At 44.6% G+C, this 288,358-nt stretch overlaps 7 protein-coding genes across 18 annotated transcripts; 3 read left to right on the top strand and 4 right to left on the bottom strand.

Annotated features, from left to right (window-relative positions):
- The first annotated feature begins 5,784 nt into the window (after window positions 1-5,784).
- Window positions 5,785-13,054, top strand: LOC120981502 (olfactory receptor 10A4-like). Its single transcript, XM_040411040.1, has 3 exons — window positions 5,785-5,897; window positions 9,427-9,517; window positions 12,065-13,054. The coding sequence occupies exons 1-3, from the start codon at window positions 5,785-5,787 to the stop codon at window positions 13,052-13,054; spliced, it is 1,194 nt and encodes a 397-aa protein (XP_040266974.1).
- A 31,087-nt stretch (window positions 13,055-44,141) lies between these two features.
- On the top strand, window positions 44,142-45,077 carry LOC120981501 (olfactory receptor 10A7-like). Its single transcript, XM_040411039.1, has one exon. It carries the CDS (start codon window positions 44,142-44,144, stop codon window positions 45,075-45,077), a length of 936 nt encoding a protein of 311 aa, XP_040266973.1.
- Window positions 45,078-68,057: 22,980 nt separating this feature from the next.
- Window positions 68,058-184,675, bottom strand: LOC120982266 (NACHT, LRR and PYD domains-containing protein 12-like). 12 transcript variants are annotated; one of them, XM_040412290.1, is made up of 14 exons: window positions 184,375-184,445; window positions 172,220-172,272; window positions 164,808-164,971; window positions 162,999-163,170; window positions 156,880-156,945; window positions 151,240-152,944; window positions 128,021-128,158; window positions 127,794-127,826; window positions 121,652-121,822; window positions 108,795-108,965; window positions 98,808-98,978; window positions 95,867-96,037; window positions 86,380-86,550; window positions 68,058-68,260 (listed from the first exon to the last, which is right to left on the bottom strand). In XM_040412290.1, the coding sequence occupies exons 2-14, from the start codon at window positions 172,242-172,244 to the stop codon at window positions 68,173-68,175; spliced, it is 3,246 nt and encodes a 1,081-aa protein (XP_040268224.1). In that variant the 5' UTR covers window positions 172,245-172,272; window positions 184,375-184,445; the 3' UTR covers window positions 68,058-68,172. The 12 variants fall into 12 exon arrangements, with proteins under 12 accessions (XP_040268224.1, XP_040268223.1, XP_040268222.1 ...); XM_040412289.1 differs by lacking the exons at window positions 127,794-127,826; window positions 184,375-184,445 and adding an exon at window positions 184,559-184,675 and having other exon boundaries at window positions 127,988-128,158; XM_040412288.1 differs by lacking the exon at window positions 127,794-127,826 and having other exon boundaries at window positions 127,988-128,158.
- Window positions 184,676-214,085: 29,410 nt separating this feature from the next.
- LOC120981500 (extracellular calcium-sensing receptor-like) lies at window positions 214,086-232,230 on the bottom strand. Its single transcript, XM_040411038.1, has 5 exons — window positions 231,943-232,230; window positions 229,428-230,273; window positions 226,757-226,981; window positions 216,408-216,531; window positions 214,086-214,996 (listed from the first exon to the last, which is right to left on the bottom strand). The coding sequence occupies exons 1-5, from the start codon at window positions 232,198-232,200 to the stop codon at window positions 214,086-214,088; spliced, it is 2,364 nt and encodes a 787-aa protein (XP_040266972.1). The 5' UTR covers window positions 232,201-232,230.
- Window positions 232,231-245,430: 13,200 nt separating this feature from the next.
- On the bottom strand, window positions 245,431-246,204 carry LOC120981499 (pollen-specific leucine-rich repeat extensin-like protein 4). Its single transcript, XM_040411037.1, has one exon. The coding sequence runs from the start codon at window positions 246,202-246,204 to the stop codon at window positions 245,431-245,433; it is 774 nt and encodes a 257-aa protein (XP_040266971.1).
- Window positions 246,205-253,661: 7,457 nt separating this feature from the next.
- LOC120981498 (olfactory receptor 6N2-like) lies at window positions 253,662-254,585 on the bottom strand. The gene has a single exon (XM_040411035.1). The coding sequence runs from the start codon at window positions 254,583-254,585 to the stop codon at window positions 253,662-253,664; it is 924 nt and encodes a 307-aa protein (XP_040266969.1).
- A 30,136-nt stretch (window positions 254,586-284,721) lies between these two features.
- Window positions 284,722-286,549, top strand: LOC120981497 (olfactory receptor 10A4-like). Its single transcript, XM_040411034.1, has 2 exons — window positions 284,722-284,883; window positions 285,557-286,549. Exons 1-2 carry the CDS (start codon window positions 284,722-284,724, stop codon window positions 286,547-286,549), a joined length of 1,155 nt encoding a protein of 384 aa, XP_040266968.1.
- The last annotated feature ends 1,809 nt before the right edge of the window (window positions 286,550-288,358 follow it).

The raw sequence follows: 288,358 nt of genomic DNA, 5'->3' as shown, positions 1-288,358 counted from the left end.
ACATTGCTCTGTGCACGCGCAGTGCCCCAATTTGGGAGTAAGAGGACCGACCAAGCTGCTTTTTCCATCTCCCGGTTCCTGAAATCAATTCAGTTTAGTGTATGAGAGTTTGGTCTGTCACTGTGAAGGCAGTCGAAGGTACCCGGCCTAAATTTTTTTTCATAAAAGGCAATTCCTGATATGGGACGTAACAGGGATTAAACTGATGAGAATAATACTACAGAAAATACCACTCATATCGGTGGAGGGAGCCAGCGTTTTTTTAACCATCTCCCCGTTCAAAAAATCTATTTAATAAATGGCCCCCAAATTGGGGATGTTAGAGGGATTAAACTGATGAGAATAGTACTACAGAAAATACCACTCATATCGGGTGTGACAGTAAATTGCACGGCGCAGATGCAGTCACCGTGGTTTAAAACAGAGTGGAGGGAGCCAGCGTTTTTTTAACCATCTCCCCGTTCGAAAAATCTATTCAATAAATGGCACCCAGATTGGGGACGTTAGAGGGATTAAACTGATGAGAATAGTACTACAGAAAATACCACTCATATCGGGTGTGACAGTAAATTGCACGGCGCAGACGCAGTCACCGTGGTTTAAAACAGAGTGGAGGGAGCCAGGTTTTTTTTAACCATCACCCCGTTCGAAAAATCTATTCAATAAATGGCACCCAGATTGGGGACGTTAGAGGGATTAAACTGATGAGAATAGTACTACAGAAAATACCACTCATATCGGGTGTGACAGTAAATTGCACGGCGCAGACGCAGTCACCGTGGATTAAAACAGAGTGGAGGGAGCCAGCGTTTTTTTAACCATCTCCCCGTCCGAAAAATCTGTTTAATAAATGGCCCCCAGATTGGGGAGTCGGGGACGTTAGAGGGATTAAACTGATGAGAATAGTACTACAGAAAATACCACTCATATCGGGTGTGACAGTAAATTGCACGGCGCAGACGCAGTCACCGTGGATAAAAACAAAGGGGAGGGAGCCAGCGTTTTTTTAACCATCTCCCCGTTCGAAAAATCAATTCAATTGACCTTTCGGGGACCCTTGGTGTTGTACGTGGCTGGGTGGAGGAAGAAACCTTCAATGACATCACCGGGACGTGGCTAGCTTGGTATCCAACCTTGTGCAAATGGGGAGTTTGCGGTTGTGCAAATGAACTGTTTGCGGTGCATTAAAAGGGGAGTTTGGTCTGTCAATGTCTGTGATGCGGGCGTAACCCTTACACTACCTGATCGATACAACATCATACCTGATCGTATACACACACTGGATGTTTTAAAGCACGTTATTCCAAACAATTTAGGAATGTTAGTTGATTTATGCCCTTTATGGATTAAAACCCGACTCTGCGTCCACTACGTAATTTTCCATGGGAGTTTTGCCATAGATCCCCCTCCGGCATGCCACAGTCCAGGTGTTAGACCCCTTGAAACAACTTTCTCATCACTATTGTGGCCAGAAAGAGTCCCTGTGGGTTTTAAAATTCGCCTGTCTATTGAAGTCTATGGCGGTTCGCCCGGTTCGCCAGTTCGCGAACATTTGCGGAAGTTCGCGTTCGCTGTTCGCGAACTGAAAATTTTATGTTCGCGACATCACTAACACCATGACCATCTACTACACTGGCCAACATTCGGAGATTGCACTCATCCAGAAGTGAGGCGTTTGGACAAGCTTATGGGGACAAGGTCAACTACTGGAAGTCAGAAGCTATGCTTTTTGGCGACTGGCACTATTCACTGCATCTTATTCATTCTTTTGGAGGATTTCCTGCGGAATTAGCCAATAGAATGAATGAGATACAGTTAATATTAATTAGAAAAACTTTCATGGTTGTAATGATCTCTTGAACAATGTAAACATTCTCTGGGTTTTAAACCCACAAAACCTATTGAAATATCACTTTTGGTGTGTTATTAAGAATAAATGTCTGATTATGCCTCTGTCAGTGATAACTTGTATAAAAACGTAATAATCTTTATTGGTTTACATTACAAAGTACGGTGAATGACTAACGTAATATCTGGCAGGAAAGTGCTAACAAGGACAACTGTGTGTGAACCAGATGTGTCAGTAGGAAGAAAGTAATGCTCTCCCTTCTCTTTAGTGCTGAATCCCCGAGTAGGGTTAATAAGATAATTACTGTAAGTTACAGAGAAGCCTCTGATCACTGACATTGAGTAATGACTCAGGACACAAGGCGGTATTCACACAGAGACTGAGCCATGTAGCTGGCAGCTGATAAGAGATAGTAACGTTGAGGTGGCTCAAGTTGTTTCTTATGGACATTTTTTTTTTTTGATGAATTTTGAGAAGATGCGATCACTAGGGATGAGCAAATCGACTTCGGATGAAATATCCGAAGTCGATTTGCATAAAACTTCGTACCAATACCATTTCCCGAACTCTGGTTCAGTTCCAATTGGTACCTAGGAACCGAACCCAAGTTTGGGAAATGTTTTTTTACAGTAGAAATTAATTTATGAAGTTATTACCAGAAGTCTCGCAAGACTTTGCAAAGCAATAACTTTGGCTCATCAGAGCCAATACATTCTAATACTGTACAGAGCTCCTGCTCTGTACAGTATTGGAACGAAGTTTTATGCGAATCGACTTCGGATGTTTCATCCGAAGTCGATTCGCTCATCCCTAGTTATCACCAGTACTAAAAAAGAAAGTTGCAGTGAGCTTTCCAAAAGGGAAATTAGTTGAAGGTGACATTAGAATACAAATGATGGGCATAAGGGCTCTTTCACACTTGTTCAGGATGTCTTCAGTTCCGGAACGGAAGGCCGGAGAAAATACCGCAGCATGCTGCGCTTGTTGCTCCGGTCAAAAATCCTGAACACTTGCCGCAAGGCCGGATCTGGAATTATTGCCCATTGAAAGGCATTAATCCGTATCCGGCCTTAAGCTAAACGTCGTTTCGGCGCATTACCGGATCCGACGTTTAGCTTTTTCTGAATGGTTACCATGGCTGCCGGGACGCTAAAGTCCTGTTTGCCATGGTAAAGTGTAGTGGGGAGCGGGGGAGCAGTATACTTACCGTCCGTGCGGCTCCCAGGGCGCTTCAGAGTGACGTCAGGGCGCCCCACGCGTATGGATGACGTGTTCGCATGGATGACGTCATCCATGCGCATGGGGCGCCCTGACGTCATTCTCGAGCGCCCCGGGAGCCGCACGGACGGTAAGTATACTGCTCCCCCGCTCCCCACTACTACTATGGCAACCAGGACTTTAATAGCGTCCTGGGTGCCATAGTAACACTGAACGCATTTTGAAGACGGATCCGTCTTCAAATGCTTTCAGTTCACTTGCGGTGTTACGGAGCCGGCGGGCACTTCCGGCAAATGGAGTACACGACGGATCCGGACAACGGAAGTGTGAAAGAGCCCTTAAATGAGTATAAAAGCTTAAAAAACTGATTTAAAGAATTAAATGAATTTGGGCCAATGATCTCGCACTGTTAACATACAGAGGGTGACCCACATCATGAATAGTGATTTTTCTTGCGAATATCGGCACTTCGAGAATTCGCGAAGATGTCGAATATAGTGCTATATCTTCGTAAAAGCGAATATTCTAGATTATTTTTTTTTTCATCAGTAACCTCCCTTCTTGCTTGTGGGCCAATGAGAAGGCTGCATTATCTTTGTCAGAGCAACATCCCTAGCAACCAATAGGAAAGTTGCCTACCCCTTACTATATAAGAAACTCCCCAGCAGCCATTTTCTGCAGTATTCATATTCACCTCATAGTGAGCTGTTGTGTTGAGCTGAGTGGTGGCTTGACTTGATAGTACTGGTGTTGTAGAGTTGTGGGGCCCTTGGTTCAATCCTGGCCATGGGTGAGAACTGCAATGATCTTGTGTGGTGTTAGAAGTAACTTGGTGTGTGGAAGCACAAGTATTTTTCTTTTTTGAGGTGGGTTGCTCCTCCCATTGCTGGGTCATGTCATTATTCACCTCCTAGTGGTTTAGTGTGTTGGGAAGTGTGTTGGTTCCAGTGGTTAGGAATGGTGTCTTATAGATGTGTGGTCCTTGGTTCAAGGGTGGGAGCAATATGGGGCATAGTAGTTTGGTGAAGGAAAGCAAAGGAATCAAGTTAAGTGTGGTGTTTGGTCTCCACCGGGGAGGCGACTATTAATTATACTTGCACAGCACAAATTGACCCTTACTTTCCTGTCTCCAAATAGATCTCACCACCTATCTGTATCTTTCTGGAGAACAGAGAAACCCTCATCAGATAACAGCAATGGTTGGATAAATATTACCCCACTGACCATTTCTTACTCTCCTCAAACAAGACTTCCATTTACTCTGTTGCCCTGTATGAAGAGGATGATCACTCCCTGTCCCCATTGGAGCTCACCACCAGCTGTATGTTTCTGAAGGAAGCTCACGGAGAACATACACACTCCGTGCCAATATCAGTCTAATGTGGATTCAAACTCAAGACAACAGTGCTAACTACCAAGCCACCATCCGGCTTAATATTAGCATGCGCTATGAGGCACATGGTGATATAAACTAGCAATGGGTGAACGCACCATATTCGTTTTGGCAGTTACATTTCTATCACTTCATAGAGTGTTCAAAAGGGGTTTTCTTTGTTGGGCAATGTGGTGGCTCAGAGGTTAGTGCTGGTGTATTGGTGGTTCTGGGATCCTTAGTTCAAATCTGCTTAAAGACACCATGACATAAAGATTGTTTTTTCTCCCTGGATTTTTTTTCTTACCTAGGACTATAGCTGTGTAATATGTTGCTATTATATAGGTGAGCAAAAATAAATTAGATTTGAACCAAGGATCCCAATGCTGCAAGACCCAAGTGCTATGCACTGAGCCACAAGGCTGCCCCACATCTGCTTTTTAACACTATGAGGTGATGGAAATATAACAAGATAGGGGGCCTCCTCCCATTGCAGGGTCAGGTCATCATTCCCCCAATAGTAGGCTTTTCTGTTGAGCAGTGTGGTGGCTCCAGAGTTTAATGATGCATGGCTGCTGATGGTGTAGAGCAATAGGGCCCTTGGTTCAAGCCTGACCAAGTGTGAGAGAGAGCTTACTGGATGGAGGCTGTGTGGTGTTGGGAGCTGTAACCAGTAGGTGGTAATTTGGTGTGAGGGAGGAAAGGGTAAATACATTTTTGCAGTATTTTAAAAAAAAAAAAAGTTAAGTGTGGTGTTTGGTCTCCACCAGGGAGACCAACATTAATTACACAGCACACATTGAACCTTACAATCCTGTCTCCAAAGGGATCTCACCAACTAACTGCACCTTTCTGGAGAACAGTGAAACCCCCATCAGGTAACAGCATGAGGTTGGATTTGAACCAAGGAGCATAGTATTGTAAGACAGCAGTGCTAACCACTGAGCCACCACTCAGCTCAGTACTAGCAAGCAGTTGGCACTTAATGATGACATGGACCAGCAACGGGAGGAGACCCTTTAGGTGAAGAGATGTCTATGTAGTTCTAGTGTTTCTCAATGTTCCTAAGCCTAGTACTGCCCAAGTACTTGATCACTGAGGACAGAAGGCAAAATGAGCTGGCAGCAATAAAAGGCAAGTGGACCCTTTCAAATAATCACTCTGCCAGTTCCACAAGTCTAAATCAGATTTGAACTCAGGACCCCAGCGTTGCAAAACATCAATGTCAAGCATTAAGCCACCATGCTACCCAAAGTAGCAACTGTTTTTTGAGTGGTGAGTACAATATTTCAGGAGGAGAATATCTAGAGAATACCCGCTCACAATGTAAAGTACAGGGATATTTATGGTCATCACCATATATAAGTATGAGTTGCAGAAGAAGAAGAAGAAGAAGAAGAAGAAGAAGAAGATGGATGATGAACCTCTTATTCTTCAAAATGACGGAGAACTGTCAAAGTGGGCCAACATATAGCGCAAGCCAAAGTTGGTTCAATCCTGACTAAGCTTACTCAATGGAGACTGTGTGGTGTTGGGGAAATTACCAAGTAGGTGGTAATTTGTTTTGTAGTATTAAAAAAAATGGGGTTAAGTGTGGTGTTTGGTCTCCACAAGGGGGACCACCATTAATTACATAGCACACATTGAATCTTACTTTCCTGTCTCCAAATGGATCTCACCAACTAGCTGAACCTTTTTTGAGAACAGTGAAACCCCCATCAGGTAACAGCATGAGGTTGGATTTGAACCAAGGAGCATAGTATTGTAAGACAGCAGTGCTAACCACTGAGCCACCACTCATCTCAGCACCAGCAAGCAGTCGGAGGAGGTGGTGGATGATGAGATGTCCAATGTCTCTCAATGTTCCTAAGCCTAGTACTGCTCAAGTACTTGATCACTGAGGACAGAAGGAAAATAAGCCTACAGCAGCAATAAAAGGCAAGTCAACCATTTGAAATAATGACTCTGCCCTTTTCACCAGCCCAGATTTGAACTCAGGACCTTACGTACTGCAACAGCACTGAGCCACCATGCTATGCCTCTCCTGAGACTATAAAGGAACCCCAGGTACTTCAGAAACCACTGAATATTAGAATGTCTACAAAATGCCCACTCACAATGTAAAGTACAGGGATAGTTATAATTCTCACCATATGAGGCGCAGAAGAAGGAACTGGATGAAGAACTGCGTATTCCTCAAAATGAGGGAGTACTGTCAAAGTGGGCCAACATATAGTGCAAGCCACAGTTATTCTAAAGTAACATTCATTGGTGTCCTCTTAGGGAGACCTTCATTTATTTTACTTTCATAGCACTGAACAGAGAGTATCACCACTCACTGCCCCCATTGGAGCTCATCAAGTAATTTCCAAAATAACCAAGCAGCACCTTAATGGATGAAACCTACAGTGCAAGCACTACATGCAGATAATAGCCTTGTGTGGATTCAAACTCAGGACCACAATTACAAAAACCACCAGCACTAAACACTGAGCCACAATGTACTTCAGTACAAACTAGCATGATGAGGTGAGTGGTGACATAAACCAGCAATTGGAAAGGTGGAGGGGGTACAATTTTTATTTTATTTTTTGCTTTTACATTTCCATCACTTGAGTGCTGCTTGGCAGTTCTGAGCAGCATGGTGGCTCAGTGATTAACACTTCTGTCTTGCAGCAGTAGGCCTTGTTTCATATCTGACCAATGGTGACATCAAATTGGTGATTGTCTTATTACTGGATTTCCTTCCACAATCCAAGGGCATTTGACTGGAAGATGATGATGTCTGTAAGGAGTTGTGTGATGTGTTGCTGCTATCTCACCAAGTGAAGCAAATTTCAGTCTATTTAAGATGAGACCAACCAAGTAATATTTCTTGGTCTTCTCTTATGGAGACCACCAATAATTATACTCCCACAGCACAAAGAATACCATTAACCCCTGATCAAAATGTTATACACATCCCAAAATGGATCAATAAAAACTACAGATTGCCCCGCATGAAAATGAGCCCTCACTTAGCTTGGTAGTGAAAAGGAAATATTCCTTTTTGTTAAAATGTTTTTTTTTTTTTTTACAGTATTAAAACATAAGAAGAACTGACCAAAAAATGAAGGAAACTGGTCAGTTTCACCACAACGTGAACTCTGTAAAAAATAAAAAAACAATAACACTCTAGCAAAAATGCATTTTTTTCAAAGTCCACCACATTTGGATTTTATTTCCAACTTGCTACTACATTATATGCAATATTAAATGGTGGCGATAAGAAGTCCAACTGGTCCCATAGAAAACAAGCAAAATGGAAAAAAAACACATAAAAAACTTATGGCTCTGGGAAGGCAGGAAGCAAAAAAACGAAAACGCAAAAACAAAAAATTGCCATATCAGGAACCTTTTGTCGCAGTTTAAAACTGGTGTCCTTATTAGCCCTGTACCGCTGAGAACACTTGCGGTTCAGCAAAACAAGGGGTATTGATTGCATGTTGCAAGAAGTAGTTCTGTTTTTTTGCTTTAAAGCAATGTTACTAATTGTTGGATGGAGGTTGGTCACAGCTTTGTTCAAATCTCAAATTTAACCACTGAGTGGTTCTAATTTTATAAAACGCGAAACCGGAGGGATCTGAAGTGGTATGCCGACCACCACACCTGCTGGGCAAGTCCACCTTCATCTCTACCACACTCTTTTACACGAACAACCGGTCGCCAGTCATGACTTGAAATGGAAATTTTTTTTTAAAAAATGTCTAAAAAGAAGAAAACAAAATAAGCACCAAACACGTATGGAAATGGGCAGGTGGGAAGCTCACAGCGGCCAAACGGTGAAATAGGGTTTTCTTTAGTAAAATCTCTCTTTTTTTGCCAGGGGTCAGGCCATCTCACCCTAAAAGGACCTTTACACAGGCCGAGATAATCGCTAACGAGCGTTCATAGGAACACTCATTAATGATTATCTAGTGGTGTAAATGTACCGCTAATTACACAATGAACGAGCAAAATGCTTGTTCATCGGGTAATAGATCTTTTGTGTGGACACAAATCGTTGTTTGCCGGCAGCAGATCGTGCTATGTAAACGTGCTCTGCTGCCGGTAAACAACACGTCTTCATGGGGATGAGAGATAGCATTAGTGATCACACCTCCACATACTGTGGAGGAGATCGCTGCATGTAAATGCAGTGGTCTGCTTTGCTGACAACATGCAATTGCCGGAAAGTAAGGCTTCATTCCCGACAATCGACTGTTGTCTCGTCCCATCTAAAGGGACCTTAACTGAAGCAGAAAGGTGGGGGGTGGAACATTGCATAATTTAATTCAACCCCACCCATCCCAAATCCCAAAAGAATGGACAACAGAATGCCCTGGGTCAGTTTTGGCCCTGTGACTGCCCAAATAAGTGAAGTGTGCAGTGATTCCATGTCATCTGCATGTCATACGGACTCACAGTATTATTTCACTACCACAGCAGACTCCCTATGCGTGTTACTACAAGGCACAGTGTTCTACACCACTATAAAGGCTCTCTGCAGCCAGGAAATAGCAGTTTTTTTTAATGAAATTAGCCGCAAATATCTTCGGATCGAACTGAATTTTTCCCAAAAAGTTCATCGAACCGAGCAATCAATTTTTTTTAAATTCGCTCATCTCTTGTCATTAATATGAACTGATTGATACACAAATCTCATTGTTAGTTGTTTTATGATGAAGCCTTAGCTTATGCTGTAAAGTCCCAGAGGAGCACACTCCCCTCAGCACCTGTTCTTGAAAATCCCTATCCAATTAAATTCATTATAAAAAGTGTGGATCCTTGTTGTAATTCGTCTTTTCATCTGTGATTTACAAGAATATAATGCCTGACACCGAACAATATTGCCTACATTTAAATATGGGAAATAAATCAGAGGTAAAAACAATTATTTTCTTTCCTATACTTTTGCAGCCTATGATGTGCAGATTTGACAATAATTTTACCCTTTGCAATTCCAAAGGGTGGATAAAATAGAATACAGCCTCCCAACTGTCCTGCATGTAGCGGGACAGTCCTGCATTTCAGGGCTTCAGCATATCCCGATTTCAACTGTATCTGTATCTTGAGAAGGCAGATACATTTGAATACAGTGATGACACTCGGAGCCGTCAGCTAGCTGCCCCACCATTCACTGACTTGTGCTCTCCCCAGCATGCAAGTGGGATGCAGTGATGTCATCGTTCATACTGAGCTGAGCTGGAGGGTGTGCAAACCTGGGGATTATTTGCTTGCTTCATCAGATGAACAGGGCTAGGTGAATATTACTTTCTTACTTTATTAAAAGTATAGGGGCTTCACTATTGTGAGGGGGCACTAAGGGGCAACCCTATTGTTAAGGGGGCACTAAGGTGGCAAAACTGTTGTAAGGGGGCATTAAGAGGGCGGAACTATTGTATGGGTCTTTTTTTTGTAAAGGGGGCATATCTTATCTGAGGGGTACTAAGGGAGCATTCGACTGTGAAAGTGGCACTAAGGGGAATTACTACTGTGTGGGGGCACTAAGGGAACATCTTACTATGAAAGGGGATGCAAGGGCGCATTCTACTGTCATTGGGCACTTAGGGGGCATATTTACTGTGTGGGGCACTAAGGGGACATAACTGCTATGTAAAGGCACAAAGGGGACTGTGTGGAATTTGGCAAGTGTTAAAGGTATGGCTTTCTGTAGAAAGACTTGCTGTTGCTTGCTACTCTGATGTTGTCCATCCTTTGGCTTGCGAGCCATGTAGAATAAAGCGTGCTACAGATCTGAAATTTTGAAAGATGCCTCTGCATTTTCAAATAGTCCCAATTTACTTGTGCTATACTGTACCTGATTCAACTGTTTAGCATGGAAATGGCACTGAAAATCTAACATATGTGAAGCTGGCCTAATATTACTGGAGGTTCATAGACCAAGAGATTTGTGATATAAAACTGCGATCAAGGGAGAAGGCTTATTTCTGGATTTCTTGTAAGTAATCATTAATTGCAAAACATTATAGCCAGCTTATCCTTTACCTGAAATAGCTTCTTACAGGGAGTAGTAGATTGTAATCAGTTTAGTTCCTCCTATCAGTGGTGTACCTGGGCTTGGAGGGGGGACATCAAGCTGATTCTCCTGTGTTCCCATCATAAATTCATTGCATGTTCCATTTGGGGGGCCCATACTAAGGCCTAAGGCGTTATTTGATCCCTGTGCTCCCCTGCCTCTGTGTAAGGCTCTAAGAAAATGAAAGCTGTCGGCCAACAGATATTCTTCGCAATTCTTCTGTATATGTGAGAAAGAAATTTGCTACTGCCAAAAACCTCAGGGCACCTATCTCCTGCAAAAAGCAGGGCCTTGCAGTTTAAAATCCAACATGTTTGTTCCTTTTTCATGACAGCCCATAAAAATTATATAGCTGGCCAGGCCTACTTAAATCAGCAGGTTCTTCTGACTTTAGTCTACTGTGTATGTCATAGGCATTGCTATCTTGTAGAAGGAAACACATTTTTTGAGTTATGTTTCAGGTCCTATTCTAACTAATTGGTTGGAAAATTCTATTTGGATACATAATAAATTCGCCCTGAATCAAAAGCACCCAAACTGGCCTGAAAACTTGTGCACTACACTGAGGACTTCTAGGGCTCATCTCCTTGCTTTGTTTACTATCATCATTTGGTTTCTGTTATCTAGACTTATTTTGTCTGCCAGTGTTGATGCATGCATCATAATGTTATTTTTTGTGACCATCCAGTAGTTATGCAATTTGGACCTATTGTACATTTTGTGAGTATCTGAGTACTGGAAGATACTATTAGCACCTTTCAAAGGCAACTGTTATAGGTGAAGTCCAGTTCTGTAGTCTTGTTCACAACTAGTGTTACTGAAATACAAACTTCCTCTTTTTGGTTTAAACTTTCAGAACCTGTTGTTCAGAGAGGAGTAATTTTTTAGAAATTCACACAAATCAGTCTCTAGATTCAATTGGGGTCTGAATAAATTCGACTCAAATTGAAAGTGCCCCAATTGTCTGAAAACTCATACATGGCATTCTGTGGTCTCCTAGGACTGTATCCAACCCTTTGACACCAAGACAGCATTAATAAAGTCAAAGTAACAATGATATTTACTGTTTACTGTCTGATTTTTTTTAAATTGAACTTGTCCAAAAACTATCCCTTTTTGGAGGTAGATGCCTTCTTCTTTGTCTTCTGACCTGTAAATGGTGGCTGACAATTATTATTATTTTTTTAAATTGTCACAAATTTTATTAGTTTAGAATCAATTCGCTCATCTCCAATGTAGTTATCGTCTTTTCAAATGAACTTGGTTTATTATAGTAAGTCCTTAAGTCCATTTTGTGTACAGTTTTTGTGGCAATCTTATTTGTCGTTTTATTAACATTTGAGAACCGACATTTGCACTTTAGAGGTAGCTGCCGAAGCTTTAGTGGAATCAGCTTTCTCAACTTGAGAGATATCAACGGATCACTGGGGTTTACAGAAGCTCAACCAACATCGATCAGTTGATCATTAGAACTTCCTTGGTTTACAAATAAATTGTGAACCTTCAAAAAGTACTGTACCGTGCTTTGCATATTTTTACTAATATGTATGTGTTTTTTCTTGTATAGGAGTTTCTTCTCTTCAAAGCCCAACCTTTCAACAAGACTATTGTAACTGAATTCATACTTCTTGCCTTTTGTCAATTACAGCATCTGCAGATTTTACTTTTTGCCTTCGTCCTCTTGGCATTTATATGCTGCGTTTTGGGGAACAGTGCCATACTTGTCTTAGTAAGATATGCACGTTCACTTCATACACCAATGTATTTTTTCATTAGCAATTTTGCTCTTCTAGAAATAATATTTGTATCTGTTACCGTTCCTAAACTTCTAGCTAATTTGATTGAATCTAGCAGGAAGATCACATTTACAGGGTGCTTTGCCCAGTTGTACGCTTTTAATTCTTTGGGTGTGGCAGAATGTTACCTTCTAGCCGTTATGGCCTTTGATCGTGATTTAGCCATTAACAACCCTTTGCGTTATCCCAGTATAATGAACAAATCTCATTATATTGAACTTGCAGTTGCCCCATGGATCATTGGATTTTTCATAGCTGCCATACCTACAACATTTACAGTTGAACTGGAGTTTTGTGGACCCAATGAAGTCAACCATTTCTTTTGTGATTTGTCTCCAATTCAGAATTTAGCATGTTCCAATCCTTTGTCCAGCAACTTGGCCACAAGTTTTTCAGCTTTATTTGCCAGCGTGCTTCCATTTATGATCATCTTAGGATTCTACATCCATATCATCGCCACCATTTCAAAAATTAAAGGCACTGTAGGCAAACAGAAGGCTTTCTCCACCTGTTCATCTCACCTCATTGTAGCCAGTTTGTTCTACTCCTCAGTCATTATTGTATATGTTAGGCCCAAAGGAAGTCAACATGACAAATTCCTTGCCCTCGTGTACACTGTTATTATTCCATTGCTAAATCCATTTATTTATACCTTAAGAAACAAAGATGTCAAAGCAGCTCTAAGAAAATCAATTCCCCTAAGAGTCCTTGGTCAGATTAAGATCAGCCACTTGCAGCAAGATCATTGTAGAAGTTCATAGATGGAAGACGGAAAATGTCAGAAAAGTTATAGATGTGTCCACTCTTGCTGTTGCTTGAATTTTCTCATAAAACAAAATCAATACAATAACGCAACATGCTAGCAAAACATTTGACAGACTGCAACTTACATCACAACCTCTGGGGGTCAAAAGAAAGACAGGAGGCAGCACCTCATGTGTGGTGTTGTGTCGCAAAATAATAAAAGATTAGTAAGAACTCTTACCAGAAGATGTTGTGAGAAGTCACAACACCTATATGAAGCTTGTGCTGATTTTCCCGATCAGCATGCGGGGTGCCTGCGCTGCTGCCTAGGTTCCAGCCCGTGCTGGGAGAGCATTCGTCGGGGAGAGATATCGATGCAGAAGAAGAAATAAACTGAACCTTTAGGATGGCGCTGTCAGCAGGAGTCGAAAACAGGTAAGTATTGATAACACAATACTTTTTATTAGGGATGAGCGAACCCGAACTGTATAGTTCGGGTTCGTACCGAATTTTGGGGTGTCCGTGACACGGACCCGAACCCAAACATTTTCGTAAAAGTCCGGGTTCGGGTTCAGTGTTCGCCGCTTTTTGAAAGGCTGCAAAGCAGCCAATCAACAAGCGTCATACTACTTGCCCCAAGAGGCCATCACAGCCTTGCCTACTATTGGCATGGCTGTGATTGGCCAGTGCAGCATGTGACCCAGCCTCTATATAAGCTTGGGTCACGTAGCGCTGCACGTCACTCTGCTGATTCAAGCATAGGGAGAGGTTGCAGCTGCGACGTTAGGGCGAGATTAGGCAGATTAACTCCTCCAAAAGACTTCATTCTGTGATCGATCTGCAGCTGTGGATCATTGAAGTGCTATTATTGACTTGCTCACTTTTTTGAGGCTGCCCAGAGCGTTTTTAGATCACTTTTTTTCTGGGGTGATCGGCGGCCATTTTGTGACTTGTGGTGCGCCAGCACGAGCTATCACCAAGTGTATTTAACCATCGATAGTGTGGTTATTTTGTGCTATATCCTACATCAGCTGCAGGCTGAGCCTGTGTCACCGAAGTGCATTTAACCATCAACAGTCTGGTTATTTTTTGGCCATATACTACATCAGCTGCAGGCTGAGCCTGTTTCACCCAAGTGAATTTAGCCATCAACAGTCTGATTATTTTTTGGCCATATACTACATCTGGTGCAGGCTGAGCCTGTGTCACCGAAGTGCATTTAACCATCAACAGTCTGGTTATTTTTTGGCCATATACTACATCAGCTGCAGGCTGAGCCTGTGTCACCGAAGTGCATTTAACCATCAACAGTCTGGTTATTTTTTGGCCATATACTACATCTGGTGCAGGCTGAGCCTGTGTCACCCAAGTGCATTTAACCATCAACAGTGTGGTTATTTTTTGGCCATATATTACATCAGGGGCAAGTTGAGCCTGTCACCCAGCGCCTAAAAAATAGACCTGACATTTCTATTCAACCAAATCTGCACAGTTTTAGCTGGTCAAGTTATTTGTAGTGACAGTAAAAGCAGACTTTTTGTTCTGGGTTGAAAAAGCATTCCAAAATTTGCCATTCTGAAAATAACTAGTTTGTGGTATTTGAGGCCTACTTGAAATCTATCCCAAAAAGAAAATCTTACATTGAAGGTATTGATAGTGTCATTCAGAAAAACCTAAGACACACGCTAGCGTGCTGATAGAAGTGTCATTCTGTGATTAAACCCATAACTGTCACACAGCGCAAAAAAAAACAGGTCTCACATCTCTATTCAACCAAATCTGCACAGTTTTAGCTGGTCAAGTTATTTGTAGTGACCGTCAAAGCAGACTTTTTGTTCTGGGTTGAAAAAGCATTCCCAAATTTGCCATTCTGAAAATAACTAGTTTCTGGTATTTGAGGCCTACTTGAAATCTATCCCAAAAAGAAAATCTTACATTGAAGTTATTGATAGTGTCATTCAGAAAAACCTAAGACACACGCTAGCGTGCTGATAGAAGTGTCATTCTGTGATTAAACCTATAACTGTCACACAGCGAAAAAAAAAACAGGTCTGACATCTCTATTCAACCAAATCTGCACAGTTTTAGCTGGTCAAGTTATTTGTAGTGACCGTCAAAGCAGACTTTTTGTTCTGGGTTGAAAAAGCATTCCCAAATTTGCCATTCTGAAAATAACTAGTTTCTGGTATTTGAGGCCTACTTGAAATCTATCCCAAAAAGAAAATCTTACATTGAAGTTATTGATAGTGTCATTCAGGAAAACCTAAGACACACGCTAGCGTGCTGATAGAAGTGTCATTCTGTGATTAACCACCTCCGGACCGCCTAACGCAGGATCGCGTTCCGGAGGTGGCAGCCCTGCGCAGAGTCACGCATATATGCGTCATCTCGCGATGGCCGAGATTTCCTGTGAACGCGCGCACACAGGCGCGCGCGCTCACAGGAACGGAAGGTAAGAGAGTTGATCTCCAGCCTGCCAGCGGCGATCGTTCGCTGGCAGGCTGGAGATGTGTTTTTTTTAACCCCTAACAGGTATATTAGACGCTGTTTTGATAACAGCGTCTAATATACCTGCTACCTGGTCCTCTGGTGGTCCCCTTTGTTTGGATCGACCACCAGAGGACACAGGTAGCTCAGTAAAGTAGCACCAAGCACCACTACACTACACTACACCCCCCCCCGTCACTTATTAACCCCTTATTAGCCCCTGATCACCCCTGATCACCCCATATAGACTCCCTGATCACCCCCCTGTCATTGATTACCCCCCTGTCATTGATCAACCCCCTGTAAAGCTCCATTCAGACGTCCGCATGATTTTTACGGATCCACTGATAGATGAATCGGATCCGCAAAACGCATCCGGACGTCTGAATGAAGCCTTACAGGGGCGTGATCAATGACTGTGGTGATCACCCCATATAGACTCCCTGATCACCCCCCTGTCATTGATTACCCCCCTGTCATTGATTACCCCCCTGTAAAGCTCTATTCAGACGTCCGCATGATTTTTACGGATCCACTGATAGATAGATCGGATCCGCAAAACGCATCTGGACGTCTGAATGAAGCCTTACAGGGGCATGATCAATGACTGTGGTGATCACCCCATATAGACTCCCTGATCACCCCCCTGTAAAGCTCCATTCAGATGTCCGCATGATTTTTACGGATGCACTGATAGATGGATCCGATCCGCAAAACGCATCCGGACGTCTGAATGAAGCCTTACAGGGGCATGATCAATGACTGTGGTGATCACCCCATATAGACTCCCTGATCACCCCCCTGTAAAGCTCCATTCAGATGTCCGCATGATTTTTACGGATGCACTGATAGATGGATCGGATCCGCAAAACGCAACCTTGACGTCTGAATGAAGCCTTACAGGGGCATGATCAATGACTGTGGTGATCACCCCCCTGTCATTGATTACCCCCCTGTAAAGCTCCATTCAGATGTCCGCATGATTTTTACGGATGCACTGATAGATGGATCGGATCCGCAAAACGCATACGGACGTCTGAATGAAGCCTTACAGGGGCATGATCAATGACTGTGGTGATCACCCCATATAGACTCCCTGATCACCCCCCTGTAAAGCTCCATTCAGATGTCCGCATGATTTTTACGGATGCACTGATAGATGGATCGGATCCGCAAAACGCATCCGGACGTCTGAATGAAGCCTTACAGGGGCGTGATCAATGACTGTGGTGATCACCCCATATAGACTCCCTGATCACCCCCCTGTCATTGATCACCCCCCTGTCATTGATTACCCCCCTGTAAAGCTCCATTCAGACGTCCGCATGATTTTTACGGATCCACTGATAGATGGATCGGATCCGCAAAACGCATCCGGACGTCTGAATGAAGCCTTACAGGGGCGTGATCAATGACTGTGGTGATCACCCCATATAGACTCCCTGATCACCCCCCTGTCATTGATCACCCCCCTGTCATTGATCACTCCCCCTGTCATTGATCACCCCCCTGTCATTGATCACCCCCCTGTAAGGCTCCATTCAGACATGTTTTTGGCCCAAGTTAGCAGAATTTTTTTTTTTTTTTCTTACAAAGTCTCATATTCCACTAACTTGTGTCAAAAAATAAAATCTCACATGAACTCACCATACCCCTCACGGAAACCAAATGCGTAAAATTTTTTAGACATTTATATTCCAGACTTCTTCTCATGCTTTAGGGCCCCTAGAATGCCAGGGCAGTATAAATACCCCACATGTGACCCCATTTCGGAAAGAAGACACCCCCAGGTATTCCGTGAGGGGCATGGCGAGTTCATAGAAAAAAAAAATTTTGAGTCCATGAAAGATTGAAATTTTTGTCCCAAGTTAGCGGAACGGGAAACTTTGTGAGAAAAAAATAAAAAATATCAATTTCCGCTAACTTGTGCCAAAATTTTTTTTTTTCTATGAACTCGCCATGCCCCTCATTGAATACCTTGGGGTGTCTTCTTTCCAAAATGGGGTCACATGTGGGTTATTTATACTGCCCTGGCATTCTAGGGGCCCCAAAGCGTGAGAAGAAGTCTGGTATCCAAATGTCTAAAAATGCCCTCATAAAAGGAATTTGGGCACCTTTGCGCATCTAGGCTGCAAAAAAGTGTCACACATCTGGTATCGCCGTACTCAGGAGAAGTTGGGGAATGTGTTTTGGGGTGTCATTTTACATATACCCATGCTGGGTGAGAGAAATATCTTGGTCAAATGCCAACTTTGTATAAAAAAATGGGAAAAGTTGTCTTTTGCCAAGATATTTATCTCACCCAGCATGGGTATATGTAAAATGACACCCCAAAACACATTCCCCAACTTCTCCTGAATACGGCGATACCACATGTGTGACACTTTTTTGCAGCCTAGGTGGGCAAAGGGGCCCATATTCCAAAGAGCACCTTTCGGATTTCACAGGTCATTTTTTACAGAATTTGATTTCAAACTCCGTACCACACATTTGGGCCCCTAGAATGCCAGGGCAGTATAACTACCCCACAAGTGACCCCATTTTGGAAAGAAGACACCCCAAGGTACTCCGTGAGGGGCATGGCGAGTTCCTAGAATTTTTTATTTTTTGTCACAAGTTAGTGGAATATGAGACTTTGTAAGAAAAAAAAAAATTTAAAAAAAAATCATCATTTTCCGCTAACTTGTGACAAAAAATAAAAAGTTCTATGAACTCACTATGCCCATCAGCGAATACCTTAGGGTGTGTACTTTCCGAAATGGGGTCATTTGTGGGGTTTTTCTACTGTCTGGGCATTGTAGAACCTCAGGAAACATGACAGGTGCTCAGAAAGTCAGAGCTGCTTCAAAAAGCGGAAATTCACATTTTTGTACCATAGTTTGTAAACGCTATAACTTTTACCCAAACCATTTTTTTTTTACCCAAATTTTTTTTTTTTATCAAAGACATGTAGAACTATAAATTTAGAGCAAAATTTCTATATGGATCTCGTTTTTTTTGCAAAATTTTACAACTGAAAGTGAAAAATGTCATTTTTTTGCAAAAAAATCGTTAAATTTCGATTAATAACAAAAAAAGTAAAAATGTCAGCAGCAATGAAATACCACCAAATGAAAGCTCTATTAGTGAGAAGAAAATGAGGTAAAATTCATTTGGGTGGTAAGTTGCATGACCGAGCAATAAACGGTGAAAGTAGTGTAGGTCAGAAGTGTAAAAAGTGGCCTGGTCTTTCAGGGTGTTTAAGCACTGGGGGGCTGAAGTGGTTAAACCTATAACTGTCACACAGCGCAAAAAAAAACAGGTCTCACATCTCTATTCAACCAAATCTGCACAGTTTTAGCTGGTCAAGTTATTTGTAGTGACCGTCAAAGCAGACTTTTTGTTCTGGGTTGAAAAAGCATTCCCAAATTTGCCATTCTGAAAATAACTAGTTTGTGGTATTTGAGGCCTACTTGAAATCTATCCCAAAAAGAAAATCTTACATTGAAGTTATTGATAGTGTCATTCAGAAAAACCTAAGACACACGCTAGCGTGCTGATAGAAGTGTCATTCTGTGATTAAACCTATAACTGTCACACAGCGCAAAAAAAAAACAGGTCTCACATCTCTATTCAACCAAATCTGCACAGTTTTAGCTGGTCAAGTTATTTGTAGTGACCGTCAAAGCAGACTTTTTGTTCTGGGTTAAAAAAGCATTCCCAAATTTGCCATTCTCAAAATAACTAGTTTCTGGTATTTGAGGCCTACTTGAAATCTATCCCAAAAAGGATATCTTACATTGAAGGTACTGATAGTGTCATTCAGAAAAACCTAAGACACACGCTACCGTGCAGATAGATTTCTGATTCTGTGATTAAACCTTAACCTGTCACACAGTGCAAAAAAAAAACAGGTCTCACATCTCTATTCAATGGTCTGCCGGGTGTTCACTCCAAGGTCATGGAAGTCACGCCTGCGGCCACCCCGTTCTCCGAGGGATATGTCCTGAAATCCAGCTGAAAGCTGCAGAACATCAGTCGGAGGTCTCTCCACTACTGGCGGGCCTCTCTGGCGCCCTCTTCCCACAAGCAAAGGCTCGGCTGGTGGCTGCTGGGGTCTTTCAATGCGTCTAGGTTCTTGAGCCTCTTGCTCCTGTCCAGGCTGTCCTTGGCTGGGCTGCCCCCTGGCACGTGCTCTTCCGCGGGCTCTGGCTCGTCCACTCATCTTCTATTCCTGAGAGGATATAAACCGCTAATAAGGTCAATCTGCCGCCTAGCAGCTCCGCCGTGGCACAATCACCTCAGAACTCGCACACTGGTGACTTTAGGTATCTTCACTGGTCACTTTGAGCGGAATGATGACATCCGAGTCACGGCACCAAATGTAACCCTCTTTTCCTTGCACCATCTGCGACACCTCCAGCTTTCACACTCACTCGGTCACCAGCTCCTTCAGGCATAAACTCTAAGTGAACTCTAAGGGACGACACTCAGGTCTTCTGTGGTTTAAAGCTTTATTGAGGTGTAGTGCACTTGGCTGGAGCCTGTAATGCAACAGGGAAACACTGCCACTATGTGGTATACAGCCAGGTCACCAGCCCACCTATATCATAACAGGCAGTCATTATATTACATTCCCACATACATGTTACAGGATATAACAAAGCATACAGAAAAATGAACAAGAGAAAATCATTTACAAAGATATTGCAGCAGGGTGACCTGGAATACAGCATGTCTTGCAGCCATTTTAGGAAGAACACATGTCTCTTTAACTGTACATCATCTACTCAGCCTAGCATGTGCTGCAGGGTTTAAAGGCTGCTAAAAAACATACAGTCACCTCTTTACATTCTACAGAACTATTATGGGTATATATTATAACTTTTTACAATAGATAAATGAACTTTAGCTTTAGAGAACTTAGACAGAGATCCTACCTCCTTCACAGTAAATGTCTGCACTGAGGAGACCAAACCAAGTAGCAGAATACACAGGGGGCTTTCTGGAAGAGTCCACTGTAAAGACTCTGTCTGTTAAAACTTTCCTCAGTTATCTAATAGCACATTTGAAGAGGTTTATTTAGCATGTCCTGACTCTCTGCTAACAGCTTATGAATATATGGAACTATATTTAACAAGTGATCATTGCTGCAGCTCCTGTATATTGGTATGACCCTATTGCAAACCTGCAGACTGGATATTTGGTGAAACTTCATGTGGTTCATATCGACTGTACTACACCACTGACTTGGTGCCTGGGCCTAAATGTAGGACAGTGGCCTGTTCCAGTGGTGGGTGACGTGAAGACTGATTCTCTGCTATGACATGAAGACAGATTCTGCGCTGACATAAGGCCAGATTCTCTGTTACGGGACCTCTCTCCTCTGCCTGGGCCTAAATGTGTGACAGTGGCCTGTTCCAGTGGTGGGTGACGTGAAGCCTGATTCTCTGCTATGACATAAAGACAGATTCTGCGCTGACATAAGGCCAGATTCTCTGTTACGGGACCTCTCTCCTCTGTCTGGGTGCCGGGGCCTAAATGTGTGACAGTGGCCTGTTCCAGTGGTGGGTGACGTGAAGCCTGATTCTCTGCTATGACATGAAGACAGATTCTGCGCTGACATAAGGCCAGATTCTCTGTTACGGGACCTCTCTCCTCTGCCTGGGTGCCTGGGCCTAACTGTGTGACAGTGGCCTGTTCCAGTGGTGGGTGACGTGAAGCCTGATTCTCTGCTATGACATGAAGACAGATTCTGCGCTGACATAAGGCCAGATTCTCTGTTACGGGACCTCTCTCCTCTGCCTGGGTGCCTGGGCCTAAATGTGTGACAGTGGCCTGTTCCAGTGGTGGGTGACGTGAAGCCTGATTCTCTGCTATGACATGAAGACAGATTCTGCGCTGACATAAGGCCAGATTCTCTGTTACGGGACCTCTCTCCTCTGCCTGGGTGCCTGGGCCTAAATGTGTGACAGTGGCCTGTTCCAGTGGTGGGTGACGTGAAGCCTGATTCTCTGCTATGACATGAATACAGATTCTGCGCTGACATAAGGCCAGATTCTCTGTTACGGGACCTCTCTCCTCTGCCTGGGTGCCTGGGCCTAAATGTGTGACAGTGGCCTGTTCCAGTGGTGGGTGACGTGAAGCCTGATTCTCTGCTATGACATGAAGACAGATTCTGCGCTGACATAAGGCCAGATTCTCTGTTACGGGACCTCTCTCCTCTGCCTGGGTGCCTGGGCCTAAATGTGTGACAGTGGCCTGTTCCAGTGGTGGGTGACGTGAAGCCTGATTCTCTGCTATGACATGAAGACAGATTCTGCGCTGACATAAGGCCAGATTCTCTGTTACGGGACCTCTCTCCTCTGCCTGGGTGCCTGGGCCTAAATGTGTGACAGTGGCCTGTTCCAGTGGTGGGTGATGTGAAGCCTGATTCTCTGCTATGACATGAATACAGATTCTGCGCTGACATAAGGCCAGATTCAATGTTACGGGACCTCTCTCCTCTGCCTGGGTGCCTGGGCCTAAATGTGTGACAGTGGCCTCTTCCAGTGGTGGGTGACGTGAAGCCTGATTCTCTGCTATGACATGAATACAGATTCTGCGCTGACATAAGGCCAGATTCTCTGTTACGGGACCGCTCTCCTCTGTCTGGGTGCCGGGGCCTAAATGTGTGACAGTGGCCTGTTCCAGTGGTGGGTGACGTGAAGCCTGATTCTCTGCTATGACATGAAGACAGATTCTGCGCTGACATAAGGCAAGATTCTCTGTTACGGGACCTCTCTCCTCTGCCTGGGTGCCTGGGCCTAAATGTGTGACAGTGGCCTGTTCCAGTGGTGGGTGACGTGAAGCCTGATTTTCTGCTATGACATGAAGACAGATTCTGTGCTGACATAAGGCCAGATTCTCTGTTACGGGACCTCTCTCCTCTGCCTGGGTGCCTGGGCCTAAATGTGTGACAGTGGCCTGTTCCAGTGGTGGGTGACGTGAAGCCTGATTCTCTGCTATGACATGAAGACAGATTCTGCGCTGACATAAGGCCAGATTCTCTGTTACGGGACCTCTCTCCTCTGCCTGGGTGCCTGGGCCTAAATGTGTGACAGTGGCCTGTTCCAGTGGTGGGTGACGTGAAGCCTGATTCTCTGCTATGACATGAATACAGATTCTGCGCTGACATAAGGCCAGATTCTCTGTTACGGGACCGCTCTCCTCTGTCTGGGTGCCGGGGCCTAAATGTGTGACAGTGGCCTGTTCCAGTGGTGGGTGACGTGAAGCCTGATTCTCTGCTATGACATGAAGACAGATTCTGCGCTGACATAAGGCCAGATTCTCTGTTACGGGACCTCTCTCCTCTGCCTGGGCCTAAATGTGTGACAGTGGCCTGTTCCAGTGGTGGGTGACGTGATGCCTGATTCTCTGCTATGACATGAAGACAGATTCTGCGCTGACATAAGGCCAGATTCTCTGTTACGGGACCTCTCTCCTCTGCCTGGGTGCCTGGGCCTAAATGTGTGACAGTGGCCTGTTCCAGTGGTGGGTGACGTGATGCCTGATTCTCTGCTATGACATGAAGACAGATTCTGCGCTGACATAAGGCCAGATTCTCTGTTACGGGACCGCTCTCCTCTGTCTGGGTGCCGGGGCCTAAATGTGTGACAGTGGCCTGTTCCAGTGGTGGGTGACGTGAAGCCTGATTCTCTGCTATGACATGAAGACTGATTCTGCGCTGACATGAAGCCAGATTCTCTGCTATGGCATGAAGAGACTGATTCTCTGCTGACATGAAGCCAGATTCTTTGCTATGGCATGAAGAGACTGATTCTCTGCTGACGTGAAGCCAGATTCTCTGCTATGGGACCTCTGTCCAATTGATATTGGTTCATTTTTTTTTTTTTTTTAATTTTAATTCATTTCCTTATCCACATTTGTTTGCAGGGGATTTACCTACATGTTGCTGCCTTTTGCAGCCCTCTAGCTCTTTCCTGGGCTGTTTTACAGCCTTTTTAGTGCCCAAAAGTTCGGGTCCCCATTGACTTCAATGGGGTTCGGGACGAAGTTCGGATCGGGTTCGGATCCCAAACCCGAACATTTCCGGGAAGTTCGGCCGAACTTCTCGAACCCGAACATCCAGGTGTTCGCTCAACTCTACTTTTTATTTACAGTTGACGCGTTTCAGGGGCAGAGAGCCCCCTTCATCAGGACAATTTACAACATGAAGCAGCATTCACATATAGCGGTTATTTAAACTCAAAAATGGCGCGTGAGACCCAGGAAAGGTGGAGCAGAAGGAGGGAAAGGGGCGGGGGATGGGCGTGTATCACAGACAATGAAAACACGTCATCAGGCATTCAAGGTCCTTACGGACCTATTTAGTAATAGAACTGGTTTCTTTTAGAAGATATTTATTGTAGAGTGTACTGTGAAATATGGCAGTGCTAATGTAGTAGGATTAACCGCATATTGTGTTGTTTGCGGGTGTGTAGATCTCATACTAGTGTTTTTGACAGGGACCGGGCAGCGGGTGGTTTAAAGTATGGTGGTTTCATTAATTTATTTTATTCTATAGTCTGAGTCAAAGAATCGTTTGTTTCAAAATTAAAAATAGAAATAAAAAAAATGTGTATATATATATATATATATATATATATATATATATATATATATAGTATAAAATTACTGTGCACTATCACTATCAGAAGTTATAATTTAGAAATATGTCGCACACGAGTGACGAGGAATCACTTAGAGGTGCTCCCACTGACAGATAACACCCAATCTGACAGAGAGTAAAATGTATAAAAATAAAATATAGTGGGGCACTCTCTGTAGTACTGCAACCAGTAGAATTTAATAATAATACATAAAATAAATAGATAAAATCCGAGTGGTAGCTTATACAATATTATGACGACAACAATAATAATATATATTGGTGATTGTAAATCTCATACATAGTCCATCAAAAGAATCCAAAGAAAACTAGGTGGGATGATGGTCAACCAAACCTGCAGTGATATAAATGTTCACAATAAAAATCGTATCAGATTTGATAGATAATCGCCAATTGTCCTCTAAAATCCGAATCCCTCTACCAGGCAGTCTCCAATCTTAAGCGCAATCAAGCGCTGACACTGAACAGAGCGGCGTCCTGCACACTTGTATACAACAGCGGCATCCCGCTGTATCTCCCAAGTAATGCGATCGCTTATTTAGATAAACTGTAACAGTCTTACCGGGAGGACTTGCGTGGATTCTTTTCGCCCTCGACACGGTATACCTATAGCTGTAGGTTCCGGTCTCAAGGGCTAACAGTCGTCAGGAAATCTTGCGCCAACGCTGCTTGTACACGTGGCCCCACAATGGATGAGGATTTCCTCTATATGGCAAGTGTTACATGCACGACTTGATGTTTCCTTGAATAATGGCAAGAGTGTGCAAAGCAGTAATCAAAGCAAAAGGTGGCTACTTTGAAGAACCTGGAATATGACATATTTTCAGTTGTTTCACGCTTGTTTGTTATGTATATAATTCCACATGTTAATTCATAGTTTTGATGCCTTCATAGTCATGAAAATAAAGAAAACTCTTTGAATGAGAAGGTGTGTCCAAACTTTTGATCTGTACTGTACCTTTTGTAGTAGACGAGTTGTTGAATAGGGGATAAGGTGTTTTGGATGTATAGCCTTTCAAACTCCCCCATAAAAAGATTTGCAAAGGACGGCGCCACTTTCGTACCCATGGCGGTACCCCTGCGTTGATGGTATGTTACGCTGTTGTAGATAAAGAAATTGTTCTCTAAAATGAAGCGAAGACTATTTCAAAGAAAATTTACTTGGGGTGGTTTCAAAGTGGGATCTTCCTCTAGGACGGTTTTTACACACTGTATGCCCAAGTCATGTTGAATGTTGGAATATAGGGCTGTAACGTCCATTGTGAATAATGCATATGAATCTTTCCAAGTGATGTCTTTTAATTCCCGAATTAGCTGACTAGAATCGTGAAGGTAGCTTGGTAATGTGCGTACATAGGGTTGCAGGAATAGATCCAGATAACGTGAAAGATTACTTGTAGCGCATTTGTATTTAAAACAATTGGTCTGCCAGATATTTAGCATTTTTGTGAATTTTTAGGAGGTGATAGAAATAGGGGGTGCGGGGGGCTCTAGGCATTAGGAAGTTTTTTTATTTTTAATTTATATAATACACTGCTCAAAAAAATAAAGGGAACACAAAAATAACACATCCTAGATCTGAGTTAATTAAATATTCTTCTAAAATACTTTGTTCTTTACATAGTTGAATGTGCTGACAACAAAATCACACAAAAATAAAAAAAATGGAAATCAAATTTTTCAACCCATGGAGGTCTGTATTTGGAGTCACACTCAAAATTAAAGTGGAAAAACACACTACAGGCTGATCCAACTTTGATGTAATGTCCTTAAAACAAGTCAAAATGAGGCTCAGTAGTGTGTGTGGCCTCCACGTGCCTGTATGACCTCCCTACAACGCCTGTGCATGCTCCTGATGAGGTGGCGGACAGTCTCCTGAGGGATCTCCTCCCAGACCTGGACTAAAGCATCTGACAACTCCTGGACAGTCTGTGGTGCAACGTGACGTTGGTGGATAGAGCGAGACATGATGTCCCAGATGTGCTCAATTGGATTCAGGTCTGGGGAACGGGCGGGCCAGTCCATAGCATCAATGCCTTCGTCTTGCAGGAACGACTGACACACTCCAGCCACATGAGGTCTAGCATTGTCTTGCATTAGGAGGAACCCAGGGCCAACCGCACCAGCATATGGTCTCACAAGGGGTCTGAGGATCTCATCTCGGTACCTAATGGCAGTCAGGCTACCTCTGGTGAGCACATGGAGGGCTGTGCTGCCCTCCAAAGAAATGCCACCACACCATTTCTGACCCAATGCCAAACCGTTCATGCTGGAGGATGTTGCAGGCAGCAGAACGTTCTCCACGGCGTCTCCAGACTCTATCACGTCTGTCACATGTGCTCAGTGTGAACCTGCTTTCATCTGTGAAGAGCACAGGGCGCCAGTGGCGAATTTGCCAATCTTGGTGTTCTCTGGCAAATGCCAAACGTCCTGAATGGTGTTGGGCTGCAAGCCGAACCCCCACCTGTGGACGTCGGGCCCTCATATCACCCTCATGGAGTCTGTTTCTGACCGTTTGAGCAGACACATGCACATTTGTGGCCTGCTGGAGGTCATTTTGCAGGGCTCTGGCAGTGCTCCTCCTGTTCCTCCTTGCACAAAGGCAGAGGTAGCGGTCCTGCTGCTGGGTTGTTGCCCTCCTACGGCCTCCTCCACGTCTCCTGATGTACTGGCCTGTCTCCTGGTAGCGCCTCCATGCTCTGGACACTACGCTGACAGACACAGCAAACCTTCTTGCCACAGCTCGCATTGATGTGCCATCCTGGATAAGCTGCACTACCTGAGCCACTTGTGTGGGTTGTAGACTCCGTCTCATGCTACCACTAGAGTGAAAGCACCGCCAGCATTAAAAAGTGACCAAAACATCAGCCAGGAAGCATAGGAACTGAGAAGTGGTCTGTGGTCACCACCTGCAGAACCACTTCTTTATTGGGGGTGTCTTGCTAATTGCCTATAATTTCCACCTGTTGTCTATCCCATTTGCACCACAGCATGTGAAATTGATTGTCACTCAGTGTTGCTTCCTAAGTGGACAGTTTGATTTCACAGAAGTGTGATTGACTTGGAGTTACACTGTGTTGTTTAAGTGTTCCTTTTATTTTTTTGAGCAGTGTATATATCATGGGCATCCTTTATTATTTTCGTGTGATCTTTGTTTATACCTGGAAAGGGCTTTTGTGAGAATTTTTCGTAATAAACTGTATCATTAAGGATATTTAGTGCCTTCTTCTCATAATCAACAAAGTCTTGGATAGCTATCCCACCCCCTTTGTCTGCTGGGCGAACAATTATATTTCCATTGGCACTGAGTTTTTTTAGCGCATTTTTTTCGGGTTTACTAAGATTTTCTTTTCAATTTGGCATAATTGGTACAGAACTCATTGTTTTAATATCAGAAGATATAAGATCAAAAAAAGTGGGGATATGATGTCCCTGACTTTGAAGGGGGAAAAAATTAGACTTTGGTCTAACATCTTGATGTGTGAATGTGGATAATTCCGTCTCCATTGATTGGTCTATTTTTTTCTTTGTGGGAAGTTTGATATTTTCAACCTCAAAATGCCTTTTAATTGGAAGGTTTCGCCTAAATTTTTGTATATCTAAAAACAGCTCAAAAGGATTTACAGTATTAAATGGGCAGAAGGATAATCCTTTCTCAAGTAGCTTGGTCTCTGTTGCAGTCAATATATGAGAAGAGAGATTAAAGATTTTTACAGTAGAAATAGATTCAGATTTGATTATCTCTAGTCTTTGGACGATTTTCCTTTTTTGGATACCTCCCCTACAACCTCGTGTTCGAGTTTTCTTTTTCCAGGAATGGGTCTGAAGAACTGTGTGATCTGGTGGGAGATTTTTAGGGAGTGTAAGGGTTGTGTGGAGGACTGTGTCGGACTGGCAGGGGGTGGGGTGGTTTTGGAATGGCCTAAAAAAGGTACTAGAGCAGAGGAACCAGAATGTGAGTTATCAATGGTGATGACATGGTTACTAGCTGTAGTCCCTAATGGAGGTGTATGATGCGTGGTGAGATTGCAGAGTAGAGAAATGTCTGTAGGAGGACTATCTGTGAGAGGTGTCAGCATTTTCAGTTGACAGGCGGATACGCTTATCTTTTATAATGCCACCAGCAGCACTAAATACCCGCTCTGACAAAACGCAAGGATCACTGAGGTCACTGACACGGTCGGCTACGTACTCCACCATCTTCCAAAACTTTTCCCTCCTTGTGACTCTAGGCTGCGCATCAGGGTGAGGGTGCTGGTGGGGTGTCATGAAATGGTCCCAGGCCTTGGAGAGTGTGGCCCTGCCTCTGTTGGAACTGCTGTGTGTTCCCCTCGTCTCCCCTCCTCGGTTGCCCAAGGAAGTACGGACTCTGCCGCCAGTGTTGTCAGATGGAAATTTTTGGAGCCATTTTTCAACAAGGACCTTCTGGTATTGCACCATTTTGCTCGTCCTCTTCACCTGAGGAATGAGAGGTGAGAAGTTCTCTTTGTAGCGGCGGTCGAGAATGGTGAAAAAACAGTAATCCGTGTTGTCTAAAACCCGTATAACGAGCGGGTCGCGGGAAAGGCAGCCTAACATGAAGTCAGCCATGTGTGCCAGAGTACCAACAGGCAAGACTTCGCTGTCGACATCAGGAGGATCACTCTTAATCTCCTCATCCTCTTCCTCCTCTTCTGCCTACCGAAGTTGAACAGATGAAATTAAACTTCCATGGGTACTACACTCTGTAGCGGAGGTAACCGTCTCCTGCTCCTCCTCTTCCTCGTCCAATTCACGCTGAGAAGACGGACGGATGGTGGTCTGGCTATCACCCTGTGTAATGTCTTCCCCCATTTCCACCTCTTCCACATGCAAAGCGTTGTCCTTAATTGTGAGCAGCGAGCGTTTGAGTAGACACAGTGTGATGGTTACGCTGATAATAGCGTTATCACCGCTCACCATCTGTGTTGATTCCTCAAAGTTTATTAAAACGTCACAGAGGTCAGACATCCATGCCCACTCCTCGCTTCTGACTAGCGGAAGCTGACTGGAAAGGGCAATGACCATGTTGCAGCTGGTATTCCACTACTGCCTTCTGTTGCTCACAAATCCTGGCCAACATGTGGAAAGTCGAGTTCCAGCGTGTGCTCATGTCGCACAACAGCCGGTGAGCTGGCAATTTCAAGTGCTGCTGCAGCGTTGAGAGACCGGCTGAAGCTGTCGATGTCTTGCGGAAATGTGCACACAAGCGGCGCACCTTCACCAGTAGCTCAGGCAAATTGGGGTAGGTTTTGAGAAACCACTTAACCACTAAGTTTAAGATGTGGGCTAGGCATGGGATGTGTCTGAGCTTGCCGAGCTCCAAAGCCGTCACCAAGTTACGGCCATTATCACACAAAACCATTCCTGGTTGTAGGTTGAGTGTCGAGAGCCGCAGCTCAGTCTGGTCTCTTATCCCCTGCAACAGCTCTGCGGCGGTGTGCTGTTTGTCCCCTAAGCATATCAGCTTCAGCACGGCCTGTTGACGCTTCCCCACTGCAGTGCTACACTGCTTCCAGCTACCAGCTGATGGCTGACTGGTGCTGCGCACGGATAATTCGGAGGTGGAAGTGGAGGACGAGTCGGAAAAGGAGAAGTGGGGGTTGGAGCCACTAATGTAGGTGCTGGCGGAAACCCTGATGGAATTATGGCCCGCAATCCTCGTCATCTGTAGCACCTGTGCCATCCCAGGGTACGACTCAGTCCCGGCCTCCACAATGTTTACCCAGTGTGCCATCAGGGAAATGTAGCGTCCCTGGCCAAATGCACTTGTCCATGTGTTTGTGGTTAAGTGAACCTTCCCAGTAACTGCGTTGGTCAGGGCACGTGTGACTTTTCAGGACACATGTTGTTGTAAGTCGGGCATGGCACACCTAAAATAATAGTGGCGGCTGGGGACAGAGTACCGCGGGACGGCCGCCGACATCAGACTGCAGAAGGCCTCAGTGTCCACAAGCCAAAATGGCAACATTTTCAGGGCCAGTAATTTTGAAAGGTGCACATTTAATGCTATGGCCTGTGGGTGGCTGGATATTTGCGCTTGCATTCAAATGCCTTCGGTAATGACAATTGGACGCTGCTCTGGGACAGGGTAGTGGATGTGGTCGCTGATGGTGCTTGGGGAGGTCCAGGTGCAGGGCAGGAGGCATCCTCGCCTGCGCCTTCAACAGGCGATTGGCCAGCACATACCATAGGGGAAGAGGAGGCAGTGGTGTGACTCGCAGAAACAGATTGTGGACCCAGGCATTCATCCCACTTATTATGGTGCTTGGATGCCATGTGGCGGATCATGCTGGTGGTGGTGAGGTTGCTAGTGTTCATGCCCTGGCTCATTTTGGTGTGTCACAGGTTGCAAACTACTATTCTTTTGTCGTCTACACTTTCCTCAAAAAAGCGCCATACTGTGGAACACCTACCCCTTGGCAAGGTAGATTTACGCAAGGGGGTGCTCCGTGGAACAGTTGCGGGCCTGTTTGGTGTGGCCCACCTTCTACCTTTTGCCACACCACTGCCTCTTTCAGCCTGTTGCGGTGCTGCAGATCCTTCCCCCTCTGTACTGCTGTGCTCGCTAGGCTTTCTACCTTCCCAGGTTGGGTCAGTGACCTCATCGTCCACCACCTCCTCTTCCACTTCCTCACTCTGATCATCCTCTTGATTTGTTTACCTAACCACAACCTCAGTGATTAACAACTGTGTCTCATCCTCTTCATCAACCTCTTGAGACACTAATTGCGGTTGACTCATTGGCAACTGTGTATCATCATCATCCACCTCATTAAACACTAATTGCCATTCCCCACCGTTATGTTCTTGTGACTGTAGATGCTCAAGAGGTTAGGAATCAGGGCACAAGATCTTAGGTCCTTCTTTGAGCGTGCTTGGCGAGAGGGCCAAATCAATTATTGGCGATGCAAAGAGGTCCTAGGAATATCCGAGTGTGGGATCACTTGTTTGGCCAGACTGTAAATGGTTGGAGGAAGGAGGATCGGGGTGAGGATTGTGTGGACCAGACTCCTGGATACTGAGACTGTACTTGGTGGAAGACAGGGTGGTGCTTAACCGACTGGAAGCATTATCTGCTGCAATCCAACCGACCACTTGGTCGCACTGGTGTGACTTTAACAGTTTTGTCCTGCAACGCCCTGCAAACTGGGACATGAAGCTAGGTATCGTGAATGATTGTTTTTCTTGTGCTTTGGCAGCAGGCACAGTTTCAACACGCTTAGGTCCACGGCCTCTGCATGAACCATCAGCATCACGGCCACTTCCCCGTCCCTTACTGCTCGCCTTGCATATATTAAATGTTATATGCACGCTTGACACACAAGATGTGGCACGGATGTCCAAGTTCACAGCAAGCACAGTATATGGAAAAAGTACATAAAAGTATGGCAAAAGGAAAATAGATTTCACTTATATATTTCCTATCTTTGGCCATGACACACAGAAGGTATTGGACAGATGTCACAAGTCACTGCTGACACCCTCTATATAAAAAGTATTGAAAATGATGGAAAAAATATCTACATTTTCTGTCATATTTCTCCAATTTCTGGCCCTGACACACAGAAGGTATTGGACAGATGTCACAAGTCACTGCTGACACACTCTATAGAATAAGTATTGAAAATGCTGGGAAAAAAAATATTGGTACTGTAGCCATAAAATACTGCCGGGCTGCCACCACACACAATAGTCCTTAAAAGGAATTTTGGGTCTTTGAAACGTTTTCTACTGAATTGATTGCGATCAGAGTCCCTACACTCTCTGTCCCTTCCGAAGCGCAGCTCTCCCTGACTACAAATGAGCCGAACATGTGTCATCGGGTGCTATATAGTACCCGATGACGTGTTCCGGCCAGCCAATCACTGTAATGCCATTGGCATTACAGTGAGGGCAGTACTTACCTGCACGTTTATTGGCTGCATAGCAGCCGCAAAACGTGCAGAAAGGAGACTCGAGCATGCCGATCTAGCACATGTGGTACTCAGCCGAGTACCGCCATGTGCCGAGCATAGCGATGTTCGAGCCGAATAGCAGTTCGTCTGAGCATGCTCGCTCAACACTAACGTTTAGCACTAACTGTTCTGTGATGCCTTTACATGTCTTGGGTTGCACATGTGCTGCACTGAAGGGATAAACAAATCAGAATTTACTTGCGCTTCATAGTAACAAATCAGTTTTCCTAAAATAGCGACTGCACATGTTAGGAAGTGAAAGTAAGTGTAGAGGAGACAAGCCTGGAACACAAAATCACCCATAATTCTATGCAGCCAGCCAATCAGCAGGTAGCCATTCTCCTGTGATGTCACAGAAAGGCAGAGCCCTATAAAACCATGATCCCGCATGGTTGCCTCCATTTTCCTATGAGCTGCGCATAGGGAGAGATGTGACAAGACGCTCATGCACTAGGGACAGTATAGCTGCAAACTTGGTAAAGGATAGTGCAGGGAGAGCATAGGAGACTGCTGAACTACAGACTCTACTACAATTTATTGCTGTGTACATACAGTAACTGAGCAGTGCACCAAGAGTCATAGTTAGTGATGAGCGAGCATGCTCGGCCGAGTACCGGTTCGACTTAAGCATCGCTATGCTCGGCAGATCCGAGCGCTCTGCCGAGTACCACATGTGCTCGAGCACCATGCTCCAGTCTCCCCCCTGCACGTTTGGCACCTTCTAAGTGAAGTGAAGTGAAAAGTGAAAATCAATATATATACAAATTTCACTGAATCTGCACACAGTTTTCTTGTCTGCGGTTTAAAACAATAATCGCAGTGCATTGTATTTCTGTACCGTCTGTGCGCTTCAGGCCCATATATTGGGAATAATATAGTCATAAATATAAACAACATCATAAAACAGTGTCTGTACTGCAGATTACAATAATCTGTGGCTAAAATACTGTCCAAAACCTGTGCTGTTCTGTGTGATATACTGCCCTGTATCTGAAAACTGTCTTTTGTGAACAGTAAAAAAAACTGCGTCACAACCAGTAAAAAAATCAATAAATATGAAGAAGGCCAGCACTAAGGGACGGTGAAGTGGGCGTTATGCTGATGGTTCAGGCAGAGGTCGTGGCACTGGGCGCAATGAAACTGTGCCTGCTGCCAGTGCACCAAAAAAATAAAGTAATAAAACCGTACCCAGCTTCATGTCCAACTAAGCTAGGCGGCTCACGACAACACTGTCCAAGTCAGACCAGTGCGAACAGTTGGTCGGTTGGCTTGCTGACGATAATGCTTCCAGTTGGCTAAGCACCACCCTCTCTTCCACCAAGTCCAGTCTCTGTAGCCAAGAGTCTGGTCAGCCAACTACTCGCTTAGATCATCCTTCCTCCCACCATGGAGAGGCCTGCCAAACAAGTGATCCCACACTTGGATATTCCCAGGAGCTCTCCTCAGCTCCACTATTAGATTTGGCCCTCGCGGTTCCGCAGTATGGCGCTTTTTTGAGGAAAGTGCAGAGGACAAAAGAGTGGTAGTTTGTAACCTGTGCGGTACCAAAATGAGCCGAGGCATGAACACTAGCAACCTCACCACCACCAGCATGATCCGCCACATGGCATCCAAGCACCCTACTAAGTGTGCCGAACGCCTGGGTCCACAATCTGGGTCTGCGGGTCACACCACTGCCTCCTCTTCCCCTGTGTTACGTGCTGTCCAATCCCCTGTCCAAGACGCAGGCCCAGATGCCTTTCGCCCTGCACCTTGAATGAACCAGCAGCAACAACATCCACTTCCCTGTTCCAGTGCAGTGTCCAAATGTCCATACCACAGTCATTTGAACCCAAGCGCAAATACCCACCCACCCAGAGGCCATAACACTTAATTGCCAACTTTCAAAATGACTGGCCCTTGAAATGTTGAAAGTGTCCTTGGATACCATTGGTCGGTTGAGCGTCTTGCCCTTAAGATGATAGGACGGCAAGCCTGTCATTATTTCACACATCGTATTTAAACCTCCGGTTGGTCTAGGGCAGTGATGTCGAACCTTTTAGAGGCCGAGTGCCCAAACTGCAACCCAAAACCCACTTATTTAAGTGCCAACACGGCAATTTAACCTGAATACTATAGTTAAATATAGTATATATTCCATGTACTTTATCATTTAGCTATAATAGCCTGCCTACATTCAGTGCGCTGCCTGTGCTGTTCATAGTGTGCCCTGCGCTGATGAATGGCAGGAAAAGTCTAAGGCATATTGGTACACCATAGACTTTTTTCACAGTGCGGGTGCCCACAGAGAGGGCTCTGAGTGCCGCCTCTGGCACCCGTGCCATAGATTCGCCATCACTGGTCTAGGGTCACTCATGGCTGCCCATTTACCCCTGAAGAAGCCAGAATACTGGCGAAACATGTCGGGGGGCAGTATTAGTTTTTAAATGCTGAGCACCACTCCATTGTTAGTCAGCAGATAGAGGTCCGGCTGGCCCTCTTTGCTAGGTGCAGTTTAACAATTAGTTAGACATGGTATTTGCTACTGTCCGTTTGCAGTGCTAATTGCCACTCATGTCAGTCTGAGAGTACATGAGACGCTTAAGGCACTAAGTTCATAGTGGGTTGACACGCTGTTTCTCCCGCTACATTATATGGTTGGTCTGACAACCCCACTCAGCTGGCAATAACACTGCAGACGGTGTTACAGCAGCAATCTGCCACTACAGTGAAAAGGGTGAGAGATAGTGCACATCTCGTCGCCCCCTGTAATTGACCAACAAACACTTCTATCAGTGGAGTGGTGACTGTGTTTTTAATCCCCTTTATTTTTGGTTCTGTTTAAGAATAATTAAAGAGTGCATCATGCACACACTGAGTGTTTAAGTTTTAATATTTATCATAATAAAAGTGAAGTATTAATTTTCACCTGGGTCAAGATAGGTTCTATTGCCTGTATAGGCATTTGTAAATAAACTAGTGAAATAACATTACCCAGGTCAGGTCCTAAGTATACGTAGCTCTTGAAATGTTGCCATATAGGCTTGTGGACACTAAGGCCTTCCGCAGTCTGATGTCGGCCACGGTCCCTCGGTACGCAGTCCCCAGTCACCACTATTTTTCATGGTGTGCTGTGCCCCAGAACATCGCCCGTGCCCTGACCAACGCAGTTACTGGGAAGGTCCACGGACACATGGACAAGTGCTGGTGGCCAGGGACGCTACATTTCCCTGACCGCACACTGGGTGAATGTGGTGGAGGCCGGGAGTGAGTCGTACCCTGGGATGGCACAGGTGCTACCCACACCCAGGATTGCGGGCCCTACGTCCATCAGGGTCTCCGCAAGCAGCTATGTTACTGGCTCTAACCCCCACTTCTCCTCCTCTTCTGCCTCATCCTCCTCCACTTCCACCTCCAGCAGCAGTCAGCCATCAGTCGCTAGCTGGAAACAGTGTAGCACTGCTGTGGGGAAACGTCAATAGGCCGTGCTGAAGCTGATCTGCCTAGGGGACAAACAGCACACCGCCGCAGAGCTTTAGCAGAGTATAAGGGAACAGACCGAGCTGTGGCTCTCTCCACTCAACCTACAACCAGGCATGGTTGTGTCTGACAATGGCCGTAACTTGGTGGCGGCTTTGGAGCTCGGCAACCTGACACACATCCCATGCCTAGCCCACGTCTTAAACTTAGTGGTTCAGCTGTTTATCAAAACATACCCCAATTTGCCAGAGCTACTGGTGAACATGCGCCGCGTGTGTGCCCATTTCCGCAAGTCGTCCACAGCTTCAGCCGGCCTGTCAATGCTGCAGCAGCGCTTGTGGCTTCCAGCTCACCGACTGTTGTGCGACGTTAGCACGCGCGGGAACTCTACGTTCTATATGTTGGCCAGGCTTTGTGAGCAGCAGAGGGCAGTTGTGGAATACCAGCTGCAACATGGTCGTCGCCTTTCAAGTCAACTGCCACTATTCACAAGCAAGAAGTGGGCATTGATGTCAGACCTATGTGAGATTTAAAAAAACTTTGAAGAATCCACACAGATGGTTAGTGGCAATAATGCTATTATCAGCGTAACCATCCCACTGCTGTGTCTACTCAAATGATCGCTGCTCACAATTAAAGACGATGCTCTGAATGTGGCAGACGAGGAACTGGGGAGGACATCTCACAGGGTGATACCCAGACCACCCACAGTTCGTCTTCTCAGCACGAATTGGACCGTGAAGAGGAGGAGGAGGAAATGGAGACTGTTGCCTCTGCTACTGAGGCTAGTACACATGGAACTTTAATTCCATCTTTTAAGCGTGGATGGGCCGAAGAGGAGGAGGAAGAGGAGATGGAGAGTCATTCTGATCTTGCCTGTTGGTACTGTGGCACACATGGATGAATTCATGTTAGGCTGCCTTACCCGAGACCCTCGCGTTATACGCATTTTAGATAACACAGATTACTGGCTGTTCACCCTTCTCGACCCCTGCTACAAAGAAAACTTCTCATCTCTCATTCCTGTGGTGGAGAGGACGAGTAAAATGGTGCAATACCAGAAGGTACTTGTTGAGAGATTGCTCCGGAATTTTCCATCTGACAACGCTGAAGGCAGAGTCCGTACTTCCTTAGGCAACCGGGGAAGGGAGACAATGTGAACACACAGCAGTTCCAACAACGGCAGGGAAACACTCTCCAAGGCATGGGACACTTTCATGACACCCCACCAGCAACCTCAACCTGAAGCGTGGCCTAGTGGTACAAGGAGGGAAAAGTTTTGGAAGATGGGGAAGAAATACATAGCAGACCGTGTCAGCATCTTAAATGATCCCTCAGTGCCTTACAACTACTGGGTGTCTAAGCTTGACACGTGGCACGAACTTGCGCTCTACGCCTTGGAGGTGTTGGCATGCCCTGCAGCCAGTGTTTTGTCTGAGCTTGTATTTAGTGTTGCTGGTGGCATCATAACAGATAAGCGTATCCGCTTGTCCACTGGCAATGCTGACAGGTTGACCCAGATAAAAATTAACAAGGCCTGGATTGCCCCTGACTTCTCCACTCCACCAGAGGAACGCTGAGTTAATGAGGAACGAACACGCAATTGAAATGTATGCTTTACAATGTACTCAATCCACAAGATTCAGATGCACTCTTTGCACCTCCAAAAAAGGGTATATGTTTGAATCTTGTTTACTCATCCTCCTCTTGTTCAATACAGTATATATGCCCTCAGTACAATGTTTCATACGGTCTGCTCAGCTGTAGGCCCTCACCTCCAATGTTTCATACGTCTGCTCAGCTGTAGGCCCTCAATACAATGTTTTATGGGGTTCGCTCACCTTCATGGCCTCACCTCCAATGTTTCATACGGTCTGCTCAGCTGAAGGCCCTCACCTCTAATGTTTCATACGTCTGCTCAGGTGTAGGCCCTCACCTCCAATGTTTCATACATCTGATCAGCTGTAGGCCCTCAATACAATGTTTGATGGGGTTCGCTCACCTGTAGGCCCTCACCTCCAATGTTTCATACCGTCTGCTCAGCTGTAGGCCTTCATGTCCAATGTTTCATACGTCTGCTCAGCTGTAGGTCCTCACCTCCAATGTTTCATACATCTGCTCAGGCTTGACTCGATTTTCTCCTCTCTCCTTTGCAGATGCCTTTTCAGGAGATATTAGACCCTTTCACATTTGGGGCCTGGAGGAATTACAATTGTATTCCTTTTTTTCATTGTATGTGCCACATTCCCTAGATCTTTTTTTGGGGTATACAATGGAATTCCAAGATAGTCAGATAGCAGCTTGCAATTGTGCTACAGTTCCATAATGTAAAGAGGCAACAAATGCTGAACGCCATTCCCTGCACTAACACTGCTATATGACACTCTCTGGAACCCAAAGGAACATTAAAATTAGAAATTGGTCATTCTTTCTTGGTAGCCTGTGCTGACAGCCATTCCCTGCGCTAACTCTGCTATGCGACGTTCTCTGGAACCCAAAGGAACATTAAAATTAGAAATTGGTCATTCTATCTTGGTAACCTGTGCTGACCACTATTCCCCGCGCTAACTCTGCTATGTGACGTTCTCTGGAACCCAAAGGAACATTACGATTAGAAATTGGTCATTCTTTCTTGGTAGCCTGTGCTGACCGGGTCAATTAACTTCTTAGGTGTTTAGATCAGCAGGCCCTTGCTCCTAATTTTTCATACGGTCTGGTCAGCTGTAGGCCCTCACCCCAATGTTTCATACGTCTGCTCAGCTGTAGGCCCTCACTACAATGTTTTATGGGGTTCGCTCTCCTGTAGCCCCTCACCTCCAATGTTTCATATGTCTGCTCAGCTGTAGGCCCTCAATACAATGTTTTATGGGGTTTGCTCAGCTGTAGCCCCTCACCTCCAATGTTTCATACGTCTGCTCAGCTGTAGGCCCTCAATACAATGTTTTATGGGGTTCGCTCACCTTTAGGCCCTCACCTCCAATGTTTCATACGGTCTGCTCAGCTGTAGGCCCTCACCTCCATTGTTTCATACGTCTGCTCAGCTGTAGGCCCTCACCTCCAATGTTTCATATGTCTGCTCAGCTGTAGGCCCTCAATACAATGTTTTATGGGGTTTGCTCACCTTCAGGCCCTCACCTCCAATGTTTCATACGTCTGCTCAGCTGTAGGCCCTCACTACAATGTTTTATGTGGTTCACTCACCTGTAGGCCGTTACCTCCAATGTTTCATATGGTCTGCTCAGCTGTAGGCCCTCACCTCCAATATTTCATAAGTCTGCTCAGCTGTAGGCCCTCACCTCCAAAGTTTCATACGGTCTGCTCAGCTGTAGGCCCTCACCTCCAATGTTTCATATGGTCTGCTCACCTGCAGGCCCTCACCTACAATTATTTTCTATGTTTCAGACCTAGAAGGAAACATAATTTGGTTTCCTTCAGTGGTGAATCTTTCACGCATGTGTTTTTTTTACAGGATTCTGTTTTTTATATAGTGGCACAGGGGTTAAAAATGTCAATGGTTTTTTTTTAAAAATATGTCAGGCTTGACTCCATTTTCTCCTCTCTCCTTTGCAGATGCCTTTTCAGGAGATATTAGACCCTTTCACATTTGGGGCCTGGAGGAATTACAATTGTATTCCTTTTTTTAATTGTATGTGCTACTTTCCCTAGATCTTTTTTTGGGGTATACAATAGAATTCCAAGATAGTAAGATAGCAGCTTGTAATTGTGGTACAGTTCCATAATGTAAAGAGGCAACAAATGCTGACCTCCATTGCCTGCGCTAACTCTGCTATGTGACGCTCTCTGGAACCCAAAGGAACATTAAAATTGGAAATTGGTCATTCTTTCTTGGTAGCCTGTGCTGACCAGATCAAGTAACTTCTTAGGTGTTTAGATCAGCAGGCCCTTGCTCCTAATGTTTTTGAGGGTCACCAGCAGGCCATCAATGATAATTTTTAAAGGTTGTGTATGATGCCCTCCTTTATGTGTAATAAAGGGTGCATTGTAGTGCCAGTTCCTTGTAATTTTTGGCAGCCCTTTCACATAGAGCATAGGCTTTATGAGTGTAGGAGTCCCACTACCTGAACAATTGTAACACCATGTGAATGAGGCCCTCCTTTATGTGATATACAGGCTGTATCTCTTCTTCCTTATCATTTTTGGCAGCACTTACACTGTATAGACAATTGAATCTACAGGAAAGAATGTTTCCTAGTTTTTCCTCTGAAAAATGATTTTTTTTTTTGTGAGGGCAGTGTTTTCGGGTTTTGTTGTCAGTTTGTAAAAGTGGCGTACAACTTGGACAACATGGTTCCTAGCAGCAACATTGGTGTCCAAGATGCATCCAGATATGGTCCCCGTGCTGGTTCCATCACTTTCAGACCTTTTCCTATGAACCAGACACCCTCCCCTCATCCGAGCAGGGGGTGCCTGGTCGCCTCCCATTCACTTCCATTATACTCAGGTGCTCGGCCAAGCACACGAATATCGTGATGTGTTCGGACCGAATACCCGAACACATGAACACTTTGGTGCTCGCTCATCACTAGTCATATATGATCCATTCTGTTAGCCGTAGAGTTACTGTGCCGTCAGTATGACAGGAAGGTCTAAATTATCGCCGTGAACATAAGTGCACCAATATTCATAGTTAATCTGTTCTGTTAACTGTAGAGTTATTTTTCGTCAGTATTTTAGGCCACTGTTACTTTTAGGCAGGTTGGCCTGAGTATATTTATAGCAATTCATGACAAAATAATTTGTAACAAATCGAATTTCTTGTCGAACTTAGACGAAACTGCGGAATAAAACTTTTCAAAACTTCTCTAATTTCTTATCGTCATCATCAGTTAATGCTTCTCTTGCTCAGACTTATCTACTGATGTGTAAATTGAAGCACTTTTTTTATATTTATAAGTAAAAGTCAGGCGTTAATACCACAATAATAAGTTATATGTACCCAAAAATTTATTCTACACAAAAAATAAACTGTCAGTGAAAAAATAAACATGTTATAGCTCTTAAAATGTAACAAAATTATAAAAAATGCTTCATCCAAAATACCCCCCAATAAAGGCCAGTCCTGAAGAAGATAAATTCGTAAAAGAGTCTGTTTTTGGTATTGTAATATATCCAAATTTATTTGAAGTAACAAATTACAGTACAAGTCATTATTCAGAAAGCAAAATGCTTAGAGCAATTTTCTTCTGATCTTAATAGGTCCCCAAATACTTCATTAAAGTGAAATATCAAAGCGTATGTTATTCCTTCTTGACTTAATTCCCTTTTAAATAAAGAATATAAAAAGAGCAATGTGTGCTTAACATTTATTTGACAGTAAACTGCCAGATATAAGGTCTTGTAAGGAGAGGTTTATTTTTGGACTTATTTTTTTCTGCCAGAGACCAACAAGTAAGTTATCTAATTTAATCAGCTATTGCCTGGAATGTTCCACCATTTCAAAGCAGAAACAATCTACTGATAATGTATTTCCTCTTTACTAAAGACGATGGTGGCGTATCTCCTGTCTAACCAGAGGAGTTGTGGGCGTTTGGGCAGCCACCACTCTGCTTGACTTGATCAAGAACGTGTGGTAATTTATGCATACTGACATTCTTAAGCCTCATTCACTCGTCAATGTTTTGGTCAGTGATTTCCATCAGTGATTGTGAGCCAAAACCAGGATTGGAGCCTCCACAGACATAAGGTAGAAGGGAAAGATCTGCACCTGTTCTGTGGTTAGAGCCAAACCTGGTTTCGGCTCAAAATCACTGATGGAAATCACTGACCGAACACTGACGTGACTGTCCTTAGAAGCTGCAAAGATTTTACCCTCATTTTCAGTCAAGTGTTTTTGAAAAGCTTAACCTCTACCATCAAAATCACATATTACCAATAGAGATGAGCAAATCGAATCCCATGAAGGGAAATTCAATCCAAAATTCAGGATAAATTCGATTCACCTTGAAGCCAAATTTCCTCGTTCTTCATGTTAATGTTATTTTACACTATTTACACTGCTTCGATCATGTATAGAAGCGGAATCTGAGGGGTACAATGATGGGGAGCAGCGCTATTGCAGCTCCCTGTCATGGCACCCACTACTTACAAAAAAATGCGCTTTGTGACAAAGTAATTTGTCACAAAGCTAATTTTTTAGTAAAATTCGGCAAAGCAGCCAAATCGAATTTTGCAAAAGTTTGATCATCTCTAATTACTAACCTATATATGATTATTGTATAATGTAAAATACACCGGATTGTGGCTTGTTTTCTAGCTACATTTTTGTTGCTCTCTGTATTCTACTTTCTGCCATGACTCTATAACTTTCCCTATAGTTTGGACAGTCAGCAAACAGTCTAGCTGAAAGCAGTTTTACAAGATTTTGATATTAATGGCCTATCTTAAAGACCATGAATATGAGATTGGCAGGGGTCCAAATCCTAGTACATCATCAGCTGTTTCAGGAGGCTCAAAGCTTACAGAGCACTGTCCATTGGATGACGGTGGTATTGGATAGATTTGGTATTCTAGTGCAGCCTCATTAACTTGAATGAAAAAGAGATGTACATAGGTCATGTGACCGATGAACTTGATGCTACATGGCCCAGGTAGAGGACCAAGTGCTCAGCGGAGCCTGAATTAAAAATCTAAAACAAGCATTGAACTCTCAGTCAGACCATTCACTGTGAGCAGAGAAGAATGAGTGACTCATTTAGAACATCACATATTACACTGATAAGTACAATACTCTTTTGTGGGTATCTTTACCTCGTCTCTTATTCGGGGGTCATTCTCACAGAATTATCTTCATAACCATTGTGTTTCAGGTCCAAACAGTGCGATTTATTTTACACTCTTCATACACAACATGGCATAAAACAAAAGCCGGCCCGTCTGGGCTCTACCTAAACATAATAAACATCATATCCCTAACTCGACTATACGATAGCGTTCCCACATGGAACCAGTTGCGGCTTACCCCAGACATACAGTCCACCAGCCCTCAGGCTGTAGCAAATGCAGTACCTTTGGAGGGGGTTTTGGTCTAGCAGTCCTCCCGACTCTGACCTTTCAATGCTTGTTCCCGGGCGTCGCTGAGTCCCCCAAAGTCCAGGCTATTGCATAGCCTTGTGGCCCCTCAGCCTTGCCTAGCTGAGACCACACTCACAGAGCCTCACCAGGCCTCTGTCTGCACACTCTCCAGAGTGAGACACACCCAATTCCAGAAACCAGATTAAATGGAATCTCTGGACGTGAGCATGCCCTAAGTCCCGGACTGGATCATGGGGAACAGGCACCCACCCAACACATTGCCTGTTCCCAGTAAAAGCCCGCCCTGAAATAGCTGAACCAGCTACACTATCTATATGGTGTCCCCCAACTACTTTAGTGGACACCTGGACTAGGGTTTTTACTCCACCAAGGCCGGGCCCCTTGGTGACACGCTCCTGGTGCAAACAACACCTCAATGTTCACATTGCCACACAAGATAACAATAGAGCTGTCGTACTGATATTGTAATTCTACTAGTTTACTATTATACTTACAGATAATATATATTTTTATCGTAGCAGTAGTAAGCTTACAATGGGCTCCCTATCTGTGCTCACTGCTAAAGAAGGAAAATATTTTGCATTTCATTTTCAGTAGTATAGTACTGCCAAAATTCTAAGTAAAAACAGCCAAAAAAAAATTAAATATTTGTTTTCTATGAATATTTAAGTGAACAAAAATCCATTCTGATGGAAGTATCTCTCTAAATTCACATAAAGATGCCTACGCACCTTGGATTACTTTCAGACAAATGCTTGTTTGGCCTACAGGTATCTGTCCTGACTTTCCAAAAGACATATCTACTCGCCTTTGCCAAACCTGTATGTTTTTTCATTAGGCAGAGAGGGTATAGCCACTACCAGACACATCTGGAAGTAGATTATCTCCCTTCAGTTGGTTCCATGAGGTTTACAGAACCAATTTCCTACAAGGCAGAGTATAATGCTAGTGAATTAGTTCTGTAACTGAAGAAAGTTGTATCATAAAGGGGTTGCCCAGAAACATAACAGTGGACAGTGTCAAAAACAGGAGGCTTAGTCCACTGTGAAGTAGCTATCCTGGCATACTGAAGCTCAGCTACCATTCAAATGAAAGGGAGTTAAGCTGCAGTACACCACCACAGCCGCAATACAGTGGCCAGAGCAGTTTGCTTTCAACTTCATCCATGGTTAGGTGCTAGCACAGGCAGCTGCTGGTCTGGTATGAAGGCACTGGTTGTCAGACCCCACCAATCGGACACTAATAACCCATTCAGAGAAAAGGTCATCAATATAATTTTGTTGACTGTTGTCCTTCTTATAAATAGCACCTCTGTATCAGAACTTAGAGTAGGTTTCTCCTGTTCTTTATGTTTTATTATAATGTCCCATCATAAAATATAATATGATACTATAATATTAATTGTATCAGCCAAATTGTACTATATATTCTTGTACTTTACCATCTCTTGTCTATTACAGAAGGTTGTTTTTACCCAAAATGCAGCATGTCAACAGAACGATTGTGAATGAGTTTTTTCTTTTAGGCTTTTCCCACTTCCACTCATTTCAGTATCTACTGTTTGTTGCTGTTCTTCTGGCCTATACCATATGCATTTTTGGAAACTTTACTATTATTCTGTTGGTTAAAAATGAGCCTTCTCTTCAGACTCCGATGTACTTCTTCATCTGTATTTTTACTGTTTTAGACATAATAATAGGCTTAGTAACAATTCCAAAACTGTTATCTATCCTCATTCAGATAAAGAAGTCAATCTCCTTTTTTGGTTGCTTTGTCCAGATGTATGCCTTCAATGCCCTTGGAGAAACAGAGTGCTTTCTCCTAGCTTTAATGGTCTTTGACCGATATTTAGCCATTAATAACCCATTACACTACTCAACCATAATGAATATTCAGTTCTGTTATAGATTGGCTGCCCTGCCATGGTTTCTTGGTTTTCTTATCTCTTTTTTTCCTACAATTTTTACTTTTGTACTGGATTTCTGTGGACCAAATGAGGTTGACCATTTCTTCTGTGACTTAGCACCAGTGCAGAATTTAGCTTGCTCAGACCCACTTATTAGTAACATGATGACAAGTTTGGCAGCTGTTCTGGCAACTCTTTTGCCCTTTTTTGCTATAGTAGGGTTTTATGTTCACATTATATATACTGTGTTGAAAATTGACAGCAAGAGGGGTAAAACCAAAGCTTTTTCAACTTCGTCGTCCCATCTCATTGTAGCATTTCTTGCTTTTGGCTCGGCTATAATTGTGTATGTCAAGCCTAAAGGCAGTCACTATGACAAATTCCTTTCCCTCATGTACACTGTGGTTACACCAATTTTAAACCCATTTATTTATACCTTTAGAAATAGAGAGGTCAAGAACGCCTTTCGAAAAGTCAGTAGACAAGTTTTCATGTGGTCTTGTTGTTGACAAGCCATCCAAATGTATTTGACTGAAGTTTTCAAATTTTTATTTAAAGGATAGCAAAACTCTTGTCTATGGCCTATGCTTGTTATTGCAACTTAGCCATATTGACTTGAACAGACACAGATTCTTCTTACAATGAACAATTGAGTTTCATTCTCACATGAAAGAGCATCTTAAACTCAGAAAGAAGCTACACAGTGGATCAGCCTTTTTAATTTTTAGTTCTTATCATCAGAGATGAAGCTTGTGGTTTCAAAACAAAAACCTTGTAGGATCTAGCGACTTTAGTTAAAACGTAATGTTTAATAAAGAAAGGTTAAAAACTTCCTCATGGCGTCCTCCAGGCATGTTTTTTGCGCTATACAGTGCTTTATCATGGCCCAAGGAGGACTCCAAGAGCATGGATTTAAAATCATAAAATAACTAATGAGGTGTAAAATGAAACAAATCTAACAAGGGAACACCAATTTTCCATTGCCTGCATGGGTATGTCTGGGTCTGTGAGGTTAAAACCTCGGTATGGAGACGGTAATTAGGTCATTGTTCAGATGCTAATTTAATGCTTGCCACTGATTATCTATAGAGTACCCACAGAAATACCTATGATATCCCATGAAAAATATACTGTACATGTGTGAATGTGTGTCAACAGACATAGTATTGATACAATGTTTAAAGCCAGCCATGGGTGGACTGGCCATAGACCCTATAGGGAAATTTCCAGTGGGCCGGTGCACAGAGGGCCAACCAAGCCCTCCCCTTGGCCGCCAGCCAGATATATAAAGATCTTATGTTCTCAGCATTAATTAATGTAGGAGCATCAGGCATTTATATACAGTACAGACCAAAAGTTTGGACACACCTTCTCATTCAAAGAGTTTTCTTTATTTTCATGACTATAAAAATTGTAGATTCACACTGAAGGCATCAAAACTATGAATTCACACATGTGGAATTATATACATAACAAACAAGTGTGAAACAACTGAAAATATGTAATATTCTAGGTTCTTCAAAGTATCCACCTTTTGCTTTGATTACTGCTTTGCACACTCTTGGCATTCTCTTGATGAGCTTCAAGAGGTAGTCAATGAGGACCCGAACTTTTTGGCACTAAAATGGCTCTAAAATAGTCCTGGGAAGTGCTAGAGGCATCAAAATGTGCTTAAGAGCATGACAACTGTTCTGCAAACAAATGTGGATAGGGAAATGACTTAAAATAGCATAAAATACTGAAAAATTAAAAATAACAATCTGGATCTAGGAGTAGGAGGTTGAGGAGGCGGTGGATGGGTGGATGTGGCGGTGTAGGTTGACGTGGCGGTGTAGGTGGAAGCGGCGGTGAAGGAGGAATAGGTAGTCAACACTGATTTGGGACATATAACAAAATAAAACTAAGAATAAGTGCACTTGAGTACAATAATGGATGGTTGAGGCTGGTATAAATGTCTATTCTGCACAAGGTACGGACAAGACCTGTGGGATCCATGCCTGGTTCATTTTAATAAACATAAGCTTGTCCACATTGGCTGCGGCCTGTGATAATGCTCTCTGCCGTACTAAACACACGTTCACACTATACACTGGCTGCAGGGCAGGTCAGCACCTCCAAGGCTGACAAAGCTTTTCCACATTTTGGCCATGCTAACCCTGCCTTCTCAGGTGCTGGTGGTGCCCCAGCTGCGTTGGCGACCTCTTCCTCCTCCTCTGCTTTCGCCTTGTGCTTCCATTGTGCCCCCGCTGTCAGGTGGGAATGCTATCATTAGCGTGCGCTTGTAGTCACGCATCTTCCGATCAGTAACAGATGATTTCATAAAATTTAGTTCCCTGTCAGCAATGCAGAGCAGGGGTTCATTCATGGCAAAAGGGGGTTCATGTTACCCAGCAATAGAACAGAGGATTTTGAGAGATTTAGGCCCCTGTGAGCAATGCAGAGCAGGGGTTCATTCATGGCAAAAGGGGGTTCATGTCACCCAGCAATACAACAGAGGATTTTGAGAGATTTAGGCCCCTGTCACCCAGGCACAGAAGGGGTTTGTATACGCCAAAAATGGTAAAATGTCACCCGACAATTGAAAATAAGATTTTTTTCAATTTTGGGCACTAAAATTGTCACTTTTTTAAATTAAAATGGCTCTAAAATAGTCCTTGTAAAGGCTAGAGGGATGTAAAAGGCAGTAAAATGTGCTTAAGAGCATGGCAACTGCTCTGCAAACAAATGTGGATAGGTAAATAACTTAAAATGAAATAAAATAACAAAAATTTACAAATTATTAACCTGCAACTCAGAGAGGGAGGTGGATATGGAGTCGGAGATTGAGGAGGCGGTGAATGTGGTGTTGTAGGTGGAGGCAGCAATGGAGGAGGAACAAGTAGCCAACAATGTTTTTTTTATTTTTTATTGGTGTAGGTAGCCCCCAAAATATTGGGACAAATAAAAAAAAAAGAAAACAAAGAATCATTGCACTTGACTTGAGTACAAGAATGTATGTTTGGTGGTGGTATAAATGTCTATTCTGCACAAGGTACAGACACGTCTAATCCTAGTCTTGTGGGATCCAGGCCTGGTTCATTTTAATGAACGTGAGCTTGTTCACGTTGGCTGTGGACAGGCGGCTGCGTCTGTCTGTAATGACGCCTCCTGCCATGCTAAATACACGTTCAGAGAGTACACTGACTGCAGGGCAGGCCAGCACCTCCAAGGCATACAGGGCAAGCTCTGGCCATGTGGACAATTTGGAGACCCAGAGGTTGAATGGGGAAGAACCATCAGTCTGTATGTGTAGTTGTGTGCACAGGTACTGTTCTACCATGTTGTTCAAATGCTGCCTCCTGCTAACACGCTCCATATCAGCAGTTGGGGACGGTTGTTGCGGCGAGGTGACAAACCTTTTCAACATGTTGGCCATGCTAACCCTGCCTTCTGAGGTGCTGGCGCTGACACAGCTGCGGTGGCGACCTCTTCCTCCTCCCCTGCCTTCGCCTTGTGCTTCCACTTGTCCCCCGGCGTCAGTCGGGAATGCTTTCAGGAGCGCGTCTACCAGCGTGCGCCTGTAGTCGCGCAACTTCCGATCACGCTCCAGTGAGGGAATTAAGGATGGCACATTGTCTTTATAATGGGGATCCAGCATGGTGGCCACCCAGTAGTCAGCACACGTTAAAATGTGGGCAACACTGCAGTCATTGCGCAGGCACTGCAGCATGTAGTCGCTCATGTGTGCCAGGCTGCCCAGAGGTAAGGACAAGCTGTCCTCTGTGGGAGGCATATCGTCTGCGTCCTCCGTATCCCCCCAGCCACGCACCATTGATGGGCCCGATCTTCGTTGGATACCACCCCGCTGTGAACATGCTTCATCTTCATCCTCCTCCTCATCCTCCTCCTCGTCATCCTCCAGTAGTGGGCCCTGGCTGGCCAAGTTTGTACCTGGCTTCTGCTGTTGCAAAAATCCTCTTTCTGAGCCACTTCTAAAAGACTGGCCTGAAAGTGTTAGCGATGACCCCTCTTCCTCCTCCTCATCCTGGGACACATCCTCTTCCATCATTGCCCTAAGTGTTTTCTCAATGAGACATAGAAGTGGCATTGTAACGCTGATAACCGCGTCATCACCACTGGCCATGTTGGTGAAGTACTCGAAACAGCGCAACGGGCACACGGGTCTTGCATAGAGGCCCAGTCATTGGTGGTGAAGTGGTGCTGTTCCGCAGTGCGACTCACCCGTGCGTGCTGTAGCTGAAACTCCACTATGGCCTGCTGCTGCTCGCACAGTCTCTCCAGCATGTGCAAGGTGGAGTTCCACCTGGTGGGCACGTCGCATATGAGGCGGTGAAGGCCGAAGTTACGCTGTAGTGCAGACAGCCGAGCGGCGGGAGGATGAGAACGCCAGAAGCACGCAAAGACGGCCCGCACTTTATGCAGCAGCTCAGACATGTCAGGGTAGTTGTGAATGAATTTCTGCACGACAAAATTCAGCACATGCGCCAGGCAAGGGATGTGCGTCAAACCGGTAAGTCCCAGAGCTGCAACGAGATTTCGCCCATTATCGCACACCACCAGGCCGGGCTTGAGGCCCACTGGCAGCAACCTCTCGTCGGTCTGTTGTTCTATACCCCACCACAACTCCTGCGCGGTGTGGGGCCTGTCCCCCAAACACATCAGTTTCAGAATAACCTGCTGACGTTTACCCCTGGCTGTGCTGAAGTTGGTGGTGAAGGTCTGTCGCTGACCGGATAAGGAGGTGGTAGAAGAGGAGGAGGAAGCCGAGTAGGAAGAGGAGGCAACAGGAGGCAAAGAATGATGCCCTGCGATCCTTGGCGGCCGAAGGACGTGCGCCAAACAGCTCTCCGCCTGAGGCCCAGCCACCACTACATTTACCCAGTGTGCAGTTAGGGAGATATAGCGTCCCTGGCCGTGCTTACTGGTCCACGTTTCTGTGGTTAGGTGGCCACAGATGGCGTTGCGCAGTGCACACTTGATTTTATCCGATACTTGGTTGTGCAGGGAGGGCACGGCTCTCCTGGAGAAGTAGTGGCTGCTTGGAACAACGTACTGTGGGACAGCAAGCGACATGAGCTGTTTGAAGCTGTCTGTCTCCACCAGCCTGAATGACAGCATTTCAAAGGCAGGCAGTTTAGAAATGCTGGCATTCAGGGCCAGGGATCGAGGGTGGCTATGTGGGAATTTACGCTTTCTCTCAAAGGTTTGTGAGATGGAGAGCTGAACTCTTCCGTGTAACATGGTGGAGATGCTTGGTGACGGAGGTGGTGTTGTTGGTGGCACATCCTCTGTTTGCTGGGCGGCATGTGCCAACGTTCCTCCAGAGGCGGAGGAAGAGGCCGAGGCAGCAGCAGAAGAGGGAACAGGAGGGGCCCTTTCTTGGTTTTGAAGGTGCTTACTCCACTGCAGCCCTTGTCTCGCATGTAGATGCCTGGTCATGCAGGTTGTGCTAAGGTTCAGAACGTTAATGCCTCGCTTCAGGCTCTGATGGCACAGCGTGCAAACCACTCGGGTCTTGTCTTCAGCACATTGTGTGAAGAAGTCCCATGCCAGGGAACTCCTTGAAGCTGCCTTTGGTGTGCTCAGTCCCTGTTGACGGTGGCCAGTAGCAGGCGACGGCTGCTCTGCTTTTACACCCTGCTTCTGCTTTTGCTACGCTGTTGGCTCGGTCTCACCACTGCCTATTCCTCCGAACTCTGAAAGTCAGTGGCACGACCTTCATTCCATGTGGGGTCTAGGACCTCATCGTCCCCTGCATCGTCTTCCACCCAGTCTTCCTCCCTGACCTCTTTTTCGGTCTGCACACTGCAGAAAGACACAGCAGTTGGCACCTGTGTTTCGTCATCATCAGAAACGTGCTGAGGTGGTATTTCCATGTCCTCATCAGGAAACATAAGTGGTTGTGCGTCAGTGCATTCTATGTCTTCCACCCCTGGGGAAGGGCTAGGTGGATGTCTTTGGGAAACCCTGCCAGCAGAGTCTTCAAACAGCATAAGAGACTGCTGCATGACTTGAGGCTCAGACAGGTTCCCTGATATGCATGGGGGTGATGTGACAGACTGATGGGCATGCGTTTCAGGCACCACCTGTGCGCTTTCTGCAGAAGACTGGGTGAGAGAAAATGTGAACGTGCTGGATCCACTGTCGGCCACCCAATTGACTAGTGCCTGTATTTGCTCAGGCCTTACCATCCTTAGAACGGCATTAGGCCCGAACAAATATCCCTGTAGATTCTAGCGGCTACTGGGACCTGAGGTAGTAGGTTCAGTAGGACGTGTAGCTGTGGCAGAATGGCCACGTCCTCTCCCTGCACCAGAGGCTCCACCAACACCACCACCACCACAACCATGACCGCGTCCTTTATTAGATGTTTGCCTCATAGTTAGTGTTCACAAAGCAAAGTAAAAAGTAGTTAAGTATGTTAAAAATAATTAACCGCCAATATAAACCCTGATGTAGGGTATTGCACTCTTTGTTTTTTGTTTAACTCTATATGACAGCAGTATTTGTGGCCTAAATGTGACACTCACTTATGCACGTGTAATCCCAGATGTGCAATATATCAGAGGCTTTTTTCACCCCAGTATGCCAAAGCCATATTTATGGCCTAAATGTGACAGTGACTTATGCACGTGTAATCACAGATGTGCAGTATATTAGAGGCTTTTTTCCCCCTAACCAAAAAGCTGTAGCCCTTGTCTCTGTATTGATATTGACTAACTGAAGAAAAAAGCTTTTTGGTTATGGGGAAAAAAGCTGTATTTCTGTCTCATTTAGGACAAAAATACAGCTTTTTGGTTAGGGTGAAAAAAGCCTCTAATATACTGCACAGATGTGCAGTATATTAGAGGCTTTTTTTTACCCCTAACCAAAAAGCTGTATTTCTGTCCTAAATGTGACAGTCACTTATGCATGTGTAATCACAGATGTGCAGTATATTAGAGGGTTTTTTCACTCCAGTAAACAAAAGGGTGTATTTCTGTCCTAAATGTGACAGTGACTTATGCACGTGTAATCACAGATGTACAGTATATTAGAGGCTTTTTTCACCCCAGTAACCAAAAAGCTGTATTTATGGCCTAAATGTGACAGTTACTTATGCACGTGTAATCACAGATGTGTAGGATATTAGAGAGTTTTTTCACCCTAGTATGCCAAAGCTGTATTTCTGGACTTGCAGATAGCCTATGCTGGTGCACTATCATTGCATAAAATGGCTGCCGATCATGTATTGATATTGACTAACTGAAGAAAAAAGTTTGTTTTCACAAGTAGTTGGCTCAGGGCAGGCTTAAAAAAGTGCACTGCACCCACAAATCACTTTTTCTGTAGATCGCTGAGGACATAAACCAGTTCTTGATAAGATTTCTCCCTGATCTCTCCCTCACAGCAGCTGCAGCCTCTCCCTACACTAATCCGAGCAGAGTGATGGGCGGCGCTACGTGACTCCAGCTTAAATAGAGGCTGGGTCACATGCTGCAGTTGGCCAATCACAGCCATGCCAATAGTAGGCATGGCTGTGATGGCCTTTTGGGGCAAGTAGTATGACGCTTGTTGATTGGCTGCTTTGCAGCCTTTCAAAAAGCGCCATAAAAATCGCCAAACCGTTAAGTAAATGTTCGGGTTCGGGTCCGGGTGCCGAAAACACTAAAGTTCGGTACGAACACGAACTTTACAGTTCGGGTTCGCTCAACTCTAATTGTAATGCATTGTAAATGGGATCAAACCCCCAAAAGTTAAAGTCCGGGAGTGGGACAAAAAATAAAGTTAAAAAAGAAGTTAAAAATATATAACGTTTTACAAAAAAAAAAAGTAAAAGTAAAAAAATAAGCGTCCTTTTCCCAAAATAAAGTAATAGGGAAAAAAAGAAAAGTAGATATATTGGGTATTGCCGCGTCAGTATCGACTGGCTCTATAAAAATAACACATGACCTAACCCCTCAGTTGAACACCGTCAAAAAATAAAATAAAAACTGTGCTAAAAAAACTTTTTTTGTCACCTTACATCACTAAAAGTGCAACACCGAGCGATCAAAAAGGCGTATACCCCCCCCAAAATAGTACCAAAAAAATGAGCCTCTACCTAAGACAATCTCCCAAAAAAAAAAAAAAAACTATGTCTCTCAGACTATGGAGACACTAAAATTTGTTGTTTTTTTTTGTTTCAAAAATGCTTTTATTGTGTTAAATGTAAAAAAATTAATAAAAAGTAGACATATATTAGGTATCGCCGCATTCGTAATAACCTGCCCCATAAAAATACCAATTGACCTAACCCCTCAGATGAACACCATCAATAAAAAATAAATAAAACAGTGTCAAAAAAGCCATTTTTGTCACTTTACAACACAAAAAGTGTAATAGCAATTGATCAAAAAGTCATATGCACCCCAAAATAGTGCCAATCAAACGTCGTCTCATTCCACAAAAAATTTGACCCTATCTAAGACAATTCCAGAAAAATTGAAAAAAACTATGGCTTTCAGAATATGGAGACACCAAAAATATATTTTTTCAAAAATGCTTTATTATGTAAAACTGAAACAAACAAAAAAAGTCGTATTTGGTATTGTCGCACCCGTTTCAACCTGCTCTATAAAAATACCACATTATCTAACCTGTCAGATGAACATTGCAAATAACAAAAAGCGAAAACCGTGCCAAAACAGCTATTTTTTGTTACCTTGCCTCACAAAAAGTGTAATATAGAGCAACTAAAAATCATAGGTACCCTAAAATAGTACCAACAAAAATGCCACCTTATCCAGTAGTTTCCAAAATGGGGTAATTTTTGGGAGTTTCTACTCTCGGTGTGCATTAGGGGGTCCTCAAATGTGACATGGCAACTTAAAATTATCCCAGTGAAATCTGCCTTCCAAAAACCATATGGCGTTCCTTTCCTTCTGCGCCCTGCCATGTGCCCGTACAGCAGTTTAAGACCACATATGGGGTGTTTCTGTAAACTACAGAATCAGGGAAATAAATATGAGTTTTGTTTGGCTTTTAACCCTTGCTTTGTTACTGGAATTTTTTTTATTAAAAGGGAAAATATGCCAAAAAAGTGAAATTCAGAAATTTCATCTACATTTTACTTTAATTTTTGTGGAACACCTAAAGGTTTAACAAAGTTTGTAAAATCAGTTTTGAATACCATGAGGGGGTAGTTTCTAAAATGGGGCCATTTATGGGTGGTTTCCATTATGTAAACCTTACAAAGTGACTTCAGACCTGAACTGGTCCTTTAAAAAGTGGGTTTTGGAAATTTTCTGAATAATGTCAAGAATTGCTTCTAAACTTCTAACGTCCCAAAAAAAGAAAATGTAATTTACAATATCATCCAAACATAAAGTAGACATATGGGAAATGTAAAGTAATTACTATTTTAGGAGATATAACTATCTGTTTTAACCACTTGTCGTCACAGTAACGCCGATAGGCGTCCGGACGGCAGCGCTCTCAGGTCTCAGTGACGCCTATTGGTGTCATCTCGTGAGACTTGAGATTTCCTGTGAACGCACGCTCACAGGAGCGCGCGTTCACAGGATTGCGCAGTATTCAAGTTTAACTACAGCCTGCCAGCGCTGATCATTGGCTGGCAGGCTGTAGATTTTTAAAAGAACCAATCAAATAGGTATATCAGACGCTATTTTGTAAATAGCGTCTGATATACCTGCTACCTGCTCCTCTGGTGGTCCCTTTTGCTTGGATCGACCACCAGAGGACACAGGAAGCTCTGTAAGTAGCACTGAGCACCACACACACATTACACTCCCCCTGTCACTTATTAACCCCTTATTAACCCCTGATCACCCCATATATACTCCCTGATCACCCCCCTGTCATTGATCACCCCCCTGTAAGGGTCCCTTATCACCACCAGTTAGTTAGCTACTTGTTAGGTAGTTAGCGCCCAGCCCACCGCAGTCACTGATTAGTCGCTGATTAGCGTCATCGCTGTCGCTAATCAGCACTAGTACTATATAGTATCTGTAAGTGATCAAGACTGATCGCAATCAGATCTATATCAGTACATTAGGGTCACCTTAGGCTCTACAAAAAACGCAGTGTTCGCCCGATCAGGCCTGATCTTGTGCCCACACTTGCGTTCAGTCCGCCCCACTGGAGTGACAGAATATTTTTTTTCTGATCACTGCAAAAACACCGTAAAATCGCTGCGGCGCTATAAAGATCACTTTTGATCTTTCTGGATCTTTATTAGCGATCGCAGCTTTACTTCGCAAGCACTCCTTTTTACTAGGCAGGTGTGCTCTTTTTCCTGGGTAGTCTCAGAGGAATACCCCCTAAATTTAGTTAGCCCAAAATGTCAAAAAAGGGGAATTCCGCTGAAGAGGCCTACAGGATTCTGGCCCTGATGGATGAAAGCGATGGGGACGCCTCACCCGCTGAATCCAGTGGTTCAGAATATGAACCTGTAGACAGCAGTGGCACTCTAACCGCTAATGAAGATGACGAGGTTAAGGTCCCTGCTATGGTCAGGCGTACCCGACCCCATGTCAGTGTTCTGCATACCCCGCGTGATGAGCCTCATTTGCAACAGAGTGGTGCTAGCGCTGATCTTTTTTATGGTGCGGCATACACCAGCAGCGCAGCACATCCTGGACCTTCTACCAGCACTGCCGTATTCCCTGGTGAAGTGGCGAGCACCAGAAGAGCAGTTCAAGCTGGTACGGTGGCATGTGCAGTAACTCCCCCATCGCAGCCACTACGTTCACAGGCCCGTAGAGCCCTTAGTCTCCCAGAGGTGCTGGCAAACCCAAATGGGCAATGCCCTGCTTCCGCCGCACCCGTATTGCCCCTTTTCACCGCCCAGTCTGGAGTTCGCGTGAAGACAGCTCATTTAGGATCAGCCCTTGAGTTTGTTTAGCTGTTCTTTACCGCAGATCTCTATGACTTAGTTGTGGCAGAAACCAACCGCTACGCCACACAGTATATAACCGCCAATCCGGAAAGCTTCTATGCCCAGCCTTTCCGGTGGAAACCAGTCACAGTTTCCGAATTTAAAATATTTTTCAGCCTTATCCTCAGCATGGGTCTAACAAAAAAAAATGTATTGCGGTCCTATTGGTCTAAAGACCCAATACATTACATGCCCATGTTCTCTGCTGCTATGTCCAGGGCACGTTTTGAGGTCATCATGTGCTTTATGCATTTCACTGACAATAAAACCTGCTTATGACCGGCTCCACAAAATTCGTCCCCTCATAGACCATTTGTCATCCAGGTTTGCAGATGTGTATACCCCCAATCAGAATATCTAAAGACGAGTCCCTTGTACATTTTACCGGGCGCCTTGGCATCAAACAGTACATCCCCAGCAAGCGCGCCTGGTATGGGGTCAAACTGTATAAGCTCTGTGAAAGGGCCACAGGCTATACTCGTTTTTAGGGTCTCTGAGGGAAAAGACTCAAAACTGGAGCCGGTCGGATGCCCTGACTACCTGGGGAGCAGTGGCAAGATTGTCTGGGACTTGGTGTCACCCTTACTCCACAAGGGGTACCACTTATACGTGGACAATTTTTACACGAGCGTGGCCCTCTTTCGGCACTTACATATAGTCGGAATTCAATGCTGTGGCACAGCGCGACCTAGTCGCCGGGGCTTCCCCTAAAGGCTCGTTAATACCCGACTTGCACGGGGGGAGAGGGCTGCCTTGTGTGACCAAGAACTGCTCGCAGTGAAGTGGAGGGACAAGAGGGACATTTACCTTCTGTCCACCATTCACGCAGACATGACTGTACAAATTGAAAGGGCAACTGGAGTCATTGAGAAACCCCTCTCTGTCCACGACTATAACCTTCACATGGGAGGGGTGGACTTCAATGACCAGATGTTGGCTCCCTATTTAGCGTCCCGCCGTACCAGACGCTGGTATAAGAAGGTGTCTGTTTATTTAATTCAATTGGCTGTGTATAATAGTTTTGTTCTCTACAGTAAGGCTGAGAGAACGGGATCCTTCCTAAAATTCCAGGAAGAGATCATTTCGGAACTCCTGTATCCAGGAGGGTCCGTGCCCCAAGTCCCTGATGTAGTTAGCCGGCTACATGACAGACACTTCCCGAGTGTCTATCCTGGTACCCCAACTCATAGTTCCCCAAGAAAAAGATGTTGTGTCTGTAGAAGGGCTGGAATAAGGCGTGACACCACCGTTTTTTGTCCTGACTGTCCTGACCAGCCTGCCCTATGCATAGGGTAGTGTTTCCGCAAGTGCCACACACAGGTACACTATTAGTGTAGGGATCGCGTGACACAGGACACACACACAGGGGTCTTAGGGCCCGTATGCTCAATATAAGGAGAATAGCAGAAACTCCTAATGCTGGCCATACATGTAATGATTGTGGAGACCCTCAAATGCCAGGGCAGTACAAACACCCCACAAATGACCCCATTTTGGAAAGAAGACACCCCAAGGTATTCGCTGAGGGGCATATTGAGTCCATGAAAGATTGAACTTTTTGTCACAAGTTAGCGGAAAGGGAGACTTTGTGAGAAAAAACTATTTCCGCTAACTTGTGCCAATTTTTTTTTATCTTCTATGAACTCGCCATGCCCCTCGCGGAATACCTTGGGGTGTCTTCTTTCCAAAATGGGGTCACATGTGGGGTATTTATACTGCCCTGGCATTTTAGGGGCCCTAAAGCGTGAGAAGAAGTCTGGAATCCAAATGTCTAAAAATGCCCTCCTAAAAGGTACTCATTGGAATTTGGGCCCCTTTGCGCACCTAGGCTGCAAAAAAGTGTCACACATGTGGTATCGCCGTACTCAGGAGAAGTAAGGCAATGTGTTTTGGGGTGTCTTTTCACACATACCCATCCTGTGTGTGAGAAATATCTCTGTAAATGACAACTTTTTCCATTTTTTTATACAAAGTTGTCAATTTACAGAGATATTTCTCTCACCCAGCATGGGTATATGTAAAAATACACACCAAAACACATTGCCCTACTTCTCCTGAGTACAGCGATACAACATGGCTGACACTTTTTTGCAGCCAAGATGCGCAAAGGGGCCCAAATTCCAATAAGTACTTTTAGGATTTCACAGGGCATTTTTACGCATTTGGATTCCAAACTACTTCTCACGTTTTAGGGCCCCTAAAATGCCAGGGCAGTATAAATACCCCACAAGTGACCCCATTTTAGAAAGAAGACACCCCAAGGTATTCCGTGAGGGGTATGGTGAGTTCATGTAAAATTTTATTTTTTGTCACAAGTTAGTGGAATATGAGACTTTGTAAGAAAAAAAATATATATATATATCAATTTCCGCTAACTTGTGCCAAAAAAAATTTCGATGAACTCGCCATGCCCCTCACGGAATACCTTGGGGTGTCTTCTTTCCAAAATGGGGTCACTTGTGGGGTATTTATACTGCCCTGGCATTTTAGGGGCCCTAAAGCGTGAGAAGTAGTTTGGAATCCAAATGCGTAAAAATGTCCTGTGAAATCGTAAAGGTACTCATTGGAATTTGGTCCCCTTTGTACACCTAGGCTCCAAAAAAGTGTCACACATGTGGTATCGCCGTACTCAGAAGAAGTAGGGCAATGTGTTTTGGGGTGTATTTTTACATATACCCATACTGTGTGAGAAATATCTCTGTAAATGACAACTTTTAAAAAATTTTTATACAAAGTTGTCAATTTACAGAGATATTTCTCTCACCCAGCATGGGTATATGTAAAAATACACTCCAAAACACATTACCCTACTTCTTCTGAGTACGGCGATACCACATGTGTGACACTTTTTTGCAGCCTAGGTGCGTAAAGGGGCCGAAAGTCCAACGAGTACCTTTAGGCTGGTTTCACACGGGCGTTGCAGGAAAAGGTGCGTAGCGGGAACATGCGCAATTTTTCCGCGCGAGTGCAAAATATTGTAATGCGTTTTGCACTCGCGTGAGAAAAATCGCTCATGTTTGATACCCAAACCTGAACTTCATCACAGAAGTTCGGGCTTGGGATCGGTGTTCTGTAGATTGGAGGGGTTAACAAAAATGTAAAAAAAAAATAACTCACCTTAATCCACTTGTTCGCGCAGCCCACATCTCTTCTGTCTTTAACTGTGAGCAATAGGACCTTTGATGTCACTGCATTCATCACATGGTCCATCACATGATCCATCACCATGGTGATGGATCATGTGATGAGCGTAGTGACATCATCAAAGGTCCTATTGCTCACAGTTAAAGACAGAAGAGATGCCGGCTGCGCGAACAAGTGGATTAAGGTGAGTTAAAAAAAATTATTTATTTTTTAACCCCTCCAGCCCTATTTTACTTAGCATTCTGTATTGAGAATGCTATTATTTTCCATTATAACCATGTTATAAGGGGAAATAATAATGATCGGGTCCCCATCCCGATCGTCTCCTAGCAACCGTGCGTGAAAATCGCTCCGCATCCGCACTTGCTTGCGATTTTCACGCAACCCCATTCACTTCTATGGGGCCTGCGTTGCGTGAAAAACGCAGAATATAGAACATGCTGCGATTTTCACGCAACGCACAAGTGATGCGTGAAAATCACTGCTTGTGTGCACAGCCCCATAGAAATGAATGGGTCATGATTCAGTGCAGGTGCAATGCGTTCAACTCACACATCGCATCCACGCGGAATACAGGGTTGCTCACAATTTAGCCCCGCCCAAAATGCGAGATCAGTAAACACACTCCACAAATGACCCCATTTAGGAAAGTAGACACCCCAAGATATTCACTGAGGGGCATAGTGAGTCCGTGGGAGATTTTTTTTTTTTTTTGCCAGAAGTTAGCAGAAATGGAAACTTTATTATTATTTTTTTTTCCTCAGAAAGTGTCATATTGCGCTAACTTGTGAAAAAAAATTAAATCATACATGAACTCACCATGCCCCTCCGCGAATACTTTGGGGTGTCTTCTTTCTAAAATGGGGTCATTTGGGGGGTATTTATACTATCCTGGCATTCTAGCACCTCAAGAAACATGACAGGTGCTCAGAAAGTCAGAGCTGCTTCAAAATGCGGAAATTTATATTTTTGTACCATAGTTTGTAAACGCTATAACTTTTGCGCAAACCAATAAATATACACTTATTGGATTTTTTTTTTATCAAAGACATGTAGAACAATAAATTCTGACACAAACTTGTATAGAAATGTAATTATATTTGAACAATTTTACCAGAAAAAGTTAAAAATACACTTTTTTTTAGAAAATTGCGGTCTTTTTTGATTAATATCAGAAAAATGAAAAATCTCAGCAGCAATCAAATACTACCAAAAGAAAGCTGTATTTGTGAAAAGAAAAGGAGGTAAAATTCATTTGGGTGCCAAGTTGCATGACCAAGCAATAAACCGTTAAAGTTGTGAAGTGCCGATTTGTAAAAAAAAGGGCCTGGTCACTAGGGGGGTATAAACCTATGGTCCTTAAGTGGTTAAAAGCAAATTGTGCATTTTTCAAACTTTTTGGTAAATTTGGTAATTTTAAAAAATAAATTAAAACAATTTTACCACTGTCATGATGTGACGAGAAAACAATCTCAGAATGTCCTGGATAAGTAATAGTGTTTTAAAGTTATTACCACATAAAGTGACATGTCAGATTTGCTAAAAATGGTCTGGTCCTTAAAGTGAAATATGGCAGGGTCTTTATGTGGTTAAGTTCCCAGTCCGCCCCTGAAGCCAGCCACAAATCAATAATAAAACATTTAAAAAAGTAATAAATATGTATAATGATGAAGAAAAAGTGTTTACATTGGTTAACCGCCTCCCGACCGCCTAACGCAGGGATGCGTCCTGCGGGCGGTCGGTTTGTTCCTCATAGACGCATCGGCGCGTCATCTCGCGAGACGCGAGATTTCCTGTGAACGCGCGCACACAGGAGCGCGCTTTCACAGGATTGGAAGGTAAACGAGCTGATCTACAGCCTGCCAGTGGCGATCATTCGCTGGCAGGCTGTAGATCCGATTTTTTTAACCCCAGAAAGGTATATCAGACGCTGTTTTGTTAACACCGTCTGACATACCTGCTACCTGGTCCTCTGGTGGTCCCTTTTGCTTGGATCGACCACCAGAGGACACAGGTAGCTCTGTAAGTAGCACCAAGCACCACACTACACTACACCCCCCCCATGTCACTTATTAACCCCTTATTAACCCCCTGATCACCCCATATAGACTCCCTGATCCCCCCCCTGTCATTGATCACCCCCTGTAAGGCTCCATTCAGACGTCCGTATGTGTTTTGCGGATCCACGGATTCGCGGATCCGCAAAACACGGACACCGACACCGGATCCGCACATTGCCAGAACTATATAGAAAATGCCTTTTCTTGTCCGTAATTGCGGACAAGAATAGGACATGTTCTATATTTTTGCGGAACAGAAGTGCGGACCCGGAAGTGCAGATCCGCAATTCCGGATCCGAGCGGGACAAAGTCTGTCCCCATAGAAATTAATGGGTCCGCAATTCTGTTCCGCAAAAATATAGAACATGTCCTATTCTTGTCCACAATTACGGACAAGAAAAGGCATTTTCTATATAGTTCTGGGAATGTGGCAATGTGCGGATCCGGTGTCGGTGTCCGTTTTTTGTATTACAAGTCAGGTACAATATCACCATACTACTCCTTAACCCCACACTGAACTGGCTACCATTTAATATATTGCAAATCCGAGTTCATCCCCAACCAGCTTCAATAGTATCAGTGAGGCTCAGGGTTAATAGATTAAAGATGAGGAAAAAAAAACTAAACAAAAAAGAAACAGATTAGTATTTAGCAAGTTAGCTCTGTACAAAGTTCCTTAAATAGATATTGTAAGAAGGGGGGGGGGGGGGGGGGGGGGGTGGGAGCATGGTGTTAGTAATAGCTATCACACAATCCATTGGCCATTCATGGGAGAGACCAGCTACGTTCTTCAGCACACTTCAGCGTCAGCAGTAAAGATTAATTAGTTAATTAGTTAGTAGTGAAAAAGAGAAAGAGAGCGGGCTAGGTGGTTAATTCCCAGCAAAGTTCCTTAAGGCTCAGTTCACACCTGAGCGTTTTACAGCGCGTTCCTACGTGCTGTAAAACGCTCAACAAGGAGAAACCAATGCTTCCCTATGGGAATGGTTCTCACCTGGGCGTTTTACAGCGCGTACGATCGCGCTGTAAAACGCCCGACGCTCAAGCAAGTACATGAGCGTTTTTTCGGGCGTTTGTCGCGCGTTCCCGTACATAGACTTTCGGGAACGCGCTACAATGTGTGTTCGCTTGTCTCTGTATGCGCGATTGTAAACGCCCGTACAATCGCGCATACAGAGCGCTCCTTTCAGAACGCTCCGGTGTGAACCCAGCGTAATACTTTTTTTGTTGGAGGGAAACATACGATTCATAGGCAGGCAAACCCCCTTTTTTATATTTCATCCATATAAGGGGAAACCCTTTTAAGGTTAGCTTTTTTATAAGAAGGAATACAGTTTATAGATGATGGTGTTCAATGGTGTTGATATTGCACCCTGTGTGTCTGAACAGTGTTCTATTCACTTGTGCTGATGAATTGTTGAAGCACATTCCATCCACAGATGCCTGTTACCCTGGAGCTAATTTAATACCCGGCTTACTCCCACCTGTTGATGACGTGGCTTCTCTTGATAGGTAAATCTATTTTCTAACATGTATTTTAACTCCAGTTTTTCATGATCATGCCATTCTTTTGACAAAGGGCCTGGGTGCCCGAAACGCGTCAAGTAGGTTATGGTTTGAAATACGACTATGTTTGTTTTTTGTTTGTTTTTTCCTCACTTGGATTCAAGAGTCTCTACTCACCGTGACACGCCAACAGCCTTGTGGATATTGTGGTTCTCTGATTGAGCTGGTAAGGGGGAGATTCCCCGTATCATGTTTCTTTTCATACTGTAGTTCATGTGTAGGCTGGCAACTGGGCGACCTCTCAAGAGGAGTCCATTTAGGACCATTTTATACCTTTTCTTCATTTTACACAGCACTCGAACTGTGTACGTATAGTAAAATACCGCACACCGCCATGTCACTTCTATTGGTCCCGGTGATCGGGAAACAGATCATGTGAACACTGGAATGTCAGTGAGTCGCATCAAGTAAAATTTAAAATAGAACCTGAAATAACAGTTTGTGTGATTTATTATTTACACTGTGTGCAATGTGGGGCCTCATCCGGTGTGACAACCAGTATTATACTGCTGACAACGTACATGACCTTCAGGAGACGCTGCTACATTCCATAGGCCTGGCTATGGGCTTATTATGAAGGGATTTAGTTACTGGACAGATAATCAGCTGGAGAAAAACATTTCTGGTATCTTTATTTGTCACACCGGTGACAGGTTTGAGAAGATCTGAAAGATTATCTGCTCATTAGTGATCTGACAGCATCTTTTGGTTTCACTTTGTCTGTGTGTTGCTTGTATGTCCACACCTCCTGTTCAGGTGTGGATCATGTGACCTTTACCTTCCCCTATTTAGTTGGACTCCACCCATCACTCCATAGCTTCATTTGGTGTTGGAAGAGCTGGAGTGTGGTTCTAGTTGAAGTCCTGATCATCCATCATCCTTAGAAGTTAAGTGTTCCGCTTGTTGTGTTTTGTATTCCTCCCCCCCCCCCCCTGTTGTTTACTAGGTCTCAGTAAGACGCTGGTTCCTTCACCAGGGAAGGAGTGGGTTGTCTCTGCCCTGTCATAAGTCTAGGGCATCTGAGGGCCACCAGGGTTTTCTAGGTTCCTGTGTATGGGCATCTCTACCATCGAGAGGTGCCCATACGGATAGGAGTTAGGGCCAGGAGCAGGGTTTCATAGGTGGTGACCCTTTTCCGTCCCTAGTGGTGAGGCCTAGTGTCTTTTCCCTTCCGTCTTGTTGTCTTTTGGTGTTCTCCCCTACTTCATCCGTGACATTATTATTATACTACCAGAAGGACCCGGCTTTGCACGGGTAAATTTCATCTATTTCATTTCATGTTGCTGTGTGTCGTAAAAACATATCAACAGTATCCCCCATAACAGTGATCTTTACAGTACCCGCCCCTTTCACAATGACCTACACAGTGCCTGCCCCTTTAACAGTGATCTCCACAGTGCCCGCCCCTTTAACAGTGACATCCACAGTGCCCGCCCCTTTAACAATGACCGTATCTTTAACAGTGACCTACACAGTGCCTGCCCCTTTAACAGTGACCTCCACTGTGCCTGCCCCTTTATAGTGACCTCCACAGTGCACACCCCTTTAACAATGACTTCCACAGTGCACTTCCCTTTAACATTGACCACCCCTTTAACAGCGACTTTCACAATGGCCGCCCCTTTAACAGTAATATCCACAGTGCCCGCCCCTTTTAACAGTGACTTCCACAGTGCCCCACCATTTAACAGAGACCTCCACAATGCCCGCTCCTTTAACAGTGACCTCCACAGAGCCCTCCCCTTTAATAGTGACCTCCACAGTGTCCGCACCTTTAACAGTGACCTCCACAATGCCCGCGCCTTTAACAGTGACCACCCCTTTAACAGTGACCTTCACAGTGCCCACCCCTTTAACAGTGACCTTCACAGTGCCCACCCCTTTAACAGTGACCTTCACAGTGCCTGCCCCTTTAACATTGACCGCCCCTTTAACAGAGACCTCCACAGTGCCCACCTCTTTAACAGTGAACTCCACAGCGGCCGTCCGTTTAATAGTGGCCCTTTCCCCCCATGCATGTAGCAGTGTAGTTGTGCCATCATCCATCATATGACAGTGTGATACTGTCTGCTGAGCTGTGTATCTAATCTTATCCTGTGTGATACTGTCTGCTGAGCTGTGTATCTAATCCTATCCTGTGTGATACTGCCTGCTGAGCTGTGTATCTAATCCTATCCTGTGTGATACTGTCTGCTGAGCTGTGTATCTAATCCTATCCTGTGTGATACTGTCTGCTGAGCTGTGTATCTAATACTTGATGAGCTGTGTATCTAATATTATGTTGTGTGATACTCTCTGCTGAGTCGTGTATCTAATCCTATCCTGTGTGATACTGTCTGCTGAGCTGTGTATATAATCCTATCATGTGTGATACTGTCTGCTGAGCTGTGTATATAATCCTATCATGTGTGATACTGTCTGCTGAGTTGTGTATCTAATCCTCTCATGTGTGATACTGTCTGCTGAGCTGTGTATCTAATCCTATCCTGTGTGATACTGTCTGCTGAGCTGTGTATCTAATCCTATTCTATGCAATACTATCTGCTAAGCTGTGTATCTAATCCTTGCTGAGCTGTGTATCTAATCCTATCATGTGAGATACTGTCTGCTGAGCTGTGTATCTAATCCTATCCTGTGTGATACTGTCTGCTGAGCTGTGTATCTAATACTTGATGAGCTGTGTATCTAATATTATGTTGTGTGATACTCTCTGCTGAGCCGCGTATCTAATCCTATCCTGTGTGATACTGTCTGCTGAGCTGTGTATCTAATCCTATCATGTGTGATACTGTCTGCTGAGCTGTGTATCTAATCCTATCCTGTGTGATACTGTCTGCTGAGCTGTGTATCTAATCCTATCCTGTGTGATACAGCCTGCTGAGCTGTGTATATAATCCTATCATGTGTGATATTGTCCGCTGAGTTGTGTATCTAATCCTATCATGTGTGATACTGTCCGCTGAGCTGTGTATCTAATACTATCCTGTGTGATACTGTCTGCTGAGCTGTGTATCTAATACTTGATGAGCTGTGTATCTAATATTATGTTGTGTGATACTCTCTGCTGAGTCGTGTATCTAATCCTATCCTGTGTGATACTGTCTGCTGAGCTGTGTATATAATCCTATCATGTGTGATACTGTCTGCTGAGCTGTGTATATAATCCTATCATGTGTGATACTGTCTGCTGAGTTGTGTATCTAATCCTCTCATGTGTGATACTGTCTGCTGAGCTGTGTATCTAATCCTATCCTGTGTGATACTGTCTGCTGAGCTGTGTATCTAATCTTATCCTGTGTGATACTGTCTGCTGAGCTGTGTATCTAATCTTATCCTGTGTGATACTGTCTGCTAAGCTGTGTATCTAATCCTATCCTGTGTGATACTGTCTGCTGAGCTGTGTATCTAATCCTATCCTGTGTGATACTGCCTGCTGAGCTGTGTATCTAATCCTATTCTATGCAATACTATCTGCTAAGCTGTGTATCTAATCCTTGCTGAGCTGTGTATCTAATCCTATCCTGTGTGATACTGTCTGCTGAGCTGTGTATCTAATCCTATCCTGTGTGATACTGTCTGCTGAGCTGTGTATCTAATACTTGATGAGCTGTGTATCTAATATTATGTTGTGTGATACTCTCTGCTGAGTCGTGTATCTAATCCTATCCTGTGTGATACTGTCTGCTGAGCTGTGTATATAATCCTATCATGTGTGATACTGTCTGCTGAGCTGTGTATATAATCCTATCATGTGTGATACTGTCTGCTGAGTTGTGTATCTAATCCTCTCATGTGTGATACTGTCTGCTGAGCTGTGTATCTATTCCTATCCTGTGTGATACTGTCTGCTGAGTTGTGTATCTAATCCTCTCATGTGTGATACTGTCTGCTGAGCTGTGTATCTAATCTTATCCTGTGTGATACTGTCTGCTGAGCTGTGTATCTAATCTTATCCTGTGTGATACTGTCTGCTAAGCTGTGTATCTAATCCTATCCTGTGTGATACTGTCTGCTGAGCTGTGTATCTAATCCTATCCTGTGTGATACTGCCTGCTGAGCTGTGTATCTAATCCTATTCTATGCAATACTATCTGCTAAGCTGTGTATCTAATCCTTGCTGAGCTGTGTATATAATCCTATCCTGTTTTATAATGAGGACAAATCTAGATTCCGCTCCAAGGTGAGGGAAATAGAGAAGGGAAAAAGAAAAGGGGGCGCAATATAGGGTAGTATGTTCAACCAGATAAATTAATATAGTGAGAAATATCCAAGCTCACCTTGTGGAGTTGTGCTCATGTCGGCACAACTCTACTGTAGACTTAGTAAAGATAAGACTTTTATACCAGGACTGCAGCCGCAGACTGTATATTCTTTTGGATGGGATGTCCAGTCCCCCAAAAGGTATTTGTAGTGGAAGAAAAGAGGCTCTGCTTCGGCGTGAAATCACTGGTAAAGACGGTCTTGATGGATGAATTCTTCTTGTTTAATAGAAACAACGCGTTTCGGGGATCAGAGTATACCCTTCATCAGGTTTCACAATGATACGGTATCATTGTGAAACCTGATGAAGGGGATATTCTGATCCCCGAAACGCGTTGTTTCTATTAAACAAGAAGAATTCATCCATCAAGACCGTCTTTACCACCGAAGCAGAGCCTCTTTTTTTCCACTAATCCTATCCTGTGTGATACTGGCTGTTGAGCTCTGTATCTAATCCTATCCTGTTTGCTATTGTCTGCTGAGCTATGTATCTAATCCTTGCTGAGCTGTGTATCTAATCCTTGCTGAGCTGTGTATCTAATCCTATCCTGTGTGATACTGTCTGCTGAGCTGTGTATCTAATCTTATGTTGTGTGATACTGTCTGCTGAGCTGTGTATCTAATCCTATACTGTGTGATACTGTCTGCTGAGCTGTGTATCTAATACTTGCTGAGCTGTGCATCTAATCTTATGTTGTGTGATACTGTCTGCTGAGCTGTGTATCTAATTCTATACTGTGTGATACTGTCTGCTGAGCCATGTATCTAATACTTTCATGCGTGATACTGTCTGCTGAGCTGTGTATCTAATGCTATCCTGTGTGATACAGCCTGCTGAGCTGTGTATCTAATACTTGCTGAGCTGTGCATCTAATCTTATGTTGTGTGATACTGTCTGCTGAGCTGTGTATCTAATTCTATACTGTGTGATACTGTCTGCTGAGCCATGTATCTAATACTTTCATGTGTGATACTGTCTGCTGAGCTGTGTATCTAATGCTATCCTGTGTGATACTGTCTGCTGAGCTGTGTATCTAATCTTATGTTGTGTGATACTGTCTACTGAGCTGTGTATCTAATGCTATCCTGTTTGATACTGTCTGCTGAGCTATGTATCTAATCCTTGCTGAGCTGTGTATATAATCCTATCATGTGTGATACTGTCTGTTGAGCTGTGTATCTAATCCTATCATGTGTGATACTGTCTGCTGTGTATCTAAGTCTATTGTGTGATACTGTCTGCTGAGCTGTGCATGTTGTCGTGTAGCCCTAGTCTAAAGCTGACTTATAGCAGTGAAGAAAAATGGCTGGGTTGTTTTGTATTGGCTAATGCAGGTCATTTTTGGGGAATATTTCATGAACAGTACATCCTAGAGAGCTGAGACCCAGTCTAAAACCTTCCCGGACACCTGATGTACCTGTGTGCCAAATTTGGTGAAGATCGGTCCAGTCGTTTGGTCGCGCATAAAGAACGTCCAGACAGACAGAAACTCATTTTTATAATATAAGAGATTAAACATTTCCTTATCTTCTGTATATCAGTGATATTACCCATAATGCACCAGGAGACGCTCCTAATATCAGACCTCTGAAGACGTCTTCACCCCCATAGTCCTGTTATCTGCTCATCACTGAGAAGGAATATGGCTTCTCTGTTCAGTAAGATATCTTCATATTTGGTTTCTGCTTTCTCAGTTTTCTTATGGCTTCCTCCTCCTCTTTAGATAGTTCATTGCGCCGCATACTAGAAGGGAAAACAGCACCCCCAGCATTAGTGAGGTTGTATTGTGAGGTTTCCTCCTGACATCAGACCAGTCAGTGAATTGATCTCCTAAACATGGGATGTCTACAATCTTGTGTGTTTTGTAAATCTCCCCTTTGGTTTAGTGCTCTTATTCAGAGAAACTAAATCAGAGTCTTGCAGGTTTGATACCTTTTAATGGCTAACAAAAATAGAAGTAATGATGTTACATAACGAGCTTTCGAGACATCACCAGTCCCTTCGTCAGGTATACTACAATATATGAAGAAACAGCAATATATATCCAATAAGACCAGAGACATGGGGGAATGAATGGACACAGTCGGGGCACCAGAGATAACATCAACTTAAAGACCATAAAACTTTCACACCCCCTATCTGTCAGATCATTAAGGACTCATTCTCAAAATCTTCGATATTCTGGTGTTTTTTAAATGTCCCTTCATTCCCCCATGTCTCTGTTCTTATTGTTTCTTCATACACCCTTGTAGGACGCCTGATGAAGAGACTGGTGATGTCTGGAAAGCTCGCTATGTAAAATTGAATCATCGTTTGCCGGTGTTCCGTGAAATTACCCTACCCATGAACTTTCCCTACCCTTGTCATTTCCTGTTGTGACGTAGCCGCACCGGACATGACTTTCCCAGCTTTGGAAGGAGGTGTGCCGCGCCACGCAGGCGCACAATTATGGGGTAGGGAAATTTCACACCAGAAATGGGGAGAAGGGGCCACCTAATGCTCTTGCACCTTACCTCTCAGCTGAACACCGGCCGACACTGCGCATGCGCCGGGAGCCTCAGCAGTGGTTAGAGGGTAGGGAAAAGCTACGGGCCAGTGCGCAAGCGTTGCTAACTACTCCCGTCGGGATACACCGCACGTGTGCACCAGTGGACAGAGAGATCTCTTATACCGAACATCCATCCGATCACCGCGCCTTCGCAGTGTGGGGGTAGGGAGATCTGATGGCCATTTGTTTTGTTAAATCTCCCTACTACTCACTGCGCATACGCGGTGTCTGATCATCTGGAGCCAGCTGAGAGGTAAGGCACAAGCGCATTAGGTGGCCCCTTCTCCCCAACTCTGGTGTGAAATTTCCCTACCCCATAATTGTGCGCCTGCGCGGCGCGGCACACCTCCTTCCAAAGCTGGGAAAGTCATGTCCGGTGTGGCCGCGTAACAACAGGAATTGACAAGGGTAGGGAAATTTCACGGAACACCGGCAGCAGATCATGATTACAAAGCATGATCTGCCACCGACCAATGACTGTTAAATCTGTTGAAAGATTCCAATTACTTGGTGACCGAGCGTTTACTAGTTTATGCAGTAATTGGCAGCAGTATTAAGCCTCATTCACACATCAGTGTCCGTGGTCAAATCCATGAAAAAATGGTCTATGATGGTCAATAATAAGATGCCTCAGTGAAGGATCAGTTTGTCTGTTTTTTTGCTGTCCGTGTGTCATTCATGTTTCACAGACACTGTGCAGCTGAAGAATAAATTTCTCGCTCGTATCATTAGGAGACACAGGAGACCATGGGTATAGCTGCTGGCACTAGGAGGCAACACTAAGCAAGAAAAGTGTTAGCTCCTCCTCTCAGCTATACCCCCTACCGAGCTAGTCAGTTTTAGCTTAGTGTCTGTAGGAGGCAGACCTTCCTGCTTTGCAGGGCACCTATCTACATTATTATTTTAGTTTGATATTTTACTTTTTTCCCCTTTAGGCATGGGAAACAGACATCTTGTCTCTCTGTTTACCCATGGAGGAAGGCCAGTGTCGGATCCCTTCACCCCTCGACCTTCCCCAAGTTGACCAGGGCAGCCCAGCTCCCCTGCATCCCACCAGCCATGGGATCACCTGCATTTCTGCAGTCTCCCCCTCCACTTCAGCCTCCCTACCACCTCAGTGCTAGTGGCTGAAGAGGTGACCCTACTGATACACCGAGGAGGGGTGAAGAGAAGAGGATGAAGATGGGGTGAGCAGTGGCATACATAGAGAAGGCAATAAATATGGCTTTGGCATACGGGGGTGAAAAAAGCCTCTAATATACTGCACATCTGTGATTACACGTGCATAAGTCACTGTCACATTTAGGCTATAAATACGGCTTTGGCATACTGGGGTGAAAAAAGCCTCTAATATACTGCACATCTGTGATTACACGTGCATAAGTCACTGTCACATTTAGGACAGAAATACAGCTTTTTGGTTACCGGGGTGAAAAAACCCTCTGATATACTGTACATCTGGGATAAGACGTGCATAAGTGAGTGTCACATTTAGGTCATAAATACCGCTGTCATATAGAGTTAAAAAAAAAAAATACAGTGCAATACCCTACATCAGGGTTTATATTGGCGGTTAATTATTTTTAACATACTTAACCACTTTTTACTTTGCTTTGTGAACGCTGAGGCAAACATCTAATAAGGGACGCGGTTATGGTCGTGTTGGTGAAGCCTCTGGTGCAGGGAGAGGATGTGGCCGTTCTGCCACAGCTACACGTCCTAATGAACCTACTACCTCAGGTCCCAGTAGCCGCCAGAATCTACAGCGATATTTGGTTGGGCCTAATGCCGTTCTAAGGATGGTAAGGCCTGAGCAAGTACAGGCGCTAGTCAATTGGGTGGCCGACAGTGGATCCAGCATGTTCACATTTTCTCCCACCCAGTCTTCTGCAGAAAGCGCACAGGTGGCGCCTGAAACCCATGCCCATCAGTCTGTCACATCACCCCCATGCATATCAGGGAACCTGTCTGAACCCCAAGTCATGCAGCAGTCTCTTATGCTGTTTGAAGACTCAGCTGGCAGGGTTTCCCAAGGGCATCCACCTAGCCCTTCCCCAGGGGTGGAAGACATAGAATGCACTGACGCACAACTACTTATGTTTACTGATGAGGACATGGGAATACCACCTCAGCACGTCTCTGATGATGACGAAACACAGGTGCCAACTGCTGCGTCTTTCTGCAGTGTGCAGACTGAAAAGGAGGTCAGGGAAGAAGACTGGGTGGAAGACGATGCAGGGGACGATGAGGTCCTAGACCCCACATGGAATGAAGGTCGTGCCACTGACTTTCAGAGTTCAGAGGAAGAGGCAGTGGTGAGACCGAGCCAACAGTGTAGCAAAAGCGGGAGCAGGGTGCAAAGCAGAGCAGCAGTCGCCAAAACAGTTCGCCTGCTACTGGCCACCGTCAACAGGGACCGAGCACACCAAAGGCAGCTTCAAAGAGTTCCCTGGCATGGCACTTCTTCTTACAATGTGCTGACGACAAGACCCGAGTGGTTTGCACGCTGTGCCATCAGAGCCTGAAGCGAGGCATTAACTTTCTGAACCTGAGCACAACCTGCATGACCAGGCATCTACATGGGCTGCAGTGGAGTAAGCACCTTCAAAACCAAGAAAGGGCTCAGGCCCCTCCTGCTCCCTCTTCTGCTGCTGCCTCGGCCTCTTCCTCCGCTTCTGGAGGAACGTTGGCAGCTGCCGCCCAGCAAACAGAGGATGTGCCACCAACAACACCACCTCAGTCACCAAGCATCTCCACCATGTCACACGGAAGCGTTCAGCTCTCCATCTCACAAACCTTTGAGAGAAAGCGTAAATTCCCACCTAGCCAACCTCGATCCCTTGCCCTGAATGCCAGCATTCCTAAACTGCTGGCCTTTGAAAGGCTGTCATTCAGGCTGGTGGAGACGGACAGCTTCAAACAGCTCATGTCGCTTGCTGTCCCACAGTACGTCGTTCCCAGCCGCCACTACTTCTCCAGGAGAGCCGTGCCCTCCCTGCACAACCAAGTATCGGATAAAATCAAGTGTGCACTGCGCAACGCCATCTGTGGCAAGGTCCACCTAACCACAGATATGTGGACCAGTAAGCACGGCCAGGGACGCTATATCTCCCTAACTGCACACTGGGTAAATGTAGTGGCGGCTGGGCCCCAGGCGGAGAGCTGTTTTGCGAACGTCCTTCCGCCACAAAGGATCGCAGGGCATCATTCTTTGCCTCCTGTTGCCTCCTCTTTCTACTCAGCTTCCTCCTCCTCTTCTACCACCTCCTCCTCCGGTCAGAGACAGACCTTCACAACCAACTTCAGCACAGCCAGGGGAAAGCGTCAGCAGGCCATTCTGAAACTGATGTGTTTGGGGGACAGGCCCCACACCACACAGGAGTTGTGGCGGGGTACAGAACAACAGACCGACGAGTGGTTGCTGCCAGTGGGCCTCAAGCCCGGCCTGGTGGTGTGCAATAATGGGCGACATGTTTGAGCTGCTGCATAAAGTGCGGGCCGTCTGTGCGCGCTACCGGCGTTCTCATCCTGCCGCCGCTCGGCTGTCTGATCTACAGCGTAACTTCGGCCTTCCCGCTCACCGCCTCATATGCGACGTGCCCACCAGGTGGAAATCCACCTTGCACATACTGGAGAGACTGTGCGAGCAGCAGCAGGCCATAGTGGAGATTCAGCTGCAGCACACACGGGTGAGTCGCACTGCGGAACAGCACCACTTCACCACCAATGACTGGACCTCCATGCGAGACCTGTGTGCCCTGTTGCGCTGTTTCGAGTACTCCACCAACATGGCCAGTGGCTATGATGCCGTTATCAGCATTACAATACCACTTCTATGTCTCCTTGAGAAAACACTTCGGGCGATGATGGAAGAGGATGTGGCCCAGGAAGAGGAGGAGGAAGAGGGGTCATCTCCAACACTTTCAGGCCAGTCTTTTAGAAGTGGCTCAGTAAGAGGATTTTTGCAACAGCAGAGGCCAGGTACAAACTTGGCCAGCCAGGGCCTACTACTGGAGGAAGAGGAGGAGGAGGAGGATGGGGATGAAGCATGTTCACAGCGGCGCGGTATCCAACGCATCTCGGGCCCATCACTGGTGCATGGCTGGGGGGATATGGAGGACGCAGACGATATGCCTCCCACAGAGGACAGCTTGTCCTTACCTCTGGGCAGCCTGGCACACATGAGCGTCTACATGCTGCAGTGCCTGCGCAAAGACTGCAGAGTTGCCCACATTTTAACGTGTGCTGACTACTGGGTGGCCACCCTGCTGGATCCCAGTTACAAAGACAATGTGCCGTCCTTAATTCCCTCACTGGAGCGTGATCGGAAGATGCGCGACTACAGGCGCACGCTGGTAGACGCGTTCCTAAGAGCATTCCCGACTGACACCGGGGACAAGTGGAAGCACAAGGCGAAGGCAGGGGAGGAGGAAGAGGTCGCTAAACGCAGCTGTGTCAGCGCCAGCACCTCAGAAGGCAGGGTTAGCGTGGCAGACATGTGGAAAAGCTTTGTCACCTCGCCACAACAACCGGCCCCAACTGCTGATATGGAGCATGTTAGCAGGAGGCAGCATTTAAAAAACATAGTGGAACAGTACCTGTGCACACGACTACACGTACTGACTAATGGTTCTGCCCCATTCAACTTCTGGGTCTCCAAATTATCCACATGGCCAGAGCGTGCCCTGTATGCCTTGGAGGTGCTGGCCTGCCCTGCAGCCAGTGTACTCTCTGAACGTGTATTTAGCACGGCAGGAGGCGTCATTACAGACAGACGCAGCCGCCTGTCCACAGCCAACGTGGACAAGCTCACGTTCATTAAAATGAACCAGGCTTGGATCCCACAAGACTTGTCTGCACCTTGCGCAGAATAGACATTTATACCACCATCAAACATACATTCTTGTACAAGTGCAATGATTCTTTGTTTTCTTTTTTTTTTTTATTTGTCCCAATATTTTGGGGGCTACCTACCCCAATAAAAAATAAATAAAAAAAAACATTGTTGGCTACCTGTTCCTCCTCCATTGCTGCCTCCACCTACAACACCATATTCACCGCCTCCTCAACCTCCGACCCCATATCCACCTCCTTATCTGAGTTGCAGGTTAATAATTTGTAATTTTTTTAATTTTATTTCATTTTAAGTTATTTCCCTATCCACATTTGTTTGCAGAGCAGTTGCCATGCTCTTAAGCATATTTTACTGCCTTTTACATCCCTCTAGCCTTGTCAAGGACTATTTTAGAGCCATTTTAATTTTAAAAAGTGCCAATTTTAGTGCCCTAAATTGAAAAAATTCTTATTTTCAATTGTCGGGTGACATTTTACCATTTTTGGCCTATACAAACCCCTGCTGTGCCTGGGTGACAGGGGCCTAAATCTCTCAAAAACCTCTGCTGTATTGCTGGGTGACGAACCCCCTTTTGCTGTGAATGAACCCCTGCTGTGCCTTGGTGACAGGGGCCTAAAGCTCTCAAAATCCTCTGTTCTATTGCTGGGTGACATGATCCCCCTTTTGCCGTGAATGAACCCTTGCTCTGCATTGCTGACAGGGAACTAAATTTAGTGAAAACATGTGTTACTGATCGGAAGAGGCGCGACTACAAGCGCACGCTGATGATAGCATTCCCACCTGACAGCGGGGGCACAGTGGAAGCACAAGGCGAAGGCAGAGGAGGAAGAGGTCGCCAACGCAGCTGGGGCACCACCGGCACCTGAGAAGGCAAGGTTAGCATGGCCAAAATGTGGAAAAGCTTTGTCAGCCATGGAGGTGCTGACCTGCCCTGCAGCCAGTGTATAGTGCGAACGTGTGTTTAGTACGGCAGAGAGCATTATCATAGGCGGCAATCAATGTGGACAAGCTTACGTTTATTAAAATGAACCAGGCATGGATCCCACAGGACTTGTCCGTACCTTGCCCTTGTGCAGAATAGACATTTATACCAGCCTCAACCATCCATTCTTGTACTCAAGTGCACTTATTCTTAGTTTTATTTTGTTATATGTCCCAATATTCAGTGTTGGCTACCTATTCCTCCTTCACCGCCGCTTCCACCTACACAGCCACGTCAACCTACACCGCCACATCCACCCATCCACCGCCTCCTCAACCTCCTACTCCTAGATACAGATTGTTATTTTTATTTTTTCTGTATTTTATGTTATTTTAAGTCATTTCCCTATCCACATTTGTTTTCAGAACAGTTGTCATGCTCTTAAGCACATTTTGAGGCCTTTTGCAGCCCTCTAGCCCTTTCCAGGACTATTTTAGAGCCATTTTAGTGCCCAAAAGTTTGGGTTCCCATTGACTTCAATGGGGTTCGGGGTCAAGATCGGGTCAAGTTCAGGTCCCGAACCTGAACTTTTTCTTCAAGTTTGGTCGAACCTGCCGAACCCGAACATCCAGGTGTCCGCTCAACTCTAAACAGGAGTCGTCCCAGAAGATTGGAAATTAGCAAATGTTGTGCCCATTTACAAGAAAGGTAGTAGGGAGGAATCGGGCAACTATAGGCCAGTAAGCCTGACATCAATAGTGGGGAAATGAATGGAAACCATACTTAAGGAGAGGATTGTGGAACATCTAAAATCCCATGGATTGAAAGATGAAAAACAGCATGGGTTTACTTTAAGGAGATCATGCCAAACTAATCTTATAGATTTTTTTGATTGGGTGACTAAAATAATAGATGGTGGAGGTGCAGTAGACATCGCTTATCTAGACTTTAGTAAGGGTTTTAATACTGTCCCACATAGAATGCTTATTAATAAATTGCAGTCTTTGGGCTTGGATTCCCATATTGTTGAATGGATTAGGCAGTGGCTGAGGGACAGACAACAGAGGGTTGTAGTCAATGGAGTATATTCAGACCATGGTCTTGTTACCAGTGGGGTACATCAGGGATCTGTTCTGGGACCCATATTGTTTAATATCTTAATCAGCGAAATTGCAGAAGGCCTCGATGGTAAGGTGTGTCTTTTTGCTGATGACACAAAGATTTGTAACAGGGTTGATATTCCTGGAGGGATACACCAAATGGAAAAGGATTTAGGAAAACTAGAGGAATGGTCAAAATCTGGCAACTAAAATGTAATGTTTATAAGTGCAAGATAATGCACCTGGGACGTAAAAACCCAAGAGCAGAATATACAATCAGTGATACAGTCCTAACCTCAGTATCTGAGGAAAGGGATTTAGGGGTTATTATTTCAGAAGACTTAAAGGTAGGCAGACAATGTCATAGAGCAGCAGGAAATGCTAGCAGAATGCTTGGGTGTATAGGGAGAGGCATTACCAGTAGAAAGAGGGAGGTGCTCATGCCGCTCTACAGAGCACTAGTGAGACCTCATTTGGAGTATTGTGCTCAGTACTGGAGACCATATCTCCAGAAGGATATTGATACTTTGGAGACAGTTCAGAGAAGAGCTACTAAACTAGTACATGGATTGCAGGATAAAACTTACCAGGAAAGATTAAAGGACCTTAACATGTATAGCTTGGAAGAAAGATGAGACAGAGGGGGATATGATAGAAACTTTTAAATACATAAAGGGAATCAACAAGGTAAAAGAGGAGAGAATATTTAAAAGAAGAAAAACTGCTACAAGAGGACATAGTTTTAAATTAGAGGTGCAAAGATTTAAAAGTAATATCAGGAAGTATTACTTTACTGAGAAAGTAGTGGATGCATGGAATAGCCTTCCTGCAGAAGTGGTAGCTGCAAATACAGTGAAGGAGTTTAAACATGCATGGGATAGGCATAAGGCCATCCTTCATATATGATAGGGCCGGGGGCTATTCAAAGTATTCAGTATATTGGGCAGACTAGATGGGCCAAATGGTTCTTATCTACCGACACATTCTATGTTTCTATGTAACCATCTCACTTCTGTGTCTACTCAAACGCTCGCTGCTTACAATTAAGGCCGACACATTGCATGTGGAAGAGGTGAAAATGGGGGAAGACATTACACAGGGTGATAGCCAGACCACCCTCAGTTCGTCTTCTCAGCACAAATTGGATGACGATGAGGAGGAGGAGGAGGAGCAGGAGACTGTTGCCTCCGCTACAGAAGGTAGTACCCATGGAAGTTGAATTCCATTTGTTCTGCGTGGATGGGCAGAAGAGAAGGAAGAGGATGAGGAGATTGAGAGTCATCCTCCTGATGACGACAGCGAAGTCTTGCCTGTTGGGACTCTTGCACACATGGCTGATTTTATGTTAGGCTGCCTTTCCCGTGACCCTCGCTTTACACGCATTTTGGACAACACCGATTACTGGGTGTTTACGCTTCTTGACCCCCGCTACAAAGAGAACTTCTCATCTCTCATTCCTGTGATGGAGAGGACAAGCAAAATTGTGCAATACCAGTAGGTCCTTGTGGAAAAATTGCTCCAAAAATTTTCAGCTGACAACGCTGGTGGCAGAGTACGTAGTTCCTTGGGCAACCAAGGAGGGGAGACGAGAGGAACACACAGCAGTTCCAACAGAGGCAGGGCAACACTCTCCAAAGCCTTGGACAGTTTCATGACACGCCGCCAGCATCCTCACCTTGATGCGCGGCCTAGTGTCACGAAGAGGGAAAACTTTTGGAAGATGGTGAAGGAGTACGTAGCACACCGTGTCAGCATCCTCAATGATCCCTCTGTGCCTTACAACTACTGGGTGTACAAGCTGGACACGTGGCACGAACTGGCGCTCTACGCCTTGGAGGTGCTGGCCTGCCCTGCCGCCAGCGTTTTGTCTGAGCGGGTATTTAGTGCTGCTGGGGGCATAATAACTGATAAGCACATCCGCCTGTCAATTGAAAATGCTGTCAAGTTGACTCTTATAAAAATTAACAAGGACTGGATTGCCCCTGACTTCTCTACTCCACCAGAGGAAAGCGGCTGAACATAAAGGCACTTTAAATGTGTTTTTTATAATGTACTGAATACAAAAAAGGGTATATGGTTCATTCTTCCTTTCTCGTCCTCCTCCTATTCCATCATATCAACATGCTTATTAGACTGCCCTCGCTCCTGTTTTAGAGGGTCAGCTCACAGCAGGCCCTCACCTACAATCTTTTAAAGGATCAGCTCACCTGCAGGCCCTCGCATGTAATGTTTTTGAGGGTCAGCTCACCAGAAGGCCCTCAACCATAATGTTTGACAGGGTCCGCTCACCAGCAGGCCCTCACCTACAATCTTTTAGAGGGTCACCTCACCAGCTGGCCCTCGCATATAATGTTTTTGAGGGTCAGCTCACCAGCAGGCCCTCAACCATAATGTTTTACAGGGTCAGCTCATCTGCAGGCCCTCTCATATGTTTTTGAGGGTCAGCTCACCAGCAGGCCCTCAACCATAATGTTTTACAGGGTCAGCTCATGAGCAGGCCCTCACTTACAATCTTTTAGAGGGTCATCTCACCAGCAGGCCCTCGCATATAATGTTTTTGAGGGTAAGCTCACCAGCAGGTCCTCAACCATAATGTTTTACAGGGTCAGCTCACGAGCAGGCCCTCGCCCATATTTTTTTCAATGGTTAGCTAAGCAGCATTCACTCACCCATAATTTTTTCAATGGTCAGTTCAGCAGCAGGCACTCGCCCATAATTTTTTCGATGCTCAGGTCAGCAGCAGGCACTCGCCCCTAATGTTTTAGAGAGTCGGCTCTGCAGCAGACCCTCACCCCTAATGTTTTTAGATGGTCAGCTCAGCAGCAGGCCCTCGTCCATAATGTTTTAGAGGGTCACCAGCAGGCCCTTGCTCCTAATGTTTTTGAGGATCGCCAGCAGGCCATCAATCATAATTTTTCAAGTGTGTATGATTCCCTCCTTTATGTGTAATAAAGGGTGTATTGGAGTGCCGATTCCTTGTAATTTTTGGAAGCCATTTCTCTTAGTGCATAGGCTTTATGAGTGTAGGAGTCCCACTACCTGAACAATTGTACCACAATGTGAATGAGGCCCTCCATCATGTGATATACAGGTTGTATCGGAGTGCCTCTTCCTTGTAATTTTTGGCAGCACTTGCACTTTATATACAAGTAAATATACAAGAAAGAATGTTTCCTAACAATTTTTCCTCTAAAATCGATTTTATCTTCGGTTTTGTGAGTATTATTGTCAGTCTGTAAAAGTTGGCGTACTACTCTGACAACATCGTTCTCAGCAGCGACCTGGGAGTCCAAGATGTCTCCAGACATCCTTCCCATGCTGTTCCCGAACCATTTCGGTGGTGTTTCCATTAATTTCTGACCTTTTCCTATGAACCAAACACCCTCCCCTCTTTAGAGCAGGGGGTGCCTGGTTTAATGCTCGGGTTCTCCCATTCACTTCCATTGTGCTCGGGTGCTCGGTAAAGCACCCGAGCATCCCGAGGTGTTCGACCCGAGAAATTTGGTGCTCGATCAACACTAGTTGTGTCTTACTTCTCTGGAATGGCTGCACTAGCACTATTTTTCTACATGACCACTTTTTCTCCGGTACTTTTGTGACGATGGGCATCAGCATCACACTCTCTTCTGGCGGAGTGTTTCTCCCATCTCTGGCCACTTTGTGCATTCCTCTGATGACCACATTCTCCCCTTCAGGCACAGTTGCTACAATATGATGGTAGGTGGTCTCTGACGAGTTTCCTTGCCTCTGATGTTTCTGGCATCGCTTCAACCTCTCACCAAGTTATTTTTTTCTTCAGCCTACTGTTGGGTCTGCCTGATCCAGGCAGTTTATCTGTGGTGTATCATGCAGCTTCTCTCATTAGAGGACTCACGATAAAGCCTCTACGTCTCGGGGGTAGCTGTCTATCAGGTTACCTTCTCCTTATTGAGCGTTTATTTTATAGCAGAGGTGTATGCTGCGATCCTTACCTTTTGAATCTGTATTCCTGGCATGTGTATGTGCTCTCTAGCAAGGATTGTAGCCTGCTCTCTTTTCACAGTGCGGTTGGCCTGTCTCTGCTCAGTTACCTCAGGCTGTCTAAGGCCAGTCCTGGATCTAGCATCACTCACAGTCTTCCTTTTGTCCAGTGACGGAGGTTGGTTTGGCTACACTCTTATGCCACATTCCTCTCTGTGGCATGTCTCGGATGCTATTGATGCCTGAGGACACAGTTTTTACCCTCTTAGACTACTCCCCATTTGCCTATGGTTTTTCAGTTTAAACCTCTGATTGGTTTCCGTTGTGCCTGTTCATCTCCCTTGGCCATTTGTCTTGATGAGTGACCATATTCCATAATTTATTTTCCTCTTTTCATCCACAAGTGAGTGTCTACTCTGGTACTCTGCCTTCTGCCCAGTTGATTTCTTCCAAATCACCAAGTTTTTTCCCTATGCTAAAATCCCATACACATCACATACACATTGGGTAGTTTTCTATGGGTTTTCCCGTCGCTTGTTAGCTGGATATCATACATATCCAGATTCTACAGACCCTATATTGCAGAGCTCCCTCTGTTTTCCGTGGGGTTTATTGTCATGCAAGAATTCCAGGCTTTTCAGTCCGGACTTCCACACCAGTCCTGTGGTACTCGATATCCAGAAGTACCTTCTGGATATCATTTTCAGCCGTCTGAAATGCTTCTCCTTCTTATGGATATTGTGTGCTGGTATCCACTTCTTCTGACGTACCTCCAACCTTTGTTTAACTGGGTTTTCTCCTTTCTGCCCAGTCTAAATCACTGCGTGTTCTACGCTCTCTGGCTGGCCCTCCTGGTTCATGCGCTTCCTGTCCAATTCAGGGTTCTTTTTCCATGCGGGATCTCATGGCCAGCCTTAGATTGTTCTGGTCTTTTGTTCCCTCCCCATTGTACTGCTATAGAACATCCCATGGACTCCTGTGTCCCCCCCAATGATATGAGCAAGAAAATAGGATTTTTTGTGCTTACCTATAAAATCATTTTCTTGCTAAGTTCATTGGGGAACACAGCTCCCACCCTGTAAGTACATTGTTGGCTCTTCTTGATGGGTCCCAACAGTTCTTGGTTCTGACCCATCTCCACTTCTCTTCTTACTCGTTATCTGTTGAATTCTAGTGGCTGCTCCAAATACTTGTACAAACTAAAGAGCTCAGTGTATACAGTAGGGGTATAGCTAAGAGGAGGAGCCAACATTTTTATCTTGGTGTCGCCTCCTAGTGGTAGCAGCTGTACCCATGGTCTCTTCTGTCCCCAATGAACATAGCGAGAAAAGGATTTTACATATAAGCACAAAAAAATTCTATTTTCAAAGCATCTCTTTTTAATAATCCATAGTTTTCACTGACCCGTAGACTATAACAGGCGTGATGGATCAGTCAACACGTACAAAATATAGCATGCATCTATGTTAAACATGGATGTGTGAATACACACATTAAAATGAATAAGTGAGTGTGCTGTCCATCAAGAAAACGTACAGCACATATATGTGAAACAATGACGTGTGAATGAGGCTTTACATTGCCAGATCATTGCTAACAAGCGATACTACGAATGCTTGTTAGTGATGATCTGGCAGACTATCTGTCTGTCTCATACAAGCTTAACACTGAAGCCTGGTCTCTGCAGCATCTACAGAGGGACCAAGATCTCCTCATCCAGAGGAGGAGTCACAGTGAGGTGTGGTACACGTCAATAGAAGAGATAGGTCTTTATTCACAACAGGATGTACAGAGTCGTTTCCACCCTTCTTGCTCTTTCTCAGCCCATTTCTATAGAGAGCGGAAACTCTTCCATGTGATGGGACATCTTACCTATCATCAGGCCTAACGCCATTATTAGGAGATGGACCAGTGCGGCTGTCAGTCATTTTTATAGTGAGCGGGCACTCTTCCATATGATGGAACATCTTACCTATCATCAGGTCTAGCACAATCATCAGAAGAGAGATAGATCTGTGCTGCTGTCAGTCATTACATATAGAATTACAGATATTACAGAGCAGTACAGTATACACTCACCTAAATAATTATTAGGAACACCTGTTCTGTTTCTCATTAATGCAATTATCTAGTCAACCAATCACATGGCAGTTGCTTCAATGCATTTAGGGGCGTGGTCCTGGTCAAAACAATCTCCTGAACTCCAAACTGAATGTCAGAATGGGAAAGAAAGGTGATTTAAGCAATTTTGAGCGTGGCATAATTGTTGGTGCCAGACGGGCCGGTCTGAGTATTTCACAATCTGCTCAGTTACTGGGATTTTCACGCACAACCATTTCTAGGGTTTACAAAAAATGGTGTGAAAAGGGAAAAACATCCAGTATGCGGCAGTCCTGTGGGCAAAAATGCCTTGTGGATGCTAGAGGTCAGAGGAGAATGGGCCGACTGATTCAAGCTGATAGAAGAGCAACGTTGACTGAAATAACCACTCGTTACAACCGAGGTCTGCAGCAAAGCATTTGTGAAGCCACAACACGCACAACCTTGAGGCGGATGGGTTACAACAGCAGAAGACCCCACCGGGTACCACTCATCTCCACTACAAATAGGAAAAAGAGGCTACAATTTGCACGAGCTCACCAAAATTGGACTGTGGAAGACTGGAAAAATGTTGCCTGGTCTGATGAGTCTCGATTTCTGTTGAGACATTCAAATGGTAGTGTCCGAATTTGGCGTAAACAGAATGAGAACATGTATCCATCCTCTGATGGCTACTTCCAGCAGGATAATGCACCATGTCACAAAGCTCGAATCATTTCAAATTGGTTTCTTGAACATGACAATGAGTTCACTGTACTAAAATGGCCCCACAGTCACCAGATCTCAACCCAATAGAGCATCTTTGGGATGTGGTGGAACGGGAGCTTCGTGCCCTGGATGTGCATCCCTCAAATCTCCATCAACTGCAAGATGCTATCCTATCAATATGGGCCAACATTTCTAAAGAATGCTATCAGCACCTTGTTGAATCAATGCCACAGGGTTAAGGTGTGTCTGCTAGGTGTGGTAGGCGTGACCTCAGGCCTCCTTATAAGTTGGTGTGGTGGAGCAGGAGGTCAGTTTGATTTTGTTGTCAGTCTGTGTAGGAGCTCTGCTCCCTGGCTGAATGTCTTGGTCTGTGTGAGACAACCTTATATATTATATTGTTTACTTTGTCCTGGCTGTGTGTCCGCTCCGGTGTGTCTGTTATTCCTCCCCCACCTGGAGTATGTTGTTTTGGTGTGGTCTGTGTTTGGAGGTTTATGTGTTGTGCTGTGCCTGCTCCGACAGAGGCTTGCTTTCCCGGAGGGGTTTAAGCAAAAGCAAGACTGTGGGCTTCCCAGCCTGGAGCCGGCCTTCCATCTCGACTGCGGCAGGTAAGTGTGGATAGCATTTGTTATGTTGCTGTGTTACTTACCTGCCGTACTGTTTTACCCATAGGGTGCAAGACTATCAGCTACTGGGCCTCTGGAGACGCCTGTTATTCGTGTCGTGGATGTACAGGTATTCTCTGCCCTGTCACCATCTGTAGGGCAATGCAGGGATTCCTAGACCTCTAGGCACGTGGGTATGAGCCCTCTTACCTTGGAAGGGGGCTCATACAGCTAGGAGACTAGGGCCTGTTGAGGGAAGCTTTCGGAGGTGACCAGCTCCCTTTTCCCTGCATTGTGGCCCGTTAGCTTAGGGCATTGCGCGATGGGGGGGTTCCCCCACTCCCCGTCATGACATTATAACAAATAAAGGCTTCGTAGTCGCGGGCCTTTGAAAGAGGGTGCAGCATGTATTGCCTGCCGTTTTCAGCATACATGCGCGTTCTCCGGATGGAGAGCGTCATGGGGTGACAAGTACAGTGTACAGTGGATGGGTTTGGTATAACAGAGCAGTACAGTGTATAGTGGATGTGTTTGGTATTACAGTGCAATATAGTGGATGTGTTTGGTATTACAGTACAGTTTAGTGTATAGAGGATGTGTTTGGTATTACAGAGCAGTACAGTGTATAGTGGATGTGTTTGGTATTACAGAGCAGGACAGTGTACAGTGGATGTGTATGGTATTGCAGAGCAGTACAGTGTATAGTGGATGTGTTTGGTATTACAGAGCAGTACAGTGTATAGTGGATGTGTTTGGTATTGCAGAGCACTACATAATATAAAGGATGTGTTTGGTATTACAGAGAAGCACAGTGTATGACTTAGGCTACTTTCACACCTGCGTTCTGGTGTCCGCTCGTGAGCTCCGTTTGAAGGGGCTCACAAGCGGCCCCGAACGCATCCATCCAGCCCTAATGCATTCTGAGTGGAAGCGGATCCGTTCAGAATGCATCAGTCTGGCGGCGTTCAGCCTCCGCTCCGCTCAGCAAGCGGACACCTGCTTGCAGCGTTCGGGTGTCCGCCTGGCCGTGTGGAGGCAAGCGGATCCGTCCAGACTTACAATGGAAGTCAATGGGGATGGATCCGCTTGAAGATGACACCATACGGCTCAATCTTCAGGCTACTTTCACACTTAGAAATGTTTTTAAACTATAATGCAGACAGATCCGTTCTGAACGGATCCAAACGTCTGCATTATAGGAGCGGATCCGTCTGAGCAGACATCAGACGGACCCGCTCTGAACGCTAGTGTGAAAGTAGCCTTATGTGTATGGTATTACAGTAGGTGGGGAAAGGGATGGGCCGGCAGTGCCGTCCCATTTACCATTTTCTATGCCTGTTTCAGCGGCTCAGAAGCTGTCTTACATTTAGAACTGGCGCTGGATGCGCCAAAGTTATGGAGAGGCCTGCGCTTATTCATAACTTCAATGGATTTACCGCCAGTTTAGGACTTTATTAATGCTAACAATAAAACCAAGGATTAGGGATTATTCTGGATTACAGTGGTACTATACCTACTATACATGAAAAATGGAAGTTCTTTGCGCACATATTTGATCATACGTGTGTCGGGCTCATCTACTGGCATCAAGGTGGCATCCACAGAGAGGTACCTAACACTAACAGAACTGCCTCTCCTGGGCCTAACCTAAGCCTGTTAGGGTGAGCTCCCTGCATGCTAGCTTTATGGATGTGCACCTGTGACTTTGGATGTGCTAGTCTAAATTTTATTGTAGGGCTTTATTAAGAAAGGCGTCTAAAACGCCAGTCTTAATAAATATGCGCCCAAGTGCTCACCTAACGCTGTTGCCTCTTCAAACACCTGATGGGCAGGGTGTCGGGGGTGCCCCCACAGTTGTTCCTGAGGACAAGTCATCAATATCAAAGTCCCAGAGAATACATTTACAATGTAGATACTTTTCAGCATTTCTCTCCTATGACCAGGACAACATCACTGAAAATCAGACTAAGGCTACATGCACACGATAATATGTGTTTTGCGGTCCGCAAATTGCGGTTCCACAAAAAAACACGGATGACATCTGCATGCCATCCGTTTTTTTTTGCGGATCTATTGTAACAATGCCTAAAACGGACAAGAATAGGACATGTTCTATTTTTTTTGCAGGGTTACGGAACGGACATACTGATGCGGACAGTACACGGTGTGCTGTCCGCATTTTTTGCGGACCCATTGAAATGAAAAACGGAACGGACACGAAAACAAACAACATTCGTGTGCATGTAGCCTTATCGTGTTCTTCAATTTATTAGTTAGAAGAAATCTAAATCTAAATCTAAATATAAAGCGGTCATGGGGTCAGGATATGGCCATGAAGAAAATTTTAAGTTTTCAAAGGTTTTTATTACTTCAAAACCATATAAATGGGGTATTGCTGTAATTGTACCGATCCTCAGGATAAGGTCGTCATGTCAGTTTTGGCACACTTTTTTTCCGGTGTTTTCAATACAAGTTATGGTAAATTAAATGGAGCCATTAAAAATAGATTTTACGCCTCATGCACGTGACCGTAGTCTCAGTCTGCATCCGATCTGCGGATCTGATGTAGATCCTTTAATCTCAACGGGGCCACAAAACATGCGGACACACACCCTGAAGTCTGTCCTGTGGTCTCAAAAAACATCCTATTCTTCTCCAGGAATAGAACTGTTCTCTAGACGGACCGCAAAATACAGCAGCGTGCATGAAGCCCTTAGACGGCTATGTGAACGGAAAAGTAAAAATGTTATGGTTCTTAGAAGTCGGGGAAAAAAGCAAAAGGGAAAATATTTATCAGTAATGTGGAGAGAAGATGTTAAAGCTGCTGCAGATGACACTTATATACAGACTGCGCCAAAATCAGGGGCGCAGGTAAGGGGGGTGGTGGACGCTGACACAACTAGTTCTGGTGCATTAGTCAGACATTAGTAGAGACGTCACATATCAAGGAGCAGTCAGCAGTTTATCTCATAGACATAACGATGGTGCAGAGCATAACAGAGTTAAATCCATGTATAACTTTTGCCCAACATGTCTCAGTCCTGTAGACATCTCTTATACTTACTATAACTTCTCTATACTGCAGGCCGGACTGGACAGAGCTTCCATCAAGTCACTGAAGTGAGGACCAGACAGACGGTTATTAGACAGGACAAGCATCTTCAGGGACTCGTTATTCTTTATTGCAGATGCCAACTGGATGCAGGAAGTGTCTGCTAGATCATTATTACCCAAACTGTAAGAAAAAGAAGATGAGATGTGGGTGAGGCGTCCACAGAGCGTTAGTATAAAATCTGTACATTGTGACTGTGGAGAGAAAATGTCCCCGGCTGTTAGTAAAATCTATAAATGTCATCACTAGAAGCCGCCTCTTGTGTGTGGTGGATGTCAGGAATGGCGGCAGCTATATGATATGTCCATGTTCTAGAAATCCAGAACCCATGAGGAATGTCCTCACTTTATGGCATGTCATAAATCAGTGATAATTGCAGCACATTAATGTACAATAGTCATAAAGCTGGAAAAACTTGTGTCAGAGTCATCAGCTGTGGAGAGCTCTTCTTCCTCAACCATCGATTGTGGCCCTCAGTCTGTGGCCCTTATGGCCTCCATTCTCCTTCCTCCACCATCTATTGTGTTCCTCTGGCCTCCACTCTCCATCCTCCACCATCTATTGTGGTCCCAGTGGCCTCCATTCTCCTTTCTCCACCATCTATTGTGGTCCCTGTGGCCTCCATTCTCCTTCCTCCACCATCTATTGTGGCCCCTATGGCCTCCATTTTCCTTCCTACACCATCTACTGTGGCCCCCCTGGCCTCCATTCTCATTCCTCCACCATCTATTGTGGTCCCCGTGGCCTCCATTCTCCTTCTTTCACATCTATTGTGGTCCCTGTGGCCTCCATTCTCCTTTCTCCACCATCTATTGTGGTCCCTGTGGCCTCCATTCTCCTTCTTACACCATCTATTGTGGCTCCTATGGCCTCCATTCTCATTCCTCCACCATCTATTGTGGTCCCTGTGGCCTCCATTCTTCTTTCTCCACCATCTATTGTCGCCTTTAGTCTGTGGCCCTTGTGGCCCCATTCTCCATCTATTGTGGCCCTCTGTCTGTGGCCTCCATTCTCCTTCCTCCACCATCTATTGTGCCCCTGAGTCTGTAGCCCCTGTGTCCTCCATTCTCCTTCCTACACCATCTATTGTGGCCCCTGTGCCCCCCATTCTTCTCCTCACATTACTACAGGACACATGTGGCTCTGCCCTCGCTCAGTCAGTTATTTGGGGGATGGATTATTAGTAGACATTACACTATTCTGCTGGTATTGATTAATACTTATTGATAACAAGCAGTAATCATCTCCATTCTGAGTAAATTACAGCTGGGGTCGAAAAATATAGGGGTGAACAGCACCGCTTGATATATTAATGGTTATATGGTGGGGCTGGCATTTTGTTTTAAATTGAAACGGATGTCCGATTTCACTAAGTCGTTTCTGGTTTTGCAGGCATTGAAGGGTTGGCGTAGGTTGCGGACAGGGGAGGATACCAGAAGGCCGGTTTCGTTCGCTTTACTGTTGGAGTTGGGTGGCCAGCTGAAGTGGGTGTGTACTTCGGAGTGGGAGGTCCGATTATTTTGTTTGGCTTTTTCTCTGGCGTTTTTTGGAGCGCTTTGTGTGGGTGAGCTGGTGTGTCCGTCGGTGCGCAGATTAGGCGGGCTTTTGAGAGATGATGTGGACTTGTTTCCCAACAGGGTGGAGTTTGTGATACGACGTTCAAAGACTGATGTGGAGGGTAGGGGATGTGGAGTTGTTTTTTTCCAGATTGCGGAGTGTTATGTGTCCGGTCCACTGTCTTCGGGGATATGGGGCGAGGGTTGTGGTGGGGCTGTCTCCACTGTTAATGCATGCGGATGGATCCTTCTTGTCCCGTTTCCAGTTTTTGGCGGTGTTTTGCAAATGTTTAAAGCGGTTGGGGTTGGATCGAGAGGGGTATTCCAGCCATTCGTTTAGGATTGGGGCAGCAACTGAAGCGGTAAGGTTGGGTTTGGGGGAGGAGGTCATAAAGCGGATTGGGCGTTGGGAATGCATTTTAAGTCTTATGTGCGGCTGAATTCATAGTAGGCGGTTTTGTTTGAATGCGGGAGTTTGTGGGGATATTTTGCTTGTTTATGGCAGTGTTGTTCTTGCATTATTTTCTCGTTACAGGAGCAGTATCCGCCCTGGTGTGGATATTGGGGCATTCATATGTCTTTTGGGGGGCTCCCGGGCAGCAGTTCGGCTGGATGGAGTTGGGGTTTGACCGGGAGTCGGTAGTGGTAAGATGGATAGGGCGTAGGGGCATGGTCTGGAGAGGGGTGCTGCCAGAGGTACATTGCTTTGTGCGGATGGATAGAGCGCCAGATGTGCTTATGGTCCATGTGGGTGGTAATGATTTGGCGGCAAGGCCTATCAGGGAGTTGGTGAGGGATATCAAGTGGGATATGCTACGGTTGCGGTTGTTGTTCCCGGGTTTGGTGACTGTGAGGCACGTTCAGTGACTGTGAGGCACGGTCGGTAGAGGCGGTGAACAAGGCCCGGGTGAAAGTTAATCTGGCAGTGGGGCGCTTTATGGCTAGGAATGGGGCGGTGGTGGTCAGACATAGGGAGTTGGAAAATTGAGTTGGTGCCTTTTGGAGGTCAGATGGGGTGCATCTGAATGCAGTGGGGCTGGACATGTGGTGCTTGGCTCTGCAGGAGGGAATTGAGGTGGCTCTGAGGATGTGGAGGAACGCGCAGAATTGAGGGGTCAAATCCGAACGTCGTTGGCGGTAGGGGGTCCTTGGAGTTGGTTACGGTGGAACTTGAGGACATTGGGAGGGCCCCACGGTTGGGGCTGGACTTCCATGGTAGGCGAGCTGTTGTGGTGGATGGAGGGGCGGGGCCATTCTGTGGTGCTTCCGAGCTGGGTGTTTCGGCTGGAGGCAAAATGGCTCACTTCGGTGTGACAGCTAGGCGTTTTGGGGGCTTCAAGGACCTCCCCCGTTAGAGTTAATATTGTTATTATGGTTACTTATGCATTTATATTTAATGAAACGGCTGCTGTGGCCAATACATTCCAATCAGTTGTCTGAGTTTTATTTTGGGTGGTTTGGTGTATTGGTGTTGGTGAGGGGGTAATGCAGGGAAGGAGTAGGTAAGGGTGGAAGGGGCGAGCAGTATATAACCAATACCCTAGTCAGGCAATGGCTGGACTGGGGCGGAGCCCATAAGGGGAGGCCAATATGACGGGCGTTTTGGTTTAGGGAGCCACGGGGGGTCTTAGATTGGTGAGCTGGAAGAGGGGTTGGTTAAAGGAAAAGGAGGGGAATGCAGGAGGATCCAGATTGGTTCAGTTGCGAGAGGGGGGAGGAGCGTCAGGGAGGTGAAAGACGGTAGCCATTTTGGTTACTGAAGAGAAGCTCCAACCCACCCACCCTAGTTTTGGTCAGGCTGGCAGGTGAATGGTGGGTGTGTATGGAGGTGAGGTCGGTTTTGTCACGGCGGCTGTGGCGGTTCCTTGGAGTTGGTTACGGTGGAACTTGATGACATTGGGAGGGCCCCATGGTTGGGGCTGGACTTCCATGGTGGGTGAGCTGTTGTGGTGGATGGAGTGGCGGGGCCATTTTGTGGTGCTTCCGAGCTGGGTGTTAAGGCTGGAGGAAAAATGTCTCACCCCGATGCGACAGCTAGGGGTTTTTTGGGGCTTCAAGGACCTCCCCCCGTTAGAGTTAATATTGTTATTATGGTTACTTATGTATTTATATTTAATTAAAACTGCTGTGGCCAATACATTCCAATCAGTTTTCTGAGTTTTATTTTGGGTGGTTGGGTGTATTGGTGTTGGTAAGGGGGTAATGTAGGGAAGGAGTAGGTAAGGGTGGAAGGGGCAAGCGGTATATAACCAATACCCCCGTCGTGTCTCTCAGGACATATGACACCTCCTCCATATGGAAGCACAATGCAGGTTCTGATGAGGTCAGTCCTCCAGGGAGGGGGTCACTGCTCCTATTATGTGTTATACAGCGGGGGGGCAGGTATTAATGACAGTGATGCTCTTCTCAGACATAAAAGACATTACCGATTGTGTTTTCATCCAACTGATGTGTTAAAGGATTATCAGAATCTTTATGTTATCATATAGGGGTCTGCTAAAGAATTTAAAGGGGTTATCCAGGAACTGGATATCGATGTTCTATCCCCAGGACACATCATTAATATGAGATCTGTGGGGGTCCGACTCCTGGCACCTCCCAGCTGTACTCACCTGAGCTCAGGAGATCACTGCCACCTCCTCACAGCTCACCAAGTACAGAGCAGTACAGTGTATAGCGGATGTGTTTGTCAAAACAGTAGAAAACATCCAGCAGCAGACTCAGGATAAAATCAAATTTGGGTTGAGCGAACCCGAACTGTAAAGTTTGGGTTCGTACTGAACATTACGATTTTTTGACCTCAGACCCGAACCCGAACATTTCAGTAAAAGTTTGGGTTCGAATTCGGTGTTCGGCGATCTAATGGCGCTTTTTGGAAGGCTGCAGGGCAGCCAATCAACAAGCGTTTAACTTGTGTGCCCTTAGAAGCCATCACAGCCATGCCTACTAAGGGCATGGCTGTGATTGGCCAGTGCAGCATGTGACCCAGCCTCTATATAAGCTGGAGTCATGTAGCGCTGTACGTCACTCTGCTCTTAATAGTGTAGGGATAGGATGCTGCTGCTGTGAGGGAGAGAATAGGAAAGAATCTGATATCAGAACTTGTTGTTAACTCTGTGATCTACAGCGATTTTTATTTTTTCTGTGGGTGTAATGCAACATTTTTGTACCCTGCCCTGAGCCTAGTGACACAGAAAAAAAAAGGTTTTAGAAGTCTGTTAGTTAGGTGGGAGTCGACAGCCATGTTGTGCAATTTCAGTGCCAGGGACAATAATTGAACCCTGTTCTTTTAGTTCAGTGGGCAACATATACCCATTTTTTAAGTGCACTTGCCTGCACTGCGTATGTCCCAGAAGAAGGGAAAATAATATAGGTAATCCGTCTGCGAGTTCAGGGACCCAGGGGGTGACATATTCTCATTTTTTTCTGTAAAGTACCTCTGTGCTGCATATGTGAGTGTAATCAATTCAGTAAATCCATCTGTTAGATTCTGGGGGGACAAAGTGCGGGCCGTCTGTGCACGCTTTCAGCGTTCTCACCCTGCTGCTCGCCTGTCAGCGCTGCAGCGTAACTTCGGCCTTCCCGTAAACCGCCTCATATGCAACGTGCCCACAAGGTGGAAATCCAACTTGCACATGCTTGCCAGACTGTGCAAGCAGCAGCAGGCGATAGTGGAGTTTCAGCTGCAGCACGCACGGGTGAGTCGCTCTGCGGAACAGCACCACTTCACCACCAATGACTGGGCCTCCATGCGAGACCTGTGTTCCTTGTTGCGCTGTTTCGAGTACTCCACCAACATGGCCAGTGCCAATAACGCCGTTCTCAGCGTTACTATCCCACTTTTATGCCTCCTTGAAAAAATGCTCCTGGCGATGATGGAAGAGGATGTGGCACAGGAGGAGGAGGAAGAGGGATCATTTCATAGGGTTTCCGGCCAGTCATTCACAAGTGGCTCCAAGGGTGGGTTCCTGCATCCACAAATGCCAGGTACACAATTGTCCATCCAGGGCACAGTTCTGGAGAATAACGAGGTGGAGGATGAGGAGGAGGAGGAGGAGGAATTGTGTTCACAGCAGGGTGGCATCCAAACCAGCTCATGGCCATCACTGGTGCGTGGCTGGGGGGATACAGAGGACACAGACGATACACCTCCCACAGAAGACAGCTTTTCGTTGCCTCTGGGCAGCCTGCACACATGAGCGATTACATGCTGCAGTGTCTCTGCAACGACCGCCGAGTTGCCCACATTCTAACTTGTGCTGATTACTGGGTGACCACGCTGCTGGATTCCCGTTACAAGGACAACGTACTGTCCTTAATTCCGTCACTGGAGCGTGATCGTAAGATGCGCAAGTACAAGCGCACGCGGGTAGACGTGCTGCTGGTGGCATTCCCACCTGACAGCGGGGGCACAGTGGAAGCACAAGGCGAAGGCAGAGGAGGAGGAAGAGGTCGCCAACGCAGCTGGGGCACTACCAGCACCTCAGAAGGCAGGGTTAGCATGGCCGAAATGTGGAAAAGCTTTGTCAGCACGCCACAACTAGCACCACCAGCTGATATGGAACGTCTTAGCAGAAGGCAGCATTTCACCAATATGGTGGAGCAGTATGTGTGCACACGCCTACACGTACTGAATGACGGGTCTGCCCCCTTCAACTTCTGGGTCTCCAAATTGGGCACATGGCCTGAGCTTGCCCTTTACGCCTTGGAGGTGCTGGCCTGCCCTGTAGCCAGTGTATTGTCTAAACGTGTGTTTAGCACGGCAGGGGGCGTCATCACAGACAATCGCAGCCGGATGTCCACAGCCAATGTGCACAAGCTCACGTTCATTAAAATGAACCAGGCATGGATCCCTCAGGACTTGTCCGTACCTTGTTCAGAATAGACATGTATACCGGCCTTAACCAGCCATTGTTCTACTACAGCGCAATTTCTCATTGTTGTATTTTGGATATTTCACACTCTTTTGGAGTGTACCCTAATAAAAAATAAAAAAAATAATTAAAACCAAAAAACAGTGTTAGCTACCTCGTCCTCCTCTACCGCCACTTCCACCTACACCGCTATGTCCACCGCCTCCTCAAACTCCTACTTCATATGGACCTCCACCTCATGAATCAAGTTTATTTTTTTTTATTTGTACGTATTTTATTTTATGTCATTTCACTAAATTGTCTGTTACATTTTCGGGTGAAATTCACCAATTTTTGGGTGTGATATACCCCTGCTCGACCTAGTAGACAGGTAACATTTTACTAATTTGTCTGTTACATATTCGGGTGAAATTCACCAATTTTTGGGTGTGATATACCCCAGCTCTACCTAGTAGACAGGGGTATAAATTTCACAAATTTTTCTGTTACATTCTTGGGTGACATTTTACCATTTTTGCCGAGAATAAACCCCTGCTCTGCATAGGTGACAGGGAATTAAATTTGTAAAATTCATCTTTAATTGGCCCTTTCATTCGATCCTTCTGCTTTAATAACTTGTCCCACATTTCAGCTCTATCACATTGCAGCCATTGACCTCCCTTGGATGTGGTCTCTCTTTCTCACGCTCCCTCTCCAGCGTGGAACCCTGATTCGACGATAACCGTGATCAACATGGTAGGCTCAGAAAAGAACATTGAAAGTTGATAGAGAAGATATCCAAATGGATCATGGACGTCACGGTGACGTGCTATCAGGCAGAAGTTATCTAGAGTCAACAAAGCGGCAGCAGGGCCTCTCCTGGCTAACCTTTCCAAATCCAAAATACCCCAGTGATATTCCCTATAATTTTTTATTAATCATTCCAATAACAGGGCATCCTAAGAGTCCTGTATTGTTATTTATCGTCACTACCTCCCCGAGTCGGGAGTGGGTAATTGCTGTGCCCCCTCCTTTCCTTCAATTCTTCTGCTTTAATAATTTGTCCAACATTTCCACTCGATCACAATAAAATTTCATCCATTGATCTCCCTTGGATATGGTCTCTCTTTCTCACGCTCCCTCTCCGGCCTGGAACCCTGATTCCCCGCCACCCGTGATCACCTATGGTAGGCGCAGAAACGAACATCGAAAGTTGATAGAGCAGATATCCAATTGGATCGTGAACATCACGGCGACATGCGACATGGTGGGGCAGTATGTTTGCATACGCCTACACTAACTGACTGATGGGTCTGCCCCCTGCAACTTCTGGGTCTTCAAATTGGGCACATCGCCTGAGCTTGCCCTTTACGCCTTGGAGGTACTGCGCTTCCCTGCAGCCAGTGTATTGTCTGAACGTGTGTTTAGCATGACTGGAGGGGGTTATCACAGGTTATATTTCCCAATGTTTTGGGGTGTACCCTAATTTAAAAAAAAATTAAAATAAATTTAAAACAAAAAAGCAGTGTAGGCTACCTCCTCCTCCTCCACCGCCGCTTCCACCTACACTGCCACATTCACCGCCTCCTCAACCTCCTACTCCATATGGAGCTACTCCTCCTAGATCAAGTTTATTATTTTTTATTTTTACGTATTTTATGTTATTTAAAGTCATTTACCTATCCACATTTGTTTGCAGAGCACTTGCCATGCTCTTAACCACATTTTGATGCCCTCTAGCCATTTCAATTACTTTTTTAGAGGCATTTTAGTACTCCAAAGTTCGGGTCCCCATTGACTTCAATGGGGTTCGGGTCCCGAACTCAAACTTTTTTGTGAAGTTCAGCCGAACCCGAACATCCAGGTGTCCGCTCAACTCTACCACCTTTTTATTTGTGGGCGTTTCATTGCATAGTGGTGAGATTACAGAGTAAAGACACCCCTGCACTTTCTTTGGTATTGGTGGACAATAATTAAATAGTTAGGCAGGAATGAGTGCTTTGTGCACACTATTTTGGCTCTCTGGTTATACCTAAGAGGGAAACTGTTATCGGACCCCCTACTCATATGGGCAGAGACCCTGTGATAGCCATTGCTATGTTAGTAACATTATGTTTATGCAGCACTTTGTCTATTTTTGGTACCCTTAGAGCATATATGTACTTCTACCTCTACCCGGAGCACAAGTTGAGGGCAACTTGCCTTTAAGTAAGGGGTAATGTAATGTCCCGGAGTGCCATTTCCACTCCTTGACACCTCGCTACCACTTCCTATAGGCTAATTCATGTAATCTGATGTAATTTATATCATCTCTTAATAATGTGCATAATTATTCATGTAAAACTGTTATGTTCATGTGATGTGCCTGGTCCGCCAGCAGGTGGAAGCAAACACTCCGCGTTGTGCTCAGGAGTAATAATCAGGCACATGCTAACGGACTAGTCATGGGAGAGGGAATAATATAGAGTATGGTAAGATTGGGAACTGTTGTGTTGTACTGCAGGCCAGTCCATACTAAGCACCCAACCAATTGTTCGTGTTTGTTTCAGGGTAATAATGGGTACGGCGATGCAGTTTTAGTTGTGCCCGCCAGTAGGTAAATTACCGCAAAATTTCTGCTGGCATCCATCAGGGGGCGCCGTTCTGTGCAACATAGAGGTCTGATCAGCATTTGTGGTTGTGGTTATTATCATGTGTTAGTAAAATTCAGTTTTTGCAAAAGCTGGTGTCAGAGTTGCTTTCCTTGTTCGTGACTTCACTGTATCCTGGGGAGCCCACCCAGGTACACGGCTTACAACTGCATGCAGCTTTTTTGGTGTTTTATATTTTTTTGCATGTTATCAAATGGTATAGAGTATCGCAATACTTTTTTAATGGTATCGAAATCAAATCAAAATGTTGGTATCGTGACAACCCTAGTCAGCAGTTTATCTCATATAAATGACAATGGTGGGAGCATAAAATAGAATAAAATCCATGTACAACTTGTGCCCCACATGTCTCAGTCCTGTACACATCTCTTATACTCACTCTAATTCTTCTATCCTGCAGGCCGGACTGGACAGAGCTTCCATCAAGTCACTGAAGTGAGGACCAGACAGACGGTTACTATACAGGTCAAGTTTCTTCAGGGACGGGTTATTCCTTATTACAGAAGCCAACTGGATGCAGGAAGTGTCTGGTAGACCATTACCACCCAAACTGTAAGAATAAGAAGATGAGATGTGGGTGAGTGTTAGTATAAAATCTGTAGATTGTGACTGTGGAGAGAAAATGTCCCCGGCTGTTAGTAAGATCCATAAATGTCATGACTAGAAGCCGTCTCTTGTGTGTGGTGGATGTCAGGAATGGCGGCAGCTATATGATATGTCCATGTCCTAGAAATCTGGAATCCCTGAGGAATGTTTTCACTTTATGGCATGTCATAAATCACTGATGATTGCAGCACATGAATCTACAATAGTCATAAAGCTGGAAGAGCTTGTGTCAGCGTCATCAGCTGCGGAGAACTCTTCTTCCTCAACCATCTATTGTGGCCCTCAGTCTGCGGCCCCTGTGGCCTCCATTCTCTTTCCTCCACTATCTATTGTGGTCCCTGTGGCCTCCATTCTCCTTCCTCCACCATCTATTGTGGTCCCTGTGGCCTCCATTCTCCTTCCTCCACCATCTATTGGAATCCTTGTGGCCCCCATTCTCCTTCCTTCGCCATCTGTTGTGGCCCCTGTGGCCCCATTCTCCTCCTCACATTACTACAGGACACATGTGGCTCTGCCCTCGCTCATTCAGTTATTTGGGGGATGGATTATTAGTAGACATTACACAACATTCAGGTTTTCTCTGGATTCTGCTGGTATTGATTATTACTTATTAATAACTAGTGATGAGCGGCAGGGGTCATATTTGAATTTGCGATATTTCGCGAATATTTTGTAGAATATTCGTCAAATTCGAAAATTCACGATTTTTTTTTCTTGAAAAATCGGAAAGGTAATGATTGTGTAATATGCAAATTTTCGGAATTCGAATTCAAATTTTTTATTGAGAATTTTTCAACTTACAACTATTAGACAAAGAAGATTATAGCACTATATTAGCTAAATTGCTCTATATTCGATTTTTTCGAATATTCGCTATATTGCTATAACTTAGTTTTTCGAATATTCGTAATATTCTAAAACAAGAATATATAGCGAAAATTCAAAAAAAACGAATATTGCCTATTGCAGTATATTGCAGCCTTCTTATTGGCCCACAAGCTATAAACAGTGAGGGATCATGTGTACTGATAAAAAATAAATAAATAAATAGGAAAATAAATTCGAATATTCGAAATTACGAATATATATAACTATATTCAAAATATTTGCGAATTTTCGAAGTGCCTATATTCGCGAAATTCGAATATTCGTGATCAACACTATTAATAACGAGCAGTAATCGTCTCCATTCTGAGTAAATTACAGGTGGGGTCATCAGTAATAATACTTCCATATAGCTGTAATGTAGTCCAGGCAAAAATGAGCGCTCTATGGCGGTAAGGGCTCATGTACATATTACAGCTCTGTATAACCTAGGAGTTGCTCAGATCCATAATCCGCCCCATAGAAGCAGATGTGTCCTTCCTGTCCCTCCAGATGTCTCAGACTTTCAGGACATATTACACCTCCTCCATGTGGAGGCACAATGCAGGTTCTGATGAGGTCAGTCCTAGAACACTTACCTGCCTGTTATCGGGGGATGGGGAGGGGGTCACTGCTCCCATTATGTGTTTTACAGCGGGGGGCAGGTATTAGTGACAGTGCTGCTCTTCTCAGACATAAAGGACATTACTGATTGTGTTTTCATCCAACTGAGGTGTTAAAGAGACCATCAGAATCTTTGTTATCATATAGGGGTCTGCTGAAGAATTTAAAGGGGTTATCCAGGAACTGGATATTGATGTCCTATCCCCAGGACACATCATTAAAACGATGAAAACTACAGCTTAAGGACCTTTGATGTCATCAATAGGAGGAGCCAGAGCAGGAAGACTGTACAGCCGACACTGGTGTAGGGAGATATGAGTTTTTACTAAAGATGCTAAGTGTGTATAGCAAAGCTGTATGTGTGTAGCAGAGCTGTATGTGTGTAATAGAGCTGTCTGTAACACAACTGTATGTGTGTAGCAGAGATGTATGGGTATAGCAGAACAGTATGTATGTAGTAGAGCTGTATGTATGTAACAGACCTACTGTATATGAGTATGGCACTGCTATGTGTGTATAGCAGATCTGTATGCGAGTATGGCAGTCCTCCTCTTCATTGGTGGCAGTGGCAGTTCCGATCGGAGCCCCAGCAGTGTAATCGCAGGGCTACGATCAGTTACCATGGCAGCCAGGACGCCTAGAAGCCCTCCATGGAAAGCTTCCTGCTGCCGTGTGCACAAAGCCCAGGGCAGCAGGGACAGTGTAAGATCCTATTCACTCTAATAGATCTCTATCAGGGTGGATAGGACAAGGGTTCTAGCCGTAAGGGGGCTAATAGTTATTTAATAAAGTTTTTTAAAAAAAGAAAAAAAAAAAAACACCAAAATATTAAGTTTAAATCCCCCCTTTTGCCAATTTTACATATAAAATTTATAAAGAATAAAAAAATAAACATATTACATATTGCCACGCCTAAAAGTTCAAACTAGTAAAACATTAAAAAATAATACGCCATAACAAAAAAAAACTAATCAAAACAGCATGATTCGCCACGGTCCCCCAAAAAATAGGATAGGACTGTTCTATTATGGGCCGGACGTTCCATAAAATGCGGGATGCACGCAGCTTTTTTGGCTTTTTTTTTTTTTTGCATGGTATAGAATGGTGCAGAGTATCACAATACTTTTTATGGTATCAAAATCGAATAGAAATTTTGGAATCGTGACAACTCTATGTCCAACTTGTGCCCCACATGTCTCAGTCCTGTACACATCTCTTATACTCACAGTAATTTCTCTATCCTGCAGGCCGGACTGGACAGAGCGTCCATCAAGTCACTGAAGTGAGGACCAGACAGACGGTTACCAGACAGGTCAAGTATCTTCAGGGACGGGTTATTCCTTATTACAGATGCCAATTGGATGCAGGAAGTGTCTGGTAGATCATTACCACCCAAACTGTAAGAAAAAGAAGATGAGATATGGGTGAGGCGTTCACAGAGCGTTAGTATAAAATCCATAGATTGTGACTGTGGAGAGAAAATGTCCCCGGCTGTTAGTAAAATCTATAAATGTCATCACTAGAAGCCGCCTCTTGTGTGTGGTGGATGTCAGGAATGGCGGCAGCTATATGATATGTCCATGTCCTAGAAATCTGGAACCCCATAGGAATGTCTTCACTTTATGGCAACTGGCCGATAACTCACCAGCCTAGCCGGTAAATAAGTGCCCCTGCCGATGCCAGTAATTTTTTTTCTACCGCCAATAATAATTGCCGGTATTTTCCTATATGGACTGTTACCAATGAATGCTTTCATTGTGGAGCGCTCATTAGTACAGCCTTTAACTCCCGCCCCTCCCCCACTTGTGGTGTTAAAAAAAAACTTGCCTCCTCCATTTGATGGTGCCACTATGAACACTAGCTGCTCACTGGAAGCTCAGGACAGGACCTGTGTAACGTCATAATGGAGGAACGCAGGTCCTGTCCTGAGATTCCAGTGCAGCGAGTATTCACAGCGGCACCATCAAATGGAGGAGGCAAGTTCTTTTTTTTTTGTTGCGCAAGCAGAGAGGGGGCATTAGTAATTTTGGGGGGCACTAATCGGGGCATTAATACTGGGAGGGACTATTGGAGGGATTACGAATACTGGGGGCACTAATGGGGGCATTATTAATTCTGTGAGGTACAAATGCAGGCATTAATATAACTGGGGGCATTATCAATTCTGGAGGCATTCATATTATTGGTGGGCACTAATGATTTACTATTACTAAGGGGGGCACTAATGGGGGCATTAATTATACTGGGAGCCACATTATGACATAGCGATTTAGCACCTGTGTTAAGCCACGTGCAGTGACCGGATGTCACGGATGGTGTTGCAGGAAACAATAAGTAACAAATAAAGATCCGACTGACTTGATCCAAAACTAAGGAACAAAAGAGTGAGCCCTATTAAAGCCCTAGAGCTCTCCCTCACTGCTCAGCCCATGCAAAGATCTCAATGATAGAAAGTTGCATGTCCACGTACCTTAGACTGAGTGACACCTGCAAACCCTATAATAGTGAGGGGACACGACCACCGGCTCCCTGCACTTAATGCAGAGGGAGTCAGGGTCACCTAGATTGAAGTCAACAGGAAAACACAATACAGAAATAGACTTATCTTGAGGAACCAGCAGTAGCAACTTCAAGCAGTGAAACCAATCCAGGAAGTAGTATAAACCGCAAAGTGAAGCAGTATGGGAGGAGATATATAGGGAGGCAATCACTGCTAATAGATGACAGCTGGGAGAGGGAGAAGAGATGTCAAAGTGAAAGCAAAACAAAAGAACATCATGCAGGAGGTACTGAAGAACGTCTATCAGAACTTCTCAGCGATCTGGCGGTGACAGTACCCCTCCCTCTACGAGTAGACTCCGGACACTCAGAGCCCACCTTCTCAGGATGGGACCTATGGAATGCCCTGAGAAGACGAGTGGCCTCAATGTCCGTCACTGGAACCCACATCCTCTCCTCAGGACCATAACCCTCCCAATGAACGAGGTACTGAAGAGAACCGCGGACAATACGAGAGTCCACAATCCTAGAGACCTGAAATTCAAGATTACCATCAACCACAATTGGAGGAGGAGGCAAAGAGGAGGCTACAGTGGGTTGGACATAAGGTTTTAATAGGGACTTGTGAAAAACATTATGGATCTTCCAAGTCTGAGGAAGATCAAGACGGTAGGCAATGGGATTGATGACGGACAAGATTTTGTAAGGCCCGATAAACTTAGGACCCAACTTCCAGGAGGGAACCTTCAATTTGATATTCTTAGTAGACAACCACACCAGATCACCAACATTCAGGTCCGGACCAGGCACACGTCTCTTATCCGCCACACGCTTATATCTCTCACTCATGCTCTTTAGATTATCCTGAATCTTTTGCCAAATAGATGACAAAGACGAGGAGAACCTCTCCTCATCAGGTAAACCAGAAGCCCCCTCTCCAGAGAATGTCTCAAACTGCAGATGAAACCTATATGCACCACAAAATGGTGACTTATCAGAGGACTCCTGACGACGGTTATTTAAAGCAAACTCAGCAAGGGAGAGAAAAGAACACCAATCCTCCTGATTCTCCGCCACAAAACAGCGCAGATGTGTCTCCAGATTCTGATTGAAGCGCTCTGTCTGGCCATTCGACTGCGGGTGGAAAGCAGAAGAGAATGACAACCGAACCCCCAAGCAAGAACAGAAAGCCTTCCAGAATCTGGAAACAAACTGCCTGCCCCTATCAGAGACTATGTCTGAAGGAATACCATGCAATTTGACAATGTGATCAATAAATGCCTGCGCCAGTTTTAGCATTGGGCAACCCAGGAAAAGGAATAAAATGTGCCATTTTGCTAAAACGGTCCACCACCACCAGAATCACAGTCTTCCCTGAGGAACGAGGCAGGTGCGTAATGAAATCCATGGACAGATGTGTCCAAGGACGGGAAGGAATGGGCAACGGAAGGAGAGGACCTGATGGCCGTGAATGAGGGACCTTGGCACGAGCGCAGGTCTCGCAGGCTGCCACAAAACCCTCAACCGACTTACGAAGAGCCGGCCACCAGAATCTCCGTGCAATGAGATCCACTGTGGCTCTACGCCCCGGGTGCCCAGCAAGGACAGTATCGTGGTGCTCCTTAAAAACCTTGTGTCGTAAAACGAGAGGCACAAACAACCTCCCAGGAGGACAAAGATCAGGAGCCTCTGCCTGGGCTGCCTGAACCTCTGCCTCCAATTCAGGATAAAGAGCAGACACAACCACCCCTTCAGCCAAAATGGGACCCGGGTCTTCAAAGTTCCCCCCTCCCGGAAAACAACGTGACAGGGCATCCGCCTTCACATTCTTAACCCCAGGGCGGAACGTTACAACAAAATTAAACCTTGAAAAGAACAAAGACCATCTGGCCTGTCTCGGGTTCAGACGCTTGGCTGACTCCAAGTAGGCCAGATTCTTATGGTCGGTAAACACGGTAATAGGGTGTCTGGCTCCCTCTAACCAATGGCGCCATTCCTCAAAAGCTAACTTGATGGCCAACAACTCCCTATCTCCCACATCGTAATTTCTCTCTGCGGAGGAGAGTTTCTTCGAGAAATAGGCACACAGTCGCCATTTGGCAGGAGAGGGACCCTGAGACAAGACCGCACCCACACCCACCTCAGAAGCGTCCACCTCAACAATGAAGGGCAGAGAGATATCAGGTTGTACCAAGATGGGAGCGAAAGCAAAACTCTCTTTGATACTAGAAAAGGCCTTACGCGCCTCTACCGACTAGGAGGAAAAATCCACCCCCTTTCTAGTCATATCAGTCAGTGGCTTAACAACAGAGGAATAATTCAAAATGAACTTCCTGTAATAATTGGCAAAACCTAAACAGCGCATCAGCGCCTTTTGATTCTCAGGAAGCTCCCAATCAAGCACAGTGTGGACCTTCTCGGGATCCATGCGAAAACCAGAAGCGGAAAGAAGAAAACCCAAAAATTGTATTTCTGGAACCGCAAACACACATTTCTCCAATATAGCGTACAATTTATTCTCCCGCAGAATGAGCAAGACCTGACGTAGGTGGTCCCTATGAGTTTTGAAATCAGGAGAAAAAATCAAAATGTCATCTAGTTACACTAGTACAAATTTCCCCATTAAATGATAAAAAATGCTGTTCACAAAATGTTGGAAGACGGCTGGAGCATTCATCAAACCAAAAGGCATAACCAAATTCTCAAAATGGCCCTCAGGGGTATTGAAGGCCGTCTTCCATTGGTCCCCTTCCCTGACCCTGACTAGGTTGTATGCCCCTCTTAAATCCAACTTGGAAAAAACGTTATCCCCAACAATCTGGTTAAACAGGTCCGGGATCAGAGGAAGCGGATAAGGGTCACAAATTATGATACTGTTCAGCTCCCTGAAATCCAGACATGGTCTTAAAGAACCATCTTTTTTCTTAACAAAAAAGAAACCAGCGGCAACAGGTGACTTCGAGGGTCGTATGTGTCCCTTTCTCAGGCTCTCAGAGATATAAGAACGCATAGCGACCCTTTCAGGTTGGGAGAGATTGTATAAACGAGATTTAGGCAGCTTGGCGCCTGGGATGAGATTAATAGGGCAATCGTACTCCCAATGAGGGGGCAGCTCCTGAACACCACTCTCAGAAAACACATCCGAAAATTCTGAAAGAAAAGATGGTACAGTCTTAGTAGAAACCTCTGAAAGAGACGTTGAGAGGCAATTCTCTCTGCAAAAGTCACTCCAACCATTTATTTGCCTCGCTTGCCAATCAATGGTGGGGTTATGTTTAGTGAGCCAGGGTAGCCCCAACACTAGAGGAGTAGGTAACCCGCCTAGGACGAAACATGACACATCCTCAACATGAGCATCACCCACAGTCAAACGGATATTGTGAACTATGCCCTTTAACGATTTTTGAGAAAGTGGAGCGGAATCAATAGCAAAAACAGGTATGTCCTTTCCCAAAGTGCATACTTGGAAACCATGTGTTATAGCAAATTGATTATCAATGAGATTGACAGCTGCTCCACTATCTACAAAAATCTCACAAACAATGTTCTTGCTCTCTAGCGCCACCTTGGCAGGTAGGACAAAACGGGAACTACAAACAAACGGAAAACCTTCAATTTCCGCATCAACCTTGCCAATAGTAACAGATGGAACGTTTTTAGAGGACTTTTTTCTTTTTGTTTCTTTATTATTCTCTAAAAACTCCCTTAATCTCCTAGAGGGACAAACATTTGCCAAATGATTTATACCTCCACAACGGGAAACAAACCCTCCTCTGAGAGCTGAATCCTCTGTTGTTAGAGGCAAGCAAACCCAGCTGCATGGGCTCCTGCTCAAAGGGGATTGAGAGAGACTGAGACCCCTGCGCACTGAATGAGACCGCCCCACTGTCCTTGGAGTGAGTATGACAGGAAGGAGTGATCTCTCCTCTCTCTCTAAGACGCCTGTCAATACGAACAGCCCGAGACATGGCGGACTCCAAGGAGGTAGGTCTCTCATGAAAGGCAAATGCATCCTTCAATCCCTCTGAAAGACCATGGCAAAATTGACTTCGGAGTGCAGCATCATTCCAACCAGTATCAGCTGCCCATCTCCGAAATTCTGAACAGTATAACTCTGCGGATTGTTTACCCATGCATAAATGACGCAGTTTAGATTCAGCCAGAGCAACACGATCCGGATCATCATATATCTGACTTAGGGCTACAAAAAATTCATCCACTGATCGGAGGGGCCATGTCCCCACCGGCAGCGAAAAGACCCAAGACTGAGCGTTATCCCTGAGCAGTGAGATGATGATCCCCACCCTCTGCTCCTCATCCCCAGAGGAATGGGGAAGTAGGCGAAAATGGAGTTTGCAAGCCTCTCTAAAACAAACAAAATTCTCACTACCCCCAGAGAAGGTATCTGGAAGTGAGATCTTAGGTTCAGAACAAACTCCATGAACGCAAGCAGAACCGGTCACCTGAAACTGAGATACAGTTTTACGGAGCTCTGCGACCTCCAGTTAAAGACCCCGCATGCGGTCCGTCAAGGCTAAAACCGCATCCATGCTTAAGACGGTTTTGGCGGTTTATAATGTCACGGATGGTGTTGCAGGAAACAATAAGTAACAAATAAAGATCCGACTGACTTGAGCCCTTTTAAAGCCCTAGAGCTCTCCCTCACTGCTCAGCCCATGCAAAGATCTCAATGAAAGTTGCATGTCCACGTACCTTAGACTGAGTGACACCTGCAAACCCTATAATAGTGAGGGGACACGACCACCGGCTCCCTGCACTTAATACGGAGGGAGTCAGGGTCACCTAGATTGAAGTCAACAGGAAAATACAATACAGAAATAGACTTATCTTGAGGAACCAGCAGTAGCAACTTCAAGCAATGAAACCAATCCAGGAAGTAGTATAAACCGCAAAGTGAAGCAGTATGGGAGGAGATATATAGGGAGGCAATCACTGCTAATAGATGACAGCTGGGAGAGGGAGAAGAGATGTCAAAGCGAAAGCAAAACAAAAGAACATCATTCAGGAGGTACTGAAGAACGTCTATCAGAACTTCTCAGAGATCTGGCGGTGACACCGGACCACAGGGGCAATATTTGTGAGTTATGGTGGGCCGATGGGGGTACAAGTAGTTTTACTCACAGTTAGCAGAGCAGAGAATTACAAATGCAGCACTACCTATAAATACAGCCCTGTATATAACTAAGGGGAGTTTTCACCAATCAGACTACACGGTACAACGTGACTAATCCCAAAATCATCTGCAGCTGTGAGCATGTAGTGCCTATACCCCAAAGACCCTTAGAGTAGCCTTAGTTTATAAATGGGGCACATTTTATATTGGAACCAAAAACTAGAGAACTAGAGTATGAGACTCTGCGGGCTTATCCGAGGCTTGGGCTTCGAATGTTTTGTCCCGGGCCCCAAACGTTATGGCTGTTATGGCTGCACACAGCTAAGTTACTGCAATGGGACACAGGATCTAATGTCTCTCTGCCTCACAGCTCACCCTCATAGGCCACTAGGACAGGTATTCACAATGACATCATAACGACAGTCTGTATCGGGTCACAAGCGGCTTGATGACCTTATGCAATCGTTTGAGCCAAGAAGCTGAAAACTCAGCCCACAAGCCAGAAGAAGGAGATGGCAGGAATAACAGGAATAGGGGGGAAAGATGTTACTGGGGACACTATGTAAGCGTGGGCGTTATAACTACAAGGAGGCTCTATAAATAACATTATACCTAGTGAAGGCACTATGTGGGGGCATTATAACTATAGGGGTCTATTATAACTACTGGGGGCAGTACAGGCGACATTATACTTTCTGAGGGTGCTACAGGGGGAAAAACAACTATTGGGTCCACTATAGGAGGTATTATACACACTGAGGGTACTTCAGGGAGACACTACAACTCCTAGGGGTATTACAGGGGGCCATTATAATTATTGGGGATTTGTATGTACTGCATTATATGTACTGGGGTACTAGAGGACATTATAACTGCTGGGAGCACTATATGGGGCATTATAACTGCTGGGAGCCCAATAGGGGGCATTATAACTGCCGGGAGCACTATAGAAGGCATAACACCTGGGAGCACTATAGGAGGCATTATAACTACAGGGAGCAGTATAGGGGGTATTATAACTACTGGAGCACAATAGGAGACATTATTACTACTGGGAGCACTATAGGAAGCATTATAACTACTGGGGCACTATAGAAGACATAACTATTGGGGGCACTATAGGGGGCATTATAACTATTGGGGCACTATAGAGGGCATTATAACTACTGGGGCACTATAGGAGGCATTATTACTACTGGGGCACTATAGAAGACATTATAACTATTGGGGGCACTATAGGGGGCATTATAACTATTGGGGCACTATAGAGGGCATTATAACTACTGGGGCACTATAGGAGGCATTATTACTACTGAGGCACTATACAAGACATTATAACTATTGGGGGCACTATAGGGGGCATTATAACTATTGGGGCACTATAGAGGGCATTATAACTACTGGGGCACTATAGGAGGCATTATTACTACTGGGGGCATTAAAACTACTGAGAGCCCTATGAGGGGCATTTTACCTACTGGAAGCAATATAGAAAGCATTATAACTACTGGGGGCACTATAAGAGGCATTATAACTACTGGGAGCACTATAGCGGGCATTCTAAATACTGAGAGCCCTATAAGGGTCATTTTACCTACTGGAAGCAATATAGAGGGCATTATAACTACTGGGGGCACTATAGGAGGCATTATAACTACTGGGGGCACTATAAGGGGTATTATAACTACTGAGAGCCCTATAAGGGGCATTATAACTATTGAGAGCACTACAGAGAGCATTAGTACTACTAGGGGAGCTTTATCACCACTAGGACACTGTTGGGCATTATTAGTAGTGGGGACTCTGTGGGGTCATTATTATTGGGCACAGTATGGGGTCGGGTTGTAATGATACCAAAATTTTGATTCAATTTTGATACTATAAAAAAGTATTGCAATACTCGATACCATGCAAAAAAAATATAAAAACACAAAAAGCTGCATGCATTTCGCATTTTATGGAACTTCTGGCCCATGATAGAATAGTCCTATCCTATTTTTCAGGGGGACAGGGGGACTAAAAAATAGCAAATCAGGTTTTTTTTTGTTTTTTTTCTGTTATTTTTTAATATTATAATAGTTTTTCAGACGTGGCGATACCTAATATGTTTATTTTTTCCTTGTGTTTTATATTTTTATATGTAAAATTGGGAAAGGGGGTGATTTAAACTTTCTATATTTTGGTGGGGGGGGGGGGTTAAACTCTATTAGGGTGAATAGGACTTTACACTTTCCCTGCTGCCCTGTGCTTTGTGCACACAGCAGCAGGGAGCTTACTATGGCAGCCAGGGCTTCAGTAGCATCCTGGCTGCCATGGTAAACGCTCGGAGCCCCGCGATTACACTCCTGGGGCTCTGGTCGGAAGCTGCCACTGTGCTGCTCAGGAGAACATGGTGCATGCTGAGGGTGGTGCTTGCCATGTTCTCTGATAATAGGCTGTGCAGTAGCACCGCCTAGTATTGAAAAATAGCAAATCCTGGTATTGTATCGATCCGGGTACAAAAGTATTGATTGGGTATTGAAAATTTGATACCCAGTGCAACCCTAGTATGGGGGCACTACTTGCAACAGGGGCACTCTCAAGGAGCATTATCAATGTAGGGGGTACTGTTACTAATGAGAGCACAAGGGGAAAGAATTACTATTAGTAGGACTTTTGGGAGAATTTCTGGACTATCTGTCCACTTTCTGCAGTGAGGGCATTGGGGAGCAGAGCGGGCACAGTATTGGGGGTAGAAGCAGGAGAACATAACAACAAGGTCACTGAATGTAAGAGGCACAAGGGGCTGTATCGTCCTGTTCATATATGCAGTCACCACTGGGGCTTGGTCCCCAAGTCTTTTGACATCATAGCAACGCCCCAGTCAGCAGACTCTCTATAAAGAACCAACAGGGGCAGATTTATCATTAATGTGGAGAGAAAATGATAAATCTGCTGCATATTTACACTTTCATCTGAAGGCTGCAGGTTATAGAATGGATTTACCACAACTGATGCCACAGAAGACACTTATTATATACAGATTGTGGCGTCTGTCACAACTGGACCTGGTGAATTCGACAGACATTAGTGATTAATGTCAGGCTCGGACTGGACCACAGGGGTACAGGTGAATCCGCTGGTCTCCCACCCCCTGCACAAGTGACACAAAACACTGTAGACTCAACCAGCCCATGTTCATATAAAACACCTCACCTGATAGATTATTAAAGAAACTACCCAGTTTATTATTATAGACACAATCAGAGCTGAGATGACTTCTAGTCATAGAGGAAAGCTACCAGCATCCTCTTTTCCCCAGGACCTACCTTCTCAAAGTTGCTGCAGAGCTCCCATATTCAATCATCTGGTACCATCTTGCTGCTGTGTGAGCAGGTAATATTTGATGTATCTGTACGGTGGGCCCCCAAAATAAATTTTACTGGTGGGCCCTAGGCACCCCAGTCCGACACTGGAGAAGTCACATGTCAAGAAGCAGTCAGCAGTTTATCTCATAGACATAACAATGGTGTGGAGCATAAAATCCATGTATAACTTGTGCCCCACATGTCTCAGTCCTATACACATCTCTTATACTCACTGTAATGTCTCTATCCTGCAGGCCAGACTGGACAGAGCCTCCATCAAGTCACTGAAGTGAGGACCAGACAGACGGTTATTAGACAGATGAAGTGTCTTCAGGGACTGGTTATTCCTTATTACAGATGCCAACTGGATGCAGGAAGTGTCTGGTAGACCATTATCAGCCAATCTGTAAGAATAAGAAAATGAGATGTGGGTGAGGCGTCCACAGAGCGTTTGTATAAAATCTGCAGATTGTGACTGTGGAGAGAAAATGTCCCCGACTGTTAGTAAAATCCATAAATGTCATCACAAAAAGCCGACTCTTGTGTGTGGTGGATGTCAGGAATGGCGGCAGCTATATGATATGTCCATGTCCTAGAAATCTGGAATCCCTGAGGAGTGTCCTCACTTTATGGCATGTCATAAATCAGTAATGATTGCAGCACATAAATGTACAATAGTCATAAAGCTGGATGGAGGGCATTATTATTATTATTTTTTTTTTTTATTAATAAAAAGAAACATACAAACCATTATATTTTTCATTCATATTACAATATGAATTTGTTATTATTTTCAATTTCCCACCCCTCCCTACCCTTTCGATGTGTCTCTAGATCCTCAGATAGGCAATAATGGAAACATAAATGTAGGAGTGAAGAAAGAAAAAAAAAAAATTATAAAAAGGATCAAGGCTTTCAAGCTTCCCATATCTTAGTCCACTTCTCCTGACTATTTATTTGCCTATATATGACCTTATCATAGATTTTTCCAAGTATTCAAGCTTGGAACATCTCGTGAGAACCAAACTCGAGTAATCAGAAGCATCGCCAAAAACAATGTTCTGTTCAAAAGAATCTTCCTATACGTATGGCAATTTACCTTAGAGAGATCACTGAATATACAACATTCAACCAAAAATGGAATCAGACGTCTCAATTTCTGATTAATAAAGTTACTAATGGCAAGCCAGTATTCCTTTAATTCTGGACAAAGCCAGAACATGTGTAAATGATCACCCCCAAAAAGACCACACCGTGGACACTTAGAACTATCTCTTAACCCACATTTATTGAGCCACAAAGGAGTGACATATACTCTATGTAGAATATTAAATTGCATCACTACGTGACTAAAATTATGTGATATTGAACTCAAATTCAATAATATATTTGCCCATCCCTCCAATTGGATCCTTGAAAAATCAACTCCCCAGACCCTTTGTCCTGGCGATTGTGTTTTATTAAATAGTGCCTTTAATAAAAAAATTTATACAAGTGTGCAATCCTAACCGTGTAGTCTAGATCCCCTAGAAATTAATTTAAGGAGGTAAAGATATCTATCTCCAACAGCGATTTATTCTTTACACTAGAAGTGCCGAAAGTAATTGAAAATATCTAAACCAAGAAAAACCAACCATAGTCTCAGTTTGTGCTAACCCCTGCTAACCCCGAGAACAAAATTATCTCTCCATTCTTCACCACTTGTGCTATATATAAAATATTTTTTTGCCAATACTAGTCGTCGGCTATTTTATCTAAAGCCTGTAGTTGAAAATTATACCAGAGGGGAGTACACTGAAGAGATCCTGTTATTTTCAGCCATCTTCTAATAGTGTTCCATGCCTTAGTATTTTTTTAGCCTCTCTAAACTCCTGTTGCATATTAGTTAATTGCCCCGATTCCAATAATGTGAAAATGTTGTTACACGGAGATCTCCTCACCAAAGTACTACACAATACACTTTTCTTCCATTCGCAATAAAGACAAAGTTGCCCGGCTATAAAATAGTCCTTGAAGTAGGGAAGATTCAATCCTCCCTGATCCAAGGGCTTATATAAATATTCTAATTTAAGCCTTACCCTCTTTCTTCCCCACAACAAATCATTAATAATTCTCTCAATAAGCTTAAAAAAAACCTATCCTTTATCCATATGGGTGAATTCCTGAGAATATAGAGGAGCTGGGGCAAAATCACCATCTTAACCAGGGAGACTATCAGCTCCGGACAAAGGAAGTCAGAGCCATATTCCAATTTTGGACCTCAACTTAGTTAATAATGGAATCAAATTAAGCTGTACAAAATCTTTAGTCTTGGGAGTTATAGTCATGCCCAGATATTGAAAAGAATTAAAAACATTCAACATAGTCGAAGTTCCTTCAGTAGCAAGCACAAAACTATCCACTGGCATAAGAGTTTAGTATAGTTTAGTTTATATCTAGGCCAGAAACCTTGCCAAAAGAATTAACTAAATGGATAAGTCTTGGAAGAATTGTATTAGTATGATCTATAAAAAATAAAACATCATCCACGTATAAATAAATGCGGTCCTCCACCCCCATTGCTCCAAACCCCTCAATTTTAGAGTCTTGCCTAACAGCCAGGGCTAGGGGTTCAATATAAATATTAAATAGCAATGGGGAGAGAGAGGACAGCCTTGGCAAGTACCCCTATTCAAAATGAAACTTGTTGTCAAACTCCCATTTATATTCAATCTCGCCAAAGTAGGTCTATACAGCAATTTGATCATATCTATAAATCTGTCTCCAAACCCCATCCTACCCAAGACCTTCCAGAAGAATCTCCACTCCACCCTGTCAAAGGCCTTGGAAGCGTCCAAAGACAGAATGGAGCAGGAGGTCCCCCCGGGAGACTGAATGTTAGTAAACAATCGATGAAGATTATAATGGTTACCCTTATCTGGAATAAATCTGTTCTGGTCAGGTTGCATCACCAAAGAGACAACCTTAGAGAGTCTTGTAGTCATAATCTTTGAAAGAAGCTTAACATCAGTATTAAGTAAGGATATAGGTCTGTATGACCCCAAGTCCAAAGAATCCTTACCTTTTTTTCAATATTTAAGTTATTACAGCTTCTGTCATTGACTCTGGTAGAAGCCTATCCTTTAATGAGTCAACAAATACCTTCAGTAGGCGGGGGAGGATAACTTCCCTATATCTACGATAGAATTCATATGGAAATCCATCTGACCCAGGGGAAGAATTGCCAGAACATGCCTTAATTGCAGCCTCTATTTCTTGTAAGGAAAAATCTGCCTCAAGCAATTCTCTTTGACTATCTAAGAACTGGAAAGTAAATAGCATCTGAATAAGAATTCATCATTTCACCAGTAATATTAGCATCTGCTCTATATAAATCTGAAAAATGATTAAAAAAAATCCACTTTATAGACTCTTGATCATTAACAATTCTACCATCTATTAAGCGGATGCTTCCTATCTGTTTTATTTTTTTATCTTGATTAGAGATCACCCTGGACAAAGTTTTTCCTGGGCGACCTGATTCAGTAATATATTTCGGACCTTTAAAAAATAGCCTCTGCTGGGCTTTATCAAGCAAAGAGTCCGAATATGCTTGACTTGCAATCTCCATGTCTCTTTTATTTAGTTCTATCTTGTTCTTAAAACGGTCATTCATGGCTGTTGTCGCTGCTTCTTTTAAAGCCTTCTCTTTTATACTATAGCCTTTCCTTAAATTAGAGATTTACTAACAAAAATCCCCCTCATAAAGGCCTTAAATGCATCCCATACTACTTGGGTCTTAGCTGAGTTATGATTAATCTCCCAAAAGCGCACAATTTCCTGTTGTATTAATTCATGATTGTCCATTACTGACATCCACCATATATTTATCATCAGCCATGCATAACTCAAGGGAAAGAGGCACATGGTCCGAGAGGCACCTGGCCTCATATTTCATCCGTTTTGCACATCTCATATATTTTTCATTAATTAAGGCCAGATCTATCCTGGACATAGATTTTCCAGATTTGCTTACGCAAGAGTAGGCTCTTCTCCCCTGCCCTAAACTTCCTCAGATGTCCCCAAAGCCGGATTCCTGACAGAATCGAGCTAAGGGCGACACCCGGGGAAGAGTATGGCAGTCCCCCCCATAGAGATCCTATCTGTAGTAGGGTTAAAAACAAAATTGAGGTCCCCAATAACTAACGAGAGACATTCAGGCCATTGCTCCATACAAGTTAACAAGGAGTTAAGTGCATATAGCGAGAAAGGGGGTGGAATATAGACAAAGGCCAAAATACATAGTTTCCCAGCGAGTTTACCATATAAAAAAACATATCTCCCCTGCCTGTCAACAGAGGATGCCTCACAGAGATAATCAATCGCCCTATGTATAAGAACGGTTACTCCTCTAGAATAACAATAAAAAGTAGAGTGATAAGTCTGGGCAGCCCATCCTCTGCCGACACGCCGGGAAGTCTCCTCAGTATGATGGGTCTCCACTAGTGTCGAGCAAGCATGCTCGGCCGAACTGCTGTTCAGCTCGAGCATCGCTATGCCAAGCTCGAGTCTCCTCCCCGCACGTTTCTTGGCTGCTATGCTATGCAGGTAAGTACTGCCATCACTGAGATGCCATAGCCTTGTTGATTACTGGCATCACAGTAATTGGCTGGCCGGAACATGTGGCGCGTGTTCGCCTCATTATTAGTCAGTGAGAGCTGCGCTTAGGAAGGGACAGATAGATTGCGAACACACTCCCTACACTATTTAGTTGAAAAACATTTCAAAGACCCAAAAGTCCTTTTAAGGACTATTGTGTGTGGTGGCAGCAATGTAATATAGCCATCTTTTTTTTCCCCATACTTTTACGTACTTTTTCTATGGAAGTGTGTCTGCAGTGACTTCTGACATCTGTGCAATACCTTCTGTGTGTCAGGGCCCAGCGATAGAAAAAAATACAAGTGAAGTCTATTTTCTTTTTTCCATACTTTGACATACTTTTTCCATATACTGTGCTTGCTGTGAACTGTGACATCCGTGCCACATCTTGTGTGTCAAGCATGCATATAACATTAAATATGAAGAAGGTGAGTATTAAGGGACGGGGAAGTGGCCGTCATGCTGATGGTTCACGCAGAGGCCGTGGCCCTGGGCACGTTGAAACTGTGCCTTCTGCCAGAGCACAAGAAAAACAATCATCCATGATACCCAGCTTCATGTCCAAGTTTGCAGGGCGTCGCAGGACAAAACTCATGAAGTCAGACCAGTGCGACCAGGTGGTCGGTTGGATTGCAGCAGATAATGCTTCCAGTCGGTTAAGCACCACTCTGTCTTCCACCAAGTCCAGTCTCAGTAGCCAAGAGGCTGGTCAATAGAATCCTCTTCCTCCCACCATGGAGAGTCTGGCCAAACAAGTGATCCCACACTCGGATATTCTAAGGAGCTCTTTTCATCACCATTACTTGATTTTGCCCTCTTGCAAAGCATGCTTGAAGAGGGACATGAGATCTTCTGCCCTGATTCCCAACTTCTACAGCATTCACAGTCACAAGAACATGACGGTGGTAAACAACAATTAGAGTCTAATGAGGTGGATGATGATAAGACTCAGTTGCCAATGAGTCAACCGCAATTACTGTCTCAAGAAGTTGATGAAGAGGATGAGACACAGTTGGCAATCACTGAGGCTGTGGTTAGGTCAACAAATCAGGATGATCAGAGTGAGGAAGTGAAAGAGGATGTGGTGGACAATGAGGTCACTGATCCAACCTGGTAAGGTGGCAAGCCGAGCGAGGAGAGCAGTACAGAGGGGGAGGGATCTGCAGCACCGCAACAGACTGGAAGAGGCAGTGGGGTGGCAAAAGGGTGAAGGCGGGCCACACCAAACAGGCCCACAACTGTTCCACGGAGCACCCCCTTGCAAAAATCTCCCTTGCCAAGGGGTAGGTGATCTACAGTCTGGCGATTTTTTGAAGAAAGTGCGAACGACAAAAGAATAGTAGTTTGAAACCTGTGCCATACGAAAATGAGCCGGGGCGTGAACACTAGCAACCTCACCACCAGCAGCATTATCTGCCACATGGCATCCAAGCACCTTAGTAAGTGGGATGAACGCCTGGGTCCACAATCTGTGTCTGCGGGACACACCACTGCCTTCTCTTCCCCTATGTTACATGCTGGCCAATCCCCTGTCGAAGGCGCAGGCCTGGATTCCTCCCGCCCTGCACCTGAACCTGAACCTTCGCAAGCACCATCAGCGATCACATCCACTTCCGTGTCCCAGCGCAGCTTCCAAATGTCCTTACCCCAAGCCTTTGAATGCAAGCAAAAATACCCAGCCACTCACCCACAGGCTATAACACTAAATGCGCAGCTTTCTTAATTACTGGCCCTGGAAATGTTGCCATTTAGGCTTGTGGAAATGTTGCCATTTAGGCTTGCAGTATCGCAGCAGAACCGCACACAACTGCTCTACAATACATATGCACTATAATATACTTTCTATGTTAGAAAGTATATTATAAGTATATTACACCCCTGAGTAAGTCACACCTATCAATAGCACATCTATACCAGTCCTTACAAGGACTTTTGTGGCCAGCCATGTCTCAGTGGGAATAACTGAGACATGGCTGGATGATAGCTATGACTGGGCAGTTAATGTACAAGGTTACAGTCTGTTTAGAAAGGATCGTCAAAACCGGAGAGGGGGAGGGGTCTGCCTTTATATAAAGTCCTATCTAAAGCCCACAGTCCGAGAAGATATAAGTGAGGGACATGAACATGTGGAGTCACTATGGGTAGAGATACATGGAGCTAAAAACAACAATAAATTACTAATAGGAGTTTACTATAAACCACCTAATATACCAGAGTCCACAGAAAATCTACTACTAAACGAGATAGACGAGGCGGCAAATCATAATGAGGTGGTTATTATGGGGGACTTCAACTACCCAGATATAGACTGGGAAACTGAAACTTGTATATCTCATAAGGGAAACAGGTTCATGGCTATAACCAAAGACAATTACCTCTCCCAACTGGTTCAGGACCCGACTAGAGGGACGGCCATACTGGACTTAGTATTAACCAATAGACCTGACAGAACAACAGACGTGCAGGTCGGGGGACACCTGGGAAATAGTGACCATAAAGTAATAACCTTCCAATTATCATTCAAAAGAGCGTTTCTACAGGGAGGAACAAAAATACCAAACTTCAAAAAAGCTAAATTTAGCCAACTAAGAGAGGCCATAGGCCAAACTAACTGGGACAAAGTCCTCACAAATACAGACACAAAATGGGATATCTTTAAAAACATCCTAAAAACTCATTGTCAGAGGTACATACCGTATGGTAATAAAAGGTTAAGGAACAAAAAGAAACCAATGTGGATAAATAGAACTGTAAAGAAAGCAATAAATGACAAAAAGAAAGCATATAAAACACTAAAACAGGAGGGAAGCACTGAAAAACTATAAGGAAAAAAATAGAACATGTAAAAAACAAATAAAAGCGGCCAAACTAGAGACCGAGAGATTAATTGCCAAAGAGAGTAAAACCAACCCTAAAATGTTCTTCAATTATATAAATGTTAAAAAGTATAAAGCTGAAGGTGTTGGCCCTTTAAAGAGTAATGAGGGGGGAGTCGCAGAGAGCGACGAGGAGAAAGCAAAGCTGTTAAATATTTTTTTCTCCAATGTATTCACTGAGGAAAATAAATTGTCAGATGACATGCAGAATGCAAAAATAAATTCCCCATTAAAAGTGTCCTGTCTGACCCAGGAAGAAGTACATCAGCGGCTTAAAAAGATTAAAATAGACAAATCGCCAGGACCGGATGGCATACACCCCCGTATCCTAAAGGAATTAAGTAATGTCATAGTCAGACCCTTATTTCTGATATTTGCAGACTCTATACTGACAGGGAATGTCCCACAGGATTGGCGCGTGGCATATGTGGTGCCAATATTCAAAAAGGGGCCAAAAACAGAGCCTGGAAACTATAGGCCGGTAAGTTTAACATCTGTTGTGGGGAAACTGTTTGAAGGTTTTCTGAGAGATGCTATATTAGAGCATCTCAACGGAAATAAGCAAATAACGCCATATCAGCATGGCTTCGTGAGGGATCGGTCATGTCAAACTAATTTAATCAGTTTCTATGAGGAGGTAAGTTCTAGACTTGACAGCGGCGAATCAATGGATGTCGTATATCTGGACTTCTCCAAAGCATTTGACACTGTACCGCATAAAAGGTTAGTATATAAAATGAGAATGCTCGGACTGGGAGAAAACATCTGTATGTGGGTAAGTAACTGGCTCAATGATAGAAAACAGAGGGTGGTTATTAACGGTACATACTCAGATTGGGTCACTGTCACTAGTGGAGTACCTCAGGGGTCAGTATTGGGCCCTATTCTCTTCAATATATTTATTAATGATCTTGTAGAAGGCTTGCATAGTAAAGTATCAATTTTCGCAGATGACACTAAACTGTGTAAAGTAATTTACACTGAAGAGGACAGTATACTGTGTATATACTACTGAGGACAGTATACTACTACAGAGGGATCTGGATAGATTGGAGGCTTGGGCAGATAAGTGGCAGATGAGGTTTAACACTGATAAATGTAAGGTTATGCACATGGGAAGGAAAAATGCAAGTAACCAGCACATACTAAATGGTAAAACACTCGGTAACACTGACATGGAAAAGGATCTAGGAATTTTAATAAACAGCAAACTAAACAGCAAAAACCAGTGTCAGGCAGCTGCTGCCAAGGCCAACAAGATAATGGGTTGCATCAAAAGGGGCATAGATGCCCATGATAAGAACATAGTCCTACCACTTTACAAATCGCTAGTCAGACCACACATGGAGTACTGTGTACAGTTCTGGGCTCCTGTAAACAAGGCAGACATAGCAGAGCTAGAGAGGGTTCAGAGGAGGGCAACTAAAGTAATAACTGGAATGGGGCAACTACAGTACCCTGAAAGATTATCAAAATTAGGGTTATTCACTTTAGAAAAAAGACGACTGAGGGGAGATCTAATTAATATGTATAAATATATCAGGGGTCAGTACAGAGATCTCTCCCATCATCTATTTATCCCCAGGACTGTGACTGTGACGAGGGGACATCCTCTGCGTCTGGAGGAAAGAAGGTTTGTACACAAACATAGAAGAGGATTCTTTACGGTAAGAGCAGTGAGACTATGGAGCTCTCTGCCTGAGGAGGTGGTGATGGTGAGTACAATAAAGGAATTCAAGAGGGGCCTGGATGTATTTCTGGAGTGTAATAATATTACAGGCTATAGCTACTAGAGAGGGGTCGTTGATCCAGGGAGTTATTCTGATTGGAGTCTGGAAGAAATTTTTTATTCCCCTAAAGTGGAGAAAATTGGCTTCTACCTCACAGGGTTTTTTGCCTTCCTCTGGATCAACTTGCAGGATAACAGGCCGAACTGGATGGACAAATGTCTTTTTTCGGCCTTATGTACTATGTTACTATGTTACTATTTGCTAGCGTTTGGTGTCCCTAACAGTCTGTCCCTGCTCCACACAGCAACCTCTCCCTACACTGGCAAAAGACAAAATGGCAGCCAGATCGGGTTTATTTATTAGGTAGGGGGTATGTCCATGTGCTGAAATGTCTCAATTGACTGTCCTGTACCACCTGCTGGATGTGTCATGGGTCAAAGTTCTTCACAATGTAAAAGAATATGGTGCCGGTGGACATCGCCATATGTTCGCCCGTTCGGCGATGTCCGCGAACAAGCAAAGTTTGCCGTGAAACGGCCGCCAGGCGAACCGCACGGCCATCTCTACAGGTCAGTCCTAGAACACTTGCCTGTGTGTTATCCGGTGTGGATACTGCTCCCATTATTTGTTATACATCGGGGGGCATGTATTAGTGATAGCGCTGCTCTTCTCATACATGACAGTGCTCCAGATGACGACCAAAATGTTCGCCAGTGCGACTTAGGATTGTAAATGGCAACAAGACTTTATTGTTGCCATTTGTGACTAGACCTGTCACCATGCTTTGTTTTTAAGAAAAAAATGCCTTCACTTAAGCCAGGGTTGCCAACTGTCTGTAAATTTACACAGTCCGCAAAACCCAGGTGTTTTCTTCTGCCGCCCATAGCATCCAGCAGGAAAAAAAAAAAACAGCCAGTAAAACCTGTGCCCCAAACTATAAAGTCCGCACTGCGCATGCGTGCACAGTGCAGCGAGATGGGGGTCAATGCTGCGCTGGAGGAAAATTGAGCAGTGACGGAGGTCAGGAGGAGGAGTCCCACCAGCCACCAATAAAAGCGCGGCTATCTCTCAGTTTCCTGCCTGCCATGTTCCTAGGCCGCGCTGTCAGAGAGAGCAAAGAAACTGGAGTGGAACTTGTGCTGTGTACTGAAACACTCTGCTAACACTAATTGCGTTTCATGGGCACTTACACCCCCCCCCCCCAATAATCATCATGATTCCCATGAAAAGTGCTCGTGCCTGAGTTCCCACAAATTTGCACAGGGAGGGGGAGGTCACAACAAACCTCATACCTCCCAACTTTTGAAAAGAAGTAAGAGGGATACTATGTGGCCACGCCTCTAACTCCGCCCAAAACATAACTAAACACCTAATCCCGTCAAATACCCTAAATGCCCCCACATAGTATTTTTTTCCCCACCGCAACAGTATTTATGTGAGCATTGTGCCCACTTCACAGATTATGCCCAGATATGAGCCCCCTCATAATAGCGATGCCCAGATATGTGTCCCCTTATAGTAATTATGCCCAGCTGTGCCCCCTTATATTAATATGCAACAGCTGTGCCCCAAATGCTTGAGGGTTAGCATAAAGTACTTGAAGCCATGTAAGGAATTCAGGTGGGAACCTCCATTGTCTCAGTACAGAGGACAAGTAGAGCCATGATAAGGTACCAAAAGCCTTATGAATATCTAGAGAGAGCAACATGGCAGAGATGCCCCTAGCATTACAGGCATGAATAAGATGAGGTATGCCTATGATGTTGTTGTTGATCCTTCCAATCAAGGAAGATAATGGTGTATTAAGGGGGGTTGCTAGTGTCTTAGTAAGGAGTCTATATTAATAAGTGAGATGGAGTGATAATTAACTCGATCAAGGGGATCTTGATCAGGTTTGGGTATCATTGATATAGCTGCCTGGAAAGATTCTTGGTGAACTGGAGTACCCTTACATTGCATTAAAACATTCTGCTAGGTAAGAACTAAGAATTGAGGAGAACTTTTTATAATATAACCCAGAAAAGCCATTGGGGCCTGGGCGTTTCTGAATCTTAAGGGAAGCAATTGCCAATCTCCAGCTATTCTGGTAATTTCAGAATGTAATAGTGATACTGGATAGTCTGGTATGGGAGATAGACTAGTCTTCTGTAAATAGGTAGCTATCTGTTCTGTAGAGGAGGTGTATGGTTGTGAATAGAGGTGGGATAGGAAGTTTTTTTCAGGATTAACGGTTATTGTGCCTTGAATAGTGCAGAGTTTGTAAAATGGCCCGGAAGATGGGGTTGATTGAAGTGTCCTAGCTAGTGAGGTGAACAGCTTATTGTTTAGGGTATAATATTGTAGCTGGCCAGCTAAGACCTGTCCTAGGTTGCTAATATAGTTTGTGTGTTTATACAGCTAGACCTGCCAATAACCTTAATACAGTTCCTATGTTTGTGTGTTAAAGACAAAAGCAGAGTTATTTACAGTGACTTCCTGTTTGGATGTCATAACTGTTATATATATATATATTGTGTTCACAGAAGCAGAAGAGATAATATGCCTTTAAGATTCATTATATGATGTGAGGCAAGCTCAATGACACAGCAGACACAAAAGAAAGCATAGAGTTAAACTGTTGTTGCTGGGCAGGAGTCAAGATCAATCACAGCCAGCCTCACACAGCTTGTGTGGTAAATTCCCTTAGCAGGAGCTGCTAGAAATTATTATTCACCAGAGAGACGAGCTGAACAGACACACACTCCACAAGAGCTGTGTTTTATGGAAGCAGAGAGGCCAAAATAGGTATTTAAAACAGTTATATAATGTTCTTACTGTTAATACAGTGATTAGAACTGTATACTGAACCAATTGCAAACTACAAAGATCACAATCCAAATTAAAATTCAATATTGCAATCCAAATTGCATACAACCATACCAGATCATACTCAACCAATCTGCAAATAGTTACTGCTAACTGCATATTGCAAATTGCGACCAAATTCAGCAAGGGAACTATTAGTTAGACCTCAGATATACCTCTCAGAGATCATAAAGTGCTTAAATAACTTAAAGTGAGAGTACAGATACTCAAGAGAAAAATATATCCACCATTTTATGTTAAATGACAAGATTGAACAGTTGAACCACCATCTTATGCATATCGCCATTTTGTGATACTTTATTCAACACGTGTTATGTACATGGACTATCTGCTGCGGAGGCGGCAATGTTATATATGAAGAAAATGTGAAGTTAATAAAGAAGTTATTTCAAGCATTTGGTGTTCTCTTTAAACCTACTGTTTCCATAGAACGGCACTAGAGGAATTACAGAGTAATAGACAGTCTGGTTAGACCAAAAAGTCAGAGATATCAAAATTCTTCTAATGCTACAGCGCAAAAGGCACTTCATAGTGCTGCGCCTGTCACAAATATTTCTAACGGGACCATCATTCAACAGTATTGGAGAGGCAAAGATTCAGCTCTGTCTGTTTGCGAGAGAGATCTTGGTGGGTGTCTTCAGAGGGGTTTGCCTTTGCCAGGACTTCAAATTGGGAGACTTTTTGTTCACGTTCTCACTGCTTGAGTGTCCATTTACAAAGTACTGTTTTATGGGAGATAGGGAGGAGACTGAAAGGGCATATATAGTAAAGTGTTCCACTAAGTGTGTTTTGATAGAGGAGAACACTTCATGGATCAATAATAGAAGGTCATTAAGAGACCAGGAAGGATTCGGGGGTTTAGACAGGGGAGATAAAGAGAAAACAGACATGGTGCTATGGTGCAGAGTATAAAATAGAATAAAATCCATGTATAACTTGTGCCCCACATGTCTCAGTTCTGTACACATATCTTATACTCACTGTAATTTCTCTATACTGCAGGCCGGACTGGACAGAGCCTCCATCAAGTCACTGAAGTGAGGACCAGACAGTTGGTTACCAGACAGGACGAGTATCTTCAGGGACGGGTTATTCCTTATTACAGATGCCAATTGGATGCAGGAAGTGTCTGGTAGACCATTACCACCCAAACTGTAAGAATAAGAAGATGAGATGTGGGTGAGGCGTCCACAGAGAGTTAGAATAAAATCTGTATATTGTGACTGTGGAGAGAAAATGTCCCCGGCTGTTAGTAAAATACGTAAATATCATCACTAGAAGCCGCCTCTTGTGTGTGGTGGATGTCAGGAATGGTGGCAGCTATATGATATGTCCATGTCCTAGAAATCTGGAATCCCTGAAGATTGTCCTCAATTTATGACACGTTCACATGTGGCTAGGGTTGCCAAACGGCCAGTAAATCTCCAGCCAAGCCGGTATATAAGTGCCCCTGCCGATGGCAGTAATTTTTGCTACCACCAATAATGATTGCAGTACAGCCTTTAACTCCCGCCCCTCCCCCACTTGCGTTAAAAAAAAAAAAAACTCACCTCCTCTTGTCTTTCATGGACAGGACCTGTGTAATGTCATAATGAAGGAACGCAGGTCTTGTCCTGAGATTCCAGTGCAGCGAGTATTCACAGCGGTGCCATTAAATTGAGGGTGGCGAGTTCTTTTATTTTTGCACAAGCAGATAGTAGGCATTAGATCTCTCTTCGTACAGTATTAGAATGTATGGGCTCCGATAAGCCAAAGTATTTAGTTTGCGACGTCGCTTGAGTCCTGTGTAATAACTTTGGGAATTGATTATTACTGTAAAAAACCTTGTAACAGTACTCGGGTTCGGTTCCGAGTGGTATGGTTCCAAACAGATCTGCTCCTGTGGATTGGAGACCGCAGTTTGGTAAAGCCATCACTGTGTGAAGGTGGATCAGGCTCACCAGGACGCACAGTGAAATCAACAAGGAGAAGAAAAAAAAATCATAAAGTGACAAAAAATGTGTTTTAATGCTCCGAGCTCCAGGAGAACATCTTATGTGACATTTTATCTTGGTTACAGGTGATTATAAGAAATCGTGGAGATCATTGGCATTTAGTTTGTGAGGCCAGGGATCTGTATACATTCGGGGCATGGTCCTCAGGGCAGGCTTTTCAGCAGGCTTTAATCTGTGATGTTGGACAGTATTGTGCCAGGATGGACACATGAGTCACAGATCAGAATTACACTGGATGCCCTCAGAACCTCCTCAGATGACTATACAAAGCTGTAAGCGTCAATGCTGGGGTTATGTTTAATTTATGTAACCAGAAAAACACATTAAATACGCATCTTCTTTTCTGGGTCCTTTAAGACCATGTATGAAAGTTGTGGAGTCAGGGCCATATTTACAGCTCATGCTGCTCTAGGCACTTACAAAGCCCCGAGTAAGGATGCATTTACACTCCCCAATAATCATCATGATTCCCATTAAAACGTGCTCGTGCCTGAATTCCCACATAGTTGCACAGGGAGGGGGAGGTCACAACAAACCTCATACCTCCCAACTTCGCCCATACCTCTTACTGCTCCCAAAACATAACTCAACATCTAATCCCACTAAATCCCCTAAATGCCCCCACATAATAATTATTCTCCCACCCCACAATACAAATGTGAGCATTGTGCCCCCTTCACAGATTATGCCAAGATATGTGCCCCCTCACAATATGCCCAGATGTGTCCCCTCACAGTAGCGATGCCAGGAGCTCCCAATGGAAGTAGACACTCCTGATGTAGCGGAGCAAAACCTAGGTCAGGCAGGAGTTTGTTTTACACGTGATACCATGTGCATGATTCTGTAAGTGTCACATACCGGAGGCCAGGCAGACCTCCGGGACATTTAGCAAACAGGACACAGGTGGATACAGACCAGGGATCAACAGAGTACTTTATTACACATGTAATAAAGGAACATGACAGTAATACAGGACTAGCAGGTTAGGCAATAGTGATAGCACTACCACAGAACCAAGTGCACTGGCAGACCAGTGGCAAAACCCAGGGAGGCAAGGAGCCAGTGGTCGCACCTCCAGGAAGGTCCCGGTATACTTGGCCCCTACCTGGAAAGAACCACGCTGGTGCAACCACCAGCGGAAACAGACAACAGAACTGGAACCCAAACAAACACAGGACATGGATCAGACAACAAGACAAACGGGAACCAGCACAGAAGCAGATGCCTGGACCCCAAGAAAAATGGAAGCATGGTGGGCGGTCTTAGGCAGAGCTGCACACAGACCAGAGATCCTCCCTCCGGAGAACCCAGGGACCCTCTCACAAAGGCAGGAGAGACACAGGAACAGAAGTAGTAAGGCACTGCAGGACAGACAAGGAACAAACTAGATCAGAAGCAGTAGGCACTGCAAGGCTGGACATGGAACGGGATCAGAAGTAGAGTTGAGCGAACCCAAACTGTAAAGTTCGGGTTTGTACCGAACTTTAGGGTTTTCGGCACCCGGACCCGAACATTTACGGAAAAGTTCGGGTTCGGTGTTCAGTGATTTTTATGGCGCTTTTTGAAAGGCTGCACAGCAGCCAATCAACAAGCGTCATACTACTTGCCCCAAAGGCCATCACAGCCATGCCTACTATTGGCATGGCTGTGATTAGCCAACTGCAGCATGTGACCCAGCCTCTATTTAAGCTGGAGTCACGTAGCGCCGCCCGTCACTCTGCTCGGATTAGTGTAGGGAGAGGATGCAGCTGCTGTGAGGGAGAGATCAGGGAGAAATCTTATCAAGAACTGTTTTTTGTATTCAGCGATCTACAGAAAAAGTGTTTTGTGGGTGCAGTGCACAATTTTTTTAAGCCTGCCCTGAGCCAACTACTGCTGAAAATGAACTTTTTTTTACTTCAGTTAGTCAATATCAATACATGATCGGCAGCCATTTTATGCAAAGATAAGTCCAGAAATACAGCTTTTTGCTTACTGGGGTTAAAAAAATACATCTGTTAAATATAGTGCACATCTGGGATTACACATGCATAAGTGACTGTCACATTTAGGCCATAAATACGGCTTTGGCATACTAGGGTGAAAAAAAGCCTCTGATATACTGCACATCTGGGATTAGACATGCATAAGTGACTGTCACATTCAGGCCAGAAATACGGCTTTTTGGTTACTGGGGTGAAAAAACCCTCTGATATACTGCACATCTGGGATTACACGTGCATAGATGACTGTCAAATTTAGGCCACAAATAAGGCTTTTAGGATACTGAGGTAAAAAAAAACCCCTTTTTTTTTCATATATTGCACATCTGTGATTACACTTGCATAGGTGACTGTCACATTTAGGCCATAAATACCGCTGTCATATAGAGTAAAAAAATAAAAAAATAGTGCAATACCCTACATCAGGGTTTTTATTGGCGGTTAATTATTTTTAACAGACTTAACCACTTTTTACTTTGCTTTGTGAACGTTAACTATCAGGCAAACATCTAATAAGGGATGCGGTCATGGTCGTGGTGGTGGTGTTGGTGGAGCCTCTGGTGCTGGGAGAGGACGTGGCCGTTCTGTCACAGCTACACGTCCTACTGAACCTACTACTTCAAGTCCCAAGTAGCCGCCAGAATCTACAGCAATATTTGATCAGGCCTAATGCAGTTCTAAGGATGGTAAGGCCTGAGCAAGTACAGGCGCTAGTCAATTGGGTGGCCGACAGTGGATCCAGCACGTTCACATTATCTCCCACCCAGTCTTCTGCAGAAAGCGCACATATGGCGCCTGAAACCCATGCCAATCAGTCTGTCACATCACCCCCGTGCATATCGGGGAACCTGTCTGAGCCTCAAGTCATGCAGCAGTCTCTTATGCTGTTTGAAGACTCTGCTGGCAGGGTTTCACAAGGGCATCCACCTAGCCCTTCCCCAGGGGTGGAGGACATAAAATGCACTGACGCACAACCACTTATGTTTCCTGATGAGGACATGGGAATACCACCTCAGCACGTCTCTGATGATGACGAAACACAGGTGCCAACTGCTGCGTCTTTCTGCAGACCGAAAAGGAGGTCAGGGAGGAAGACTGGGTGGAAGACTATGCAGGGGACGATGAGGTCCTAGACCCCACATGGAATGAAGGTCGTGCCACTGACTTTCAGAGTTCGGAGGAAGAGGCAGTGGTGAGACAAAGCCAACAGCGTAGCAAAAGCGGGAGCAGGGTGCAAAAGCAAAGCAGCCGTCGCCAAAACAATTCGCCTTCTACTGGCCACCATCAATAGGGACCGAGCACACCAAAGGCAGCTTCAAGGAGTTCCCTGGCATGGCACTTCTTCACACAATGTGCTGACGACAAGACCCGAGTGGTTTGCATGCTGTGCCATCAGAGCCTGAAGCGAGGCATTAACGTTCTGAACCTTATCACAACCTGCATGACCAGGCATCTACATGCGAGACACGGGCTGCAGTGGAGTAAGCACCTTCAAAACCAAGAAAGAGCCCTCCTGCTCCCTCTTCTGCTGCTGCCTTGGCCTCTTCCTCCGCCTCTGGAGGAAAGTTGGCACCTGCCGCCCAGCAAACAGAGGATGTGCCACCAACAACACCACCTCCGTCACCAAGCATCTCCACCATGTCACACGGAAGCGTTCAGCTCTCCATCTCACAAACCTTTGAAAGAAAGCGTAAATTTCCACCTAGCCACCCTCGATCCCTGGCCCTGATTGCCAGCATTTCTAAACTACTGGCCTTTGAAATGCTGTCATTCAGGCTGGTGGAGACGGACAGCTTCAAACAGCTCATGTCGCTTGCTGTCCCACAGTACGTCGTTCCCAGCCGCCACTACTTCTCCAGGACAGCCATGCCCTCCCTGCACAACCAAGTATCGGATAAAATCAAGTGTGCACTGCGCAACGCCATCTGTGGCAAGGTTCACCTAAACACAGATATGTGGACCAGTAAGCACGGCCAGGGACGCTATATCTCCCTAACTGCACACTGGGTAAATGTAGTGGCGGCTGGGCCCCAGACGGAGAGCTGTTTGGTGCACGTCCTTCCGCCGCCAAGGATCGTAGGGCATCAGTCTTTGCCTCCTCTTCCTACTCTGTTTCCTCCTCCTCTTCTACCACCTCCTCATCCGGTCAGCGACAGACCTTCACCAGCTCTGGTAGACATGCCTGCAGTCAGCATGCCAATTGCACGCTCCCTCAAACGTTGCAACATATGTGGCATTGTGCTTTGTGATCAAACTGCACATTTCAGAGTGGCTTTTTATTGTGGGCAGTCTAAGGCACACCTGTGTAATATTCATGCTGTCTAATCAGCACCTTGATATGCGACACCTGTGAGGTGGGATGGAATATCTTGGCAAAGGAGAAGTGCTCACTAACACAGATTTAGACAGATTTGTGAACAATATTTGAGAGTAATGGGTCTTTTCTGTATGTAGAAAATGTTTTAGATCTTTGAGTTCAGCTCATGCAAAATGGGAGCAAAACCGAAAGTGTTGCATTTATATTTTTGGTCAGTGTAGGTGGAGAGTTGTGTGGTTGTGAATAGAGGTGGTATAGGAAGTTTTTTTCAGGAATAATGGTTATTGTGCCTTGAATAGTGCAGAGTTTGTAAAAGGGCCCGGATGATGAGGTTGATTGAAGTGTCCTAGCAGGATGGGTGAACGGCTTATTGTTTAGGGTATAATATTTCTAATGGGACCATCATTCAACAGTATCGGAGAGGCAAAGATTGAGCTCTGTCTGTGGGTGAGAGAGAGCTTGGTGGGTGTATTCAGAGGGGCTTGCCTTTGCCAGGACTTCAGATTGGGAGACTTTTTATTCACGTTCTCACTGCTTGAGTGTCCATTTGCAAAGTATTGTTTTATGAGAGATAGTGAAGAGACTGAAGGGGCATTGATAGTAAAGTGTTCTACTAAGTGTGTTTTGATAAAGGAGAACACTTTATGGATCATTAATAGTGGGTCATTAAGAGACCAGGAAGGATTGGGGGGGGGGGGGGGGGGGGTTTAGACAGGAGAGACAAAAAGGAAACAGACATGGGGCTATGGCGCAGAGTACAAAATAGAATAAAATCAATGTATAACTTATGCCCCACATGTCTCAGTCCTGTACACATATCTTATACTCACTGTAATTTCTCTATCCTGCAGGCCGGACTGGACCTGGTGCGTCAGTCAGACATTAGTAGAGACATCACAAATCAAGGAACAGTCAGCAGTTTATCTCATAGACATAACAATGGTGAGGAGCAAAAAATAGAGTAAAATCCATGTATAACTTGTGCCCCACATGTCTCAGTCCTGTACACAGCTCTTATACTCACTCTAATTCCTCTATCCTGCAGTCCGGACTGGACAGAGCTTCCATCAAGTCACTGAAGTGAGGACCAGACAGTCTGTTACTAGACAGGTGAACTTTCTTCAGGGACGGGTTATTCCTTATTCCAGATGCCAACTGGATGCAGGAAGTGTCTGGTAGACCATTATTACCCAAACTGTAAGAAAAAGAAGAGGAGATGTGGGTGAGGCATCCACAGAGCGTTAGTATAAAATCTGTAGATTTTACCTTTGTTACAGGTGATTAGAGGAACTCGTGGAGATTGTTGGCATTTAGTTTGTGCGGCCAGTGATCTGCATACATTTGGGGCATGGTCTTCAGGGCAGGCTTTCCAGCAGGCTTTAATCTGTGATGTTGGAGAGTCTTGTGCCAGGATGGACACACGGGTCACAGATCAGAATTACACTGCCCTCAGAACCTCCTTAGATGACTATACAAAGCTGTAAGCGTCAATAGTGGGGTTATGTCTAATTTGTGTAACCTTAAAACCACATTAAATATGTATCTTCTTCTCTGGGTCCTTTAAGACCATGTATGAAAGTTGTGGAGTCAGGGCCATATTTACAGCTCATGCTGCTCTGGGCAGTTACACGGCCCCCAGTAAGGACACATTTACACTCCCAATAATCATCATGATTCCCATGAAAACGTGCTTGTGCCTAAATTTCCACAAAGTTGCACAGGGAGGGGGAGGTCACAACAAACCTCATACCTCCCAACTTCGCCCATACCTCTAACTGCGCCCAAAACATAACTCAACATCTAATCCCACCAAATCCCCTAAATGCCCCCACATAGTAATTATTCTCCCACTCAACAGTACTTATGTGAGCATTGTGCCCCCTTCACAGATTATGCCCAGATATGTGCCCCCTCACAATATGCCCAGATATGTGCCCCCTCACAGTAGTGATGCCAGGAGCTCCAAAAGGAAGCAGACACCCCTGATGAAGTGGAGCAAAACCTAGGTCAGGCAGGAGTTTGTTTTACACGTGATACCATGTGCATGATCCTGTAAGTGTCACATACCGGAGGCCAGGCAGACCTCCGGGACATTTAGCAAACAGGACAAGGGTGGAAACATACCAGGGACCAACAGAGTACTTTATTACACATGTAATAAAGGAACATGACATTAATACAGGACAAGCAGGTTAGGCAATAGTGGTAGCACTACCACAGAACCAAGTGCAACGGCAGACCAGAGGCAAAACCCAGGGGGCGAGGAGCCAGTGAGACCCGTTCTTCACAGAGCCCCTGGTGGTGGGGATGAACTGGGCCGAGGGCTCACTGGTCACACCTTCAGGAAGGTCCCGTACACTTGGCCCCTACCTGCCAAGAACCACGCTGGTGCAACCACCAGCGGAAACAGACAACTGAACTGGAACACAAACACAGGACATGGATCAGACAACAAGACAAACGGGAACCAGCACAGATGCCTGGACACCAAGCGGAATGGAAGCATGGTGGGCGGTCTCAGGCAGAGCTGCACACTGACTAGAGATCCTCCCTCCGGAGAACCCAGGGACCCTCTCACGAAGGCAGGAGAGAAACAGGAACAGAAGCAGTAAGGCACTGCAGGACAGATAAGGAACGGACTAGGTCAGAAGCAGGCTCGACATGAACAGGATCAGAAGCAGTTTAGCACTGCCAGGCTATCAGATGCAGTTAGAGCACTGCTAGGCTAGACATGGAACAGTGTGGATCCAGACAGAGAACAGGTACAGAAAAAAGGCAAGGACAGGGATACAACATCAACAACATCACAGGACAGGTACAGAAGAACAGACAAAGCAACATCGATGCATTACCAGGCGATACCACAAACAAGGGCAGATGGCAAACCCCCCTGGGTCAGCAGAAAGGGGCTACACCCAGCAAGGCAGAAGATAGACTGATCACAAGCCCCACAGCTTACAGATAGATATAGCTGGTTAAGCAGGGGCACCTGATAAGCCACACCCAGGAACAGAGCAGGGAATGTTAACCCCATCAGAACCAGAAGCACCAAACATACAATCACAAGTGACAGTTCACACCAGACACAGAATGCTGCAGCCAGCACACCCAAACAACAACCAGCATACAGAGGATAAACTGTAGCCAGTACGAGGTTACAGGCAGCCAGCCTACACAGCAACAAGGAACAGAACCACACTGTGATACAAACAGACATGCATCCATACTCAGAACCTGTTTTCACACAAGGCCGCAGCTGGCACGCAGAACCAGCATACATGGGAACACTCACAGCCAGTACAAAAAGCGCATGCAGCCAGCTTTCACGGCACCGGTGACAGGAACCACAGAGACATGGATACAAAAACCACAAACACAGGCCAAAGTTGACACACAAAACCGCATCCAGCACACAGCCACAAACAACCAGCATACACAGGTGTCAGCCTGCAGCCAGTATGCGAGAGAGCTTGCAGCCAGCCTACACGGCACCAGTGACAAGAACTGCACGGAGATGCAGACACGGGGAGTGCACACAATTACGGGCATAGTTCACACATGACATCGCAGCCAGCACGCAGCCCCAAGCCACCAGCATACACAGGATTCAGCCTGTAGCCAGTACGCGAGAGGGCCTGCAGCCAGCCTTCAAGGCCAAAACTGTCACAATGAACCGCACCATGACAGTAAGTAGAATAAAGTGTATTATTTTAACTCTACTAGTGGGTCTGCGCTATGTCTATGTTATCTTTAAAGGTCTGACAAAGAGGACACTTTTTCAGCCCGTGGGTTAACAGATACGGAAATGATTCTGGCGTGGGAAGGGGATATGAATAAGGGAGACGACCAGTGAGGAGACAGACAGATGACAGATATAACATCGAAGGTATTGTTCCAAAGTCTGTTTTTGTGCGTTCGGTCTGTCCATTAGACTGAGGATAAAAGGCGGTTGATAGATTGATATCGATTTCCAAAGATGTGCAATACTGCGCCAAAACTTTGAAGTAAACTGTACTCCACGATCCGAGACAACTTCATCTGGCACCTCATGTAGACGAAACACATTTTGTATTATAAGGTCTGCAGTTTCTTTAGCAGATGGTAGGCCATTACATGCAATGAAGTGTGCAGCCTTAGTGAGACGGTCTACCACTACTAAGATTGTATTCTGTCCCTTGGATGTAGGTAGATCCACAATAAAGAACCAAAAGAAAAAAGGCCTCACTATAATGCCATGGGTAGGGCAAGCGGGAAACCAATCATATAAACCTAAAAAATGTTGCTAAAAAACAACCATAGCATGCCCAATATGTTCAAAAATATACTTTATTGAGTTACAAATGAATCGTAATTACACAATTATAAAAGATTACACAAAAAAGATGTATCCGGAAAAATCAGCAAAGAAAGCTAGATGCCATAGTCCCCTGGCCGGTGTCTCAAAAACCCACCAAAAAGATGGAACACATGTCAGATGTATGTATAGTATGCCTTGGGGTGATTCGCAGATAGGTGGTATAAGGTACTAACCACTGAAAATAACTGCGATCATCACTCCATTGCATAGCCGCTATAGGGGTATATAGATGTAAAGCCCCTGGTAGTATACAGGTGGCAATAGGGAATAAAGTAATATCTATCTAGATGCTCTGATAACTGCATCTCCATACATCAAAACCATCAAGTGAAGGCTATACATACACCACACATATAGACAGCTGATGGAAACAATCATAACATACCAAAAGACATGATGGAGGGCAGAGACAGCAGGCACAGGACAGGCTGGAAACCCCGACGCGCGTTTCGCCTCAGCTTCGTCAGGAGGTTCATGATGATCACAGTTATTTTCAGTGGTTAGTACCTTATACCACCTATCTGAGATCCACAATAAAGTCCATGGAAATGGAACCCCAAGGACGGGAGGGGACCGGCAAGGGCTGTAGTAACCCTACTGGGAGAGAGCGTGGAGTCTTGCATCTAGCACAAGTATCACATGACAGGACATATTTTTTCACATCCTGTCGAGAATTAGGCCACCAAAAGAAACAAGATAAAAATTCCTGAGTCTTCTGCACACCCCTGTGACCTGCGACCTTAGAGTCATGGACTAGTCTTAGAACCTTAAGTCTTATAACCTCGGGTATATATAACTGTTGTCCATGAGTCCACACCCTGTTTTTGTATATTAATTACAGATCATCGGGTGGTTCCGCCAGGAGGGAGTCAGTGACATAGGCTTCTTTGATTTCTTCAAGTAAGTCCTTATTAAGGATTACCCCCACGAATCTAGACTCTGGAATGATGGTTTTAGGTGGAGTCGTAGACACAGCATCTTTGGAAAAAATTCTGGATAAGGCATCTGCCTTGCCATTTCGAGAACCCGGCCTGTATGAAATCACGAAGTTGAATTGGTTTAAAAAAAAAAAAAAAAAGAGTCCAACGGGCCTGGCGAGGAGATAGACATTTGGCTGATCTAACGAACTCCAAGTTGCGATGGTCGGTGAGGACTATTATTGGCTGTGAGGCTCCTTGAAGGTGATGTCTCCATTCTTTAAAAGCTGCTATAATAGCCAGTAGTTCTTTGTTTCCCATGTCGTAGTTTTTCTCAGCCAGAGATAGACGTTGGGAGAAGAAAGCGCAAGGGTGTAACAACCCCTTGTCTCCTGTTCTCTGTGATAAAATGGCTCCTATAGCAGAATCTGAAGCATCTACTTCCACGATGAACGCCAGTTCCGGGTTGGGGTGAACCAATACAGGGGCTGTGGTGAACCTGGTCTTTAACAAAAGGATTCTTGCGCTTCAGGTGACCAAACAAATTCATTTTTTGTTTTCCTGGTTAGTTGTGTAATTGGGGCGACTATTGTTAAATTTTTTTTGATAAAGCGTCTGTAAAAATTGGCAAAGCCTATAAAGCGTTGGACCTCTTTTAAGTTACTGGGGACAGGCCAGTCCACTATACCTCTAATCTTGTTGGGGTCCATGTGTAACCCTTGGGGTGAAATTATGTAGCCGAGAAATTGGATTTCAGTTCGATGAAACTCACACTTTTGAAGTTTGATATAAAATTTATTTTTCCTAAGACGTTCCATAACGAGTCTTACATGTTGCTGATGTTCTTCTGTTGAGTTAGAGAAGATCAGAATGTAGGGATGAGCGAACCCGAACTGTATAGTTCGGGTTCGTACCGAATTTTGGGGTGTCCGTGACACGGACCCGAACCCGAACATTTTCGTAAAATTCCGGGTTTGGGTTCGGTGTTCGGCGCTTTCTTGGCGCTTTTTGAAAGGCTGCAAAGCAGCCAATCAACAAGCGTCATACTACTTGGCCCAAGAGGCCATCACAGCCATGCCTACTATTGGCATGGCTGTGATTGGCCAGTGCACCATGTGACCCAGCCTCTATTTAAGCTGGAGTCACGTAGCGCCGCACGTCACTCTGCTATGATCAGTATAGGGAGAGGTTGCAGCTGCGACGTTAGGGCGAGATTAGGCAGATTAACTCCTCCAAAAGACTTCATTCTGTGATCGATCTGCAGCTGTAGATCATTGAAGTGCTATTATTGACTTGCTCACTTTTTTGAGGCTGCCCAGAGCGTTTTTAGATCACTTTTTTTCTGGGGTGATCGGCGGCCATTTTGTGACTTGTGGTGCGTCAGCACGAGCTATCACCAAGTGTATTTAACCATCGATAGTGTGGTTATTTTGTGCTATATCCTACATCAGCTGCAGGCTGAGCCTGTGTCACCGAAGTGCATTTAACCATCAACAGTCTGGTTATTTTTTGGCCATATACTACATCTGGTGCAGGCTGAGCCTGTGTCACCCAAGTGCATTTAACCATCAACAGTCTGATTATTTTTTGGCCATATACTACATCTGGTGCAGGCTGAGCCTGTGTCACCCAAGTGCATTTAACCATCAACAGTGTGGTTATTTTTTGGCCATATATTACATCAGGGGCAAGTTGAGCCTGTCACCCAGCGCCTAAAAAATAGACCTGACATTTCTATTCAACCAAATCTGTACTGTTTTAGCTGGTCAAGTTATTTGTATTGACCGTAAAAGCACACTTTTTGTTCTGGGTTGAAAAAGCATTCCCAAATTTGCCACTCTCAAAATTGTGGTGAACGGGAACAAGAGGAAAACATCTAATAAGGGACGCGGACGTGGACATGGTCGTGGTGGTGTTAGTGGACCCTCTGGTGCTGGGAGAGGACGTGGCCGTTCTGCCACAGCCACACGTCCTAGTGAACCAACTACCTCAGGTCCCAGTAGCCAGCAGAAAATTACAGCGATATTTGGTGGGGCCCAATGCCGTTCTAAGGATGGTAAGGCCTGAGCAGGTACAGGCATTAGTCAATTGGGTGGCCGACAGTGGATCCAGCACGTTCACATTATCTCCCACCCAGTCTTCTGCAGAAAGCGCACAGATGGCGCATGAAAACCAAGCCCATCGGTCTGTCACATCACCCCCATGCATATCAGGGAAACTGTCTGAGCCTCAAGTTATGCAGCAGTCTCTTATGCTGTTTGAAGACTCTGCTGCCAGGGTTTCCCAAGGGCATCCACCTAGCCCTTCCCCAGGGGTGGAAGAGATAGAATGCACTAACGCACAACCACTTATTTTTCCTGATGATGAGGACATGGGAATACCACCTCAGCACGTCTCTGATGATTACGAAACACAGGTGCCAACTGCTGCGTCTTTCTGCAGTGTGCAGACTGAACAGGAGGTCAGGGATCAAGACTGGGTGGAAGACGATGCAGGGGACGATGAGGTCCTAGACCCCACATGGAATGAAGGTCGTGCCACTGACTTTCACAGTTCGGAGGAAGAGGCAGTGGTGAGACCGAGCCAACAGCGTAGCAAAAGAGGGAGCAGTGGGCAAAATCAGAACACCCGCTGCCAAGAGACTCCGCCTGCTACTGACCGCCGCCATCTGGGACCGAGCACCCCAAAGGCAGCTTCAAGGAGTTCCCTGGCATGGCACTTCTTCAAACAATGTGCTGACGACAAGACCCGAGTGGTTTGCACGCTGTGCCATCAGAGCCTGAAGCGAGGCATTAACGTTCTGAACCTTAGCACAACCTGCATGACCAGGCACCTGCATGCAAAGCATGAACTGCAGTGGAGTAAACACCTTAAAAACAAGGAAGTCACTCAGGCTCCCCCTGCTACCTCTTCTGCTGCTGCTGCTGCCTCGGCCTCGGCCTCTTCCTCCGCCTCTGGAGGAACGTTGGCACCTGCCGCTCAGCAAACATGGGATGTACCACCAACACCACCACCTGTGTCACCAAGCATCTCAACCATGTCACACGGCAGCGTTCAGCTCTCCATCTCACAAACATTTGAGAGAAAGCGTAAATTCCCACCTAGCCACCCTCGATCCCTGGCCCTGAATGCCAGCATTTCTAAACTACTGGCCTATGAAATGCTGTCATTTAGGCTGGTGGACACACACAGCTTCAAACAGCTCATGTCACTAACTGTCCCACAGTATGTTGTTCCCAGCCGCCACTACTTCTCCAAGAGAGCCGTGCCTTCCCTGCACAAACAAGTGTCCGATAAAATCAAGTGTGCACTGCGCAACGCCATCTGTGGCAAGGTCCACCTAACCACAGATACGTGGACCAGTAAGCACGGCCAGGGACGCTATATCTCCCTAACTGCACACTGGGTAAATGTAGTGGCGGCTGGGCCCCAGGCGGAGAGCTGTTTGGCGCACGTCCTTCCGCCGCCGAGGATCGCAGGGCAACATTCTTTGCCTCCTGTCTCCTCCTCCTCCTACTCAGCTTCCTCCTCCTCTTCTTCCACCTGCTCATCCAGTCAGCCACACACCTTCACCACCAACTTCAGCACAGCACAGGGTAAACGTCAGCAGGCCATTCTGAAACTCATATGTTTGGGGGACAGGCCCCACACCGCACAGGAGTTGTGGCGGGGTATAGAACAACAGACCAACGAGTGGTTGCTGCCGGTGAGCCTCAAGCCCGGCCTGGTGGTGTGCGATAATGGGCGAAATCTCGTTGCAGCTCTGGGACTAGCCGGTTTGACGCACATCCCTTGCCTGGCGCATGTGCTGAATTTGGTGGTGCAGAAGTTCATTCGCAACTACCCCGACATGTCAGAGCTGCTGCATAAAGTGCGGGCCGCTGCTCGCCTGTCTGCGCTACAGCGTAACTTCGGCCTTCCCGCTCACCGCCTCATATGCGACCTGCCCACCAGGTGGAACTCCACCTTGCATATGCTGGACAGACTGTGCGAGCAGCAGCAGGCCATAGTGGAGTTTCAGCTGCAGCACGCACGGGTCAGTCGCACTGTGGATCAGACCCACTTCACCACCAATGACTGTGCCTCCATGCGAGACCTGTGTGCCCTGTTGCGCTGTTTCGAGTACTCCACCAACATGGCCAGTGGCGATGACGCCGTTATCAGCGTTACAAATACCACTTCTATGTCTCCTTGAGAAAACACTTAGGGCGATGATGGAAGAGGAGGTGGCCCAGGAGGAAGAGGGGTCATTTTTAGCACTTTCAGGCCAGTCTCTTCGAAGTGACTCAGAGGGAGGTTTTTTGCAACACCAGAGGCCAGGTACAAATGTGGCCAGACAGGGCCCACTACTGGAGGACGAGGAGGACGAGGATGAGGAGGAGGTGGAGGAGGATGAGGATGAAGCATGTTCACAGCGGGGTGGCACCCAAAGCAGCTCGGGCCCATCACTGGTGCGTGGCTGGGGGGAAACACAGGACGATGACGATACGCCTCCCACAGAGGAAAGCTTGTCCTTACCTCTGGGCAGCCTGGCACACATGAGCGACTACATGCTGCAGTGCCTGCGCAACGACAGCAGAGTTGCCCAGATTTTAACGTGTGCGGACTACTGGGTTGCCACCCTGCTGGATCCCCGGTACAAAGACAATGTGCCCACCTTACTTCCTACACTGGAGCGTGATAGGAAGATGCGCGAGTACAAGCGCACGTTGGTAGACGCGCTACTGAGAGCATTCCCAAATGTCACGGGGGAACCAGTGGAAGCCCAAGGCGAAGGCAGAGGAGGAGCAAGAGGTCGCCAACGCAGCTGTGTCACGCCCAGCTCCTCTGAGGTCAGGGTTAGCATGGCAGAGATGTGGAAAAGTTTTGTCAACACGCCACAGCTAAGTGCACCACCACCTGATACGGAACGTGTTAGCAGGAGGCAACATTTCACTAACATGGTGGAACAGTACCTGTGCACACCCCTCCACGTACTGACTGATGGTTCGGCCCCATTCAACTTCTGGGTCTCCAAATTGTCCACGTGGCCAGAGCTAGCCTTTTATGCCTTGGAGGTGCTGGCCTGCCCGGCGGCCAGCGTTTTGTCTGAACGTGTATTCAGCACGGCAGGGGGCGTCATTACAGACAAACGCAGCCGCCTGTCTACAGCCAATGTGGACAAGCTGACGTTCATAAAAATGAACCAGGCATGGATCCCACAGGACCTTGTGCAGATTAGATATTAACTACCTCCCCTTAACAATATATTATTCTACTCCAGGGCACTTCCTCATTCAATACTATTTTTAATTTCATTTTACCATTATATTGCGGGGCAACCCAAAGTTGAATGAACCTCTCTTCTGTCTGGGTGCCGGGGCCTAAATGTGTGACAGTGGCCTGTTCCAGTGGTGGGTGACGTGAAGCCTGATTCTCTGCTATGACATGAATACAGATTCTGCGCTGACATAAGGCCAGATTCTCTGTTACGGGACCTCTCTCCTCTGCCTGGGTGCCTGGGCCTAAATGTGTGACAGTGGCCTGTTCCAGTGGTGGGTGACGTGAAGCCTGATTCTCTGCTATGACATGAAGACAGATTCTGCGCTGACATAAGGCCAGATTCTCTGTTACGGGACCTCTCTCCTCTGCCTGGGTGCCTGGGCCTAAATGTGTGACAGTGGCCTGTTCCAGTGGTGGGTGACGTGAAACCTGATTCTCTGCTATGACATGAAGACTGATTCTGCGCTGACATGAAGCCAGATTCTCTGCTATGGCATGAAGAGACTGATTCTCTGCTGACATGAAGCCAGATTCTTTGCTATGGCATGAAGAGACTGATTCTCTGCTGACGTGAAGCCAGATTCTCTGCTATGGGACCTCTGTCCAATTGATATTGGTTCATTTTTATTTTTTTTTATTTTAATTTTAATTCATTCCCCTATCCACATTTGTTTGCAGGGGATTTACCTACATGTTGCTGCCTTTTGCAGCCCTCTAGCTCTTTCCTGGGCTGTTTTACAGCCTTTTTAGTGCCCAAAAGTTCGGGTCCCCATTGACTTCAATGGGGTTCGGGTTCGGGACGAAGTTCGGATCGGGTTCGAACTTCTCGAACCCGAACATCCTGGTGTTCGCTCAATTCTATCAGAATGTCATCCAGATAGACTACTACAAATTGGTCCAGAAGATCCCTGAAAATGTCGTTGGCCAGGTGTTGAAAGGTGGCTGGAGCGTTGCAAAGACCAAAAGGCATGACGAGGTATTCGAAGTGTCCGTACCGTGATCTAAATGCTGTCTTCCATTCATCTCCCGATCTGATACGGACCAAGTTATAGGCGCCTCGTAGGTCTAACTTTGAGAAAAATTTGGCGTGACGTACTCTACAATAATTCTGGGATTAGTGGTAGGGGGTAGCGATTCTTAATTGTGATTTTATTGAGTTCGCGGTAGTCAATACATGATCTTAGAGACCCATCCTTCTTTTTGACAAAGAATATAGGAGTGTCACGGCTGAGGATGGGGGAAATCCTCAGCCGTGCGCTGCCATGTGCTGTAGGCCTACTCGTCCAGGAGAACAGGATAGGGAGCAGGTCACCTCCTACAGCATCCCTACCCTGACCCTAACTCCTAACTGCATGGGCCGACCTTAAAGGTAGGAGGACCCATGCGCAAGAACCTCGGATACCTAAAATCACCCTCCGTCCGGTCCCTGCGCTAGGAGTCAGGGTAAGACGACCTACTCCTCCTAGGCACAGAGGAGCAGGAGTCTCAATGGCCAAGCTGTTGGGAAAAGGGGAACTCATACAGCCTTACGGGAATGACAGGCGAACTATTAGTTCCACCAACCTGTCACAGCCTTGCTGACTGGATCCCTGCGCAAACAGGAATCCAGAACCGTAAGCTGCACCAAACACATAGAAAGGTCCCAATAGAACATAACATACAACATCAACACACAGCAGACATAAACATAAGGACAATATCTTTATGACCACAGGGGTGGCTCCCACTGGCAGATAGTAACACAGGAGGCTGCTCCAGCAAGCATGGCTGAAACAACCCACAGAGCCATGCTAACAGTGAGGCTATATAGGCCAGGAAGCCACACCCCACAGTCGGACACACCCAGTGACACACACACACACTGGGAAGGAAGTTAACCCTTCCAACACCCGGGAAGGGAAAACACAACATTAAAGGCAAAGTGTCCAACAGTAGCAACCCACTGTGGTTGTTGCCGCTGGCCACGACATGGGTGGCAACAGTGTCCTGGGGAATAGCCCAGAGGCCGGGACACTGCCACCACATGTACAGACAGCCAAACGTTGCCACGGGCAACCACAGTGTAGGAAAAGTGTCAGTGCACACAACACACTACACAGAGTGCACACAGACAAACAACACAGTGAACACAATACACACACACCTAACATAGGGGTTGCTAGGTGCAACTGCATGCACAGCAGGAAAGCTGCCACAAGCAAGCGTTGTCAGCGGCAACCACAGGTGAGGCAAATACCACTGCCCTCACCTGTGATTGACAACAAAACTAAACCGCTGACAATCGCATGCGGTTGAAGAGTCACGGTCATAGCCATGGCCGTGACAAGGAGCCCCTGCTGATGAGGAGGAGGGACGGATAAACCCTTTAGCCAGATTCTCTTCTATATACTCCTTGAGGGCCTTCAGTTCCGGACCTGCCAAGGGGTAGATATTCCCGAAGTGGATGGAAGCACCAGGGAGCAATTCTATGGGACAGTCATAGGGTCGATGTGGGGGAAGTTTGTCTGCCTTTTGTTTATCACCAACGTCCATAAAATCCTGATATATGAGGGGTAGTTCCATCACCTTATCGTTCTGGGATGTGGCTTCCCCCCCTTGTTCTGACTGTTTTGTTGACACAGCATCCTTCCCTGGAAACGTTATCTCTTTGGTCTCCCAGTTGATGTCGGGGTTCTGTGCCTGTAACCAGGGCAAGCCTAGGATAACAGGAAAATGAGGAGAGGAGATCAAAAGAAACGATAGAACTTCGTGATGTTGTGGTGTTATACAGATGTCGAGGGGTTCCGTTTCTTGATCTACAGGGCCCGAATTTAAAGGGGTACCATCCACTGTTTCCATAATCATAGGTGAGAGTTTTTTTATGAATCTTTACCCCATGTTTCCTTGCAAAGGAATAGTCCATAAAATTGAATGCTGTGGCCGGTCTGGCTCTCAAAGGCATTGTATTTCTTCTTTAAGGATTGCAACTCCACGTGCATACTAGATACCGCAGTCTGCAACTGCTTAATATGGGTCTCTACAGATCCAGTCCCGGCGGAATCCATGGTGGCTAGAGTATTTTGTCACGATACTGGTGCAACAGAACTTGAATCCGATGGCCAGGACTTGGGAGCAGAATATATATATAGTACGGATGTAGAAGAACCCACGTTGTTGTGCCCCGCACAGATGAGGCAGAGTCTGTAGACGAGAACCGAGGTCAGGATTAGCAGAAGTCAGGGCAGGCGTCAATCTGGCAGGAAAGGTAGACGAGCAGAAGGTCAGGTCAGGCGGCAAGCAGATACGAAGGTCCAAGGACAGTCCGGGTCGGCAACAGGAGGTAGCAGGGAGAACCGCTAGGGCACAGAACACACGGAGGAGTGAGTTCCAGCAAGAGGATTGCGGACTAAAAAGCCAAACACAATACTCTAGCAAAGACAGGAAGGTCTGGCCAGTTTAAAAAGGAACAGGAAGTGAGATGGCAACCAGGAAACACATAATCCACCATCTTGACTGAGGGCAAACTTGAGGGCAAAGTAAACTATATCAGGGTGGTTTCTGAAACAGAAACAGGAAGTGAGATGGCAACCAGGAAACACATAATCCACCATCTTGACTGAGGGCAAGCTTGAGGGCAAAGTAAACTATATCAGGGTGGTTTCTGACACCCAGGTATCGGGCTGGCACCAAACCTGCAACCCGTCAGTATGGGCCAAACCGCAGCTCCTAAATAATGGTCCCCGGTCATGCCTTGGATAAGGATGAGACAAATCCAACCGCAGCCCGGGGGCCAAAGAGATAATGCTTTCTGCCCCTCTCTTAGGGTTGTGCCAAAGTTTCAGGTCATCAACCACCCATTTACCCACTGCGAGAAATATGAAAAAAGTGACATAGTACTAGTGTTTAAACATAGTCAAATGTTTCACCATTTATACTTTCACATTGTAAATGCTCAAAAAGCCATTTGAAATGTTCAAAAATAAATGAGAACCTCAGAAAAGTAGACCTGGAAAACCTTGTAAAATTTGTCATGCTATCGAGGCACATTGCTTGGTTCACACCTGATTAAAATGCTAGGTATTCTCATCGTTCTTCCACAAGGTGGCGGAACCAATGTCTCCTCTTGTGTGTTACCCAACACTTTTGAATAATGTGTTTAAAAAATATGTCCGACTTTGCAGAGTGACTCATCGGATTTGGGCAGCAAATCCATTCTCATACCAGTTCTCTGGTTCTCTCCGTGGGCAGGCTAGTGGCCACCTGACGCGGACTGAGAAAAACCTGTAGTGAAACACCATGTGCATGGTGCCCTGAGCCGCATTGGCATCGTGCTCACCCACGTATGGAGATCCAGCTGTCCGCTAAGCTCCGCAGGAGCACCCTTTTGCAGGGATGCTCCTGGCACACTGCTCCAGACCACTTCATGTACTCACATATAAACTTTTTGAGCGTAATTTTAACAGCATGCACTCGCATATAATGTTTTAGAGCGTCAGCTGAACAGCATGCATTTGCATATATTGTTTTACAGCGTCACTTCACTAGCAGGCCTTCTCCCCTAATGTTTTAGAGGGTCAGCTCAGCAGCAGGCCCTCGCACCCCATGTTTTGGATGGTCAGATCAGCAAGCCCTTGCTCCAAATGTTTTTGAGGGTCACCAGCAGGCCACCAATCATAATTTTTCAAGGGTGTGTATGATGCCCTCCTTTATGTGTAACAAAGGGTGTTTTGGAGCGCTGGTTCATTGTAATTTTTGGCAGCCCTTTCACTTAGTGCTTAGGCTTTATGAGTGTAGGAGTCCCACTACCTGAACAATTGTACCACAATGTGAATGAGGCCCTCCTTTATGTGATATACAGGTTGTATCGGAGTGCCTCTTGCTTGTAATTTTTTGCAGAACTTGCACTTTATATAAGTAAATATACAGGAAAGAATGTTTCCAAACAGTTTTTCCTGTAATTATTTTTTTTTTGGGGGGGGGTTTGTGCGTATTTTTGTCAGTCTGTAAAAGTGGCGTACAACTCGGACAACATGGTTCCCAGCAGCGACCTGGGAGTCCAAGATGCATCCAGACATCGTCCCAATGCTGTTCCCGATCCATTTCGGTGGTGTTTCTGTAATTTTCTGACCTTTTCCAATGGACCAGGCACCCTCCCCTCTTCAGAGCAGGGGGTGCCTGGTTGTCTCCCATTAACTCGGTCAAGAACACAAATATAGCAATGTGTTCGGGCCGAACACCCGAATACTTTGGTGCTCGATCATCACTAGTGGTAGTCTTAGGCTACTTTCACACTGGCTTTTTGGCTTTCCGTTTCTGAGATCCGTCATGGGCTCTCACAAGTGGTCCAATACGGATCAGTTTTGCCCTAATGCATTAAGAATAGAAAAGGAACTGCTCAGAATGCATCAGTTCAGGCACCATTCCGCTCTGGAGGCGGACACCGAAACGCTGCCTGCCTGACGAAGTGGAGCCCAATGGATCCGTCCTGGCACACAATGTAAGTCAATGGGGACGGATCCGTTTTATCTGACAAAATCTGGCACAATAGAAAATGGATCCGTCCCCCATTGACTTTCAATAGTGTTCAAGACAGATCCATCATGGCTATAAAAGACATAATACAACCGGATCCGTTCATGACGGATGCATGCGGTTGTATTATTGTAATGGAAGCGTTTTTGCAGATCCATGACGGATCCGCAAAAAACGCTAGTGTGAAAGTAGCCTTATCTACACATTCAGCCACTACCGACAGCCACTTATTCCTTACATTCTGGCATTAGTTTTTCTATCCTCTCTTTGGCGCCCTGCTATTGTTACTCTAAGATCTTTTGGATTCCTTTCCAACAAGTTCTTTGACTAATACTCTTTTTTTTTAGATATTTGTACCAATGACCGCTCAGATGAGCGGTCATGTGCTGGGAGGCGTGGTGTTTGCTTCGGTGATACCAGCACCCGCCTCATCTAATATTACATATCAAGGGACTATAGGCTAGCCGCACCAATCACTGCAGTGATTTTAGGTCACATGTTGGGAGGCATGTTGCGTATTCACGTGATTCATGAGTCAAAGATGCCGCACAGGTGTCTGTAATTTAGTATAATAGACCAGATATTAATAGGGCAACCATTCCACTGCTCCTCACTTCACCCGGCGAAGCCATCCGGCAAAATACGTAGGGTAAGTGAGGGACACTGGGATGGGTGATGTGTTTTCCTTGGCACTATTGATATGCACTTTACATGGCTAGCGGCCATAATGTGGAAACCCTTTTCTAGGTTTTCTTTCCCCATTCTTTGTAAGAAAATTTGGGGTGATTACCTTATACTGTACATACCTTTATGCTAACTATATTTAGCATGCTGCAGTTTGCTCTCCGGGATGGGAACACAACCAAACGGAACGGAATGCATTTTGGAGCACTTTATTCTGTTCAGTTCCGCTTTGTGCCCATTGACAACAAATGGGGACAAACAGACGCATTTTTATCCGGTATTGAGATCCTCAATACCGGAAAATGTAAAGGATGGTGTGAAAGAAGCCTAATTCAGTTTCTGCCGGATCTCAAAATCTGAATTAAACACGCAGATGTGAAAGTAGCCTAAAAACTAAAGTTGGCAAACTACTAAGCAATTATTTAGCCCTCTCCACCATGCCAACACTTTGAGTGTCTGAAGATTAAAGGGGTTATCCAATATCATAAACTGCCTCCCCATATGCCAGGCCCCTCACAGGGAATATACTTACCCGGGTCACCGCACCGCCGCTGCTGAATCTCCCCGTGCGCCGATAAAAAAATTCGGTGTCGGGGGAGCAGCCAATGGCAGGCGGGAAGGGAGGCGAGCCTCCCTACCGTCATTCGTAATGCTAGAGAGGCTCGTGCCCATCCCTTTCTGCCATTAGCTGCTCCCCCCGACACTGGATGCTTTCATCGGCGCATCGGGAGATGCAGTAGCGGCGGTGCGGGGACCAGGAGCGGGGTAAGTATAGTCAATGTGAGGGGTATATGGGGGGGTCAGTTTATGATATTGGAAAACACCTTTAACAGCAAGGATTTTGGCCTAGTATGTCAGGTCATCACTCACAGATATTATCCTCTGCTACTCTGCGTATTATGCGTGTTTTTTTTACAGAAACATGTTACTAATCTCCGTTCTCACCTTAGAGATTCCGCCCAACTTATTTCCTTACTAAAGGACATCAAATGGAACTCCACGTACCGCTGGATGAGACTAGACGTAGCATCCCTATACTCAAACATTCCACACGAAGCAGGTATCACCACATCTCAATATTACTTAGATATGGATAACCAACTCTCTCCGGAACACAAGACATTCATCACAGACGCCATCCGGTTCATCCTAACTCACAATATATATTCAACTTTGAAAACTGTCTGTATAGACAGCAGAAGGGGACCGCTATGGGGACGCGTTTCGTGCCGAGTTACGCAAACCTCTACATTGGACGCTTTGAAGAGCAATTAATCTACAACAATCACAACTGGAACGATATGATCATATTTTACAAATGATATATCGACGACCTTATCATAATCTGGGGAGGAAGCAATAAAGAGGCAGAAGCATTTATTTCACACCTCAACACCAACACCTGGAACATCACCTTTACAGTCAACATCTCAACCACTTGAATAGAATATCTGGATCTACTCCTTTTTCCAAATATCCAAACAAAAACCTTTTTCAAAAAAGTAGACGGAAACAACTATCTCGACTTCAGGAGCGCGCATTACAGAAAATGTAAGAACAACATACCATACAGCCAATATAAACGCATAAGGAGAAACTGCTCTACCAAAGAGGACTTCATTACTCAAAGTAAGATCTTACGGAATAGATTCATGAACAAAGGATACCAGAGTAAGATCGTAGAGAATGCCTTCTCCCGGGCGAATACCTTAAGTAAAGACGAATGCCTGGCGACCAAAACTAAACCAAGAGAAACAGAAACTCCTAATCCATACAAAACATCACTGATCACCACCTACAACACTAACCACGAAACCATGAGGAAGATCCTGATGAAGCACTGGCACATTTTAACTAACGATCCATACCTCAAACCCAATATACCACAGAGGCCACAGATCACATTCAGGAAAGCAAAGTCGCTGAAGAACATCCTGGCCCCAAGTAAACTAAAAAAGGAAAAAAACAGCCTCGATCGGTACTATCAGTGGGACCCCTGCCCCTGTTGGCAGCTTCAGGTGCGGCCACACCCTATGCAAATGCTATACCAACATTTCCAATAAAACTCGAACCTTTAGGAGCAACACTACTGGCGAGGACTTCCAAATCAAGAATTTCATTAATTGTGCAACACCGTATGTGATATACCTAGTGGAGTGCGAATGCGGTTTACAGTACGTCGGCAGGACAATCCAGGCCCTAAGGGAACATATTAATAAACACAGATCCAACATCACCAAGGGATACCTAAAACATAGCGTCTCCAGACACTACCTGGCCACCCACAACCAGGACCCCTCTAAATTATCAATCACCCCTATAGAACACATTGAAGCCCATTGTCTGGGCAGATACAGGACCCTCTAAAGACGTGAAATGTTTTGGATATTCAAACTCCACACACTTGAACCCAATGGACTAAACGAAAGCATGGAGAACCAGTGTTTTCAAAATACTCACGCTCATACATTCCACCTCGCCCTTTCTCCAGGTCCGCACTCTCCCACCTCTTCCAGAACACACCTGGATACCCAGTCTGATACCACGATCTACCTTCTCGATGGCATTCGGCCCCATATCCAGTATTTTCCCATCGGGACCCTCTATCCGGACATCCAGTCCACTTTGCACACTGCCACCATACACCAACCACACCTAACCATATGGTCTGCGTCCCTTTTCTGCCACCCCCCCCTCCCCCCACCCTTATTTATTATCAATCTATTTCCAGCTACTCCAGCAATTTCATTTCCTCCCCCAATTCCATCACCATTCACTCCATCCACATCCACACATTCCCCCCCCTCATTCATGTCCCCCACATCCCCAGACTCCCTTTCCAAACTCTGCTGTACAACCCCCAGCCACTTATCACTACATCTCCCCATTCCAATACTCAGAACTTTCTTACTATGATAGCCCTCATTGCCTTCATCTGCCAGCTCTCATTGCCATTTCACCTACGGCACAAACATCACAACACCAGTCACCGCTGCATCCGCCGCCCACTTACTATCACTAGCTACACAGCAGCGTATCCAACCATCGGGGCTGCCCCTCCGCCACGCCCCTCTCGCCGCCCAGCTGCCCACGCTTTCACCCCTACCTACTAAACACATATCGCACCGGCGAGCTGTGGGGGCCGCCCCGTCCCTACAGGCCACAGACACACTTCAGCCGCGATACCTACCCCCTCCCCAGCACGGCACCCCAACCATCCAATAGTCCGGACACCCCGGCCGCGCCCTCAGCAACACCCCTCGCCCTGCCCAAGGCCCAAATTCCCGCCCCCACCACCGGCAACAGAGACGCCCCAGCCACGCCTCCTTCAGCCCATCACTGTGCCGCAACCACATACCTGTTCACTTAACAGACACGCCGCAGCAACGCCTCCACCCGCCCATCACTGCAGCACAACCATAGACCCATTCACTCAGGATCGGCCCTCCACCACGCCCCTCACTCCGCCCACTGCGCACAGTCCTACCCCCCGCACCGGCACACACAGCCTCATCCACCAGCAGACATAACCGCCCACCCCTTTGACCGGGCCGCAGACACGCCCCGGCCACGCCCCCTTCCCCCGCCCTCATAACCCCTGGATTGAGCGTGCTTCTGCACACCACAGGCTGCACGTGCAGAAGCGCTACCACAGGAGGACACTCATCGGCCGCATCATTAAGGTAATTACTACCATCCCTACATGCCCATTATTCATCCTAGACATACAATCATTGCCTATTGCCACATGCCCGGATTTATGCTCAACACTACTTACTATTACATTCTCCACAAGAATCACTCAATTATGCCCCCCAGCAAACAGCACCTACCAGAATTACCAAATCCACTATCAGGCCCAGTTCAACCAGTGGACTAATATCCACCCATTAACCCTTGATTAAACATATACTGACTTACTAAACCTCATGCTGATGTTTTTTTTAAATAACGTCACCCAACTAAACATCACTTCATCATCATCTACCACAGCAGTGCGGCCTGCCATACCCCCTAAAAGGGATCGCCAACAAGAGTGACCCCCATCAAGCCTACGGTGACAAGGATACAGGTACCAACAATGCACCACCCGTCTAAGTTACCTGTACACAGTATCTCTTGACGACTGATAGTTACTGTCTGTATATCCAAGGGATGACAGCACCCTCTGATAAAACTGTACATGCACATACTTATTCATATTTTATTTACCTATCTTTATCATTATTATCACTAATACTTTATATATATATATATATACACTGCTCAAAAAAATAAAGGGAACACTTAAACAACACAATGTAACTCCAAGTCAATCACACGTCTGTGAAATCAAACTGTCCACTTAGGAAGCAACACTGAGTGACAATCAATTTCACATGCTGTTGTGCAAATGGGATAGACAACAGGTGGAAATTATAGGCAATTAGCAAGACACCCCCAATAAAGAGGGGTTCTGCAGGTGGTAACCACAGACCACTTCTCAGTTCCTATGCTTCCTGGCTGATGTTTTGGTCACTTTTGAATGCTGGCGGTGCTTTCACTCTAGTGGTAGCATGAGACAGAGTCTACAACCCACACAAGTGGCTCAGGTAGTGCAGCTTATCCAGGATGGCACATCAATGTGAGCTGTGGCAAGAAGGTTTGCTGTGTCTGTCAGCGTAGTGTCCAGAGCATGGAGGCGCTACCAGGAGACAGGCCAGTACATCAGGAGACGTGGAGGAGGCCGTAGGAGGGCAACAACCCAGCAGCAGGACCGCTACCTCCGCCTTTGTGCAAGGAGGAACAGGAGGAGCACTGCCAGAGCCCTACAAAATGACCTCCAGCAGGCAACAAATGTGCATGTGTCTGCTCAAATAGTCAGAAACAGACTCCATGAGGGTGATATGAGGGCCCGACGTCCACAGGTGGGGGTTGTGCTTACAGCCCAACACCATGCAGGACGTTTGGCATTTGCCAGAGAACACCAAGATTGGCAAATTCGCCACTGGCGCCCTGTGCTCTTCACAGATGAAAGCAGGTTCACACTGAGCACATGTGACAGACGTGACAGAGTCTTGAGACGCCGTGGAGAACGTTCTGCTGCCTGCAACATCCTCCAGCATGACCGGTTTGGCATTGGGTCAGTAATGGTGTGGGGTGGCATTTCTTTGAAGGGCCGCACAGCCCTCCATGTGCTCGCCAGAGGTAGCCGGACTGCCATTAGGTACCGAGATGAGATCCTCAGACCCCTTGTGAGACCATATGCTGGTGCGGTTGGCCCTGGGTTCCTCCTAATGCAAGACAATGCTAGACCTCATGTGGCTGGAGTGTGTCAGCAGTTCCTGCAAGACTAAGGCATTGATGCTATGGACTGGCCCGCCCGTTCCCCAGACCTGAATCCAATTGAGCACATCTGGGACATCATGTCTCGCTCTATCCGCCAACGTCACGTTGCACCACAGACTGTCCAGGAGTTGGCAGATGCTTTAGTCCAGGTCTGGGAGGAGATCCCTCAGGAGACCGTCCGCCACCTCATCAGGAGCATGCACAGGCGTTGTAGGGAGGTCATACAGGCACGTGGAGGCCACACACACTACTGAGCCTCATTTTGACTTGTTTTAAGGACATTACATCAAAGTTGGATCAGCCTGTAGTGTGTTTTTCCACTTTAATTTTGAGTGTGACTCCAAATCCAGACGTCCATGGGTTGAAAAATTTGATTTCCATTTTTTTATTTTTGTGTGATTTTGTTGTCAGCACATTCAACTATGTAAAGAACAAAGTATTTCAGAAGAATATTTAATTAATTCAGATCTAGGATGTGTTATTTTTGTGTTCCCTTTATTTTTTTGAGCAGTGTATATATATATTTTTTTCTATGTATTTATCGGGTCAATCCCTGGCCTAATCCAGACCGAACAACCAAATTGAACTACGTATAACTGCCTACGATCATGTACACATATACCTGCTCACACTTGTGAAATCTCTCACAACCCACACTCTTCCAATAGATAAAACATTTATACTCACTTTCTCATACACACAGACTTTCCACAATGTCCATTACCATATATTTATTTATTATTATATACGTTCTATTTTATATACGCATATATATATATATACGTATGCATATATTTTTTGTTTAACCTAAACTTTTTACCCATGGATTCATCCATTTGTACATATATTATATTATCAAATTTTGTGTTGTTCTTTTAGACTTGATAAAGGGGTCTGCGTACCCCGAAACGAGTTGTCTTTGCTAAACAAAAAATAAAAAATACTTTGTATCCTCAACTGGGTTGTGAATTGCGCCTTGTGTCCATCCGCTCACCGCACAAACCAAGTGCAGACGAGCTCCCCCTCATATACCACAATACGCACCAAAGCGGCGAATTGGCTCCCGCCCAGGGTCAACTTGGACGATATTCGGCTGCACCAACCCAGATCACCCCTACGATTTTAATTCTACCAGAATTGCACTACACAAAGTGCAACCAAACCAAGGTAAGTAGTAATCACTCACCCTGGCTAGGAGCAGATAACAACATATCTTGTCCACCACCACCTATGAGCGCCTTCTCCCCTTTTTCTTTGGCCATTTAATCACTGCGTATTATAAGACATGTAAATGCTGGTTTTAATAAATTCATCAACCCCCAAAAATATGAACTGTAATTGTGTGGCGATGGAAATACATGGATTTAGGCCAAATATCAAATCATCACTCATAGATAATTTTTGGGTGCTACCCTGCAAGCTTTTAAAACTTTAAAAACTTTAAAAATAAATGAACTATATGGAGATGCCCTGAAACTGAGTTTGGACTAGTATTTCAGGTGTTTTCACACAAATTTAAAATGCTACATTGATGGTAAAACACGTGTTCTACAGTTTCGTGCTTATTCCCCCCTCCCCCAAATGTATTTCTGTTAAAATGGTAAAAAATGTAAGGATGTCCTTGCCAGTAGCTGCTTTGAGATTTGCAGCAGCTGCAGTTCTGCTAGGAGGCACAGCAAGCCTCAGCTCCTCTCTGCTCACTCCCTGGCTGACAGCTTTCCCTGCCTGTCCCATTTCTACACACACAATTCTTCTTCTTTGTAATACTATCCCTTCCCTTCTCTGTCTCTGGCAGTACAATACAAGCTTGATTATGACTTTTCACTGTCAGACACCCAACCACCCTCATTCACAGCCCCACACACAATGACTTTCTGCTCGTTCTGCTAGGGCACCTCCATGCCTGCTGCAGCACTGATTGGCTCCCAGGCCAACAGACAGCCTAGATGAGCCAATCAGGGCAAGCCCTCCCCCCACTTCCTCTCATGTTCATGTGAGAACCCTTCTTCCTCCCTAGTGATTTTTCCCATTGACATGTACAGTAAAATGGCGCTATGTGCTGTTTTACTGGATTTGTCTGAAACAAACCTGAAAAAGTTCGGGTTGGTCTGTCAGCCAAAATTTTGCAAAGTTCGTAACGAACCGGTTAATAATATATACAATAAATATGTCAGATCCTGAATACTACAGAAAGATTAAATATAATTTGTATTTTACCTCAGATTCTGCAGGTTATGCAATCCTGGAGCAAGTCTTTCTAATCCTTCATTGTCTAAGGAACATCCATATAGATTGAGTTCTTCTATATTTGTGCAGGTGTCCAAAATAAATGCCAACACGGTGCACTCTAGAGCCGACATATGAACAAGAGAAAAGTCGAGACTTCTGTGTGATTGTAATGATTCCCGCACCAGAGCCTTATTCCGGGATTCATACAGATAGAAAAATGTACTGAGAAGACGTCGCTTTTTGTCATACTCATTACTTTCAATCATCCTCTGTTCTTCTAGAACAAAGTTCTTCATCCAAGTGATTACATCTCTGGAGGCCTGAGCTGCTTGTTTGTCCAGGTATCCAGTTAGTATTGACCTGGTGGAGCCGTCTGATAGACCACACAGGAAACGGAGAAACATTTCACCTCGTCCATCAGGATAGGATTTGGCATCTTTTAGTGATTTCTGTAACTTCTCAGGAGAATAATCCACATAATGCACCAAGGCAGAGAAGAATTCCTGTACAGTGAGATGTAAGAAGGTATAGGATACAGGTTCCTCCGATTCCATCAGAAAACTTGATAAGAGCTTTGACTTATTGTCCACATGGAAACAGTCCAGATCTCGTTCCTCAAAGATAATCCTGTGATTCATGACTCCATGTTCTGCCATCCATCCGATGGACTGCAGGATCTTCTGAGCATCACTTTTGTCCAGGCAGTGATTGGACAGGATGTTGGCCACAAATATCGCAAAGAGCTGGGTGACGGTTTTGGGGAATAATGGCACCGACAGATCACTACTTGTTGGCTGGAAGCTCTTGGATAATACTGTACAGATGATCCAGCAGTAGGATGGGATATAACAGAACGTGTACAGGGTGTCATTCTGCTTCACATAATTAAAAGCCTTTTCTGCCAATTCATGGTCGGGGAAGAAGTTTTGAAAGTACATCTGTCGTTCTTCCAGTAAAAAGCCAGTGATTTCTACTATTCTCTTGAAAACTGTACAATCAATTGATGCCAGTCTGGTTGGGCGACTAGTCATTAGGACAGAACAACCATTAAGAAGAGACTTTCTCACCAAACTAACCACAATCTGACCGCAAGGTTCAGGCTGTTTAGGATTAGAGCACAAGTGACGTGATGTGAAATCCATTTTATGAAGACTTTCATCTAAACCATCAAATATAAAGAGAAGTTTCTCTGGTTCCTGTAAGATGTTACTAAGCTGCTCCCACAGATATGGATACTGATGAAGGATTAGAGTGTCCAGACTAACTTTATCCAGTCTGTTGAGTTCTCGGAATTTGAAGAAAAAGACAAAGGAGAATCTTTGATAGAGACAGCCCTTAACCCAGTCATAGACAACCTTCTGCATCAGTGTGGTCTTACCTACACCGGGCACTCCACTCACCATTACCATACGTGGCACTTGTTCGGATCGGTGGCACCAGCGGAACAGTTTGTTGGGGGAAATGCGTAGTAATTCATTTTGTTTTCTCTTTAAGTATTCCTCATGTTTTACCCCGGTCTCTATGAGCTCATTCTCATAGCATTCTCTGAAGTGATCAGTTGAGACAATGATGAGGTTGACATAACGTGTAGAGAATGGAAAACTCTGCTCTTGCTGGTGACATCTTGGAGGTTTGTTCTCTATAAGTTTCTCAGTTCTTTCATATAAATGTTTCTTGTGACGGATCTGGAATTCTATAGAAAACAGGAAAATGAAAGGTGAAGATAAGAAGCTCAAACAAAACTAAATCTCTTGATGAAGAAATGGCAGATATCTGTATATTGCTTGGCCACATGACTTTTCTAGACACATTGGAGCAGATTTACGAATAGTGTCTGAAAGTAAGACAGTGTGGGTAAACTAAGACCAGATAGTCTGACACTGCTCCAGATTTATCACACAGACTGACAGTGGATGATAAATCTGGATAATAACTTTACACAACACTAAGGGCCCCACAAACCAGGGAGACCCAAACCAGGGTTTGCAGCGAGGGGGGCAAGGGTGCTCTATTCACTGTGCACGGTCCAATGAGTACCAGGGAGGACCATAGCCACCATGAGTACTAGTACCACCATCACACACATATTCTCACCTTCCGCCCGGGCCACTACTGCATGTTATTAACTAGAATACTAGGTGTGGTGGTGCTGTACGGTGTAATTTACATGAAATGCAGGCACCATGTCATAGAGCAGGAGGAGCTGAGCAGATTGGTATATAGTTTATGGGAAAAGATCCAGTAAAACTTGTACTTTATTTATTAAAAGCAGCATTGTCAGCGTTATCAACCCTACTAAAACAGACAGAGTGCCTGGTAGGGTTGATCATTCTGATACAAAATTATATAAAATTTTTTAGGTATTAATGATGCATAGAAATCATTACTTTTTTAAATATGCAAATTACTTAGTTGGAACACCGAGGGGTGTGCTGTAGCGTTATAAGCACCCCTGGTGCGCTGAACACTACACCCTGACATTTCATTGATAGAGCAAGACACCTTATCTTTCCCTGTCTTCTGCACCTGAGTACTTCCTCCAAATGTCTGCGCCTGTACTACAGCTCTGCTACTGCTTACCGAGCATTTCATATCCATAGAGCACAGAAGCCGATAGCCTGATTTAACCCAGAAGCGATCCTCCTCTGTCTCTGTAGCCAGGAATGCCTCTACTTCCGTGTTCAATCATGTCACCAGCACCTGGTCAGCAAGCAACAGCTGAGTTATAGCATAAGTGCAGACTTTTGGAGGGTTAATTATGCTGACAGGGTCTCTTTAAAATCATGCTCATTCTGGGCTGTGAAGACAAGGAGTTGCTTTTATCAGTGATTAACAGTTTTCTTTCCATAAGGAGGTGGTACTATCAGTGACTGACAGCCTTCCCTCTATGAGGAGGAGGTCCTATCAGTGACTGACAGCCTTCCCTCTATGAGGAGGAGGTCCTATCAGTGATTGACAGCCTTCCCTCTATGAGGAGGTCCTATCAGTGACTGACAGCCTTCCCTCTATGAGTAGGAGGTCCTATCAGTGACTGACAGCCTTCCCTCTATGAGGAGGAGGTCCTATCAGTGACTGACAGCCTTCCCTCTATGAGGAGGAGGTCCTATCAGTGACTGAGAGCCCTTCTCTCTATGAGGAGGAGGTCCTATCAGTGACTGAGAGCCCTTCTCTCTATGAGCAGGAGGTCCTATCAGTGACTGACAGCCTTCCCTCTATGAGGAGGAGGTCCTATCAGTGACTGACAGCCTTCCCTCTATACGGAGGAGGTCCTATCAGTGACTGACAGCCTTCCCTCTATGAGGAGGAGGTCCTATCAGTGACTGACAGCCTTTCCTCTATGAGGAGGAGGTTCTATCAGTGACTGACAGCCTTCTCTCTATGAGTAGGAGGTCCTATCAGTGACTGACAGCCTTCCCTCTATGAGGAGGAGGTCCTATCAGTGACTGACAGCCTTCCCTCTATGAGGAGGAGGTCCTATCAGTGACTGACAGCCTTCCCTCTATGAGGAGGAGGTCCTATCAGTGATTGACCGCCTTCCCTCTATGAGGAGGAGGTCCTATCAGTGACTGACAGCCTTCCTTCTATGAGGAGGAGGTCCTATCAGTGACTGACAGCCTTCCCTCTATGAGGAGGAGGTCCTATCAGTGACTGACAGCCTTCCCTCTATGAGGAGGAGGTCCTATCAGTGATTGACCGCCTTCCCTCTATGAGGAGGAGGTCCTATCAGTGACTGACAGCCTTCCTTCTATGAGGAGGAGGTCCTATCAGTGACTGACAGCCTTCCTTCTACAGGGAGTGCAGAATTATTAGGCAAGTTGTATTTTTGAGGACTAATTTTATTATTGAACAACAACCATGTTCTCAATGAACCCAAAAAACTCATTAATATCAAAGCTGAATATTTTTGGAAGTAGTTTTTAGTTTGTTTTTAGTTTTAGCTATTTTAGAGGGATATCTGTGTGTGCAGGTGACTATTACTGTGCATAATTATTAGGCAACTTAACAAAAAACAAATATATACCCATTTCAATTATTTATTTTTACCAGTGAAACCAATATAACATCTCAACATTCACAAATATACATTTCTGACATTCAAAAACAAAACAAAAACAAATCAGTGACCAATATAGCCACCTTTCTTTGCAAGGACACTCAAAAGCCTGCCATCCATGGATTCTGTCAGTGTTTTGATCTGTTCACCTTCAACATTGCATGCAGCAGCAACCACAGCCTCCCAGACACTGTTCAGAGAGGTGTACTGTTTTCCCTCCTTGTAAATCTCACATTTGATGATGGACCACAGGTTCTCAATGGGGTTCAGATCAGGTGAACAAGGAGGCCATGTCATTAGATCTTCTTCTTTTATACCCTTTCTTGCCAGCCACGCTGTGGAGTACTTGGACGAGTGTGATGGAGCATTGTCCTGCATGAAAATCATGTTTTTCTTGAAGGATGCAGACTTCTTCCTGTACCACTGCTTGAAGAAGGTGTCTTCCAGAAACTGGCAGTAGGACTGGGAGTTGAGCTTGACTCCATCCTCAACCCGAAAAGGCCCCACAAGCTCATCTTTGATGATACCAGCCCAAACCAGTACTCCACCTCCACCTTGCTGGCGTCTGAGTCGGACTGGAGCTCTCTGCCCTTTACCAATCCAGCCACGGGCCCATCCATCTGGCCCATCAAGACTCACTCTCATTTCATCAGTCCATAAAACCTTAGAAAAATCAGTCTTGAGATATTTCTTGGCCCAGTCTTGACGTTTCAGCTTGTGTGTCTTGTTCAGTGGTGGTCGTCTTTCAGCCTTTCTTACCTTGGCCATGTCTCTGAGTATTGCACACCTTGTGCTTTTGGGCACTCCAGTGATGTTGCAGCTCTGAAATATGGCCAAACTGGTGGCAAGTGGCATCTTGGCAGCTGCACGCTTGACTTTTCTCAGTTCATGGGCAGTTATTTTGTGCCTTGGTTTTTCCACACGCTTCTTGCGACCCTGTTGACTATTTTGAATGAAATGCTTGATTGTTCGATGATCACGCTTCAGAAGCTTTGCAATTTTAAGAGTGCTGCATCCCTCTGCAAGATATCTCACTATTTTTGACTTTTCTGAGCCTGTCAAGTCCTTCTTTTGACCCATTTTGCCAAAGGAAAGGAAAGTTGCCTAATAATTATGCACACCTGATATAGGGTGTTGATGTCATTAGACCACACCCCTTCTCATTACAGAGATGCACTTTACCTAATATGCTTAATTGGTAGTAGGCTTTCGAGCCTATACAGCTTGGAGTAAGACAACATGCATAAAGAGGATGATGTGGTCAAAATACTCATTTGCCTAATAATTGTGCACACAGTGTATGAGGAGGAGGTCCTATCAGTGACTGACAGCCTTTCCTCTATGAAGAGGAGGTCCTATCAGTGACTGACAGTCTTCCCTCTATGAGGAGGAGGTTATACAAGTTATACTGAATCGTCACAGAAAACTATATATAAATCTGCTCAGCTCCTCCTGCTCTAAAAGAACCTGCTGCAGTCCAAACAATATGTTCTATGTGATTATGTAATGTAGGTGTTATGTAATGTAAACTATGAGCAGTTTTATTACAATAGGTCTATATAAATCTCACTTACCTTTGAGTTGTGGGGACAGTTGGTGTCCATGTTCATCCAGCAGGATTTGCTTCACCATGGTGTCACCTAATAAGAAATGATACAGACGTCATCATTGCTGGATGTACACATATAATGTACAGGAAATATCACATTATACAGGGACCGGGCGAGGTCTAATGGACCTAAATGTACAGCTGTGAAATAGTGCCCATGTCCCCAACACTGTGCTAGTCACTGTGTATGGTCACATTGTGGTGGTCATTGTATGTCCTGGCATTGGGATGGTTACTTTATGAAGGGGCACTATGGTTGTTATTATGAGGGTGCTGTAGTATTATTATTATAGCTCCATTCATGGGATAAAAGGTCATACCTACTTACAATAATATAAACATATAAATAAAAGCACTGAAACCAAAAGTTTTTTTTGTATGGAATAAAGTTTTTTAATAAATTGTCCACGGCCTTTATTAATTTAATAAGTAACATTCATAACTCAATATAAACACATTTAATTAAACTTATATAAAAACAATAAACAAGCTCAGCCATAAGCTCAAGCTCAAAATGAAGCGTTATAAACAACTCATACCCCACAAACTGAAAAAACATCATAAAAAAGGGGAGGGCGGGCGGGTCAGCGATGATCTTCTTTTCTTCAAGATATCATGGCGCTGCAGATATGATAAGGGGTATACATACATAATAGAAAACAATTACAATAACCACGAACAAGACGTGTTACAGACTGGTACAGAAGGAGAGAAGACCCTTACCATCTACAACAGGGGTGCACAACCTACGGCCCGGGGGCCACATGCGGCCCTTGATACTATTCTGTGTGGACTCCAACCATGTAGTAACAGACATGTATGTGCATGTTTTGTGGCTGCTCACATGTATCTTTCATGTATTCTCTCAAAACTTTTGCAGACTCATGGCTGAGGAATGTGCAAATTCAAGAGATATTTTTGAGTTTGGGGTGGCAGGTGATGTGCTGGCTGGTGATGGGCTTGGATGTGCGATTTAAAGGACTTGTGAGGACTTGGTTGACCGATGAGTGTGTGTAGCCATTGACCATGATAGCTCTGTTGGGGGTTTTGGGAAAACATGATAAATTATGTTTCATCCATGTTAATTTTAGAAAGTGAGAGCAGAAAGAAGATATAAAAGATAGGACTTGTGTGATTCTTGATAGTAAGGTGTGTTATGTGAGTGTAATGGTGACGATGTGCCGAGTGAGGGTAGTAGTACTCAAATTTCAGTTGTCCCCTGGGACGGCCTGCAGTGGTGGGGAAGACAGCACTAAATCCTCGGGGGCACTCTCTATTGCAGGGAACACCAGCCAGATGGTGGTTAGGTGCGCTTGATGGTAATGGGTGTTTAAGCTGCTTTGGTGGCTGGACCCCTGTGTTGTTCGTGGCGCCAGCACCGTGAGGAGCAATTAGTAGATAGAGTAGAATGATGAGAGAGGTAGTAGTTGAACCAAACAGGAACTTTACTTGTAAATTGTAGTCTTGCAATAAGTATCATCCAATAGCAGCACTTTGTCATAAATACAGATGGTAAAGCTATAAATCCCAATAACAGGCTCAGTGAGGTGGTGTATGTAGGTTTCCAGCTCAAGTGTGTAGAAGTGATGATCTTACTTGTACTTGGTTCCTGATCTGACTCTGGTTACTCAGCCTTTCAATAATAGTTTGGATCCTCTGTAATAGTGATGAGCTATATCCGAATTCGCGATATTTCACAAATATTTTGAAGAATATTCGTCATATATTCGCAAATTTCGATAATTCAAGATTTTATTGAATGCGATAAATCGGCAATGTAAAAATCGCGTAATGCAAATTTGTAAAGCGAAATACAGGTGTGGGTCACTTTGGCTACATTTTTCAAGTTGGTATAAGTTTCCTGAGACTGGAGAAAATGGTTGGCACGGCAGAACATTAGAATAGCTTTATATGCAGATAGAGTCAAGTGCTCCAATATATTTGTGATTTCACTAATCGGCAGTGATTAGAATATTTTTTCGCACTACGTGCAACTTCACATTTTAAGTACAAACTACAAAGTGGCGTGGTAGCAGGTCTGACTACAGATTACTGATTGGTGCACTAAGTATTGTTGGGAACTTGACATTGCTTCCTTCTCATTGGCCCACAAGCTAGAAGCAGAGAGGAATCATGTGTTCAGATGGTAAAAAAAAAAAAGCTGAATATTCGATATAACGAATATATAGCACTATATTCTAAATATTCACAAATTCTCGAAGTGTCAATATTCGCGATAAAAATCAGCTATTAGAATTTTTGTGCTCAACATTACTCTGTAAGTAAATATTCAGCAATATTCAGTGCTTCAGCAATTCAGCAACCCAAGGGCGGTCTCCCTCATGGCAGGCAAACTCTCTGCTCCATTCTTTGAAAAGGTTGCACAAGATACAGCAATTATTTCCTTAGTCCCTGGAAGGGTCCCTAGAAGGGGTATTACAGTAAATGATCAATAAGTCCTAATCTTGGACTACAAAGGTTGAAGTAGCTTCACTCCCTGGGCAAAGCCCAGGAGGACAGAGCCAAGTCTGTCTCCTCTCCTCCTAACTCCTAATCTTCCTCTAACTTCCTGTGGCTGACCTACATAAATTAGACCTCTAGTGTTGGATGTGTGTAATGCATCCACCAGCCTGGAATAGGAATTTAGCAGCATTGACATAGGAAAATACAATAAATAGTGCAAAATGACATCGGATGGTACAGACAATTCTGGAGTGTTCCCATCCACCTGGAGTGGGACATTACAATGTCTTTAAAAAAGAGGTAAATGTGTGCAGCATAAAAGTGATACTGAAATCCATGGGACTCCATGAGCTGTCCCTGACCGAAGGTGTAGACTGAGAAGAGGAGGGATCCTAAGACAGAGTCTTGAGGGACACCAACAGAGTGGGTACGAGATGAGGAGGTGGTGTGCAAGTGGGAGACACTAAATGTCCAATATGTGAGGTATGATGTGATCCAGGAGAGAGACAGTTCTGTGATGCCAAGAGATGAAAGAGTTTGTCAGAGAAGAGAGTGGTCGACGGCAGGGGGGATTGGCAATGTATTCTACCTGGAAACTTCTCGGTGGGCCAGTGGAGCCCAGCTATTCTTTTAAACGCTTGCAGCCAGGGATAATACACATACCACCGGCTGCACTGGTTGACAAAGATCCCGGCTGCTGAGCTGCTCAGTCCCGACTGTCTGACACTTCTGGGGATATAAGTGTGTGTGGCGGTGGGTGGTGGTTGAGGCCGTGTGGTGTGCGCAGTGTCAGGGATTTACTGAGCGACTCAGTCACTGCCTGAGAACCCTGCTGCGCTACACTGATTGGACTTACTATGAGTGGGGATCGGCCACTTGGGTGTGTGAGATCTCTCACCTCGCTGCCGCTCCGCCCCTAGGCTGCTCAAAAGAGTTTGACACTTCCATGTGTGACGTTCCACACAAATGAGATTATGGGGCTGGCTGGTGTGTGCAGTGTCGGCTAAACTATTCAGACATCGCATGCGCAGGCCCTAGTGATGTGACCCTGTGCGTGCTGCCTGCGTGCTGCTTTGAGATGTGATCTGGACAGTAGGGTGGAAAGGCCTTCCTCTGTAATGGTGGAGAAGCAGGTTTGGGGGGGGGGAGTTGTGTAGAGGGGCTGTGGGGACTGTAGGCTGAAGCTTTCCCTGATGTCAATCTTTTCTCTAAAGTCTGTGGCATAGTCCTCAGCTGAGATGAGGGGTAAGGGTGGAGGCAAGTGTTAAAAAGTTGTTTAGGGTTGTAAGACAGAGAAGATATGATGTGAACCAAGTCTGTTTTGCAGCAGTGAGTGCAGACTTGAAATTGAGAAGGGATTGTTTGTATGTGATAAAGTGTATAAGGGCATTGTGGTGGTCACTATGAGGACATTTTGATAGTCAATGTATTCGTCAGTCATTGCATGAGGGGCCCTGAAGCCTCATCAGCAATTGTTGCTATCATTTATACGTGTTTGTCATGTTCACATTGATGCAACCACACCAATTTGTACTTTACGACATACGTACAGTCAGGTCCATAAATATTGGAACATCGACACTATTCTAACATTTTTGGCTCTATACACCGCCACAATGGATTTGAAATGAAACAAACAAGATGTGCTTTACCTGCAGACTGTCAACTTTAATTTCAGGGTATTTACATCCAAATCAGGTGAATGGTGCAGGAATTACAACAGTTTGCATATGTGCCTCCCACTTGTTAAGGGGCCAAAAGTAATGGGACATAATAATAATCATGAATTAAACTTTCACTTTTTAATACTTGGTTGCAAATCCTTTGCATTCAATTACAGCCTGAAGTCTGGAACGCATAGACCTCACCAGATGCTGGGTTTCATCCCTGGTGAAGCTCTGCCAGTCTTCTACTGCAACTGTCTTCAGTTCCTGCTTGTTCTTGTGGCATTTTCCCTTCAGTTTTGTCTTCAGCAAGTGAAATGCATGCTCAATCGGATTCAGGTCAGGTGATTGACTTGGCCATTGCATAACATTCCACTTCTTTCCCTTAAAAAAACTCTTTGGTTGCTTTTGCAGTATGCTTTGGGTTATTGTCCATCTGCACTGTGAAGCGCCGTCCAATGAGTTCTGAAGCATTTGGCTGAATATGAGCAGATAATTTTGCCCGAAACACTTCAGAATTCATCCTGCTGCTTTTGTCAGCAGTCACATAATCAATAAATACAAGAGAACCAGTTCCATTGGCAGCCATACATGCCCACGCTATCACACTACCACCATCATGCTTCACTCATGAGGTGGTATGCTTAGGATCATGAGCAGTTCCTTTCCTTCTCCATACTCTTCTCTTCCCATCACTCTGGTACAAGTTGATCTTGATTAGGGTTGAGCGAACCTGAACTGTAGGATTTTTGGACCCCGGACCGAACCCGAACATATCCGTAAAAGTTTGGGTTCGGTGTTCGGCCGTTTCTTGGCGCTTTTTGAAAGGCTGCAGAGCAGCCAATCAACAAGTGTCATACTACTTGCCCCAAGAGGCCATCACAGCCATGTCTACTAATGGCATGGCTGTGATTGGCCAGAGCAGCATGTGACCCAGGCTTGAAATGAACTCTGGACCTTTTATCTGCTCATTGTAATTGGGATAATGAGGGAATAACACACACCTGGCCATGGAAAAGCTGAGAAGCCAATTGTCCCATTACTTTTGATCCCTTAACAAGTGGGAGGCACATATGCAAACTGTTGTAATTCCTACACACCGTTCACCTGATTTGGATGTAAATACCCTCAAATTAAAGCTGACAGCCAAAAATGTTAGAATTGTGTCGATATCCCAATATTTATGGACCTGACTGTATCTATTTGCACTGGAGGAAGTAACATAATCTAAAAACCAGCACCAAATAGTAGACAAACCTCTGTAGATTATCAAAATGATATCTTTATTAATCACACAGAATAAAATATACAATACATAAAATAGCAGCAGATGATATCCTAAATGAGGACAAGGAGGAGAACTGCAGAGTCAGTCAGCCATCAGTGGTAAATGAGCAAATAATAAGTTAACCCATAAGACCCAAAACATAGTAGTCAAAAAGCCAGGGCAGTAAGGCCGCAGGGTATACATCCATAATGGGCACACATGGAAAAAGGAAAAAGAACAATACCAATGATATCACGTCGACTCTGCAATCGCTGTCACCCAACGTCGTTTCGCCAGACAGGCTTCTTCCGGCTTCTGACTCTGCAGTTCTCCTCCTTGTCCTCATTTAGGATATCATCTGCTGCTATTTTATGTATTGTATATTTTATTCTGTGTGATTAATAAAGATATTTTGATAATCAACTGAGGTTTGGCTACTATTTGGTGTTGGATGTTCACATTGAGTAACTTTTGGGCTATTTTTAAATATCACCTGTGGCTCGTTTTGGCATCAAATCCTAAGCCAGACCCAAATCAATTCAAGCCACAGGCAAGACCTAAACTTCAAACCCCAGACTAGACTCCAAAATTGGTTCAGATCCCTAATGAATCCAGAGGGAGATCTTTATGGACAATGTAAGTTATGAAGACCTCTATTTCATGGGTGACACGTCTCATACACAATGTTACCTGTATGACGGAGTTCCCCCAGTACAGCGTCCAGGACGAGGGAACCATGACGTCTCCGTAATGCATACAGACTGACCCACAATCGTATCACAGCTTCTCTTCCTCTGAGAAATATATCCTGTAGTAAAGTCCAGGCCAATCTTCTTCTATCATTTTCTAGACTGTGGTATTTCTAGATCAGACATAAGGTGTGTTATACAGATACATAACACAAAGGGTTAACACACTGCAGATATTACATGTCTGTCTTCTCTAAGTTGTCCAACATATTACTCTGACATATGAAGCACAATTGTCATTCAGCCTCTTCTAGACAGCAGGATGGTGACATGAATGTTGCACAGGGGATGTGGATCTGCTGTGTCACTTGAACAGATTTGGCTTGGGGTATCAGTTCAGGCCTAGTTTTTAGCGAGAGGAGGAGTAGGAGTTCAAGGAGTGAGAGTGCAGCTGCTTGCTGTGTTTAGTGAAAGACAGTTCAAGTGAGAAAGAGTGGATAAAAGAAACAAAGGACAACAGCCATTTTACCAGGCTTTAAGGACCTTTGGATTCAAGGTGAAGGATCTATTAGCTTCCGGCAGCCTCACCATTAACAAGCTGGAGAACAAGGACCAGATTCAGCACTAAAGACCTGTGAGTACATAACTTCCTACGGTAGCCTGAGAGATAGCCACGTATACAGCCTATTACTGGGATTTATCACATTCCACGTACATGTTCACAAAAGATGTTGTCAAGATCCTGGTTACAGTAAAGTTCTGAGACGCCCTGCCTCGTTCTTCTATCTCCATACTACCACCACTCTCATCATTTTGCACCATGAAGGTGCTGGCGTCACAACATTACTTAAGTCAGGGGCCCAGCCACACAAGCACCCAGAAAAGCCAATCACCTTCAAGGGCACCTCGATCACCACCTGGCTGGTGTCCCCTGTAATAGAGCGTGCCCCAGAGAATCTAGTTCTTCACTGCACTGCTGGCCCAGGGAGGCATCTGCTAACCGTGAGTAACCTATGAACTGTCGTACCCTTCGGCCCACCATGAACCTCACATGTTCTCCCCTGCGGGCCGGCACGTTGCAATGGTGTTATCTAAGCAGCCCCCCTGGTCTTCACTCTTTAACCCCTATACAGGGGAACCACCAGGGCGCTACCTCCTGGAGTAACATAGTATATAAGGCTGAAAAAAGACATTTGTCCATCCAGTTCGGCCTGTTATCCTGCAAGTTGATGCAGAGGAAGGCAAAAAAAAACTGAGGGGGTCAAGAGATGCTGAGGCAGAGAACTGAGCGATCAGACAAGACTGTAGTCGGGGAAGGCCAAGGTCAGGGCAGGCAGAGTTCATGTAATCTATTAAACAGTACGAGGTCAGGACAGGCAGCTCAGGGTCAGTATGAATATCAGGTGGAGGTCAGGTCAGGCAGCTCTTTCCTGTGGGAAGGCTCCTTAAATACCCTAGGGAGGTCTGCCATAAGTTAGAGTAGATGATATGCGTGCATGGCGCATGTGCCCCTTCAGGTATGGAGAATCATGGCCATAGAAATTCAGGCTGCAGCGTGGATGGACTAAAGAGAAGAACTACTCCAGTAGTTGGAGTCCTCAGAGTAGGAGGAGAGAAATGTTTGTGAGCCCAGACCTCTGGCATCCAGGAGCTAGAAGGCAGGTGACCACAGCGATAGCCATGCCCGCCAGAGGGAGCAAAGCGGTGGCGGGAATCAACCACCACTATAAAAACGACGTAAACTGTGCCTGTTACACGTGATATCACTTGGGGCATTTATATACAACACCGGCAGCTCATGTCCTCTCACCTCAGTATCAGGATTTTTTCGGGAATGTAGCTCATGCAGAAGTGGTAGAAGACTCATGTTCTCCACAATGTGGAGCAGATCATCTTGGAAATATTCATATGTCATCCTCAGGAAGTGATCTTCATATTGACGGAGCTGCTGGTAGAACTGCCGGGTCTCATCATCTAGGAAACGGAGGGGACACAAGAATGAAATGTCTAGAACATGGAGGAGACTGGTGGCAGTTTATTTAGAATATTCCTGTCCTGGATCATTTTACAGGTTTCCACTAATGAGAAATCCACAACCCCCTGTAATTCACCAGCACAATCGCTGCAGGACACATTCACAGGAGATCTATACATGTAGATACATGGCAGATGTCACTCACTGGTGAGAAGCGAGGGGAACGCTCCCCTTATTCAAAAGAGAGAACCAGTCTCAATAATACACTGCCCTCAGAGGGAGTCGGTCAGTGGTTCTATCAATACTAAATTGGGCTCCCGGCATCTGGTTTGGAGGGTATACCTCTGCTATCATTTGTAACCCTACCTCGTGTATATCAAAATAAATAAAAACAAAACATTGTCTGTAGCCATCTCATTATCATCACAGGCAGGATGACAATGATAGGCATCACCTCTGTATAGATAACACAGGATCCACCATTTTCTCTACAGATAATAGCTACATCTTATCTTCTTCCTCCTGACCTCTGCACAGGTTACAAGCATGCCTAGAAAATCAAAAATCACCAGAAATTCTGAAAATACATTTAACATAAAAACAGGTCGTTTTATGATGTCACACTCCCTTTAAGGATGCCGTCTAATTTGGTAGTTAATCCTTGGTGACTATTTTTTTTGCTCTTCCATCCACATATCCATGTGAGGGCTTGTTGTCTGCAAGATGAGTAATATTTTTTAACGGTATAATTTTGGGGTACATCGGGCTCATTAATGCTGATTAAAACAATACCTTTCTTTTTTCTGTATGATAAACAGCTGCAGAGATATCTGTGTTTTATTCATATGCAAATGAGAAGTTCGAGAATCCTTTGAGCACTGATTTGTAACACCCCCTGTTCTCTGCACACTCCCCTTCCTTTTGATTGACAAGGCTAGACAGCAGGCTGAGGGCAGAGCCCTTTCTAAGACCTGTGCGCTAGCATCTACATATCATATACACTATGTACTATAGCTTCACCACACTGAGATCTGCTCAGAAATCTAATCTGCATATTACTGCTTTATTTACAGGCACCATATATGATCATACAGACACCAGTCATATGTGTTAGCTTATAAACCTAGAAAAAACATGTTTTTCTATATTGTAATATTATAGCTTGGTGGTAGAGTTGTCTACCATGTATGTAGAGATCTTCAGTTCAAGTCCCAGGAGAGGCTTACATAAGTTACAGAATAGTGTTTGTTTTTTTATATATATTTTTTTTTTGCTAAAACCTATTACTGGTATATTCACAGACACAATATATGATTATTAAAAAAACTGTAATATTTATTAGCTTTCTAAAAAACATTCTCAATATGATAAGGACATAGACTTCTCATGGGATAAATGTGTAAGAAAATAAATATAGAGGATTGTGAATAAAGCAGTAATATGCAGATTAGCTTTCTGAGCAGATCTCAGTGTGGTGAAGCTATAGTACATGGTGTATATGATATGTAGATGCTAGCAGACAGCTCTTGGACAGGGCTCTGCCCTTAGCATGTGTAACATCCTGAAGTATGTCACTAAACTTTTTCCACCCTGCTACAACATTTTAGGTGTTTATGTATTGTCATCAGGTGTGATTTGAGTGTGCATTTTCCTGTATATGTATTTTCCAGGCTTGTATTGTATATTTGCTGTAATTCTCAATGTACACCAGCAGGTGGCAGCAATATGTAAGCAGACCATGGTTAGTTAATAGATCTAGGCTGGAATAGTCCATTCCAGGCTAGCTTCCCCCTTTCTGAGGAGGAGTGGAATGTTCCCACATCCTACTTCAGGGGGAGGAAGGAAAGTTCTAGGCAGTGTGAGCCACCCCCCTGCTGGGGTAGGCTGTGTCAGTAGGATCTCCCAGAAACAGGGACCCCAACCAAGGATCCAAGCCTCGGCTGAGGCCCCAGATCAACCTTCCCAGCCTGAGTCCCTTACCTCAGCTGTGGACAAAGAAAGCAGCCATATACAGACATATAGATCTCCAGGAAGAAGACATCATACCCTGCGAGCAGTCCTGTAAGTAAAGATCCTAAGACAAAGAGAAGATAATAACCTCACCAGCTAGTCAGACCCAAACTAAGCAGACTAAAGACAGAGCAGAAGAGAGATACCTGCCAGATTCTCTAGGCATATGATCAGATGCAGAATACATATAAATTCCTGCCACATATTGCCAAAACCTGCTGGGACCCTAGACTATTGCTGTACACTGTATGGATCAAAGCTGCATACCACCAAGTAAAGACAAGTTGGACCCTATTATCTGTGTGGAATCCCATCATTCCTCAGTTACTCCTATTAACCACACTCATTTTGTTGCATGTGAGCCGGGATACAGGAGTCCAGCCGTACCACAGGTAGGAGACACCGTTGACACTACCATATCTGCTATACAGAGACAATATCCCCCTCTGGCATTCCTCACCTGGTACGTGAGCCTATACCATCTTAAAGAGCCCTGCTACAGTACCTGCGCAAGCTGCAACTGGCGTCACGAACTTATACACATATAAATTGACCCACTGCATAGCATCCCCACTGACCCAGTGTCCTGCTCATTGCACATGTCCAGCCCTGTCAATCAAGGGGAAGGGGAGTGTGTAGAGCACAGGGGATGTTCCATAGCAGTGCTCAAAGGATTCAGCCTACAGACAAAAAAAAGGTATAGTTTTAATCAGCATGATGAGCCCCACTAGGCGGTATGTCTGGTTTAATAGGGTTGATCCTGGAGACAGACCCTCTTTAATACTTTACTTTTTTTACACACTAAACTGCTGTGTATTATTTCAGTGATTGTAAAACTGACAAAATGCCTATTCAGCCCTTCCAAAAAAAAAGGGCTGAATAATCATCTGTACATGTCAGGTCCAGGGGCCATTATTAGGCTCTTGGCTGCCCCACAATTGCATCACGGGGGACTCCTGCCCTCTTTCTAACCACGTTGATACTGCAGCATTGACATAGGCATCTAAGTGGCTAAACTGCTGGGAATGGAGTTATTTCTGATCCCAGCAGTGAGAGTCGAGAGCCCACTGTACAGCCAGTGCTCATCAGCATTGGCACGGGCCCAGCTCCTGCGCCATCTCTGTGCCATACGTTTACAGGACAGAGCGTGCACAGACTGTACTCATCAGAGTACTCATTAGGGTGCCTATACACGATGCAGGATAGGTGCGGAAAAACCGCAGTGTACTACAGTGCAAGCACAGTGTATGAGAATAGACTCATAGTCTCATGGACACTTGTGGAAATTGAACTGCGGTGATGACTTCCCAATCCTCAGCATGTCAATTATGTTTGTGGCTTTAGCGGAGGATTTCACCCTTTTCCAAATCAGGGTGAGATCTGTGGCAAAACTGTATCAATTTCACACCAAAAACTGCTGCTATAAATTGCATTGTTTGGTGCACTCACTTGCACTTGTGTGCAGGGACCCTTAGGTGGTTCATACACTGGGTGTAGAAGAGACAATGCTACTGCCAGTGGGAGACAGATTAGAAAGGGGACAATGCTGCTGCCACTGCAGAATAGGTGGGAAAGGGATAATGGTACTGCACTGAAGGATCTGTTTGGCAATATTGAGGAATGAGTTTTGTGCTGCACTGTGGTACGTGGTCCAAGTGGGGAAGTACTTTCTTTCCTTCACATTGTGATTAGGTGTTTCTATGTTTCAGTTTTATTTTCCTTCTTGTGTTAATCGTGTGGTTTTACGGAAGCAGCGGAGCTTCTTCTGTTACAGGGTTTGCATAGCTCTCATTCACTACAATGGGAGTCACAGAACCAGGGGTGCATCAGTCTGTTAGGCCGTTTCTGTGACCTTGGCCACCGGGGGCCTTTGCTTAGTCTGATCTCGCTATGGAACAGTGAGATGGGACAACCCCTTTAGAGGGAGCCTGTCACCAGTTTTATGGTGTCCTAACTAAGGGCAACATAAATAAGTGACTGATTCTCTTAGCAAAGTGCTGGGTCACTTTCTTTAAATGACCCAGTCAATCTGCCAACATCTTGTATTGAAAAGCTCCAGCTCATAATAATGAGTCTTGAATATTCATGAGCTCCTGACTCTCCCCGCCCACCTGCTGCTGATTGAAAGTTATTTTCCATATGAATCAGCAGCAGGTGGGCAGGGAAGTGGCTATAGCTGTTAATTAAATAAACGCTGGACTCAATGACATCACGCTGGACTCAAATCAGCTCATTAGCATGCGGCATGTGGCATCTTTGTGTGTATATTATGAGGTAACCATCTGTCACACCATTAAGTGAATACATCTAAGGCACTTTTTAGTAGTTAATGATTGTATATAATTAGTTAGATTATAATCAAATATCCACATGACAGGTTCCCTTTAACCCCTTAAGCCCTATTTCAACTTAAGGACTTGGCCATTTTTTGAAAATCTGAACAGTGTCACTTTAAGTGGTGATAACTTTAAAAACGCTTTGACTTATCCAGGCCATTCTGAGATTATTTTTTCGTCACATATTGTACTTCATGACACTGGTAAAATGAAGTCAGAAAATTTTTTTTTTGCATAAACAAATACCTAATTTACCAAAAATTTGGAAAAATTAGCAAATTTCAAAGTTTCAGTTTCTCTACTTCTGTAATACATAGTAATACCCCCCAAAATTGTGATGACTTTACATTCCCCATATGTCTACTTCATGTTTGAATTATTTTGGGAATGATATTTTATTTTTTGGGGATGTTACAAGGCTTAGAAGTTTAGAAGCAAATCTTGAAAATATTTCAGAAATTTACCAAAAAACAATTTTTAGGGACCACTACAGCTCTGAAGTCACTTTGCGAGGCTTACATGATAGAAACCACCCAAAAATGACCCCATTCTATAAACTACACCCTCAAGGTATTCAAAACAGATTTTACAAACTTCGTTAACCCTTTAGGTGTTGCACAAGAGTTATTGGCAAATAGGGATGAAATTTGAGAATTTCATTTTTTTGCCTAATTTTCCATTTTAACCCATTTTTTCCACTAACAAAGCTGGGGTTAACAACAAAACAAGACTGTATCTTTATTGCCCTGACTCTGCCGTTTACAGAAACACCCCAAATGTGGCCGTAAACTACTGTACGGCTACACAGCGGGGCATAGAGTGAAAGGTGCGCCGTTCGGTTTTTGAAGGCAGATTTTGCTGGACTGGTTTATTTACACCATGTCCCATTTGAAGCCCCCCTGATGCACCCCTAGAGTAGAAACTCCCTAAAAGTGACCCCGTCTAAGAAACTAAACCCCTCAAGGTATTTAAAACTGATTTTGCAAACTTTGTTAACCCTTTAGGTGTTGCACAAGATTTAATGGAAAATAGAGATACAATTTAAAAATTTCACTTTTTTGGCAGATTTTCCATTTTAATATTTTTTTTTCCAGTTACAAAGCAAGGGTTAACAGCCAAACAAAACTCATTATTTATGGCCCTGATTCTGTAGTTTACAGAAACACCCCATATGTGGTCGTAAACCGCTGTACGGGCACACGGCAGGGCGCAGAAGGAAAGGAATGCCATACGGTTTTTGGAAGGCAGATTTTGCTGGACAGTTTTTTTTTGACACCATGTCCCATTTGAAGCCCCCCTGATGCACCCCTAGAGTAGAAACTCCAAAAAAGTGACCCCATTTTAGAAACTACGGGATAGGGTGGCAGTTTTGTTGGTACTAGTTTAGGGTACATATGATTTTTGGTTGCTCTATATTACACTTTTTGTGCGGCAAGGTAACAAGAAATAGCTTTTTTGGCACAGTTTTTTTTTTTTGTTATTTACAACATTCATCTGAAAGGTTAGATCATGTGGTAATTTTATAGAGCAGGTTGTCACGGACACGGCGATACCAAATATGTATACAATCTTTTTTATTTATGTAAGTTTTACACAATGATTTCATTTTTAAAACAAAAAAAGTTTTAGTGTCTCCATAGCCTAAGAATATATAGAGAGATCCGGCAGCACTACTATGCCCAAAAGATAATTGGGAAAACCATAAACGATACCTTAATTGCGGTAGTGATGGTGCAGGCAGATCGAGATCCTGGCAACTGATCCCAACATCAATGAACATACAAAAATCTGCAGCACTCGTCAGTTGTAGCAAATAGTTGGTTTATTCCATAAAAAAAACACAGCAGGTGAATGCGACGTTTCGACCGTCCTCGGTCTTTCTCAAGCCTGGCTTGAGAAAGACCGAGGACGGTCGAAACGTCGCATTCACCTGCTGTGTTTTTTTTATGGAATAAACCAACTATTTGCTACAACTGACGAATGCTGCAGATTTTTGTATGTCCATAGCCTAAGAGCCATAGTTTTTTCAGTTTTTGGGAGATTATCTTAAGTAGGGTCTCATTTTTTGTGGGATGAGATGACGGTTTGATTGGCAATATTTTAGGGTGCATATGACTTTTTGATCGCTTGCTATTACACTTTTTGTGACGTAAGATGACAAGAAAATGGCTTATTTTACACCGTTTTTATTTTTATTTTGGGTTAGCTCATGTGATATGTTTATAGAGCCGGTCGATACGGACGCGGCGATACCTAATATGTATACTTTTTTTTTATTTATGTAAGTTTTACACAATGATTTCATTTTTGAAACAAAAAAAAAATCATGTTTTAGTGTTTCCATAGTCTAAGAGCTATAGTTTTTTCAGTTTTTGGGCGATTATCTTGGGTAGGGTATGATTTTTGCGGGATGAGATGACGGTTTGATTGTAACAATGAGGATGTATGAGGAGTAGTGGTGTTTGAGTGTCAGGGCTGCTATCCTCAGTATATATCAGTATGGCGGGGTCTGACTCCTGGTGCCCCCACCAATCAGCTGTTTGAGGAGAAGGCGATGCCCAATTGAGCGCTGTAGCCTTGTCGCAACTTACTAAGCACAGCACCTTCGATTGTATACTGGCTATGCTTAATATTGCATTTCAGCCCTATTTACTTGAACAGGACTGAGCTGAGCCCAGGTCTAACACTAATGAGCTATTCTGGAGAGGACATGTCAAAATCGCAGACAACCCATTTACTTGCAATCTGGCCCTGCAGCAGCCATATCACAGTGTATCTGCTGTGTGACCCCATTTCCTATTAAGTCTGTTCCTCATCAGGACATTGGAACTTGAGAATCCTACAGATGTTGTAGATCAGTCACCGCATCCAGTAATAAGAGAGAAGAGGAGGAATCCTTACCATCGCTGGGTGTTATAATGCTCATCCTGGACCTGGGATGATATCAAAATCTCCTGCAACATAAAAAACCTTTATTACATTAAGGAGAATAAAAAAGAAAATTCTGAATTTTCTTTAACCCCTTAACCACCTCAGCTCCCCTAGCTTAAACACCCTTAATGACCAGACCACTTTTTACAATTCTGGACTACACTACTTTCACGGTTTATTGCTCGGTCATACAACTTACCACCCAAATTAATTTGACCTCCTTTTCTTCTCACAAATACAGCTTTCATTTGGTGGTATTTCATTGCTGCTGACATTTTTCCTTTTTTTGGGTTATTAATCAAAATTTACCGATTTTTTGGCAAAAAAAAATGACATTTTTCACTTTCAGTTGTAAAATTTTTCAAATAAAACTACATTTCTATATACATTTTTCTCTAAATGTATTGTTCTACATGTCTTTGATAAAAAAAAAATGCAATAAGTGTATATTTATTGGTTTGCGCAAAAGTTATAGCGTTTACAAACTATGGTACAAAAATGTGAATTTCCGCATTTTGAAGCAGCTCTGACTTTTTGAGCACCTGTCATGTTTCCTGAGGTTCTACAATGCCCAGACAGTACAAACACCCCACAAATGACCCCATTTCGGAAAGTAGACACCCTAAAGTATTCGCTGATGGGCATAGTAAGTTCATAGAACTATTTATTTTTTGTCACAAGTTAGCAGAAAATGATGATTTTTTTTTATTTTTATTTTTTTCTTACAAAGTCTCATATTCCACTAACTTGTGACAAAAAAGAAAAACTTCCATGAACTCACTATACCCATCACGAAATACCTTGGGGTGTCTTTTTTCCAAAATGGGGTCACTTGTGGGGTATTTATACTGCCCTGGCATTTTAGGGGACCTAAAGCGTGAGAAGTCGTCTGGAATCCAAATGCCTAAAAAATGCCCTGTGAAATCCTAAAGGTGCTCTTTAGAATTTTGGCCCCTGTGGGCACCTAGGCTGCAAAAAAGTGTCACACATTTGGTATCACCGTACTCAGAAGAAGTAGGGCAATGTGTTTTGGGGTGTATTTTTACATATACCCATACTGGGTGAGAGAAATATCTCTCTAAAAGTCAACTTTTCCCTTTTTTTTTTATACAAAGTTGTCATTTTAGAGAGATATTTCTCTCACCCAGCATGGGTATATGTAAAAATACACCCCAAAACACATTGCCCTACTTCTCCTGAGTACGGCGATACCACATGTGTGACACTTTTTTGCAGCCTATGTGCGCAAATTCTAAAGAGCACCTTTAGGATTTCACAGGGCATTTTTTACGCATTTGGATTCCAAATTACTTCTCACGCTTTAGGTCCCCTAAAATGCCAGGGCAGTATAAATACCCCACAAGTGACCCTATTTTGGAAAGAAGACACCCCAAGGTATTCCGTGAGGGGCATGGCGAGTTCCTAGAATTTTTATTTTTTTTGGCACAAGTTAGCGGAAAATGTTTTTTTTTTTTTCTTTTCTTACAAAGTCTCATATTCCACTAACTTGTGACAAAAAATAACATTTTACATGAACTCGCCATGCCCCTCATGAAATACCTTGGGGTGTCTTCTTTCCAAAATGGGGTCACTTGTGGGGTATTTATACTGCCCTGGCATTTTAGGAAACCTAAAGCGTGAGAAGTAGTCTGGAATCCAAATGCCCAAAAAAATGCCCTGTGAAATCCTAAAGGTGCTCTTTAGAATTTGGGCCCCTTTGGGCACCTAGGCTGCAAAAAAGTGTCACACATGTGGTATCGCCGTACTCAGAAGAAGTAGGGCAATGTGTTTTGGGGTGTATTTTTACATATACCCATGCTGAGTGAGAGAAATATCTTTCTAAAAGTCAACTTTTCCCATTTTTTCCCATCTAAAAGTCAACTTGACACTTTTTTGCAGCCTAGGTGCGGAAAGGGGCCCAAATTCCTTTTAGGAGGGCATTTTTAGACATTTGGATTCCAGACTTCTTCTCACACTTTAGGGCCCCTAAAATGCCAGGGCAGTATAAATACCCCACATGTGACCCCATTTTGGAAAGACACCCCAAGGTATTCCATGAGGGGCATGGCGAGTTCATAGAAGATTTTTCTTTTTGGTACAAGTTTGCGGAAATTGATTATTATTATTTTTTTTTTCACAAAGTCTCCCTTTCCGCTAACTTGTGACAAAAAGTTAAATCTTTCATTGACTCAATATGCCCCTCAGCGAATACCTTGGTGTGTCTTCTTTCCAAAATGGGGTCATTTGTGGGGTGTTTGTACTGCCCTGGCATTTGAGGGTCTCCGCAATCATTACATGTATAGCCAGCATAAGGAGTTTCTGCTATTCTCCTTACATTGAGCATACGGGTAATGAGATTTTTTTTTCCGTTCAGCCTCTGGGCTGAAAGAAAAAATGAACGGCACGGATTTCTTCATTCGCATCGATCAATGTGGATGAAAAAATATCTGCCAAAAAAGAGATGCACCGACTTTTGTGTAATCTGACAGCAGCGCAATGCTTCTGTCAGAATGCACATCAGTGCTGCAGCTCGTTCATCGGTTGGTCCACCTAGAAGGCAAAAAAAATGAAAAAAAATAATGAAAAAAAAACTGGCCGCAACGCAATAAATTTATTTACATTAACTCTATATAACATTTGAACAGAACATTAACTTTTATAAACTTTATTGAACTTTTGGAACAGAACATTAACTTTTTTGCTTATCAGTGATTTTTTTTTTTTTTACCTTTATAGGATAAACCTCTCCTTTCCCATGGGACAATGTGCAAAGCGCAAATCGCCCAGAGATGTGGCGAAGTACATTATGCACTTTGTCCCAGGTGAAAGGAGAGGTTTGCAGCAGCTGTGAGTGAAAGGGCCCTAATAGCCCTGTGTGCCTGTCCTGTGTAACGCAATCCCTATGCTAAGTGTACCTGTGTGTGGTACTTCCGGAAACACTCCCCTAAGCATAGGGCAGGGTGGTCAGGGCAGTCAGGACAGAAATAGCGGGTGTCACGCCTTATTCCACTCCTGCTACAGAAACAACATCTTTTTCGGGGTGGCGCTTGGGTTGAGGTACCAGTAACGACATTGGGGAAATGTCGCTCGTGTAGACGGCTCACTACACTGGTGGATGGGGCCACGGAACCTCCTGGATACAGGAGGTTCTCGATGATCTCTTCCTGAAATTTGAGGAAGGATCCTGTTCTCCCAGCCTTACTGTAGAGAACAAAACTATTATATGCAGCCAATTGAATCAAATATACAGACACCTTCTTATACCAGCGTCTGGTGCGTCGGGAAACTAAATAAGGAGCCAACATCTGGTCAATGACACTGGTTGCCCGTTCTATTTGTATTGTCGTGTCTGCGTGAATGGAGGAGAGCAAGTAAACGTCACGCTTGTCTCTCCATTTCACCGCAAGCAGTTCTTCGTTACACAAGGCAGCTCTCTCCCCCCTTGCAAGACGGGTGGTAACAAGCCGTTGGGGGAAGCCCCGGAGACTAGGTCGCGCGGTGCCACAGCAGCCAATCTGTTCTAGGAACAAATGCCTGAAGAGGGGCACACTTGTGTAAAGATTGTCCACATAAAGATGGTACCCCTTGCCAAATAAGGGTGACACCAAGTCCCAGACTGTCTTCCCACTGCTCCCCAGGTAGTCAGGGCAACCGACCGGCTCCAGGGTCTGATCTTTACCCTCATAGACTCTAAATTTGTGCGTATAGCCTCTGGCCTTTTCACAGAGCTTATACAATTTGACCCCATACCGGGCACGCTTGCTTGGGATGTATTGTTTGAAGCCAAGGCGCCCGGTAAAATGTATAAGGGACTCGTCTATGCAGATGTTTTGCTCAGGGGTATACAAATCTGCAAATTTGGTGTTGAAGTGGTCTATGAGGGGCCGAATTTTGTGGAGCCGGTCAAAAGCTGGGTGGCCTCTGAGACGAGAGGTGCTGTTGTCGCTAAAGTGCAGGAAACGCAGGATGGTCTCAAATCGTGTCCTGGACATGGCAGCAGAGAACATGGGCATGTGATGAATTGGGTTTGTGGACCAATATGACCGCAATTCATTCTTTTTTGTCAGGCCCATGTTGAGGAGAAGGCCCAGAAAAGTTTTAAATTCGGAAACTGAGTGACTGTACAAGAATTCTCTGGGAATAAATATGTAGGTGATAATGACCTCCCAGAAAAAGGTGTCAAGACAGCATTGTATGTGGCAGACTATATAGATATATAGACTAAATAGATGTCTAACCCCCCCCCCCACCATTTATGTTGAATGATAAGATTGAACAGTTAAACCATCATCTTATGCATGCCGCCATTTTGTGATACTTTATGCAACACGTGTTTGTACATGGACCATCTGCTGCAGAGGTGGCAGTGTTATGTGTAAGGCCGATTCATTGGCCTGTATTTGTGGGAGGGGCTTGGCTGCCTACTTCAACGGCCAGCGCCCTCCCGCAATCGTACGACGTGCAGAGTTCCGCAGGAAGCGTGCGCTCGTACCTGGCACTTCCGTCCAGCAGGCAGGGTAAGCTGAAGTCCGGTCGGTGGTCGGCCCCTAGGTGAGTGGGGGCCCTCACGCTCCGGACCGCTCCACGGTGGGGTTCCAAGCTAGCGGGGGGCGGGACCACGACGGAGGAAAGGCTCCCTCCTCCCCCGTCCACAGGGCTGTTTTGCGCTGTCTTTCACCGGCGGGGGGGGGGGGCGGAGCCGCGACGGAGACAGCGCTCCCCTCCTCCCCCGTCCATAGGGCTTCTGGTGCGCGGTCTTTCTCCGGCGGGTGGTGGAGCCACGACGGAGGCAGCGCTCCCCTCCGCCCCCGCTCGGAGGACCTAGTGTGTCAGTCACTTACCGGCGGGGGGCGGGGCCCGTGATGGAGAGGTCCCCGCCTCCGATATCTGGCCAGCGCTGCACCGTTTCCCCACGTGGTGGGCGGGCTCAGCCGGCGGTGGGTCGGCCCCTCAAGCGAAGGGGGGCACCCCTGCACTGGGCGCCCTGCCAGGGAGCGGTGCGGCGCCACGTGGCACATCTTTTTGACCGGTGAAGGGTGGGGGCCATGTCACATAAGGCCTCCCCCCTGTCCCGACTCCCAAATGCCAGGGGGCTGCGCCGTTTCCCCACGTGGTGGGTGTGCCCAGCCGGTGGCGGGTCGGCCCCTCAAGTGAAGGGGGGCACCCCTGCACTGGGCGCCCTGCCAGGGAGCGGCGCGACCCCCCACGCGGCACGTCTTTAACCGGTGAAGGGTGGGGGCCATGTCACATAAGGCCTCCCCCCTGTCCCGGCTCCCAAATGCCAGGGGGCTGCGCCGTTTCCCCACGTGGTGGGTGTGCCCAGCCGGGGGCGGGTCGGTCCCTCAAGCGAAGGGGGCACCCCCGCACTGGGCGCACTGCCAGGGAGCGGTGAGGCCCCCCACGCGGCAATATCCACCGACCGGTGAGGCGGGGCCCGCGTTGTTTCGGGGGCCCCCCCTACACCGGTTCATGCCAGAGAGCTGCGCTACTCCCCACGCGGTAGAAGTGCTCAGCCGGCAGGTGGGTCGGCCCCTTGGGCGGAGGAGGGCACCCCCGCACTGGGCACTCTACCAGGGAGCCGCGCAAGCTCTCCACGTGGCTCACGTACCGTGTTGGTGTGGGGCGGAGGCCGTTGCGCAAGAGGGTCCCCCCACTTTGGTCCACGGTGCCAGGGAGCTCTGCGCTCCCCACGCGGTTATCGTGGAGGGGTGCGGGGGACGCAATGGCCCCGCTCCTCACCTTCACTAAAGTCTGGCACGGGCCGCCGTGCCGCATAGATAGGCAGGGATCCGTGACAACGCTAGGAACAGTCGGGGGGAACAATGTTAGCCAGCGGCTAACTCCCTTACACCAGTCGCCCTTTAGCTTGCAGCTCACGTTCAATCATTTCATGTCTTACTTGTATGGTCCCTTACAGCATATGCACGATCCACAGTTGACGCCTTAATTGTTTTGCTTCCAGGTCCAAATTTGGTCTTGATCTCATTCCGTGATTGTGGCTTGTCGGCAAGGTAGTAGGGGTACACATTGGGGGAGGGGGAAGGAGGTACCCACCAGTGGGGTTGTGTCTCATGCACTCTCTCACGTCCAGGTTGTGCTGTTTCACAAGCTTCCCGCGGTGGTCAGTGTGTAGATTTCTGAGTAGCTGTGATGTCACATGCATCAGACATCGTCGAGGCGTCTGTGGACGAGAACGTAGCAGGAGTGTCCGAGGGGGGCAGTATACCGTCCTTGCGAGCATGGACCATCCCCAGGCTTATGTCGGAGCTGACGAAGAGGGGCGCTCCTTTCCCGGCTTCCGCCAGGAAGGCGGAATTATATCGGCTGTGGAAAGACTCCTTGGTGCCCAGTAGTGATGATCCCCCCACGACCACGGTGCAAACGTCACTTGCTCAGTTGCACGTTATGTTGAACAGTCTGACATCTGCTGTCACTTCAATACAGGCGAGGTTGGAGTCAGTCGAGTCTCACGGCTCGGTCATTCCAGTTTATTCCCCTGAGGTTCCGGTCGCTACCACCTCTGCTGTAGGGGAAATCCGTACTGTCCAGGCCATCCCCAATGTGGCTCCTTCTCATTTCGTCCCGATCAGCATCAGGAAAGACATCCTAGAGGGTAGGGATGTTAACCTCGCTTCATTGCGGATAGCCTCCAGGGACTTATCTGACAACAAGTCATAGCTTGTGGGGAAGTCTCGGTGGTGCTGAGAGGCCGTGACCACAGGCTTAACCGCAAGTTAACCATCCCGGAGTTCGTCATGGCGTTTAGCCTTTTCAGGGATGTCGTATGTTCTGCCAGGCCGGACAGGAGGGAGGAACTCGATCTGTACCTCTTTCGGGTTACAGAGTTGGGTCATAAGTATGGAGGGAATTTGTTTTACGATTACCATTGTTCCTTTTCAGCCAAGGCAGCAGCTACTCTCTCTTAGTTCCAACATGTTACAGATTGGTCCAACCTAGAGTGGTGCCACAAGTCAGCCGCCAGTACTTCGTCATACCCTTCCAGCTAGTCAGCTGGGCCACTCGATGTTTTCAGACCCCCCAGTTCGGTGGATAAGCTAGGCCGGCACATTGTTCAGCTAGGTAGGGCCCAGATCTGTAACAACTACAATTACGCATCTTGTAATTTCGGGCAATGCCGTCTGTTACACATCTGCACCAACTGTTTCAGGGCCCATCCCAGAGTCGCATGCTCATTAAAGTCAATGAGAAATTACATGAGTGTGGTCAATACCAGTTGTTTACAGGAGTACTTGCGAGGTCACCACAATCCAGGGTTCGTGCAGTTCCTGGTCTCAGGGTTTCACGAGGGCTTCCATACAGGGTTAATCACGACTCCAGAATTCACGTACGAGTGCAAGAACCTTCAGTCTGCCGAGAGGAATCCTAATTCTGTAGACACACTAATAGAGTCCGAGTTGAACCCCGTCCACAGTTATCACCTTTCTGGGCATCGAACTAGACTCACAGGACATGTTAGCCAGGTTACCTTCGGACAAACTAGTGAGAATTAGAGAAGTCATCGATAGGTTTGCAGTCACAACCGTAGTCACTAAGGCTGATTTACAGTCACTACTGGGCATGTTGAATTTCGCCATGCGCATCATTCCGCAAGGCAGGTCGTTCATATCCCGCCTGCTGGCGCTCTTGGTCACGGCCCCGGAGCAGGACAGCCCAGTGTGTCTGGATAGTCAGGCCTTAGCTGATCTCCACATGTGGGATCAATTTCTTTGCCAGTGGAATGGGGTGTCCTTGTTCGTACCCGAGTTGTCATGTCAATCTCCTGTAGTCTTCTCAGATGCGGCCGCGAGCTCAGGTTTTGCCGCCATTTTTAGCACCCACTGGGTCGCAGACGAATGGCCTGCCGAGGTGAGACAGATCCCAGGTTTCCTCCAAACCTCGGCACTATTCGAACTGTACCCCATTGTGGTAGCCGCCCACGTATGGGGCAATCATTGGGTAAATCGGTTTTGTTTGTGACTGACAATACAGCAGTGGTAGACATTGTAAACAGTGGATTGTCCAAGTCAGCTCATGTCATGTGTCTCTTAAGACGGTTAGTGCAACTCTCCCTACATTACCATTTCCATGTTTATAGTGCGCATGTGCCAGGTTCGCAAAACGTGGCTGCTGACGCCTTATCAAGGCCTCAATTCTCCCTTTTCTTGCAGGTCATGCCAGAGGCAGATGTAGCGGGCGCTACCGTCCCTCCTCACGAGTCCTTAATGCTAGCGTAACCAGTCACCTAGAGACGGCCCACGCTTTGATATCCAATTCCCTTTCACCAAACACGACCAGGGCATATAACACCGGGTGGAAGGCGTTTTGCAGGTTTCAGGGGGAATGTCCTCAGGAAGAATCCAGTTTTGTAGAGTACATCCTGGTGTTCATTGGCTACTGCCACTCAGAACTCAAGCTCTCCCACAATACGGTGAGGACATACTTGTCGGGAGTGCAACATTTCTTCTCAGTCATTCTAATACACTTTTACACATAAAACCTGTGTTACAAACCCATTCTGTGCAGCAAAAACAATAAATCACTACAGCCCAAATGCATGTTAGCTAGTAGCCATATGATCTGTGCTAGATATAGATAGATATATTCACTGACTTATTACCCAGCTTTCCCGGTGTACAATATTATCACTGACTTATTACCCAGCTTTCCCGGTGTACAATATTATTACAGACTTATTACCCAGCTTTCCCGGTATCAGATATGATCACTGACTTATTACCCAGCTTTCCCGGTGTACAATATTATTACAGACTTATTACCCAGCTTTCCCGGTATCAGATATTATCACTGACTTATTACCCAGCTTTCCCGGTATCAGATATTATCACTGACTTATTACCCAGCTTTCCCGGTGTACAATATTATCACTGACTTATTACCCAGCTTTCCCGATGTCTGATATTATCACTGACTTATTACCCAGCTTTCCCGGTATCAGATATTATCACTGACCTATTACCCAGCTTTCCCGGTGTACAATATTATTACAGACTTATTACCCAGCTTTCCCGGTATCAGATATGATCACTGACTTATTACCCAGCTTTCCCGGTGTACAATATTATTACAGACTTATTACCCAGCTTTCCCGGTATCAGATATTATCACTGACTTATTACCCAGCTTTCCCGGTATCAGATATTATCACTGACTTATTACCCAGCTTTCCCGATGTCTGATATTATCACTGACTTATTACCCAGCTTTCCCGGTATCAGATATTATCACTGACTTATTACCCAGCTTTCCCGGTGTACAATATTATTACAGACTTATTACCCAGCTTTCCCGGTATCAGATATTATCACTGACTTATTACCCAGCTTTCCCGATGTCTGATATTATCACTGACTTATTACCCAGCTTTCCCGGTATCAGATATTATCACTGACTTATTACACAGCTTTCCCGGTGTACAATATTATTACAGACTTATTACCCAGCTTTCCCGGTGTACAATATTATCACTGACTTATTACCCAGCTTTCCCGGTATCAGATATTATCACTGACCTATTACCCAGCTTTCCCGGTGTACAATATTATTACAGACTTATTACCCAGCTTTCCCGGTATCAGATATGATCACAGACTTATTACCCAGCTTTCCCGGTATCAGGTATGATCACAGACTTATTACCCAGCTTTCCCGGTATCAGATATTATCACTGACTTATTACCCAGCTTTCCCGGTATCAGATATTATCACTGACTTATTACCCAGCTTTCCCGGTGTACAATAAAAATCTCCGTGGTCACTAAGGCTGATTTACAGTCACTACTGGGCATGTTGAATTTCGCCATGCGCATCATTCCGCAAGGCAGGTCGTTCATATCCCGCCTGCTGGCGCTCTTGGTCACGGCCCCGGAGCAGGACAGCCCAGTGTGTCTGGATAGTCAGGCCTTAGCTGATCTCCACATGTGGGATCAATTTCTTTGCCAGTGGAATGGGGTGTCCTTGTTCGTACCCGAGTTGTCATGTCAATCTCCTGTAGTCTTCTCAGATGCGGCCGCGAGCTCAGGTTTTGCCGCCATTTTTGGCACCCACTGGGTCGCAGACGAATGGCCTGCCGAGGTGAGACAGATCCCAGGTTTCCTCTAAACCTCGGCACTATTCGAACTGTACCCCATTGTGGTAGCCGCCCACGTATGGGGCAATCATTGGGTAAATCGGTCTGTTTTGTTTGTGACTGACAATACAGCAGTGGTAGACATTGTAAACAGTGGATTGTCCAAGTCAGCTCATGTCATGTGTCTCTTAAGACGGTTAGTGCAACTCCCCCTACATTACCATTTCCATGTTTATAGTGCGCATGTGCCAGGTTCGCAAAACGTGGCTGCTGACGCCTTATCAAGGCCTCAATTCTCCCTTTTCTTGCAGGTCATGCCAGAGGCAGATGTAGCGGGCGCTACCGTCCCTCCTCACGAGTCCTTAATGCTAGCGTAACCAGTCACCTAGAGACGGCCCACGCTTTGATATCCAATTCCCTTTCACCAAACACGACCAGGGCATATAACACCGGGTGGAAGGCGTTTTGCAGGTTTCAGGGGGAATGTCCTCAGGGAGAATCCAGTTTTGTAGAGTACATCCTGGCGTTCATTGGCTACTGCCACTCAGAACTCAAGCTCTCCCACAATACGGTGAGGTCATACTTTTCGGGAGTGCAACATTTCTTCTCCGTCAGTCATACCGAACAGGCATCGGTGTTCTCCATGCATGCTGTCAAAGCCGCGCTTAAGGGTTTGAGCAAATGTGGGCCCCAAGGCCAAGTGCGTAGGCAAGCGGTCACCGGGCTCCTTTTCCGTAGACTATCTGACATCCTGGATAGGAATCCTTTTGGGGTTCTACCTAGCCTGGTACTCAAATCCTTTCTATGGCTTCTTGAGACCTGGGGAGTTCACTTGTTCTCCTGGCAGTAGCAGGTTTCTCACAGTCGGCCAGCTGGTCCAAAACGCCGAAGGTTACGTGCTACTGCTGAGGACGTCCAAAACCTCACAGGCGGGCCCCCCAGTCCCGGTGTCCTATTTCCCCACGTCTCATCAATGGTGCCCAGTCACGGTTCTCCGTCAGCTACGGTCAGCCTTGTCGGGGTCCGGACCAAATAGTCCACTGTTGCCCTTCGGGGTGGTACCACTCACCACCCATCAATTCGTGTCCCACGTACGCTCCCACCACGATCTCAGGACATTCATTCCGCATAGGTGCTGCGTCCGCGGCCTCCAAAAATCAGGTGCCAGCGCATGTCATTCAGAAATTAGGGCGTTGGCGCTCCACGTGTTTTAGCCGTTACATACCTCATCCCGAAACTGAGATGTCAGTGGCTTTCCAGAGTCTGGTTTTGTAATTACGTTGTAATAAAATTACTCCTGCCAATCAGTATGTCTTTTTGACCTCTTTCAGGCGTCCCTCCACGACGCGGTTGCGGCACAACTCTAACCGCTTAGGGGTAGGGTATCTCAGGTAGGACTGGGTACGTTCTTGGTTGCCACGACCACAAGTGTAAGGCCGATTCATTGGCCTGTATTTGTGGGAGGGGCTTGGCTGCCTACTTTAACGGCCAGCGCCCTCCCGCAATCGTACGACGTGCAGAGTTCCCCCTCCCACCCACCCTTTTCACCTGTTACTCTCAAAGGGGATGCCCTCTTTCAGGCGTCCCTCCACGACGCGGTTGCGGCACAACTCTAACCGCTTAGGGGTAGGGTATCTCAGGTAGGACTGGGTACGTTCTTGGTTGCCACGACCACAAATATATATAAAAAAAATTGAAGTTAATAAAAAAGTTATTTTAAGCATTTGGTGTGCTCTTTAAGTCTACTGTTTCCATAGAACGGCGCTAGAAGAATTAAAGCAGAGTAACAGACAGTCTGGATGGACTAAAAAGGTTAGAGATATCAAATTCTTCTAATGCCACAGCACAGAAGGCACTTCATTGTGCTGCGCCTGTCACACCCAGGATTTTCTTCATTCAATAGAAACTTCCAGAACCTGACCTAGAACTGGATGTTCCTGGAAGTCTGTGCTTCCTCATATCACGGAGCAGTGTGAGACCCCCCCACCATAACACAAAAGACCCTGTATATACAGTAGATAAGAGATGAATGTCTTACCTTAAAGCCGTACGCAGAGTGTAGAAATATAAGATCAGTGCAGAGGAAGAAGGAACCGCCCCAAGTTATTTTAACTTTCTGCTGATATTAACCCTATAAGGTGTGAATAAAATTTAGTTTCCTTACAGATTATTGAATGTAAAGTGAAGCAGCGGCCGCTGTGCGCCGCTGTTCCCCTGCTTACCGCCGCGGTTCTGGGCGCCATGTTCAGCGGCCGATGCTTCCCATTTCACCACTGCAGTCCTGCGCTCTGTCTGTGGGTGCTGTCGTTCTGGATCTGCTCCACAGTTTGCTCTCAGCCATGGCCACAGCATGCTTGCGGTTTGTTCCTGCTGCAGTTCCTTAAGTGCCGGCGCACGTCACTTCCTGGGCTTTGTGGCTTAGGTCATGTTACCTCGATGACCTATCCTAGCCCTACTGTGCATATATCAGTGGCTCAGCCCCCTTCCCAGATGCCTTGGCGTCAAGGTCCTTGTTTTCTGCTAAGGTTCCTGATAACCACTTGTGTTCCTGACTTGTACTCGTGTTCCTGGATTCTGCTACCCGTCTGATCCCTGTCTGTTTGCCTTGACTCTCCAGTTGCCAACCTAAATTGCTTGACCTGTACCTGTGCCCTGACCTTTTGCCTGTCTGACTTTGCTTATGCCTCATCCTTTGTTCCTGCACTGTTGCTCCTGGTAACGACCCCGTCTGCTGACATCGCCTATACTTCTGGTACCTTTCTCCGGTACCTCCTGATCTGCCTGAACCAGCTGCCTCAAGTGCCTATCCTCCTCAAGAGGTAGCGACCTGATGTTCCCCTTAGGAAAGTCTATCCCCACCATCAGGGGCACTGTGAAGAATCAAGGGGTGCCCTTAGAGGAGGTGGGACTCAAGGCACAGTGGGTTCACACCCGCTTATTTGTGACACAAGTGTCTCAAGGAATATATTAAGAATATTTATTTATTATGTACAATAAATACATGAGCACAATACGGTGCAGGAACAGTTTAAAGCAAGTATAAAACACAATTTGCAGTCCATTACAGACTAATTATATATATATATATATATGTCCATAAAATCATAAAAAATCATTTTAAATGGGGAAAACCTGAAAACCTCTGCACAAATTTCTAAGTCCACTGTACAGCGGTTGGAGTATCCCCCCGTATACGAACATAATACAATAGCAGCGCTCTGCTCGCTCCGTAATGTCGGATAGATAATCTTCCTCAATATATGCAGCAGGTACGGCTATACCATACAGCTCTTTATGTCCTGTGCGCTGCTGTCCACCTGCAGATTGGAGAGCTTGTGTTTAAATACAGTTTATCAGCAGGAAAATAACCAAACACAGAGAAAACAAACAGAACAATAGACTAGGCCCAGAAGCTAGGGAGAGAGGGTCACCTCCTAACGATCCCTGAAGCTTTCCCTATACTGCTGTGTACATGTGCATACCCTTATGGTGGATATGCACATGCCCTCGTGCCTACGTCTATATTCCCTGGGACAACCCTGAGCAGAAGGGAAAGGGGAAGAGGGGACCTGCTTCCTCAAGCACGAGGAAGCAAGCGTCTCCCTAGAGGCCTAGACAAAAGACAACAAGGGAAAAAACTGAGAGAACTTATCTTGAGCTGAGCTGGAGCAGACCATCCACAACACATTCAAAGCCCACATGAATGAACTATAACCCGCACAGGCCACTGGGAGAAGGAGGAATAAATAGCCTCGCTAACAATCAACCCAGTACACCTGAGGGAAGGTGGATCCAGCTCAACTCAAACCAAAACAAAGAGACGAGTCAAACATGTGCAGCCAGCCTGGCAGATCTCCGCATATTTACTGGGCAAGGCGTGACAGCGCTGTGTCACTCTTCCGTATGCTGGGTGCTGTAGTTCCACAGGACTTCTATATTGCGTATAGTTGTAAAGTCCGTGGAGAGTGCGCTTGTTGGTGGTGGCAACGTAATGTTTTTCCTGATAATAGAAATACGATTTTTCTCAAAAGGTCGGGCTCTTGCTTAATAAAATGTAGTTCAGCTATACGCATTTCTGTGCTTCAGCCCCCTCCTCAGTAGCCACAAAATAAGGGCTCATGAACACGACCGTATGTATTTTATGGTCCACAAAATGTGAATCTGCAAAAAATACGGATGATGTCCTTTTGCATTCTGGAGCTTGTCCATAACAGAACAGTCCTATCTTTGTCCGTTATACGGACAATAATAGGACTTGTTCTATTTTTTCGGGGTGGTGACATGCGGACATACGGAAACGGAATGCACACAGTGTCATATCCAGTTTGTTTGTTTTTTGCGGCCCCCTTAAAGGGAATCGTTCCACATACGGGCTTTAAAAAAAACTGAACGGACATGGAAACAAAATACGCTCGTGTGCATGAGTCTTAAGTCTGTAGGCATAGAAGCTATTGCCTATTTAGAAGGAAAACAATTCATGGACTGGAGTCCATAAAAAACAGAACTGGATTGTACTTTGGGGCACATTTACTAATGGAGTTGTGACAGACTCTGAAAAGTCTTCTCTGCCTCTGGGGTCCACTTCACCATTAGGGCCTTTCATTAAATCAGTCAATGGTGCTGGCAATCGAGGCAAAAATTGGTACAAACCAACAGTAATACCCAGTTATGCCAAGGAAGACCTTGACTCTTTTTTTCATTAAGGGCTTAGTCCAGTTCTGTATTGCCTCCACTTTATTGACCTGGGGTTTAACCAGCCCTTTACCAATAATGTAGCCCAGGTATTTCGCTTCCTCTAGACCCTATGCACACTTCTCAGGGTTTATGATCAGGCCCGCATCACTAATAAAGTCTAACAAGGCCTGTACCTTCCAGAGGTGACTTTTACAATCAGATTAAAAAATTACCACATCATCAAGGTAAGCAGCTGCGTAGTCACGATGTGGCCTTGCGATCACATACTTCAACCTCTAAAACGTAGGAGGGGCTCCATGTAACCCAAATGGCATTACCACATACTGGAACAGCCCCTCTGAAGTGGAGAATCCCAGTCACAGCCATCATTTTTTACTACTTTTTTGAACAACTGCTTCAGGGTCTTGTTGAATCTCTCGACTAACCCATCTGTCTGGGGGCGATACACAGATTTAAAAATGTGTGTGATTTTAAACAATTTGCATAATTCTTTCATAACCTTAGACATAAAGGGTGTTCTTTGGTCCGTGAGAATCTCCTTAGGGATCCCTGTGCGGAAAAACATGTATGTCACTGTGCAGTTCACTGTATACTCTACCTATACATTGTATCAAGTCACAGAACATACAGGTCCATCATACATATTATATACATGTAGTATATGATAGAGCAGGTGTGTGGCTGATGTGAGAGCCATGATGACTAGCCTCAAGAGTGAGGGATGAAATGTATACTATAACTATACTCTTCACTTACATTATAACCAGTCACAGAACATACAGCTCCATTATATACACGTAGTAAATGATGGAGCAGCTGCGTGGCTGATGTGAGAGCCATGTCACTATCCTGTTACCATGCCCATGTTTTGTAGTTAGTAAAAGGTTGACAATCAAGTCTTTACTTGCATTTCTTTGAGTGTCACAGATGACTTTTGTCACATAAGCTGGAAACTTGTAGAAAAGGAACTTTTTCCTGTTTAAAATAATGGATCTCTGCCGGAAATGGCTCAAATGTGCCTAACCGATACTCAGGATCCGTGAACGGACCATATGTCCCAGAGTGGCATTGATCGTGCGCATGGAAGTACACAGCATCATAGATTACAATGATGCTGTGCATGTCGGGCTGCCCGCGGGGCTATTGTCCTGCACTGATAAGATCATATAAGTGCAGGACAGAAATCCTGTGGACGATCCGAGGTGCACAATTTCATTGTAATGTATGATGCTGTGCGCTCCCTGAACACGATCAATGCCACTCCGGGACATATGGCCCGCTCACGGAACGTATGTCTCAGAGGGCATACGGTCTTGTGTAAGAGGCCTTACTCTGCAGCCCTGTACAACATGGACCATCACTCTCTGTCCCCATTGGAGGTTACCACCTAGCTGTATGTTCCTAGAGGACACTCACAGAGAATATACACTGCTCAAAAAAATAAAGGGAACACTTAAACAACACAATGTAACTCCAAGTCAATCACACTTCTGTGAAGTCAAACTGTCCACTTAGGAAGCAACACTGAGTGACAATCAATTTCACATGCTGTTGTGCAAATGGGATAGACAACAGGTGGAAATTATAGGCAATTAGCAAGACACCCCCAATAAAGGAGTGGTTCTGCAGGTGGTGACCACAGACCACTTCTCAGTTCTTATGCTTCCTGGCTGATGTTTTGGTCACTTTTGAATGCTGGCGGTGCTTTCACTCTAGTGGTAGAATGAGACGGAGTCTACAACCCACACAAGTGGCTCAGGTAGTGCAGCTTATCCAGGATGGCACATCAATGCGAGCTGTGGCAAGAAGGTTTGCTGTGTCTGTCAGCGTAGTATCCAGAGCATGGAGGCGCTACCAGGAGACAGGCCAGTACATCAGGAGACGTGGAGGAGGCCGTAGGAGGGCAACCCAGCAGCAGAACCGCTACCTCTGCCTTTGTGCAAGGAGGAACAGGAGGAGCACTGCCAGAGCCCTGCAAAATGACCTCCAGCAGGCCACAAATATGCATGTGTCTGCTCAAACGGTCAGAAACAGACTCCATGAGGGTGATATGAGGGCCCGACGTCCACAGGTGGGGGTTATGCTTACAGCCCAACACCGTGCAGGATGTTTGGCATTTGCCAGGGAACAGCAAGATTGGCAAATTCGCTACTGGCGCCCTGTGCTCTTCACAGATGAAAGCAGGTTCACACTGAGCACATGTGACAGACGTGACAGAGTCTGGAGACGCCATGGAGAATGTTCTGCTGCCTGCAACATCCTCCAGCATGACCGGTTTGGCATTGGGTCAGTAATGGTGTGGGGTGGCATTTCTTTGGAGGGCCGCACAGCCCTCCATGTGCTCGCCAGAGGTAGCCTGTCATTAGGTACCGAGATGAGATCCTCAGACCCCTTGTGAGACCATATGCTGGGGCGGTTGGCCCTGGGTTCCTCCTAATGCAAGACAATGCTAGACCTCATGTGGCTGGAGTGTGTCAGCAGTTCCTGCAAGACAAAGGCATTGATGCTATGGACTGGCCCGCCCGTTCCCCAGACCTGAATCCAATTGAGCACATCTGGGACATCATGTCTCGCTCTATCCACCAACGTCACGTTGCACCACAGACTGTCCAGGAGTTGGCAGATGCTTTAGTCCAGGTCTGGGAGGAGATCCCTCAGGAGACCGTCCGCCACCTCATCAGGAGCATGCACAGGCGTTGTAGGGAGGTCATACAGGCACGTGGAGGCCACACACACTACTGAGCCTCATTTTGACTTGTTTTAAGGACATTACATCAAAGTTGGATCAGCCTGTAGTGTGTTTTTCCACTTTAATTTTGAGTGTGACTCCAAATCCAGACCTCCATGGGTTAAAAAATTTGAATTCCATTTTTGAATTTTTGTGTGATTTTGTTGTCAGCACATTCAACTATGTAAAGAACAAAGTATTTCAGAAGAATATTTAATTAATTCAGATCTAGGATGTGTTATTTTTGTGATCCCTTTATTTTTTTGAGCAGTGTATATGTTCTTTTGGAGTTTCCTGCCTAATTCACATTGTGCGATTTACTCTTACTGCTTCATCTTATATGAGTTTTAGGTGTTACAGGTTGTTCTCTCCCTCTACTAATCAGGTGACCCCTGGGGGGTATTTTTACAGCTTTTAATGTCATTTCTTATAAATGTTGAGATTATATTGTAACTCTCTGAAGATGGAGTTTATAACTTTAATAAAAACGTGCTGGCCCTTATTCACATTGGACTTAGGCCAGTTTTCTCCAGGCTTTTCGTGCAGGATTCATTTTAATGTGAAGGTGAGATGGGATTTGTTGTACTACTTTTGTTAATAGTAACATCCTGAAACTGCCCTAGAACTGGATGTACCTGGAAGTCTGTGAACCCCTCATATCAGGGAGTAGTGCGATACCCCCACCATAACACAAGTGCCGCTGTATATACAGTATAAAAGAGATAAATATATATCTTACCCGAAAGCCGTATACAGCATGTAGAAATACAAGATCTTCTTCATTCAGTAGTAACTCCCTGAACCTGACCTAGAACTGCATCTTCCTGGAAGTCTGTGACCCCCTCATATGACAGAGCAGTGCGAGACCCCCCCACCACATAACACAAGTGCCCCTGTATATACAGGATATAAGAGATGAATGTCTTAGGCCTCTTTCACACTTGCGTTGTCCGGATCCGGCGTGTACTCCACTTGCCGGAATTACACTCCGGATCCGGAAAAACGCAAGTGTACTGAAAGCATTTGAAGACGGAACCGTCTTCCAAATGCTTTCAGTGTTACTATGGCACCCAGGACGCTATTAAAGTCCTGGTTGCCATAGTAGGAGCGGGGAGCGGGGGAGCGGTATACTTACAGTCCGTGCGGCTCCCGGGGCGCTCCAGAATGACGTCAGAGCGCCCCATGCGCATGGATGACGTGATCCATGTGATCACGTGATCCATGCGCTTGGGGCGCCCTGACGTCACTCTGGAGCGCCCGGGGAGCCGCACGGACTGTAAGTATACTGCTCCCCCGCTCCCCACTACACTTTACCATGGCTGCCAGGACTTTAGCGTCCCGGCAGCCATGGTAACCACTCTGAAAAAGCTAAATGTCGGCTCCGGCAATGCGCCGAAACGACGTTTAGCTTAAGGCCGGATCCGGATCAATGCCTTCCAATGGGCATTAATTCCGGATCCGGCCTTGCAGCAAGTGTTCAGGATTTTTGGCCGGAGCAAAAAGCGCAGCATGCTGTGGTATTTTCTCCGGCCAAAAAACGTTCCGGTCCGGAACTGAAGACATCCTGATGCATCCTGAACGGATTTCTCTCCATTCAGAATGCATTAGGATAATCCTGATCAGGATTCTTCCGGCATAGAGCCCCGACGACGGAACTCTATGCCGGAAGACAAGAACGCAAGTGTGAAAGGGCCCTAACCTGAAAGCCGTACACAGTGTGAAAGAAGTCCCTGAACTAACAGGTACGGTCCACGGCCAAATGTACCCAACTGGGGAAGTGGGGGAACCTACTATATTTCCACCGTCTACAGTATGGACACTTAAGATGGGGTGTCTGACAACCACATGTACAATTACCAGGACAGACACGCCTTTCATTTGTCAGCACACAGGCTCAATGTGAAATACGGCTGCAGGAGAAGAGCGTGAGCCTAAGGGAAGGGTGAGGTTTACTGCTGCAGGACCTGCTTGTTCTAATATTGTCAGCAGTGGAACCTAAGGCCCCTTTCACACGAGCGAGAATTCCGCGCGGGTTCAATGCGTGAGGTGAACGTATTGCACCCGCACTGAATCTGGACCCATTCACTTCAATGGGGCTGTTCAGATGAGTGGTGATTTACACGCATCACTTGAGCGTTGCGTGAAAATCGCAGCATGTTCTATATTCTGCGTTTTTCATGCAACGCAGGCAGGCCCCATAGAAATAAATGGCGATGCGTGAAAATCGCAAGCATCCGCTAGCAAGTGCGGATGCAATTCGATTTTCACGCATTGTTGCTAAGGAGCCGGGCTCATCTTCTTTCTTCTTCTTTCAGGACCTGGCTAGAAAAGGACCTTCGGTGATGTCATCACGCTCAGCAAGAATTTGTGATCTCCAGTCATTATTTTCTTGATTGCAAAAATCAGCAATGTAATATATTCGCGATGAGATTAGAATATTCACGATCAACACTAAGGGGTAGGCAACTTTCCTATTGGTTGCTAGGGATGTTGTTAAGTGCCGATATTCGCGATAAATTTGCGATAAATTTGCGATAAATTCACAATTAAAATATTCGCGATCAACACTATTCGCGAATTCAAATATATAGCACTATATTCTAAATATTTGCGAATTCTCAAAGTGGCGATATTCGTGATTCGAATATTCGCGCTCAACACTGTTTTAATTATGAGATACTAATAAATATTTATTGGTAATTTTGGGAACTTTTTGACACTCGCAAATAGTTCCATGCTTCAGTGGCATGCCTACGGTGTTTGGCACCCGGGGCTGGTCCTTTCTCTGGCACCCCCCAATACTTAAAAAATAATAATTGTACCCCCTCACAGTAGTATTGTCCTCATTGTACAACCTTCACAGTAGTTTTGTACAGATGTGTGCCCCCTCACAGTTGTAATGCCCTATCTGTGCCCCCTTCACAGTACAGTAATAATCCCCATTGTGCCGCCTCCATAGTAATAAAGACCTCTGTGCCCCCTCCATAGTAATAAAGTCCTCTGTGCCCCCTCCATAGTAATAAAGTCCTCTGTAACCCCTCTGTATTAAAAACAAAAAAACACAGTAACTACTCACCTTGCCCCGTTCCTGAAGCTCACAGTTCTCTCTACCCTGCAGGCACAGATCGCTCTGCAGCACTGTGTGGGCGGATCTTATGCAGATTACCGGGCTGCAGGCTCCGCCCACACAGGCAGTCAGAGCGATCCCTGCCTGCAGGCTGAATGGTGTAGCGGGGAGAAGTCTTCCTGCTTCACCAGAGCGCGGCCAGCCTGAAGAAGGGGAGGAGCGCGGGGAGCTGATCGGTGAGTGAGGGGACCCAGCTCCCTGCGCTCCAGCAAGCGCTCATTGCTTCTGACCTCTGGATTCTGTGCTGTGGGCCCCGGCACTTGCCTGGGTATTGACGCCAGCCTTGCCACCAATGTCAGATAGGTGAGACTCGCACCTCAGGGACCCTAAAATCACAAATGCGTCACCTCCATTCATTCATTTCCATGGGACTGCTGAAAACAGCTGAGCATACTCACACGGCTATTTTCTGAACTCTCTATAGAATTTTTGTATCGATTTTCTGGTGGTCTGTCCATTTTTAATGACCGCTTTGATCAGTTTTTCATGGTCGTGAAAAAAATGTATAGATTTATTTTATGTTTTTTTTGTAAAGATACAGCCCCAGCTTTGCCCTCAGTATACATAATGTCCCCAGTAACAGCCCCCAGCAGTAATAAAGTTCCCCATAGTGGCCCCCAGCAGGAAGAATGTTTGCCATAGTAGCCCCTGCCTGTCGTATGGTCCTCCATAGTGGCTCATAATGTCCCCAAAGGTGACCGCTGCATTAATAATGTCCCCCATAGTGGCCCCTAGCTGTAATGTTTGTTTTTAGTAAAAAAAAAAAAATTTTTAATGGGGATACAAACTCTGTAGGGGGCAGGGCTTGTTAAATTAGCCTAAATGGGTGTGTGGCCTGCTGAAGGACCTGCGCTGAGTGTGATGGAAGCGTGTGGTGACGTCTACATGCTGAGTGCAGGTCCTTTTCAATCAAGAGAGGAGTGAGTGCCTCTGCAAGTGGAGGAGGGGAGTATACATGTTTTATTTTTTTAACCTCTTCAATGCCATACTGTCCTAGTGTACCCATTTTTAACAGCAGTTAGATAGATGCACTCCTGTCAGGGCCGGCTCTATCATAAGGCAGCCCAAGCAGCTGCTTGAGGGCGCAGAGAAGGGGGCGGCGCCGGGGCTGAAAACAATTAACTTGCTAACTTACATTTACCCCGCTGAGCCTGTGTGCCAGGCATTTACCCCGCTGAGCCTGTGAGGGGCAGAAATGTGAAATGATGGTGGGGGGGGGGGGGCAAGAAATGGATATGAATCATGAGGGGCAGAAATGTGAAATGATGGGGGGGGGGGGGGGGGCAAGAAATGGACATGAATCATGAGGGGCAGAAATGTGAAATGATGGTGGGGGGGGGCAAGAAATGGATATGAATCATGAGGGGCAGAAATGTGAAATGATGGGGGGGCAAGAAATGGACATGAATCATGAGGGGCAGAAATGTGAAATGATGGGGAGGGGGGGGCAAGAAATGGACATGAATCATGAGGGGCAGAAATGTGAAATGATGGGGGGGGGGGGCAAGAAATGGATATGAATCATGAGGGGCAGAAATGTGAAATGATGGTGGGGGGCAAGAAATGGACATGAATCATGAGGGGCAGAAATGTGAAATGATGGGGGGGGGGGGGCAAGAAATGGACATGAATCATGAGGGGCAGAAATGTGAAATGATGGGGGGGCAAGAAATGGACATGAATCATGAGGGGCAGAAATGTGAAATGATGGGGGGGCAAGAAATGGACATGAATCATGAGGGGCAGAAATGTGAAATGATGGGGGGGGGGGGCAAGAAATGAATATGAATCATGAGGGGCAGAAATGTGAAATGATGGTGGGGGGCAAGAAATGGACATGAATCATGAGGGGCAGAAATGTGAAATGATGGGGGGGGGGCAAGAAATGGATATGAATCACGAGGGGCAGAAATGTGAAATGATGGTGGGGGGCAAGAAATGGATATGAATCACGAGGGGCAGAAATGTGAAATGATGGGGGGGGGGGGCAAGAAATGGACATGAATCATGAGGGGCAGAAATGTGAAATGATGGGGGGGCAAGAAATGGACATGAATCATGAGGGGCAGAAATGTGAAATGATGGTGGGGGGGGGCAAGAAATGGATATGAATCATGAGGGGCAGAAATGTGAAATGATGGGGGGGGGGGGCAAGAAATGGACATGAATCATGAGGGGCAGAAATGTGAAATGATGGAGAGGGGGGCAAGAAATGGACATGAATCATGAGGGCAGAAATGTGAAATGATGGGGGGGGGTAAGAAATGGATATGAATCATGAGGGGCAGAAATGTGAAATGATGGGGGGGGGGTAAGAAATGGATATGAATCATGAGGGGCAGAAATGTGAAATGATGGGGGGGGCAAGAAATGGACATGAATCATGAGGGGCAGAAATGTGAAATGATGGGGAGGGGGGCAAGAAATGGACATGAATCATGAGGGGCAGAAATGTGAAATGATGGGGGGGCAAGAAATGGATATGAATCACGAGGGGCAGAAATGTGAAATGATGGGGGGGGCAAGAAATGGACATGAATCATGAGGGGCAGAAATGTGAAATGATGGGGGGGCAAGAAATGGACATGAATCATGAGGGGCAGAAATGTGAAATGATGGGGGGGGCAAGAAATGGATATGAATCATGAGGGGCAGAAATGTGAAATGATGGTGGGGGGGGCAAGAAATGGATATGAATCATGAGGGGCAGAAATGTGAAATGATGGGGGGGGGGGCAAGAAATGGATATGAATCATGAGGGGCAGAAATGTGAAATGATGGTGGGGGGCAAGAAATGGACATGAATCATGAGGGGCAGAAATGTGAAATGATGGGGGGGGGGGGGCAAGAAATGGACATGAATCATGAGGGGCAGAAATGTGAAATGATGGGGGGGGGGCAAGAAATGGACATGAATCATGAGGGGCAGAAATGTGAAATGATGGTGGGGGGGGGCAAGAAATGGATATGAATCATGAGGGGCAGAAATGTGAAATGATGGGGGGGCAAGAAATGGACATGAATCATGAGGGGCAGAAATGTGAAATGATGGGGGGGCAAGAAATGGATATGAATCATGAGGGGCAGAAATGTGAAATGATGGGGGGGCAAGAAATGGATATGAATCATGAGGGGCAGAAATGTGAAATGATGGGGGGGGGGGGCAAGAAATGGACATGAATCATGAGGGGCAGAAATGTGAAATGATGGGGGGGGGGGGGGCAAGAAATGGATATGAATCATGAGGGGCAGAAATGTGAAATGATGGTGGGGGGCAAGAAATGGACATGAATCATGAGGGGCAGAAATGTGAAATGATGGGGGGGGGGGGGGGCAAGAAATGGACATGAATCATGAGGGGCAGAAATGTGAAATGATGGGGGGGCAAGAAATGGACATGAATCATGGGGGGCAGAAATGTGAAATGATGGGGGGGCAAGAAATGGACATGAATCATGAGGGGCAGAAATGTGAAATGATGGGGGGGGGGGCAAGAAATGGATATGAATCATGAGGGGCAGAAATGTGAAATGATGGTGGGGGGCAAGAAATGGACATGAATCATGAGGGGCAGAAATGTGAAATGATGGGGGGGGGGCAAGAAATGGATATGAATCACGAGGGGCAGAAATGTGAAATGATGGTGGGGGGCAAGAAATGGATATGAATCACGAGGGGCAGAAATGTGAAATGATGGGGGGGGGGCAAGAAATGGACATGAATCATGAGGGGCAGAAATGTGAAATGATGGGGGGGCAAGAAATGGACATGAATCATGAGGGGCAGAAATGTGAAATGATGGTGGGGGGGGGCAAGAAATGGATATGAATCATGAGGGGCAGAAATGTGAAATGATGGGGGGGGGGGCAAGAAATGGACATGAATCATGAGGGGCAGAAATGTGAAATGATGGGGAGGGGGGCAAGAAATGGACATGAATCATGAGGGCAGAAATGTGAAATGATGGGGGGGGGGTAAGAAATGGATATGAATCATGAGGGGCAGAAATGTGAAATGATGGGGGGGGCAAGAAATGGACATGAATCATGAGGGGCAGAAATGTGAAATGATGGGGAGGGGGGCAAGAAATGGACATGAATCATGAGGGGCAGAAATGTGAAATGATGGGGGGGCAAGAAATGGATATGAATCACGAGGGGCAGAAATGTGAAATGATGGGGGGGGCAAGAAATGGACATGAATCATGAGGGGCAGAAATGTGAAATGATGGGGGGGCAAGAAATGGACATGAATCATGAGGGGCAGAAATGTGAAATGATGGGGGGGGCAAGAAATGGATATGAATCATGAGGGGCAGAAATGTGAAATGATGGTGGGGGGGGCAAGAAATGGATATGAATCATGAGGGGCAGAAATGTGAAATGATGGGGGGGGGGGGGCAAGAAATGGATATGAATCATGAGGGGCAGAAATGTGAAATGATGGTGGGGGGCAAGAAATGGACATGAATCATGAGGGGCAGAAATGTGAAATGATGGGGAGGGGGGCAAGAAATGGACATGAATCATGAGGGGCAGAAATGTGAAATGATGGGGGGGCAAGAAATGGATATGAATCACGAGGGGCAGAAATGTGAAATGATGGGGGGGGCAAGAAATGGACATGAATCATGAGGGGCAGAAATGTGAAATGATGGGGGGGCAAGAAATGGACATGAATCATGAGGGGCAGAAATGTGAAATGATGGGGGGGGCAAGAAATGGATATGAATCATGAGGGGCAGAAATGTGAAATGATGGTGGGGGGGGCAAGAAATGGATATGAATCATGAGGGGCAGAAATGTGAAATGATGGGGGGGGGGGGGGCAAGAAATGGATATGAATCATGAGGGGCAGAAATGTGAAATGATGGTGGGGGGCAAGAAATGGACATGAATCATGAGGGGCAGAAATGTGAAATGATGGGGGGGGGGGCAAGAAATGGACATGAATCATGAGGGGCAGAAATGTGAAATGATGGGGGGGGGCAAGAAATGGACATGAATCATGAGGGGCAGAAATGTGAAATGATGGGGGGGGGGGGCAAGAAATGGATATGAATCATGAGGGGCAGAAATGTGAAATGATGGGGGGGCAAGAAATGGACATGAATCATGAGGGGCAGAAATGTGAAATGATGGGGGGGCAAGAAATGGATATGAATCATGAGGGGCAGAAATGTGAAATGATGGGGGGGCAAGAAATGGATATGAATCATGAGGGGCAGAAATGTGAAATGATGGGGGGGGGGCAAGAAATGGACATGAATCATGAGGGGCAGAAATGTGAAATGATGGGGGGGGGGCAAGAAATGGATATGAATCATGAGGGGCAGAAATGTGAAATGATGGTGGGGGGCAAGAAATGGACATGAATCATGAGGGGCAGAAATGTGAAATGATGGGGGGGGGGCAAGAAATGGACATGAATCATGAGGGGCAGAAATGTGAAATGATGGGGGGGCAAGAAATGGACATGAATCATGAGGGGCAGAAATGTGAAATGATGGGGGGGCAAGAAATGGACATGAATCATGAGGGGCAGAAATGTGAAATGATGGGGGGGGGGGGGGGCAAGAAATGGATATGAATCATGAGGGGCAGAAATGTGAAATGATGGTGGGGGGCAAGAAATGGACATGAATCATGAGGGGCAGAAATGTGAAATGATGGGGGGGGGGCAAGAAATGGATATGAATCACGAGGGGCAGAAATGTGAAATGATGGTGGGGGGCAAGAAATGGATATGAATCACGAGGGGCAGAAATGTGAAATGATGGGGGGGGGGGCAAGAAATGGACATGAATCATGAGGGGCAGAAATGTGAAATGATGGGGGGGCAAGAAATGGACATGAATCATGAGGGGCAGAAATGTGAAATGATGGTGGGGGGGGGCAAGAAATGGATATGAATCATGAGGGGCAGAAATGTGAAATGATGGGGGGGGGCAAGAAATGGACATGAATCATGAGGGGCAGAAATGTGAAATGATGGGGAGGGGGGCAAGAAATGGACATGAATCATGAGGGCAGAAATGTGAAATGATGGGGGGGGGGGAAGAAATGGATATGAATCATGAGGGGCAGAAATGTGAAATGATGGGGGGGCAAGAAATGGACATGAATCATGAGGGGCAGAAATGTGAAATGATGGGGGGGGGCAAGAAATGGACATGAATCATGAGGGGCAGAAATGTGAAATGATGGGGGGGCAAGAAATGGATATGAATCACGAGGGGCAGAAATGTGAAATGATGGGGGGGGGCAAGAAATGGACATGAATCATGAGGGGCAGAAATGTGAAATGATGGGGGGGCAAGAAATGGACATGAATCATGAGGGGCAGAAATGTGAAATGATGGGGGGGGGGGGGCAAGAAATGGACATGAATCATGAGGGGCAGAAATGTGAAATGATGGTGGGGGGGGCAAGAAATGGATATGAATCATGAGGGGCAGAAATGTGAAATGATGGGGGGGGGCAAGAAATGGACATGAATCATGAGGGGCAGAAATGCGCCAAAATGTAGATTCGCTTGTGTTGACAAAAATCCTTGCACCGGCCCTGGGGTCAGTCTGGTTGTGAAAATGGCCAAAAACAGGACATATTCTATTATTTGACGGCCGCTAAAAATAAAAAAACGGCCATGTGAATAACCTCACTGAGGCCTCCTGCACACGGCCGTTTTTTTTCCCATTTACTGGCCGTTTTTTGTGTTCCGTTTCAATGGTTCCAAAAAAAAAACGGAATGTACTCGGTATGCATTCTGTTTCCGTATTTCCGTTCCGTTTTAACATAGAACATGTCCTATTATTGCCCGCAAATCACGTTCCGTGGCTCCATTCAAGTCAATGGGTCCGCCAAAAAAACGGAACACATAAGTTTCCATATGTCTTCCGTTTCCGTTCCGTTTTTTGCTGAACCATCTATTGAAAATGTTATGCCCAGCCCAATTTTATCTATGTAATTACTGTATACTGTATATGCCATACGGAAAAACGGAACGGAAAAATGGAACAAAAACGGAAACACAACGGAAACAAAAAACGGAACAACGGATCGCAAAACACTGAAAAAGCCATACAGTCGTGTGCAATAGGCCCGATTCTGACGGCCTAAGGTCTCTTTCACATGGGCGAGTTTTCCATTCAGGTGTGATGCATGAATCCAACCCATTGCATCCGGACTAAATCCTGACCCATTCATTTCTATGGGTCTCTGCACACGAGCGTTGTTTTTCACGGACGAAGTCCGGATGCAATGCATTTTTCATTGATGGTTGCTTGGAGATGTAGATAGTTATTCTTCATTTATTTTCACGCGCATCAAAACTGATTGAACAATCCGTATCCTTAGGCCTCTTCCACACGCGCGATATGGATTGTGTCAGCATACGTTCAGGGTGCATTTAGTGAAACTCGCACCATTTTGCGAGCAAGTTTATGTCAGATTTGTCTGCGATTGCGTTCAGTTTTTTCCACGCGAGTGCAAACGGAAGGTTTACAAACATTTTCTAGCAACCATCAGTGAAAAACCCATCGCATCCGCACCTGCTTCCGGATGAAATGCGTTTTTCACTGAAGCGCCATTCACTTCTATGGGACCAGGGCTGCGCGAAAAACGCAGAATATAGAACATGCTGCGATTCTCACACAACGCAGAACTGATGCGTTGAAGAACAACGCTCATGTACACAGACCCATTGAAATGAAATGGGTCAGGAATCAGTGCGGGTGCGATGGGTTCACGCATCGCACCCACGTGGAAAACCCGCTCGCGTAGAAGAGGCCTGTCTTGCACACTTCTCTGGGGACACACCCATTTATGGTAATTTAACAAGCTCCGCCCCTTCAGAGTTTTTATCCCCATAAGGCCTCATGCACACGACCGTTGCTGTGGTCCGCATCCGAGCCGCATTTTTTGCGGCTCGGGTGCGGACCCATCCACTTTAATGGGTCCGCAAAAGATGCGAACAGCACTCCGTTGCTCCGTTCCGTGGCCCCGCAAAAAAAAAATTATATATATATATAGCATGTCCTATTCTTGTCTGTTTTGCGGACAAGAATAGGCATCTCTACAATGGGCTGCCCATTCCGTTCCGCAAATTGCGGAAGGCACACTGGTGGTTTCCGTTCTTTTGCGAATCCGCGGTTTGCGGACCGCAAAAAACTGAACGGTCGTGTGCATGAGGCCTATACCGTACTTGGGAAGCATAGTGTGCATTATAAAAATGTGCGCTACATTATATACATTCCGTACACCCAGTGCACCCATCACACGGGCCTCATTTCACCAAACTGTCTTAGTTGCTGATAGCAACCAATCAGAGTTCACCTTTCATTTCTTAGTGTGCAGAAAACATGAAAGCTGAGCTCTGATTGGTTGCTATCGGCAACTAAGACAGTTTTCCTGTTAGCGAGGTCCATGCTCTTCGTTATACTCCAGTTCCACTTACGTAGATACACACTTACCTCATCTGATGGAAGCAGTCAGCAGGACGCTGGAAGCTGCTGATGTCCTCTTCTAATGGAAAGTTTAGGGAGCCATCAGCAGAGGAAGAAGTGCTGGTGCCAGGAGCTTCTACCGCCCTGCAGTAAGGAGGCCTCTGATTGGTTAGAGCAGGCGCCTCTCACAAATGCTGGGCTGCTCCTGTGACCCTGCAGGTGCTGCTCACCATGAGCACTGCAATACTAGACACTGAGAGGACATGATGGGAGTCGTAATGGCAGATATCTGTACACAGCCCCTGTCCTCCCCTATCATACAGACTCCAGCACACCAGGTGTCATGGAGAAGCAGTAATCTGTGATATATCAGCCATGTCTGCATGTGTGAGGAAAGCTGCCTTAGTCATCCATAGCAACCAATCAGATTCCACCATTCAAATTTCATAGCTCATTTGGAAAATGATAGGTGGAATCTAATTGGTTGCTATGGGAAACTGGGGCAGTTCTCTTTTACTCCAGTTTAGGATATCCCCCAACTACATTTCCTTATGCAGAAGCTGATACTACACTAGTACAAGACGTGTGAGGTAATAATACTCCTATATATGATGCAGAGGCTAACATTACATGATGTGTGAGGTAATAATACTCCCATATATGTTTTAGAAGCTGATACTACACCAGTAAATGATGTGTGAGGTAATAATACTCCCATATATGATGTAGAGGCTAACATTACATTATGTGTGAGGTAATAATACTCCCATATATGATGTAGAGGCTAACATTACATGATGTGTGAGGTAATAATACTCCCATATATGATGGAGAAGCTGATACTAGACCAGTACATGATGTGTGAGGTAAAAATACTCCCATATATGATGTAGAGGCTAACATTACATGATGTGTGAGGTAATAATACTCCCATAAATGATGGAGAAGCTGATACTAGACCAGTACATGATGTGTGAGGTAATAATACTCCCATATATGATGTAGAGGCTAACATTACATGATGTGTGAGGTAATACTACTCCCATAAATGATGGAGAAGCTGATACTAGACCAGTACATGATGTGTGAGGTAATAATACTCCCATATTTGATATAGAAGCTGATACTAGACCAGTGCATGATGTGTGAGGTAATAATACTCCCATAAATGATGTAGAAGATAATACTACACCAGTATATTATGTTTGAGGTAATAATACTCCTCTATATGATGTAGAAGCTAACACTACACTAGTACATGATGTGAGGTAATAATACTCACATGTATAATGCAGAAGCCGATGCTACACCAGTACATGATGTGTGAGGTAATAATACTCCATATATGATGTAGAAGCTGATGCTACACCAGTACATGATGTGTGAGGTAATAATACTCCCATAAATGATGTAGAAGCTGATACTACACCAGTACATGATGTGTGAGGTAGCAATACTGCCATATATGATGTAGAAGCTGATACTACACCAGTACATGATGTGTGAGGTAATAATACTTCCATATATGATGTAGAAGCTGATACTACACAAGTACATAATGTGTGAAGTAATAATACTCCCATGTATGATTTAGAAGCTGATACTATACAGTATATGATATGTGAAGTAATAATACTCCCATATATGTTGTAGAAGATAATGCTACACCAGTATATTATGTTTGAGGTAATAATACTCCTCTATATGATGTAGAAGCTGACACTACAGTACACCAGTGCATGATGTGTGAGGTAATAATACTCCCATGTATGATGTAGAAGCTGATACTGCACCAGTACATGATGTGTGAGGTAATAATACCCCTACATATGATGTAGAAGCTGATACTACACCAGTACATGATATGGGAGGTAATAATACTCCCATGTATGATGTAGAAGCTGATACTGCACCAGTACATGATGTGTGAGGTAATAATACCCCTACATATGATGTAGAAGCTGATACTACACCAGTACATGATGTGTGAGGTAATAATACTGCCATATATGATGTAGAAGCTGATACTACACCAGTACATGATGTGTGAGGTAATAATACTCCCAAATATTATGTAGAATCTGATACTACACAAGTACATGATGTGTGAGGTAATAATACTGCCATGTATGATGTAGAAGCTGATACTACACCAGTACATGATGTGTGAGGTAATAATACTCCCAAATATTATGTAGAATCTGATACTGCACCAGTGCATGATGTGTGAGGTAATAATACTCCCATGTATGATGTAGAAGCTGATACTACACAAGTACATGATGTGTGAGGTAATAATACTCCCATGTATGATGTAGAAGCTGATACTGCACCAGTACATGATGTGTGAGGTAATAATACTCCCATGTATGATGTAGAAGCTGATACTGCACCAGTGCATGATGTGTGAGGTAATAATATTCCCATGTATGATGTAGAAGCTGATACTACACAAGTACATGATGTGTGAGGTAATAATACTCCCATGTATGATGTAGAAGCTGATACTACACCAGTACATGATGTGTGAGGTAATAATACTCCCATGTATGATGTAGAAGCTGATACTACACAAGTACATGATGTGTGAGGTAATAATACTCCCATGTATGATGTAGAAGCTGATACTGCACCAGTGCATGATGTGTGAGGTAATAATACTCCCATGTATGATGTAGAAGCTGATACTGCACCAGTACATGATGTGTGAGGTAATAATACTCCCATGTATGATGTAGAAGCTGATACTGCACCAGTACATGATGTGTGAGGTAATAATACTCCCATGTATGATGTAGAAGCTGATACTGCACCAGTACATGATGTGTGAGGTAATAATACTCCCATGTATGATGTAGAAGCTGATACTACACAAGTACATGATGTGTGAGGTAATAATACTCCCATGTATGATGTAGAAGCTGATACTGCACCAGTACATGATGTGTGAGGTAATAATACTCCCATGTATGATGTAGAAGCTGATACTGCACCAGTATATGATGTGTGAGGTAATAATACTCCCATGTATGATGTAGAAGCTGATACTGCACCAGTACATGATGTGTGAGGTAATAATACTCCCATGTATGATGTAGAAGCTGATACTGCACCAGTACATGATGTGTGAGGTAATAATACTCCCATGTATGATGTAGAAGCTGATACTGCACCAGTACATGATGTGTGAGGTAATAATACTCCCATGTATGATGTAGAAGCTGATACTACACCAGTACATGATGTGTGAAGTAATAATACTCCCATGTATGATGTAGAAGCTGATACTGCACCAGTACATGATGTGTGAGGTAATAATACTCCCATGTATGATGTAGAAGCTGATACTGCACCAGTACATGATGTGTGAGGTAATAATACTCCCATGTATGATGTAGAAGCTGATACTACACAAGTACATGATGTGTGAGGTAATAATACTCCCATGTATGATGTAGAAGCTGATACTGCACCAGTACATGATGTGTGAGGTAATAATACTCCCATGTATGATGTAGAAGCTGATACTACACAAGTACATGATGTGTGAGGTAATAATACTCCCATGTATGATGTAGAAGCTGATACTGCACCAGTACATGATGTGTGAGGTAATAATACTCCCATGTATGATGTAGAAGCTGATACTGCACCAGTACATGATGTGTGAGGTAATAATACTCCCATGTATGATGTAGAAGCTGATACTGCACCAGTACATGATGTGTGAGGTAATAATACTCCCATGTATGATGTAGAAGCTGATACTGCACCAGTACATGATGTGTGAGGTAATAATACTCCCATGTATGATGTAGAAGCTGATACTGCACCAGTACATGATGTGTGAGGTAATAATACTCCCATGTATGATGTAGAAGCTGATACTGCACCAGTACATGATGTGTGAGGTAATAATACTCCCATGTATGATGTAGAAGCTGATACTGCACCAGTACATGATGTGTGAGGTAATAATACTCCCATGTATGATGTAGAAGCTGATACTGCACCAGTACATGATGTGTGAGGTAATAATACTCCCATGTATGATGTAGAAGCTGATACTGCACCAGTACATGATGTGTGAGGTAATAATACTCCCATGTATGATGTAGAAGCTGATACTGCACCAGTATATGATGTGTGAGGTAATAATACTCCCATGTATGATGTAGAAGCTGATACTGCACCAGTACATGATGTGTGAGGCAATAATACTCCCATGTATGATGTAGAAGCTGATACTGCACCAGTACATGATGTGTGAGGCAATAATACTCCCATGTATGATGTAGAAGCTGATACTGCACAAGTACATGATGTGTGAGGTAATAATACTCCCATGTATGATGTAGAAGCTGATACTGCACCAGTACATGATGTGTGAGGTAATAATACTCCCATGTATGATGTAGAAGCTGATACTGCACCAGTACATGATGTGTGAGGTAATAATACTCCCATGTATGATGTAGAAGCTGATACTACACAAGTACATGATGTGTGAGGTAATAATACTCCCATGTATGATGTAGAAGCTGATACTGCACCAGTACATGATGTGTGAGGTAATAATACTCCCATGTATGATGTAGAAGCTGATACTACACTAGTACATGATGTGTGAGGTAATAATACTCCCATGTATGATGTAGAAGCTGATACTGCACCAGTACATGATGTGTGAGGTAATAATACTCCCATGTATGATGTAGAAGCTGATACTGCACCAGTACATGATGTGTGAGGTAATAATACTCCCATGTATGATGTAGAAGCTGATACTACACCAGTACATGATGTGTGAGGTAATAATACTCCCATGTATGATGTAGAAGCTGATACTGCACCAGTACATGATGTGTGAGGTAATAATACTCCCATGTATGATGTAGAAGCTGATACTGCACCAGTACATGATGTGTGAGGTAATAATGCTCCCATGTATGATGTAGAAGCTGATACTACACTAGTACATGATGTGTGAGGTAATAATACTCCCATGTATGATGTAGAAGCTGATACTGCACCAGTACATGATGTGTGAGGTAATAATACTCCCATGTATGATGTAGAAGCTGATACTGCACCAGTACATGATGTGTGAGGTAATAATACTCCCATGTATGATGTAGAAGCTGATACTACACCAGTACATGATGTGTGAGGTAATAATACTCCCATGTATGATGTAGAAGCTGATACTGCACAAGTACATGATGTGTGAGGTAATAATACTCCCATGTATGATGTAGAAGCTGATACTACACCAGTACATGATGTGTGAGGTAATAATACTCCCATGTATGATGTAGAAGCTGATACTGCACCAGTACATGATGTGTGAGGTAATAATACTCCCATGTATGATGTAGAAGCTGATACTGCACCAGTACATAATGTGTGAAGTAATAATACCCCCATAAATGATGTAGAAGCTGATACTGCACCAGTACATGATGTGTGAGGTAATAATACTCCCATGTATGATGTAGAAGCTGATACTGCACCAGTACATGATGTGTGAGGTAATAATACTCCCATGTATGATGTAGAAGCTGATACTGCACCAGTACATGATGTGTGAGGTAATAATACTCCCATGTATGATGTAGAAGCTGATGCTACACCAGTACATGATGAGTGAGATATTAATTAGAGAAATTCTCGGAATAACTCCTCACCCTCGCTCTCTTCTGTGCCTAATATATAAACGAATGTCCAACCACCCAAACTACATAAAGGCTATCTGTAAAACAAACATTTTTGGAAAATAATAGGTCTGGTCGCACATACAATTTAAATCTTCTAGACGACCAACGACCAATTTTTGCATCCTCCAGACCTAAACCCGCGACTTCAGTAGCTGCGCCAATACGAAAAGAATGTGAAGATATGCGTAGGTGCCCCAGCTGAAGGACATTTAGACATTTTTTTTAAGTAAATGATTGAAATGAAACTTCGTTAAAGGGGTTTTAACAGCATGTAATAAAAAGGTACCATGATCAGATGGTCTTATCTTCAACCAAGCAATCACTGCACTGACTGGACATAATAATGAATTAGGCCATCTGTTCAGAGTAATGACCTGCCCACGCCCCCATTGGTCTGTTTTTGAGCATCTGATTCTTATACTAATTCTATCAAAAAACTAAACTACATCAGACAATAAGAGACTTGGACTGGCTGCTTTTGAGTTAGCCAGGGGATGCGTCCTGGCGGCGGTCGATTCATTCCTCCTAGACGCATATAGGCGTCATCTTGCGCGAGCTGAGACTTCCTGTGAACGCGCGCACACAGGCGCGCGCGTTCACAGGAACCAAAGGTAAGCGAGCGGATCTGCAGCCTGCCAGCGGCGATCGTTCGCTGGCAGGCTGTAGATGCGATTTTTTTTAACCCCTAACAGGTATATTAGACGCTGTTTTGATAACAGCGTCTAATATACCTGCTACCTGGTCCTCTGGTGGTCCCTTTTGCTTGGATCGACCACCAGAGGACACAGGTAGCTCAGTAATAAGTAGCACCAAGCACCACTACACTACACCCCCCCCCCGTCACTTATTAACCCCTGATCACCCCATATAGACTCCCTGATCACCCCTCTGACATTGATCACCCCCCTGTCATTGATCACCCCCCTGTAAGGCTCCATTCAGATGTCCGTATGTGTTTTACGGATCCATGGATCGGATCCGCAAAACACATACGGACGTCTGAATGGAGCCTTACAGGGGGGTGATCAATGACAGGGGGGTGATCACCCCATATAGACTCCCTGATCACCCCCCTGTCATTGATCACCCCCCTGTCAGGCTCCATTCAGATGTCCGTATGTGTTTTACGGATCCATGGATCGGATCCGCAAAACACATACGGACGTCTGAATGGAGCCTTACAGGGGGGTGATCACCCCATATAGACTCCCTGATCACCCCCCTGTCATTGATCACCCCCCTGTAAGGCTCCATTCAGACGTCCGTATGTGTTTTACGGATCCACGGATCCATGGATCGGATCCGCAAAACACATACGGACATCTGAATAGAGCCTTACAGGGGGGTGATCAATGACAGGGGGGTGATCAATGACAGGGGGGTGATCAGGGATTCTAATATGGGGTGATCAGGGGTTAATAAGGGGTTAATAAGTGACAGGGGGGGTGTAGTGTAGTGGTGTTTGGTGCTACATATTGCTGAGCTATCTGTGTCCTCTGGTGGTCGATCCAAGCAAAAGGGACCACCAGAGGACCAGGTAGCAGGTATATTACTACCTTTTAGGGGTTAAAAAAATCGCATCTACAGCCTGCCAGCGAACGATCACCGCTGGCAGGCAGTAGATCAGCTAGTTTACCTCCGGTTCCTGTGTGCGCGCGTTCACAGGAAATCTCGCGTCTCGCGAGAGGACGCGCCGGCGCGTCCACCCAGAATAACAGGGCCGACGCAATCCTGCGTACGGCGGTCCTGTAGTGGTTAAAACACCGTGACATAGGATTATTGCCCCCGCAAAAAGAGCATTCATGCCTGTAACGGCAAATTGTTAACCACTTGCAAGCACTTTCATTGAAAGCAAAGCAGACTATTTCTCAATGTTTGAGAGGTAGGGGTCTGCTTTTGTGATGTCGTTCTCTGGGGCAGCATTAGGTTAATCCATAAACCTATATCCTTGGAACCTCAATTCAATGTCGGATGAATGGCTAATTTTTGACTGAACATTTCATCATAGTGGAACCAAGCCATTCCACCAAAATTACTATATGCCTCAAGAATAATGTCTACGCGTTGAAAAAGCCCCGAACATTTGTCCAGACGCTTTTCCCCCAAGACGGCGGCATAAATGCAGAAAGCCTGCAGCCCATTATTAAATGAGCGCGGCTGTGTACGCTTTCTGGATTCATCCGCTTTATCATCTTTCTTGTCATTATTAACAATCTGATCTCTATTAGAAGGCAGTAATGACAAGACATCAATAAATTCCAACTTCCATATTCTTTCTTTAATATTTGAGGGTAAGTGAAAGCCTAGAGGTGACACCTCACAAGGTATCGCCTCTTTCACACAGGCCTCAGGTACCCCCAAACCTTTATCTAATATAGGCACAGCTTGAGACCCTTGTGCCACTGGATGGTTAACCCATACTCCAGATGCTGGCACATTAACATTACTTTTAAGAAAACTAGAAAAAAGTGAATTCAAACCTGAAATAAAAACTTGGTTAGATAACATAGACTGCACATTGAGTATCTCACCACTATGCTGACCCTCCTGTCCTGAGGATGTGGACTGAGGCATCTTCATTCTTAACTTCCCAGAATAACCACCGCTGACGTCTGGGAATTCTGAAGGTGCTGAAGGGACAGCTTCTCCGCCCCTGCTCCCAGGTATGCCGCCCGACCAGTGAAGCTCAGACTGGTCACTTGCTGCCTCCAGGACGTCTTTGGTTAAATCGATTCCCCTTCCATTCACAGGTACTGGCTGCCATGCTGCACTTCCTGGTTCCCCCATATTTGCCACAATATTTCTGTGATTTTGTTTTGTTTTATATGTAGTGTATGTGCCTTTACCTGGCATTTAAACACTGGCCGCTGATGGAGGGTCATGTGACGAGGCAAAAATAACTCCAGACACGTCACTCAGCCTTCTCCACTCAAATACAGCACATCTGCCATATGCACTTGCAATGTTAAGGCCTCTTTCACACGGGCGAGTATTCCGCGCGGATGCGATGCGTGAGGTGAACGCATTGCACCCGCACTGAATACCCACCCATTCATTTCTATGGGGCTGTTCACATGAGCGGTGATTTTCACGCATCACTTCTGCTCTATATTCTGCGTTTTTCACGCAACGCAGGCCCCATAGAAGTGAATGGGGTTGCGTGAAAATCGCAAGCATCCACAAGCAAGTGCAGATGCGGTGCGATTTTCACGCACGGTTGCTAGGAGACGATCGGGATGGAGACCCGATCATTATTATTTTCCCTTATAACATGGTTATAAGGGAAAATAATAGCATTCTGAATACAGAATGCATAGTAAAACAGCGCTGGAGGGGTTAAAAAAAAATGAAAAAATTTAACTCACCTTAGTCCACTTGATCGCGTAGCCGACATCTCCTTCTGTCTCCTTTGTTGAATAGGACCTGTGGTGAGCATTCATTATAGGTCAAGGACCTTTGATGACATCACTCCGGTCATCACATGGTACGTCACATGATCTTTTACCATGGTGAATCACCATGGTAAAAGATCATGTGACGTACCATGTGATGACCGGAGTGATGTCATCAAAGGTCCTTGACCTATAATGAATGCTCACCACAGGTCCTGTTCAGTAAAGGAGACAGAAGGAGATGTCGGCTACGCGATCAAGTGGACTAAGGTTAGTTAAATTATTATTTATTTATTTTTAACCCCTCCAGCGCTGTTTTACTATGCATTCTGTATTCAGAATGCTATTATTTTCCCTTAAAACCATGTTATAAGGGAAAATAATACAATCTACAGAACACTGATCCCAAGCCCGAACTTCTGTGAAGAAGTTCGGGTTTGGGTACCAAACATGAGCGATTTTTCTCACGCGAGTGCAAAACGCATTACAATGTTTTGCACTCGCGCAGAAAAATCGCGGGTGTTCCCGCAACGCACCCGCACATTTTCCCGCAACGCTGGCGTGAAACCAGCCTAAGAGTTTTATTGCAGGTGCACTGTTCTTAAATGGAGGAGACTGAGTGATTTTCCATGACAGTCCATCAGCAGCCATTTAATGGACAGAACCTCTGTGTGGACAGCATAAAAGACTTTACCAACAAGGGAGAATAGCTTATGAAATCTAGTAAATGGAGAAGAATATAAACAAAGACTACTGTATATTAGTAAGTGCCATACAATCATCCTACAAACACATTGATCAACAGTAGAGTGAAAGTGGGAAACAACTTCTAAAAGAATGTAGGAGCACCGCGCACCTCCACTGCACTTCTATACGCTACGATAGGAAGATGCTACTTGATATTTCATCTGAGAGAAGGCTTTACCTTATTCTCCTAGTAGGTCCTCCTCGCGGCTGTTAGTGAGTTCTCTTGTGGAGTGTTTAAAAGAGTATTATTATTCTTCTTTTTTCAGGGGCTTCAGGGGTCCCTGCTGATAGTAGGCAAAGTTCTGTTCGGGATCTTTTCAAAACTCGCTCCGGCCGGTGGTGCAGTTTTTACTTTTGTATTTCGCTCTCGCTCACGGAATGGAGCGGGTGACGTCACCAGAGCTACGGTTCCTCTCAGACACCAAAAAGGAATTATCCAACACGTTTCTAGCACTACGGTGCTCTTCGTCAGGGATTCACTATGGTGTCTTCTTTGTCTCTCTTTTATCAGCTGTGGTCACTACCTGTTTAACCCCTGCTCTGCTGTAGTCAGTTTAATCAAACCCAAACAGTTCAATTTCTTTGTTTAACCCCCTCAGTTCCATTGTGTCCATGTTAAAAATCCACTGTGTTTCCTTTTTTGACATACAGTATATTTAATATAATCTCCTCCACGTATGTCTACCTTAACTACTTCAACCCCGCAAAATGAAGAGCCTTCAAACCTATCTCTATGCTGTTCTCTATAATGTCTGGATAGCGGATGGTCATCTACTTTCTTTTTTATGTTATATACATGTTCACTAATTCTCTTCTTCAGTGGTCTCTTAGTGCGACCTATATAGGTCTTTTGACATGGGCATTCAATAGCATAGATGACCCCTTTTGAATTGCAGGATATGTGATCTTTTATTTGGTATTTATATGTGCCACTTTTATTTTCTATATGTATCCGCTTTTTATTTTGTGTCTGCCTGCATCCAGCACATTTTTTGCAAGGATTAAAACCTGTCAGTGAATTTTTTACGTGTTTCTTATTTATTGTTGCTGCACATTTTTTTGTAGGTGCAATTATATTTCCAATATTAGCTGCTTTCCTATACACAAATGCTGGTGCTGCTGGTATCAATTCCCCAATCCATTTATCTTCCCTCAATATATCCCAGTGCCTACCCACTATTTTCCTAAACATATGTGTTTGGGAATTAAATGGGATTATAATAGGTGGTATTTCTTTATTCCCACATTTATATCCTTCTGCTCCCTTTCTATCCTTATTACTATCTCCCAATAGCTGTTCTCTTTCTATCACCCTAACTTCCCCCTTCTGCGCTGTTAGTTTATTCGTTTCATAGCCTTTATCCTCAAATTTATTTTTTAGTTTATCTGCCTCCCTGTCATACTCTATGATATCAGTGCAGTTTCTCCTTAACCGCATAAATTGGCTCCTGGGAATGTTATCCAACCACCGGGGGAGGTGGCAACTGGTTCTTGATATATAGCTATTGGAATCCGTGGGTAGAGTGAAAGTGACCAACCCCTTTAACAGCATCACAAAAGGGGACACATGAGAAAAAAAATGTGAAATTTATTTTTTATGGCATTAACAGCATTTCAGGATTTTTGGAATTAACACAATTCAAGAAATAACAATAAAGTTTTTTTTCCACAAATTTTCTATTTTAGTGCAAAATATGTTATGTTAAACACTATATCTACAGTATATACAGTACAGACCAAAAGTTTGGACACACCTTCTCATTCAAAGAGTTTTCTTTATTTTCATGACTATGAAGGCATCAAAACTATGAATTAACACATGTGGAATTATATACATAACAAACAAGTGTGAAACAACTGAAAATATGTCATATTCTAGGTTCTTCAAAGTAGCCACCTTTTGCTTTGATTACTGCTTTGCACACTCTTGGCATTCTCTTGATGAGCTTCAAGAGGTAGTCCCCTGAAATGGTCTTCCAACAGTCTTGAAGGAGTTCCCAGAGATGCTTAGCACTTGTTGGCCCTTTTGCCTTCACTCTGCGGTCCAGCTCACCCCAAACCATCTCGATTGGGTTCAGGTCCGGTGACTGTGGAGGCCAGGTCATCTGGCGCAGCACCCCATCACTCTCCTTCATGGTCAAATAGCCCTTACTCCCAATTTTTCGGCTGACTGACTGACCTTCATTTCTTAAAGTAATGATGGCCACTCGTTTTTCTTTACTTAGCTGCTTTTTTCTTGCCATAATACAAATTCTAACAGTCTATTCAGTAGGACTATCAGCTGTGTATCCACCTGACTTCTCCTCAACGCAACTTTCTCCTCAACCCCATTTATAAGGCAAGAAATCCCACTTATTAAACCTGACAGGGCACACCTGTGAAGTGAAAACCATTTCAGGAGACTACCTCTTGAAGCTCATCAAGATAATGCCAAGAGTGTGCAAAGCAGTAATCAAAGCAAAAGGTGGCTACTTTGAAGAACCTAGAATATGACATATTTTCAGTTGTTTCACACTTGTTTGTTATGTATATAATTCCACATGTGTTAATTCATAGTTTTGATGCCTTCAGTGTGAATCTACAATTTTCATAGTCATGAAAATAAAGAAAACTCTTTGAATGAGAAGGTGTGTCCAAACTTTTGGTCTGTACTGTATATCTACATATATATCTTTTTTAAAGCAAAGTGGCCTGTTGGTAACCTTCTGGCCCTCAGCACATGGCCAGCCAGAACCCCCAAACTACACCATGGTCTAAAGTGAAGTGAAGGGCACCTTTTTGAGCCAAGCTCAATCAATTTATTTGCTTCATTTCTTGTTTTGATTATTTAAATACATTTGTCTCCCTAGTGAAAATTCTTGTTGTACTGGTAAAATCACTGGTGGCTTTTATGTCATTGATTACTTTTCTCTGACTGTTCTACCAGTTATAAGTTTCTTGTTATTCATCTCCGGCTGCAGTAAAATAATGTAACACTTTGGAAAGAATATACATACAAGTAGTCCCGCACTGGAAGATATGATGGCAAATATCTCCACCGCCACCATGTGTTTTCCTTTGGTGCTAAGATAAGCTGGGATAAATGTTATCCATACACTAGCAAATACCAGCATGCTAAAGGTAATAAACTTGGCCTCATTGAATGTATCTGGAAGTTTTCTGGCTAGAAAGGCAACGAGAAGGCTGACTGAGGCCAAAAGTCCCATGTAGCCCAAGACACATGCAAAAAACACTTTGGATCCTTCATTGCATTCCAGGACTATGGTTCCAATCTCGGCCACCATGTTGAACTCTTCGAATGGAGCAGAGCTACATAACCATACCAAGCACAGCACTATTTGGATCATTGTACAGCATGGGACAATGTATATCGGAATTCTCAATCCAACAAGTCTTTTTATTCGACTGTCTGGATTTGTAGCACTGAATACCATGATGACCGTTATAGTTTTGGCCAGTATCGCTGACAGAGATAGAGAGAATATAATGCCAAACAATACTTGTCGTAGCATGCAGGTCATCATATTGGGCCGTCCAATGAATACTAAAGAACACAGGAAGCACAACATTAGGGACATGAGAAGAAGATAACTTAGTTCCCTGTTGTTGGCCTTAACTATGGGAGTTTTACGCTTAATAATAAACAAAAAAAGCACAGAAAATGTCAGTGCACAGCACAAAACAGAGATACAAGCTAGAGAGGAACCCAATAACTCATCATAAGCAAGGAACTGAATGGACTTTGGCAAACATTTCTCCTTAGATATATTTGGCCACTGGTCTTCTGGACACTTTAGACATTTGGCACCATCTGGAAAGGAAAAACAAATATCTAGAGCTTAATTTTCATGATAACACCAACTTTGGAAAAAAAAGCATGACTTTGTGATACTCTGTCAGGAGTTATATATGCTATATCTGTCTATATGTGGCCACCCATTGGTTGCTATGTGTATTGGAGCCCATCAAGGGTTTTATTAACAAGTTTTCATAATTTACTGATTTTGATTGTCTTTAACACAATTTAGAGGATGGTAAGTATGGACATAGCTATATGTAATTATCAAGCTTAGTCCAAGTAAAAGTACAACAAAGGGGTATTAATTAATATCTGCACTTGACTTATTAAAGACACATATTTAAAGAGTTAACCCATAATTAAATATTCATCAATTAACCATTTGTGTTTATCAAAAATGTTTTTATGTCTAAATTTTACAATGACATGCAATACATATGTCATCACTTAGGCTCAGTTCACACCTGAGCGTTCTGAAAGGAGCGCTCTGTATGCGCGATTGTACGGGCGTTTACAAGCGCGCATACAGAGACAAGTGTGCACACAGTGTCGCGCGTTCCCGAAAGTCTATGTACGGGAACGCGCGACAAGCGCCCAAAAAAACGCTCCTGTACTTGTGTGAGCGTCGGGCGTTTTACAGCGCGATCGTACGCGCTGTAAAACGCCCAGGTGAGAACCATTCCCATAGGGAAGCATTGGTTTCTCCTTGTTGAGCGTTTTACAGCGCGTAGGAACGCGCTGTAAAACGCTCAGGTGTGAACTGAGCCTTAGTGTTCTTTTCATTTCCTTTCAGAATATCTACTTCATGTGTCCAGTACTAGTGAGAAGAAGCTTCCTCCATTGCTCAGGTTTTTATTGGCTGGCCTGCACAATAGCAGGAATCACTCCACCAGTGGGGTGCAACAGGGGCTAGTACTGAGCTACTGAGCATGTGTGACCACCAGCTATGACTCATGAGGTGGATGTTCTGAGTTGAAATCAAAAGAACAGCAGGTGATGGAATAACAAGTATAGTAGAACGATATCTAGACAAAGTTTTTTTGAAATTATTCTGATTTTAAAAAGTGCTAAAATGTATATCAGTTAACATAACAGCTTCAAACAGCTAAAATGGGGATGGGGCAGGAGCCGAACACTCACCTATTAGATCAATGTCGGAATGGGGTTTCTTGGGCCCACCAGAGGAAATTGTTCTTGAGGCCCAACCCTTATTTCAATAAAGTTTAATACATTTTGATTCAAAGAAATAGGCCCTAATGGCATGTGTTTAACTCTAAAGGCAAAAAAATGGGTTTCCTCCTGGACTTTTGGGACCTACTATGGTATTAGATCCCCGATCCACCAGATGCTGGTAGGCAATCCCACCCTGGATCAAATATTGATGACGTATCCTGAAGGATCAGTTAGGACAAGTATGACATACCATTAGGATTGAGGATCTCTCCTTCTGAACAGGGGACACAATCAAAGCAACAAATCTTCTGCCCCTGTTGTGCAGCTCTTCTAAAGCCTTTTGGGCATGGATTACTGCATAAAGAAACTGGGGGCTAAATATAACAAATAAAATATACATATATAATAAAAGTAGCAATATATTAATCAAGAAATTATTAAGTGTTTAGAGTCAAATGCAAATTAAAAAGTTAATGACATTTCAGGCATGTAGACATGTATACTATTCATTGCAGATGTCATGATGAGCCAATACTGAACTTATGGGATCAGTTATCAAACTGGTGTAAAATAGAACTGGCTTAGTTGCCCATAGCAACCAATCATATTCCACCTATCATTTTCCAGCTGTCAAAAATGAAAGGTGGAACCTGAATGAGGTTCCATATTGATCATTTTCCAGCAAAGAGTATGTTCTGTTGGCCACATAACATACTCTTTGCTGCCAAATGATCAATATAGAACCTCATTCAGGCTTCCCAGTTAGTCCTGTTGATCTACTTTTATAAGGTAGATCTTGAACTGCTACCTTTGACCACACCATGATCACTGGCCTTAGCTCTGCCGAATTTATAGGACTTGCATGGGAAGAGTCAAGCTTTCTCATACAGTGGTCCATCCAATAGAGATGGCACTGCAGGATCCTAACTTTTGTGGAGATCATCCCAGTTGATCCAGAGTATCTTCATCTGAACCACTTTCAACCTAATTATATTATACTGTATACTGTAGTTTTGCTATCTTTATATTAATATGTTTGGATGGCTTTTGGTGGCTTTTCAGTTTAACCCCTTAGTGACCAAGCCTGTTTGGGCCGTAATGACCAAGTAAGATTTTGGAAATCTGACATGTGTCACTTTAGCAGAGAATAACTTCGTAAAAGTTTTGCACATAAAATTAATTCTGACATTGTTTTCTCGTCACATATTGTACTTTACTTAGGTGGTAAAATTGTATTAATAAAATATGTGTATCTTTATTAAAAAACTAAAAAATCAATGAAAATTTTAAAAAATTTGCATATTTTCCTACTTTCAACTGTAATATTTCACATACATAAATACTATTCAATATTTTTATCAGAAATATATTTCCACATCTTTACTTTATTTTGGCTGCATTTACAAAAAACTTTTACTTTTATTTAGGAGACTTACTATTTTAACATTAATTTAAAAAATTTTCAAGTACATATTTTTTTCTGCAACAAGCCAAGTTTGCATAGGCTTATAAGTGTCAGAATAATAGAAGCCACACAAAAGTGACCCCATTTTGAAAACTAGACCCCTTAACGTATTCATCTATGGGTGTATTGCACTTTTAGACCCCTATTTTTTGTAGAAATTAATGCTAAGCAGGCGGAAAAAAAAATAATTGTTCATTTTTTACGCAAAAGTGTAAATTTAAAGATAGATTTTTTTTTCTACAGAGCACATGAAAATGAAAAAGTACACCCCAAAATGTATAACCCCATTTCTACTGTCTTCAGAAATATCCCCATTGTGGCCCTAATCTTATGTCTTGCCAAACAGCAGTGTTCAAACTTAAAAGAGCACCCAGTGGCTTTCAGAACACAAGATTTGCTTGAAAATGTTTTCGGCCCCATTGCACTCTTGTAATGGCGTTGAGCTGCCAAAACAATAGAAAACCCCCATAAATGACCCCATTTTGAAAACTAGACCCCCATTGTGGCTCTAATCTTATGTCTTGACACACGGCAGGGCCCAAACATAAAGGATCACCTGGGTCCTTTCAGATAATAAACTGAAAATGGTTCAGGCCCCATTGCACACATGTAATGGCGTTAAGCTGCAAAATGATAGAAAACCTTTATAAATGACCTGGTGTGCAAAATTAGGCTGTGTGCAAAATTATTATAGGATGAAATAATGAGTAAATATCGTTTTATTCAAATTGTTAATAAAATTTTCACAGGAAATTGGAGAAAAATATATTTAGATGGGTGACCCTGTTACTGTCTTAGAAATCCACCACATTCTTATCTTTGTGGCTCGTACAGATGAGAAGTGAAGCTGTGCACTTATAAGGGAGGTAGATTTCTAAAAAGTCATTTGCCTGCACATATGACTATGGCCTCATGCCCACGACTATTTTTTCACGGTCCGCAAAACGGGGTTCCGTTGGTCCGTGATCCGTGACCGTTTTTTCGTCCGTGTGTCTTCCTTGATTTTTGGAGGATCCACGGACATGAAAAAAAAGTCATTTTGGTGTCCGCCTGGCCGTGCGGAGCCAAACGGATCCGTCCTGACTTACAATGCAAGTCAATGGGGACGGATCCGTTTGACGCAATATGGTGCAATTGCAAACGGATCCTTCCCCCATGACTTTCAATGTAAAGTCAGGAGTTAATATACCATAGGATCAGAGTTTTCTCCAATCCGATGGTATATTTTAACTTGAAGCGTCCCCATCACCATCGGATTTGAGTTAGATCGTGAAACTCATATCCGACAGTATATTCTAACACAGAGGCGTTCCCATAGTGATGGGGACGCTTCAAGTTAGAATATACTACGAACTGTGTACATGACTGCCCCCTGCTGCCTGGCAGCACCCGATCTCTTACAGGGGGCTGTGATCCGCACAATTAACCCCTCAGGTGCCGCACCTGAAGGGGTTAATTGTGCGTATCATAGCCCCCTGTAAGAGATCAGGGGCTGCCAGGCAGCAGGGGCAGACCCCCCTCGGCCCCCCCTCCCTCTATTGTATTAATTTCATTGGTGGCCAGTGTGCGTTTCCCCCCCTCCCTCCCTCTATTGTATTATTTTCATTGGTGGCACAGTGTGCGGCCCCCCCGGCCCCCCCTCCCTCCCTCTATTGTATTATTTTCATTGGTGGCACAGTGTGCGCCCCCCCTGGCCCCCCTCCCTCCATTGTATTATTTTCATTGGTGGCACAGTGTGCGGCCTCCCCTCTCCCCCCCCCCCCGATCATTGGTGGGAGCGGAGAGTTCCGATCGGAGTCCCAGTTTAATCGCTGGGGCTCCGATCGGTAACCATGGCAACCAGGACGCTACTGCAGTCCTGGTTGCCATGGTTGCTTAGCAATATTAGAAGCATCATACTTACCTGCTGCGCTGTCTGTGACCGGCCAGGAGCTCCTCCTACTGGTAAGTGACAGGTCTGTGCGGCGCATTGCTTAATGATCTGTCACTTACCAGTAGGAGGAGCTCCAGGCCGGTCACAGACAGCGCAGCAGGTAAGTATGATGCTTCTAATATTGCTAAGTAAGGGGAGGCCGCACACTGGCCACCAATGAAAATAATACAATAGAGGGAGGGAGGGGGGGCCGGGGGTGCTGCATACTGTGCCACCAATGAAAATAATACAATAGAGGGAGGGCCGCACACTGTGCCACCAATGAAAATAATACAATAGAGGGAGGGCCGCACACTGTGCCACCAATGAAAATAATACAATAGAGGGAGGGAGGGGGGGCCGCACACTGTGCCACCAATGAAAATAATACAATAGAGGGAGGGAGGGGGGGCCGGGGGGGTCCGCACTGGCCACCAATGAAATTAAAACTGGGGAGGGAGGGGGGTCTGCCCCCTGCTGCCTGGCAGCCCCTGATCTCTTATAGGGGGCTATGATATGCACAATTAACCCTTCAGGTGCAGCACCTGAGGGGTTAATTGTGCGGATCACAGCCCCCTGTAAGAGATCGGGTGCTGCCAGGCAGCAGGGGGCAGTCATGTACACAGTTCGTAGTATATTCTAACTAGAAGCGTCCCCATCACTATGGGAACGCCTCTGTGTTAGAATATACTGTCGGATATGAGTTTTCACGAAGTGAAAACTCAGCTCTGAAAAAGCTTTTATGCAGACGGATCTTTGGATCCGACTGTATGAAAGTAACCTACAGACGCGGATGCCAATCTTGTGTGCATCCGTGTTCTTTCACGGACCCTTTGACTTGAATGGGTCCGTGAACCGTTGTCCGTCAAAAAAATAGGACAGGTCATATTTTTTTGACGGACAGGAAACACGGATCACGGATGCGGCTGCAAAACGGTGCATTTTCCGATTTTTCCACGGACCCATTAAAAGTCAATGGGTCCGCGAAAAAAAAAGGAAAACGGCACAACGGCCGCGGATGTACACAACGGTCGTGTGCATGAGGCCTATGTCATGCCAAACTGAAAAAAAGGGGGAAAAAACTGAACTGTAATGAAATGCAGCAAGTTCAAGAAAATGGAACAAAATGTCTCCTTTAGTGTACAAGCCCTTAGTTTACTGGTGAGGAACAACTCAATCATTAGAGATCCTCCAAATAAAGAAAATATAATGCCAATATACAGCAATGTGAATGGAATTAACAGCTTTGTGTGACAGGACATAGTCATTAAAATGAAATTAGGAAAATCAGGAAAACAAAATCAGAAAAGGTAAAATTTGTTCCAATGTCTGAAAAAAAAAAAAAAAATTTGCTCCACAACCCATCCCAAAAGGATCACTCCCTCCCTGGAAAGCCCACAAACTAAACAGAAAATGAGAATAAATTGACTTCCTGAAAAGCCCCCCCATCCACCCTTTTTGGCATTAAATAAAATTAATAATTAGCAACCGTATGGTACGTCTCAAAACAGGGGTAATTGCAGAGGCCTGGTTGTGATGGGCAACTGGGGCAGTAAATTTGGGTGTCCCTCCTCCTTCCATGTTTGCTACACACCCGGCATCGTTTCTGAGGATATGTCTTGCTGGTAGTGGCAGGGACGGGGTGAGGAAAGTGGCGTTCTAAATGCCTTCGAACATCCTCAGATTCAGAGGCTTGCCCAGGTGCGGGGGACTCAAACAGGAGACTCAACCACCTTCACCTGGAACTCAATGAAGTTGAGGGTTCCTTAGGCCTTTTTATATTATAGGTAGCAATCTGAATGAGGTAGTTTGCTACCTTTTTATACCAGGCCCTGTTTTTTCGCTTCACCAGGTAGTGTTAAAGCGTCTGGTCTGAGAGGTCTACGCCTCCCATAAATGTATTATAATCTGTCACACAGACCGGTTTGTGTTTGTCAGCAGTAGCCCCCCTCTCCCTAACTGCTACTGTGGTGTCTGCGTGCAAGGTGGTCAGCATGTAGACATCCTTCCTTTCCCTCCACTTCACCTCAAGCAGGTGGTCATTTGCAAGGGCAAAGGATGCTCCTTTCTCCAAACCCTTGAACACCAGCAGTTGTGGGTATCCCACTCTATTTTTACAGACTGTCCTACAAGCCCCTGTGTTTGCAGCATGGAGGGAAATTATCAGTGTACACATGGTACCCTTTGTGTAGGAATGGTGCCAATAGATCCCCACAATTTTTCCCGATGTCCCAATATTTTCAGGGAAGCCTGGGGGGTTAATTTGGGAGTCTCTGCCCTCATATACAGACAGACCGTAGGTGTAGCCGGTTGTGCTCTCGCACACCATATATAATTTTACCCCATATCTGGCATGCTTGGAGGGAATAAACTGACGGAAGGAAAGGCGGCCTTTAAAACTAAAAAGGGATTCATCGACGGATAGATTTTTATCAGGGGTATATCATATTAAGAATAAATCCCTAAGGTGGGAAATAAGCGGTCTCAATTTATTTAGGCAGTCGTAGGCTGGGTCAGATCTGGTGGGACTTGGGAATTGTCCAAAAAATGCATAAACCGCATTAAGGCTTCATAGCGGTTTCGGGACATAACTGCTGCAAACACAGGGGTTGAGGGGACAGTACTCACAGACCAATAGGATCGGACAGATGGCCATGTCCAGGGTAAGCCCCCAAAATTTCTTTATTTCAGGGACACTTGTGGGGCTCACCGTCTTATATAAATAGACGTGGGCTTTTGTACAGCAAACTGTGTGGCATATAGATTAGTTTGCTGCACAATTAATTCCAGGACTTTATAGTTCACAAATAAATGAAAAAAATCATAAGGGGTAAAATTGGTGACGTCCATGTTAATTTGGGGAGTAGATAAAAATTGGGGTAGTTGGGGGGAAGATGAAATAGCAGGAACCCATGTAGTAGAAGGGACAGGACTGCTGGGTGGAGAATTAGATGAGGTGGCGACTTCTACCACCATAGGGCTATGGGGTCTGGGGATGGAAGCGGAGCTAGAATCTCCGCTATGGGAAAATATTTCCGCCTCTGAAGCGGTGTCAGATTCCGAGTTTTCAGAGCAGAGAAATTCATATGCCTGCTCTGCACTGTATAATCTTTGAGCCATTTTTTTTTTTATAAAAAGCTCAGATAGAAAAAAAATTATATATATATATATATATATATATATATATATATATATATATATATAATATATATATATATACACACACTGCTCAAAAAAATAAAGGGAACACTTAAACAACACAATGTAACCCCAAGTCAATCACACTTCTGTGAAATCAAACTGTCCACTTAGGAAGCAACACTGAGTGACAATCAATTTCACATGCTGTTGTGCAAATGGGATAGACAACAGGTGGAAATTATAGGCAATTAGCAAGACACCCCCAATAAAGGAGTGGTTCTGCAGGTGGTGATCACAGACCACTTCTCAGTTCCTATGCTTCCTGGCTGATGTTTTGGTCACTTTTGAATGCTGGCAGTGCTTTCACTCTAGTGGTAGCATGAGACGGAGTCTACAACCCACACAAGTGGCTCAGGTAGTGCAGCTTATCCAGGATGGCACATCAATGCGAGCTGTGGCAAGAAGGTTTGCTGTGTCTGTCAGCGTAGTGTCCAGAGCATGGAGGCGCTACCAGGAGACAGGCCAGTACATCAGGAGACGTTGAGGAGGCTGTAGGAGGGCAACAACCCAGCAGCAGGACCACTACCTCCGCCTTTGTGCAAGGAGAAACAGGAGGAGCACTGCAAGAGCCCTGCAAAATGACCTCCAGCAGGCCACAAATGTGCATGTGTCTGCTCAAACGGTCAGAAACAGACTCCATGAGGGTGATATGAGGGCCTGACGTCCACAGGTGGGGGTTGTGCTTACAGCCCAACACCGTGCAGGACGTTTGGCATTTGCCAGAGAACACCAAGATTGGCAAATTCGCCACTGGCGCCCTGTGCTCTTCACAGATTAAAGCAGGTTCACACTGAGCACATGTGACAGGCGTGACAGAGTCTGGAGACGCCGTGGAGAACGTTCTTCTGTCTGCAACATCCTCCAGCATGACCGGTTTGGCATTGGGTCAGTAATGGTGTGAGGTGGCATTTTTTTGGAGGGCCGCACAGCCCTCCATGTGCTCGCCAGAGGTAGCCTGACTGCCATTAGGTACCGAGATGAGATCCTCAGACCCCTTGTGAGACCATATGCTGGTGCGGTTGGCCCTGGGTTCCTCCTAATGCAAGACAACCTCATGTGGCTGGAGTGTGTCAGCAGTTCCTGCAAGACGAAGGCATTGATGCTATGGACTGGCCCGCCCGTTCCCCAGACCTGAATCCAATTGAGCACATCTGGGACATCATGTCTCGCTCTATCCACCAACGTCACGTTGCACCACAGACTGTCCAGGAGTTGGCAGATGCTTTAGTCCAGGTCTGGGAGGAGATCCCTCAGGAGACCGTCCGCCACCTCATCAGGAGCATGCACAGGCGTTGTAGGGAGGTCATACAGGCACGTGGAGGCCACACACACTACTGACCCTCATTTTGACTTTTTTTAAGGACATTACATCAAAGTTGGATCAGCCTGTAGTGTGTTTTTCCACTTTAATTTTGAGTGTGACTGCAAATCCAGACCTCCATGGGTTGAAAAATGTGATTTCCATTTTTTTATTTTTGTGTGATTTTGTTGTCAGCACATTCAACTATGTAAAGAACAAAGTATTTCAGAAGAATATTTAATTAACTCAGATCTAGGATGTGTTATTTTTGTGTTCCCTTTATTTTTTTGAGCAGTGTATATATATATATCCCACCCTGTAAATTTTAAATTAATGAAAATAACTGACCGTCCCTAATAGACACCTAATGACGGATGCCTAATGACGGACACCCACTGATGGACACACACTGACCGCCAGTAATAGACTGACACAGAGTCCCTAATAAAAATAACTGACGTCATAATGACGGACACCCACTGACCGCCAGTAACAGACAGACACAGGGTCCCTAATAAAAATAACTGACCGCCCTACTGACGGACGCCTAATGACGTACACCCACTACCCGCCAGTTACGGACGGACAGTTTATGAACGGATTTTTCTTTTTTTTACAGTAAATTGCACAGCCAGGACAGAAGTCCGATCTATCTCTCTCCTCGCAGAACAACTGCACTGAGCGGAGAGAGAAACACAGCCCATGTCCTGGCTGTGTTTAGTAAATATAATGGATGTGATCTCCATGATAGGTTTATCATGGAGACCTGTCACGGAAGGTGAGGGAAGGGAAGCAAACCAAACACAACAATATTACACAAAACAACAGGCTAGGCCCCACAGCTAAGGAACAGGGAAAGGTCACCTCTTGACTATCCCTGAGCCATTCCCTGACTAGTAGCAACATAAACAAATCTCGATGGTAGAAGTGTTCATGCACTCGAACCTACACCCTACTGCAACTGATACAAACCCTCAGCTATGGAATAGGCGAAAAGACAACCGGTTCCTTGCACAGGATGAAGGAACCAGCGTCTACCTAAGTACTAGCCAGAACAAACAACAGAAGGGAATGAAGGAGGACTTAACTGAAGATGAACTGGGAGCAGGAGATCCACAAAACACCAGCAGAGAACTCCAGGAGAAACTATAAACCGCAAGAGCTATAGTGAGAGGCAGGTATAAATAGCATCACTAACAAACTAAGGAGCAGAACCTGTGAGAGGGTGGGATCCTGCCCAAAGTCACAACAAAGCAATCTGTCAGATAGATTCACGTGCAGCAAGTCTGACAGATCTTCTCAGATCATTCACAGGGCAGGGCGTGACAAGACCACATGATCAGGGACCATTACTATTGGTCCCTGATGGTTACTGTGCTGAAAACAGATCTTCAGCACAGTAACCAGTGCGCATGTCTGCGCCATTTTTTTTTTGTTAGTTTTTTTTTATTAGTAGGGGCTCCTGCCCTTTATAAAAACTTTTTATTAACTTAATTAGGGGCCATATTGCCCCGATCGGGGTGCTGGGGGACCAGATCGGGGCATAAATAATTACACTCTTTCCTCTCCTGAGGAGAGAGAACCAGTGCAGGGGTGGCGGCGGCCATATAGTGAGCGCATGCGCTGGGCAGCCGCCGATATCTTTGCTGAGGTACTGGGGGGTGGGGTGAGGATTGGGACCCAGCTTTCCCTTATGGGGAAGCTGGGGGACCCAATCCATGCACCAGAGACTTTCTCCCTCCTCTCTTACATGAGTGGAGGGAGAAAGTTTACTGCCGGCAGCTCTGCAGCTGGCATTTTCGTTGATCGCCGTGATACACTGTATTACGGCGATCACATGATCAGAGACTGCTTGTCATGGTCTCTGATTACTGCCCCAAGCCATCAGCTACCTCCGATAGCTGCGGGCAGGGAGCTACTGTGCTTTTTTGTAGCACTAGCTTGGGCTGAAGAGCTGCTGTAAAAAGGCGAACCTCCAGCCCAAGGCCCCTTAGTGACCGCCGTAAAAACACATATGGGTGATCACTAAGGGGTTAAAGGAAATGTGTCACCAAAAATGTTATCTGCAGTTAAAACCAGATAGCAATACATATCCTTTTTATCTAATTTGTTTTTATTTTCTGATTGCAGATCATTTTACTCTATTTCCTGAACATGATTATTGGGGCGGGCATTTTGCCTGATCTGTTCTTAACAACACTTAGAAAGCATTAAGGAAATTGCTTTTCAGGAGCCCCATGGTCCATAGACACAATTGTCTAGAGGACCCCATTGATTTCTGGACATGCTCTGTGACCTTGTACAAGGAAAGAATGGATAAGCTTCGACAATCACCTATTGTGAATGGTGGATCCTGTTTTATCTGTCATTCTAATCCTGTCTGTAATGATATCCCCTGTATAGATAAACAGGCAACTGCAGTAGAGTGATCTTTATAGACTAAGAAGTGGCGCCCCTTATTAGGCTTAGTGGCCAGTGTGAGAACTGCAGGATTTTATGATTTTTGTTTAAATATAGATATTGAAATGTAAAATAAAAAATAACATCATCATAAATTAATAAAAAATATGTTAAAGATAAAAATATGATTTAAACAATAGGTTATTTTCTGATTACACATTCTCTTTAAGCATACAAAATATCATACCTGTAATAAATGCATGGTAGAGACCTAGATATTATATATTAATATATAATTTAAAACCATTGGCCAGAACTTACATGACGGTGGTCATTCCAGACAATACTTCTTTCTTCGACCTGCAGTTCATTTCCTTTTGCAGAACGTGTATCTATTTTGCCGATGTTAATGTACTGATTGCTACCGTTGCGATAGAGCTGCCAGTTAAGAATATCCAGTGAAAGCGGAATATCTCCATTCTTGTCAAAGTATATTTTCTCCCCTCCAGTATTTTTAAAGTTTACTTTTTTGATGTAATAGAGCAACTGAAAAATCCATATAAAGTATTTAAATTGCATAATTTTGTAACAAGTTATCGCATGGTGTGTCGTACAGACAGTATCTTGGGGAGGGGGGTCTTTGATTTTACTAAACAGAGAGTAAGGCCTGTATTACACCAACAGATTATCTGACAGATTTTCTGACCAATGATTCGTCAGATGGCCTATTACAGACACAGATCTTTTCTTATACTCACCAATACTCTGATTGGACAGATATTGGTCAGGTAATCTGTCGGTGTAATACAGGCCTAAGCCAGGAGGGCTCAACCTCCGTCTATGTCAAGTTTGCATTTATCTGATTTTATTTTAATTGTAAACTTTTCTGTTATCATTGTACACAGTGGACAAATCATCAATACAATTTTATGGGATATTTCTGAATCCTCCCATAAGAAACAGATTCTAGTGATAAATCTTCTGCTGGAATTGTTGTATTAAAGGATAGTCCAGGGTTTATTCTTTTTAAAATGCAAAAAATGATTTAAGATAAATGTAAAAAAAAAAAGACCCTAAATACTCATCTTTTTAATCTGGTGCCCATTGATTTTTGTATACCTTTGTCCAGCTGAACATGTACCGTCTAACCACATGACTACTACATCCAATCACGGACCTCAGCATTCTTGTCCGTACGGCATCAGACCGTTGTAGCCTGTGGGTGGATGCAGCAATCAGATGTACGGAAGTATGTAGAGACCTGAAGGTCCATAGTATCAGTGGAGCAAGAGTGGCTGGTAAGTAAATAAGTGATGCTTTTTTGTGTTTTAAATTATTCTCAGCCTTTAGAAAAATACTAATAATGTTAATAATAATAAAAAAATAAATAAAATAAACTCTTTTAAGAGCCAATGAATGAGTAGGCAACCATGCACCAGATAATTCTCTATTACTCTGGTTGACTAGTCCAGTTTGTGCACAAGTCACTTTTGCTACTATTTTTTATATATTGAAATATCTTTACATATTTTATTAAATTTGTACATATTTTATTAAAGTTCGTCAGAAATTTGTATGAAAGGGTTTGACGTAGTCTTCAGGGACTTCAGTAAAGATAAAAGCAGTGTTTATGGAGTGTATCTTAGAAAACTACTTTATCCAAATATACAGCCCATATAAAACCTCAATAAAATCTCACTATAGTGGATTTGTACCACTGGAATAGATACATAAAACAAGTGTGCACATGAGGCCTTACTGCAATACATGATGTTCTTCTTATGAACATCACTGAGTAGGTTTATCTCATGAATAACACAGATGAGTTATTTTCCCTAAATTAGTTTTGGGTCTCTGATTCAGTCTAATACAAAGTTCTCCAATTGCCCTGTAAAGTCATGTATAACACTTTGAGGTCTTCTAGAACTATATATTTATCACCAATAAAGCATTAGTAATGTCAGTTTTTTTTGTTTGTTTTATTACAAAGTGGTCCACACATGATTCCTTTTTGGTGGCAGATGCAGGGGCGTTGTTAGGTCAAAACATTCGGGGCTGGAGCCCCGGATGTTTTGTCCAGTGCCCCGAATATTTATGCTGGTGGGATTTTTTTATTTTATTAGGCTATCCCTAGTCGTCTGGGCAATCCCACAGATCATCCCCCAACCCCCCTTGTACTTGTTCCGCTACTTGCAGGCTGCGCGGGCATGAGTTCAGAACTTCAGTCACTTCAGTCCACAATTCTGTTCTGCGGCGCGTGATCCTGCGAGACCCGCCGCAGGAGGTCCTGGGTCTCGTGGGATCACGCGCCCTAGAACAGAATTGCGGACAGAAGTGACTGAAGTTCTGAACTCATGCCCGCGCAGTCTGCAAGTAGTAGAACAAGTACAAGGGGGGTTGATGGGTTCCAACTTTTGTGATTAGTTTATAGTTGGGGCATTTGCTAAATTTTTTATTAGGCTGACCATAGGTTAGGATGATCTGTGGAGTTTCCCCAGACAGCTAGGCCCTTCACTGTAGTTATTAACCCCTTTCAGCAGTCCCCCATTCACTGAAGGGGGACTGCTGAAAGGGGTTAATAACTGCTGTAAAAACTCCCCCCGGTGGCGATGAGGGCATGGCTTCATGGGGTGGTGGCGTGGCTTCACGTGGGCTTGTGCCCCAGATGTCTTCAGACCCTAGCAACGCCCCTGGGCAGATGTCTTCTTCACTGTCTTCTGGTCTGTAAAGTGGTGTCCGCCATTTTGAGCAATTTGTACAGGACAGCTCACAAAAGTTTGGGATTTGTCAAGATTAGAATCCCTTGAGACATTCATATCAAATTCCACCGACGTAGAATAAATTTGTTTATCACTACTAAGATTCATGAAAATATACATTTGACAAAAATACTAAAAGAGCATCAAATGTATAAAAGATAGCCTGGTACAAAGAAAGCCAGCATCAACAACAGAATAACACAACAAATAGTTTCCTGTAACTCAAACTTTACCTGCCAAGGTTTATGTCTGAAAACATCTGCACAGGATCCATTGACAAATGGCCCTTGCCCTGTTATACATGTGTGCATCTGGTGCAAGGCATAGGCAATAGCAAACACCGCAGTATGGATTTTGTATGTGTATCTAAAGTTGTAAACATCATACACATTGGGGTCAATACTGTCCACCTTCTCTTCTCCTGTACACCAAGGACTTTGATACAGAGAAGTATTCAAAGAAGAAGAATTGTTAGAGGGATTTCCTGAAGGCCAAACACAACTAAAAGCTTTTTCCCAAAATGTTTTAACAAATATGTCATTGGTAAATTTAGATGGATGTACGCTCTGAAGAAATTCTTTAAAACCTGGAATTTTCCCACTTGGCTGTGCCACGCCTATACTGCCATTTAAAGTTGTTAATATGTCAGTTCTTGGGAAATCAGAAGTGATGGACCAACTGGAAGAGGCAAACCATACTTTATTTGTAATGTTCTTAACTGAGGCTTCCTCCATGAGAGGGATAAGGTTCTCCATCGTGGAATACACAACAATGACTGTGGCTTTCGAATTCTTGATAACATCTATGATGCTTAAAACTGACTCCATTGAGTTGTGGTTCGGAAGGATTTCCAGAAAGGCTACACAACCTCCGTTCTCTTCTACCTTCTTAATTAGTAACTGAGACCCTGATCGTCCCAATTCATTGTCCGAAGTTATGATCCCTACCCAGCTCCAGTTAAAGTAACCCACCAAATGAGCCATTTCAATCACTTCATAGTCATCATTGGGTATGGTTCTAAAGAAAGACGGGAATTGCAGTTTATCACTTAGAATTGGATGAGCTGAGGCATAACTTATCTGAAAGAAACGGAAATAAGTTGTAGATTTAAGATAGCATAAAATATATATTATGTAGACACGTATGGTGAAGGAACTTTACATGTTTGCTGTATATAACTTAAATTTGGTAAGAGTCTTGATTGCCGCTCTCCAATTATTTTTGCCCCAATATACGGATGTGTGTTATTTTGGCCTTCGTCAGGCGGGAATCCACAATAGCACAGCAGCTGTGGCATCTGTTAAACGCATGTACCCAAGGTTTACATTGGGAAATTCTCCCAGTGGAAAACTATGGTAGACAATGCAGTAATAAAGAGACCTTCATGTACATTCCCTTTAAAACCATGTGCTTTTAATTACATTTCATAGTGTATGTTTTAATTGGTAAAATTACCTGTGATATTTATGAAAGTCAATTGACGACTATAAGATTAATTTGGAGTTACATATACTTTTATAGCTTTTCAATTATTTCAGTCTTAAAGGCATGAATAGGTGTGAATTCAGTCTTAAAAGCATTAAAGGTGTGAATTCAACTCCAGGGATCCCAATGTTACCAAGAATGGGGACCCTAAGGCTGGACATAGCTGTTGGCCTGATACGCATGCATGCTCAGTCTAGAGTTCAAGTGTTCTCAATAGGGAAAATGGAGAAAGTTGCTACCAGACACCTCTGGCAGAGGCTTATCTCCCCTCAGACACCTCAGGCATGTAGAATATCAGCAGTCTAATGATAAGGGGAAGGAAGGATTAAGCTGTAAGCTAAGTTAGGACATTCCCATAAACATTAGATAGTAGACCAGTCCTGCCAAAATTGGTTTGTTTGGCTAGCATCAGTCTAATGTGTTTTATGGCAAGCTTGTAATTCAGCTCTCCATAGAAATTAACGGCACAGGTGGAAATTGCTCAGCTCCTCTCTGTCTTTGACTAACTTTGCTGGGCTCTCTGAAACAAGACTGACTTTGCTATGGCAGCATCTGCAAAATTACTCCCTAATGTGAATAGCTACATGGCAAATTTGCACCACTCTTTATTCATGGTGTGGACAAGAGGGTTGCAGAGTAAATGAGAGATGAAGCAGAAATTACAGGAAGTCATGCAGTGTGTTCTTGTGATAGGCTGTGATGGAAAAATTCTTGACACACAGGTTGCAGCCATGTAATTTAGTTTAGGTGGACAACCCCCGAGTGTGCTGCATTATAAAGTGGACGGTAAATGGAAAACATCTCTGGAGATTGTATATCCAGAAAAAATTGTTGTTCAATGCACTCTTCAAATCATGTGTTTTTGTGTTTTTTTTTTTTTTTTTTTTGACACATATTGCATACTCTCTTTAAAATGGAATGATTTTAATATGATCTTCCAAAGAGAAAATGTTTTTATTCATCAAAATACTGTATCTCTGCCTATCTCTGGATTAACAAAAACTCTTGGATAATTTTCTGGATCACTGGCAAATCTTTCAAGGAGTTGGTCCATGCTAAATGTAATTGTACAGCATTCTAATCCTAGACCAATCCTGTTTGATCATAAAAAAACCTATTCCTGCTATTTCATCCACCTTTGATTTCTATCTAGGTGATCTTCAGAAAAATCTGTAGAAATAGGACTATGTATGAATGTAGGAATCTGTATGGACATTAAGGATCACTGATTGATTTCTATATAATATTGTATAATATTCTTACCTGAGGATATCTGTACAGGCCAAGAATCCTGGCCATTGGTATGGATGCCTTTGAAGGCATGTCCCCAACTATCGCAGATGGCATTCTTTCTGTGTGGCAGCTGAAGTTTGGCACTGTTTGCTTTTTTCCTGATAAGATCCATGCTGTCCCCATTAAAGACCTAACTTGATTATAGCAGGAATCATACAATTTGAAGCCCAATGTGATATTTGGAAGAATTTCAGATGACTGATTGATTTCCCATATAGCATAAACCATAGCCAGGAGGTAGCGGTAATACCTTATGTGGAATCTGCAAAGAAAACAATAAGGGCTGACTCACATGGCCATGATTGGTCCTGAAAACTTAGCCCATGTATTGGTTGCATCTCCCGGAATGACCGTGACTCCTTTGACTGTATCATAGTAATTTATGATACGGTTAGTTGGTATCTGATCGTGGGGCTATTGCAGTGCACTCATATGATGATGTTAGTATACTCCAATATACCCATAATCTTATAGAGACTGACTGAATCACACATTACTATCATACAGTGAGTTTGGGTCAGGGGAGCCATGTTGTTCCAGGAGATGCGGTCCACACATGAACCATATGTCTTTTCATAGGTTATTAGTATTAGCAGATCAGCTGTTATCACTATTGCCCACTCATGTAGTATTACATGGCAACTGTCTTTTCTGGCTAAAAAAGATATAGAACGTAATGTCCTATGATTCACTAATTGTTTTATAAGACTGCAATCCCAGTTTTTCATAGCCACCAATATAATACTCACGTGGTACATTTAAGTGATGGTGGTGGTTCTTGGAATGTAATGTTAGCATACTCTACATCCAAGTGGACAGCAAAAAGTCCTCCAAGGGTGATTTCACCTTCCAGAGAGTAACCAAGGGAATCTTCATAGGTAAGTCTACATCCAGCCAAAGTTGCTCCACATACATTACAGTTTCTTATCAGCCACAGAAAGACAGGGGCAAAATAAAAGTAAAGAATATTCAGACTCAGCTTCATTCTGTTTATGAAGATAAATGACACGTATGTTAGTTTCCATTTGGGTAAAATCAAGAGAAGAAAACCTTAATGTCCAGAATTCAATACTTTGGCTCTGCAGGATCTGCAGAGGTAGGCCACCTTCATCACAAACAATTTCAAATTTTCCGATCTGCGCTGCCAATATCAGGAACACAAAAACCCAAAGAAGCAAAGTGGACTCTGTTTCTCCTCCTTTCTGCTCCACATGATCACACAGATAATCACTGTAGTGGAACTTCAATGCTTTCCACACTTCCAATCTTCTTCTATGTTCCTTCCCAGAGTCACAACAGTTCAACTACAGTGATTATCCGTGTGGAGCAGAAAGGAGGAGAAACGGAGTCCACTTTGCTTTTTTGGATTTTTATGTTTGTGATATTGGCAGCGCGGATCGGAAAATTTGAACTACACTGACCAAAAATATAAACACAACACTTTCAGTTTGCTCCCATTTTGCATGAGCTGAACTCAAAGATCTGAAACATTTTCTACATTCACAAAAGACCCATTACTCTCAAATATTGTTCACAAATCTGTCTAAATCTGTGTTAGTGAGCACTTCTCCTTTGCTGAGATAATCCATCCCACCTCACAGGTGTGGCATATCAAGGTGCTGATTAGACAGCATGAATATTGCACAGGTGTGCCTTAGACTGCCCACAATAAAAGGTCACACTGAAATGTGCAGTTTGATCACACAGCACAATGCCAAAAATGTTGCAACGTTTGAGGGAGCTTGCAATTGGCATGCTGACTGCAGGAATGTCTACCAGAGCTGTTGCCCATGCAATGAATGTTTATTTCTCTACCATAAGCCATCTCCAAAGGCTTTTAAGAGAATTTGGCAGTACATCCAACTGGCCTCACAACCGCAGACCACATGTAACCACACCAGCCCAGGACTTCCACATCCAGCATTTTCACCTCCATGATCATCTGAGACCAGCCACCCGGAAAGCTGCAGCAACAATCGTTTTGCATAACCAAAGAATTTCTGCACAAACTGTCAGAAACTGGGAAGCTTATCTGCATGCTAGTCATCCTCATCGGGGTCTGGACCTGACTGCAGTTCGTAGTCGTAACCGACTTGAGTGGGCAAATGCTCACATTCGATGGCATCTGGCACGTTGGAGCGGCATTCTGTTCACGGATGAGTCACAGTTTTCACTGTTCAGAGGAGATGGAAGACAGCGTGTGTGGCGTCATGTGGGTGAGCAGTTTGCTGACGTCAACGTTGTGTATCGAGTGGACCATGGTGGCGGTGGGGTTATGGTATGGGCAGGCATATGTTATGAACAACGAACAGAGGTGCATTTTATTGATGCCATTTTGAATGCACAGAGATACCGTGATGAGATCCTGAGGCCCATTGTTGTGCCATTCATCCACGATCATCACCTCCAGTTGTAGCATGATGATGCAAGGCCCCATATTGCAAGGATCTGTACACAATTCCAAGAAGCTGAAAACATCCCAGTTCTTGCATGGCCAGCATACTCACCGGACATGTCCCCCATTGAACATGTTTGGGATGCTCTGGATCAGCGTATACGACAGCGTGTTCCAGTTCCTGCCAATATTCTGCAACTTCGTAGAGCTATTGAAGAGGAGTGGACCAACATTCCACAGGCCACAATCAACAACCTGCTCAACTCTATGCGACGGAGATGTAATGCACTGATTGAGGCATGTTTTCTGTCCCTCCCCCCCTCCCAGTAAGGCAAAACTGTGCACATTTCAGAGTGGTCTTTTATTGTGGGCAGTCTAAGGCAAACCTGTGCAATATTCATGCTGTCTAGTGTTGGGCATACATGCTCGGCCGAACACTAATTTTACTCGAGCATTGCGATGCTCTGCACATCGCGGTGTTCGAATACCGCGTGTGCTCGAGCTCGATGCTCGAGTATCCTCGCATGTTTGTTAGCTGATACGCAGCCAATAAACATGCAGGTAAGTACTGCCATTCACTGTAATGCCATAGCCATGTTGGCTACTGGCATTACAGTGATTGGCTGGCCGGAACATGTCATCGGGTGCTATAGCACCCGATGACACGTGTTCGGCTCAGTCTTAGTCAGGGAGAGCTGGAGAGCAGAATGGAGAGATAGTGTAGGGAGTAAAATAGGAATATTTTAGTTTTTATACTTGTTATAGACCCAAAAGTCCTTTTAAGGACTATAGTTGTATTTGGCAGCAATATATATTTTTAGCGCAAACTGCGCTAAATAGTTTTCAATTGTTTGGCCGCTGCAGACAGCGACATTATCTGCACTACATATCTTGTCTAACTTGCCTAAAAATATCTGTGACATCCAGTGTACTTTTTCTGTAGACGGTGTCCGCTGCGGACAGTTACATTACCTGCGCTACATCACCTTTATAACGTTTGGGTATTCGAAATATCACTGATATTCAGTCTAATTTTTTTGCTGCTGGTGGCAGCGACATTACCTGCGCTACTTGTGCTATACCTCCTGTATAACGTTTGTGCAATCTAAATATCAGTGACATTAATTCAGTGTAATTTTTTATTAGCCGCTGGTGACAGCGACATTACTTGTGCTATACCTCCTGTATAACGTTTGTGCAATCTAAATATCAGTGACATTAATTCAGTGTAATTTTTTATTAGCCGCTGGTGACAGCGACATTACTTGTGCTATACCTCCTGTATAACGTTTGCGCATCCTAAATATCAGTGACATTCATTCAGTGTAATTTTTTATTAGGCAGTAGTGACAGCGACATTACTTGTGCTATACCTCCTGTATAACGTTTGTGCAATCTAAATATCAGTGACATTAATTCAGTTAAATTTTTCATTAGCCGCTGGTGACAGCGACATTACTTGCGCTATACCTCCTGTATAATGTTTGCGCATCCTAAATATCAGTGACATTCATTCAGTGTAATTTTTTATTAGGCGGTGGTGACAGCGAAATTTCTTGCACTATACCTCCTGTATACCGTTTGTGCAATCTAAATATCGGTGACATTAATTCAGTAAAAATTTTTATTAACAGCTGGTGACAGCGACATTACTTGTGCTATACCTCCTGTATAACGTTTGCGCATCCTAAATATCAGTGACATTCATTAAGTGTAATTTTTAGGCGGTGGTGACAGCAACATTACTTGCGCTATACCTCCTGTTTAACGTGTGCGCATCCTAAAAATATCTGTGACATTCTGTGTACTTTATTTGCGCATACACTTACAAAACCAGCGCTACTGTATGTGTGACATACTTGCAAGCATAAATACCATTTAATATGCACAAGGCGAGCAGTAAGGGATGGGAAAGTGGCCATGCTGCTGATGGTGCACACAGAGGCCGTGCCCCTGGGCGTGGTGAACTGTGCCTGCTGCCAGAGCACAAGAAACACACTCATCTATGATACCTAGCTTCATGTCCCAGTTGGCCAGGCGGCTCAGGACACTACTCTCGAAGTCAGACCAGTGCGATTAGGTGGTCGGTTGGATTGCAGCAGATAATGCTTCCAGTCGGATAAGAACCACCCTGTCTTCCACAAAGTCCAGTCACAGTAGCCAAGAGTCTGGTCAACTGAATCCTCACCCTGATACTCCTTCCACCCACCATTGAGAGTCTTGGCAAACAAGTGATCCCACACTCGGATATTCCAAAGAGCGGTTTACATCGCCATTCCTTAATTTGGGCCTCTCACCAAGCCCGCTTGAAAAAGGACATGAGGAGATCTTGTGCCCTGATTCCCAAACTCTGGAGCATTCACAGTCAGAAGAAGAGGATGTGTTTCACAAGGTGGATGATGATGATGAGGCACAGTTGCCAATAAGTCAACGGCAATTAGTGTCTCAAGAGATTCATGATGGGGATGAGACACAGTTGTCAATAACTGAGGTTGTTGTTAGGTCAACAAGTTAGGAGGATGACCGTAGTGAGGAAGTGGAAGAGGAGGTGCTGGACGATGAAGTCACTGACCCAACCTGGGAAGGTCGCAAGCCGAGCGAGGACAGCAGTACAGAGGGGGACGGATACGCAGCACCGCAACAGGCTGGAAGAGGCAGTGGGGGGGCAAAAGGGAGAAGGCGGGCCATATCAAACAGGCCGACAACTGTTCCACACAGCACACCCTTGCGGCAATCTCTCTTGCCAAGGGGTAGGTGTTCCGCAGTCTGGCGCTTTTTTGAGGAAAGTGCGGACGATAAAAGAATTGTAATTTGCAACCTGTGCCGTACCAAAATGAGCAGGGGCGTGAACACTAGCAACCTCACCACCACCAGCTTGATCTGCCACATGGCATCAAAGCACCCTAATAGGTGGGCCGAACGCCTGGGTCCACAACCAGTGTCTGCGGGTCACACCACTGCCTCCTCTACCCCTATGTTATGTGTTGGCCAATCCCCTGTCCAAGACGCAGACCCGGATGCCTCCCGCCATGCACCTGGACCTTCGCAAGCATCATCAGCTAGCAAATCCACTTCTGTGTCCCAGCGCAGTGTACAGATGTCTATACCCCAGGACCTTGAACGAAAGCACAAATACCCAGCCACCCACCCACAGACCATAGCACTAAATGCGCATCTTTCCAAATTGCTGGCCCTGAAAATGTTGCCATTTAGACTTGTGGACACTGAGGCTTTATGGAGCCTGATGGCAGTACTCTGTCCTCAGACGCCAATATTTTTCACGGTGTGCAGTCACAGCCTTACACCAGCGTGTGTCCCATAACATCACCAGTGCCCTGACCAAAGCAGTTATTGGGAAGGTCCACTTAACGACTGACACATGGACAAGTGCTTTTGGCCAGGGACGCTACATTTCCCTGACGGCACACTGAGTGAACGTTGTGGAGGCCAGGAGTGAGTCTTACCCTGGGATGGCACAGGTGCTACCTACGCCAAGGATTGTGGGCCCTACTTCCATCAGGTTTTCCGTCGCCACCTATGTTAGTGGTCGCAACCCCCCCCTTCTCCTCCTCTACCTCCTCCTCTACCTCCTCCTCCACTTCCACCTCTGAATTATCATCTTGCAGCACCAGTCAGCCATCAGTCAGTAGCTGAAAGCAGTGTAGCACTGCAGTAGGGAAGCGGCAACAGGCCATGCTTAAACTGATCTGCTTAGGTGACAAACAGCACACCACCGCAGAGCTGTGGAAGGGGATAAGGGATCAGACTGAGCTGTGGCTCTCGCCACTCAACCTAGAACCAGGCATGGTTGTGTCTGATAATGGCCGTAACTTGGTGGCGGCTTTGGAGCTCGGCAAGCTCACACACATCCCATGCCTAGCCCACGTGTTCAACCTAGTGGTTCAGCGGTTTCTCAAAACCTACCCCAATTTGCCTGAGCTACTGGTGAAGGTGTGCCATGTGTGTGCCCATTTCCGCAAGTAATCGACAGCTGGTAACACTTCAGCAGCGCTTGCAATTGCCATCTCCCCAACTGTTGTGCGATGTGAGCACTCGCTGTAACTCCACGTTCCACATTTTGGCCAGGCTTTGTGAGCAGCAGAGGACAGTAGTGGAATACCAGCTGCAACATGGTCGTTGCCTTTCCAGTCAGCTTCCGCTCTTCACAAGCAACGAGTGGGCATGGATGTCTGACCTCTGTGAGGTTTTACACAACTTTGAGGAATCAACACAGATGATAAGCGGCGATAATGCTATTATCAGAGTAACCAGCGTAACCATCCCACTTCTGTGTCTACTCAAACGCTCGCTGCTCACAATTAAGGCGGACGCTTTACATGTGGAAGAGGTGGAAATGGGGGAACAAAGTGCACAGGGTGATATCCAGACCACCCTCAGTTCGTCTTCTCAGCATGAATAGGAGGAGGAGCAGGAGACGGTTGCCTCCGCTACAGAGGGTAGGACCCATGGAAGTTTTATTCCATCTGTTCAGCGTGGATGGGTAGAAGAAGAGGATGAGGAGATTGCTGTCTTCATCAGAAAGATGACTCTCAAAGTCTTGTCTGTTGGTACTCTGGCACACAAGGCTGCCTTTCCCGTGACTCTCGAGTTGTACGCATTTTGGCCAACACCAATTACTCGTTTTTCACCCTTCTTGTCCCCGACTACAAAGAGAACTTCTTATCTCTCATTCCTGTGGTGGAGAGGACGAGCAAAATGGTGCAATAACAGAAAAACTTGTGGAAAACTTGTTCCAAAAATTTCCGGCTGATAACGCTGGCTGCAGAGTATGTAGTTCATTGGCCAAGTAGGGGACATGAGGGGAACACTCTCCAAGGCCTGGGACAGTTTTATGACACCCCGCCAGCACCCTCAACCTGATGCGCGGCCTAGTGTCACAAGGAGGGAAACATTTTGGAAGATGGTGAAGGAGTACGTAGCAGACTTGTCAGCGTCCTCAGTGCCTTACAACTATTGGATGTCCAAGCTGGACACGTGGAACGAACTGGAATATTTAGTGCTTCTGGGGGCATAATAACTGATAAGCGCATCCGCCTGTCAACTGAAAATGCTGACAGGTTGACTCTTATCAAAATGAACAAGGCCTGGATTGCCGCTGACTTCTCTACTCCACCAGAGGAAAGTGGCTGAACATAAAGGCACTCTAAATGTGGCTTTTATGTATATTGAATACTCTGTATTCCCATGCACCCCTTCCTCCACTAAAAAGGGTATATAGTTCAATCTCCCTTTTCTCGTCCTCCTCTTCCTCCAACATATCAACATTCTTATTAGGCTGCCCTCGCTCCTAATGTTTTAGAGGGTCACCTCAGCAGCGGACCCTCAGCCATAATGTTTTAGAGGGTCACCAGCAGGCCCTCACCCATAATGTTTTTGAGGGTCACCAGCAGGCCCTCAATCATATTGTTTTAGAGGGTCAGCTCAGCAGCAGACCCTCACCCCTAAATTTTTAGATGGCCAGCTCGGCAGCAGGACCTTGCCCACAACATTTTGTAGATGGTCAGCTTGGCAGCAGGCCCTCACCCACAAACTTTTTTAGATGGTCAGCTCGGCAGCAGGCACTCCTCCACAAAATTATTTAGATGGTCAACTCGGCAGCAGGCCCTCACCCCTAAATTTTTAGATGGCCAGTTCGGCAGCAGGCCCTTGCCCACAAGATTTTTTAGATGGTGAGCTTGGCAGCAGGCCCTCACCCACAAACTTTTTTAGATGGTCAGCTTGGCAGCAGGCACTCCTCCACAAAATGATTTAGATGGTTATCTCGGCAGCAGGACCTGGCCCACAACATTTTTTAGATGGTCAGCTCAGCAGCAGTTCCTCGCCCATAATTTTTTTCCAGGGTCAGATCAGCAGCAGGCCCTTGCCCCTAATGTTTTAGATGTCAGCTCAGCAGCAGGCCCTTGCCCTTAGGGCTCATTCAGACGGCCGTATGCTATCCGCAAAAATGCGGATCCGTTTTTTTGCGGATTAGATACTGATCCATTCACTTCTATGGGGCCCTTTTCTATTCCACGGTTCCGCAAAACAAATGAAACATGTCCTATACTTGTCCGTGAAAATCAGGAGATGGCCCCATTGAAGTCTATGGGTCAGCAAAAATACTGAATGCTATCCGTTTTTTTGCGGATCCGCAAAAAAAACGGATAGCATTCAGTATTTTTGCGGACAGCATACGGCCGTCTGAATAAGCCCTTAATGTTTTAGATGGTCAGATAAGCAGCAGACACTCGCCCCTAATGTTTTAGAGAGTCAGCCCAGCCGCAGACTCTCACCCCTAATGTTTTAGATCATCAGATCAGCAGCAGACCCTCACCCCTAATTTTTAGATGGTCAGCTAAGCAGCAGGCCCTCACCCATAATGTTTTGGATGGTCAACCCGGCAGCAGTAGTGTTGAGCACTAATATTCGAATATCGAATTTTTTTAGCGAATATCGGCACTTCGCTAATTCGCGAATAGAAACCCAGCTAGGGCGAATGTATTCGTCATATTCCTCAAAACGAAGATAACGAAGTATTCTCCATCTTCGTTTTAGCTCCATATTCGTCAACTTCGCTAATTCTAGCAATCAAATAGGAAAGTTGACTATAGAGACAGCTGTTTAATTTGCTATGCGATTATATTACTTTGCTTTTTTTTAAATAAATAGAATAATTATAATACTTGATAATTATTTATTCTATTTATAAAAAAAATATATAATAATATATATATTCGCATAGCGAATTAAACACAGCTGTCCCTTTAGCCAACTTTCCTATTTGATTGCTGAAATTAGCGAAGTTGACGAATATGGAGCTAAAACGAAGATGGAAAATACTTTGTTATCTTCGTTTTGAGGAATATGACGAATACATTCGTCATATTCTTCGTCTTCGGTAATTCTAGATATCAAACCAATAGAAAAGTAGCTTTAAGTTACAATCGCAATAAGCGATTATTTAAATCGCATATTAATCGCAAAAACTAGAATAATGACGAATATTCGATTTCGACGAATATGAAACGAATATTCTATCGAATATTCGCGAATTTCGTCGAAATCCAATATGGCACCTGCCGCTCATCACTAGGCATCAGGCCCTCGCCCCCAATGTTTTAGATGGTCAGATCAGCAGCAGGCCCTCACCCCTAATGTTTTAGATGGTCAGATCAGCAGCAGGCCCTCACCCCTAATGTTTTAGAGGGTCACCAGCAGGCCCTTGCTCCTAATGTTTTTGAGGGTCACCAGCAGGCCATCAATCATAATTTGTATGATGCCCTCCTTTATGTGTAACAAAGGGTGTATTGGAGTGCCGGTTCCTTGTAATTTTTGGCAGCCCTTTCACTTTATATACAAGTAAATATACAGGAAATCGATTTTATCTTCGGTTTTGTGCGTATTATTGTCAGTCTGTAAAATTGGCGTACTACTCGGACAACATTGTTCCCAGCAGCGACCTGGGAGTCCAAGATGCATCCAGACAACTTCCCCATGATGTTCCCGAACCATTTCAGTGGTGTTTCCATCTATTTCTGACCTTTTCATGTGAACCAGACACCCTCCCCTCTTCAGAGCAGGGGGTGCCTGGTTTAATGCTCGGGTTCTCCCATTGACTTCCATTGTGCTCGGGTGCTCGTGTTCTACTTTAGTGCTCGACCAACACTAATGCTGTCTAATCAGCACCTTGATATGCCACACCTGTGAGGTGAGATGGATTATCTCGGCAAAGGAGAAGTGCTCCTCAAGGTAGTTTTACGGATAGCATTTTTTTTGAGGGAAAGAACACTTACTTGGCAGACATTTTCCGATTTTTTTTTGGTAAAATAGAAAATACACTACAAGCAAAGCATGTTTTAGGGCACGTGGCATAATTTTTTGTAGGTGAAGTGTTCTTTTCAGGTATTTTGTCAAAGACTATTATATAGGATTATTACTGCCTGAAAACAACTCATGTTAAATACTAAATAAAAAAAGCCACCCTTCAAAAGTTTTTTCCAAGCAAAAAAAAAAAACACCCAAAAACTTTGTGTGAGGTAAGCTTTAAAGGGCTTCTGTCACCCCCCAAAAGTAATTTTTCATTTTTGGGCTAATTAAAATCCTTATAGTGCGATTATGCAATATATAGTGCTCTTACCTTTTTTCTGTGGCTTAGTTTCTTTAAAAACCGCACTTTTATAATATGTTAATTACCTCACTACCAGAAAGTAGGGCGGTTACTTGCTGGTAGCCGCCGCATCCTCCTTTCAAAAAAACGCCCCCTCCTCCTGTTGATTGACAGGGCCAGCGAGCGGCTGGCCCTGTCTGCAATTCAAATCCCGCGCCTGCGCCTTACGTGTCTTCATTCGGCGCAGGCGCTCTGAGAGAAGGACGCTTGCTTCCTCAGCACTCCCTCAGTGTGCCTGCGCCGATGACGTCACCTCTAAACCCGAAAGAGAAGACGTCATTGGCGAAGGCGCACTGAGGAAGTGCTGGGGAAGCGAGCGTCCTTCTCTCAGAGCGCCTGCGCCGAATGAAGACACGTAAGGCGCAGACGCGGGATTTGAATTGCAGACAGGGCCAGCTGGAGGAGGAGAGCGCTCGCTGGCACTGTCAATCAACAGGAGGAGGGGGTGTTTTTTTGAAAGGAGGATGCGGCGGCTACCAGCAAGTCACCGCCCTACTTGCTGGTAGCGAGGTAATTAACATATTATAAAAGTGCGGTTTTTAAAGAAAATAAGCCACAGAAAAAGGTAAGAGCACTATATATTGAATAATCACACTATAAGGATTTTAATTAGCCCAAAAATGAAAAATGACTTTTGGGGGGTGACAGAAGCCCTTTATAAAGGTTCTTCGCTGTGGAAGGAAGCATGACTATCTTCTCTTGACCACTCAATACCAGTAGTTTCGGTCCATCATTGCAGAAGCAATGCTCTGGATGTAAAATTCCGGCACGGACGCAGGTCTTGTGTGCTGCTGCAGCCAATGACTGGCTGCAGCAGTGACGCGTGTCCTCTCATGACAATCTACAGGTAGACAGAAGAGACTTTATAAGTCTGTTTGTATATGTGATATCACATATTATTTTGTCCTACCTTGGACACAATCGCATTTATTTAACTTAAAGATGAGATTAGGGCCTGTGAAGGGCTTTCTGCAGCTGCCATGGACTGTGATATACGGAAGGCACAGAATCAGAATGGTGGAAAATGTCCTAAGTCAGAGTATCAGCAATGAGGGGCTCTAGTAGCTGTAGCATCACACAGATCCCAGGAGCTTGCACTCACAGATGTCATACACTGCAGTAACACAGGAGTCAATGACTTGATTTCCAGTCCTGTAACTGCTGTATGTGAACACATGACAGGTAATGCTGCACTGGCGGACATCTGTTGTCTCTGGTTACAGTCTCATAACTTCCCTTTACAATTAATATCAGCAAAAGATTTTCTAAAAGACAGTGTCTGGTTCAGTTACACACAAAATATTACTGCCTACAAAGCGGGAGAATATGGAAGAACAGTATAAAATATATATATATAAAATAGACAGAAAAGATAGTCACGAATAGAAACAAAAGAGATAGATAGTACATAGAAGATAGATAGATAGATATGAGATAGATAGAGATATTAGATAGATAGATAGATAGATAGATAGATAGATAGATATGTAGCACAGCTAGACTTTATGGTTATTGTGTTAAGTAAATAATGGCAAGAAAATGTTAATTTACTTTTTCAATAGATTCCAATGGCTTTTCTCACGAGATAACTGTGACGTGTATTATCAGGGTCAATTTTAGCTCGGCTACATCTGTAGATATGAGATAGATGGATGATAGATAGATAGATAGATGGATGATAGATATGAGATAGATAGATATGAGATAGATAGATAGATAGATAGATAGATAGATAGATAGATAAATAGATAAATAGATAATTGCTTACCTCTCAAGAGAGAGTAAAATATTTCAGGGAAATATCTCCATAATCCAGGTTTTTCCCCGTTAATCTGCAGAGTAAAATTCACTGTTGCATTGTGAATGTTTTAGAGGTAAACTGATTTCAGTAATTAGAAATTCTTTCAGTGTCTGAGGTAATGCTGTTCCCTGTACTCAGGATCTCCGGTGTATCCCTTTACAGGGCTGATGCCGGCAGGACAGAGCCCCCCACACTTCTCTTATATAATCCCCCCCTGTTATATCATCTGCAGGAAGCCATAATTACACCCTGGATAATAACAGGCTGCAGTTAGTGATTACACACAATCATTATAATCATAGGGTTAACTGCGCTGACTGCACACATTTCTCCACAGCTCAGCAGTCCCATGTAAAATGAAACACCCAGGGACCTTCCGAGGACGTGACATTACTTTCCTAAAGGACCGCATCCTTCTAGACATTATGCACTTGTAGAGATGAGCAAATTCATCCTCTAGAGAGGAGAGAGCACAGCGTCATCCACATCTTCTCAGGGCAAGATTTTAATGATCATGCAATTCATATTTTATCATTCCTTGTATATTTTTTGAAGGGATTACGTGAAAAGTAATTGTAACATTGTTCATTTGCTTTTGTTCTGCTCCCTATAAATTGAGATTTACTAAGATAAAGCACTGTAATTCTGGCTAAGCTTGCGCCACATTCATTTATGTTAAAAACTTTTGCACCCCTATAGAGAAGAGGGTGTGTGGCTTAAATAGTTATGGGTGACTTTTCTGGAAGTGGGTGTGACTTAAAGTACACTCACTGCCAAAAATAAAAAAAACGTATCCAGATAGAAATGTCGGATTGCTGCAAAACTGAACACGCAGTTCTGTCTCAGCCAATCACAGGTAGTGTTGAGAGAATGGAAGCCAAATGAATTGACTTCAATGCAAATTTCCGGAAAGAAATTTTTTTGCCACAAACACGAATTTCATCGCGCTTCGTGGTAAGTAATCTATTTTTGCTGAAATGGCGGTAAAAAGTAAAATAAAAAATGCTCACCTCATTCAATTGCTCGCGGAGCCACCTCGATTAAAAATCCCACGCAAAATCTTGCATGGTGCGTGATGTCATCATGCTGGCCAGCTTACTGTGGTTTGCAGTGTAGTGAATGAGAAACTTGAACTGCTACCATATAATCTGCTGGACTGCCATGAACTGGAACCATATCATCTGCTGGACTGCTATGAACTGGAATGGTATCATCTGCTGGACTGCTATGAACTGGAACCATATCATCTGCTGGACTGCTATGAACTGGAACCATATCATCTGCTGGACTGCTACAGACTGGAACCATATCATCTGCTGGACTGCTATGAACTGGAACCATATCATCTACTGGACTGCCATGAACTGGAACCATATCATCCTCTGGACTGCTATGAACTGGAATGGTATCATCTGCTGGACTGCTATGAACTGGAACCATATCATCTGCTGGACTGCTACAGACTGGAACCATATCATCTGCTGGACTGCTATGAACTGGAACCATATCATCTGCTGGACTGCTATGAACTGGAACCATATCATCTACTGGACTGCCATGAACTGGAACCATATCATCTGCTGGACTGCTACAGACTGGAACCATATCATCTGCTGGACTGCTACAGACTGGAACCATATCATCTGCTGGACTGCTATGAACTGGAACCATATCAGCTGCTGGACTGCTACAGACTGGAACCGTATTATCTGCTTGACTGCTACAGACTGGAATCATATCATCTGCTGGACTGCTATGGACTGGAACAGTATCATCTGCTGGACTGCTACAGACTGGAACAGTATCATCTGCTGGACTGCTACAGACAGGAATCGTATTATATGCTGGACTGCTACGGTCTAGAACCATATAATCTGCTGGACTGCTACAAACTGGAACCGTATCATCTGCTGGACTGCTTAGGACTAGTGATGAGCGGCAGGGGAAATATTTGAATTTGCAATATTTTGCAAATATTTGGGTGAATTTTCATCAAATATTCGCGAATTTGCGATTGTTTTCTTGATTGTAAAAAATAGGCAATGTAATATGCGCATATTGCGCGTGCAATACCGGCATGTGTCTCTGTTGCTACATTTTTCAAGCTGCTAGAAGTTTCCTGAGACTGGAGAAAATGGTTGGCACGGCAGAACATTACAATAGCTTTATAGGCAGATGGAGTGCTCCAATATATTCACGATTGCGGCAATTAATGATGCGCATATGTTTGTGCAATACGTGCAACTTCACATTTTAGCAGAGCTGACTACTTATTACCAGAGATGAGCGAACTTCTGTTTTAAGTTCGGCGTCTAAAGTTCGGCTTCCGGTTAGCGGAGGATCCCGATATGGATTCCGAATTCCGTTGTGGTCCGTGGTAGCGGAATCAATAATGACCATTATTGATTCCGCTACCACGGACCACAACGGAATTCGGAATCCATATCGGGATCCTCCGCTAACCGGAAGCCGAACTTTAGACGCCGAACTTAAAACAGAAGTTCGCTCATCTCTACTTATTACTGATTGGTGCACAAAGAATTGTTCTGAACTTGTGACATCCCAGCCCTATGTCTGTAGCATGTATGTATGGACAGCAGAACTTATCAGCTACACTATATCACGATCTAGCCTACATTGACTATCTCCTACTAACTATCTGCATTATATATATAAGCTAACTATCTAATGTAATTAACCAGTAAAGCACAGAGCACAGCAATGACACTGCTGTCTCCCTCAGAACTCCATAAAACTACAGAAAATGGCTGCTGGGGAGGTTCTCATATAGTAAGGGGCAGGCAACTTTCCTGTTGGTTTCTAGGGATGCTGCTAAGCTCAGACAAAGACATTGCAGCCTTCTGATTGGCCCACAAGCAAGAAGGTTACTGATGAAAAAAAATCTAGAATTTTCATGAATGCGAATATATAGCACTATATTCGTAATCTTCACAAATTCTCGAAGTGGCGATATTCGCGATTAAAATTTTGAATTTGAATATTCGCACCCAACACTACTTAGGACTGGAATCGTATCATCTGCTTTCCTGTTGAGCAACACACCACCCCAACTGCTGGTGTGATGATTGGGGGAGCAATCACATATGACAGTTGGACACCCTTAGTAGTGAAACCAGGGACACTAACAGATCATCGATATGCGCCCACATGTGTTCCTCTCATGGAAGGCTTCCAACTGGTAATTTTTAGCAGGATAACGTTCACCCACACCCTGCAAGGTTTCCTTCAGATTACAACACTTTCTTTGCCTGCCTAGTGGCCCAAATTGGGCAAAATGATCTACAGGTCCATCTGCAACATCTGTGGTCATCTGTGATAAAATATAGTACCTGTAAGCCACCATGCCCAACCGTATCTCAGCTTGTATCCAGACTACAGGCGACCCACCAGCTTCCTAGAGCTTCCTTTCCATTACAGTTTTCCCAATAAACATCCTTTCACTCTAATATTGTAATCACTTACATATATCATTATTACATTCACACATAGAAAGTATTATTTGATCACAATAACTCCTTCTTGGTGCATTATGTTTATTATCAAAGAGTGTAAAAAATAAGTGGACAAAGTAAGCCAACCAATAGGTGGTGGGAAGTTAGACAAAATGGTGTAACTTTTTGGAGATGCTCGGATCGACTGGATAACTGAATATTTTTTTGCAAATTTTTGGGACTGAAAAACAGACTGCTAAACACTGAAAAAGCCATATGGTCGTGTGCAATAGGCCTTAGTCTCCTTGCACTCTCCCTGCAGTCCCCCTGCACTCTCCCTGAACTCTCCTCTCCAATATTCTTCTATTAATTGTTTTCAGAAACAATGCCCTTAGCGCATGAGCACTTGCCACATCTCTCCCTATGCTCAGCTCACAGGACAATGGAGGAGACAGCGCGGGATGAGGGTTTTATATGGCTGTGATATAACAGGGGATGGCTACCTGTGGATTGGCTGGCTGCATTACATTATGGGTCATCTCACATTCCCAGGCTTCCTAATTTCAGTTTGTAACACTTGCAGCCGCCATTTTAGTAAAAATTGATTTGGTTCCACGAAGAGCGAAGAAGTGTCGATTCATTGCAAATTGAAGTTTTTCTAAACTTCGGACTGAATTCCACTTTGCTCAACACTAAGGCCCCTTTCACACGGGCGAGTATTCCGCGCGGATGCGATGCGTGAGTTGAACGCATTGCACCCGCACTGAATACCGACGCATTTATTTCTATGGGGCTGTTCAGATGAGCGGTGATTTTCACGCATCACTTATGCGTTGCGTGAAAAAAGCAGCATGCTCTATATTCTGCGTTTTTCACGCAACACAGGCCCCAAAGAAGTGAATGGGGTTGCGTGAAAATCGCAAGCATCCGCAAGAAAGTGCAGATGCAGTGCGATTTTCACGCACGGTTGCTAGGAGACGATCGGGATGGAGACCCGATCATTATTATTTTCCCTTATAACATGGTTATAAGGGAAAATAATAGCATTCTGAATACAGAATGCATAGTACAATAGGGCTGAAGGGGTTAAAAAAATAAATAAATAATTTAACTCACCTTAATCCACTTGCTCGCGTAGCCCGGCATCTCCTTGTGTCTCCTTTGCTGAAGGACCTATGGTGAGCATTAAATACAGTTACAGGACCTTTGATGACGTCACTCCGGTCATCACATGGTACGTCACATGATCTTTTACCATGGTGATTCATCATGGTAAAAGATCATGTGACGTACCATGTGATGACCGGAGTGACGTCATCACAGGTCCTTTACCCAGGTCCTAAAGAAAGAATACAGAAGGAGATGCCGGCTGTGCTATCAAGTGGACTAAGGTGAGTTAAACATTTTTTTATTTTTTTTTAACCCCTCCAGCGCTAGTTTACTTTGCATTCTGTATTCAGAATGCTATTATTTTCCCTTATAACCATGTTATAAGGGAAAATAATACTATTTACAGAACACCGATCCCAAGCCCGAACTTCTGTGTAGAAGTTCGGCTTTGGGTACCAAACATGCGCGATTTTTCTCACGCGCGTGCAAAACGCATTACAATGTTTTGCACTCGCGCGGAAAAATCGCGGGTGTTCCCGCAACGCACCCGCACATTTTCCCACAACGCTCGTGTGAAAGAGGCCTAATACTTATCATTCCAAAGTTGAGTGGATTGGACACTCAGGAATCCAGTGACGCAGATGTAACGTCAGATCTGCTGTGAACACGGTCTCTCCCTTGTACATGCACAGATTTTAGGTGGATTCAAGAGTTTGTGCATGTGTCTGAGAAGGAAACAGTTCTGATCCAGTCCTCAGCAGAAGTGACATCCCATCCGGAGCCCATGCTGAAAAGTCAGTAAAGGATGTGATGTTGACAGAACCAGGATTTTCAGATGAGGAGGGTCATCTTCGGATCTTATCAAAGCAAAGCTATTTGCATAGATACACAGCTGGAGTTCAGCTGACTAAAATGATTTGACAGGGCTAGGCAATGTCAAAGCTGCAAGGGACAGACGGTTCACATGAAGTAGAGGAGCCTGTGTGAAGTGCTGCCATACCTACATTCCATCTACATTTACTGGTGGTGCAGGGTAACTACAGCTTTTTAGCCCAGGTGCAGTTACCATGCACCACTACTACAATGTAGACATCGAGAAGGTTTTCATTGAAGAAGACAAGTGCCATGGTTTCTTTAAACACCTGATTGGCAGGAGTGCCAAATGTCAGCCTTTCCCTCCATATCCCATTTTTTCATCCTTCTAGGATATTTTTGGACTGTAAGTGTTTTTAATGAGTTTAAAGCCAAAAATTAGGAGATCATAAAAGGAGAGAAAGAATTTAGGAATGAATCTTTTTTTAATCCACTCCTGGTTTTGGCTGAACATTTGGTTTAACGCTAAGGGCTCTTTTGCCACATGAGCGCTAACAATTTACTTTGACAGCATAATGATATAATTAGAGTTCATGTTCATATAATTACAGGTATTAGAATTGAAACCTACAAGGCGGAAATCCCTCTGCTCAATGAGGAGCTGATACATATCTGCTGACTACAGATGGTGGCTGATATTTGATCACAAGATGTACTGTCAACGTGTGATCAGTTTGAATGATTGGTTTCCTAAATTTATACAGTATGGAAGCATGGCCCCAAAACAAAATCTACATAGGTTGTCTCCTTGTAACCATATGTTTCTCATAAAGAAGAATTGTGTAGTGCCGCATGTTATGGATGGTATCACGAAGCATTGGTAGATTAGTAATGCAGAGTCATACAGAGGCAGAGAACACTGATGCACAAAGTGTCTAAGACTCAGGAGCAAAAATCTAACGGATTTTATTGGACTTGATATCTTCATTTTAGTCCAGGTGAAAAAATAGGTCATTTGATAATCTCTTAAGTGTATGGGAAAACAATGCTGTATAGTGGTGTGGTCTGGATTTGACTGTAATATTTAAAAATAGTATTTGGAAGGCTACGTCCCTTCAGTTTCATGTATAGTGTACATTTAGCAGGTATACATGCAAAATGTCAATGTTAAACATAAAGTAACATTAGATAGAGGGAGGCAAACAGCCTGTGTCCATCTAGCCATATATATCATTATACTACCAGAAAGGGTACAGGGAAGGGTAGTATAATGTGCTATTCCATACAATGGTATCCAGTAAAAAAATGTATATGTCATTGGGACCCTATGAGTTATAGATGTCACTGTGTGGCATTCATTTAAGATATCTCAGTATATATGTTAAAGGGAAAAATGTAAATTAATCAGCAGGCATTATGCTATAGAGCAGGAGGAGCTCAGTAGATTTATATATAGTATTACATGAAAAGATACAGTAAATTTGCTCATTTTGAGGTTTGAAGTCAAGAAAGTGGTCCTATCAGTGATTTACTGTCTTCCCTATATAAAGAGGCAGTCCTATCAGTGATTAACAGCATTTTGCCTATAAGGAGGAGGTCCTATCAGTGACAGACAGCCTTCCATCTATACGGTGGAGGTCCTATCAGTGTCTGACAGCCTTCCCTCTATGAGGAGGAGGTCCTATCAGTGTCTGACAGCCTTCCCTCTATGAGGAGGAGGTCCTATCAGTGACTGACAGCCTTCCTTCTATGAGGAGGAGGTCCTATCAGTGTCTGACAGCCTTCCCTCTATGAGGAGGAGGTCCTATCAGTGACTGACAGCCTTCAATCTATTAAGAGACAGTCCTATCAGTGATTAACAGCCTTCCCTCTATAAGGAGGAGGACCTATCAGTGACTGACAGCCTTCAATCTATGTGATTAGTAGAACTACAGGTAACAGCACACTGCTAGTCAATTTCACAAAGATATAAGCAAATACTAAATGAAAAATAAACTGCTTGGTGGCCATACTTACTGCAAGGGCAGTTAGTAGCTCTTTGCGCATATAATTGATCAAAAATATGTTGGGCCCATCTACCGAACGACAAGGTGGCTTCTTATCAGATGGGGCCTACTCTAACATGCCTCTCCTGGGCTTACAGCCTACAATCTGGGCAAAGTAGCACCCAGCTATATCCTACACATGCCTCTCCCAGGCTGTGAGCCTGCAGTATGGGCTGAGTAGAATACAGCTGTACAAGCTATCTAATTATAAGCACATGGTAAATGGGCTGGTGGTGCACGGTTCAATCTCACCAGCTGGGGGCAACACCCCCCAGTGGCAGTGACAATAGGAAAGAAAAACGAACCAGCACCTCCATAATAGGTAAATTTGAGAGCACAGGTGCACGCTACCTTGGCTGAAACACAATGTGATTAGTAGAACTACAGGTAACAGCATACTGCTACTCAATTGCACAAAGATATAAACAAATACTAAATTAAAAATAAACTGCTTGGTGGCCATACTTACTGCAAGGGCAGTTAAAAGCTCTTTGCGCATATAATTGATCAAAAATATGTTGGGCCCATCTACCGAACGACAAGGTGGCTTCTTATCAGATGGGGCCTACTCTAACATGCCTCTCCTGGGCTTACAGCCTACAATCTGGGAAAAGTAGCACCCAGCTATATCCTACACATGCCTCTCCCAGGCTGTCAGCCTGCAATATGGGCAAAGTTTACCATGTGCTTTTAATTAGAAAGATTGTATAGCTGTATTCTACTTTGCCCATATAGCAGGCTGACAGCCTGGGAGAGGCATGTGTAGGATATAGCTGGGTGCTACTTTGCCCAGATTGTAGGCTGTAAGCCCAGGGGAGGCATGTTAGAGTAGGACCCATCTGATGAGAAGCCACCTTGTCTTTCGGTAGATGGACCAGACATATTTTTGATCCATTATATGCGCAAAGAGCTACTAACTGCCCTTGCAGTAAGTATGGCCACCAAGCAGTTTATTTTTCATTTAGTATTTGCTTATATATCTTTGTGCAATTGAGTAGCAGTGTGCTGTTACCTGTAGTTCTATTTATCACATTGTGTTTCAGCCACGGTAGCGTGCACCTGCGCTCTCAAATTTACCTATTATGGAGGTGCTGGTTTGTTTGTTTTTCTAGCCTTCAATCTATGATGAGGAGTTCCTATCAGTGATTAACAGCCTTCCCTCTATGATGAGTTAGTCATATCAGTGACTGACAGTCTTCCCTCTATGAGGAGGAGGTTCTATCAGTGATTGGCAGCCTACCCTCTATGAGGAGGAGGTTCTATCAGTGATTGGCAGCCTTCCCTCTATGAGGAGGAGGTCCTATCAGTGATTGACAGCCTTCCCTCTATGATAATGTGGTCCTATCAGTGACTGACAGCCTTCAATCTATGAGGAGGAGGTCCTATCAGTGATTGACAGCCTTCCCTCTATGAACAAGAGGTTCTATCAGTGATTAACACACTGCAGATTTGTTAAATTTAATTAAAAAAAACAGCCCATAAATTATCCCATTTTGGGACCTGTAAAACAGGGCTTACATAATTACATAGTTAATATGGTTAAAAAGAGAAATAAGTCCATCAAGTTCAACTAAGCGATGGTTCGGGATAGGTGGAGTTCCTTTTCATTTTAAGCAATTCATATGGAACAAATCACAAAAATTTCAGTTTTGCCAAAATAAGAAACCTAAGTGTATAGTCTGCCTAATGCTGAGCCAAAAATATAATGGTAAAATTAATTGCCAAGTATTTGCTTTAAAAAGGGACAAAGGAAATCTTCATTTTCCTTTTGGTCACATTTGGAAATCATAAACACGAATAGGAAATATATATATTTTTTAATCTTTTTAAGATTTTCCTTTATTTTTACTATAGCATGAAAATTCCACATTCGGGATCATTTATGTGTTATATATTACAAACACAATCACTGCTTTAGATGTTTCATGTATCTTCTGAGTACTCCCTTAACATCTCTGTTTCTAAAGGTATAAATAAATGGGTTTATGAGTGGAGTGATGGTTGTGTACATAAGAGCAAGAAATTTATCATACTGACTACCTTTAGGTTTAACATAAACAATGGTGGCCGTGCCATAGAAAAGACTTGCCACAATCAGATGAGAAGAGCAGGTGGAGAAAGTTTTCTTTTTACTCTCTTTATTTTGAATCTTCATAATTGTAGTAATAATATGTATATAAAATCCTAAAATAAGGATAAAGGGGACTACAATATCAAAGAAAGCAACCAAACTGGTTATGACAAGAACATAGAAAGGAATGGAGCATGCCATACTCTGTAGTGGAGCAAAATCGCAGAAGAAGTGGTTGATTTCACGAGGACCACAAAACTGTAAGTGAGCAGTCATGATAGCTGGAGATAGAACCATAAGAAATCCTAACATCCAAGGAAGAATAGCTAACTTAATGCAAAACTGGTTGTTCATTATAGCTGGATAATGCAAAGGGTGATTAATAGCCAGGTGCCGATCAAAGACCATTAGGGCAAGAAGATAACACTCTGTGACCCCTAGAGAGTTGAAGACATATAACTGGATAAAACAGTTAATAAATGAAATCTTCTTTCTGGCTGATACTAGGTTTGAAAGAAGATTCGGAACAGTGGAAGTCACAAACATGATCTCTAAGACAGCAAATGTAGAAATATATAAGTACATTGGGATCTGAAGAGATCGTTCTACCCGAACAATAGCTATGATTGCAGAATTTCCCCCAACACATATAATATAGGTCAGTAAAATGACGATAAACATCAAGATCTGGAATTGTTGAAGGTTGGAGAAGGATAATAATGTAAAGCCATCGACTGATGTGTGGTTGAATTCCTCCATTTTCAATTTCTGCATAAGACACAAAAGATATTCAGATATTGATATTTGTGTGATAATCTTTTTTTCCTATAGTATTTGCAAATTTTGACAAAAGCTTATAACCCTACCAAGATTGATCCAGAGGAAGGTGAAACCTCTATGAAGCAGTTGTCAGTTGCCTTATGTTAGGAGGGAAAAAATCTTTCATTACTCCAAAAATGGCATTGGCACTTGAATGGGAGTTGAGATGCAGTAGGCTGGCACAAGCAAGTCACAATGGATGGAGCTTTCTTTTTCCCATCTCATCCGCTGTTTTGTTTTCAGTATCGGCGGCTGATGAAATCAGCTGATTAGTCCAGGTGCTGGTTGTCAGAGAACCACCAATCAAATATCCCTTTGAAAAGATTAAAATAGCAAATCACCAGGTGTAGATAGCATACATCCCCGTATCCTAAGGGAACTAAGTAATGTTCTCTATAATACATAGACTCTATAATGACTGAATATTTCCGCCACAGTCCTGTGGAACAAATGCTGAGGGTCAAAATGAGAACCTGGAAACTATAGACCGGTATGTTTAACTTGTATTGTTGGTAAACTGGCTAAAATATTATTTAGTTTAGAAAAAAAACGACTGAGGGGAGATCTAATAACTATGTATAAATACACTCACCTAAAGAATTATTAGGAACACCTGTTCTAATTATCTAGTCAACCAATAACATGGCAGTTGCTTCAATGCATTTAGGGGTGTGCTCCTGGTCAAGACAATTTCCTGAACTCCAAACTGAATGTCAGAATGGGAAAGACTTGACTGAAATAACCACTCGTTACAACCGAGGTATGCAGCAAAGCATTTGTGAAGCCACAACACGCACAACCTTGAGGCGGATGGGCTACAACAGCAGAAGACCCCACTGGGTACCACCCATCTCCACTACAAATAGGAAAAAGAGGCTACAATTTGCATGAGCTCACCAAAATTGGACTGTTGAATACTGGAAAAAATGTTGCCTGTTCTGATGAGTCTCGATTTCTGTTGAGACATTCAAATGGTAGAGTCCGGATTTGGCGTAAACAGAATGAGAACATGTATCCATCCTCTGATGGCTACTTCCAGCAGGATAATGCACCATGTCACAAAGCTCGAATCATTTCACATTGGTTTCTTGAACATGACAATGAGTTCACTGTACTAAAATGGCCCCCACAGTCACCAGATCTCAACCCAATAGAGCATCTTTGGGATGTGGTGGAACGGGAGCTTCGTGCCCTGGATGTGCATCCCTCAAATCTCCATCAACTGCAAGATGCTATCCTATCAATATGGGCCAACATTTCTAAAGAATGCTATTAGCACCTTGTTGAATCAATGCCACGTAGAATTAAGGCAGTTCTGAAGGCAAAAGGGGGTCCAACACCGTATTAGTATGGTGTTCCTAATAATTCTTTAGGAGAGTGTATATCTGGCCAGTACAGAGATCTCTCCCATCATCTATTTATATCTAAGAATGTGACGAGGGGACATCCTGTATGTCTAGAGTAGAGATGCTCCACCTATAGCCCTCCTGTGATGTAAAAACTACAACTCCCACCATGTCCTGCTATAGGCTAATACCTGTAGGATGTCCAGGCATGATGGCAGTTGTAGTTTTGCAACAGCTGGAGGGCCACATATTGGGCATCTCTGGTCTAGAGGAAAGAAGTTTTTTGTAGGACAACATAGAGGAGGAATTTACTTAAAAAGCAGTGAATCTACGGAGCTGTTTCCCAGAGCAGGTGGTGATGGTGAACCCACTAAAAGAGTTCAAGAGCGGCCTGTATATTTATTGAAAGAAACAATATTTCAAGTTATATTTACTAGATTTCTGGAGAAGGGTCATTGGTCCAGGGAGTTATTCAGATTTGAAGTCGAAGATGAGGAAAGCTGGGTAACATCTCATGAGGGTTATAACATTCCTTTGGGTCAAGTTTTCATAATAATAGGCTGAACTGTATGGACATATGTCTTTTTTTAGCATTGCACACTATGTTACAATTAAAAATTTTGAGTGTTCTGACAATGAATATAAATACTTCAACTCGGTTTTTATTGAATTTTATTTTGTATTTTATTGGTTTCAGCTATTTAACCTCTTAAGGACACAGGGCGTACAGGTACGCCCCCCAATGTCATGGTACTTAAGAACACAGCGGGGCAATTGCCCCCCCTGAGCCATACAGCGCGGGACACAGTAAGTATAAGTGTTTTTTTTTAAATATGTACAATACTTTTACTGGCACATTAGGGGGGCCTCTTGTTACTGGCACATTAGGGGGGCCTCTTGTTACTGGCACATTAGGGGGGCCTCTTGTTACTGGCACATTAGGGGGCCTCTTGTTCCTGGCACATTAGGGGGGCCTTTGCTATTGGCACATTAGGGGGGCTTTTGTTACTGGCACATTAAGGGGCTCTTGTTACTGGCACATTAGGGGGCTCTTGTTACTGGCACATTAGGGGAGCTCTTGTTACTGGCACATGATTGGGGGCATCTATGGGGGCACATTTTACTGGCACATTATTGGTGGGCACTATAGGGGCATCTATTGAGGCCACAAAGAAGGGGTATTTTATATGGGGGGGCTCTGTACAGTAGCATTTTATACTGGGACACATTATGGTGGGTACTATGGGGAAGAGGGGAGAGGAGTACTATGGGGTCATCTACGGGGGCCCTAAGAAGGGGTATTTTATACTTGCAAATTATGAGGGACACTGAGGGCATCTACTGGGGCACTATATATGGGCCATTTTATACTGGTACATTATGGGGGGCACCAGGAGGAATGGGGGAGAGGAGCAATATGGGGGCATTTACTGGGGGCACTATATAGGGGTATTTTATAATGGCACATTATGGGGGCACTATAGGGACATTAGCTGAACTGGGGGCATTACAAGGGGGTATATTTTGCACTGTCTATTATAAGGAGAATTATTACTACTGGGGGGGCATTATGGTGGGCTTTATTACTCCCCCATGGTATGACCCCCTAGTAGCAGCACCAGCCTCTCTCTGCTCTGCTATCCCTCTGCCCCTTCTCCAAATCCTTATTATGAAATATTTCTCATTAGGATAAAACACAACATTAGCTCCACCCGGCCAAAGTGTTGAAGTGGTGTCTGAGATCCCCAACGGCCAAGCCAAGTAACTAAGTTTTCATGTGAAATATGTTTGTTATGCACATATAGCATACACTGTGCCACACAATATACAGTATACCTTTACACTGTGTAGTCTTGTGGCGGCGGACAGAAAATAATCTGGAAGTGCCCCTCCCGAGACCAGGCTCTGGATCCGCCACTGACTTTTGGGGGTCTGATCCCCTCTGCAATGCATTACAATACATCTGTATTGTAATGCATTGCCTGTTAGTGTATGAAACTGAGTCATACGCTAACAGGTTGCCTAGGAGACCCAGCCTGAGGCTGGATCTCCTCGGCTCCCGTAGAAGGCAGTTCCCGATGCTGTGCAAGGCATTGGGCAGCCTCTGCACGGCATCGGGCTGCCTTCTGAAACATCGAGTCCCAGCCACAGCAGCGCGGTGACTCGATGGGCTCCTTCAAACACAAACCCCTTCTATGCCGCCTGCACGGCAGGGCGTACCTGAATGCCCTGTGTACTTCCGATCACTGCCGCTCGGCGGGCAGTGATCGGAACTGGGTGCCTGCTGAAATCAATCAGCAGGCACCCTGGGTCAATGCCGAGGGGGGTCCTGTGACCCCCCCGTATCGGCGATCGCTACGGCGGCATAGAAGGGGTTTGTGTTTGAAGGAGCCCATCGAGTCACCGCGCTGCTGTGGCTGGGACTCGATGTTTCAGAAGGCAGCCCGATGCCGTGCAGAGGCTGCCCAATGCCTTGCACAGCATCGGGAACTGCCTTCTACGGGAGCCGAGGAGATCCAGCCTCAGGCTGGGTCTCCTAGGCAACCTGTTAGCGTATGACTCAGTGTCATACACTAACAGGCAATGCATTACAATACAGATGTATTGTAATGCATTGCAGAGGGGATCAGACCCCCAAAAGTGAACATCAGAAATAAAGTAAAGAAAAAAAAAGGAAAAATAAAGTAAAAAAAACAAAAAACAAAAAAAACGCCCTTTTCCCCTTATTTTATAATAATGTCTAAAGCCCACACTCCGTGAAGATATAAGTGAGGGACATGACCATGTGGAGTCACTGTGAGTAGAGATACATGGAGCTAAAAACAACAATAAATTACTAATAGGAGTTTACTATAAAGCACCTAATATACCAGAGTCCACAGAAAATCTACTACTAAACGAGATAGACGAGGCAGCAAATCATAATGAGGTGGTTATTATGGGGGACTTCAACTACCCAGTTATAGACTGGGAAACTGAAACTTGTATATCTCATAAAGGAAACAGGTTCTTGGCAATAACCGAAGACAATTACCTCTCCCAACTGGTTCAGGACCCGACTAGAGGGACGGCCATACTGGACTTAGTATTAACCAATAGGCCTGACAGAACAGAAGATGTGCAGGTTGGGGGACACCTGGGAAATAGTGACCATAAAGTAATAACCTTCCAATTATCATTCAAAAGAGAGTTACTACAGGGAGGAACAAAAATGCCAAACTTCAAAAAAGCTAAATTTAGCCACCTAAGAGAGGCCATAGGCAACTAAATGGGATAAAGTCCTCACAAATAAAAATACAGCCACAAAATGGGATATCTTTAAAAGAATCCTAAAATCTAATTGTGAGAGGTACATACCGTATGGGAATAAAAGGATAAGGAACAAAAAGAAACCAATGTGGATAAATAGAACTGTAAAGAAAGCAATAAATGACAAAAAGAAAGCATAGAAATCACTAGAACAGCAGGGTAGCACGGAAGCACTGAAAAACTATAAGGAAAAAAATAGAACATGTAAAAAACAAATAAAAACGGCCAAACTAGAGACCGAGAGATTAATTGCCAAAGAGAATAACCCTAAAATGTTCTTTAATTATATAAAGGTTAAAAAGTATAAATCTGAAGGTGTCGGCCCTTTAAAGAGTAATGAGGGGGGAGTCGCAGAGAGCGATGAGGAGAAAGCAAAGCTCTTAAATATTTTTTTCTCCACTGTATTCACTAAGTAAAATAAACTGTCAGATGACATGCAGAATGTAAAAGTAAATTCCCCATTAAAAGTGCCCTGTCTGACCCAGGAAGAAGTACAACAGCGACTTAAAAAGATTAAAATAGACAAATCGCCAGGACCAGCTGGCATACACCCCCTATCCTAAGGGAATTAAGTAATGTCATAACCAGACCCTTATTTCTGATATTTGCGGACTCTATACTGACAGGGAATGTCCCACAGGATTGGCGCATGGCAAATGTGGTGCCAATATTCAAAAAGGGTCCAAAAACAGAGCCTGGAAACTATAGGCCGGAAAGTTTAACATCTGTTGTGGGTAAACTGTTTGAAGGTTTTCTGAGAGATGCTATCTTAGAGCATCTCAACGGAATTAAGCAAATAACGACATGTCAGCATGGCTTCATGAGGGATCGGTCATGCCAAACTAATTTAATCAGTTTCTATGAGGAGGTAAGTTCTAGACTTGACAGCGGCGAATCAATGGATGTCGTATATCTGGACTTCTCCAAAGCATTTGACACTGTACCACATAAAAGGTTAGTATATAAAATGAGAATGCTCAGACTAGGAGAAAACGTCTGTATGTGGGTAAGTAACTGGCTCAATTATAGAAAACGAAGGGTGGTTATTAATGGTACACCCTCAGATTGGGTCACTGTCATTAGTGGGGTACCTCAGGGGTCAGTATTGGGCCCTATTCAATATATTTATTAATGATCTTGTAGAAGGCTTGGATAGTAAAGTATCAATTTTCGCAGATGACACTAAACTGTGTAAAGTAATTTACACTGAAGAGGACAGTATACTACTACAGAGGGATCTGGATAGATTGAAGGCTTGGGCAGATAAGTGGCAGATGAGGTTTAACACTGACAAATGTAAAGTTATGCACATGGGAAGGAATAATGCAAGTCACCCGTACATACTAAATGGTAAAACACTCGGTAACACTGACATGAAAAAGGATCTAGGAATTTTAATAAACAGCAAACTAAGCTGCAAAAACCAGTGTCAGGCAGCTGCTGCCAAGGCCAATAAGATAATGGGTTGCATCAGAAGGGGCATAGATGCCCTTGATAAGAACATAGTCCTACCACTTTACAAATCGCTAGTCAGACCACACAGAGTACTGTGTACAGTTCTGGGCTCCTGTAAACAAGGCAGACATAGCAGAGCTGGAGAGGGTCCAGAGGAGGGCAACTAAAGTAATAACTGGAATGGGGCAACTACAGTACCCTGAAAGATTATCAAAATTAGGGTTATTCACTTTAGAAAAAAGACGACTGAGGGGAGATCTAATTAACATGTTTAAATATATCAGGGGTCAGTACAGAGATCTATCCCATCATCTATTTATCCCCAGGACTGTGACTGTGACGAGGGGACATCCTCTGCGTCTGGAGGAAAGAAGGTTTGTACACAAACATAGAAAAGGATTCTTTACGGTAAGAGCAGTGAGACTATGGAGCTCTCTGCCTGAGGAGGTGGTGATGGTGAGTACAATAAAGGAATTCAAGAGGGGCCTGGATGTGTTTCTGGAGCGTAATAATATTACAGGCTATAGCTACTAGAGAGGGGTCGTTGATCCAGGGAGTTAGTCTGAATATGGAGACACTAAAACATAATTTTTTTGGTTTCAAAAATACTGGTATTGTGTAAATAGTAAATAAAAAAGTATACATATTAGGTATAGCCGCGTCCGTAAGTACCTGCTCTATAAAAATATCACATGATCTAACCCCTCAGGTAAACACCGTAAAAAAAAAAAAAAAGGTGCAAAAAGAAGCCTTTTTTGTCACCTTACATCACAAAAAGTGTAATAGCAAGCGATAAATTCATACGCACCCCAAAATAGTGCCAATCAAACCGTCATCTTATCCCGAAAAAAATTAGCCCCTACACAAGACAGTCGCACATAAAATAAATAAAACTATGGCTTTCAGACTGTGGAGACACTAAAGAATCATTTTTTTTTTTAAATGCTTTGTTGTTGTTGTTGTTGTTGTTATGTAAAACTGAAACAAATAACCCCAAAAAGTAGTCATATTTGGTATTGTCACGACAACCTGTTCTATAAAAATACCACATAATCTAACCTGTCAGATGAATGTTGTAAATAACAAAAAATAAAATCGGTGCCAAAACAGCTATTTCTTGTTACCTTGCCTCACAAAAAATGTAATATAGAGCAACCAAAAATCATATGTACCTTAAAATAGTACCAACAAAACTGCCACCATATCCCGTAGTTTCCAAAATGGGGTCACTTTTTTGGATTTTCTACTCTAGGGGTGCATCAGGGGGGCTTCAAATGGGACAGGGTGTCAAAAAAAAAAAAAAGAGTCCAGCAAAACTTGCCTTCCAGAAACCATATGGCATTCCTTTCCCTCTGCGCCCTGCCGTGTGCCCGTACAGCAGTTTACGACCACATATGGGGTGTTTCTGTAAACTACAGAATCAGGGCCATAAATATTGAGCTTTGTTTGGCTGTTAACCCTTGCTTTGTAACTGGAAAAAATGGATTCAAATGGAAAATCTGCCAAAAAAGTGAAATTTTGAAATTGTATCTCTATTTTCCATTAGTTCTTGTGGAACACCTAAAGGGTTAACAAAGTTTGTAAAATCAGTTTTGAATACCTTGAGGGGTGTAGTTTGTCATTTTTGGGTTGTTTCTATTATGTAAGCCTCACAAAGTGACTTCAGACATGAACTGGTCCTGAAAAAGTGGGTTTTCAGAAAATTTCAAGATTTGCTTCTAAACTTCTAAGCCTTGTAATGTCCCCAAAAATTTTTATGGCATTCTCAAAGTTATCCAAACATGAAGAAGACATATTGCGAATGTAAAATAATAACTATTTTTGGAGGTATTACAATCTATTATAAAAGTAGAGAAATAGAGATTTGGAAATTTGCAAATTTGGCAAATTTGGTATTTTTTTATAAATAAAAAAGATTTTTTTTTTTAATTAGTTTTACCAGTGTAATGAAGTACAATATGTGACGAAAAAACTATCTCAGAACGGCCTGGATATGTAAAAGTGTTTTAAAGTTATTTACACTTAAAGTGACACTGGTCAAATTTTAAAAAAAAATGGCCTGGTCCTTAAGGTGAAATATGGCCGTGTACTTAAGGGTTAAAGGGTCACAGAGTTTTCATTAAATGTTTGATATGTCAAAACAAGTCTATGGATCTGTCTAGATTCCTTTCCATGCCGCAAGGAGAGAGAATGCAATATGTGAGCGCATCTCTCTCATTGTCTCAGCACTTAGACCTTCACCTATCAAAGTTAATATGCCTCTATGACATATCAAAAGTAGAGTTGAGCGAACCCGAACTGAAAAGTTTGGGTTCGTACCGAACTTTGCGATTTCAGGTACCCGGACCCGAACCCGGACTTTTTCACAGAAGTTCGGGTTTGGGTTCGGTGTTCAGGTGATTTTATTATTTTCAGTTATAACATGGTTATAACGGAAAATAATAGCATTCTTAAAACAGAATGCTAAATAAAATGTGTACTGAGGGGTTAAAAATAAAAACTCACCTCATCAACTTGATCGCGTATCTTCTTTTCTTCAGGACCTGCAAAAGGATCTGCGGTGACGTCACCGCAGGTCCTGCTGAGTGAAGATAGAAGGACCTGCGCTCACAACATCTATATAATACTGTAAATTGAGTAATTGATTCTAAATTTTAGACCCAGGTATCAAGTGGAAGTTGAGGTAAAAGCTCTGGGTACCCAGGTCACTGGAACCACTGGCACCCCTCAATAGTTTAAGTGTTGCACCTTTAGCAACTGCATAGGTTGTACACCTCCTAAGGTTGGGATTTCTCGGTTAACAGTTAGCTTTGAGTGGATATAATGTAGCACTACTTGATGATTCATACAATTTTCAGGTGAAAGGAACATATTGGAATGAGCTACAGATATTGTGAAGTTTGTGATTGTATTCATATTATGAAACACTCAATGGCTGAGCGGGCAGTCCAAGAAAGTTCCTGTTTGTTGAGCCCAGGACCAGAAATTTGAGAGCAGTGAGGATTGGAGCAATGTCGAAACCGGGGAAACATGCACCAAAGACTGCACCTTGACTGAGAATAAAAACACAGCAAATCTTCATGTGTCACGTGTGTTTTTGCCACGGAAATACATATGGATTCCATCTTCTCCATCGTAAAAAATGAAATGCATGGTGGTGATCCACAACACTGCCGTCATTACTCACCATTAGACAATCTCACTGTATGGTATATGAAGAATATCGGTACGACCGGCACCAACTGAAATTAGAATATCTTATCTTATAGCATGGACAATAGACTGGGTAATCTAAATAGACAGCAGATGAGACGAATCTTGTGATCTGACCAAAACCATCGTTCAAATTCACAAAAACGCTGGAATGGAAAATGAGTTTGTTTTGTCTCCTTTTATGATGTGAGTACAGAAATCATATTGCTCATGGGAAAAATAATCCCCCCAAGTGAATTAAAGCTTTCCTTTTACTTATGGGAATTATACAATTTTAACGAAAATAGAAGTACAGTAAGCTCGTTAGTATATTCACCTTCAGTTAATCCCCATGGTCATTAACACTGGTGTCATTAGACTAATTTACAATAGAGAATTTCCCTTTATTGGTATGTAAAGAATATCCGAATGACTCAGAATGAGGATATACCATATGTTTCGCTTGATAAGACGCACTTTTTTTTAGCAATAAAACAGTCTCTATTGCTAAAACAGATTCTATTGCTAAATAGAGCCTGTTTTACAAATGGCAGTCAGGGAGATCCAGCATGGTCAGACGCACTGGCTGCTGTCTTCAAGATCCAGCAGAGTGCACATTCAGTGCTTTATTCAATCAATGAGAGAGCTGTGCATCTGCACTCACCTCTCTCTCTTCCTGCTGACACCAATCTGTATGATCAATGGCAGCAGAAGAGCACATGGGGAGGAAGGTCCTACAGCTCTACTGAAAGGAAATTTAAAACTCCAAGTACAGCTTAAAGACCATCTGTCAGAAGGTTTGTACCTATGACACTGACTGACCTGTTACATGTGCAATTGGCAGCTGAAGGCACCTGTGTTGGTGCCATGTTTATATGTGCCCGCATTGCTTAGAAAAATTATGTTTTGATATATGCAAATGAGCTTCTAGGAGCAACGTGAGCATAACCATTACTCCTAGAGGCTCTGTTCTCTCTGCAACTGCCATGCTCTCTGCATTTTGATTGACAGGGCCATGTGTGATAACGTTTCTACTGTCTGGTCCTGTCAGTCACAGTGAAGAGGGGGAAGCAGTTGCAGAGAGTGTTGTGCATATAGGTGTAATGACAATGCTCCTAGAGGCTACTTTGCATATATTAAAACTTTTTTTTTTCCACAATGCGGACAGTTGTGTGGTTTATGATCACAAACTTATCAGTTAGACACACCTTCCTAACTTGGAGTTTTCCAATCATTGTCAGTTAGGCGTGTGTATATAAACTGCTCAAAAAAATAAAGGGAACACTTAAACAACACAATGTAACTCCAAGTCAATCACACTTCTGTGAAATCAAACTGTCCTCTTAGGAAGCAACACTGAGTGACAATCAATTTCACATGCTGTTGTGCAAATGGGATAGACAACAGGTGGAAATTATAGGCAATTAGCAAGACACCCCCAATAAAGGAGTGGTTCTGCAGGTGGTGACCACAGAACATTTATCAGTTCCTATGCTTCCTGGCTGATGTTTTGGTCACTTTTGAATGCTGGCAGTGCTTTCACTCTAGTGGTAGCATGAGACGGAGTCTACAACCCACAAAAGTGGCTCAGGTAGTGCAGCTTATCCAGTATGGCACATCAATGCGAGCTGTGGCAAGAAGGTTTGCTGTGTCTGTCAGCGTAGTGTCCAGAGCATGGAGGCGCTACCAGGAGACAGGCCAGTACATCAGGAGACGTGGAGGAGGCCGTAGGAAGGCAGCAACCCAGCAGCAGGACCGCTACCTCCACCTTTGTGCAAGGAGGAACAGGAGGAGCACTGCCAGAGCCCTGCAAAATGACCTCCAGCAGGCCACAAATGTGCATGTGTCTGCTCAAACGGTCAGAAACAGACTCCATGAGGGTGATATGAGGGCCCGACGTCCACAGGTGGGGGTTGTGCTTACAGCCCAACATCGTGCAGGACGTTTGGCATTTGCCAGAGAACACCAAGATTGGCAAATTGGCCACTGGCGCCCTGTCCTCTTCACAGATGAAAGCAGGTTCACACTGAGCACATGTGACAGACGTGACAAAGTCTGGAGACGCAGTGGAGAACGTTCTGCTGCCTGCAACATCCTCCAGCATGACCGGTTTGGCATTGGGTCAGTAATGGTGTGGGGTGGCATTTCTTTGGAGGGCCGCACAGCCCTCCATGTGCTCGCCAGAGGTAGCCTGACTGCCATTAGGTACCGAGATGAGATCCTCAGACCCCTTGTGAGACCATATGCTGGTGCGGTTGGCCCTGGGTTCCTCCTAATGCAAGACAATGCTAGACCTCATGTGGCTGGAGAGTGTCAGCAGTTCCTGCAATACGAAGGCATTGATGCTATGGACTGGCCCGCCCGTTTCCCAGACCTGAATCCAATTGAGCACATCTGGGACATCATGTCTCGCTCTACATCCACCAACGTCACTTTGCACCACAGACTGTCCAGGAGTTGGCAGATGCTTTAGTCCAGGTCTGGGAGGAGATCCCTCAGGAGACCGTCCGCCACCTCATCAGGAGCATGCACAGGCGTGGTAGGGAGGTCATACAGGCACGTGAAGGCTACACACACTACTGAGCCTCATTTTGACTTGTTTTAAGGACATTACATCAAAGTTGGATCAGCCTGTAGTGTGTTTTTCCACTTTAATTTTGAGTGTGACTCCAAATCCAGACCTCCATGGGTTGAAAAATTTGATTTCTATTTTTTAATTTTTGTGTGATTTTGTTGTCAGCACATTCAACTATGTAAAGAACAAAGTATTTCAGAAGAATATTTTATTAATTCAGATCTAGGATGTGTTATTTTTGTGTTCCCTTTATTTTTTTGAGCAGTGTATATATATATATATATATAATATATATATATATATATAATATATATATATATATATATATATATATACATACACACACATACATATACACACACACACACACACACACACACACATCACAGATTTTCTGCTTCATCAACAGACATAAGACCAGAGGGGTAATTAGCACCAGATGCGTCTAGAAAATACCCTTATCTCAGTCATAAATCTGTAAAGGAGATAGGAATGACTTTTCTCAGACTGGTACATCTACAGAGAAGAAATAATATGAACTATGTCCTCTCCATGAACCTCTTTTGGCCTACTTTAAAATACATACACAATGGTGAATATAACACAATATGAAGTAACTGGCTCACTGTAATTTGCATGAACAGACAACAGTTTCACCAGTATATAGTAATTTTCATCAACCTTTACTAACATACAAAAAATAAATACAATTAAAATCATGCACATTAATTGTTGAACTGTCCCTTTAAATGCGGAGCTTACGCAGGTATTGTTAAAAACATTTTAAAAAAACTGCAGTTTTGTTATAATTCATTTTTTCTGGGCATCAAGTGATAGACTATTTTAGTGATTTTTTTTCTTTCTTTTCATTTGTGTTGTGATTGATGTACTCTTTGTCGAATGATTGAATTGTGTCCATTTAGAGTATGGTGTTTTATTGCATGTCTTGTTGGTTTGTTCAGGACTGTCCAGTTAAGGTATTGATTAACAGTACTTGCCAGGGATGGACTGGGACAATAAAGTGGCCCTGGACTTCAGCCAGACCGGCCCACTGACCGGCCCACCGGGGGCGGAGCAAATAAAGGGGCGGGGCTCACATACATCCATTCAGCGGAGCAAATAGAGGGGCGGGGCTCACATCCATCCATTCATCAGAGCCGGGGGCGGGGCAAATAGAGGGGCGGGGCTCACATACATCCATTCAGCAGAGCCGGGGGCGGAGCAAATAGAGGGGCGGGGAAACAAGAGAGGCGTGGCTCACATCCATCCATTCAGCAGAGCCGGGGGCGGAGCGGCAGGAGGGGTGGTGGCGGTGCTCACAGCCATCCATTCTGCTAAACGGGGGGCGGAGCAGCAGTAGGGGAGGGGCTCACATTCATTCAGCTGCGCTGGAGGGCGAAGCAGGAGGCGGGGCTCACATCCATCTATTCAGCTGAGCCGGGGGCGGGGCTAACATCTCTCTTCAGTCTATCAGGGCCTCGCTGATAACCGCCCCGCCCCCGTCTGGTAGTGATGCCGCCGCTGAGTGTACTGTGCGTGCAGGGGGGTCGTGCGGCCAGGGCCCCCTGATGGCGGCCCTGGCCGGCCCATAATTCGATCGGCCCACCGGGATTCTCCCGGTACTCCCGATGGCCAGTCCATCGCTGGTACTTGCATATGTACACTCTACTCCAAGTGTCCAGTTTGATTTGCTACATGCTACCATGTGTTACTCAGTTGCTGTTGTTCTATATGTCCACCTGTTCAGTCGCAGCTGATTTCACAGCTGCCGCTGTCACGTGCTATGAGTGTTACTCACGCGATCTCTGCCAGCATATACCTCCGCTCTGATTATCAGCTTGACCTCTCCCTAGAGCGTATGTCTCACGCGTGCGCAGCAAGACTGTCGGGACGCCAAGTTCTTATCAAAACTGTGGTCTTTGTCTATCGCTATGAATCGATATTCACACTGCCCGTTATTGCACCAGACGCGTTTCGAAACAATAAAGTTTCTTCCTCAGTGGTATAGCAAACAATGGTTTACCTTTGGGACATGACGTTCATTTATAGGTCTAGTTCCAGTATAATTTAATTCATGGACCAGATCATTATAGAAATGGTCTACTTCATAAGTGTAATTCAATTCATCGACCGGATCGTTATAGAAGCGGTCTACCTCATAAGTATGCATTCTCACCATGCGATTTATGGGTTTCCCCCATTTTATCCAAAAACAGTGTTGTTGGACATATGGACATATCCTCCTATTGTATGTACACAACTTTAGTATGAATGTTCATCATAATATATATATATATATATATATATATATATATATATATATATATATATAAACTGAAATGTAGTAAAAATAGGAATAAAATAAAATATACCAACAAAATAAATTAAAAATTTAAATGAATAACAGTACAAATGGCAGTATTAGTAAGCAGACAAATATATGGATGGGTAGTGAGTTGCTTGGGGTGAAGGGATGAAAGGAAGGCTGCAGGGGTTGTCGGCGCTCGAGTATATAACGCTGCGCCAACGTCTCGTGCCTGCCTCCCCCCAGCAAAATCAAAGGAACCCAAAGATCTCCAACTCCGCATTGAGTCCCCTCGGCATCAAGGATCCAAATTCGTATATTTTCTTAGACTCACACCTAGACATCTGAGATACATGATCTCCTCCTCTCCAATTTTCTTCTACTGTCTCAATGGCCATAAACTCCAATCCCATTGACTTACTGGCATGATGCATCCTAAAATGGTTAGATAATGTGCTTTTATCATATCCCTTTTTTATATTATTTATATGCTCAGTGATTATCATTTTCAGGGTCCTCTTTGTCCTCCCTATGTACTGTTTTTGTTATGTACATTTATCAAGTATATAACTGATTTACTGTTACATGTCAGCAGCTCCTTTATTTACAATTTATAGTTATTAACAGTAGACTTTATTATATTAGTTTGCCTCTGAAAATTGGTCTGCTTGCAATTCTGACGGTGACCACACCTAAAAAAAACATTTAAGGTCATCCAGTTGTTTTTTCATCTCTTACTGTAATTTCTCACAGTTGGTGCCCTGGTATAAATTATTGGAGGTTGTATAGGGATCTTTAGGTTCCAATATTTTATCCTCTTTCAATAGGTGCCAATGTTTTTGAATTATTCTTGATACTTTCTTGTATTTTGTGTTAAATGGTAATATTATCTTGGATAGATCATTGGTTTCTTGTTTTGTCCCTGTTTGTTTGGGAACAAAGAATGATGCCCTATCCATCTTCCTCAATGAGTTCAGAGCTTCATCAAGAACTTGTAAAGGATATTGATTTTCCAAGAATTGGGCTTTCATTTGTTCGGCTTCTATCTCAAACTGTTTTGTATGAGTACAGTTTCTTTTAAGGTGCCTAAACTGGCTTGTCGGGACATTGACCAGCCATCTTGGTAGATGGCAACTTGATTTTAAAATAAAACAGTTTTTACCAACTTCTTTCTGGTATGTGCTACAAATGAATGCTCCCTCTGTCATCTCTATTTTCAAATCCAGAAACTCAATCATGTTAAAGCCAATGGTGGGGGTGAATTTTAAATTTGATTTATTTGTGTTAATGTGTTCTATGAATTCTACCAGTGTTGCTTCTGAACCCTCCCAAATAATTAGCACATCATCTATGTACTTAAGCCAGAGCACCAGGCTCGACCCCAGCTTGGGAAAGATGGTATTTTGCTCCCAAGCTGCCATGAATAGGTTGGCAAAGCTGGGGGTGAACCTGGTGCCCAGGGCGGTACCATTTATCTGTAAAAAAAAATCCGAATAAAAATAAAAATAGTTGTGAGAGAGGACAAAGTTTATTCCGTCCAATACAAACTATTTGTTTGTCTTGGAGGTTTCCCTTCTATCTCAGAATTCTAGACACAACCTCTATTCCCAATGGATGATCAATACAGTTATACAGGGAGCATACGTCTAGTGTGGCCAATATTTAATGTGGTTGACATTTTAGATTTTCAAGCATGTCAACCACCATTGTAGTGTCCTTTAGATGTGATGGAGTGTCTCCAACATAGGGTTGTAAAAATCTGTCAAAATATTGGGATAGATTAGAAGTAAGAGACCCTATGCCTGAGACAATTCGCCTACCCGGAGGATTGAGCAGATCCTTGTGGACCTTAGGGACGCAATAGAAGACCGGTAGCCTTCTCGGAGTTCCCAGAATAAAATCAAACTCGGACTTATTTAATATCCCAGTAGCATATGCCTCTTCACTAGAGATGGCCTTGCAGTTCGCCCGTCGGTCGTTTTGCGGCAAACTTTGTCATTCGCGGTTTGCGTCTGCCGGCGCCATATTCTTTTGCATTGTGCTGAATTTTGACCTATGACACATCCATCAGGTGGGACAGGACAGCCAATTGAGACATTTCAGCACATGGACACACCCCCTACCCTATAAAATAACCCGATTTAGCCGCCATTTTGCATTCAATCTTTTGCCAGTGTAGGGAGAGGTTGCTGTGTGGAGCAAGGACCAAACACGAGCTAAAACAGCCTGCCAGACTCACCTGCTGCTAGTGTGAAACTAGCCTAACATAGAAAGTATATTATAGTGCATTTGTATTGTGTAGCAGTTGTGTGCGGTTCTGCTGCGATACTGCAGCTATATAGAGGGACAAATGCTATTGAAACAACTAATTGCAACTGATGTGATATACCAGTTGCCCTCCAAAAAAACTGATTGAGGCAGGGGTGTGAAATACCTATAATATAATTTATATATAGTGCATGTGCAGCATTTGTGTGCGGTTCTGCTGAGATACCGCAGCTATAAAGAAGGAAAAACGCTACTGGAACAACTAATTTCAACTGGTGTGATATACCAGTTGCCCCATAAAAAAACTGATTGAGGCAGGGGTGTGATATTACTATAATATAATTTATATATAGTGTTTGTGCAGCATTTGTGTGCAGTTCTGCTGAGATACTGCAGCTATACAGAGGGACAAACGCTATTGGAACAACAAATTGCAACTGTTGTGATTAGGGTTGAGCGAACCCGAACTTTAAAGTTTGGTTTCATACCGAACTTTAGGATTTTTGGACCACAGACCCAAACCCGAACTTTTCAGTAAAAGTTCGGGTTCGGTGTTCAACGATTTAATGGCGCTTTTTGAAAGGCTGCAGAGCAGCCAATCAACAAGCGTTTAACTTGTGTGCCCTTAGAAGCCATCAAAGCCATGCCTACAAATGGCATGGCTGTGATTGGCCAGTGCAGCATGTGACCCAGCCTCTATATAAGCTGGAGTCATGTAGCGCCGGACGTCACTCTGCTGTTACTAGTGTGGGGATAGGATGCTGCTGCTGTAAGGGGGAGAATAGGAAAGAATCTTTTATCAGAACTTGTTGTTACTCTGCGATCTACAGCGATTTATTTTGTAGGTTCAATGCAACATTTTTGTACCCTGCCCTGAGCCTAGTGACACAGAAAAATACGTTTTATCCGTCTGTTAGTTAGGTGGCCATTTTGTGCAAGTTTAGTGCACCAGCACTGCATATGTGCCAAGGACAATAATTTCATCCTGTTCTTTTAGTTCAGTGGGCAACATATACCCATTTTTTAAGTGCACCTGCAATGCATATGTGCCAGGGGAAGGGAAAATAATATAGGGAATCAGTCTGAGTTCAGGGACCCAGGGGGTGACATATTCAATTTTTTTTCTGTAAAGTACAATCCAAGTAAAACCATCTGTTAGATTCTGTGAGGACAAGTTACATATTTTTTTGCTAAAAAGTACATTTGCGTCCTGCACTGCATTTGTGATAGTGAAAGAAAATCTGTTAAATCCATCTGTTTAATTGTGGGTGAAAAAATCTTATTTTTTTTGTCCATAAAGTACCTTTGCAGCCTGCACTGCAAATCTGATAGTGAAATAGAATCAGTAAATCCATCTCTTTCAATGTGGGTGAAAGTATATATTTTTTTTGCCAGAAAATACCTTTGCAGCCTGCACTGCAAATCTGATAGTGAAATAGAATCAGTAAATCCATCTGCTTAACTGTGGGTGAAAAAATCATATATATTTTTTTCAATAAAGTACCTTTGCGGCCTTTGCTGCATTTGTGACAGTCCAATACAAGCGTTAGATACTGCTGTTATATTCTGGTTTAAAAAAAAAACACCCATTTTGTGCAAGACACTACATTTGAGGCCTTTGCTGCATTTGTGACAGTCCAATACAAGCTTTAAATATTGCAGTTATATTCTGGTTTTAAAAAAAACACCCATTTTGTTCAAGATACGACATTTGCGGCCTTTGCTGCATTTGTGACAGTCCAATACAACCAGTCAATACTGCTGTTACATTGTTGGTTTAAAAATTAACATTTTTTGTGACCGTGAAGTAATTTTATAAAATTCGCCTGTCACACTGTTGTGTGACATCAATAAATTTTTCCTCTTTATGACACCGACACTGCCTTACTCTCAGTGAACTTAATTGTTGACTATTGGCGCTTACATTGTCGCCTGACATAAGCCATCTGTTAGTTTGGTGGGTGAACGCAAAAAATGAGGAGAGCGTCAAATAAGGGACGTGGCCCCGGTCGTGGTGCTGCTGGTGGAGCTCCTGTTGCAGGAAGAGGACGGGGTCTATCTGTGCCAGCTACACGCACAAGTGAAACACCTTCCTCAGGTGCGAGTAGGCGACAGTACCTTCAGTGTTATTTGGTAGAGCCGAATGCGGCTCTACGAATGGTGAGGCCAGAACAAGTACAGGCTATAGTAGATTGGGTGGCTGACAGTGCCTCCAGTTCCTTCACATTGTCTCCCACCCAGTCTCCTGCTGAAAGATCAGAGTTGGCACCTGCAGCCCATGGCCATCAGTCTTTCACCTCACCCCCTTGCAAATCAGCCAAGCAGTCTGAGCCCCAAGTCATGGAGCAGTCTCTTCTGACAGGTAGATAATAGTCTCAGACAATCTTTAGCAAGGTTATTTTCCCCAGAAGTACTCACTCAGACCTCTGGGCGTTGCTTCTCAGGATCCAGGGAAGAAAGAACTGCATTTTCCCTTTTCCAAGATGGCCACCTCTTCACTTCCTCTTTGTCCTCCTGGGAACTTGTACTAAGCAATTTTGTTCCTTCTGCTGTAAAATCGTTTCTCTGTGGAGGTGGGCTCATTGTTTCCCTCCCCTCTGCTGGGTGAATGCCTTCCTTTCACTACATAAGGTCCAAATCCAAGATGGCCGATTAACCCCTTGTCACGGCGGACGTGCACAAAGACTAACAGTTAAACCACCAACCAGGCTCTAGGCGAGAGGCAGGGGAAGGGTCACCTCCTAACTTATCCCTGACCTCTCTCCCTGCACTGCTCAGCCCACATGCATACCTTTGTGGTAGGTATGAAGTGTCCCCGTGCCTGGACTGAAACACCCTAAATTCCCTGAGATGGTGAAGAGGGGAAATAGGAGCAGCCTGCTCGCACAGAACCTGAATGGGGAAACCTGGATGGGGAAGATGACACCAAACAATCAAACAAGAAACCACACTTATCTCTCTGCGCTGGAACAGACAACCTTCCTCTCCAGCTTCCAAGACCTAAGTGAATAATATAATCCACTCATAGCACTGGGGTGGAGTGCTATTTAAACTCATAACCCCACCCAGTGCACCTGATGGGAGGCGGATCCAGCACGGCTCCAAAACAAAACAGTAAACTCGTGCTGCTATCCTGGCCGACCTCCGCACACCGTCAGGACGAGGCATGACACCCCTGTTTTGACACAGTGCGGCAATCGCTGCAGATTCACACTCTCCAGCAGTGTCTTTGTTACTAGCAGGTTTTAGCATGAAAATGGCAGGCAAACCCTCTCGGCTCTGCTACATCTGCACTCTCTAAGGCTACTTTCACACTCACGTTTGGTGCGGATCCATCAGGGATCTGCACAAACGCTTCCCTTCAGATAATACAAACGCAAGCATCAGTTCAGAGCGGATCCGTTTGTATTATCTGTAATATAGCCAAAACGGATCCGTCTTGAACATCATTAAAAGTCAATGGGGGACGGATCAGTTTTTTATTGTACCATATTGTGTCAGTGAAAACGAATCCGTCCCCGTTGACTTACATTGGGTGTCAGGAAGGATCCGTTGGCCTCCGCATCGTCAGGGTGACACCAAAACGTTGCAAGCAGCGTTTTGGTATCCGCCTCCAGAGCGGAATGGTGACTGAACGGAGGCAAACTGATGCATTCTGAGCGGATCCTTTTCCATTCAGAATGCATTAGGGAAAAACTGATCCGTTTTGGACCGCTTGTGAGAGCCCTGAACGGATCTCACAAACAGAAACCAAAACACCTGTGTAAAAGTAGCCTAACTCTGCTGTGCTATCAGGATTAAATAGAAACTTTTCCTTTCTCTTGAACTTAGCTTTCGGTAGTCTGACTCTGTCTTTATCTTTATACAGAGAACTTTACTCCTGGCTTGTGAGGCTTGCAGCTTGGGCCTCTATGCCCAACAGAGCTGAGGGTGTGCTCAGCTGGATTGCACACGACCTTTCCCTTGTAGGGGGTACTCTGAGTCTAGTCTGACCTTCACTAACTAAAGCTCCTCCCTGACTAGAGAGAGGGCTGGAATGGAAGAGGGGTTCCATTCTAGCTAACACAGCTCTGCCAGAGGTGCCGCCATCTGCTGGTAGATCAGGCACACTACATTCGAACATAAACAGATGCATAACAGGAAATGCACAATATATGGGACCTGGAATAAATGTATAAAATGATATTGAGATTGCATATCCAGATAGAAACATGGCATAGGTTTGGTAATGCCACTCGGGGCGTTACACTTACTTCCTTTTTGTAATGTGTACCAGCCATTTTAGAAAAAATTTGATTCGTTACCGCGAAGAGCGAGGAAATTCGGATCTAATTCCACTTTGTTAACGTCGATTCGCTCAACGCTATTGCTGATGGAAATCAGTCACCAAAAACGATGTAATAGAGCACTAAGGCCCCTTTCACACGGGCGAGTATTCCGTGCGGATGCGATGCGTGAGTTGAACGCATTGCACCCGCACTGAATCCCGACCCATTAATTTCTATGGGGCTGTTCACATGAGCGGTGATTTTCACGCATCACTTGTGCGTTGTGTGAAAATCGCAGCATGCTCCTCTTTGTGCGTTTTTCACGTAACGCAGGCCCCTTAAATAAATGGGGTTGCGTGAAAATCGCATGCATCCGCAAGCAAGTGCGGATGCGGTGAGATTTTCACGCACGGTTGCTAGGAGACGATCGGGATGGAGACCCGATCATTATTATTTTCCCTTATAACATGGTTATAAGGGAAAATAATAGCATTCTGAATACAGACACTGCCTTACTCTCAGTGAACTTAATTGTTTACTATTGGCGGTTACATTGTCGCCTGACATAAACCATCTGTTAGTTTGGTTGGTGAACGCAAAGAATGAGGAGAGCGTCAAATAAGGGATGTGGCCCCGGTCATGGTGCTGCTGGTGTTGGTGGAGCTCCTGTTGCAGAGAGAGGACGTGGTCAATCTGTGCCAGCTACATGCACAAGTGAAACACCTTCCTCCGGTGCGAGTAGGCGACAGAACCTTCAATGTTATTTGGTAGGGCCGAATGCGGCTCTACGAATGGTGAGTCCAGAACAAGTAGAGGCGATAGTAGATTGGGTGGCTGACAGTACCTCCAGTTCCTTCACATTGTCTCCCACCCAGTCTCCTGCTGAAAGATCAGAGTTGGCACCTGTAGCCCATGGCCATCAGTTTTTCACCTCACCCCCTTGCAAATCAGCAAAGCAGTCTGAGCCCCAAGTCATGCAGCAGTCTCTACTGCTTTTTGATGACTCTGCTAGCAGGGTTTCCCAGGGCCATCCACATAGCCCTGTCCCAGAAGTGGAAGAGATCAAGTACACAGATTCCCAACCACTTATGTTTCAAGATGAGTACATGGGAGGACCATCGCAGCACATCTCGGATGATGACGAAACACAGGTGCCAACTGCTGTGAATTTCTGCAGTGTGCAGACCGAAAAGGAAGGCAGGGGTGAAGACTGGGTGGAAGATGATGAGGTCCTCGACCCCACATGGAATCAAGGTCATGCGAGTGACCTGACTAGTTTGGAGGAAGAGGTGGTGGTCGCACAGCGGCCACCAGCACAGCAGAAGAGGGAGCAGGGTGCAAAAGCGGAGCAGCCGTCCCCTAGACAGTACGCCTGCTTCCCTGCACAACCAAGTAGGGGACAAAATCAGGTGTGCACTGCGCAACGCCATGCCATCTGTGGCAAGGTCCACCTAACTACGGATACGTGGACAAGTAAGCACGGTCAGAGACGTTATATCTCCATAACAGCACACTGGGTAAATGCAGTGGCGGCTGGGCCTGAGGCGGATAGCAGTTTGTCGCATGTCCTTCCACCACCGAGTATTGTAGGGTGTTTCTCTTTGCCTCCTGTTGCTTCCTCCTCCTACTCCGCTTCCTCATCCTTTACCGCCTCCTCATCCGGTCAGCGTAACACCTTCACCACCAACTTCAGCACAGCCAGGGGTAAACAACAGCAGACAGTGTTAAAACTTATCTGTTTGGGGGACAAACCCCATAACGCGCAGGAGCTGTGGACGGGCTTGGAACAACAGACCGATGAGTGGTTGGTACCAGTGAGCCTCAAGCCCGGCCAGGTGGTGTGCGATAATGGGCGAAATCTCGTAGCAGCTCTGGGCCTAGCCGGTTTGACGCACATCCATTGCCTGGCGCATGTGCTGAATTTGGTGGTGCAGAGGTTCCTTAAAAATTACCCCAATATGTCAGAGCTTCTGCAGAAAGTGTGGGCCGTCTTCGCGCTCTTTCGGCGTTTTCACCCTGCTGCTTGCCTGTCAGCGCTGCAGCGTAACTTCGGCCTTCCCGCTCACTGCCTCATATGTGACGTGCCCACAAGGTGGAACTCCACCTTGCACATGCTGGCCAGACTGTGCGAGCAGCAGCAGGCGATAGTGGAGTTTCAGCTGCAGCACGCACGGCTGAGTCGCTCTGCGGAACAGCACCACATTACCACTAATGACGGGCCTCCATGCGAGACCTGTATTCTTTGTTGCGCTGTTTCGAGTACTCCACCGACATGGCCAGTGCCGATAACGCCGTTATCAGCGTTACTATCCCACTTATATGCCTCCTTGAAAAAAGGCTGCTGGCGATGATGGAAGGAGGCACAGGAGGAGGAGGAAGAGGGATCATTTTGTAGGGTTTCCGGCCAGTCATTCACGAGTGGCTCTGAGGGTGGGTTCCTGCACCCACAAACGCCAGGTACACAATTGTCCAGCCAGGGCATAGTTCTTGAGGATGACGAGGTGGAGGATGAGGAGAAGGAGATGGAGGAGGAGGAACATTGTTCACAGTAGGGTGGCACCCAGACAAGCTCATGGCCATCACTGGTGTGTGCCCGGGGGGATACAGAGGACACAGACGATACACCTCCCACAGAGGACAGCTTTTCATTGCCTCTGGGCAGCCTGGCACACATGAGCGATTACAGTGTCTCCGCAACGACCGCCGAGTTGCCCACATTCTAACTTGTGCTGATTACTGGGTGGTCACGCTGCTGGATCCCCATTACAAGGACAAAATACCATCCTTAATTCCCTCACTGGAGCGTGATCGTAAGATGCGCGAGTACAAGCACATGCTGGTAGATGCACTGCTGGTGGCTTTCCCACCTGACAGCGGGGGCACAGTGGAAGCACAAGGCGAAGGCAGAGAAGGATGAAGAGGTCGCCAACGCAGCTGGGGCACCGCCAGCATCTCAGAAGGCAGGGTTAGCATGGCCGAAATGTGGAAAAGCTTTGTCAGCATGCCACAACAACCAGCACCACCAGCTGATATGAAACATCTTAGCAGGAGGCAGCATTTCACCAACATGGTGAAGCGGGGTGGGGCCGTTTGTGTGAGTTTTAATTACGTCCCTTCCCAGTGTCCTGTGTGGATTATAGCGTCTATCTTGCTCTGAGGAATAGTGAATTTGCTGTTTCTGCTCTGCTACAAGATAAGTTGGTTTTGGTTTCATTCTTGTGTTCTGTCTAGGCTGTTAGAGAGACACCTGCCTCCTCCAGGACCTGACGAAGCAGGCTGCCTCTTTCCCCCTTTCCACCATCTTAGGGACTTTAGGGAATCTTCAGCCTTAGGCACGGGGGCATGTTGATTCCCACTTTTAGGGTCTGAACGTGGGCACAGAAGTCCAGGGAGAGCTGGTAGGATATTGTCAGGAGGTGACCTTTTTCCCCAGCTTCTGGCCTAGATGCTTGTTTTGTGGTTTTCTGTGTGTTTATTGTATCTTGTATCCTACCCACCGTGACAGCCGCCTGTCCACAGCCAATGTGGACAAGCATACGTTCATTAAAATGAACCAGGCATGGATCCCACAGGACTTGTCCGTACCTTGTGCAGAATAGACATGTATACCGGCCTTAACCAGCCATTGTTATACTACAGCGCTATTGCTCCTTCTTGTATTTTGGATATTTCACACTCTTTTGGAGTGTACCCTAATTAAAAAAATGTTTTAATTAAAACCAAAAAACAGTGTTGGCTACCTCGTCCTCCTCCACCACTGCTTCCACCTACACCGCTACATCCACCGCCTCCTCAAACTCCTACTCCATATGGAATAAATCAAGTTTTTTTTTTTTTTATTTGTACGTATTTTATTTTATTTTATGTCATTTCACAAATTTGTCTGTTACATTTTTGGGTGAAATTCACCAATTTTTGGGTGTGATATACCACTGCTATACCAAGTAGACAGGTAAAAAAATTATAATAATTTGTCTGTTACATTTTCAGGTGAAATTCACCAAGTTTTGGCTGTAATATACCACTGCTATACCTAGTAGACACCTTAATAAATTTTACTTTTACATTTTCGGGTGACATTAATTAATATTTTTCTGTCATAGACCCCTGCTCTACCTAGTAAACAGGTTAATAAATTTCATAAATTTTTCTGATACATTCTTGGGTTGACATTTTACAATTTTGGAGGTGAATAAACGCCTACTCTGCATAGGTTACAGGAACATAAATTTAAAAAATTTGTCTGTTACATTGTCAGATGACATTTTACTAATTTTGACGGATAGAAACTCCTGCTCTGCATAGGTGACAGGGAATAAAATTTCAGAATGATTAAAATACAGGGGGGGCCGGCCGCACTGGCCACCAATGAGTTAAATACAAGGGAGGGAGGGGGGACGGCCGCACTGGCCACCAATGAGTTAAATACAAGGGAGGGGGGGCCGGCCGCACTGGCCACCAATGAGTTAAATACAGGGAGGGAGGGGGGGGCCGGCTGCACTGGCCACCAATGAGTTAAATACAAGGGAGGGAGGGGGGCCAGCCGCACTGGCCACCAATGAGTTAAATACAAGGGAGGGAGGGAGGGGGGGGCGGCCGCACTGGCCACCAATGAGTTAAATACAAGGGAGGGAGGGGGGGCCGGCCACACTGGCCACCAATGAGTTAAATACAAGGGAGGGAGGGGGGGCCAGCCGCACTGGCCACCAATGAGTTAAATACAAGGGAGGGAGGGGGGGCCGGCCGCACTGGCCACCAATGAGTTAAATACAGGGGAGGGAGGGGCCGGCGGCACTGGCCACCAATGAGTTAAATACAAGGGGGGAGGGAGAAGGGGCCGCACTGACCACCAATGAGTTAAATACAGGGGAGGGAGGGGGGGTCTGCGCCCTGCTGCCTGGCAGCACCTGCAAGGCAGCAGGGGGCAGTCATGTACACAGTTATTTTAGTATATTCTAACTTGAAGCATCCCCATCATCATGGGAACGCCTCTGTGTTAGAATATACTGTCGGATCTGAGTTTCACAATCTAACTCAAATTCGATGGTATATTATAACATAGAGGCGTTCCCATGGTGATGGGGACGCTTCAAGTTAAAATATACCATCGGATTGGAAAAAACTCCGATCTGATGGTATAATAGGGACTCCTGACTTTACATTGAAAGTCAATGGGGGACGGATCCGATTGCACCATATTGTGTCAACGTCAAACGGATCCGTCCCCATTGACTTGCATTGTAAGTCTGGACGGATCCATTTGGCTCCGCACGGCCAGGCGGACACCAAAACGCTGCAAGCTGCGTTCGGGTGTCCGCCTGCTGAGCGGAACGGAGGCCAAACGGTGCCAAACTGATGCATTCTGAGCGGATCCGCATCCACTCAGAATGCATTGGGGCTGTACGGATCCGTTCGGGGCTGCTTGTGAGAGCCTTCAAACGGAACTCACAAGCGGAACCCCGAACGCAAGTTTGAAAGTAGCCTAAAGCCAACTTCACTTTTCCAAAAAATCTGTCATCATCTTGTGCCACATGCCACTGCTACTGCCCCTCCTTTCCATTCTGTCATGGGGCTACTCTTGTCCCTGATACTGCCACTGCTGTTGCCCCCTATCCCCACTCTCTTATGGGTTCACTACTGTTCCTGTTACTTCCACTGCTGTTGAACCCCATTTCCACTCTGTTATGGGGCTACTATTTTCCCTGTTTTTCTGTGTTGAAATCAGTTTATTTTTCTATTCTTCTTATCCATCAGAAGAACAGGAAAAAAAGGATCCTGTATTTTGAGCATCTGTAAGGCTTTTTTCACACGGTCTGTATTTGATCAGTATATGTAAGCCAAAAGCTGGAGTGCGTTCAAGACACAGAAGAGATGCAAATATCTCCATTACATTTTTTCTCAGTTTTGGACCCACTTCTGTTTTTGGCTTACAAATACTGATGCAAAATACTAAACAAATACTGACCATGTGAAAGAGGCCATTAAAGTCCTGCATGCCGGACTTTTTTTCCTTGATTAAAAAAAAACTGATTTCTGATGTAAATGGCCAAAATGGATGCAAATTGAGCATAAGGCCTCATTCATGCGGTCAGTATTTGATCAGTATCCGTTAGCCAAAAGCAGGAGTGGGTCCAAAACACAGAAGAGATGCAAATATTTCTATTACACTTTATCTCTTTATCTCTCTTTGTCACAAAGCAAATTTCTTTGTGAAATTTGGCAAAGCAGCCAAATGTGCAAAAAAGAAATTAACATATAAGTAAAAAAAGAAAATACAAATGACGTAAAAACAATTCTGTCGCTAACAGAAACAACAACAACGAAACATTTGTAAAGCCCTTTTCTCCTGTAGGACTCAAAGCGCCATAGTCACCATAGTCCCCCCTTTCACTCAAACTGGTCGTCCCAAAATAAGGAACCCATTGCAATAATTCATTTTTTGTGTCGGTTTTAATGTTTAAGAAATAAAAAGCTATAATTTAAAAAAAATAACTTTTTAATAAGAATTTGCGGTTTTCCCCCAAATTAAACCTAAAAAAAGGGGGGAAAATAATCTAAAAAAAAACCCCATCCTAATAAAAAGTCCTAAGTGTCAAGTTAAAAATGTTGCAAAAAAGTTAGGGCCACTAAACCACCACGTGCACAAAATCACAAAAAAGTTGCCTGGACATCATCTTTTTAGCTATAAAGTTTTAGTAACTTTGTTCAGATGACATCATTGTTTTGCTGGCTCTTTCTTAGTTGTATACTTTTATAAAAAAAAAAAAAATAAAAGATGTAAATCAGATTGTCTTCTCAAAGGAATATATCCCCCTAAAGCATTTAGTCCTGAGAGCTTCTTTCCAGTTCAGCACATTATAAAAGGTGCAGTTCTTTTATTGTCTTTGTCTGAGCTGTTATTCAGCCACGACCTACGAGAAGACAACGCCTGGGCGCCAAATAAACAAACCTACATCCAATTATGGGAAATACATCAGAGGTAAATACAATTATTTTTATTTTTTGCAGCATTAGGCTACATTCACACAAACGTATTTTGTTTCCGTGTCCATTCCATTTTTTTTGCGGTTAGGATGCAGACCCATTCATTTCAATGGGTCCGCGAAAAATGCGGACAGCACACCGTGTGCTATCCGCATCCATATGTCCTTTCCGTAGCCCCGCAAAAAAGATAGAACATGTCCTATTCTTGTCTTTTTTGCTGACAAGGAGAGGCATTGTTACAATCGATCCGCAAAAAAAACAGATGCCGTATGGAATGCCATCCGTTTTTTTTTTGTGGATCTGCAAAACACATAAAGATGTAGTAGGGTTAACACACATGCTTTATGAGACGTGTTATCTAAACTAAATGCATTAAGCAAACACCTTCAATTACTTTTCAATGGCTTTTGTTTCAAGATAACACGATGAGATAAGAAATGTGTTTGTGTGTTAACCCTGCGACATCTGTACGGTCGTGTGAATGTAGCCTTAGGCTACTTTCACACTGGTGTTTCTGGGTCCGCCTGTGAGATCCGTTTCAGGGCTCTCACAAGCGGCCCAAAACGGATCCGTTCAGCCCCAATGCATTCTGAATGGATAAGGATCCATTCAGAATGCATCAGTTTGGCTGCGTTTGGTCTCTGTTGCACAATGCAAGTCAATGGGGACGGATCCGTTTTCACTGACACAATATGGATCCGTCCCCCATTGACTTTCAATGTAAGTCAAGACGGATCCGTTTCGACTTAGACTTTTTTCTGAATGTATAATGCAAACGGATCCGTTATGAACGGATACAAGCGTTTGCATTATTGGTGCAGATCCATCTGTGCAGATACAAGACGGATCCACACCAAACGCAAGTGTGAAAGTAGCCTAAAACATACCGATTTTGCTACAGAATTAGGGTGGGTTCACATCTGTGTTCTGGATTCCGTTATGGCTTTCCATTATAAGATGGTTATAACAGAAAATAACAGAATCCATAAGACGGAAGGACGGATCCGTTATGCTACCCATAGACTTGCATTATGATGGAATGCAAAACGGAAGCCTTTAAAAGGCATTCCATCTTAATGCAAGTCTATGGGCAGCATAACGGATCCGTCCCGTTTCCGTTATGCAGAACGGAGGGAAAAAAAAGTCCTGTCGACAGGACTCTGTTTTCCGTTTTGCATAACGGGAACCAGACGGATCCGTTATGATTCCCATAGACTTCTATTAAGACAGATCAAAACAGAATGCCTCTTAAAAGCTTCCGTTTTTGACGTCCGTCTTATGGATTCCCGTTATTTTCCATTTTAACAATGTTTTAACGGAAAGCCATAACGGAATCCAGAACGCAGATGTGAACCCACCCTTAGCTGCAAATTTGGCCATAGATTTTACCAAATGTGATTTCCAAGGTCGAAATCCACTGCAAAGTCCACATCCAGTCCACATCTCTTAGCAACCATCAGTGAAAAACGCACCTGCTTGCGGATGCAATGCGTTTTTCACATAAGTCCCATCCACTTCTATAGAGCCAGCGCTGCGTGAAAAACGCAGAATATAGAACATGCTGCGTTTTTCATGCAACACAAAACTGATGCGTGAAAAAAAAACGCTCATGTACACAGACCCATTGAAAAGAATGGGTCAGGATTCAGTGCGGGATAAATGCATTTATGTCACGCATTGCACCCATGCAGAAAACTCGCTCGTGTGAAAGAGGTAGTTGAAAAAGATTTTTACGTACAGATTTCTTCATACATACAGGTGCGCACATTCTTTGCTTCTTTGTTGCCTTTGGTTTTCCATATTCTAACACCATTCCTCTTGAAGTGCTTTGTGTTGATCCGTTTTTTAACAGTTAGGCTACTTTCACACTTGCGGCCGTGTGATCCGGTGGGCAGTTCCGTCGTCGGAACTGCCTGCCGGATACACCAATCTGGATGTGACTGAAAGCATTTTTGAGACGCATCCGGATGCGGATCCGTCTCACAAATTCATTGCAAGAACGGATCCGTCTCTCCGCTTGTCATGCGGACAGACGGATCCGTCTTGTATCTTTTTTCACATTTTCACCGGTCTGCGCATGCGCAGACAGGAAGGACGGATCCGGCACTAATACATTCCTATGGGGAAAAATGCCGGCATTCAGGCAAGTCTTCAGTTTTTTATACCGGAGAGAAAATCGTAGCATGCTACGGTTTTATCTTTTCCCTGATCAGTCAAAGGGACTGAACTGAAGACATCCTGATGCATCCTGAAAGGATTTCTCTCCATTCAGAATGCATGGGGTTATGCCTGATCAGTTCTTTTCCTGTATAGAGCCCCTGTGACGGAACTCTATGCCGGAAAAGAAAAACGCTAGTGTGAAAGTACCCTTAGAATGACTCACCTCACCAAACCTCAATCGCTCCCATTCCGATGCTGCCTGGGTCCCCCCACTGGTCTTTACTTTCAGGTTACTGAAGACCCAAGAATTTTGACTGCTCAGCCAATTACTGGCTGCAAAGATAAACTGCTCAACTGCATTCAGATGGATCAGAAAGTATAGACCAGCAGAGACCCAGCATTGGAACAGAAGTGCCAGAATGAGGGTCTATAAAATGAGAATAATTTTTTTATTAACTAATGGAGAAGTTTATCATGGGCCAACATTTTACACCGGTCTTTGATTTCCCCTGCACTATATCGTTTATCAACCATGTTTGCTTTATGGATATGCACCTGTGACTATGAATATGAATGTGCTAGTCTAAATTCTCTTGTAGTATATATTGAAGTAGCTCCTCTTTTAGACTGAACATGCCCATCTACCTGGGACTTCTGAGCAGAGTACGTATGTAGCTGGTTCCTACACTGCCCTGAAAATTCTAGGCTTAGGTAAGTCCAAGAGAGGCGGTATATTAGTGTTAGGTACTAGTGTTGAGCGAACTTCTGTTTTAAGTTCGGCGTCTAAAGTTCGGCTTCCGGTTAGCGGAGAATCCCGATATGGATTCCGAATTCCGTTGTGGTCCGTGGTAGCGGAATCAATAATGGCCGATTATTGGTGGGTGCTATTTTTGATATTTCTGTATACTTTTAACAACAAAAATATGAAGTGTGGCAAAAGCAGCAGGTGTGAATACGGTCAAACATACATGTGAAACTATTTCTTATTATGTAAGCAACTTTCTAATAAATCAACTACCACAAATCAAAATTTGTTTTTTATGATATAGGAATTGTTTCTGTACAAAACTCATCAAGTCAATAAGACCATAGTGACGGAATTCATACTTGTAGCGTTTTCCAGTTTACAGCATCTGCAGATTTTACTTTTTGCCTTCGTCCTCTTGTCATTTATATGCAGCGTTTTGGGGAACAGTGCCATACTTGTCTTAGTAAGATATGCACGTTCACTTCATACAACAATGTATTTTTTTATTAGCATCTTTGCTCTTCTGGAAATAATATTTGTATCTGTCACCGTTCCTAAACTTCTAGCTAATTTGATTAAAGCTAGCAGGAAGATCTCATTTACAGGGTGCTTTGCCCAGTTGTACGCTTTTAATTCTTTGGGGGTGGCAGAATGTTACCTTCTAGCCGTTATGGCCTGTGATCGGGATTTAGCCATTAACAACCCTTTGCGTTATCCAGGTATTATGAACAAAGCTTTTTGTATTGAACTTGCAGTTGCCCCATGGATAATTGGATTTATCCTAGCTGCCATACCTACAACAGTTACAGTTGAATTGGAGTTCTGTGGACCCAATGAAGTCAACCATTTCTTCTGTGACTTGGCTGCAATCCAAAATATAGCATGTTCTAATCCTTGGCTGAGCAACCTGGTCTCGAGTTCAACAGCTATACTGGCCACCATGGTTCCATTTCTGATCATCTTAGGATTCTACATCCATATCATTGCCACAATCTCAAAAATTAAAAGCACTGTAGGCAAACAGAAAGCCTTCTCCACCTGTTCGTCTCATCTCATTGTGGCTAGCTTGTTCTACTGCTCAGCTATTGTTGTATATGGTAGACCTAAAGGCAGTCAACATGACAAATTTCTTGCCCTCGTGTACACTGTTATTATTCCATTGTTAAATCCATTTATTTATACCTTAAGAAACAAAGATGTGAAAGCAGCTCTAAGACAATCAAAGCTACTAAGAGTCCTCAGTCAACTAAGATTCAGCAAATTCAGCAAGACCTTGGTAGATGTTCATAGTTGAGGGAAGGAACTTAGGTGAAATGTTACAAAAGGTTACATTCTATCTCCTCCTACCAACAAATCAATGTATATTTTGGTTGCATATTTATATCCCCTCAAAAGACTAGGGGCACGTTCTCTACCCCAAGAAATGTTTTAAGAGCACTAACTTTTCAAAAAACTTTTATTATATCATAGCGACACATTAAAATTTCATTGTGGGGTTATGAGTTCTGAGGCCAATCAATTTCTAGAACAAGTAGAAAGAAGCTCATATCATGCTCTCTCCATGCTGCAGAAGACAGGATTAATAAAAGTCTAGGGGCCTACCTCAGTTCATTCCTCTGCAGCGAAGAGAGAATGCAATGTGTGAGAGCCTCTCTCTTCACTCTAGCGATTGGTGGGGTTTTCTGCAGTCAGACTCCCTCTATCACATATCATAAGTTAAAGAAACCCTTTAACATTTCTCCAGATGGCAGATGAGACCACAATCATTTGAGGGGATTTTACAACAACTTTTCACCATATTTTGTATTAGCCATTTATATACATTAAGGGTACTTTCACACTTGCGGCAGAGTATTCCAGCAGGCAGTTTCATCACTGGAACTGCCTGCCGGATCTGGCAATCCAGACGCAAATGGATGCATTTGTGAGACGGATCCGAATGCAGATCCGTCTCACAAATGCATTGCAATACCGGATCCGTCTTTCCGGTTGTCATCTGGAAAAACAGATATGGTATTTATTTTTTTCTCGTTTTTAAAGGTCTGCGCATGCGCAGATCGCAAAATCGTATCCGTTTTGCCGGAACACTTGGGGCCGGATTCGGCATTAATGCATTTCAATGGAAATTAATGCCGGATCCGGCATTCCGGCAAGTGTTCAGGATTTTTGGCCGGAGAGAAAACTGCAGTATGCTGCGGTATTTTCTCCGGCCAAAAAACATAAGAGGGACTGAACTGATGCATCCTGATGCATACTGAACGGAATGCTCTCCATTCAGAATGCATTAGGATACAACTGATCAGTTTTTTTCCGGTATTGAGCCCCAAGGACGGAACTCAATACCGGAAAACTTTAACGCAAGTGTGAAAGTACTCTAACAGGTTCTTCATGTTTTCTTTAGACTTTTATTTTTAATATTAAAGGGAACCTGTCAAGTGGATATTTAAATATAATCTAACTAATTATATACAATCATTAAGTACTAAAAAGTACCTTAGATGTATTCACTTACTGGTGCGACAGATGGTTACCTCATAATATACACACAAAGATGCCACATGCCGCATGCTAATGAGCTGATTTGAGCGTTTTTATAATTCAGAGCTATAGCCACTCCCCTGCCCACCTGCTGCTGATTCATATGGAAAATAACTGTCAATCAGCAGCAGGTAGGCGGGAAGAGTCAGGAGCTCATGAATATTCATGACTCATCATTATGAGCTAGAGCTTTTTAATACCAGATGTTGGCAGATTGACTGGGTCAATTAAAGAAAGTGACCCAGTCACTTATTTATGTTGCCCTTAGTTAGGACACCATAAAACTGGTGACAGGTTCCCTTTAAATAAGTGTACAGTAGTTCTTTCAATCTTTCCTAAAAGGGATTTTCTATGCTCCTTATTAGTTTTGTTCTTCTTCTTTGCACTGATCAGAAATTAAAAACATTTTCTAAATGAAGCTAAACTAATCTTTAAAGAGGTTTCAGGGATTCATATATTGACGACCTATCCTCTGGATAGGTCATCAATATCTGATGGCTGACGGTCAGACTCTTGGCACCCCCACTGGCCAGCTGTTTGAGAAAGCTGCAGTGCTCCTGTAAGT

Source organism: Bufo bufo, chromosome 11 (assembly GCF_905171765.1).
Source record: "Bufo bufo chromosome 11, aBufBuf1.1, whole genome shotgun sequence".
Lineage (NCBI taxonomy): Eukaryota > Metazoa > Chordata > Amphibia > Anura > Bufonidae > Bufo > Bufo bufo.
Note: the sequence above shows the minus strand (reverse complement) of the source record. Positions and strands in the feature narration are given on the sequence as shown.

Bases quoted from the DNA above. Each gene is read 5' to 3' on its own strand.
- LOC120981502 (XM_040411040.1), top strand. From the start codon at position 5,785: ATGGTCATCACCATATATAAGTATGAGTTGCAGAAGAAGAAGAAGAAG. The intron at 5,898-9,426 runs GTGGGCCAACAT...GCAATTCCAAAG, and splicing joins AATGACGGAGAACTGTCAAA to GGTGGATAAAATAGAATACA. The intron at 9,518-12,064 runs GTATCTGTATCT...TTTCTTGTATAG, and splicing joins AGCATATCCCGATTTCAACT to GAGTTTCTTCTCTTCAAAGC.
- LOC120981501 (XM_040411039.1), top strand. From the start codon at position 44,142: ATGCAGCATGTCAACAGAACGATTGTGAATGAGTTTTTTCTTTTAGGC.
- LOC120982266 (XM_040412289.1), bottom strand. From the start codon at position 172,244: ATGAGCATTATAACACCCAGCGATG. The intron at 98,979-108,794 runs GTGAGTATAAGA...TTTTTCTTACAG, and splicing joins TGCAGGATAGAGACATTACA to TTTGGGTGGTAATGATCTAC. The intron at 96,038-98,807 runs GTGAGTATAAGA...TTATTCTTACAG, and splicing joins TGCAGGATAGAGAAATTACT to TTTGGGTGGTAATGGTCTAC.
- LOC120981500 (XM_040411038.1), bottom strand. From the start codon at position 232,200: ATGGTTTATGCTATATGGGAAATCAATCAGTCATCTGAAATTCTTCCA. The intron at 216,532-226,756 runs GTAAGTTCTGGC...TGTTATATTTAG, and splicing joins TCTGGAATGACCACCGTCAT to CCCCCAGTTTCTTTATGCAG. The intron at 214,997-216,407 runs GTATGTCATACT...TTTCCTTTCCAG, and splicing joins AGAGATCCTCAATCCTAATG to ATGGTGCCAAATGTCTAAAG.
- LOC120981499 (XM_040411037.1), bottom strand. From the start codon at position 246,204: ATGGTTCTAGACCGTAGCAGTCCAGCATATAATACGATTCCTGTCTGT.
- LOC120981498 (XM_040411035.1), bottom strand. From the start codon at position 254,585: ATGGAGGAATTCAACCACACATCAGTCGATGGCTTTACATTATTATCC.
- LOC120981497 (XM_040411034.1), top strand. From the start codon at position 284,722: ATGACTCACCTCACCAAACCTCAATCGCTCCCATTCCGATGCTGCCTG. The intron at 284,884-285,556 runs GTATAGACCAGC...TTTATGATATAG, and splicing joins GCATTCAGATGGATCAGAAA to GAATTGTTTCTGTACAAAAC.